At 41.8% G+C, this 288,358-nt stretch overlaps 1 protein-coding gene and 1 pseudogene across 1 annotated transcript; one reads left to right on the top strand and one right to left on the bottom strand.

Annotated features, from left to right (window-relative positions):
* Positions 1 to 30,501: 30,501 nt before the first annotated feature.
* On the top strand, positions 30,502 to 34,701 carry LOC128584400 (tyrosine-protein kinase RYK-like; annotated as a pseudogene).
* A 23,141-nt stretch (positions 34,702 to 57,842) lies between these two features.
* CCDC60 (coiled-coil domain containing 60) lies at positions 57,843 to 256,212 on the bottom strand. Its single transcript, XM_053589374.1, has 16 exons — positions 255,723 to 256,212; positions 232,030 to 232,034; positions 208,720 to 208,725; positions 179,439 to 179,518; positions 130,191 to 130,361; positions 116,146 to 116,253; positions 108,927 to 109,034; positions 91,852 to 91,948; positions 87,396 to 87,627; positions 70,657 to 70,741; positions 67,703 to 67,777; positions 65,936 to 65,998; positions 65,157 to 65,279; positions 62,972 to 63,103; positions 59,709 to 59,898; positions 57,843 to 57,944 (listed from the first exon to the last, which is right to left on the bottom strand). Exons 1-16 carry the CDS (start codon positions 255,799 to 255,801, stop codon positions 57,843 to 57,845), a joined length of 1,656 nt encoding a protein of 551 aa, XP_053445349.1. The 5' UTR covers positions 255,802 to 256,212.
* Between the last annotated feature and the right edge of the window lie 32,146 nt (positions 256,213 to 288,358).

The following is a 288,358-nucleotide window of genomic DNA, read 5'->3' as shown; positions in this document are numbered from 1 at the left end:
GTGGAAACAAGGAATTCTGCTCCTCTCCATGTTTCCACCTCCAGGATCCCTGGAGAGAAATTCAGGTAGATCTGTCAGATGTAGACAACGCAGACCGGAGAGGGAGAACAGAGAGGAATCCTCGTTGGGAACTGGGCGGACAGCAGCAATGGCACCAGAGTCTAAGCCGTTAAGGAGAGGCAGTATGGGCCGGAACTGAGGCGCCAAACCTAGTCAGAGCTGGGAGATCCTCACCTCTGACTTGAGCGACTTCCAGAAAGTCCCGTCACCTGGCTGAGTGCCAATTTCATCATCTGAAAAAAGGGACTGATAATAGACCCTGTCTCATAAATGCGTTGTGAGGACTCTATGAGATTGCACAGTACGCCAGGTGGATTTGTGTGTTCTATAGATGTTAGCTATTATAGGATGTGCTTTTCCCCTATATTCTGAACTATAGTCAATTATACAGTATCTCAAACCTGATATCCACTGTTTCAAATATTCCACCCCAAATCCAGATATTCTGAGCTGTCCAGGACCACAAAGAAATGAAAATAGTTTTATCATGTGGGGAATCTCAAAAACAATTGCTCTCATCATCATACTTGAAAGTATTCATCATTTCCTTGGATTTCTCAGAACATGAACAGATTGTCTGGAATGCTGTCACTTATCTCATGGGACCATAATTATTTGGTTATCTGCCTCTCTTATTGGACTGCAAAGCCAGAGAGAGCTAGACAGATGGAGACAGAGATAGATAGATGTATCTGTCTTGCTCATCTTTGTGTCAGCACCCGGCACAGTGGCTGATACAAGGTGTGTGCTTAGTATAGCTTGCTGCTAAAGCTCCACCATTGTGGTTGATTAATCAAATGGGAATAACCAAAAGATTAGATTCATCTACGGAATTCTCAACCATGTCTTCGCATTGACTGTTCCCTCTGCCTGGAATGCTGTTCTCCAAGAATGTTGGCTCTTCCTTCTTATTCCTCAATCATCAGCTCAAGACACTTCCTTAAAAAGAGGTCTTTTCTTTGGATTTATCTAGGATAGGTCCCTATAATTCTATATTTACATGTACCAGCTTAGGTGTGTGTCTGTGTGGCATGTGTCACAATTGTAATTTTTTAGTTTACTTGTTCATTGACTTTTTTTTTCTGTAGACTGTAAGCTGTCTAATTTGTTCAAGAGCTTTATTTCCAGGACTTAGAATTGTCCAGGCAAATAATAGGAGTGCAAGAAACGTATCTTAAACAAATGAAGCAGAATTATCTTGGAGTATCAAAAAACTGATTTCTAGGTCTTGAATTATAATTTCCCAAGGAGGGACCTCAGAAATTTGTAATTTTTAATGCTTGAGTAATTTGGATTTTTAGAACCACTGCTTGGTGATGCCACTGCAATTGGATGGTTTCTCAAATCCCAATACTGGCTCTAGTTCTTAGGATGGATTCCTGGATCTTTTGTTTGGAGATGCCCCCAGGCTTCTCAAACTCAACATGTGACAGAGGAACTCACTGTCTTTCCCAAGAATCTGCTTCTCAAGCCTTGGTCGTTGGCCAGTGAGCCTGGCTCACTTTTACAATCTCCTCTTCTGCCATTCCTCCCCTTTCCTAACATATTTCAGTTATAGGCTCCCCCTACCACTTTCTCCAACACCCCTGACCTTCCCCCATTCCAAGGTCTCTCTGTACCTGGACAGCTTCCCTTCTTTTCTATATGTTGGACCCTTTTCTTCTTTCAGGACCTACCCATCTCACATAACCTCCTGTGAAAGGTCTTCCATGGCTATCATATCTAAAGTAGGATGCCATCCTATTTTATTCTTTGTCCATTACCCTGTTTATTTTCAGTGTCTCAGTTATCACAGTCAGCAATTGTCTTATTTATTTTTTTGTTTACTTATTTATGTTCTATAGTTCCCACTAGAAAAGAAGGTCCACAAAGGCAGAGATTTTTTTTTTTTTCCTGTGTGGTTCACTCCAGTATTTTCTGCACCCAGGACAGTGTCTGGCCCTTAGTAGGCGCTCAGTAGAAAATTCATTGAATGAATACACTGTGCATTTAGTCACTCAAGTTAGGCTCTTGGGGGGCATTAGTCTCCTCTTTCCTTTAGCCTCTATGTGAATATTCATTAAACCCTATTGATTCCATCTCAAATTTGACTCTTTGTCCCATCTTCTTTTTCTCATCTCCATGGCTGGTGTTCTAATTCTGGCTTTTATCAACAATGAAAAGGTTCAGTGGGTGCTCTCTGAGCCAAATTTGTGATCTGGAGCTAGTTAATTTAATTGGTGTGACTAAGCCCAAGGTTTGGGCAGCAAATGAAATTTTGTTTTTCAAGGTCATGACCTATACTGTCCACTCTAACCCACTTGTGTCATTCATGGAAATCCAAAAGAAGGGTTTGTTGTCTCAGTATAGACTATTTGCCAGGAAAACTACTGCTCTACACTAATCCAACACTCCTAAATCACCAAGCATTTTCTAATACTTCTATTGCACTCAAAGCATCCTCTACATTAGTGTTTTTCAACCTTTTTCTATCTCATGGCAAACTTGAACTCTGTAGTTAAACTTCTGCAGCACACTTAAATTATGTTGATAAAAAAAGAGCAAAAAAAAAAATACTTACTGTGCTTTGAACTTCTTTTGAAAATAATTTATGATCTTTAAAAATTTTCGCAGCACTCCTAAAATCCTCTCATGGTACACTAGTGTGCCATGGCACACTGGTTGAAAAATCACTGCTCTACATGTATCATCTCATTTAATTTCTACATTAACATTTGTGAGGTAGGTGGTGAGGTTTTCTTTTACAAATGAGGAAACCTAAGATCAGATAGGTAGAGGGACTTATGTAAAGTGTTATAGCTAATTGGAGGCGCCAGAATTTGAACTAGGTCTAAGATACCTGTTCAGCTAGCAAGTTCATGCAAGAAAGTTAGAAGGACAGCTCTGAAGTTTGTGGGAGTTATTATGTTCTGCTCAGGGAAGATGGATTAATAGCTTGTTGACTGATCTGAAATGTAGCAGTGAAATTGCAATCACTCGAAACATTTAAAATTAAATTGAAAAGAAAGTGCCCACACCAGAAAGTGTAATGTATATGGCACTGATTCTTGAGGGATGCATTAGACCACTCAGTAGGAGTTTCTAGCTCAATTTCCTGAGCTTCACTAATTTTCTCCCGAGAGGTCAGTTTATGCTCTTGGATGAACCCTACTGGCTGATTGCTTAATAATGTGGCAATACCTTCTCTCTGTAAGAAGGGAGAGGGAAGGGGGAAAGCAACTTTCTAATAGCCAGCCGGAGAAGGGAAAGGCTTACTAGATTCCAATATAGCAACTTGCCTTTTTGATCTTTGAAAAAAATTTTATTTCTAAATGTGTAATTAGTATATATTCATTCTGGAAAAGTGAGAAAAATGAAGAAAAGCACAGACAAGAAGAGGTATCACACAATGGTAACTGCCACTAACACAGGAAATATTTCCTTCTAGTTCTCTTTCTGCATGTATGTATTTTTCTTCACGAAAATGAGATTATATATTGTTTTACTCTCTCCCTGAATGTTATATGACAATTAACAATCTTTACAGATATGTTAAGTCTGTGTTATTTCCAATTGATTAAGTAGATTATTATTTATGTCACTATGCCCTGATCACTAGAAATTTAGATGTTTTTAGTATTTTTCTTATTGTAAAAATTGCTGTGATGAATATCTTTTGTACCTGAATGTCTGCATTTGTGATCATTTCTTTGGCTCTTTATCAGGTACATATCAGTCTTTGAAAGCACAGAGAAAGCTCAGATCGGCTCATTGAGAAGTTGTATTACAAAATATGTACAAAAGGTGAAATTAAAATTTAGGTGAAAGAAACAACCACCGATTCAATGAATTACAGAAATGAGATGCTTCACATGAGATGAAATTAAACGAATTCAAATGACAATTTCCTGGTGGGTGAGGTAATTCACCCACACCTATAATTCTAGAATTCTGGGAGATGAAAGTGGGTGGATGGTCTGAGCTCAGGAGTTCAAGACCAGCCTGAGCAAGAGTGAGACACTGTGTCTACTAAAAACAGGAAAGCTAGTTGTGGGGGGTGCCTGCAGTCCCACATACTTGGGAGGATAAGGAAAGAGGATTGATTGAGCCCAAGAGTTTGAAGTTGCTGTGAGCTATGATGCCATAGCACTCTACCCAGGGCAACAGAGTGAGACTTTGTCTAAAAAAAAAAAGAGAGAGAGAGAGGGAGAGAGAGACAGAGAGAGAGATTGCTTTATTCTGCTGATCTATGAGAATGCAAGAGAAAGAGTCCATAGCTTTAGGAAGTGGTAAGAGGTCGAATACTTTTGCTGCCAAATTTTGCATTAGTCTCAAGTGCCAGCGTCTAGTAGTCATAAAGCAACTGCTGTGGTCTCAGGGGTTTTCTACAAAAGAACAGTGTCTTGTTGGCTAATATTACTAGAAAACCATTTACCTTTCCAGTTTCCAAAAACTCTGATCCTCTCACAAGGTTAAAAAATATCCAAAAAACAAGGATGGGGGAAAAGAGGAAGAATTGGGGGAAAAAAATCGTAAAATTGTCAAGTCTTTCCAAATTTATCTGTACTTATTCAGGACTTATTCTATGTATTTTAATATTGTTTTATAATTTTCTTTACAAAGGTCTTATAGTCTTTTTTTTTTTTTGAGACAGTTTCACTATATCGCCCTCAGTAGAGTACTGTGGCGTCACAGCTCACAGCAACCTCAAATTCTTGGGCTTAAGTAATTCTCTTGCCTCTGCCTCCTGGGACTACAGGCACCTGCCAGAATGCTCAGCTATTTTTGGTTATAGTTGCTATTGTTGTTTGGCAGGCCTGGGCTGGGTTCGAACCCTCTGGCTCTGGTGTATGTGGCTGGCGCCTTAGCCACTGAGCTACAGGGCCGAGCCTTTCTTGCTGTCTTGTAGTCCTTGTCTTCAGCTACAGTTTTCTTACTGTTGTGATAAGAGTAGACACACAATTTTATATCTTGATTTTTGAAAACTTAATGCCCCATACCAAACCCTTCCCACACCGGGACTCCCTGCTCAGTCATTCTTGATGACTTTAAAATGTTATAAAATTTGAACTGTTTTCTTCTTGTTGGATAATTCTGGGCATCTGTCATTTTTGTTAAAAACAAGGAAGCAGGGAATTTTAGAGAGGGTTGTAAGCTGTATTTTCTTTCTTTCTTCCCTCATCACTCTGCCCAGGAGAGTACCTTTGTGCCATTGGATGAAATGGAGGCATTCAAAGCCTGTATTCTCTTGCTAACTACACCAGGAAGATGGAGGAGAGGCATTATGAAGTAAAATTATTTCCAAAGAATCTGGACTCCAAACCACTTAGGGTCTGAATGTCTGAAAGTTGAGTAGGGAATTGCCACCAGAGTAATGGATGGTGGAGATGCTGGGGGTGATGGATGAGCAGGTGTTGTCTGGAGAGGGTACTGGGAATACTGAGATGGAGAAGGCAAGAACTGCATTGAAGTGTGGCCCCGAGAAGGAAAGCTGAGTTCTTATGTCTGGAGCATATCATTTGGTGCACTTAAGTTAAGGAGGACAGATACTCTGGATTTTTGTCAACCTGTATTATACTCTGTTAGTTAAGCCTTATTATTCATTCAAAAATATTTATGTGGGAGACAGAATATTTGGTGCCAGAGATGGGGTGGCAAGTGAGAAATCTATGACTCCTATTCTATGGACAAAAACAACTAAAATACTTATAATTTGTGATGAAGGAAATAAAGAAGAATAATCTGCTAGTGATTAGGGAGAGTGGAGGATGGCGTGGTCAGGAAGATGTAGAATATATCTACATCTAACAGGGTCACTCTTCATCTTTCTTTACCCTGTCTCTGCCCTAGGAGACCTTCATGCTTGTTCTGCACCAGTGGCCAGCAAACTGTGGCCTAGTGCCTGTGTTTATAAATAAAGTTTTATTGGAACACATTCATTCATATATGTATGGTCTATGGCTTTTCTCATGCTACAAAGGCAGGGTTGAGTACTTATAACAAAGTACAACAGAGTAGTGGAAAAGCTGAGAATATTTGCTAGAAAATGTTGGCCAACCCCTATTCTACATCAATAAGCTTCTTGGCCTTCTGGTTTCAGGTGATTTTGGACAATAGGGATCCTAGTTAGAGAAGGGAGTGGGAAGGAGAGTGATGTCAGGGTATTTTCCTCCCTGGCCCTTGAGTTGCCTTGAACTGGTTGGATCACAGGGTGAAGGCCATAGATCCTCCAAGAGTAGGACACTCATTTTGTATTCCAGAGGGCCCTTGGCCTCTTCCTTTCAGGTCTGAGAGTAATAAAAGCTCCATCTCTCACTCCTGGGGTGTGTCACTGTGGTTCCCTGGACTTTTATAAATAGTCCTTCTTCTAAATTTTTTTTTTTTTTTTTGAGACAGAGCCTCAAGCTGTCGCCCTGGGTAGAGTGCTATGGCATCACAGCTCACAGCAATCTCCAACTCCTGGACTTAAGTGATTCTCTTGCCTCAGCCTCCCAAGTAGCTGAGACTACAGGCACGCGCCACAATGTCTGGCTATTTTGGCTATTTTTTTTTGGTTGCAGCTGTCATTGTTGTTTGATGGGCCTGGGCTGGATTCAAACCCATCAGCTCAGGTGTGTGTGGCTGGCGCCTTAGCCACTTGAGCCATTGGCACCAAGCCATCTTATAATGTTCTTAATGGGAGTGTAACAATTGGGCATACTGGGTCCATGACTGATTTAGAATATCTTTAGAATATCTTCTTGGGAACATGATATTTGAGCAGAGATCTGATGTTTGAGGAGAATCCAGACTCTTGAAGAGTTGAGGAAAAAGCATTCCCAGTAATGGGAATGGCAAGTGCAAAGGCCCTGAAGTGGGAAACAACTCAGTGTGCTTAAGAAGTAGAAAGAGGCTGGGTGCAGTGGCTCATGCCTATAATTTGGGAGGCTCAGCACTTTGGGAGGCTGATGTGGGAGTTCCAGATCAGCCTGAGCAAAATAGAGATATCCCATTGTACAAAAATATAGAAAAATTAGCTGGATATGGCAGCAGCACACACCTGTAGACCCAGCTACTTGAGAGGCTGAGGCAAGAAGGTCACTTGAGCCCAGGAGTCTGAGGTTGTAGTGAGCTATGATCATGCCTCTACCTTCATTGGTGAGCAACAAAGCAAGACATTGTCTCTAAGAAAGAAAAAAAAAAAAAAAAAGAAACCAAAAGAAGACCATTGAAGGATTAAGAGTAGAGATAAAAAAGAAGAGGAAAGTCTGCAGTTGGGCCAGGTAGGACCTTTCTAGCACTGGTAAAGAGTCTGGATTTTATTTTTAGAACCACAAGAAACCATTGAAGCATTTTAAACCAGGTTTGGGTATGAACTGATTGATGTTCCTTGGTGCAATCAGTTGCATTAATCAGTTGCCAGATACAGTGTCAGTAAGACCAACCTTGGGAAATTTATTGGAAGGAAGATTTATTTCATGAAAAGTTAGATGACCAGGCTTTGAGACAGGCAGAAATCGGGGAAGATATGAGGACCTCATCATAGGAACTAGTCTTGTCTCACTAGTTCTCAATGCCCAGTCTGTATCTGTGGATCCAATTCAAAACTCTTGGGAGAGAGAGTCTGGCTTAACTCAGAAATATTGTCTCTTGGGACCCAATCAATTGGTGATTGGCATGGTGGCATATGGGAGCCACCATCTATTACCTTATTTGTTCACAAATACTGTGTAAATCCATGTCCTGTACGGTCCTAGGTGATGGGGTGCATATAATGATGAACTAAACAAACCTTGTTCGTGACCTTGTGGAGCTTATATTCTAAAGGTGAGTCCCTCCTCCTCCACCTAAAAAAAAAAAAAGAAAATAAAAAAAGCAGCAATAATTAAATTATTTCAAAATATATAAACAAGTAACTTCAAAATGCTCCTCAAGTACAGGGCATTTATCTGGTCACAGTTGTATGTCCAGAGACCAAACAGTGCCTGGCACACAGTAAGTGTTCAATTAAGATTAATGGACTGACATCCTGAGACAGGTAATAGTAGCAAGGAATTTAGGTAGGATGCTCAGGGAAGGCCTCATTAAGCTGAGACCTGTAGTATGAGAAGGAGAGGGGACATTAAAGTAGGGACAAGAGTCAACTAGCAAGGGGAATAGAATAAGCAGAGAAAGGGAATTGATATGAACTAGACATATTCCCTCCAAAGGGATGTAATTCAACAGGCATTTCAGGAAATGCTATGGCATTCCTAAGGTCTTCTAATTCAAGATCTCAAGTAGACTAACTGTAAAGTGTGTGACTAAATTGCAGTAACCCTAAAAATGGGCCTTTTGTAACTGAGTTTGGTGCTTTGAAGTTGAAGAAGGTGGAACTTTCCCCCTTCCCACTCCCATTCTTATGGTTTCTGAAGTGTTTTAAAGCAAAAACACTCAAATTGGGGGTCATATGAAGCCCAGGAGCCCTTTTGGGCTGGATCCCTACTGCCCAATAACCACAATGAAGAGCACACACTTTACTCCTTTCTGGCTAGTTTTGCTCTTTGATTTTCAGAAGCCTCTCCTCCCTGCCCTCTGTCTCTTTGCCTCTGAGCTGTTGCACCATCTTCCACTGGTTGGAATAATGATGGGTACTTCCTCCAAGCATCAACTTTTCAACCCAGAGCTTGTGCCTTCTGCACCTGTCATCTGCTTTTCAAAACGCATGGCCCAAAGTTCTTTACTTCCTAACTTCTCTCTGCCTTTATTTGATATTGTTAAAGTTTGCAACATCTACGTTTTCTTTTCTATTACATCGAATAATTAATTCTTCTGGCTTTATCTGAAGCTTGTTTCTCAAAATTGAAATCATCAGTGAATAGTTTCAGTAGTGTTACAACAATACGATTTGCCACAGAGTCAAGTGGTGTGATTGGATTTATAGAGGAGGACCTAATCCTACGTCATCATAGTTGAGTCCTTCAAAGGAGAATATAATTAAAAAAATTGGAAAGAGGCAATAATTTAGAGGGGAGAGGATACAGCATATTTGTAACTATATAGCTATTGTTACTTTTATTATATACCACCCAATTTTGTCAAGTTCATCTAGATTCTTTATTCATGTATTAGACAATTTATCTTTTTCCTAGAGCTCTCTGACTTCCTGGTCTAAAGTGGACCATTTGTATTTCATGTCCACTGCACATCTGTCATCCTAGGACTTGCTTTTATTGCACACCTGCCTCAATTTCTATAGCTTTATTGAAAGCCTTGAAATTTCAGAGGACAAATACAACCACCTTGCTCTCCTTTATCAAAATTCTCTTGGCTATTCTTGGCCGTTTGTTCTTCCTTGTGAAATACGATTTTTGATCTCAAGTGAAGAAGGCTGAGTTAATGGTGTTCCTAAGTTCCTTTTATATATTATCATTGGTCCACTCAAGTTTCTGCCATCATTTTGTTTTATTTTTTTTACCCCTCCATACTCATAATTCTCATTCCCATTTCATTTTTTGCCTACCTGCCTCCAACTTTAGATAACCACTTAAATGTCTTTGGTAGATGTGCCTTAGTACATACGCATCAAAAACATATTTTTTTTTGTGTATATGTGCTTAAATGATAAAAACAATATTGTAACAGATACCACTGTTTCTTATTTTGTAAAAACAATAACCATATTTTTAGATATATTTAGGCTAAAGTATGTTGTCTAGCTTTTTCACTTTAATAGTTGCATAGTTTTCCAGAACATGCATCTATTAAAGCTTACTATTACGTTTGATGAATATCTTAGCTTCCTACTACCCAAACAGTGTTGCAATGTAGATCCTTATACGTATAACCTCATGGTTTGCTGTGAGAGTTTCTATGGAGTATATATGTTCTGGGGAAGTGTTGATAGGTCCTAGGCAAGTGTTTTTCAAACTTTTTTTTTTTTTTTTTTTAATCTCATGAACCTGTAGTTAAACTTTTGTGGCATATTTAAATTATGTTGATCAAAAAACAGAGTAAAAAAAAGAATATACTTACTGTGCTTTGAACCTCTTTTGAAAATACCTTAATTAATGATCTTCAAAAATTTTGATGTACTCATAATCACTTGTTTTTCACTTACGGTATGAAGTTTTGGATTTTATCTTATTTTTATTCATTTATTTGCTTTTTTTTTTTTTTTTTTTTGGAGAGACAGAGTCTCACTTTCTGGCCCTCGGTAGAGTGCTGTGGCCTCACACAGCTCACAGCAACCTCCAACTCCTGGGCTTAAGCGATTCTCTTGCCTCAGCCTCCCAAGTAGCTGGGACTACGGGCACCCGCCACAATGCCCGGCTATTTTTTTTTGGTTGCAGTTTGGCCGGGGCCGGGTTTGAATCCGCCACCCTCGGTATATGGGGCCGGCGCCTTACCGACTGAGCCACAGGCGCCGCCTATTTATTTGCTTTTTGAGATAGACTCTCACTCTGTTGCCCTGGGTAAAAGTAGAGTGCAGTAGTCCATCTTAGCTCACTGCAACCTCAAATTCCTGGGTTCAAGTGATTCTCCTGCATCAGCCTTCTGAGTCACTGGGATTATAGGCGCCTGCCACAACACTTGGCTTTTTTTTTTTAAATCTTTGGTAGAGATGGGGTCTTGCTCTTGCTCAAGCTGCTCTTCAACTCTTGAGCTCAAACAATCCACCCACCTTGGCCTTCCAGAGTGCTAGGATTACAGGCATGAGCCACCACTCCTGGCCATATTCCCTTTCAAATAAGTTTCCTAAAGCACACACACATATTTTATGGGTGGAAAAAAAATTCTAAAGTTGTCAAGTCTTCCCAAATTTATCTGTACTTATTCAGGACTTGGTCTATTTATTTTAATATTGTTTTATAATTTTCTTCACAAAGGTCTTACAGTCTTTTTTTTTTTTTTTATTGAGACAGAGTCTTACTATGTCACCCTCCGTAGAGTACCATGGCGTCACAGCTCACAGCAACCTCAAATTCTTGGGCTTAAGCAATTCTCTTGCCTCAGCCTCCCAAGTAGCTAGGACTGCACATGCCCGCCACAATGGCCAGCTATTTTGTTGTTCTTGTTGTTGTTGTTGTCGTCACTGTTGTTTAGCAGGCAGGGGCTGGGTTTGAACCCACCGGCCCTGGTGTAGGTGGCCAGTGCCCTAACCACTGAGCTATGGGCACTAAGCCAAGGTCTTATAGTCTATGGACAATGCATTTTTTCTTGTTATTTAAATAAAATATTTTTTCTTTTATATTTTCTAACTGTAAGTTCTCAGAATGTAGAAATTTTACTTATATTTGTGTGTTGTTATTGCAAATAACTTTGCTGAATACTCTTATTAGCTCTAATAGTTTGTGTATAGATTCTCTTGCACTTTCTGTATAGCTAATCATATTGTTAAAGAATCTTCTTTTCTTATTCTTAATTTTTCTTGTCTTATTGTACTATCTAAAATCTCAATTATAATTTTTATTATAATTGGTGATAGCAAATATCATTTTCTTATTACTGACTTCAGTGGGAATGCTTTTAGAATTTCACCAATAAATCCATTTGTGACAGATTTTTAAAAGAAAATGTTAATTAATTTTTTGTGGATGTTTTATTAGAATTTTAAAGTACAACTTTACATATGTATCATTTAGGTTTGGCCAGACTAGAACACAAGCAAACCTAGATAATTCAGAGTGATGCCTTATAATCAGTTACAGTGTTTTTTGAATAGATATCCTTTATCATATTAAGAAAGCGTCCATTAGTTTATTAATTTCAAAAATCACTTATAGTTGTTGGATTTTACTGGGTTATATTTTCTATGTGCATTGGAATGGTGATTCTATTACTTTGTAATTATTTTATCATTTGCATTTTCTATTCTCTTTTTTTAGGTCTCTTATTAAATGAATATTTTTAACCACTCCCCAGGAAAGTAACTTATTAGATAAATTCTGAATCTCCTGGATTATTCTTTTGTATCTCTCTGCTTTTATATCATATTTGCATCTCTTTTTTTCTTACATTTTCCAGATTATGCACTAAATTAAAATTTTAGGCAGAATAAGGTTTAATTTTTTAGAGCTCCTCCTTGTTTTCTGATAATGCCTTTTCATCAGAGCCTATAACTATAGTTGTTAACCATAATTATATTTTAAAATAAATATCTTCTTGAATATCTCTGAAGATGCTAATTAAATTAAAATTTTTTTCTTTTGTACTTTCTCTTTTTTTGATTGAAGTTCAGTTGCACTATTTGTTCATCTTAGTTCACAAATGTCCGAGGATCCTTGGTTGTCCATTCATTTTCATAATGGATTTTGTTGATTAATATTATTAGCTATTGGATAGTGGATAATAGTGTTTCCAGTAGGACTTCTTCTTTGAATGGGAAGCTGTTATCTGTTATAACCCTCCCAGTAATTATATTTGTTTTCTATTGCTGCATAACGAATTATCCCCACACTTAGCTTAAAACAACAAATATATGTTATCTTACAAGTATGTGCTATCTCCAAGTTTCTGTGTATTGGGAATCTGGGTGCAGCTGATATCTCTTACTCAAGATCTCTCACAAGGCTGGGCTGTCATCATCTCAATGCTTGACTGGGTGAATGGGTGTGTATGGGGGAGCTTCACTTCCAAGCTTACTCACGAAGCTGTTGGTTGGTCTCACGTCCTTGTTGACTATTGGCTGATAACTTTAGTTCCTTGTCATATGGGCCTCTTCTATGGCAGCTTGTTTTTTCAGAACAAGAGCAGGGAGAGATATTAAGAAAGGGAGAGAGGGAGAGATAGAGATAGTTTGCCACCTGGTCTCAGATGTGACATCTCCTCATTATTGCTATATTGTAATATTGTATTGGCTACAAGCTAAGTCCAGCATACACTCAAAAGGTGGGGTTTATACAAGGGCATGAATGCCTGAAGGTGGGACAGCCTGGGGCCCAGAGGCTGCCTACCATACTACTTTAGGTTCTATGACTAACTCCCAGTGAAAAACTGGGACTTAGCAAGGTTAAATGACTTGCTCAACATCCAACAGACAATGAATGGTAGAGTTGAATCTAGGACCCAAATGGCTAATATTTCCCAAGCTTGCCCACTCGTTCCCTTTACCATGATCTTCCAAAGTGTAGCTGCATCCCACTGGCAGAGCGTAAGACCATTTAAGGTGGCTCATAAAGTCTCAAGTTGTTGCTAATATGTCTTTGACCCTCTAACCCTCAATTAGCCTCCCATTCCGTCAATAGATGGCTGGCCTCAGGCCCAAAGTCTTGGGAAGATAATGATATTTAGCTAGAATTTAATAACACTGATTTCTTTTCCTTGTGTTTGCTTTTGGTTTTAGCAAATATGAGTAGCTTTAAACTAATACTAGTAACCTAAAATTTCCTTTAAAAAGGCATTTCAAAATATAAAATACATTGATTAAAGGAAAACCTTAAATAGCAAAGATGGCACTCAGCTATGGTGATAGTGATGAAAATGATCTATGGATTACTCAAGTTTGGGAAAGACAGCCTTAATTATAATGAATTTGTGCTGAATAGAATATTATAGATAGTAATTCCATTCTTCTGGCTCAATGCTATCCCCCCTTCTTTGCTTTATAGATGTGGAAAATGAAATTGAGAAAGGGTAACTTCCCAAAGGGTGCACAGCACCTGTGATCACAGTTCAAGTTTCATATCTCTCATGCCAATATTTTCTTGTATTTTTCTTTTTCTCCATCTTTTGCCTCTTTTATTCATCATGTTGAAACAATTTCATTTTACTTTTTCTTTTCCTGCTCCATTATTCCCAGTTCACTTTCCTCCAAATCAAGGTTTCTCCACCTCAGCTCTGTAGACATGTTGGGGCAGGAGACTTCTTGTTGTTGGAGGGGGGGCTGTCTGGTACATTGTAGGATGTTGATCAACATTTCTGGCCTCCACCCACTGCATGATAGTAGCACTTGTATCTCCAGTTGTGAAAACCAAATGTGTCTCCAGACATTGCCAAATGGTCCCCTGGAGGGAAAAATCACAAGCTTTCAGGTGCTGGTGGTCTAGGGACCACACTGAATAATGCTACCCTAAACCACACAGCTTAATAGGGGAACCATTTCTCCCGTCATGTTTGGAGACTGTATATATCACAGTTGTAATGCAAAATAACACTCCAGTGCAGTATTTGCCTTGAATTCAATTAGGTCTCCTATGTAGAAGATGGGGATTCTAGCATTAAATTTTCAGAAGCAAATTGTTCCCGAGGGTTAGGGCCTGCACATAATATAGTTTTACTTCCTACACTTGGCAAAGTAGAAACCAACTGGATAAATTAGAAAGGAAATACTTATTGAAAACAACCATTGTGTTACTTGTATTATTTTGGGAAAAAATTAATGAGCCTCACCTACTATCTATTGAGTGCAGTTTGAGAAAAGTTTGAAGAATGAGCACATTTGAAGAAAACAAGTCCTAAATTGTTGCAGCAATCCCACCCAGAGGCTGTGATGAGCTTAGAGTCTTACTTGGCAGCAGAATTAACCATTTTTAATTGCTTAAGAGAGCTTTCTCTGAGAGCTGCACATTAGCCAGGGTTTGGAGGCAGTTCTGTGTATAAGCAAGAAGGGTTGTAATGCCATCCTAAATGTCTTCAATTATACATGAAGGAGTGGGCTTTCTATCACAATCTAGCAAGAAAGCTCTTCTTGGGTTCCTGGGGAATTTTTGTGCATTAAGAATTAAAACTTTCCTGCATCTTTTTGGCCAATGATGTTCAACATGCTTTTGCTAAGGGACAGATCTTTCTGTTTTTCTTATGAGTAAGATTAAATGTGGGTTTTTCAAAGTCAGATCCCTAGATTTCTCTTTCTATCCCTATCAACTGCTTCCCTCCTCACCCTCCCTTCCAGGTCTCTCTCTTTTTGCTATCCTTTTGATATTTTTTGCAAAGTGGATATAATAAGAAACAACACAAGCTTTTCTTCTTTTTTATGATTTGCACTCTGGGGTGCTCTTGTTTTTTTTTGTTTGTTTTCCCAAAACAAAGTTCTAGGAAATGCAATGTGAAATAGTTGTGAGCGTTTTCAACCATATGGTATTGGATAACTTACGTGTTTACAGGTAGCCAAATTTTGGTAGGAGCAGAGTTCAGGTAACAAAGAAAGAAATTCCTAATGTTAGGACTAAAGTTGAAACATGATGAACTCTTGGTCTCTGAAAGTTTCTCAGCAGAAGCTGCGCGTGTTAGGGAGGTTGGGCTGGATAAGCCAGTCCTCTTCCCAGCTGCTCACCAGCATCACCTGGGGGAGATTTCCAAAACAGGCAGGTGTATTTTTAGCCTTGGGTTCTAATTCTGGCATCTCTGTTTATTAAAATCTTCCTTGGAGACTCTGCTGGAGCCAATATAGGTCTGGTCCCAAATGGCTTCTGGGAACAGTTAGCAGAACTATAAGGTACCTTGGAAGGGTCCGAGGACTCCCTAAGATCCTCCATGATTTGGGGAATTGATCTGGGTCATAGGTCATGGGGGGAATAATGGTAATACAGCCAAAAAATGGCAGAGCACACACCTGGAGAGTCAAATCTCTGTTCTCTCACTTTTTGCATGGGTGACCTCAGACAAGTCACCTAATCTCTGATAGCCTCAGTTTTCTTGCCTATAATGTGGGGAAAAACGTGCCAACCCTATTGGCATTGTTGCAGTGATAGAAGAAGCTAAGGCATGTAAAGGGCTTATGAGAGTGCCTGACACATGAGACGTGCTCAGTAAGGGTTAGGTACTGGGGGCTTGAAAAGGACAAAGTTAATTTTATCAAGAGGATTTGAGGTGGCATGAAATAAGCTAAAACCACCAGAATGCCTCAAGTTGGAGGATTGAAACTTTAGGGTAGTTGTGATCAAACTCTAAACTCATGAAAAAGAAAATGGAGAAGGCATTATTTGTTTACAAAAATGAATGTCCTTTCCAGGCTGGGCATGGTGGCTTATGTCTGTAATCCCAGAACTCTGGGAGGTCAAGGCAGGAGGATCACTCGAGGCCAGGAATTTGAGATCAGTCAGGGTGACATAATATGACCCAAATGACCCCATCTCTAAAAATAATAGGAATAAAAAAGTTAGCCAATGAGCTAATCAGTGAGCGATGACCATGCCACTACACTTTAGCCTGGGTAACAGAATGAGATTCTGTCTCAAGGAAAGAAAAATGCCCTTAAATGTTTTTTCCTAATTCCCAAACCTATGGAAGAATTCATCTTAAACCATGAGACTAAACATACTATTCTGGACACTTCCTGAACTTTTGATACTGGGAAGCATACTGGTCTTTTTTTTTTTTTCCCTTTCTCTCTTTCTGTTCCTCTGACTGTTCTTGTTCCCCTGTCTGGGCCTTTGCATGTCCTGTTTTCTCCCTCTGATCTTCACATGGTTGGCTTCTTCCATATTTGGGTCTCAGGTCACATGTTGTTTTCTCAGATAAGCCTCCTCTTTGCACAAGAACTAATGTAACCCTGGGTCACTACCTGTTACACCATCTCCGCCTAACCTGCTGCATGCACTTACCACTACTTGAAATACTCTTTTCTCATTATTCTCATCATCACTAGAATTACTTAGTATCTGTCTCTCTTGCTAGTATGTAAACCTCACAAAAGCAGAAACCATCCTTTACCATTGCATCCAGGAATTAGAACTGTGCCTGGCATGTGGTAAATGTTCACTAAATATTGATCAAAAGAATGAATGAATGCAGTGACATATGGATGTCAAAACCACATTTTTTTTCTTTTTATTAAGAAACCATGATGTTTAAAGACAAGAAATCTCAAGACTTGAAGGAACCACTGAGATGATTAACTTCAAAGCATTCATTTACAGGAGGTGACATCTTTAGAGATTTGGGCTGGGTTATGTATTCTGGTATGTGGGCTTTTTACTGCCTTTTTCTTAGCTGCCAAAATTTGGGCCAGGATACATAGGAAGACAAGGAAAATGTCTATCTATTTGAAATTAGGACTCTGGCTGTAATGATCTTACTGACCTGGAAAATTAGAAGAAATGGCCATGAGTCTTAGACTAGATAAACTCTTTTCCTGCTACATAACCTGACAATACAAGCCTTCCTTAGAGTGGTGGTTGTCTATGCTTGAATGCTTTCTTTCACATTTGGGGATCTATACGGGTTACTTTCAAAAGGTGATTGAGTTTCACTAAGGGAGCCTCCTTGGGATTTGGAAAATTGGCCTCATTGTTTAGGGCTAGAAAATTGAAGATATCAGAGCTGTAGCAATAACAAGTAGATTGTATTAGCACTTAGCTCAGCTCCCTGGTGTCCCCCTGGGAATAGCTGTTCTCTACATTTTGTTTCACTACTTGAAGGGAGGAGCTCAGGATAATCATAAAAGCCCACCAACTTTAGCTGAGTTTGAAATCTTCCTTCACAGAAGACACGTTGTAATGGAGGCGTCAACCCTCCTCTTAGAAATTCGTTTATTTATTCAGCATAGAATTATCACATGCCTACTGCTACTGGCTGAATTGTGTTTCCCCCAAAATTTATATGTTGGAGTCCTAACCCCTGTACCCCAGAATGTGGGTAGATTTGGAGATACGGCCTTTAAGGAGGGAGTTAAGTTCAAATGAAGTCTGTAGGGTGGGCCTTAATCTAGTGTAACTGGAGTCCTAATAAAAAAAGATTAGGACACAGGTACGGAGGGAAGATCACGGGAAGACACAGGGTGAAAACGGCTACCTACCAGCCAAAGAGAGAAGCTGCAGAAGAAACCAACCCTGCCAACACCTTAATTCTGGATTTCTACCCTTTAGCACTGTGAAAGAATATTATATTTCTTTTGTTTAAGTCACTCAGTCTGGGGTACTTTGTTGTGACAGTTCTAACAAACTAATATACCTATCCCATGCCAGACATTGAGAATATAGAGGTAGTTAAGACCTAATTCATATCAATGAGGACCTCATAGGTTTGTGTTTCTTTGTGTTCATCTTGATTTATTTCTATTATTTTTAAATGTATCTCTTTGTATAGTGTTTGTAGTAGTTGCTTCAGATATTAATATATGTAACTTGATATATAATATATAAAAATATACTATATATTGAATTGTCATATACTTAAATATATAATGCGTAAAATCAAATATATAATTATATAATACATACTTTATATTCAATATTGATAACATACAAATATGTGTATATCTACACACATATATGCATACATATATTATCAATTACATATACATCTATTATATGTTTCTGATATATAGGATATATAACATTCCATTTACAAATAATTAAAAATTTACAATATTTTTTATTGTAAATTTCAAATGTCCAGTACTGACAGAATTCTTTTATCTATTTTTTTTGCCAAATTTTTGCATCTTTAGTCAACCCATGGTTGCCTTGATGAGCGAGTGTAGTTTTGATATGAATATTAGTTGATATTTTTATGTAGGTTAATGACGAAGGCAGAAATTAAACAATGAAGATGTGTGGAAATTTCACTTATTTCTCAATGATATGAACAACATTTTGCTAATTTAGAAATAGTTTCAAAGGCTGGAAGAAATTTCCTCTTTTTGGTTAGTCATTATGTGATGACTACTTTAAAGTTTAATCTACATTGTCAACATTTTATTCATCAGTTTTAAAAGTCTAGATCAGGGTTGGCAAATTACAGTCCTGGGAACTCTCATATCCATTTGTTTGGTTATTGTTTATGGCTGCTTTTGTATTGCAATGGCAGAGTTGTGTAGTGACAGAGATTGTATGGCTTACAAAACTGAAAATATTTATTATCTGGCCCTTAACAGAGAAAGTTTGCTGGCCTCTCATCTAAATAAATCAACAGATCAATTAATCAAAGTCTGATTTGTAGTGTTGCCAATTTCTGTGGTGTAAATATTCACACCAATCAATGTCACCGAGTGTGAAGTTGGAAAGAGATGATTAGTAGCACATCATAATATATAGTTTTTCTACACCTATATACAATAGATAAAAATAACTTCAAAGGCATTAGTTATAATAAAATGTAAAATAATTAGAAAGTATTGAGTAGTTATGATTCTCGTTTTTGAGGGGACCATGGGCAGAGTTGGGGAGAGGGTCCATAAAAAGGGAGGAGGCAGGCCAGTCCAAGGATTGGAAAGACTTCATCAGAAAAGTGCAGAAAAAGAGCAGAGTGGAGTCTGAGCAGGAGTCAGCTCAGCTTTCACATGGTTTCAAGGGGCTTTTATTATCATTTATCAGTATTGTTGACTTTGAGAGTGGTGGTTTTCAGAGAGAATCAGCCCTTCTGCAGAGGAACTAATTTTTGCACTCAGAACAAATCCAGGAGTTACTCCCTTAATTGGCCACAAACCAAGGCCAGAATAAAAGTTATTTTTCGGTTGTTCCCCAGGAACACCAGCCTTGAAGCATTCCAGGAGTTGGGCAGAGGGTTTCCTGTGATTATGCAGTTTGATTTCTGGCCTGCTCTTTCCCATCAGCTGTTTCCTAAAATGGCGATACTCTTGTCAGGGCCATGAGGATTTCTTTCCCACAGTTTTAAATATAATTTATTTAATTGGAAGTTTACATAATTTATTTTAAATAATGACTGTGTTTAACAAGTGGCTCACAGAATTCTTGTAAATTTGGCAGTTGGCTCCCACAAATTGTTGTGAGCTAGCTAGGCATGCCACTGGCTTCAGTTTTCATGAGGGTTGTTTTATTTCCGGTTCATTCTTACTCTTGGGGTACAGCCTTTTTGGCAATTCAAGTGAAAGTTTAGGTGTGTTTAACTCAGTCCTTTCTCCTTGTTTGATTTTGGGCTCTTGTTTCTGCTTCTCTGCTCCTGTTGAGATACTGAAAGCTTTGCTAAACTTCTCAACCTCTATGTCCACTTTCTTTCCAGTTTCTGGGCTTGGTGCTGTTGACAAATTGGCAAAACATGGCATAAAATGTCAGACTAATCTCAGAGGTTTCCCTTCTCCAAGAAACATCAACTTCTTAAGTCCTGCCTGCCTAGATAGTATTTGAAATTTTGCTTTTTTAGTATTTTATTCATGTTTTCTAATTGTTCTTGCCTGGAGCATTCTGATATAGGCTAATCAGAGTAGGAAGTAAAGTCCCCTATTTCTGATGTTATAAATAAAACTTTTAATATTGCCAAATATATCTGAATGCAAAACTAGGTTTCCTTTATAATAATATGTTTAGAAATTCTCTCTTAAGGTCATGCAGATGTTCTCTCATATTTTCTTCTAAAATTTAAAGATTTATTTTCATATTTGGGATTGATTGTTCTAATAATGTGAGGTAGGGATCTAATTTCAAAAAATTTTTTTTCTTCTGGGATAACCAATTGTCCCAGCACTGTTAAAGTACACTGAATAGGGTGTACTTTCCCTAGTGATCGATGATATTTGTTTTGTCGTATATCTCGTACTATATTTGAACAATTTCATTAAACTATTTTTCATTTTGTGCACCAGTAAAGTACTATCTTGATTGCGATAGCCTTGTAAGATAAGTGTTGATCTTATTCTTTTCCAAAAATGTCCCGGGTCTTTTTGGTCCTTTTCTCTTTTGGAATTAGCAAGTTCTACCAAAAAACTTTATTGGAATTGTGTTTGAAATTATCTGAATATTTATATAATCAATTTTGGGGAGAATCATCTTTATGTAAATAAGTCTTCTTCAATGTCTTTCATGGGAGTTGTATAATTTTCTTCTTGAGGCCCTGCATATTTTTTAATAGCTATATTTCCAGATACATTTTTTGGCCACCATTAAGAATTAAATTAATTAATTACATGATTAATAATTATTTACATGATTAATTAATTAATTAATTAATTTTAGACAGAGTCTCAAGCTGTCGCCCTGGGTAAAGTGCCATGGCATCATAGCTCACAGCAACCTCAAACTCTTGGGCTTAAGCGATTCTCTCGCCTCAGCCTCCCAAGTAGCTGGGACTACAGGTGCCTGCCACAATGCTCGGCTATTTTTTTTTGTTGTTGCAATTGTCATTGTTGTTTTAGCTGGCCTGGGCTGGGTTCAAGCCTGCCAGCCTCCGTGTATGTGGCTGGCGTCCTGCCCACTGAGCTATGGGCACCACCCTATTAAATATTTTAAATATTATATTTCTGTTTGTTGTTGATGTAGAGAAATATAGCTACTTTTTGTATTACTATTATATTCAATTACCTTGCTAAATTGTCTCATTTATTCTAATAATTTATAGACTCTTTTGAGGTTTCTACATGGAAGTCAGATCAATTACAAATAACCCATTTTGTTGTCGTATTTCAATGCTCTACCTTTGTTTACTTCCCCTGGTTATTACTGCACTGGCTGGGATATACAGTATGCTGTTGAATAGAGACAGTGAGAGTGAGCATACTTCTTTTGGTCCCTCCTTTAAAGAGGATACTTCTAAATTTCACCTCTGGTTATGATTTCTGCTACAGGTTTTTAGTAGATATACTTATCAAGTTAAAGTCTTTTTTTTCCTATTTCTAGTTTGCTAAATGTTTTCTCCTTTTAAAAAAACGAGTCATGAATGGGTATTGGATTCTATTAAATTCTTTTTCTGCATTTATTGATATAATTATGTGGCTGTTTTTAGCTTTAATCTGATAATGTGACAATTTATATTAAAGAATTTTTGAAGGTTAAGCTAATCTTGCATTTGTGGTATAAAACCAACTTGGCCACAATGGTTTTTATGATATATTTTGTGATATAATATGTGAAAGATAGATGTCATATACATATAGCCAGGTTTTGCTTTCTAATAGTTAAGATTTTTGAACATATTATTTGCAAGATTACCCTTTCAGTTGTCTGATTTTAGCATCAGAATTATATTAGCTTTAAAAATATTTGGGGTGCATTTCCTACTCTTTGGGAAAGTTTGTATAAGACTGGAATTATCTGTTTCTTGAAAATTTGCCATAAGTTACCTGTAATTCTAACTAGCTCTTTTTTTCCTTTGAGGAAATATTTAAAATTACTTACTAAATTTTGTTTTAGAACTATTCATGTTTTCTATTTCTTTCTGAGCCAAATTTTGTAAAGTACATAATTTTCCATATAGTCTAAAATGCAAACTTTATTGTCATAGAATACTATTCTTCATAGTATTCTGTTATCCTTTAAAATGTCTCCTGTCGATATTAAGAATATCTAAGAGATATATTTTCCACTTTTGCTTTATGTCTTTTATCATTAGATCTATCTCACTGAAGACTGTATGTAAGTTTTTCTCAAAAAACCAGTGTGGGGCTTTTTTAGTAGCTTTTCTTATAATTTTTTTTATGACTTTCTGTTCTTCTTTCTACTATCACCTTCTTTCTTTCTTTGCATTTACTTTGTTATAATTTCTTAAGCTGGATACTTATTTCATTAATTTTAGTTGTTTTCTAATATAAGAATTTAGGTATATGCATTTTATTTTAAGCCATTCATTAGTTACATGCATACATTTTAATTTATAGCATTTTTATTAATTTCAATTATATATATTTAAAATTTTCATTATGAGTTTCATTGACTCATGAATTATATAGAAGCATGTTTTTAAATGTCAAATTCTTTTTAATTTTCTTTTTGTTATTGACTCACTTGTATTGTGATTGGAGATCATAGTCTGATGATATTGATTCTTTGAGAATTGTTGGACTATATTTTACTTCCTAGAATATGGTCAATTTTTGTAAATATTTCATATGTAATTAAGAAAAATGTATACTCTGTAATTGTTGTGTACTAAATTATGTATATACATATCTACTAAATCAAGCTTTTAAATTGTTTTGTTCAATGGGTACTCAGAGATATGTGTTGAAATTTTTCATTTTGATAATGGATTTGTCAATGTCTCCTTGTATACTCTCAATTTCTGCTTCATGTATTTCAACATATTGATAAATTATCTATTAGTTTGGAATTTTTAAAGATTTCTGATGAATTGAGTATTTATCATTATGTATTTTTCGTCTTTATTCCTAGCAAATCCAAATAATGCTTTTGCCCGAAAGTCAATTTTGTTAGATATTAATAGAGCTTCTTTGGCTCTGTTTTGATTAGTGTTTATCTAATATATCTTTTCATTTATTTTTTATTAAAATTTTTTCCCTCAATCATGGAGAATAGCTAATATATATTGTTCTAGTTTTTTGTTTTAATCTTTCTATGTCCTCTTGTTTTCTTGTGTTTTTTAAATAGCCTATAGCTGAATTAAAAAATAACTCTGTCTTTTAATTAATGAGCTTGTCATATTTATATTTTTTGATTACTGATATATTTGGATTAATTTCTAAGTTCTTATTTTGATCTATTTGTTTCATGTTTCTATTCTAGTTCTTTTTTCCCATGCTTTTTTTGGCCTTTTTTTATATTAAAGTATTTTACTTTTTATAATTTTTTCCTTTAGAATTTAGAAGTTATAACTATTTTGATTCTCTTAATCTTGCAATTTTATAGTTCATACATTATAATATCTTAAGCTAATTGATATTATTCATCTGAATAGTGTTAGAATCTTAGGATAGTTTAGCTTTGATCACTCCTCTACTGCTTATAACTTTTACACTTAGCCATTTTTTCCTTATTCCTAAGAGTTTTGAATTTGTTGCCCAGATAAAAAATATAAATAATATTTATCTTAGATGACATGTAAAGGGACACAGTTATAGTTATGTAGAATTTGCTTTATTTTCAGTTTGTCAAAAAGTTAATAAAAAATGTTTAACTTAAAAAATAAATAGTTGGGCGACACCCATGGCTCAAGGAGTAGGGTGCTGGCTGGCCCCAATGGATACCAGGGGTGGTGGGTTGAAGCCCGGACCCAGCCAAAACTGCAATAAATAAATAAATAAACAGTCATTTTTAAGTATGCAATACATTGTTATAAAGTCACTGTATTGTAAAATAGAGTTCTTAAATATATAATTTTTATTCTCTAATACTTTAAGTTTATTTTAACATCTCACAAATAAGCTTTTCATAATAGATAACATTTGTTTATTTATTTATTTATTTTTTTGAGACAGAGTTTCAAGCTGTCGCCCTGGGTAGAGTGCTGTGGCATCATAGCTCACAGCAACCTCAATCTCTTGGGCTTAAGCAATTCTCTTGCCTCAGCCTCCCAAGTAGCTGGGACTACAAGCACCTGCCACAATGCCTGGTTATTTATTTTTTTCTGTTGTTGTTGTTGTGGCAGTTGCCATTGTTGTTTAGTTGGCGGGGGCGGGGTTCAAACCCACGAGCCACTGTGCATGTGGCTGGCGCCCTACCCACTGAGCTATAGGTGCCACCCATAATATTTGTTTATATTTACACATTCACTAATGTCTTTGGTATTGTTCCTTCTTCTATTTCAGATTTCTTTTATAGAATCATTTTTCTTCTTTTTGAAACATATCTTTTAGAAGTTATATTAAAGGGGTCTGTTGAAAATAAAATATTCCAGTTTCTTCCTTTTAAAAAACTACCTGTACATAGCCCACATTCTTGAAATATAGTTTTTCTAAGTACATAATGCTAGTATGACAGTTATTTTTTCTCCATATTTAAAACATACTATTTCAATCTCAGGTGGCTTTCAATGTTATTGGTAGGATGTGTGTTGTCTATTTATATGACATTTCTTTATGAATGACCTGTCTTTTCTTTCTGGCTGCCTTTCAGATCTTTGTTTTTGTTATTTGTAATTATACTGTGATGTATATATTAAGATTTTTATTTAACCTATAAATCTATGTCTTTTATCATAGATTTTACCATAGATTTTTGAAAAATCAGAACCATTGCATCTTCAGATTTTGCCTGTTTTTCATTCTCTTTATTCCCAACATCTATGACTTTGATTACATATTTAAATTCTTTTACCTATTAAATTCTCTTTACCTGTCTTCCATGTAACTTAATAGTTTTTTCACATATTTTATTATTTGTCTATGTGGCTTTCCTGTTAATTTCCTTATAATTTTTTAGTGTATCGATTTCCTGTTTAACCAGATCTAAATTGCTAACTTGCCTTTTAATCCTCTCTGGGTTTTAAAACCAGATTAAAAGGATTTTCTGTAACTCCATTTCACTGCTTTTCTTTTTTTTTTTTGCAGTTTTTGGCCGGGGCTGGGTTTGAACCGGCCACCTCTGGCATATGGGGCTGGCGTCTACTCCTTTGAGCCACAGACACCGCCCCCATTTCACTGCTTTTCAAAATTTCTTGAGTATTTAAGAAGATTATTATTTCTTGTTCACTCTTTTCTTTCTTATATTTTGTTGACATATTTTAAACTATTATTTTTAAATTAACATACAGAAATGTTGACTTTTATGGGGTGTTCAGTTCTAGGAATTTTGACCCATGCGTAGTTGTGTGTAATCACCACCACCACAACAGTCTCACCACTCTGACCAACTCCCTTGTGTTACTCAGGTGCACTCACATGAAGCCTGTGGGTATAAAATGCACATAAATTATGCAAATTATGCAATGAAGCAAAATGCTCCAAAGGAGATGCTACAGGGATGGGAAGGAGGACTTGACTTACTCCAGGGAAGGCCATACATATCTTAAAGAAAGACCTGGCAGTTCACTCCCTTGCATCCTCCTGGTGTGGAGAGTTTTTCATGCTGCTCCCTTAACAGGCTTCTGGGGAGGTAACTTTTCAGCTGCTCAGTTTTCAGAGGCTCACGTATCCTTTCTTAGCATACAGCAGCCTTCAGGAATGGGGCTTGCCAAACATCTTCAGAGGTCCCCAAAGAGCTCTTACTCTGGAAGATGGTTTTCCATCAATAAACAGGGCCGCATTTCCTGCCCAGATGCCTGTTAAATTTGTCTCTCCCTCAACAGTGAGTCACTCTCAGCCAAATGTTGCCTTGTTGGGCAGGATGCTCTGGTGACTTGAGGCCACCTGGTTTTCTGTGATCCCCTTTGCCAATTTGTGACCAGAATTTGGATGGTCTTTGGGAGTGAGAAGTAGTGGTAAACGGATTCATTAGAGTTGGCAGGTTGGCTGCTATGTTTGGGTACATTTTCTGTAACTCCCTCCAAGAAAAAATTTTTTTTTTAAACAAAGTGTCTGACATTTGGTGCCTAGGGCAGCTGTTTCAACACTTTTCTTTCTTTCTTTTTTTTTTTTGTTTCAACATTTTTTCTTTAAGAGACAGACACAATGATGTTTACTAGGGTAACACCACCACAGTTATGCTCAATTTTTGAAAGATTGGCTGCAATGCCTTTCCCTTCTTTCTTACTCAAGAATATCCACTGGCAAACCAAATTATACGTGTAGTATTATTATAGCAAAGCATACTTAGTGTAGCACCTTGCACTTAGCAAGTGCTCAAAACCATATGTATTTTTAATTATTATTATGTATATAAAACATATATACATATATATTTAGAGTTAACCAGAGGTAGCCAAACCACACTTCATAGCCTAGGTTTGGTCTGCCCCTATTTTTGTATAATTTATGAATTAAGGATGGTGTTTGCATTCTTTTTGAGATAAGGTCTCACTCTCTCACCTGGGCTAGAGTGCAGTGATGCGATCATACATCACTATAGCCTCAAACTCCTGGGCTTAAGCGATCCTTCCTGCCTTAGCCTCCCAAGTAGCTAGGACTATCGGTGTGTACCACCATGCCTGGACAATTAAAAGAAAATTTCTTTGGTAGAGTTGAGGGTTTTGCCACGTTGCCTGAGTGTGGTCTCTAACTCCTGACCTCAAGCAATCCTCATGCTTTGGTCTCCCAAAATGCTGGTATTATAGGCGTGAGCCACCCTACTCAGCAGTTTGCATTTTTAAATAGTTGAAAAGAGAGTAATATTCTCTGACATGGAAAATTATATTCAATTCAACTTTCACTATCCATAAGGTGACTGTGACCACTTTCCCAGTGGTTGCAACAGAGACCGTATGACCCACAAAGTTCAACAATTTATTATCTGGCTCGCTGCAGAAAAAAGTTAGCCAACACTTTCAATAGACTGTCACATCGCTCAGAATCCACAAGTGCACACTTGTTGAATGTTTGCTGTATATGTGAGATTTAAGACTGTGTCCATCTTGCTTACCATTGTCTTTCTAGTTCTGAATACAGAACTGATCTTAGTTAATTTTGTTGAGTTCATTGTATGGGATATTCCAGCTTCCATGGGGTATTTTCCACTAATGACTGTGTCATAATTGCTCTGTTCTGAGTTTCCCCCAGGGAACTGTAGTCTTGTAGCAGGCTGATTCTCCAGACATTTCTCACGTCTGTTCTAGGGGCATTCCTTGGGGTTCCTATGGTCTCAGCTGGACATCTCTCATTGCCTTATCCCCAGTGAGGGTCCCTTTTACTGGATGCTAGAGGTGAAAGCAGGAAAATGCATCCTAGGAAGGAAAACCTTTACTTCTTATGGCTCAGAGCTCACACACTGTGCTCATGGGTAGGTGAACCTTTTTCTCCTGCCACTGCATGGTGGGGACACACCCATGTTGGTGGTGTCTTTGACCATCTCTCTCCCAGTCGGGGTTGAGGCTCCCAACTCCCACTTTGTTCCAGCGAGAAGCAGAACCCTTCTTCCCTGTCACACAGAAGTATTGTACAGAGTGATGCATATGCCCTCAAAAGGGTCTTTAATAAAGACCTTTTCAGAAGAGGACTTTGCTTCCTATTTGCTTAATCCTAAGCCCTCCCAGAATGTTCTCCCAAAATAAAATTTTTCCCTCTCTTCCCTTCAAACCTCTAACTCTGAAGAGCAGCTGAAAAACATGCTGGTGGCTTTAAAATACAGATTTATCAGCCTTAAAGAAAGATGGAGACTTTACCTCTTTCATGTTTACATGGATGGAGCTGGAACATATTCTTTATTATGGCTTTAATATGAAAGCTATAACAATTAAAACCTAAGAATATGGGGAAAGGGGAAAGGGAGAGGAAGAGAGCGGGGAGGATGGGTGGAGGGAGGGTAATTGGTAGGACCACACCTATGGTGCATCTTACAAGGGTACATGTGAAATTTACTAGGTGTAGAATATAAATGTCTTAACATAATAACTAAGAAAATGCCAGGAAGGCTATGTTAACCAGTGTGATGAAAATATTTCAAATTGTATATAAAACCAGTGTATGGTGCCCCAGATTGCATTAATGTACACAGCTATGATTTATTTTTATTTATTTATTTTTTTATTAAATCATAGCTGTGTACATTAATGCAATCATGGGGCACAATACACTGGTTTTATACACAGCTATGATTTAATAAAAAAAAAGTACAGATTTATCCCCCCATCTTGAGCCTACAAGGTGGTATAAAATATCAGGATCCAGTTTCATAGCACAAATGAATGAATGAATGATTTAATTTACTCTCTCTCTCTATTAATATATATGTACATGTAAATAGTATATAATAGAATGGTTTGTATAATTTATATAGTAAATATATATAGTGCATAAATGTGTGTAATTTTCTCCATATAGTACATCATATATGATGTATATGGTGAAAAGAGGCATTAGTCTCACATATGTACATGTATGTGTACATATACATATTTCCTATATGTACATATAGTAAAACATTTTATAATACACATAATATATTATATACTAAATTACTATAAATATTGATTATCTAAAAACAGTGGCACCTTATTGTTAGTGGCTCATGTCTGTTACTTGCTTTATAAGGATTCAGACTCAGGGGTGATTAATGTTTGGTTCAGAGATGCTGGACCTAAAAGTCAGGTGCTGATGTCCCAAATTGTAAGATGATTCTCTGAGTGGGCTACATGGCTACGCTCCCACTTTTCCATGCCCACTGCCTGGTATTCTTCTCCAGTGTTAGCTAGCTATGGTGTTTAAAAATGATCTCTGTAGTCCCCAAGATCAGGAACGAGGGAGGTGAGGTGTGAGGATAGGACAACTATGGGCATTGATTGATGACCTCCTCTTCCTGGGAAAGTCTTCCAAGTGTCTGTCCTACTGGTGGCAGGTTATTCTGGGTCCCTAAGTCTGCGGCATGTGATGGTGTTAATAACATCATCTTGTGCTGAGTGGGCACCAGTGGGGGAAGAGGATATCCAGGAAGCTGAGGAAGCCAAGAGGGGCGCTGGGTGAGTTCACAGGCTGAGAAAAGCACTCTGCTGTGCTAGAGGTGGCTGGTGCTAGCGGTGGCTGGTGCTAGCCTCCAGCCACAGCCATGAATCAAAGAACCAGTAACATTGGTGGAGGTGGTGGTGATGACAGTCGTGGTTGTGAGACTAATGCCTCTTTATGTCTCTCTTCTTTGGTATTTTTCTTATGATGAAAGTCATAAATTCACATATACATTTAAGAAATATAAGTAAGAGGAAAAAAGGTATATTTCATCAGTGAGAGATTTCATTAAAAAAAAAATCTATGAAGCTTCACCTAAGTTCGGCTAGGTTCTAGGTTCTGGGAATAGAGGGAGATTAAAACAGGCAGAATTCCTCCTTCTTGGAATTTGTGGATAGATGAACAAATGATTAAGATATTATCACATATGGGGCGGCGCCTGTGGCTCAGCGAGTAGGGCGCCGGCCCCATATGCCGAGGGTGGCGGGTTCAAACCCAGCCCCGGCCAAACTGCAACAAAAAAATAGCCGGGCGTTGTGGCGGGCGCCTGTAGTCCCAGCTACTCGGGAGGCTGAGGCAGGAGAATCGCGTAAGCCCAAGAGTTAGAGGTTGCTGTGAGCCGTGTGACGCCACGGCACTCTACCCGAGGGCGGTACAGTGAGACTCTGTCTCTACAAAAAAAAAAAAAAAAAAAAAAGATATTATCACATAGTGGTAAGGACACTGAAGAAAATAAAATAGCGTGTACAAGTATCTTGGTGGGAGTTTTAGTGTAGCAAAAGATGATCATTATTCACATTTTCATGTGTGTGGTTTTCAAGGTCTTTTTTTCCCCCTTAGTATCTGTCCTTCTTCTCCTTCCATTAGGATCTAATTATATATCATCTGTCTAAAAATGGGATCCTGAAGTACATTCCGTGTTGTAACCTTATTTTCTTCACTTGATATATTGTGAACATATTTCTGTTTCATTATTTATTCATCTGCATCACAATTTTTATGCATGCAGAGCAATTCATCACACAGGCTGTAGCCTTGGTGTACGATCAGTCCTTTAGGCCTGCACATAGGTGGCTGCCAGTGTGCTGAAGAGATGATGGTTCTGGAAACGACCCCTTTCTTTCCTTTGTCACTGCTCTCTGGCTCGAAGCTTGTCCTGTCCCTCGTGACTAGTCAGTCCCCTGACTCCGTCTTACACTTTTCTGCCAAGGTTTGTATTTCTGATCATGTCACTCTTCTTCACTGATCTCTAGACTGTCATTGGCTCCCCGTCCCCTACACAATAAAACCTAAGCGCCTTAGCTTCACCGCTGCTGCGTGGTGCACCGGTAAAACTGGATGGCTTGAATCAGCACCTAACACCCATAGTCAAAACCGCAGTGAGACCCCACTTTACCCTTACTAAGATGGCTGTGAAGGCGGCGGCGCGCTCGGGCGGTCTGAACCCGCGTCTCGCTGCCACCGGCTGGTGGCGCAGTAAGTGTGAAGGGCTCGGGGCGTCGGACGCTCCCGGGGCCCGCGGGCTCAGGGCTCCGTCCCCTCCGCCGCCTGCGCCTGGCGCTGCCGCTGCCCTGCCCCAAGGCCCCCAGAACTGTCGCCTGCGGCCACCGGACCCAGCCTGGACCTGAGGAGGACTAGGTGCGCCGGCTGCAGCGTCTTGATGCAGAACTTTTGGCATGCGAAGTCCAAGTTGAATAATAGCTAGGATTCCAAGTAGACAGTTTTGTGGCTGTGGACATGCCCCAGGTCAGTATTTCCGTTCAGGGGTAACTTCCACACTCTTTACCAGGGTTTCGGTCGAGCTCTCCTGTACTGGCAAAGTAAATTCTAAAGTTATGATATTAATGCAGCTCCATCTGACAGTAAATTCTTCAAACATTTTTACAGTCCTATATATTTTTGTAAGCTTTTTATTTTTATTTTTAAAATTTCTTTTATTAGTATTATTTCTTATTAAATCATAACTTTGTATGTTGATGCATTTATGGGGTTCAGTGTACTGCTTTGATATACAATGTGAAATGCTTACGTTGAACTAACACATCCATCACAGTTATACTCATTTCTTAATAGTTTTGAAATGCACTGTTGCATCATGTGCATTAGGTGAGGTCCCCCCCCAAATGCCCTTCCTCCTCCCATATTCCCCTCTCCTGCCCTCCCCTCTCTCTCTTCTTCCCTTCTACTTTCTGGACTATAGTTATGTTTGCCATTCATATGATTATATATTGATTTCATAGTAGTATGGAGTACATTGGATACATTTTTTTCATAGTAGTATCCAGTACATTGGATACAGTAGTAAAGTGTCTTGAGAATATGTTCCAGCTCCATCCAGGTAAACGTAAAAGACTTGAAGTCTCCATCTTTTTTATGGCTGCATAGTATTCCATAGTGTACATATACCATAATTGTTAATCCATTCATGGGTCGATGGGTACTTGGGCTGTTTCCATGTCTTGGCAATTATGAATTGGGCTGCAGTAAACATTCTGGTGTAAATGTCTTTGTTGTAAAATAATTTTTGATCATCTGGAATTTTTGATCACCTAGTAGAGGAATTGCAGGATAAAATGGTAGGTCTACTTTTAGTTCCTTGAGTGTTCTCCAAACTTCTTTCCAAAAGAAGTTTGCATTCCCACCAGGAATGTAGAAGTGTTCCTTTCTCTCCACATCCACGCCAACATCTGTACTTTTGGGATTTTGTGATGTGGGCTAATTACTGGAGTTAGATGATATCTCAAAGTGGCTTTGATTTGCATTTCTCTGACGATTAAGGATGATAAGCATTTTTCATGTGTTTGTAGGCCATGCGCCTGTCTTTATCAGAGAAGTTTCTCTTTAAGTCTCTTAAGCCCACATAGAAATGGGTTATTTGTTCTTTTCTTATTGATTAGTTTCAGTTCTCTGTGGATTCTAGTTATCGACCTTTGTTGGCAGCATAAGCTGCAAAAATCTTCTCCCATTCTGAAGGTTGTCTGTTTGCTTCACTGACTGTGCTCTTGGCTGTGCAAAAGCTTTTTAGTTTGATCAGATCCCAGTAACGTATTTTTGGTGTTGCTTCGATTGTCCAGGGGTGGGGTGGGGTGGGGGGAGTCCTCCTCATAAAATATTCTCCCAGGCTGATTTTTTCAAGTGTTTTCCCTGCACTCTCTTCTACTAATTTTATAGTTGTATGTCTTAAGTTTAAATCTTTTATCCAGTGGGAATCCATTTTTTTTAATGGTGAAAGGTGGGAATCCAGTTTCAGTCTTCTACAGGTCGCTAGCCAGTTCACCCAGCACCATTTGTTAAATAGGGAGTTTTTCCCCTACTGAATATTTTTGATTGGCTTGTCGAAGATCAAATGACGATAAGCAGCTGGGTTCATCTCTTGGTTCTCTATTCTATTTCATAAATCTACCTCTCTGTTTTTGTGCCAGTACCATGCTGTTTTGATCATTGTAGATTTATATATAGCCTAAAGTCTGGTAACATGACACCTCCTGATTTATTCTTATTTCTGAGTAATGTATTTGCTGTTCAAGGTTTTTTTCTGATTCCATATAAAATGAAGTACTAGTTTTTTAAATTCTTTAATGTATGACAATGGTGCTTTAATAGGGATTGTATTAAATCTGTAGATTGCTTTGGGTAGTATGGACATTTTAACAATGTGGATTCTTCCCAGCCATGAGCATGGTATGTTTTTCCATTTGTTAACATCTTTAGCTATTTCTTTTCTCAGAGTTTCATAGTTCTCTTTATAGAGATCTTTCACTTCCTTTGTTAGGTAAATTCCCAGATATTTCATCTTCTTTGGCATTACTGTAAAAGGAACAGAGTCCTTGACTATATTTTCAGCTTGACTATTGTTGGCATATATAAAAGCTACTGATTTGTAAGTATTGATTTTGTATCCTGAGACCCTGCTGTCTTCCTTGATCACTTCTAAGAGTTTTGAAATTGAGTCCCTGGGATTTTCCAGGTGTAGGATCATATCATCAGTGAAGAGTGAGAGTTTGATCTCCTCTGACCCTATTTGGATACTCTTGATCACCTTCTCTTGCATTATTGAGATGGCTAAGACTTCCATTACTATGTTGAACAGCAGTGGAGACAGTGGGCATCCTTGCCTTCTTCCTGATCTGAGTGGAAATGTTTTCAATTTTACACCATTCAATATGATACTGGCTGTAGATGGCCTCTATCAGTTTAAGAAATGTCTCTTCTATGTCTATTTTCTTAAGTGATCATGAAAGGATGCTGGATATTATCAAAGGCTTTTTCTGTGTCCCATTGAGAGAATCATATGGTTTTTGTTTTTTATTTTATTATGTGATGTATTATATTTATAGATTTGCGTATGTTGAAACATATAGTCCTAAATTTTAAATGAAGGAAAATGTGCCACAAAAAAACTTGAAGAAGTAAAATCATCAGCTTTGGACAGAAACGCTAGCAGAACTATTTATGATCCTGTACATGCTAGCTCCAGCCACGTCTACGCATGTGTTTTGTATCAATGTAGGGGTTTGTTGTGCAGTAATGTTTCTTACAGCAATAATAGTAGCTGTTTTGCACCTTCATAGTAGGAAAAGAATTTAACTGGATGACAGTGTCACTGGCAGCAGTAGTTCCCAAGGGCTGTCTTGGGTCCTCTCCACCCAGACACCTCAGCATCTGAGAGCTGACACACCCAGTTACCCACCTGTGACTGCAGATAGAGAAGAACTACCTAGGAAGTGGCTCTCTTTTGCAGGCCAAAGCCAAGGTGAAGGATTTAGCAATATCGGGGAGTGGATAACTCTAAAAGATGTACTGCAAGAAAGTACTTTTGGGGGTATTTTACATGGGCTTTTAGTAGATGAAAAAGATTCAAATAAAGAAATGCAAGCATTTGTAAAAACAGTTAAAGATCACTTCTGAAATTCAGGTGATGATGATGCTCACTGAAAGTTGTAAGCTGCGAGGTCTTCCTCACACAAATCTTCTTACTCGCGTGTGTGTAGAAGGAGGAGAAAGGCCCGTGGTGATACTGCCTTATATGAATTGGGGAAATCTTAAATTGTTTCTATGGCAGTGCAAATTAGTAGAGGCCAATAGTCCATAGGCCATTTCTCAATGAGATTTGGTACACATGGCTATTTAGATTGCCTGTGGAATGAGCTACCTGGCCAGAAGGGACGTCATCCACAAAGCCCTGGCTGCTAGGAACTGTGTCTCTGATGACTTCAAGTTAAGATCACATATAATGCTCTCTCCAGAGACTTATTCCCCATGGACTATCACTGGGGGACAATGAAAACAGGCCAGTTCAGTGGATGGCTCTTGAAAGTTTGGCTAATAATGAGTTCTCTAGCGCTAGTGATGTGTGGGCTTTTGGAGCTTATGACTCTGGGCCAGACGCCCTATGTGGACATCTACAGCCATCTACTGAGATGGCTGTATACCTGAAAGATGGTTAGTGAATAGCCCAGCCAATCAACTATCCTGATGAACTATTTGCTGTGATGGCCTTCGATCCAGAGGAGAGGCCCAAGTTTTAGCAGTTGTTACAGTGTCTCATGGCATTCCACACAGTCCCAGGAGCCTATGTCTGCCTGATTCTTCTTCATAATCCATAGCATCAGAAGGAAGAGGCCTTTTTGGGCTCACTGGAGCCTGTCATGGATACTTTATACACCTCGTATATTGCAATGCCAGCAGAAGCACATTTGTCTTCCAGAACACCGTGCCTTTAGGAATGCTTTAGAATCTGAACTTCTAAAGACAGACTTAATAATGTGGAATCTTTTCTAGATATCACTTTTATGAGGTTGAACTGAAAGGGTTTTTGTGAATTTTTGGCCAAAATTATTTTAAAACATAGTTTCTTTGGACTAGGGGTGCATTCTTACAAAATAAATAAAATAGTTTTAAAAATTATTTAGAAACAGATAGTGCCAACTGTTTTTTATTTTGTTTTACTTCATCAAGGTAATGTGGTGAAGTAAATCTTTAAAGTTTTTTTTTTTTGAGACACAGTCTCACTATGTTGCCCTTAGTAGAATACTATGGAGTCATAGCTCACAGCAACCTCAAACTCTTGCACTGAAGCGATTCTCTTGCTTCAGCCTCCCAAGTAGCTGGGACTACAGGTGCCTGCCACAAAACCTGGCTATTTTTTGTTGCAATTGTCATTGTTGTTTAGGTGGCCCGGGCCAGGTTTGGACCCGCCACCATTGGTGTATGTGGCTGGTGCTGTAACCACTGTGCTACAGGTGCCGAGCCAAAGATTTTTTAAATATTTTTTTTTTATCACTACTGTTGGAAATGGTTTGTCTTCACAATGTAATGCTTTTCTTTAGAAAGGAAAAGAGCATAAAAGTGTCTGGTTTGCTTTGTACAAGAGAAGGCAATATTGGAGGAAGAAAACTTAAAACCTAGAAGAAAAAGTGAAAGATTTTTTATAAAAAGTACTTGTTAGAAACAACTGCCCTTGCATGGAAAACTGTTTAACTTTCAGTGAAAAGAATTTCTACTTTCTTATTTTTGGAGGAAATAAGAGCTGAGTTCATTATATCCTAAATTTGGCAGAAATTAGCCTTTCTATGAGCCAGAATGGGATTGAGGAAGATCTGTAATAAGCAATGGTGATTTTATGTATTTTTACTCTACGGAAAAGGCGATAACACAGTCCCAGAAAGTGAAATCATGTTTCTAAGGTCAAGATTCCCTTTTATTGCACCTGGAATAGTGCAGCATACAGAGTGGGTGCTCAGGTTGTTGTGGTTTAAAAATAAATGAAAGCTAAACTTTGTGCTTATCTCCAAGGCTAGTTTAAGTATAAAATTATTTTTTAAAATACTTGAACAATTAAAGGATTTGTTTTATGTTAAAAAAAAAAAAAGATGGTGAGGGAGTGGAGCAAGATGGCGGACCAGAAGGATTGTTCAGCTGAGCTCTCCTAAAATGACTGGGGAAAATGACCTAGCCATACCTGGTGTGGGTACCTTACCCCGAATCATAGCTCTGGGAGCACAGTGAGGAGGTGGTGAGCTGGATACAGTGTATGAGCTGGAGTGGTGGAAATCTGATGAATTAGGCAAGTGATTGCCACTGGCTAGGATCAGCTGGCCACCCATGGAGGTCCAGGACAGGAAGAAGCCTTTCTGGAGTTTTCAGTTGTTAGGAGAAGCTGCACATTGAGTAGAAAGCTTTGAAGAGTGGGTGGACTTGAATGGTATATGGCAACCAGATTTGAATGCCAGTTGGAGTGGATTTGCCATAGGTTTGGTGACTGGTGAGGCAGCCATACTGAGAAATTCTTGGCGGCCAGGGGGAATTCCACTATGGGAAGGTCTTCAGAAGGTATTAGCAGGGGCCTAAAGCATGGCTGTCTTAATTATGCCTGTTGGGATCAGAACTTCACTTATGGGACAGGCTGAGGGACTCCCACATCCCGCAAGAACTGGAGTTAGGGGGTACTGTGAGACCTGCTGCTGAAAGATTCTTGTGAGCTTTAAGATCCCAACCCAGCAGGGTCTGAATGCTGAGGAAACAATCAGGTGATCACTAAAGGCAACTATGTTTGGAATAAGAACCATAGAGTTGCTGGCTGTACTCTCTGTCTCCAAAAAAACCACAGCATAACCTGGTGTCCTGGTGAAATATTGCAACATAACTGTCATCAAGAGCAAGGACTTATGTTTGAAACAAAGGAGGCAGTGAGAAGGAAAAAGGAGAAGAAGGAGGTGAACAAGAAGAAAGAACACATGAGGAGGAACCAACAGAAAAATTCAGGCAACATAAAAAACCAAAACAGAGGAACTCCCCCAAGGGACCATGAGGTAGCTACTGCAGAAGACTCCACCTATAAAAAAATTAATGGACTTGATAGAAAGGGAATTCAAAATATAGATGATAAAGACAATGAAAGGAATGGATGAGAAAATGGATGACCAAACCAAAAGTAGGATGAGAGATATGTAGATTATAGAAAGAATATGGCAGAGCTTAAGGAGGCAATCAGGGAATGTAAAGATGTAATAGAAAGTATAAAAAAATAGGTTAGAGCATGGAGAAGAAAGAACCTCAGAGCTAGAGAATAAAGTTTTTGAATTAACTCCAGTAGTTAAAGAGTCAGAAAAGAAGTGAGAGAAAGCAGAACAGGCCCTTACAGAACTACAAGACTCCACAAAGCATTCAAACATACGAATAACAGGGATTCCTGAAGGGGAAGAAGATTGTCCCAAAGGAATGGAAGCCCTACTGGAGACCATCATAAATGAAAACTTCCCAAGGGTTTTTTTTTTTGATACAGAGTATCACTATGTTGCCCTTGGTTGAGTGCTGTGGCATCACAGCTCATATCAACCTCACACTCTTGGGCTTAAGTGATTCTCTTGCCTCAGCCTCCTAAGTAGCTGGGACTACAGGTGCCCGCCAAGATGCCCAGCTATTTTTTGCTGTTGTTGTCATTGTTGTTTAGCTGGCCTGGGCTGGGTTCAAACCCACCATCCTTGGTGTATGTGGCTGGTACCATAATCACTGTGCTACAGGTGCTGAGCCATAAAACTTCTCAAATTTTACTAAAGACCATGACACACTCCTTTCAGTGGATATCAAACCCTGGGTCATCTCAACTGAAATAGAGCCTCTCCAAGACACATTGTAATGAACCTGTCCAAAGTCAAGATGAAAGAAAAAATTCTACAAATAGTGAGGAGTAAGCACCAACTGACCTACTGAGGCAGAGCCATTAGGATGCCAGCAGACTTTTCAACTGAAACTTTCCAAGCCAGAAGAGCAGGGTCATCCACCTTCTGTATCCTGCTACACTAAGCTTCAAAATTGATGGAGAAATCAAATCTTTTGTGGATAGATAAGCACTGAGGAAATTTGCCACAATAAGACCAGCTCTACACGAAATACTTAGACCTATTCTCAACAGTGGCCACCACAGTGGACCACCAGCAAAATAAACACCCAGAAGTTAAAGGTCAAAACTTAACTTTCACAATGGCTCAAAGGATAGAAATGCACAATGGACTTTCACAAAATAAGATGAATAGAACCCCACCATACTTATCAATTCTCTCAATAAATGTCAATGGACCGAATTCACCACCAAAGAGGCACAGACTGGCTAATTGGATAAAAAGGCACAAGCCATCCACATACTGTCTCCAGGAGGCACACCTAGCCTTGAAAAACAATTCAAGACTCAGGTTTAAGGGATGGAAAACAGTATTTCAAGGAAATGGTAATGAGAAGAAAGGAGGGGTTGCAATCTTATTTTCAGATACAAGGGATTTAAAACAACTAAAGTTAAGAAAGACAAAGATGGATACTTTATACTAGTCAAAGGAACAATACGACAAGAAGACATTCCAATTTTAAATAAAGACAAGGTTGTCCTCTATCGCCACTACTATTCAACATAGTGCTGGAAGTTCTAGCCAATACAATCAGGCAAAGAGAAAGTAATGAAGGGCATCCAAATCAGTGCAGAGGAGATCAAACTCCAACAATATGATCTTATACTTAGAGAACACCAAAGACTCAACCACAGGACTCCTGGAAGTGATCAAAAAATACAGCAATGTCTCAGTATATAAAATTAAAGTCCACAAATCAGTAGCCTTTGTATATGCCAATAACAGCCAAGATGAGAAGCTAATCAAGAACATGATTCCCTTCACAGTAGCTTCAAAAAACAAATAAAATACCTAGGAATATACATGACAAAAGAAGTGAAGGACCTTTACAAAGAAAATTATAAAACCCTAAGAAAAGAAATAGTAGAAGATATTAACAAATGGAACAACATACCATGTTCATGGCTGGGAAGAATCAATAATGTTAAAACGTCTATACTCCCCAAAGCAATCTACAGATTCAATGCAATTCCCATTAAAATACCATCATCATACTTTCAAGATTTTGAAAAAATAATCCTTCATTTTGTATGGAACTAGAAGAAACCCCATATAACCAAGGAAATTCTTAGTAATTAAAAAAAAAAAACCCTGGGGATATCACCCTATCAGACTTTTGTCTATGCTACAAGGCCATAGCTATCAAAACAGCATGGTATTGGCATAAAAATAGAGACACTGACATTTGCAACCAAATAGAAAACAATGAGATGAAATTAACGTCTTATAGCCACCTGATCTTTGATAAACCAAACAAGAACATATACTGGGGAAAAGAATCCCTATTCAATAAATGGTGCTGAAGAACTGGATAACCATACATGAAAGACTGAAACTGGGTGGGAATGCACACTAATACGTTCCTTCTGGAAGGATGTTTGGAGAATACTTAGAGACCTAAAAATAGACCTGCCATTCGATCCTATAATTCCTTTACTAGGTTTATACCCAGAAGACCAAAAGTCACAATGTAACAAAGACATCTGTACCAGAACGTTTATTGCAGCCCAATTCATAATTGCTAAGTCATGCAAGAAGCCCAAGTGTCCATCGACCCACAAATGGACTAGCAAATTGTGGTACATGTATGAAAAAATGCTCATTGTAGCTAATCATCAGAGAAATGCAGATCAAAACTACCCTGAGATATCACCTAAACCTGATGAGAATGGCCCACATCACAAAGTCTCAAAGCTGCAGATGCTGGCATGGGTGTGGAGAGAAGGGAACACTTTTACACTGCTGGTGGGACTGCAAACTAATACAACCTTTTTGGAAGGAAGTATGGTGAATCCTCAAAGAACTCAAATTAGACCTCCCATTTGATCCTGCAATCCCATTACTAAGCATCTACCCATAAGAAAAAAAAGCCTTTTATTATAAGAACATTTGCACTAGACTGTTTATTACAGCTCAAATGTACAATTGCCAAAATGTGGACACAGCGTAAATGCCCACCAACTCAGGAATGGATGGACAAAGCTGTGGAGTATGTATAGCATGGAATACTATTCAACCACTAAAAAAGATGGAGACTGTGCATTTTTTTTCATTTATTTTATTTTTATTTATTTACTTATTAAGTTATATACACATAGATAATTTTCTAACTCTTTGTTTCTCCATGTGTGCTTAAACTGATGCGGTCTTTCATTTTTTTGAGCTCTCAGAGTGTGTGATGTGTTCCTTTTTGGCTGTTCCCTTGACTTTATTATCTACTAGGCTGAAAGTTCTTTGGTCAGAGGGACCTTGCCTTATTCATGTTTGCATTTATTCATTCAACAAATATTTACTAAACCCATACTGTGTGCCAGCCTGGAACATATTGTGTGACAGTATACTGTCAAAATTCAGTTAATATTAGACTGAACGGACATGTCATAGGTGGTCTGAACCTCAAATTTCCTGAGGAATTTCAGCATGGTGTAATTTTAGGAGGAGTCACTTTCTTCCCTGCTCTATAGCTTTGTTGGCTCCCATTATTGGAAGTAGTGGTCTGTGATAGGTAGTCTTTCCTTTCTTCTGGGAACATGTGTCATTCTTCTTTTAGGAAATCATCTCCTTTTCCCTTCCCCAACTCCAACCCATGTGGTGTGGGTGAACTGCTCTGTCTTGGTTACTATTGATTAGTCCAAGGTGGACACCTGACCCAAGCTGGGCCAATCAGAGCTTTGCCCTGGGATTTTTGAAACCAGAACAGAGAAGTGAGCTTGGTGAATCCAGAAGCCACCCTGTCATCTTTGTTAGAAGCTGGCATGCAGCAGAGAGAAGAAAGAAACAGAGAGAGGGAGCCCCGGTACCATTTGCATCAAAGGTCCGTATACATCTTTGTCCATTCAATAGCTTGATGTCTCAGCCCACATTGTAGTCCTCAGGGCAACGAATTCTCATCTAGCATAAGTTAGAGTTTGGACTATGTCACTTACAAGCAAAATTGCTGCACCTCTCTGAGCCTCAGTCTCCTCATTATAAGGTGTAAATGTCCTCTTTCTCATAGAGTTCTTATGAATATTAAAAATATGATGCATATAAAGTACTTGTGATGGTGCCTGGCATATAGCTGTCCAATAAATGTTAACAATGATTACGATTTAAATGTGTATTCATAGTGCCTGGAGACAATGTGGGTGAGAACGTTAGTTTATCAAATGAGGAAAGAGATGGCTCTGATTTTTCTTTAAGCTTTGTGCAAGATATAAAGGCCATTTTTTATAAGGCTTTAGTACCTTTTCACTGTGTACCTTTTATATTTCCTTCTTAGGTCCAGACGTGGTTCCTTTGTTGATGACAATCTGAGTTCTGAAGTTTGCTCACCATTCATTTTTTGCCAGTTCTCATTGAACTATCTCTACTTTGAGGGCCCAGGACACAGATGGGCTTATTTCAAGCTCCACATGGGCCTCACCTCTGTTCCCACTGGGCTTCTGCTGATGGCCACTCAGTGCACCACTCCAAGACTTAATTGCATTCTGCTTGTATGTTGCCAAGGACTAAAACCTTGTTGTCAGAGTTCAGTGTTTTGGGAAGTGGTCTGTATTATATCACCAATTGAGGCTTCAAAAAGTTGGAACTGCTGAGTGAGCCTCCACATCCAGACTTGATCTCCAACTGGCCCACTTACACTCCATGAAGAGTATGTGTTGCAAACATTCAGGGTGAGCTCTGTGAATGTTTGGTATTGGAAAATGTCCTGTCTCTGCAATGGCAGTTAGTGGCACTGCCCTTAGAGAAGGGCTCCCAATTGTGCATTTTAAATATATTATGAATTATTCAAGACTTTAAAAGAATAACAGCAGCAAGGACTTAATAATAGTTATACCATGCCACACAGTTTCAAGCATCTATGTACACTGTAGCTCTGGTTCACAAACTTTGTTGCACATTAGAATCACCTGGGTAATTTAAAACAGGCCTGATGCTCAAGCCACACTCTATACCAGTGATTTTCAACTGGGTGCCAGTTGAAAGAAATCTTTTTAAAGATTATTTATTAAGCTATTTTTGAAAGACATTCAAAACACAGTAAGTATATTCTTTTTTTCACTCTTTTTTTGATGAATGTAATTTAAGGGTGCAATGGAAGTTTAACAATAGGTTTAAGTCTGCTGTGAGATAAAAAAGGTTGAAAGACACTGCTGTCCACCAATGAAATCAGAATCTCTTAAATTGGGAGTTTTAAAAATTCCCCAGGTGATTCAAATGTGTAGTCAAGTGTGCAAATTATTGAATGAACCTATTTAATCTTCTCAGCAAGTCTATGAGGCAGATGCTATTACTATCCACCTTGCATAGATGAGGAAACTCAGGCACAACAGACGGGGTAAGTAATTGCCTAAGGTCACACAGCTAGTCAATGTCAACGCCAGGTTTTGAACCAGGCTCTGTGGCAGCGGTTCTCAACCTGTGGGTTGCAACCCACAGGAATTGTATTGAAGGGCCATGGCATTAGGAAGATTGAGAACCACTGCCATATGGCCTCTGAGTCCAGGCTATTAATCACTATACCCCAAAGCCTGCCTAGGTCCCCTTATTCTCTGTCCCCATGCCTCTGTCTAGTTCAGACCTCGCCTAGATATTTCTAAGTCTCCTCCTTGGTCTCCTTTGAGTCTCAGACCCTCTAAATCAGCTTTTGCCAATGGAATTACAATGTAAGCCACATATGTAATTTTAAATTTTCTACTGGCCCTGTTAATAATGTAAGAAGAAATAGGAGAAATTAATTTTAATACCAAATTATATTTAACCCAATATATACCAAATATCTTTTTTGTTTGTTTGTTTTTTAGACAGAGTCTTACTCTGTCACCCAGGCTAAAGTCCATGGCATGAGCTTCACTCACAGCAACCTCCAACTCCTGGGTTCAAGTGATCCTCCTGCCTCAGCCTTCCCAGAAGCTGGGACTACAGGCACCCACCATGTGCCTAGCTAATATTCTAATTTTAGTAGAGACAGGATCTCAGTTTTGCTCATGCTGGTCTTGCACTTCTGAGCTCAAAGGATCCTCCTACCTGAGCCTCCCAGGGTGCTAGGATTACAGGCGTGAGCCACCATGCCCGGCTTCCAAATATCCTTTTGATGTGTAATCAATATTAAACAATCTTAATGAGATAGCCTGTGTTTCTTTTTCATCCTCAGTGTCTCATATGTGTTTTATAGTTCACAGCACACCTCAGTTTGGTATTTCAAGTGCTCAGTAGCCACCTGTGGCTAATGGTTTCCATATTGGATGGAGCTGCTCTAACCTACTCCCTGAAGGTGGGGAATGGTAAATATCATGAGTTCACATCCCTGCACATGGTTTTAGTAGAGACAGGCACTGTTACCCTAAATAACCATTACATTACAGGGCACTGCTGGACAGTCCCTGGAGGGGCCAGATGAGTCAGGTGCCACTATGAAGTTGTTTATTCAGGTCTACGGCCTTCTATTATAGATAAAATTAAGAAACTGGATGCTCCAAGGACCATGGTGCCAGTCAAGGGGTCAGTGTTTGAAGTACACTTAGTAAAGTAGTGACTATAAGTCTAATCTAAAGTAAGAATGCTTTGGGTGTCAACTGTAGCTCAGTGGTTAGGGTGCTGGCCACATACATGGAGGTAGGTGGGTTCGAACCTGGCTCGAGCCAGCAAAACAAAAACGGCAACCACAACAAAAAATTGCCAGGTGTTGTGGCGGGCACCTGTAGTCCCAGCTACTTGGGAGACTGAGGCAAGAGAATCACTTAAGCCCAAGAGTGTGAGGTTGCTGTGAGCTGTGATGCCATTGCACTCTACCGAGGGCGACATAATGAGACTCTGTCTCAAAAAAAAAAAAAAAAATGCTTTGAAGACATAACCACTTTAAGATAGGAGGATATTGTGTAACCTTGTAACCTATGAATAAATACCTATTTAATATATACTATGATGAATAATAACATTGCTAATGTTTACTTTTACATTAAATGTTTACATTTACAATTCTTTGAGGAGATATCTTCACTGTTCTCTGGAATTGTTGGCTTTTCTGTAAATAAAAGCAAAAATGTTGATTTCCTGTCTGCTTCCGTTAACTGGCTTGCATGACAGGAGGATGGACTCCTTGGTCTGGAAACAAGACTATCTTCCCATGATCTCTTCACATATGGAAACTTCAGCCCTAACACATTTTTTGTTTCTCTTTATATAAATCATTGTTTTCTCCAAATACACCAAAGTTAGCTGTGCCTTTGCACAGGCGGTCTCCTCTACCTGGAATTCCATTCCTGTTCTGCTCTTCCCACCTCTCCACCTAGAAAATGCCTTTTTTTCTGACACCCAACTTCAAATGTCTTCTTCTTTTAAAAACTTCCAGGATTCATCCAGCAAGAGTTAGTCCAGCCCTTCTGTGGGCTTATGCTCGGCTTTTATCACATTTGTTGGTAGCTGTCTATGAGCTTGCTTCCTTCACAAGGTCAAGTGCTTTACCTGGGCAAAGACCATGATTTCTCTAGCCCACTGGCCCCAGAAACATTTTTCCTCAATGCCTGTCAAATAAGGAATACGTTGTATGACAACTACTGCCCTTCATTCATTCTTATTACTTGCCAGGTCTTTGTAGAATGTAGGTTTGGGACCCTCGTAATCTGGTGCTTTTGTATTACTAGCTAAACTTTACTAGGAGCATCCGCAGCTTAACAACAACTTCAACATCCTTCAGATGAGGATGCTGAAGTTCCAGAGAAGAGGACTGAATTTTCTGCCATCTGACCCACTTCCTGGCCTGCCCTACTCTGCTATCTTATCTTGCCACTCTTCCTTGGTGAGTTTTCTGGAAATGTAAAACAGCATTAACTTGAAGAAGAGGTGAGAAGGAAAGGAGATCTGTTTTAGGCAATCAGTAGTTCATGAAGTAATAAAGTGTAAATGTTTAATAAAATAAAAGTAATAAAATGTAAATAAGACCACATTTCAAATGCACTAGAGTTGCTGGATGTAAAATGGGAGTCCTCTTAATGAGTTCTGGTATAAAGACAAAAGAGTGCCAATTTTTTTTTTTTTTGTAAATTTTTACCCCACCTTCCCCACTTGGGACTGTTTGCAAGTATGTTTCAACTGCTGTTTAAGCAAAGCTGGATGAGGATGTCTCTGTGTTACCCCAAGTAAGAAGGGTTTGGAGTGGATCATCTGTTTCTTTGATTCCCTAAATACTCAACAGTCTAATCATAGGAGAGAGAGAACAAGCTTGGAAGAGCCGGTTTGTAGAGAGGGGGATCTAAAGAACATCGCAGGGCTTTGCTTCATGCTCTTTTTTTTTTTTTTTTTTGCTTCATGCTCTTTAATTCAAGTACTTGGTCAGTTGACTTCTGGTAGTCTCAGCCATTTGAATGGTCACCATTACACTGGGATTTGGATATGTATATTATATATTTTTAAAAACCTTTTGGTAAAGTTAACCTTTCTAATTGAACAAATTTGGTGCATTATTTTCCTTGGCAACCCCAGTTTGCGAGAAGAGGAGCTGGAGAGCCAGGAGAGACACAGGAAGGGTGAATTAAGAAAGCAGCCGTCTGGGGCCATTTAGTGCAAGGATGTCATGCATCCTCTGGTATCTGAGAGCATCGCTGGGGTACGGAGACAGGAATCCTGATTTCATAGGCACACTTGGTGCTCTAGAATGCACACGTTAGGAGATTTAAAGAAGAGGCATTGTAGTTTATTGGAAGCAACACTGGGAAAGAGAAGACATGATTGACACTATTATCCCCTTCATATTGTAGAACGCTCAGCTTCCCTGGAGTTTCCTGGCTGGACTGTGTGATACTGGACACGTGGTGGCTTTCTCAGTGCAGACTGAGTGAGGGTGCCAGGATTGATCCCCAGCTAAACTACTAGTAATGCTTCAAATAGACTTTGGCTAAGGTAGCTATAAATGTAAATCCTAATATTTCCCTCTGCTCCCTAATGGATTATCTCATACACCCCTTCCACTTTGGAGACCACTGAGCTAGGAAATTCATGTACCAAGCACCTCTTTTCCCAGTGGTGGATACATAAGGGTTGGCTCTGATAACAATCCCTGCCTTGCATTTGTTTCATGTTCTTTTAAATCCAAATTGGCACTTTTCACACCTGCTGCAAAACTGAGTGATTTTTAGTCTTTCCCTTTTCTCTTGATTGATGGTGTGAAGTTAACTCAGGATTTTCTCTCAGAGTTACCTGCATGATTTATCCGATGTCTTTCCTGTGTCTCACTCACCTTGTTATAGGAAGGGTGTTTTTCTGCAGGGGTGTCTAGAGTGTGACTGTGCCTGGAGGCCTCCCTTTTCTTTCTCTTGTTGCATCAATTAGAAATTGCTTTGTTGCTTCTGTACAGCTAAGGAGACAATAACCAAAGCAAAGAGACAACCTACACAATGGGAAAGGATATTTGCATATTTTCAATCAGACAAAAGCTTGATAACCAGGATCTATAGAGAACTCAAATTAATCCACATGAAAAAAGCCAACAATCCCTTATATCAATGGGCAAGAGACATGAATAGAACTTTCTCTAAAGACGACAGACGAATGGCTAACAAACACATGAAAAAATGTTCATCATCTCTATATATTAGAGAAATGCAAATCAAAACAACCCTCAGATATCATCTAACCCCAGTGAGAATGGCCCACATCACAAAATCTCAAAACTGCAGATGCTGGCGTGGATGTGGAGAGAAGGGAACACTTTTACACTGCTGGTGGGACTGCAAACTAGTACAACCTTTCTGGAAGGAAGTATGGAGAAACCTCAAAGCACTCAACCTAGACCTCCCATTCGATCCTGCAATCCCATTACTGGGCATCTACCCAGAAGGAAAAAAATCCTTTTATCATAAGGACACTTGTACTAGACTGTTTATTGCAGCTCAATTTACCATTGCCAAAATGTGGAAACAGCCTAAATGCCCACCAACCCAGGAATGGATTAACAAGCTGTGGTATATGTATACCATGGAATACTATTCAGCCATTAAAAAAAATGGAGACTTTACATCCTTCGTATTAACCTGGATGGAAGTGGAAGACATTATTCTTAGTAAAGCATCACAAAAATGGAGAAGCATGAATCCTATGTACTCAATCTTGACATGAGGACAATTAATGACAATTAAGGTTATGGGGGGGGGAGCAGAAAGAGGGATGGAGGGAGGAGGGTGGGGCCTTAGTGTGTGTCACATTTTATGGGGGCAAGACATGATTGCAAGAGGGACTTTACCTAACAATTGCAATCAGTGTAACTGGCTTATTGTACCCTCAATGAATCCCCAACAATAAAAAAAAAAAAAAAAAAAAAAAAAAAGAAATTGCTTTGTTGCAAGTGAAGGAAATCAGATTGAATCTGGCTTCAGCAGCAAGGAGAATTTGTTAGTCTCCATGGCCAAAAGTTTAAGCAGCTGGCTAGATCCAGGTGCTCAAGCGATGTAATCAAATCATTTGATTTGATCTCTCTTTTGTTGCATTTCTGAGCTTTGTTTCCTGTTTGTTGACAGTGTCTGTCTGTGTGGTGGCTCCCAGAAGCTCTAGGCTTATTTTCATGCTTAGTGTCAACAATTCCAGAAGAAAGAGAGCTCCTTGATTTCTCTTCTAGTTCTAGCAGATGCTCAGGGATTGAACTGTTTGCTAGATCAGGGAAGTGTAATGCTTGGATGGGCCAGGACTTGGTCACATGACTACCTCTGGCACTGGGTGGAAGCACTGCCCAATCCACAATGAATGAGAGCTGGTGGAGGAGGGGAGGACACCCACTGGAAAGAGAGTGTCAGGTACAGACTACATGGGTTCCACCTTTAAATGAGGGTTTTCCTTGACAGAGGCCCAACTACAGTGTCAGAAGAATTGAGTCCTTTGCCTAGATTATAGCTCTCCTTTAGCAATGCGGTTATGATGACTGCCCAGAATTGGGTCGCATTTCACAGGTTAAGGGCATAGTCACCTGCTAGAATGCCCTCAGTTAAGACACCAGCCACAAGTTTAGAGGTTCTCCAGGCCATCTACACTTCAGATCAACTGGCTATAACTTGGGGTTGTCTCCAGCCCTTTAGGTCCAATAATTCACAGAACAACTCACTGACATGACACCTGTGAAGGGGATAAATAAAGATGATCCAGATTAAGAGTTACACAGGGCAAGGTCTGGGAGGCTCCCAAATGAGAAACCTCCATGTCCTCAGGATATGCTACTCTCCCAGCATATCAGTGTATCATTACCAAAGAGGGAAGCTCACTCAAGCTTTTGGTGTTCCGAGTTTTTATTGGGGCTTTATCATGTAGGCATGCTTGGTTAAATCACTGAACTCCCTCTCCAGCTCTCCGCGTCTCCCTGGAGGACAGGAGGATGGATGGATAACACGTGGCTTAGGGCTCCAACCCTCTAATCATACGGTTAGGTCTTTCTGACATGACCAGTCCCCAGTATAAAACCATCTAGGGACTCACCATGTATCACCTCATTAGCATAATCCCAGGGATGGTCCGAGGGGTTCACTATGAACAACAAAGATATTCTCATCACTCATCATATCACTCATCACTCAGAACTTCTCAGGGTTGAAACCCTCCCTCCCTGGAACTGGGGATAAAGGCCAGACAGATTCTTGGTTATATAGCACCCTTCTATGCTGGGTTCCACCGTCTTCCTAGGCCTGGAGATTAACTACTGTCCATTATTCACCTTTTCCTCTGCTGCTACCACTTCTGGACCTAACACTGACTCTGCCTTAGGCTTTCAGCCTCTTCCGCTGCCCACTGGAGGCCTCCTCCTGAGCCCTACTCCTCCCTAGTGTCAGCCCCTCTTTCTCTTTCTTGCAAAGCTTGCAGCCTTGGAAAAGTCCACCTCTCTGCATCTCCGTTTCTTCATTGGTAAAGTGTGGAATGTGGATTGATTTCAACTCTGTAGAGGACAATTTTGGTTTTCTTCATGACTAGCATTGGAGTCCTTTCCTTTTCTTAGGATTATTTCACTCTATGAGATTAATATTCCTTCTATTATAAAAGTTGAAAAAGCCAGATACTTTCTTTCTCTGCCTCATTTTGCGGCTAGCCTTTGCAATCAGATTTTTATGTTCTCAGAGGCAGTAATGTGAAGGCATGGGGTTCAATTAGCCAAAGCCAGATTTATTGCTTGCATATAAAGACATTGATAAACTCTCTTTGACTTGCTGGATTGGGGTGGCGGTTTTCTATGTGCTCCATCTTTCTCTGTCACCACTGCCATTGTTGTTATAGCTAATGTGTTTTGGGTTCTTACTGTAAGCTGGGTGCTAGCTGATAAATTCTTTAGAGGAGATATATGGAAGTGAAGATGCCTTTTGAGGTCATGCAGCCAGTGAGAGTACAACCAGGCTATGAACTTTCTTAGTCTGATACCGGAAGTTTCTCTCTTAATCATTACTCTCTAGCACCAGTATTTAACCTTTCTGCCAACTCCTGGAGGAAAGGGCTACCTTTATACCTCTGGAACCTCCCAATGAATACTCACACTCAGGAGGGTGACAATGTCTCACCTAGCTCAAATACTCTATGAATATCCATGTGTTACTTCCTACCCACCAAACTGCACCCCCTCCTTTAGCTCCCTTCTTCAACTTGTTACCTGCAGGACTTGTCTAATTGATTTTCTGTTCTTCACCTCCTTTACACACCCATTCCCATGAGCACCTTCTTAAAATCAATGTTACAAATCTTCCCCAATTTCCAGTTTGTCCTTTTCACCTCTATTCCTAGATTCTTGCCACTTTGGGGATGAAGATGTCTCTACCACATGAAGGGCCTTGTGCTGTGTCATGCCTTATCCCCAACTCTGTGGTGACCTGTGGGTCTCACATCTTTGGGTTTTGGCAGAGTTAAGTTTGCCAATTGTAAGAGATCCTGCTATCTTTTTGTGGAGTCCTAAATATAACAAATGTGGGTTTGATTCTCTTTGGCATGTTGACATCTTGCTTGAAAGAGCCAAAGGCTTTCTCTGAGATTTGTGGAAGATGGGGTTGTCAATCAAATGGCTAATAAAAGAGTAAATATTGGTTGAGGGAGAAGAGTGAGAATGTTTCTATTCTGGGTTTCTGTAACTAATTGCTTTCAGCTTCAAGTAGCAGAAAACTAGACTCAACTGCTTTGGACAATGAGCAATTGTATCTTCTCACTTATAAGAAGCCAACCAAGGTGGATCTCTTGGATTTTCCTCTCAATGGCAGCAAGATGCCTGCATAATTCAGGGCAGACATGATAACCTCCAGGGGAAGGATGGTTTTCCCCAGTGTCTGTCTTTAAGAAGAAAACCTTTCGGGGCGGCGCCTGTGGCTCAGTGAGTAGGGCGCCGGCCCCATATGCCGAGGGTGGCGGGTTCAAACCCAGACCCGGCCAAACTGCAACAAAAAAATAGCCGGGCGTTGTGGCAGGCGCCTGTAGTCCCAGCTGCTCGGGAGGCTGAGGCAAGAGAATCGCGTAAGCCCAAGAGTTAGAGGTTGCTGTGAGCCGTGTGACGCCACGGCACTCTACCCGAGGGCGGTACAGTGAGACTCCGTCTCTACAAAAAAAAAAAAAAAAAAAGAAGAAAACCTTTCTTAGAGGCCTCCTGGGGTCACATGACTATTCGTAAACCTGGGGTCACATGACTATTCAGAAATCAACCCTTGCATAAGGAATGGAATTACCAATGTAGATTTAGACTAAGCAGGATTATTTACCTTGACTCACATAAGGAGGGGTAGACACCTGACTAAAATGAGAACTTCTAGCAAAAGAAGAAAGGGAAATAGTTGTTGGATAGCACCACTGGTAATGGATACAGTCCTATAGGGCAAGCAGGGGATACTTTTCAAGGGAACATGAAAAGTGGATTAGATAAAGGATAGGAGGCATTTACTGGCTTAAGGCAACATAGAGGAGGGCCTAACTCTGTCATGTTAAAAAAAAAAATTCTCCCCAAGTTCCAAAAGTAGGTTTTTTTAACTTTTGAAAGTCTGAGATAAAAGGAATGTCTCTATTCTCACCAACCTGGTGGGTTACTAAGGGAACTGTTTGTGCTTGCTTTCTTAGGGCGCTAAGCTATGAGCTTATTTCTTGTACTATTAGGCCTCACCTTTGCCAGGATGGGCAGTCTCACATGTGTGCCAGCCTCATGGACATCTCTATTTCCCAAAAGGCCGTGGGGATCTGAGGAACTCTGATGAAGTTAACCCTGATGATGGCTTCTCTTGGTTTATGTGACAGTCATCCATCCATCCATCTATCCATCCACTCAACCATCCATCCATCCATCCACTCATCCATCCATCCATCTACTCAACCATCCATTCATCCATCCATCTATCCATCCACTCATCCATTCATGCATCCAACCATCCATCCATCCACTCAACCATCCAGCCATTCATCCATCCATCCATCTATTCACTCAGTCATCCATACATCCATCCATAAATACATCATCCATCCACTCATCCATCCATCTATCCATCCATCCATCCACTCATCCATCCACTCATCCATCCATCTATCCATCCATCCATCCACTCATCCATCCATCCATCCATCCACTCATCCATCCATCCATCCATCCATCAATCCATCCATCTACTCATCCATCCATTCATCCACTCAACCATCCATCAGTCTATCCATCCATCCATCCACTCATCCCTCCATCCATCCATCCAATCTACTCAACCATCCATCCATCCACTCAACCATCCATCCATCTATCCATCCATCCATTCATTCACTCAATCATCCATACATCCATCCATAAATACATCTATCCAGTCAATTATCCATCCATCAATCCATCCATCCACCCACCCATCCATCCACTCAACCATCCATCCATATATACATCTCAGTCATTTATACTCAATCATTTATCCATCCATACATACATCTATTTACTCATCCATCCATTCAGGCCTCTATTTATCCACCCATATATCCATCTACTCAATCCAACCATCCATTCAGGTGATGCCAGGAGCTTTATCATAAGTTCTGAAGATACATTGACAAATAAAGCAGATGTAGTCCTTGCCCTCATAAAACGTAAATCTAGTGGGGTAGACAGATAATAAACAAGTAAATAAAAGAAGTTTGGGAGCTATTTTGAAACTAGAACAGAAGGAATCCCCCCTTCCACATGCTGTTTGCTTATGTTCCTGTACTCCATATCCCAGCTTACTGTGGTAGAGAAAGATTGAGAGTGGAATAGCCAGGCCCAACTCTCAAGTTACTGGGTGTGTCATGTCCTCAAAACATGGGTGAATCTACTTTGTGCATCTCAGAAGATGACTTTGAAGATCACATGGTACTAATGGATGTGAGCATCCTTCAAAAATGTAAATAGTTTTTAAATTTCATTATCACCATAGTTCCAGCTCTGACCCCACCAAAAGATGATCAATTTGAACCTAAGACACAAAAGCCTTTAAGTACAAAGGCAGGTAATAAAACAATATTGCAAAAGATCAAGACAGCCAAGATCTGAACTCTGAATTCATTGCTGGAAGGCACATCAATTTTTTGTCATCTTTAAAATGGGAATAAGCACAATAATGCTATCTTCCAGGGTAATTACAAGGATTCAACTAGAAAATGCATTTGGGTGCGTAATGTAATGCCTGAACAAGGCACTCAGAAAATTTTCACTTTCATTAAATTCACTCTACATTATCTGCATCTGGCTTCCTAGTTGGGGGCCTAACTATCTCCAGGTGAGGCTCAGATATTCAAATGAGCAGTAGTGGGTAAAAAGTGAAATATGTTGGTGTTAACATTAGCTTGAAATTTTATTCTGATATCATTCTTTATAGTAGGTTGTAGCTTTTGGCCCAGGTTCTCCCTGACCTGGAATCCAGTAAAAGGAATACCAAGACAGGATGGTGATGAAGTCTGGCTGTTGGTTTCAGTACACTGGTAGAAAACATATAAACCAGGAAGCCAGGAAGTGAAATTACCACAAACATCAGAAATTAATGCAGAAGTTTGTATGCTAGGCTTGCTGGGTCTATTAAAAAGAAAAAAAGGGTACCTACTTATAGTATGTAAACTTGGGCAGGTTTCTCAACTCTTCTGCACCCCGGTTTCTCTCCTATAAAGTGGGGATTTAAGTAATACCTACTTCATGGAGCTGTTATGAGGATATGCTAAGATGAAATACAAAGCCCTTAGAGCAATGCGTAGCATACAGTAAGCACACAGTAAATACATCATTTCAATCAATTAATTATTTTTTTCTTTTGCTTGTACATACACAGAATATCCCTGGAAAGATAGACAAGCTTCTAGGTGAAGTGTGACTGCCTTTCTATATGAGAATGACGTCTGAGAGTTGGGGTTTGGGAAGAGGAATACTTGCTATTTAGTTTATGTACTTTTATGCTGCTTGAATTTTTACCCTATGCATATATTTCTTTTCTACAAAAATGACAAAGACTCTTTTTTTTTTTTTTGTGGTTTTTGGCCGGGGCTGAATTTGAACCCGCCACCTACAGCATATGGGACCAGCGCCCTACTAGTTGAGCCACAGGCGCCGCCAACAAAGACTCTTATTAATAGTACCAGAAAACTTCCCTTTGTCTATATATTTAACGAATTATTTTCACCAGCCTTCCTTGTCTCAAGGAAGAGTCCTTTTTCTGTGAGAGGCTAGAAAATTCTTCTCTGTCCTTAAATTTATCCTCTAGCAAGGGTCATCCAACTATGACTCATCATGGCCTAAATCCAGCCTGTGGTCTGAATTTGTATGATTTCCAATCTGAGGGTTTTTTTTTTTTTTTGTGGTTTTTGGCCGGGGCTAGGTTTGAACCCGCCACCTCTGGCATATGGGACCGGCGCCCTACTCCTTGAGCCACAGGCGCCGCCCTCTGAGGGTGTTTTTAAAGGAGTATATACATTAAAAGAACATACAGCAGACATTTACTATCCGGTCCTTTACAGCAAAAGCTTCTCCAAAGCACCTATAGTTTAAAACGCCCTGGTGATAATCACTCAGATGGCTTGATGAGAGCAGCAGGACAGTGGCTGCTGGGGATCCCGCACGTAGTAGGTGCTCATTAGGATTCCGATGAAGAGGCTCACAGCAATAAATATTTCTCCCTGTGGCTCTACTTTGAGCCTGGGTGTTGGGAGGTGATGTGTTGCCTTTCTCTAGTCCCCCGTCTATTTTAGTAGTAAAAGATCTTCCCATATTTGAGTAAATACTTCTTGTCTAAGCAGAGTAGGTCTTGTTACAGCTTTTAATAATTCCCATCTTTTCTGGCACGAAGGCGACATTTTGCTGGAGGGCATGTGGGGAAGTAATACTAATAAATACCACTAGATGGCGCTATAGCCCTGAGAAATGGGCCCCGCAGGTGCCAAGAGGAGGGCGGCTTTCAGGAGCTCCCCTGCCCAGGACTGGCGGATCTCATTCTAGACTTGACTCTGCCACTTCCTTGCTGCTTTACGACTGTTGGACACCCTTAAGTCTCCATGTCCTCGTTTGCAAAATGAGGATTATAATGTCTACGTCGGACACTGTGAGTATTGAATAACACTGGAGAAGGCACTTGGAAAAATTTCAGGTACAGTGTAAATGTGAGCTGGTACAACCCCTGAAAGCTCTCATCATAGAGTCATCCGTTGAGCACGATTCCAGAAGCACAATAGCTCTCGTGGCCTCCTAGACTCACGGCAGGGAGGACGAGGAGGTGGAGGGGGCAGCTGTCATAGGGGCAGAGATCAGCCCAGAGCCGCTGGACATTAGCACAGGACACTTTTCAGAGCACGAAAGCCCTGCTGTGCCGGCTTATGAAGATGAGCTGAAGTAACAAAGGCCAGGCATTCGGTGCAGCGTCGCCCCCACCAAGTGTTAGGAGTGCTTGGTGCTGTGACGGTGTCCTCCGTGGGTCCCTCGCTCCTCTCCTTCCACCTCCTATTTTAACCATCCTGACCTGTGGGATACGCGTGTCCTGTCCGCAGCGCAACCCCCTCTCCGTTCGGCTGTCCTGCAGGCACCTGTACCTCCTCACCTTCTTCTTAGGAGCTACTTTCTTTCTCTTCCCCTGGTGCTTTCAAGGCATCACCCTCCACCCTTGATTCCTGATACTCCCGCTCCCCCACCCCCTTCTTGAAATCCACCACACCAAATTCTGTTGATTCTGTTTAAATATCTTTTCAGTGAGTATCTAATCCCCACCCCCCTGCCACTGCTTTTCCCACAATCACTGCCACAGCCTCACCTCAGCTCTCTGCTCCTTGTGAGTGCCATTTTTTTCCCCTAAAAAAGCAAATCTAATTATTCTCTTGCTCAAAATCCTCCCATGGCTCCCTATTGCTAGTCAGATAAAGCCCAAACTTCATAACTGGGCCTAGAAGGTGTCTAAAAAATCTGGCTGCTTCCTCTCTTCCCAACCTCCCTCCTGTCTTTCTTGGTCCTGAACTTCAATCTGATATATAGTCCAGTTGGACTTATGTTTAGTTCCTCCAATGACAAATCAAGCTTCTTTGCGCCTCTAAGCCTTTGCACATGTTGTTCCTTCTACTTGGAACATTCTTCGCTCCCTCCTTAGCTGCCAGTATACCCTTCTCTTCCTGGCTAATTCCTACTCATCTTTCAGCTATCAGTCACCTGCTCTCAAAAGCCTTTCCTGACATCACAGGTATGAGTTAGTGCTCCCCTCTCCTACACCCCCAGGACCTGCTGTACTCACTTTAATTTGGCACCATTGCACTGATTCTCTAGAGTGATTCCATGCCAGCTGATATTTGAGGTATATATTAATCTGGCTGGGTCCCCCTCCCATGTCTGGTGGGATCCCAAGCGTCCATTCACGATTTCTACACATTCAGGGAGTTCATGCAATAGCAGTCTCACTAGCTTTGACTTCCTGATCTTACTAAAATCTTTATTGTATGCAGGTTCTGAGCCCTTCATGCCCTTTCTTTGATTCCCAAGCAGACCAAGTGTAGAACACAGCCCCCTTTATTTTCCTGAAGCACAGCTCACAGAGGACACTGGGATACGTGGAAATTACAGAGGTCCAGAGTGATGAAGTGGAGGGAATGGTTTGCATCCTAGTCCTTAGTGACCCCCAGCCCACCAGCCAGCCCTGCCCTGGGAACCTTCCTCAGCTGGTTTTCTCCCAAGGCCTCTTCTTGCTCTCGGCTGGTGCAGCCCTCCTCCTCTCCCTCCTGCCTCTTCTTGTTTTCCCTCCTCCTTTCTTCTCTGCTCCTTGTCACTCAAATTCCTATTTAACACAGATGTTCAGGGTCTCTTAATTTTTCAGTCTTCTCATAGACTATATCTCACCTTTACACCCCAAATAGCTTTTTAAGGCGTAATATTAACCATAGGATGTTTAAGGCATAATAAGGTGTTTAAGGAACAGTGTTAAAGATGAGGGACATGTGATGTTACATAGTCCCTCTGCCCTCCCCATCACATTTTGCCCATTTGTCTGACTTCATGTAAACTCCAGGAAAGCTGCGACTTTATCTGCCTTCTTCATGGTTGTATCCTCGGCACCTAGAACTTGATTGGTGCCTAGTGGGCTTTTGGTAACTATTCAGTGAATGAATAAATGTTGAACAGGGGAAGGGATGAGTGAGATGTTGTTTGGACTGAATAATAATTCCAATTTAACCCTCCTTCCCACTTTGGGAGTGTCATAGAGAGATGTTGAGGCCGAGCCTGCATGGCTGCTCTGATAATCCAGGTATGACAACAAAATGAAGTCCAATTGTCAATTGCTGATTCAGCTTGGCCATCACTAAGGGGAATTAAAGTGCCTACATTCCCCATAACTTAGTGAGAATGTAGGTGAGCATAAGACCAAGCTGAGAAAAGACGCTAAAAAGTGATGAGATGATAGGAAGATAAGCTTCCCTCTGCAACTAAGACTGACAGAACCTCCATAGCTGACCACCTCCCTACATGGACCACATCCTTAAGTTGACCTAATTTTCATAGACTGGGCATGCACCACATGTATGTATGTATTAACTTGATCACTTCTGTATGATGACCAGCTTGTTACAGACTCTTGAGTGGTCAACTTACAGAAGTTCCACTGTATATAAGGACTCTGGAGGTGGAGATTGTTTTTTTCTTGTTGAGGAATGTCACATCCATCCATCCATCCATCTACTTACCCACCCTTCCATCTGTCCATCCATCCATCCATCCATCCATCCATCCATCCATCCATCCATCCACTCGCCCACCCTTCCATCTGTCCATCCATCCATCCATCCATCCACTCGCCCACCCTTCCATCTGTCCATCCATCCATCCATCTACCCAACTATCCATTCAACCAACTATCCATTCAATACACAATATTGTTGAGAAGTACACTCTAGCTCCATTACTGTAGAACACGGTTAACACCAGTACCTACTCAACCAAGTTATCATGAGATTTAAATTATGATATTATGTAGGTAAAGCACCCAGCACTGGGTCTGTTGCATAACAAAACCTCAACAAATGGTACCTGCTGTCATTATTAGGACCTAAATACTACACACACCCAAATTCCAGGGCTCCAACTCTTTCCCAGGCCAGACATCAAACATTCAGCTCAATTTTATTATCCAGAATTTGAGGAAAATGAAGAAGGGTGAAAGAATCTGGAGAGTAAGTAGGTTGAGTCAGCCTGGACCAATGAAGAACAGAGACTGGGAAGTTGAGGCTGGGGTGTGGAATTGAGGGGATGGCCACCCGAGGATATCTCCCTTTAAAATGTCACCAGAAGACTCTACTGTATCAAAAAATGCATCTGTGGGCACAGACAGGAAGCAGGTGCGCAGGTAGGATGCAGGCCCCCAGTGTGGTCTGGCCCTCCTCTGTGGGGACAGCTGGGCGACCCTGTCCGTCTATGTCAGTGCACTGTAGGGCCGGATGGGTATGTTGATTCTGTTCTGCAGCCAGCTGAGATAATCTTCTTGGGGCATATGGATGATGTGTTCTCGCACAAACTGTGGGGCAAACACAGTGGCACTCTCAGAATTCCATCTGAAGGCTAGACTCCACCCTTTCTCCCTCCCCCGAGACTGGTGGCCCCAGGGCACTTGTGACCATTCAGGCATTCATAATCTCTGGAGCACCAGGTTGGGTGGTTCTTTTGGGAAGAAGCCTCCTCTCTGGTTTCCTGGTTCAGCCAGCTAATTTTAAGCTCTTTCTTATTGCTGTTGACGCAAGGAAATTTGGGCAGGGCAGGAAAACCCAGCTGTCTGCATTTTTCTTTCTTTTCTACTCCTTAAATGTTTTCAAAAAGTCACTTGTCCGTGAACATTTTGGTTCAGAGATCCCTTTGGGAATTGATGACAGCAGCAAGAAAGGGTCAAAGACACACAAAATGCACAGCTGTACATAGACTCTAGATTAAGAGACCCCGGCATCCAGGTGATCAGAAGTTCTATGATGTTCTCCCTGGGACAGGAGCATACTAAGTTATATCAGCCAGGCTTGTGAACTCCCCTCAAGGGAAAGAGGGGCCTCCAGCCCTCCCTCCTCTTACCCACTCAGGGATGGCCTCTTTTATATCCCCCAGGAACAGGTGGGTGGAAATGGGATCCCATAACTAACTGGAGAGGGAGGTGGACAGTTACCCTAGAGTTACTTTTGGCTTTGCCTTGCCAAAACCTTTCCTGCAGGAGCCTTATAGTGTTTGAGGAATGGAGTCTAGGCATCTGAATTTGTCCACAGGGCCATCCTCAGATCTCACTTGTGACCTTGTCCCCATACACACAGATCCAGATCATTCTGTGGAAGGAAAATGTGAAGAGCCCCATAGCCTGTCAAGGCTTGAGAAAAGGACCACTTGAATCACTTCTCTACTATTAAAATGCACATGTGCCATCTGATAGAGCTGCGAAGCATCTCCATTAGCATCCCTTACACCTCCTAGTGGAGTCCTTACTGTGGATGATTTTGATGCCCCAGGGGAATAGAGCACCAGGATCTTCTGGTGGGGGTGATGAGCTACTATTTAAAACTGTGCAGTGGCTCCTAAATCTTCACCTTGACCTCCCAAGGGCTGCACAGACTGACCTCTCTAATTCCTCGGGAGCCCCGCACCAACCACCTTGCTTGCTTCCTCCACACTCTGTGACTACCAGCGAGTTCCTCTAACAAGCCAAGTCATGTCCTGCCTTGGGGCCTTTGCATTTTCCATCTCATCTTTCTGACTTGGTGTCCCCCTTTTTCTTCATGGTGCTGTCCTCTCAGCAAAGTCACCTTTTCCAGTTGCCCTAGCCAGGTATGTCCCTCCTAATTTACTTTTAAACCAGCCCCCCTCAAACTTTATTGTGCATACAAAACCCCTGGGACCCAATCAAAATGTACGTTCAGTGGGGTTGGTGGCCTGAGATTCTGTATTTCTAACAAGCCTCCAGGTGAGGTCTGTGCTGCTGGTCTTCAGTAGGAAAACTTGAAGTGTCCTTATTATGATGGCCCATTTATTTATGTCCCCCCAAAGCCTCTGAGTTGCCAGGGGGTGCCATGTACATAGACCGTATGGTTCCTTGGAGTTGAACAACCAAGTAATGTGACAATCCCTCTCCTGTTAGATCATGAGCATCTTTCTTTTTAAATTCAGATTAGTATCAGGGTACAGAAGGCAGAGGTCTTTGTGTCTTTTGATCACTGTGTCCCCAGCACTTAAACAGTCCCTGAATGTTGAAAAGTGATTGAATGAAGGCATCTGAGGCATTGTGAGGGGGGAAGGAGGTGGTGTTTACCTCGATAGCCACAGCAATGTCCGGAGAACACAGTTCCCAGATCCTCAGATCCTGTAGCACCTTCAGGAGGACATGGGGTCGGATCCTCAAGTCCAGGTTTTCCCCAAACTTCTGCAGTTTCACCAGGATCTTTTTGGCAGGGCGGAAGTTCTTTAGATCCTCTGGCAGTTTGGACAGCAGATCAAAGTACCTTTAATTTTCCAAGAGGAGAGTGCCAATTAGGTGGCTGTTGGGAGGTGGGCCTGAGCATCTTGGGCCAGGCCATCCATGTTTACTTTCTCTGTCTACCCCCCATCTGATGTCTCCAAAGCAACAGAATTTCTTATCTAGGGTCTTTCCTCTGTGGCCCTCATATCAGACAAGTCTTTACTTTTAAGGGTAGGAAAAGATGGGCATGACTTGCATTTTGTTAAAAAAACCCCAAGGGTATGCTTTCAAGGGATGCATTTATAATTTTTCTATCAAGCAGACAATGCTCAAAGAAAGAAAGGGACTTTGGGGTTCTGAAGCTTCTCTTCTGAGAGCCAATCAGGCTGACAGGTGGTGGCTGGGGGATAGGGTGACTTCTAGGATGCAGGAGCCTCTCACACACATGACGTGTGTGTGTGCATGTGTGTATGTGTATGTATTTTACAGCTCCCCAATTAATGAATAAACTCAGGTCAAAGCTTTGTGTGTTTCAGTGTTATGATAGAAAAAAGGGTAGTTGTGAATCCATCCTTGAGGTGATGGAACAGGTAGATTCTGACCTACCTGGGTGTAACCTACTGTAGGTTACCGTAAGGAGATGGTTCAGATACAATTAGGGCTTAAGTCAGGAGATGGCATCTCTTGAAAAAATAAAAAAGCACGGCTGGGTGGTGGCTCGTGCCTATAAGCCTAGCACTCTGGGAGGCCAAGGCAGGTGGATTGCTTGAGCTCAGGAGTTGGAGACCAGCCTGAGCAAGAGTGAGACTCTGTCTGTACTAAACATAGAAAAAACTAGCCGAACATCATGCCAGATGCCTGTAGTCCCAGCTACTTGGGAGGCTGAGGCTAGAGGATCTCTTGAGCTCAAGAGTTTGAGGTTGCTCTGAGCTATGACATCATGGCACTCTACCCAGGGCAACAGAGTGAGACTCAGTCTCAAAAAAAAAAAAAAAAAGTTTAAAGACCCTCCCCACCCCTGATATCTATGGGGCCATTGTGGAAAAATCTGAAGAAGAAATTGGTCATACATTGCCCATTTGGGCTACTCATACTTTTATGATGTATATATATATATATATATGTATTCATATCTCCTTGTTCAGAATGAGATCTTGAAAATAAGAAGGCTGTCTGAGTTATTCAGTATCCAGCATGTTAGAACCCTGCCCAACTCACAGCAGGTGCTCAGTAACTATGATTTGAAGGGCTGAATGAATAGCTGGAGGAATGGGGAGCTACAGCTCAGAGTTACTCTTACTGGAGTGTGGTTTGTTTGACTCAGTTTTAATGCTGCTTGGGGTGGGGGGCGGCGGCAGTTACATCCCCTGTGATAATGCCAGAAATTCTACCATTGGAGCTATGGACTGAGTACTACTGAGAGAGGACCAGCATTAATTTCCCCATTGTAACATCTTTCTTTTAAAATTAAGATTGATGAGGCTGCAAATGATTTGGTTATATTGTTTGTGCTTCTAAGGTAAAGTCGAAGTTGTAGTTGAGCCTTCATCCAGGGTGTGTGCTGTGTACCCTTACACCGTGCCCATTTGGTGACAGCTTACCAATCCCCCTCCTTCCTCCACTGTTCCCTCTCCTTCCTCCCCCCTCCTCCCACATGAATATACTTGTGTTTTTCTCTCAAGTGGGTATGTAGTTATTTTTCTGTTGGTTTCCTATTAGTATTGAGTACACTGGATACTTGCATTTCCATTCTTGTGATAATTTGCTAAGGAGAATGTATTTCAACTCCATCCAATTGAATACACCTACTTTAACATTTTTATGTCAGTTAGCTTATAACTCCTTCTCTCCTGCCCACTTCCTTCTCAAACAGGGGAGAGGGTTTGCAGAAGATCCTTCTCCCTTTTCATGAGGGCCCCTTGTGAGAGCCTTGAGCATCTTCAAGGCCAGATGTTGCCTGTGAGACAGTGATGCTGTGAGAATGTGAGGTGCCGTGGGTGTTCTCACAACTCAGACAAGACCCTAGGGACCGCTTCTAGGCTCCTGTTCCACATTATTACAATCATGAAAGGGGGCCAGGTCACGGTGGCTCATGCCTGTAATCCTAGCACTCTAGGAGGCCAATGTGGGTGGATTGCTTGAGCTCAGGAGTTCAAGACCAGCCTGACCAAGAGTGAGACCCCATTTCTACTAAAAATAGAAAAAGCTAGCTGGGCATTGTGGTGGGTACCTGCAGTCCTAGCTACTCAGGAGGCTGAGGTAGGGGGATTGCTTGAGCCCCGGAGTTTGAGGTTGCTGTGAGCTGTGACTCCATAGTGCTCTACAGAGGGTGACAAAGTGGGACTCTGTCTCAAAAAAAAGTTATGGAAGAGATCCCAGGTGCATTTCTAGTCTTCTCATTATATTATCCCCTTGGCTCTTGATGTATTTACCCTGCCAGCAGGGGTTCATGACATCAAGTTCATCAGATTCCAATTCTGTACTGCAGGTGAACATTGCCACTGAGGACAGACAGGGGTTTACATCCTAAATTCATCACTTACTGGCAGTGTGACCTTGGACAAGTCAATCTGTTTCTCTGAGTCTCAGTTTCCTTGTTTGCAAAATGGAGGTCAATATATACCTTTCAGGATTTTGGGGGTGGGGAGGAGGAATAAAATAGATAATTATAAAAATTGCTTAGGTAGTGTGTGCCTTGCAGTAGTCACTCAGTTCGTGTTGGTTTTTCTTGTTACTTATCACCACCGCTGTGCTGAGGCACCTTATTCTGAAGGATATGCCTGGCTGGTTTTATATCCTTGAGTGATTAATCATTTGGGAGGAAGGTAGTGATCACCCTATAGACCTCAGAATCTGTAGAAATGTCTGGATTTGCCTCATCTGCCTCTCCCTGGGGCCGGCAAGGTGGTCCTCCTTATTTGCAAGTCTGATCAAACAGCAGGAAAATAAGGAAGACACAGCAGGTCGGCTTATCTGTCGGCTTATCAGAAACTAGGGGGTTTGGGCTTGACTTTGGGGTGGTGTCTCTCTCTCTCCCTTGAAGGACAACGATGTAACCAATGGTGATCTTGTAATAATGGCTCCCCTCCCCCCTTTCCGGTTCTCAGGATCGTTACCAGTGGTCTGCGATTTCGTCGGCATCTCCTTTCACTATAGCTACTTGTTGTCGCATCTTTGCCATATCCTTTTGAAAATTTGAGACGCGGACAAAGGAGTGGAACTTCTGGATGCCTCTCTCTTCTTGGCGCCTGCAAGGTTGTATGAGAACGAGGGTGAAGAATCAGATCCTCTTATCCTGTAGTTGTCATAGCTGCCTTTTGAGATCTGACTTAAACACCTGTTCCTTCATTTACCATCCCAGATACCCTTTCATTTAGGACTCGGCCTCTACCACGAGAGGAGATAGCTCTCCCCAAGGTCCGAAGCACTATTTCCTTGCCAAATCTTGTTATTTTTTTATTAGCCTTCATTCTCTTCCTACTTCTGATTGTATTTACCCAGCTTTCTCATCTGTAAAATAGGGGATAACAATGGCTCCTATTTTTCAGAGGTGAGGATTAAATTATGTAAGATGTGTGAAGTGTCCAGCCTCATCGGGGACACACAGTGGGTGTTTAACTAATGTTGGTTCCTCTCTTCTCCTTACCACTTGTGCATATGTCCTATCTCTCCAAAGAGACTTTAGATTATTAGCGTCACCACATCACTCCCCTGCATACAACTTGCAATGGCTTTCCCCTTTGCTCAGAACAAACTCCTCTGTTCCTGAGGCCCTGATTGTTTAGTTTGTACAACATTTTCCAGCTTCGTTCCATCCTTCCCATCCCTTCTCTCTTAGAATTTTATGATTTGGCTTGTGATCAAAGTCTCTGAGATACAGTCCAACATCCACAGCTCAGATAGTAAAGGCCTTTTATGATCTGGCCTCTGTCTGGCTCTTTTGTTACTTTGTGGGCACTTTAAATCCTAGCCACACCTGAGACTTCTGGCAGTTCACTGGCTCACTGTGCCCCTTGCGTCCTCTGGAACCTTGTTGTGGCTCTTCCCGCATACTTTTTGGGTATGATTCTTTAGGTTTGAATTCTGCCTTTACTACTTAGCTCTTGGGGATTTTTGACAGAGACATCTCTGAGCTCACTTTTATCACCTGTAAAATAGGTCTAATACCCTGTTTTCCCGAAAATAAGACCTACTTACAGGAAAGATAAGACGTCCCCTGAAAATAAGACCTAGCGCATCTTTGGGAGCACACCTTAAAATAAGACACTGTCTCATTTTCGGGGAAACAGGGTAATAACACCTAACCCCATAGGATTGTTATGAAGAGTAAATGACATATAAATACAAAGCTCTTACATTCTCAACTGGTACACAGTAAGAGCCCTAGAAATGCCATCTGCATTTATTAAACTAAGAATGTCTCCTCTCCAGGAAGACCTTTCTGAGGGCTGTCCTGGGCCCAGTGGAACATCCCTTTTGTGTTCCCTTAGCCTCTGCTTTCTCAAGTGCTGGATCTCATCATCCTGTGTGGTAACTGCTTATTTACTTTCTGTGTCCCCCACTAGCCTGGGAGCTCCCAGAAGGAAGGGGCAGGGGTTAGTCTTCTCCAAACCCCCGGCTCGGAACAGCCAGCCCATTATTTCTGTAGGGATGAAGGTACAAAGAATCATTACGCACACTTAGTTGAATGGATGAGCTCACTGTAGTCAAGGAACAGGCCAGAAAGGGGGCAAGTTACCGGGATGCTATATGAGAAAAGGAAAGCTTCTGGTAGCTTTCTGGCACTCTTAAAATCAAGTTCCAAGTTCTGCTTGTGGCATTCGTGGCTGTGCACAGTGCAGCCCTCACCTATCTCTTGTCCTTCCTCTTCAAATTCTCCCTGTTCTTTCCTGCCTTGGGACTTCGCATGCACATTTCCTGCTGCCTGGAATGTCATCCCACCTTTTCACCACAATGCCAGCTCCTTATCCTTCAGGACTTATCCAAAAGTCACCTCCCAGATCATACAACTTCAATTAGGTCTCCATGGTTTCTCTCTCTCTTTCTCTCTCTTTCTCTCTCTTCCCCCCACCCCCGGCCCCACTGTCTCTCACACCACCCTGTTCTCTTCCTGTATGGCAATGATTATAATTTGTGCCTATGTGTTTATAGATACACTTATTTGGTTTCCAGGAGACTGTATGCTCCAAGAGGGCAGGGAACAAGTCCTTCTTGTCCTTGCTATAGTCCCAGCACCTGGCACCTACACAGTAGGTGCCAGACAGATGTATTTGGAGTGGATGGATATATGTGTGTCCTTACTTCATGAGGATTTCTATCTTGTCCTGCAGGCAGAAACCAGCCTCCTGGGCCACGCTGTAAAACTTGGCCCTCATGGCATCACACACCCCACTCTTGCAGAGGATGAGCTCACGATTATTGCGGCTATAGACACAGAGAAGGGCTTGGGGTGGGGTAAAGCCCAAGGGACATCTCGGTAACCTCCCGGGTCCCACTGTGGCCTCTGGAGCCCCTGCAGGTGCTCTGCAGTGAGGATTCCTTGCACCCACCGGGGTTGTCTATTCTTAACTGGATCCTCCCTCAGTATTCCCCTGGATACAGAGGGAAGGTATGTCTCACAGGGAGACAGCTGGTCACCCGAGCACAGCAAATGTTAAGGGCAGGGAGACGGAACTTGGATCTGGGAGATTCAGCCTCACAATCCTGCTCTATCACCTCTTAGCTATGTGGCCTTAGGCAAGACATTTCACTGGGGAAGCTTTCTGCTTGCTTCTCTGTAAAATGGGACTGGTTTTGAGGAACGAGCAATGTAATGCATGCAGAATGCTCCTCACAGTGCCTGGCACGGGGAGGAATTTCTTACTGTTGTCTGCATTGCTGCTGTAAGCACATCACTGTAAGGATCTTGGGCTGTAAGCACATAACTGTAAGGATCCCTTGTCCTTCAGCATGGCCAGGCCTCAAGGAGTCTGATATGCATGGTTGGGTCATTTCCACACCCCAGGGGATCAGAGGGTGAGGGCACCATGGTCCCTCTTGCCCTGCTCCTTTCATTGCCCAACCCTCTTCCCTGCACTTACTTTTTTGTCTTCTTCTGGACTGTCTGGATGTGGCTGTCTCCACTGGTGCTGCTGGATTTATCACTGAAACACAAAGGGATGGTTTCAAGTTGCTCAGAGACACTTTTCTAGAAAAAGGTGCCTCCAGGGCCCCATAACACCTGCTAGCCTCCAGGATTCAGGCCAGGGAGGTGGTTCTAATCAAGGCACCAGTCGTTGAACTCAGCGTGTGTTTTCCCACCTCTTGGTCTTTGTTTCTGCCATCCATCCCCCTCGCCTGGAGGGTCCTCCTTGTTGATTTTCTGCCTGCTCAAATCGGATCCTGTTTTATGGTCTATGGCAAGTTCTGCATGCCCAGACCGTCCAGTTCAACTTTGACCTGCCTCTGCATATTGCTAGGATTACATATTTTCTGAATCTCAGTTTCATTTGTATGAACCTGGTCTCTCCACCTGGAGGATGAGTTCATTTGGACCCTTCCACTCTCTTACCCACACTGAACACAGGGCCATGTGCAGATTTGGTGAAGGGAGGGCTGAGTCTCCTACCATGTCCTTGACCCAAGATGGCTTATTCATCCAAGGAGTTCCTTCTGTAAGCAGGGCCCAGGAGCTGAACACCCACTCTATTTGGAAGCAGACAGAGCTAGGTGCAGAGCCCCCCTCAGTAGCTCTTCCCTCCCTTTGCTCTCCTTGAGTTTCAGCCACACTGGTCTTTGCACAGACCTTGTAAGCTTCCTCCCGTCTTGGGCCCTTTGCACCTGCTGTCCCCTCTTCATGGAATGCTGTTCCTGCCCTGTCCACCTCTTAAGTGAGCCAGTTCTTTTTTGTTCTTCAGGTGTCAGCTTAAATCTCAAACGTGGTGTGGTGAGAACCCTGGTGCTAAAAGTTCACCCACTTTTTCCCTACTTTTCATTTGCAGTACTTGTCAGTCATGGTTTTATGGTCAACTGTGGGCTTATTTGAGAAATGCTTGCCTCTGTCATTAGACTAGTGAGTCTTAAGCGTGAGTAGAATTCAAGGGGTCTGTGCATGCAGGTGGGAAAAAGTTTGCATCTTTAACCAAAATGGAAATCACAGGTATTTGCATATCACATTACTGTTGTGGGAGATATTTTGAAAAATCATTTATATTCAACACTAATCCAAAATTACAGTACTTATTAGACCTGCTGTTAAGTCTTGCTGTATAATGCTTTGCCAAAGGAGCTCATAGATTACTGTATTCCAAAATTTGATTGTAATATAGCAATTTGTATTACTAGAAATTTCTGAGTAATCTTTTGTAATTTATTGTATGCATTTAAAAACATTTTTCTAAAAGGAGTCCATAGACTTACTCAGATTGCCAAAAGGGTTTGCGGCACACAAAGTGTTACAGCTTTGGCCCCCACATGGAGATCCAGGAGGGCAGATTGTGTTTGTTTTGTTTGCTGCTGAATCCCCCAAACACAGCACACTTCCTGCCACAGAGGGCCTATCTAAGAATATTCTCTAAATGAATAAATAAATTGGAGGAAGACACCTCTCCCATTATAAATTACCCAAAAGGATAGTCCTTACCTTACCTCTTCACTACTAGAAGATTATAACTTTATGCACATAACTATTGAGCAGAAATGCCTAGATACTCTCTCCCAGCCCTGAAGTGAAGGGGCCTGTCCCCAGTGAGGCATAGGAAGGAAAACATCCCCCTTCCCCACTCCACATTCCACAGTCTGCTGAGGAGCATCCCTGAGCGGCCCCTGTAACTGTGGGCTGATTCCCGAGTCACCTGCTGCCTTCCTACCTTGATTTGTAGGTGGTCTGCATGTCCTTATAAAAGGCAGAATCACTCTTGGTTTGTTTGAGCACTGACAAGATGCTGCAAAACAAGATGAGTTTTTAAACAAGGCACTGAATACAGGATGCTCCTGTAGTGGTAAATTCTGTGGGAGGATGGAAAATTCTCTTTCTAGAGCAGGGATCTTTAGACTCTACCAGGCATAGAAATCATCTGGTGAGGTTGCTAAGAATATAGATTCCTGGGCCACATTTCCTGAGATTTGAATTCATTGAGTTTGGATGGGGACCCCAGAAACTGTATTTAAAACCACTCTGCCCACTCATCACCCCCCTGAATTTCTCAGGCTACTGTGAAATAAATGCCTACTTGAAGTGCTTGTGAAAAGATACAGCTGCCTCAAGAGATTCTGATTTAGCAGGTCTGGGATAAAAAAAATCTCAAAATTTGTTGTTTTTTACAAGTACCCTAAGCTGCTTCTTATCTTTAGAGTTCCTTTTGAGGATTTTAAGGAAAGTCCATCTTTTTAGATAATGAGGTGGTAGTCTGGCCTTGAGGCTGGAGGGCTGGATGGGCAGGCTTGGAGGGGGTTCCTAAAATCCCCAGAATTTAATGTCAGCCTTGTTGGAAGCAGATTTGGGATCTCAAGTGGGAAAGGAATCCAGATTCTACAGTGAGGGAGCAAAAGAGAATCTGCACCTCTTCCTAACTGTTTGCAGCTGCGCATGGAAGTGTCCATGTCTGTTGCCTTAGCCAGAGATTAGGGGGACCTTTCTCTCAGAGGAATTAATGAGAAAAGGGAAATTTCAACAGGTTTTTGCTCTGTAACTATGGTTATTTTATCATTCAAGTGAATGCAGAGACCATGTGATGGGTCTTATGAGAACCTGGGTCTAGTGTAGTTTTGTTTTTGACCTCGTGGAAGTCACTCTTTGCTGTTCTTTGCTATCTGTGAGAGAGGAGTGATGGTAACAGTGAATGGACCTGTCTCAGCAAGATGCTGTGGAGATTCCATGGGGCCTATGTGTGAAATAACAGGAATGACCCTCCTCCCACTATCCCCAGGCCATTTATTGACTGCTCATCATATGCCAGCACATGCTAAATGTTAAGTAAATGCATTATCTAGCTAAATGCTTGAAGTGACTCACCGAAGTGGGTGCTATTTCTATAACATTAGTTGTACTTTATGAGGATAACATTTAATTCTCACACAACCCTTTGGGACAGGTTGATAATGAGGCTTATTTTCCAGAATTATAATCAGGCTCAGAGAGGTGAAGCAACTTGCCCAACATCATACAGCGATTAATCAGGGGACTAGAGATTGGCCTTAGCCTATTTGATTCCAAATTTCAATGTTTTGGTGCTAGACAATCTCATTTTATAGATAAGAAAATAGGCTTAGAGAAAGGCTAAGTGACTTGTCCAAGGGCACTGGGTTTTGGACTCATGTCAGGCTGACAAAGCGAGTGCTCATGCTGTGAGTTCTTACAAAGGAAGGAGCCTCACTGAGCTCATGTGTTGTCACTCTCTGTCTCTCATGCTTACAGATCAGGCACCACACTGGGGGCCGTATGGGCCAACATTGCCACCAAGTGCGCCTCCGTGTGCCACCTTCTGGAGCCGCCCCTCGGAGAGCTGAGGTAGCAGCAGACAAATTCGTCACCCACAAGCAGGGGTGAGGTGTGCTGCATGTGGAAGTGTGCAGTGAACTGTAATTATGGCAAGAACAATAACTAATAAGTCATAGTCAGCATCCCGGTAGGCTAAAGGCGATGATGAACTTTTTCTAATGCCTCATTTAGTTCCAGGAAGTAATTTGCTTGCTCAGAGGGACCTACACTTGGGAAGGGAACACTGACTCTAGGCTGCCCGCTCTGTGGGGCTTTTGGGGGTCAGAAGTCTGGTGGATAAGGCGTTCCATCAGAAGGAGGATGTCCAGGTTCAACTCTGACACTACCTCCTTAAGAGCTGATACCATTGATGTCCGGCATGAAACTACAAAGGATTCCTGTTGCCCTTAGGATAAAAGCCAGAATCCTTAGGCTTCATTCCATTTTGGCTGCATTTCAGGTCCATGGTCCCTTTGACCATGTTTGCACATGTACCGTCTATAACACTTTCCTCTCCCCCAACCCCTGTTTCCCCCTTTCTTGTCCTTCTCTCCCAAGACTTTGTCAGGATGGCTCATTTTCATACTTTATCTAAATCACAGCTTAAAGTATTTTCTTTTGAGGAAACTTTTCTGATCCTCATCCCCATCCTAGACTAAGTCAAATACAGTTATTATTTCTTCTCATAGTAATGAGTTTCCTTTCATGACACTTCTCACAAAAATAATTAGTACCCAGCCCATCCATATTCATAACTATTCACCAAAATAATGCAAAATAATGAAAGAATGACCATAGGATTCCTGAGAGGCAGTGGGCAGAATGGTTTTTGGAATTAGGAATATCTGGGTTTGAGTCGTGGCCTTACCATTCACTAGCTGAGTGACCTTGAATAGGTGCCCTAGCATCTCTGACGCTCATTTTTTTTGGGGGGTGGGGTGGGGAGACAGAGTCTCAAGCTGTCTCCCTGGGTGCTGTGGCATCATAGCTCACAGCAACCGCCAACTTGGGCTCAAGTGATCCTCTTGCCTCAGTCTTTCTATTTTTTTTTTTTTTTTTCGCTCAGGCTGGTCTTGAACTCGTGAGCTCAGGCAATCCACCTGCCTCAGCTTCCCAGAGTGCTAAGATTATAGGCATGAGCCACCGCACCGCACCCCATTTTGTTATTTGTAGAATAAAGATATCAGTATCTATGTGGTGGGGTTATTGAAAGAACTCAGGCAAGTGATACACATAAACAAAGTACATAGCTCAGTGTTTGTCACAAAGAAAATGCTCAATAATTGGCAACTGCTATTGTTAATAATATTGCTATTATTTGCCCCAGGAGTAAAGAAAACATACCTGGGTGCCTTCTTTTGCATCCCATTTTCCAGCATGATGGTCCTCCGGGCATCTTCTCGAACCATTTCCAGGAGCTTCTGCAGATCTGATGGGAATATGAGAGGTCACCACTGACCAGAGGACACCCTTGAGATAGGATTGTGCAGGGCAGGGCCCAGCCTCCAAACTGGGATCACCTCTGCTTCTGAGTGTGGGGGGATCTCGAGAGGCATTCCACCTGGGTCCAGGAGGGGCATCTCCTGGCATTTAGTGTGATGTGAATCTGACCATACTACTTCTCTCCTTCAAACCCTCTCAGTGACTCTCCATTTTTCTTTTGATGACATCTATGGTCTTCCACATGGCCTAGGACACCTTCCAGGATCTGGCTGCCCATTTTTATCTCCTGTTTCATCTCGATTCCTTTCCCCCACCTTAAGCTCTACTGCAGCACAGAGAACTGTTGCCACTTCCTGGAAGAAATCATCTTGGTCAGGAAACCCTCTCTGATCTCCACAGGCTGGAATTTCTAAACGGGCAATCCACAGGCTGAATCAGCTTACAAATGTGTTTCATCTGATTCAAGGTGGATGGCAACCTCTTAAAACTGGAAGGTTTTTCATAAAAATCTAGACCTCCAGCTTCCCTAGAAAGGAGTCTGAGACGGACTGCAGCGCCCTCATTGCTGCTGCCTGCTGGTGGCGCCTGCAGACAGACAGATGAGTGCTCTCCAGCTCCCGGTGGCTCCCACCACCCCTCTTTGCATTAGCTAACTCTGATTTTCATACTTAATACATATGTAGTACTATTGATTTTTATATAGAATAGAAACATTTCTTCATACCTGTTGTGGATTGAATCATGTCTTTTCCCCCTCCCCCAGAAAAAAAGATATGTTGAACTTATAATTCTCAGAACCTCAGGCTATGACCTGATTTGGAAATAGGGTTGCCGCAGATGTTATCACAGCCATGCATCGCCTAACAATGGGGATATGTTCTGTGAGATGCATCGATAGGTGATTCTGTTGTTGTTTGAACATCAGAGAGGTATTTACACAAACCTAGATGGTATAGCCATCTATATATCTAGGCTATACCGTACAGCCTGATATTCTTAGGCTATAAACCAGCATGTTATTGCACTGAGTACTATAGGCACTAGAAACATCATGGTGAGTATTTGTGTACCTAAACATATTGGAACATAGAAAAGGTACAGTGAACATATGATATAAGAGATAAAAATGGTGTACCTGTCTAAGCACTTACCAAGGGTGGGGCTTGCAGGACTGGAAGTTGCTCTGGGTGAGTCAGTGAGTGAAGGGTGAGGGAAGGCCTAGGCCATTACACTACTGTAGACTTTATTAACGTGGTACATACAGTTAGGCTACACTAAATTTATAAGAAAAAATTTCTTTCCTTAATGAAATTGAACTTAGTTTATCATAACCTTTTTCTCTATAAACTTTTTAATTCTTTTGTAATAATGCTTAGCTTAAAACAAAACTATGTAATACAACTGTCCAAACATATTTCTTTCTTTATATCCTTATTTTATAAGATTTTTATAAACATTTTTTTGTTTTTACTTTTGAAGCATTTTTGTTAAAAACAAAGTCACAAACACACACCGGAGCCTAGGCCTTCACCAAGTTAGGCTCATCAATTTTGCTGTCTTTTACCTCCACATCTTGTCCTGCTGGAAGGTCTTCAGGAGTAATGACACGCACAGAGCTGCCACCTTCTATGCTAACAATGCCTTCTTTTGGAATATTTCCTGAAGGACCTTCCTGAGGCTGTTTTACAGTTAATTACTTTTTTATATAAGTAGAAGAAACATACTTTAAAATAATGATAAAACATATTATACTGTAAATACACAAACCAGTACAATAGCTGTTTATTATTGCTATCAAGCACAGTACTCTGTACTGCATACAATGGTATGTGCTGTACTGTTTATAGTGCAGGTTTGTTTACGCCAACATCACCACAGACAGGGGAGTAATGCATTGTACAATGTTATGATGGCTCTGACATCACTGAGTGATAGGGATTTTTCAGCTTCATTGTGGTATATGTGGTTTCACTGTTGGGGCACGTGACTGAATTCACACTGGAGTGGGTAGGCCGTCAATACAAAATGTCCAGTGACCTTGTAATAAGAGAAGAGAGACAAACGGGAGAACATGGCTTTAAGATGACAGAGGCAGAGATTGGAGCGATGCATCCGCAGGCCAAGAAATGCCAAGGATTTCCAGCAACCCCCAGAAAAGGCAAGGAAAGATTCTCCCCTGTGGATTTCACAAGGAGCATGACCCTACTGACACATAGATTTTGGATGTCTAACATCCAGAAATGTGAGAAAATTAATTTCTGTTGTTTGAACCACTGTAAAAGAGGCCCTGGGAAACTAATATACCGACATTCTCAGAAGTTGGAAAATGAAACATAAAAGGTGTAAGCTATGTGCTTCAACAAAAGTAGAAGAGAGGAAGTGAATGCTCCTGTTTTGTATGGATAAAGATTTACAAAGCCCTGCCCCATATTCCCTTCACTCCTTTGCACTCACACTTGGGAGTGCCCAAGCATTCAATCTCATGACATCCTTTCCCTGGAGCTTGGAGCTGTCCACGGTGCTGAGACATCACAGTGTGAGGTTGTTAGTTGGTGACTGTGACTCTTCTGGAATTTCTTCTCAGAAGAGACTCAGAGTGAGAAGAGGAGGAAATAGAGAGCCATTGGAGGATCAGAGACATCCCAAGAAATAACAAAAGTAAAACTTTTATGATGGCTTTCAAATAGTTCCAGGAGCCAACAAGAAAACTACAATGGGCAATTAATTACTGGAACTTGAGCAGAAGGGAGAGTTTTAAAAATGTATTCCTAGCACCACAGCCTGTTTGCATCCCCAAATGCACAAATGACTTTTTATTTTTATTTTCTATTTTGATGAAAATATTGGTGGTGTTTGCACTGTCTCAGAACAGACAGTAGAGTGGCTGAGGTTGGTTTCATGTACTCTTGATCTGTCATATTTTCCTCCCTCCTCTGAAATTCTGGAAGCACATTCTCTTCCCTACTCCATGTACCACACCTGGCAAGGTGCCTACCTGTGGTCGCCTACAGCACACTGTCCTCCTGACTTCTATCACAGCACTGATTTCATGGTATGGTAACTGCCTGTTCCCTGTGGGCCTTCCCCTCTAGGCTTTGAGTCCCTTGAAGTCAGGAGCCACATTTTATTTGTCTTTCTATTGATAGCAGCTGGATACATGCTTAGCACATGGGGTCTAAGTCCCTTGTGCTCCCTTGAGTCCCTTGAAGTCAGGAGCCACATTTTATTTGTCTTTTTATTGATAGCAGCTGGACACATGCTTAGCAAATGGGGTCTCAGTCATTAGTGGCTGAACGAAAAGGAAAGAATTCTGGAGACTATGAAATAGATATGGGTACAAATGAAGGTCAGCAATGCCAGTGAAGACACTTCACTCCTTGGTAGGTGCCTGTAGTCAGTTTGAGCTCACCTCAAAAGCCACACGTGGAAGGGAAGGCAGAAGCCCAGTGCCTCCCAAGGCCATTTGTGTCCAGTCTTGTTTATGAATGCAATCACCGGGTTGTAGGGAAAGAGGGCCTTTGCTTAATGACTTTAGAGCCAGCTAGGCTGTAATAAATGTCAACATTAAAGCAGTTTCCACTCCACTTCCTTATTCTCAGGTGGTTTATCTTCCTAGTAATTTACAGACATGATTCCATTTGACCTGGACACGACCTTCATTTTTGTCTTGTCATGTCCACCTGCCCACACAGCCACACATCTCTGAATCCTTTGGGTATGAAACTCATTAGTGAGGGAGCTGTGATTGGTTCTTTTCCTTCCTTCCCTTCTCCTGGGAACCAAGAAGCAACCTCTGATTTCTCCCACCCAAAAGCAAACCCACCCAGGGTTGGGTGGACACCAGCAAATGACCCCAGTGACCTGGTATATTGGGAAGCCCTGTTAGAGAATAATGAGAATCATATACAAAGCTCCATTCTCACTTAATGCACCACATATATTTCTTTTCCTGCTTGCCAAATGCCTCGGGGCAGGAATGGTGCCCACGAATATGAAGGTCCATCCATCATGTAACTGAGCTTGGATATGCGTGAAATAGAACAAAGCCTTGGGACTCCTCAAGGTTACCAAAACCAAATGACTTGTTTGGAAAATGGAGTTTCCCTGAGGAAGACAGTCCTGTGACGGATGTCCATATGCAGAGCAACCTGTTCAGTTCTTAGTCCCCAGGCTGTGGGGATGTCATCACCCATGGCTCAGAGACAGTGGTGTCCTATGGTCTTAAATGCCAAATAACATCCTCAGGGGAAAAAATTCTGTCTTCCTTCTTCTGAAGAATCTCACTCTCAAATGATTAAGCCCATTTCTTCCACTTTTTGGGGGAAAATATAGGCAGTATATATATATATATATATATATTTTTTTTTTTTTGGTATGGAGCTGGTTTGAGGGGGAACATTAGATGGCCTAGGACACATATTTTGAATTGATATTTAAGCTTTGAGATCAGCAGAGGGAATAGCCTATGCTTTGGTTTCTTGGGAATACTACTGTCATTGATTTGGGGCGGGGATCATTCCATGGAGAGGTCACAACCTGCTGTCATCAGTGTTGGCATCCACAATGACTTCTTTATGCAGCCAGTCCTGGAAATTAGACCTCTTGATGTGTCTTTAAGAATAGGATTCATGAATTCAGAATCAATTTGGGGAGGTTTTAGAAGGCAATGAGAGGCTGGGAAATTAATCTACTTTTGTCAAGGCTGTGACAAATGGGATAAAGACTAAGGTGTGACTAGAGGAAAAGGATGGAGAGGCTGAAGTAGAGAACTTTCATTCCCAGAGGTAGATTTCCAGTGGAAATGCATTTCTCAGCCATTTTGTGTACTTATTGTGTGCCAGGCTGAAGGTGCATGAGACATTATTATTCCCCACTTGCAGGGAGCTCACATTCCTTTCCCCTTTCTTCCTTAGTAATAAAACTATGATTCTTTCTGTGTATTGAGGGGATGCATTTATTAGCTCATTTTCCTAACATCCTTTGCAGCTAGGCGTGACCTTGTGACTAAATTCTGGGTAATGAGATTTCAGTAGAAGTGTAGGACGTCACTTCTAAGAGGGATTCTTAAACTTAGCTGGAAGTGGGCACTTTTGTACTTTGTCTACTTCCTTTTTCTTCCAGCCTAGAATGTGGGCGTGATGGCTGGAGTTCCATCTGCCATTTTGGGTCATGAAGTGATGTAGAAGACAGCAGAGAAGAAAGAGAAGGAAGTAGAATCCCTGATGATCCTTTGGAGCTACCTCATCAGCCCCAAATTGTCTTCTTTATTCTGCACAAAAAATACACTTTTATCTTTATAACGTCACTATTTCTTAGGTCTCTATACTCAACCAAAAGAAGTTCCTACTGGATACAGTGAGAAGCCATTGTAAATTAAAATTAAGAACTCAATAAAGGAAAATACAAAGTGCTTGAGAAGAGGGGAACCTGGGGAGTCAGGGAAGGCTTCGCAGAGGAGGGAACATTTGAACTGAGTCTTGAAGATTGAGTAAGAGTCTACAAGACTTCAAGGTCAAGGGTATTTCAGGTAACAGATGTCATGCAAGAATGTGTATTGTTTAAGAAGAGGAAAGTATTTGTGAGGTTAGAGTACCCCGCTTAAGGTGTGAAGCAGCAAGAGCTAAGCCTATTATAAGCAGTATGGGACAAGATCAGATGCAATGTCTTAAAGGCAAAGGGGAATCATTTAAAGATGTTAAGCTGGGAGAGAGTCCATGATGCAGACTAGAAACAGCATGCATGTGTTGCTTTCATGGAAAAGATTGAAAGTGAGTATATATTCACCTTCAGATTGATTGTTTTAAAGAGAGGATTAGAAATCAACAGAGAGGTGATGGGAGGCACTCAAAGTGAAGGAGAGGGAAATGTGGTGAGCCATTTGGCAGGATTGGAGGTGCCTGAGGAAGCTGCCTGCATGTGGGGAAGAGATAGAGAAGAGCACCGTGGGGCTCTACACTTCTCCCTTGAATATTGCACTTGGAGCTTCAGGAGAGGCCTCTCCATCACAGCAGGCCCCTAGTCTGATACAGGGAGCTGACTGGAGACTGTGTAGCAGCATTGCTCTGGAGAGAAGGCACAGGAAAGTACCAATGGCTCCTGAAACCTGGGTGTTGCAATGGTGCCATCTTGAGGTTTCAGCCCCCAAACACTGCAACTACTTGGGGCTCAGGTCCGTTGATGCTGCCTTGCACTGCCCTTGCCAGGTTGGGGAGGGAGCAGGGAGGCTGGGTGCTCTCATGCACCCAATGGCAGGTACTGTGTACTCCCATTGATGCCAAGGGACCCAGGCAGAACTGGTTCCCATGGACCTGGCACCTACTGCCACTGCCTGGGTCACTCTGCCCAGCCACAGCTGCTGTGGGACCCGGGGAGGGGTCACATATCTATATCCCCTGGCTCCTGATGTTGATGCCTGAGTAGCATTGCCACTGATGGACCTGGTTGGGGCAAATGCTCACACCACTGCCACTGCTGCTACCATCACAGGGGAACAGAAAGATGCAGGATAGTAGCAGTGTTAAAGGCTCACACTCCTTCCCGGAAAACCTTCTGGAGTAGGACATCATCCAAGGACCTTCTTCACTGAGCAACAGAGTTCCAGCAGAGTAGAACAGGTGTATCACAAAGCTATCCGTTTTGAGCTAAGATAAGACGTTCCACATGAAAAGGAACCGAAATGAGAACTCAGACAACATGAAAAAACAGGCTGTTGTGATACCCCCAAAGGACCACACTGGCTCTCCAGCAATGAATTCCAATCAAAAGGAACTTGCTGAAATGTCAGCTGTAGAATTCAGAATATTAAACACAAGTAAGATCAATGGGATTGATGAGAAAGTTGAAAGCCAACACAAAGAAACCAAAAAATAATTCAGGACATGGATGAAAAATTTACTAAAGAAGTAGATAATAGAAGAAAAAGTAGAACAGAACTTCTGGAAGTAATATAGTCATTTGGGGTATGTCAAAATACAATGGAAAGTTTTTTTTTTTTCCACAATGGAAATTTTTAAAAACAGACTAGACCAGGCAGAAGAAAGAATTTCAGAGTTTGAAGACAAGAGTTTTAAATTAGCCCAGTCAAAAATCAAGAAAAAATAATCAAGAAGAATGAACAATCTCTCCAAGAAATATAGGATTATGTAAAACAAACAAATATGGGTCATAGATCCACCAGAGGGAGGGGAGAAAAAACAAATAGCATGGAAAACGTATCTGAGGGAGTATTGGAGGGAAATTTTCTGGTATTGCTAGAGAATTAGACATCCAGGTACAATAAGGTCAGTGAACACCTCGGAGATTCAAGGCAAATAGCACATTACCAAGGCACACAGTCACTAGTCTTCCAAAGCAAAAGTGGAAGAGAAAATCCTGTAAGTTGTGAGATGAAGGTGTCAAGTAGCATACAAAAAAAACAAAAAAACAAATCCACTAGACGAATGGCAGAAACCTTACAAGCCAGAAGGGGTTTGGTCTCATTTTTAGACTTCTTTAACAGAACAACTTTCAGCCAAGAATTTAGTATCCTGCAAAACTAAGTTTTATAAATGAAGGGAAAATAAACGCTTTCCCAGAGAAGCAAACACTAAGTGAATTTGTCACCACTAGATCTATTCTATAGAAAACGCTTAAAAGTGCCCTATACATGGAGCAGAAAAGTCAATATTTACCAATGTAAAATCACTCAAAAGTTAAAACTCACAGCTCTTACAAAACACAAAGAAAACAAAGCAACTAGGTAACAATCAATGTGATGACCAGAATAGTATCTCACATATCAATACTAACATTGAATGTAAATGGTCTTCATGCCCCACTTAAACGATATATATAGGCTAAATGGATTAAAAAAACACAAACCAAATATAAGTTGTCTCCCAAAAACCCATTTAACTTGAAAAAATTCTCATAGACTTAAGGTAAAGGGGTAGAAAAAATTCCATGTAAATGGAAACCAAAAGTGAGTAGAAGTAGCTATTCTCATATCATATAAAATAACCTTTGAATCAACAATGGTTAAAAAAAAATGACAAAGTTGTCGTCATATAATGATAAAGGAATCAAATCAAGAATACATATAGGCACCTAACAGAGGAGGCCCCAAGTTCATAAAACAAATTCTACTAGCTCTAACGAAAGAAATGAGTGACAAGAAATGAGTGTAGGAAAGATTAATCTGATTTTTTTGTCTGCCTTTTATTTCTTATTCTTTCTAGAAACTTCGGTAAATCACAGTGATTAGGTGTGACTTGAAGGCTAGATTGCCTGGGTTTCAAATTCTGTCTCCATCACTTACTAGCTGTGTGACTTTGGGCAAATAATTTAACTTCTCTGTGCATCAGCAAACAGGAATAAAAAAGTTTTTGTGAGGACTAAATGAATGAATATACATGTAAAGGAGATGCCACATGAAAGTCCTCTTAAGTATTAACTATAGTTTTATCATCATTATCATTATCATTACTTTAGGAAAAAAATAGAGAAAAATACAACTATAACTGGAGTATAACTCAAGTCATTCTTGGCCAACTGGGAGCAATAAGTGGGGGTAGTAGGGAGTGGTGAGGACTGTGGAAAACTGGAAAGTGCATGCCACAGCTAAGGGGGCCAAGCTCTAGTTGATTACTGCCATGCAGGGTTGCATGCCCACTGTTTCAAAGAGTTGAATTTTTAGAAAAGAATCAGAACTTTTTTGCCAAATCTCTTAATCTTGAAAAGTCACCCCTAATTATTTTTTACAATGTCTTGCCTATGCTAAATAAATGTATGTAGTGAAATCTCCTTAGGAGCCTCCAGTTTTCTGTCTGTAAGACAAAAGCGGTAGGCAAGAAGTGGGTAGGCTTGTGGAAGTTTTGGGAGACAGCACGGATTGGAGCAGGCACATGGTCTTCCTCCCAGATGTGGGAGGAAGGTGGCCATTGGGAAAAGGTCTATGGTGTCCTAGATGCCTAGAAAGATGACTCCATTCACTCTTTCCCTCACTGCAGTCTTCTTGCTTCTCTGTTCCCTTCTGCTGTCAGTTCTCAAGCTGCCACTAGGAGAAGCTTATGCAAATTCTGGGGCACAGGCAGTGTCTTGAAGCTGGGGCATTTCTCAGGTCTTCTTATTTAAGAGCAAGGCTTTTTTTTTTTTCCTATGACTTTTTTTTTTTTTTTTATTAAATCATAGCTGTGTACATTAATGCAATCATGGGGTACAATGTGCTGGTTTTATATACAATTTGAAATATTTGCATCAAACTGGTTAACATGGCCTTCATGGCATTTTCTTAGTTATTGTGTTAAGACATTTATATTCTACATTTAGTAAGTTTCACCGTAGGTATGGTTCCATCCATTACCCTCCCTCCACCTGTCCTCCCTCCTCCCCTCCCCTCCCTTTCCCCTTTCCCTATATTCTTGGGCTATAATTAGCTTTCATATGAAAGCTATAAATTAGTTTCAGAGTAGGGCTGAGATACTTGGATACTTTTTCTTCCATTCTTGAGATACTTTGCTAAGAAGAATATGTTCCAGCTCCATCCATGTAAACACAAAAGAGGTAAGGTCTCCATCTTTCTTTAAGGCTGCATAATATTCCATGGTGTACATATACCACAATTTATTAATCCATTTGTGGGTTGATGGGCACTTGGGCTTCTTCCATGACTTAGCGATTATGAATTGGGCCGCAATAAACATTCTGGTACAGGTATCTTTGTTACAATGTGATTTTTGGTCTTCTGGGTATGTATCTAGTAGAGGAATTGTAGGATCGAATGGCAGGTCCATTTTTAGATCTGTAAGTGTTCTCCAAACATCTTTCCAAAAGGGACATACTAGTTTGAATTCCCACCAGCAAGGTAGAAGTGTTCCCTTTTCTCCACATCCATGCCAACATCTCTGGTTTTGGGATTTTGTGACGTGGGCTAATCTTACTGGGGTTAGATGATATCTCAAAGTAGTTTTGATTTGAATTTCTCTGATGATTAAGGATGATGAGCATTTTTTCATATGTCTGTAGGCTGTGCACCTGTCTTCTTCACAGAAGTTTCTCTTCAAGTCCCTTACCCACCCTGAGATGGGATCACTTGTTCTTTTCTTCTAATACGTTTGAGTTCTCTGTGGATTCTGGTTATTAAACCTTTGTTGGAGACATAACCTGCAAATATCTTCTCCCATTCTGAGGGCTGTCTGCTTGCTTTACTTACTGTGTTCTTGGCTGTGCAGAAGCTTTTTAGTTTGATCAGGTCCCAGTAGTGTATTTTTAATGCTGCTTCAATTGCCCGGGGGGTCTTCCTCATAAAATATTTGCCCAGGTCGATTTCTTCAAGAGTTTTCCCTGCACTTTCTTCTAGTATGTTTATAGTTTCATGTTTTTAAAGTTTAAATCTTTAATCCAGTAAGAGTCTATCTTAGTTAATTGTGAAAGGTGTGAGTCCAGTTCACCCAGCACCATTTGTTAAATAGGGAATCTTTTCCCCACTGAGTGTTTTTAATTGGCTTGTCAAAGATCAAATAACGGTAAGTAGCTGGGTTCATCTCTTGGTTCTCTATTCTGTTCCATACATCTACCTCTCTGTTTTTATGCCAGTACCATGCTGTTTTGATCACTATCGATTTATAGTATAGTCTGAGGTCTGGTAGCATGATTCCTCCTGATTTGTTTTTATTTCTGAGTAATGTCTTAGCTATTCGAGGTTTTTTTCTGATTCCATATAAAATGAAGTATTATTTTCTCGAGATCTTTAAAGTATGACAGGGGAGCTTTAATAGGGATTGCATTAAAATTGTATATTGCTTTGGGTAGTATGGACATTTTAACAATGTTGATACTTCCCAGCCATGAGCATGGTATGTTTTTCCATTTATTAACATCTTCAGTTATTTCTTTTCTTAGAGTTTCATAGTTCTCTTTATAGAGATCTTTCATATCCTTTGTTAGGTAAACTCCCAAATATTTCATCTTCTTTGGCACTACTGTGAAAGGAATAGAGACCTTGACTGTTTTTTCAGCTTGGCTATTGTTGGTAGATATAAAGGCTACAGATTTATGGGTGTTGATTTTTTTAGCCTGGGACATTGCTGTATTCCTTGATCACTTCTAAAAGTTGTGTAATAGAATCCCTAGTGTTTTCCAGATATACGATTGTGTCATCTGCGAAGAGTGAAAGTTTGATCTCTTCTGACCCTATATGGATACCCTTGATCGCCTTTTCTTCCCTAATTGTGATGGCTAAAACTCCCATTACAATGTTAAAGAGCAGTGGAGACAATGGGCAGCCTTGCCTGTTTCCTGATCTGAGTGGAAATGATTTCAGTTTAACTCCGTTCAAAATGATATTGGCTGTGGGATTGCCTCTATCAGAAATGTCCCTTCTATACCAATTTTCTTAAGTGTTCTGATCATGAAGGGATGCTGGATATTATCAAAAGCTTTTTCTGCATCAATTGAGAGAATCATATGGTCTTTGTTTTTTAATTTGTTTATGTGCTCAATCTATAAATATATTTATAGATTTATGTATATTGAACCAGCCTTGAGACCCTGAGATAAAACTGACTTGGTCATGATGTATAATTTGTCTGATGTGTTGCTGGATTCTGTTTGTTAGGATCTTGTTGAGTATTTTTGTATTTTTGCATCAATATTCATTAGTGATATTGGTCTATAATTTTCTTTTCTTATTGGGTCTTTTCCTGGTTTGGGGATCAAGGTGATGTTTGCTTCATAGAATGTATTGGGTAGTATTCCTTCTTTTTCTATATTTTGGAAAAGGTTGAGTAATATAGGTACTAGTTGCTCTTTAAAGATTTGATAGAATTCTGATGTGAAGCCATCTGGTCCCAGGTTTTTCTTTTTAGGGAGATTTTGTATAGTTGATGCTATTTCAGAACTTGATAAAGGCCTGTTCAACCTTTCCACTTTGTTCTGGCTAAGTCTTTGTAGGTGGTGTGCTTCTAAGTATTGGTCAACTTCCTTCAGATTTTCATATTCTGAAAAAAAGTTTCTTGTAATATTTATTAAGGATTTTTTGAATTTCTGAGGAGTCTTGTTATTTCATCTTTACCATTTCTGAGTGATGAAATCAGATTTTACTCTTTTTTTCCTGGTTAGGTTAGCCAAGGTTTATCTATTTTATTGACCTTTCAAAAAACCAACTTTTTGATTTATTGATCTGTTGTATAATCCTTTTTTTTTTTTATTGTTGGGGATTCATTGAGGGTACAATAAGCCAGGTTACACTGATTGCAATTGTTAGGTAAAGTCCCTCTTGCAATCATGTCTTGCCCCCATAAAGTGTGACACACACCAAAGCCCCATCCTCCTCCCTCCGTCCCTCTTTCTGCTTTTCCTCCCCCCCATAACCTTAATTGTCATTAACTGTCCTCATATCAAAATTGAGTACATAGGATTCATGCTTCTCCGTTCTTGTGATGCTTTACTAAGAATAATGTCTTCCACTTCCATCCAGGTTAATACAAAGGATGTAAAGTCTCCATTTTTTTTTAATAGCTGAATAGTATTCCATGGTGTACATATACCACAGCTTGTTAATCCATTCCTGGGTTGGTGGGCATTTAGGCTGTTTCCACATTTTGGCGATTGTAAATTGAGCTGCAATAAACAGTCTAGTACAAGTGTCCTTATGATAAAAGGATTTTTTTCCTTCTGGGTAGATGCCCAGTAATGGGATTGCAGGATCAAATGGGAGGTCTAGCTTGAGTGCTTTGAGGTTTCTCCATACTTCCTTCCAGAAAGGTTGTACTAGTTTGCAGTCCCACCAGCAGTGTAAAAGTGTTCCCTTCTCTCCACATCCATGCCAGCATCTGCAGTTTTGAGATTTTGTGATGTGGGCCATTCTCACTGGGATTAGATGATATCTCAGAGTTGTTTTGATTTGCATTTCTCTAATATATAGAGATGATGAACATTTTTTCATGTGTTTGTTAGCCATTCGTCTGTCATCTTTAGAGAAGTTTCTATTCGTGTCTCTTGCCCATTGATATAAGGGATTGTTGGCTTTTTTCATGTGGATTAATTTGAGTTCTCTATAGATCCTAGTTATCAAGCTTTTGTCTGATTGAAAATATGCAAATATCCTTTCCCATTGTGTACATTGTCTCTTTGCTTTGGTTATTGTCTCCTTAGCTGTACAGAAGCTTTTCAGTTTAATGAAGTCCCATTTCTTTATTTTTGTTGTTGTTGCAATTGCCATGGCAGTCTTTTTCATGAAGTCTTTCCCCAGGCCAATATCTTCCAGTGTTTTTCCTATGCTTTCTTGGAGGATTTTTATTCTTTCATGCCTTAAATTTAAGTCCTTTATCCATTTTGAATCAATTTTTGTGAGTGGGAAAAGGTGTGGGTCCAGTTTCAGTTTTTTACATGTAGATATCCAGTTCTCCCAACACTGTTTATTGAATAGGGAGTCTTTCCCCCAAGGTATATTCTTGTTTGGTTTATCGAAGATTAGGTGGTTGTAAGATGTTAGTTTCATTTCTTGATTTTCAATTCGATTCCAAGTGTCTATGTCTCTGTTTTTGTGCCAGTACCATGCTGTCTTGACCACTATGGCTTTGTAGTACAGACTAAAATCTGGTATGTTGATGCCCCCAGCTTTATTTTTATTACTAAGAAGTGCCTTAGCTATAGGGGTTCTTTTCCGGTTCCCTACAAAATGCAGAATCATTTTCTCCAAATCTTGAAAGTATGATGTTGGTATTTTGATAGGAATGGCATTGAATAGGTAGATTGCTTTGGGAAATATAGACATTTTAACAATGTTGATTCTTCCAATTCATGAGCATGGTATGTTCTTCCATTTGTTAATATCCTCTGCTATTTCCTTTCTGAGGATTTCATAATTTTCTTTATAGAGGTCCTTCACCTCCTTCGTTAGGTATATTCCTAGGTATTTCATTTTCTTTGAAACTATGGTGAAGGGAGTTGTGTCCTTAATTAGCTTCTCATCTTGACTGTTATTGGTGTATACAAAGGCTACTGACTTGTGGACATTGATTTTATTGTATAATCCTTTTGGTTTCGATTTCATTTAATTCTGCTCTAATTTTGGTTATTTCTTTTCTTCTGCTGGGATTGGAACGTTCTTCCTTTTCCAGTTGCTTGAGGTGTCCCATTAATTTGTTAACTTCCTCTGTCCGTTCTCTTGAGGAAGGCTTGCAGTGCTATAAATTTTCCTCTTAGAACGGCCTTTGCGGTATCCCACAGGTTCTGATAATTTGTGTCTTCGTTGTCATTTTGTTCCAAAAATTTGGTAATTTACTTCTTCATCTCGTCTATGACCCAGCTATCATTCAGCATAAGGTTATTTAGCTTCCATGTTTTTGTGATTCCTGTTGTTGCTGAGTTCAACTTTTATTCCATGATGGTCCGAGAAATGCAGGGAATAATTTCTATGTTTTAAAATTTACTGAGGTTAGACTTGTGACCTAAGATGTGATCGATGTTGGAGTATGTTCTGTGAGCTGATGAGAAGATAGGGGAGGGGATTCTCGTCTGCTTGGGGATGGATTTTGTACCTTTTGTTTGTATCCTTGGGGTCGCAGCTCGCGTCAGCAGGGTTGATGTGCATTCTTTAACCTTCTCTCTTGGCTCAGCTCCAAGCCATCAGCTTACTTGCTAAATTTCTGTCCTTTAACTCTCCTTTTGGGCGGAACCTCTGTGGAAAGCTAGCTCCAGTCAACCATCTTGCCTCTGCCCCCAAGAGCAAGGCTTTAAAGTCAAAAGACGTACAAGCGTGGACATAACATTAGTAATCACACAAACACTTTAGAAAAGTAAGACACTTTGGTCCCGTACCCAAGACTTTCCAGAGACTTCCTGTTGCACTTGGAATAATTCTGAAGTCTGACTTGCCCCACAAAAGCCCTGCATACTCTGGCCTGTGCTTCCCTCCATGGCTTTATGGCTTTAGAGCTCAGTTCAAACAGAGCTAAGAGAGGCTTTCCTTGACCACTCAGGCTAAATTAGCGCAAACCCACAAGGGTCTCTCTGTAGCCCAATATCCTGTTTTATTTTCTTCCAAGAACATGTCGCTTTGCTATTTATGTTTTCTTTTCTTGTCTATCACTTCCTACTAAAATGTAAGATTGGGAAAGGAAGGATTTGTAACTTAGTTCCAAGCATACAGTAAGTGCTCAACAAGTACGTGTTGATGAAAGAGGGTTCAAGAAATCCATGAGTCACGTATCTGCTGGTGGTTTATCCTGGATCCTCTCCATCTCAGATAATACTTCTATTCAGAAAACAGCCTTTCAAGGCTTAGAATTTTTCTTGGTCCCCTGCTGACAGGCAGGGATGATGGGAATTTTTCTTATTGGTGGTCATTACTCTGAGTCCTGACCACCTTCTGGACTTCTGCACTTCTGCTCACTTCCATCGTGGGCCCACATGGATTCTTGGTGTACCCCCCGGCCTTCTGTTCAGCTGCCTTGAATCTACACTACATGCAGGCCTTATCAGCTCTGCCAAGCCCAGCCTTGGTTGTCACAGGAATTCTAGAAGGGGTGAAATAACACAGGTTGGGGGACCTCAGCTTGGACACTACTGAGGAGACACAGCAGATGGGGAGGAAGTAGGACAATGTCCTGTGCACCAGAGTCAATGATTGTGTGGTGAGCCACATGTCTCCTTCCTGTCCCTGAACTTTCTTACTTCTGCCTTCTCCATCTTCCAAATGAATTCTTATGAATCCTTCTCTTCCTTTTCCTATCTCCTTTGACTGTATAACCTCAAGCCAGAAAGTTGTGAGAAAAATTTTTTATACAACTTAATGGAATCCATTCACAATTCTGTCTGGTTCGGGCCCACGACCTCCCCACCCTCAGAGAGTATACAAACTTATGTATACAAGGGTGCTTGGATTGTTTCCTTGGGCAAAGCCCATAGCTTTTGACAGATTTTCTAAAAGATCTGTGTTCCCTAATTGGGAACCCCTGAAAAGGCTTATTCCAGAGTGTTGACCCCAGAGTGATACAACTTCCATCTGTAGAATGTTCAGGAAAAGACAAATCCCTAGAGACACAAAGTACGTTTGTGGTTGCCTAGGGGCTCTGAGTGGGAAGGGGACAAAGTTTTCTTTTGGGTTGATGGAAATGCTCTAAAATTAGATTGTGGTGATGGTTACACAACCACGTAAATTTAAAAAAATCATTCAATTGTACTTTTTTTTTTTTTTTTGCAGTTTTTGGCCAGGGCTGGGTTTGAACCTGCCACCTCTGGCATTTGAGGCCAGCGCCCTACTCCACTGAGCCACAGGCACCGCCCTCAATTGTACCTTTAAAATGAGTGAATTTTATGGTATGTAAGTTAAACCTCAGTCTAGCTGTTAGAAAAATAGACACTGAATTTCAAAAACAGCATGAAAAAATATAAATGTCCAATTAATATTTTTTTACACTGTTTGATTACATGTTGAAATGATAATGTTTTGAATAAATTGGGCTAATAATATTTTTTAATATTAAAAGAGGGCAATTGGTGACCATGGGCTACCTCCCTAGAAGGATATTGAACAAAGCCAGGGAACTCCATGTCTCCTTTAACTGAGTAAGGGTGGAGGTGGAGCAAAAGGGGTTCTTAACCTCTGTCCTAAAGGCCAAGAGTCAGGGCAGACTGGTCAGATCACAGGTAGGACTTACTGATGTGGAGAGGTTCTTCCTCGGGCTTGGTTGAAGACGACTCGTTGTCCTCAATGTCCTTACTGCCGGTCACTGGGGTCATACTCTGGGGCTCATCTGAGCCAGGGTTCATAGAAATCATGCTGCTCTGGGGGGATGACCCCCCACTGGTCCGCGTCAGACTGAGCGTGGAGCCGCGACGACTTGGCTTGCGGCTGGCGGCTCGCCCTATAGGGACTTTGTATTTCTTGGACTAAAGGAAACAGAGAAGGAAGAGAGATTTTAGAAGGGAGAAAAAAGGATGGAAGAAAGGCAGGAAGAAAGGGGGAGGAGTGAAGGAGAAAAGGAAGGGAAGACAGGAAGGAAGAAACGGAGGAGGAAGGAAGGCTGGGTAGAGAAAAAGCAAAAACCTGGCTTTGACTGTGAATTCCTTTTAGCTCTTTCCAAACACTATGGGACATATCCTGGATGTGGAGTGACCTTTTGCCACACATGAAGACAATTTAAAAAACTGTGATTATTTGAAGCGAGTGTGACAGCTCTTACTCTATCACATGGGTGCATGATTGCCTAATCTGTATTCCAGTGATGTTGCCAAGACCCAGAATAGTTTCCGACTTTTCTTTTGTAATAACTACTGGAGTTGTTTTCTAAACTGTAGAAGAGGATAGACCTAATTTCTTTAGCTACATCTTTGTTCTGCCCCCCAAATTGCATGCATCAACTTGGGCCTCAAAGAAGGAAGATTTGTATCCACTGGAGTTTCCAAAGAATGCAAGGTGGAAAAAATTCTAGGCGGTGGGGTCGGGGAAACAGATTTGTTTGGTGGGGTGTCATTCCTGTGGGGGAAGGAGCGATGGTTGTGCTGGGTGACTCATCCTAGATGAAATTAAGCAGTAGGGAGGGAAAGTCTTGTGAGGGGAGTGTGGATTTTTTGAAAGGAGTTAAGAAGGGTTGGTTACAGGAGTGTGTGTTCTTGTGTGTGCACGTGTCTACCCCCCTGCGAGACTGGTGTCACTTCAGAACACACTGTTTGGGGTTATGTCCTCATTTAACTCATGACCCAAATTTCAGAAAGACTTCCTAACTTGCCCAAGATCACACTGCTAGCAGGTAACAGAACTAGAATTCAAACCCAGGTCAGGCTAATGCCAAAGCTAATTACTATGCTGTAGTTAAGAATACTTCAGAAGCTTTTTTTTTTTTTTGTGGCATTGAAAATGCCCTTGATTCCATCCTCATGACTCTTTATGGCATTTAAAATGCCAGGTTTACAGTGGGGAAGAATAGGTCCTCAGCCGCTTAAGCTACAGTTTATACTCAATTAATAGAAACAATTTTATCTGGGAACATTTAAAATGAAAGCACTTTAGCAGCAGGCTGATGTCTTCCTTAGATGAAACTCATAGTGTCTGATATTCTAGGAAGGAAAATAGGGAGCAGAGACAGCCCTGAAGGACACACATATTGAACAGGGTGGGGAGAGAATTCTATTTGCAGGATTCATTTCAGGAAGTCCATTGTATGTGATCAGAAGTTGTATTTTGATTGGCTTCCTTGTGGAGCGGGGGGTGGGGGGGGTGGGGGGGAGGATCTTTTCTGTTCTAGAAGGGGGAGGAATTTCTTGGTTGCACAGGGGAAGAAGAAGGTGGGGGAAGGGCAGGGTCGTGGGGTTAAAGATGAGCTCTCTCTCTGTGCCCACCCCTATATCCCCCAAATCTTCAGCAAAATTCTGTACAAATGATAGAACACTTCAGGATGTGACAAGTTGGGGAATTCGGAGTTTGAGCCGAGTTTAACCAGATCTCCAAGAGGGCACGCAGTTAAAAAAATTATTGTGATACAGAGAAAGCAAATATCAGAAGTTGGAAAACGTTGATAAATTAGGAGCTTGGTACAGTGCTTTCTCGGTCTTGACACTGCCATTGGTCAAGAGCTTGCCAGCCTAACCCTCTATTCCCAGCCACCTTGGGGAAAGAGGATGTCAGGGTTTGGTTCAGGGATAATACATGTAGAAGTTGCTTCTTTATGTTTTATAAGCACAGTATGAATTCCTGATTCCAGGAACCATACTCTTTAGATCAATGTAATTTTTGAGGGCTGGACAGATTGTGTCACAAGGGAGCCTAGAGTCTTGTAGTGAGCACTGGAGTCAGAGTCAGGGGACCTCAGGGATAAGTCATACTGCCATGTCTTGGTTTCCTCATTTATAAAACAAAAAGAGTGGACTGGGATCATCTCCAGAGAGCCTTCTATACCCAGAGTTCTGGGTGCATCTTCCTTGAGCTAGGATTTTATCTTTTGCTCTGAAAGTGCCATTAAGTAAAACTATTAACCACCCTAGCCAGGAAATCCAAAGTGAAAGGCTGACACTTCTGATTGAGAGTGGCAGAAAAATAAAATGTGTGTGTGTGGGGGGAGATGTGACAGGCACTTTCAGCATCTCGCTTGGCCTTTATTGAACCAACTCTTTCTGAATTGACTGAAATCCCTAAGTGCTGCTTCCTTATTTTTTATATTTCACCCAGGAGTGGTGTTAATCAGCTGCTGGCTTCCACCTCAGTAGAGGCTGACTTTTGGCAACAGAGGAAAAGATTTCCTTGAATAGTTCCTTACACTTCCTATGAAGCAGGGGTTGCAAACTGGTGGCCCGTGGGGAGGTATTTTTAGTTACTAGGATTTTATGACATTGGGGGATTTTTATATAACAAACTAAGATTTTTGGTTTCTCTTGGAAGTAATAAGCCCAGGGTTCCCATTCTTACATGGAAAAATGAGCTAGAGCTGAGCAGAGTTTCTTTCCCTTAGGTGTGCACAAATGCTCTGGTTTGCCACAGACATCACCACTCCCTACTGTACTCCCACTTCTGTCCCATGGACTTGCCCTTATTGGTTAGAAATCTGGCCTGATTTCTCCATGAATACAATTTGCCTGGTCTATAGGAACGCTGCCTTGGCACTGACAAGCTCTATCGTACAGAGGAATATCAGGGGCTGTCAGAGTTGGTGAGATTCTCTCTTCCAAAGTCCTCTTTTTATAGGCAGAGAAAATGAGATCAGGAGAAGAGAAAGGACTTATTGAGAATTGAGTCACTGCATCTGAGCCCTGTTTTCTGAGTCCAAATTTAGTGGCCCTCACCCTTACAGTGGACCATGCTGCAGCCCAGGTTTGACCCTGCAAAGTTGCTAGGGAAGTCAGTTTGTGAGAGTCTAAGTATAGCAATTCACTCTCCCCACCCGCACCAATTTTAGTGGTGAACATGGCTGAAGGACTTTTTTGTTGTTTTCTTTAGGTTTGTGGCTCCTGCTGCTTTTCCTGTGCATTCCTGGAGATGGATGCACATGATATCTCCATAGCAACTTTCTGTAATAAAAACAAAGGCTCCTCCTACTTCTCAAGCCTAGGAGCACCCTGATGAAAGAGCAAGAAAATGGTGAAACTTTTCATATGGGGCAATTATAAGCATGACATCATGGAGAACAGGTGTTTGAAAAGGCCTGAGTTTAATAAACAGACCCAAAATTAACTCCCATCTCTGCCAGTACCCAGCAGGGTAACCTCATGCAAATTACTCAACTTCTCTGACTCTCAAATTCCTCCTCTCCCACCTGGGGATAAGCATAGAGCCCCATGGGGCTAGTAAGAGGGCACAGTATACATGAAGAGGTCCCCTAGTGCAGAACCTGGTCTGTTGCAATTACGTTGAAAAGAGGCCTCTAAAAATTATATAACTGAAATAGTGCTGATCATTTTCACATTTTTAAAGCGAGTTTACCTAATGTTTCCTGGGGTTCTTGGCTGAAGTTGAGAGGTAGGCAGATAGCAGCATGATATGCATTTCATGGGCGAGAAGACAGGTTCAGCAAACAATAGTTACGTGCTTGCCCAACTAACCTTCACCTATCTTAATTGCTGTTGTTATTATTATTGGGCTTGTGTTTTGAGTAGATAAACTTGGGAGGTTCTAGGTCAGAAATAGTTTTGGGTAAAAAGAATCTATGTCTTGACATCTTCTTGATAATAAACATATGTCCCAGTGTATAGGAAATCCTGTCAGTTGAAGCACTCATTTCTTGTTTTCTGATTGAGTTAAAAAAAAAAAAAAGAGAGAGACAGAGGGAGAGAGAGAGAGAGAGATAGAGAGAGAGAGAGAGAGAAATGACTGTTATTGATTTAAAGATAGAGTGAGATGAGTCCATTTCCTTCTGGTGACAATCTTATTAAGCAGCTGCTTAGCACTCCCTCTTTCCCCATCAGGTAGTGTCCAGCCTGATGTCATTTCTTCCGTAATCCCCAGATAAACATTTTAATTAAAATTTACAAAAATCCTCCAACAGCATGTGGTTCTGACTTCCCTTCACTCTGAGAACCAACTAGGAAAAAAAAATTCCCATCAGAAGAAAGACCTGTGAAAATGCTCCTGGGCTCAAGTTGGGGCCTGGGAGCCAGACGGGCAGCCTGCCTGTGGCGGGTTACCTTTGGCGCTGGCGCTGTGATGAACTGCTCCCACTTCTGTCCCATGGACTTGTCCTTATTGATTTTTTTTATTGTACTCTTGCTTCCACCAGGGTCCCTGAGTAAGAAACAGTTTAATGAATTTTCTGTTTCCAGAGCTTCAGGTTATTACGCGTTCTTTTAGGAAATGTAATAAATAGAGGAAGAATGGTGGCTGGTCTCTGTTAGGATTTTTCCCCCTCCTCCTGTACCTGTGACAAAGCAAGAGGCACAGTTGTCAGTAGCTGGGTTTTTAAAGTGGAATTGGGATTAGAAGGGACCATTGCTAACTGGGAGGGGCCGAGGGAGGAGGCTCAGGGAGGTGGCGTGTATCTGTATCCTTTTTGCATCTGTTTTGCAGTTTAGACTCCTGGGTAAGCCTTCAATTACTCCTGGCATGAACAGGAAACCCATGTTCATTTCTGAATCTCTGCTTTGACCATTGCCTAAGGGTCCCACCATCAGGGACACTTCTGAGTTGAACAGAGAACATTACTGGGTTGGACTGAGTTGAGGGGAGCTTGTTGAGTGGACTGCGTAATGAAAATCACTGATTGGAGGTTTATCCAGCAGAAGTTCTCTATGATGTTATGTGCAGGACACCCCTGTGCCTTCTCACTGAATCATCTCCATCACTGTAACTTTGTGATATAGTCACTGTCATCCCATTTCACAGCTGAGAAAACAGACTCAGGAGGCTGAGGTCACTTACCCAGATGGATTTACAAAGAAACTAATGAGGCTAAAGCTTTGAGGCCCCTCACATACATGAGTCCTCCACCTAATTTTGTATTGTAATTTTTGTATCCTTTTTCTTAAAATCTCCCCTCCCCCAATTAAATAAGCTTCAGGTCCCCACAAAACCTGCACCCTCCCTTCAGGGACTGAGAATTTTCTGGGTAGGAGACTTGAAGGCCCAGCAGGTGCTGTGGGTGACGTGTCCATCACCCCTTCTCTGGAACCCATGAGACCAGACGTGTGGCCAAATTCATAGTTTTGGCATTTTGGAAAGGACATGCTGCACACACTGTGTTAGCAGAGTCCCTCTGATGGGGTCTGGAGCAGCGACCTGTAATTGAGTGCATTATCATTCCTGCAGTGAAGCATGTGAAGCATGTGGATATTTACACTTAGTGGGATAGATAAAGACTGTAAATAGTTTCAGGTCAAGTTTTGCAGCCAGTTTGGTTCTTGTCAGATTCTGCTACCGAATGAGTTATGGAAAAACTAAGTTTTCAGAGCTTTTTGGATCTTGGACTTGTGGCTATAGGGCAGTGGGTCTCTATTGGTAAGTAAGCAGGGGTCTCAGCATGCAGTCTCTCCACCACCTTTACATATCTATTGACTAATCACTTGGTCTGTCATTCTCTCTGTCCATTTCCATCTATCCATGCAACTCTTTCTTTATCTCCCTTTTCCTCTGCAGAGAGGATTTTAGATGGCTGGGAATCTTTGTTTAAAATATTTGGCTGGCTCTCACCTAGTCGGGAGCAGGGACTTGAGGAAATAAGATGGGCAGACCTGTTTTGATCAAGGGAGATCAAGGGAGACCTAGGCTGGTTAGTACTGAAAGCAGTACTGGGGGGTGGGGAAGTGCTCAGATATAGAAGGTAAAAGGTGATTGAGATAAACCTAACTGAAGGCTGACTTCTTATGGCCTGGGGGGCCAGAGTAGCAGAATCAAATCTTCTGATGGACCCGGCTGAACATCTACCTGCAAACAGCTACCCCGAAATACACACAGACTCCAAGGTGGAAGTCGGGCTGGGGAGGGTGGGATGAGAATGTGTCTCTGAGCTTTTGTAAGACTTAATGTTTGATTACACAATAAAAAGACCTCTGAATAATTAACAGTGAAACTCAGTTAAGTTGGTTCTGCCTGCCTCTCCCCTGAGTAATCAAATTAGGGGATATTTAAAAATCCATCCAGAGGAAACAGCAGTAGCAATGCTTCAGACCTATAAACAATATTTAAACTAGCGGGACTTTTGAAGTGTGGTTTGAGGATCGCCAACTGGAAGCATTAGCGCTTTTTGCTTTGGAGAGTTTCCTTCAAGGCTTTTTGCAAGGCTTCAAGGCTTTTTGCTTTTCCCTTTGCTCAGGCAGGCCCTGCTGAGCCTCCAGCCTCTTCTTGAAGTTCAAAAGCAACTCCCTTTCCCCTTTTAAAATTAAATCTCGTCCCAACCAAGCTTTCAAAATCTTAAAAAATTCAGGTCCAATGGGGAAGATGGAAGTTTTCCACTAATGCTGACTTCCAAGATGACCCGAAATTTATTGCGACTAAATGAGTTAAAAATGCAGCAAGATTCCCACAGACCTTAAAAAGGCTCTGAGGCCTTGCTCTTGCAAAGCCATCGGTAAAGAAAAGACCTGGTTAGACAGAATCGGTCTTTCTGATGTTTCATTTTCAGTAGCAAATAAACCAAAGAGGAAGATCAATAGAGAGAAGAAAAAAAATAAAACCACCCAGCTTGGGTAGGCCACTACACACTTTGTGGACAGGGGCCAAAGCAAAGTGATGTTCCTTCCTCACGTCTGGTGGGGTAATTGTGAATGTCCTTGGCCAAGTAGTCGCTGTTCTGTCCTTTTCCCTGAAGGCAGGCATAGTACTGTGACTTGCTTTATTCACAAATAATGTGAGTCAAAGTGTTATGTGGCACTTTGGACAGATGCTTTAAGAACCAGTCCTCAAGTCATCAGGTTCCTTTTTTCTGCCTTGTTGATGGCGGAAGCTTGTGTTGAGATGGGGCTTCTATCAGTCCAGGTCCCTGATTGACTGTAAAGAGCAAAAGGCCCACTTGTTGGACATGCAGGGTGAGCAAGAAAGGAACTTCTGTTGTCTTAAGCTGCTAAGATCTGGGGAGTTATTCATTATGGCAGCTTAGCCTGGCTCACCTAACTGCTTTATTGTCTGTGTGACCTCAGGCAAATCCCTCTCAGCATCAGAACCAGAAAAGTGTTATCTCGGTGGTTAAGAATGAGTTTAAGAATTGGGTAGACCAGCTGTTCCAGTCCTCTGCTTCACTGCTTCCTATGTGTGTAACTTTTGTGTATGTAATTTAGCCTCTCTGAGCCTCAGTGTTCCCATCTGTAAGATGAGGGGGATGATATTAGCTATGCCAAAAGATTGCTTAGGAGAGGAAAAGAAATGGGGCTTGGGAAGGGCTCGGCAGGTGGCTTGTAAAGAGAACTGAATACAATCCAGCTGTTAACGGAATATCAAGCTTGTTTCAATGGAGATTGTTGAGTGGCGTAGAGGAAGAGCTGAGGATAGGCAATGAGGTACTAGGGCAGACCCATGGAGGAGAAGTAACTACAATGTACAGACCATAATTCCTCCCTGCTGAAACTTTCTGGGGGATCCTATTTTACAGACATCAGGGGAAGAGGGCAGTGAGCACCACTGAATTTCTTTTAACTGTTATCTACCAAGCACATTTTGTTCTGGGCAGTCACTTGAAGATGTCTATCCATGGTGGCAATCAGAGTAATTTTCTCAACACTTTATTCTCTCTTTGAGAACTCCTATTTGGGGGTAAAGCATCTGTGTCTTTGGGTGGAAAGTGTGCTGGCTGGTTTTAGGAAGTATGTTCATGTGTCCATAGCCAAAGGGGAAGAACTGTTGTTTTTGCTCTGGGGAGGAGGCAGAAGTCAGAGCTCTTGGGATCCAGACCAGGTAGCTCTGTCCTGGCCCCTGAGTGATAATGTGATTATTCTGCCATGTTCTCCCACTCTACAGAGATATCCACTGGAGTACCAGAGTGGAGGAAGGATGTAAGTAAATCAGTGTGAAGAGGAGATTAGAGGAAATCAGAGATTTCGCTGAAACATTACCTTCTCATGAGTCTTTCCTTGACAATCCAATTTAAAAGTAAACCCACCACCCTGTCACTATCATGTCACCCCTCAATTTTTTCATAACATTGACTGTTATCACAATGTATCCTGATTATTATGTCTATTATCTGTTGGTTCCCTCCTACCCCCAGAAGAGAAGCTCCTTAGAACTGTTTTCTTCTCTGCAGTATCCCTAATAATAGTGCCTGGAAAAAGCAGATTAGAGGAAACTGAGATTTTCTTCCTTCCTTTCTTTTTTTGAGGCAAAGTTTCACTCTGTCACCCTGGGTAGAGTGCCATGGCATCATAGCTCACAGCAACCTTAAACTCTTAGAGCTCAAGTGATCCTCTTGCCTTAGCCTCCTGAGTAGCTGGGGCTACAGGTGCCTGCCACAACACCCAGATAGTTTTTCTTTTTTCAGTAGAGACAGGGTCTTGCTGTATTTTTTTATTGTTGGGGATTCATTGAGGGTATAAGAAACCAGATTATACCAATTGCATTTGTTAGGTAAAGTCTTGCTCTTACTCAGGCTTGTCTCAAACTCCTGAGCTCAAGCAATCTGCCTGGCTTGGCCTCTCAGAGTGCTAGGATTACAGGTGTGAGCCACTGTGCCTGGCTAACCTGAGATTTTCTTGATGGGGGGAGGGTACCACATGACAATGGAAAAACAATTTAGATATAAAACATTTAAATAAAAAATTGCTAATGTGTGTCGTTCAGAACATTCCTGCATTGTTTCTTGAAAGCAAAAAACCTGGAAAAGACATGAGGGTCTTGGGATACTAGTTAAATATGTTTCTAAACATTCAGATGGTGATAAACATCATAGCAGAGGTTCAGACATGGAGAGATGCCCCTTATATATTAAGTAAATCAGCAAAGATTTAGTTGTAAAACAGTATGGGCAGAATGGCATTTGTAATTATTTTATAGAAGAAAATTACTTATTATACATCATATCATCTTGATAAATCAGGTCCCCTTTGTATCCTGGGCCATTCTAATAAGTGCCACTTTGTGACATCATTTTTGTGGGGGGAAGGAATAGATAATTCTTCAAAGTAATTGAAGACTTGGACCTTTAGCTACAAACAGGAAACAACCTTTTAGTGGTAAAGCACTCAGGATTTGCAGTAAGGGCAACTGGGTTCAAATATTGACTCTTCTTTTGCTAGCTGTGCAACTTTTAACAAATTATTTACATTTTCCATGCCTTAGTTTCCTCATTGGAAAGTTGGAATGAGGCTTTAAAAGGGGTAATATATCCAGAGCAGTGACTGACCTAGAAAGCACTCAAGCAAGGCATGGTGGCTCATGCCTGTAATCCTTGCACTCTGGGAGGCTGAAGAGGGAGGATCAGGAGTTAGAGACCAGCCTGAGCAAGAGCAAGACCCCTGTCTATACTAAAAATAGAAAAATTAGCTGGGAGTTTTGGCGGGCACTTGTAGTCCCAGCTACTCAGAAGGCTGAGGATACTGAACCCAGAAGTCTGAGGTTGCTGTGAGCTGGGCTGATGCCATGACACTCCAGCCTGGGCAACTGAATGAGACTCTGATTCAAAAATAAAATAATAGAATAAAATAAAGTAAAATAAAGCACTCAAATTCTAGCTGTTCTCATCATAAAACAGTAGAAAGATTTAGGTGTTTGTGTTTTATTCAACACATCAAGGCATGGTTGCCCATCTATGCTTTTCTAAAGGAAAGGTGGGTTCTTTGTGCCTGGGCAGCTCAGCCCTTGAGTGTCTTACAGTTTCTTAATAAAAGCCAGGATTACACCCACCTGACCTCCCTAATTAAGAGTAGGTCCAGTGGCGTCTTTCTGGAATAGTCTGTAGCAATGAGATTTAGATAACTCTTCTGCTTCTGTGGCCCTAAGGAAGAGCACAGGATTTCTGGGACTATAGGAACAAGTCCTTGGAGGCGGGCGTGTGCTGTACCCTGCCTGGAGGGTCAGTTGGTAACTCTTTACTTCTCTCTTTGGCTGGCAGTTTGCCTTTCTCTTTTTCCCTTCAGGACTAAGAAAGATAGCTATGAGGGTGGTGGGGGAGGTGGCATTAGAACTTAGCATATTTCCCCAACATCAGGTGTTGGTTGTCTGTTTCTCTATCAAGGTCCGCTCATTTCTAGCTAGGCCTTCTGTTGGTCTTGCAAAGTTAGTCTCGAATAAGAACCACATCAATACAGCTTTATCTAATTCCCAAATCCAAAAACCAAAACCAAAAAAAATGTTAATAACTTATTTACAGCAAGATGTGACATGAACTGATTAGAGGCTATAAATGGCCTTTGTTATGCACTGATAGTAAATATTCACGTATTTGTTTTCTGCAGAGATACTGTGTTTAATGATGGAGAGTGGTGTTCTAAGTGGCATATGCCCCATATTTCCTTTAAAAACAAAACAAAACAAAACAAAACAGAATGGACAGATGACACATTTTAGGATGTTATTGTGAGTTTCATCTGTGTCCCTGCATAGGGTCAACACAGTTGACCTTAAGTATTTGAATAACAACTTGTGTGCCTTTAGGAGAGAGAGAGAGAAAAAAAAAAAAAAATCAGGTCAACTTTGCCTAAACGGAGGCTGGAATCTCTCAGAGAATGGTAATTAACACTTTCATTATTAGAGTCTCAGTTTCTACTTTTGTTGTAGACCTGATCATCTTGTCAATGAAAATAAACTCTTGTTAGCAGTGGAATTAACAAGGTTGCCCAGAAATAATTATGTGTTTGAATTGCTGCATAATGAAATTGGGAAGTTGAGAGGATTTTTTTTCCTAAGTAAAGCAGGGACGCAGATGAAACTCACAATGACATCCTAAAATGTGTCATCTGTCCATTCACCCAGTCATTCTCCAATCTATCCAAATATGACATCTTCCTACAACAGAAGATCTTCTTACAACAAAAATCATCCTTCTGCTGGCAGTGCCCTAACTGCCAGTTAGTGAAATTTTGCTCCCTGTAGAAAGCCCACATTGAGGGATTGAACTGCTCCCACTTTCTTGTTATAAAATCCCTGAGGGGAGAATCCTATGTACTCAATTCTGTATGAGGACAATTAATAATCTAGAACACGGTGGGGTGTGGGAGAAAGGGACAGCAGAGAGAGGAGGGAAGGAGGGTCACAGTGTGTGACACACATTTTGGGTGCAGGACACAACTATCATAGGAATTTTACCTAACAAATCGAATCAATGTAACTTGATTTTTTGTACCCTCGATGAATCCCCAACAGTAAAATAAATAAATAAAAAATCATCAAAAAAACAAAACAAGGGAAGAGCAAGATGGTGGTCGAATAACAGCTTCCTCACAACTGGGCATGGTGAATCTGGGAAGACAAGACTCCAGGCATCTTTGGCTGGTGGGATCAGCCCATAAACATCCCTTTGAGGACACAGGGAGTCAGCAAGAGACTTCTGGAACCCAGGAGGAGGACAAAAGCAGTGGAAAACGGGACTCATTGAAACTCTGGTCCAGAGGCACAGCAAGTTGAAGACCAAGAGGAAGTGAAAGGAAAATCAGGGCAAGGAAACAGATAAAAGAAATCATTCATGATAAAGAATCAACAGAAAAATCCTGGCAACATGAAAGACCAGTCCAAAGCAACCAACCCAAGGGACTGTGAGGTAGCTACTGCAAATGTTAGAAATGACAAAAAGGGAATTTAGAATACAGATGATGAAAACAATGAAGGAAATGATGGAAACAATGAAGGAAACTGCTGATAAAGTGAAAAATAACCAAAAGAAAATCCAAAAACAGAATCAAATAAGAGATGAGCGATATGAAGAATATGGAAAGGATATAGCAAAGCTGAAGGAACTGAAGCAGTCAATTAGGAAACTTAAAGATGCTATAGAAAGTATCAACAACAGATTAGACCATGTAGAAGAAAGAATCTCAGAGGTAGAGGACAAAGCTCTTGAGATAACTCAGATAGTTAAAGAGGCAGAAAAGAAGAGAGAGAAAGCAGAACGTTCACTGACAGAATTATGGGACTTTATGAAGCATTCAAACATACGAGTTATAGGTATGCCAGAAGGGGAAAAAGAATGCCCCAGAGACAATTTTGGTTTCTCCTTTATAATTTCTGTAAAAAAATTTCAAGAATTGCAAAAAAAAAAAAAAAAAAGAATGCCCCAGAGGAATGGAAGCCATACTAAAGAACATTATGAGTGAAAATTTCCCAAACATCACCAAAGATTCTGACACAGTCCTTTCAGAGGGATATCGGACCCCAGATGGCCTCAACTCTAACTGAGCTTCTCCAAGACACATTGTGATGAACCTGTCCAAAATCAAGACAAAAGAAAAGATTCTTCAAGCTGCCAGGAGTAAGCACCAGTTGATCTACAGGGGAAAATCCATCAGGGTGACTGCAGACTTCTCTAATGAAACTTTCCAAGCAAGAAGACAATGGTCATCTACCTTTAATCTACTTAAACAGAACAATTTCCAGCCCAGAATTCTATATCCTGCTAAGTTAAGCTTTAAAATTGATGGAGAAATCAAATAATTTACTGATATACAAACATTGAAGAAATTTGCCATAACAAGATGAGCTCTACAGGAAATATTTCAACCTGTTCTACACACTGACCATCACAATGGATCAACAGCAAAGTAAGAACTCAGCAATTAAAGGATAGAACCTACCTTCCACACTGATGCAAAAGATAAAACTAAGCAATGGACTCTCACAAAATAAGATGAAAAGAACACTACTGTACTTATCAATTATCTCAATAAATGTTAATGGCTTGAATTCTCCACTGAAGAGGCATAGATTGGCTGACTGGATTAAAAAAACACAAGCCATCCATTTGCTGTCTGCAGGAAACACACCTAGCCTCAAAAGACAAATTAAAACTCCAAGTCAAGGGTTGGAAGACAAATTTTCAGGCAAATGAAATTCAGAAAAAAAGAGGAGTTGCAATCTTATTTTCAGATACAAGTGGATTTAAAGCAACTAAAGTCAAAAAAGACAAAGATGGTCACTTTATATTGGCCAAGGGGAAAATACAATAAGAAGATGTTTCAATTCTAAATATTTATGCACCCAATTTAAATGCTTCCAGAGTTTTGAAACAGACATTACTCAGTTTGAGCAATATGATATCCTGTAATACCATAATAACAGGGGACTTTAACACTCCTCTTACAGAGCTGGACAGATCCTCTAAACAGAAATTAAACAAATATATAAGGGTCTTAAATGAGACCCTAGAACCATGTGCTTGATAGAATAGATATGTATAGAACACTCCATCCCAAAGATAAAGAATATACATTCTTCTCATTGGTTCATGGAACATTCTCCAAATTGATCACATCCTAGGACAAAAACAAACCTCAACAGAATCAAAAGAATTGCAATTTTACCTTGTGTCTTTTAGACCACAAGGCACTAAAGGTGGAACTCAACTCCAGCAAAAAAGTTCAACCCCACACAAAGGCATGGAAATTAAACAACCTTCTGTTGAATGACAGATGGGTGCAGGAAGAAATAAAACAGGAAATCACTAACTTCCTTGAGCATAATGACAATGATGACACAAGCTACCAAAACCTGTGGGATACTGCAAAAGCAGTTTTTAGAGGAAAATTTATCACTTTAGATGCCTACATTCAAAAAAACAGAAAGAGAGCACATCAACAAACTCACAAGCTATCTTAAGGAATTGGAAAAAGAAGAACAGTCTAAGCCTAAACCTAGCAGAAGAAAAGAAACCTCCAAAATCAAATCAGAGATCAGTGAAATTGAAAACAAAAGAATCATTCAGAAAATTAATGAAACAAGGAGTTGGTTTTTTGAAAAAATAAATAAAATAGATAAAACTTTGGCCAGACTAACTAGAAATAGAAACTCTAGTAACCTCAATTAGAAATGATTAAAGGGAAATAACAAAAGATGCCACAGGTATACAAAAGATCATCTCTGAATACTACCAGAAACTCTATGCCCAGAAATTTGACAACATGAAGGAAATGGATCGATATTTGGAATCACACCCTCTCCCTAGACTTAGCCAGGAAGAAATAGAGCTTCTGAACAGATCAGTTTCATGCACTGAGATTAAAAAAAACAATAAAAAAGCTTCCAACAAAAAAATGCCTTGGTCCAGATGGCTTCTCACCATAATTCTATCAAATCTTCAAGGAAGAGCTTATTCCAGTATGGCAGAAATTATTCCAAAAAATTGAGGAGGAAGGAATCTTCCCCAACATGTTCTATGAAGCAAACATCATTCTGACACCAAAACCAGGAAAAGACCCAACTAAAAAGGAGAATTTCAGACCAATTTCACTCATGAATATAGATGCAAAAATTCTCAACAAAATCCTAGCCAATAGATTACAGCTTATCATCAAAAAAGTCATACATCATGATCACGTAGGTTTCATCCCAGGAATGCAAGGCTGGTTTAACACATGCAAGTCCATAAACATTATCCACCATTGTAACAGAAATGAAAATAAAGACCACACGATCCTCTCAATAGATGCAGAAAAAGCATTTGATAAAATCCAGCACCCTTTTCTAATTAGGACACTGAAGAGTATAGGCATAGGTGGCACATTTCTGAAACTGATTGAAGCTATCTATGACAAACCCACAGCTAATATTTTATTCAATGGAGTAAAACTGAAAGCTTTTCCTCTTAGAACTGGAACCAGACAAGGTTGTCCTCTGTCACCTTTACTTTTCAACATAGTGCTGGAAGTTCTAGCTAATACAATCAGGCAAGACAAGGAAATAAAGGGAATCCAAATAGGAGCAGAGGAGGTCAAACTCTCCCTCTTTGCTGATGGCATGATCTCATACTTAGAGAACTCCAATGACTCAACAACAAGACTCCTGGAAGTCATCAAAAAATACAATAATGTCTCAGGATATAAAATCAACATCCAGAAGTCAGTTGCTTGTGTATACACTAATAACAGTCAAGATGAGAGGCTAATTAAGAACACAATTCCCTTCACCATATCTTCAATGACAATGAAATACCTAGGAATATACCTAACAAAGGAGGTGAAGGACCTCTATAAAGAAAATTATGAAATCCTGGGCAGCGCCTGTGGCTCAGTCGGTAAGGCGCTGGCCCCATATACCGAGGGTGATGGGTTCAAACCCGGCCCCGGCCGAACTGCAACAAAAAAATAGCCGGTCATTGTGGCGGGTGCCTGTAGTCCCAGCTGCTCGGGAGGCTGAGGCAAGAGAATCGCCTAAACCCAGGAGTTGGAGGTTGCTGTGAGCTGTGTGAGGCCACAGCACTCTACTGAGGGCCATAAAGTGAGACTCCGTCTCTACAAAAAAAAAAAAAAAAAAAAAGAAAATTATGAAATCCTAAGAATGGAAATAGTAGAGGATATTAACAAATGGAAGAACATACCATGCTCATGGCTGGAAAGAATCAACATTGTTAAAATGTCTATACTTCCCAAAGCAATCTACTTATTCAATGCCATTCCTATTAAAATACCAAGATTGTACTTTCAAGATTTGGAAAAAATGATTCTGCATTTTGTATCAAATTAGAAAAAGCCCCTTATAGCTAGGCAGTTCTTGGTAATAAAAATAAAGCTGGGAGCATCAGCATACCAGATTTTAGGCTGTACTACAAAGCCATAGTGGTCAAGACAGCATGGTACCGGCACAAAAATAGAGACATAGACATTTGGAATTAAATAGAAAACCAGGAAATTAAAGTAACATCTTACAACCACCTTATCTTGGATAAACCTAACAAGATCATACCTATGGGGAAAGACTCCCTATTCAATAAATGGTGCTGGGAGAACTGGATATCCACATGTAAAAGACTGAAAGTGGACCCACACCTTTCCTCACTCACAAAAGTTAATTCAAGGTGGATAAAGGACTTAAATTTAAGGCATGAAACAATACAAATCCTCAAAGAATCTATAGGAAAATCACTGGAAGATATTGGCCTGGGGAAAGACTTCATGAAGAAGACTGCCATGGCAATTGCAACAACAAAAATAAACAAATGGGACTTCATTAAACTGAAAAGCTTCTGCATGACTAAGGACACAACAACCAAAGCAAATAGACAACCTACAGAATGGGAAAGGATATTTGCATATTTTCAATCAGACAAAAGCTTGATAACTAGAATCTATAGAGAACTCAAATTAATCTACATGAAAAAAGCCAACAGTCCCATATATCAATGGGCAAGAGACACAAATAGAACCTTCTCTAAAGAAGACAGATGAATGGCTAACAAATATATGAAAAAATGTTCATCATCTCTATATATTAGAGAAATGCAAATCAAAACAACCCTAAGAAATCATCTAACCCCAGTGAGAATGGCCCACATCACAAAATCTCAAAACTGCAGATGCTGGCGTGGATGTGGAGAGAAGGGAACACTTTTACACTGCTGGTGGGACTGCAAACTAGTACAGCCTTTTTGGAAGGAAGTCTGGAGAAACCTCAAAGCACTCAAGCTAGACCTCCCATTTGATCCTGCAATCCCATTACTGGGCATCTACCCAGAAGGAAAAAAATCCTTTTATCATAAGGACACTTGCACTAGACTGTTTATTGCAGCTCAATTTACAATCGCCAAAATGTGGAAACAGCCTAAATGCCCACCAACCCAGGAATGGATTAACAAGCTGTGGTATATGTACACCATGGAATACTATTCAGCCCTTAAAAAATGGAGACTTTACATCCTTTGTATTAACCTGGATGGAAGTGCAGCACATTATTCTCAGTAAAGCATCACAAGAATGGAGAAACATAAATCCTATGTACTCAATTTTAATATGAGGACAATTAAGGACACCCTGGGAGTGGGGGAAGGGAAGAGCAGAGAGAGAAAGAAGGAGGGAGGGGTGGGGAAAGGAAGAGCAGAGAGAGGGAAGGAGAGAAGGGGGTGGGGCCTTGGTGTGTGCCACATCTTTTGGGCACAAGACACGATTGCAAGAGGGACTTGACCTAACAAATGCCATCAGTGTAACCTGGTTTCTTGTACCCTCAATTAATCCCCAACAATAAAAAAAAAAAAAAAAGATAAATGAAAAAACAACAGCAAAACAAAACAACAAAATCCTTGAGGGGGAGGGATTGGCTCTACACCTGTCATGATGCCTAATAGAAACAAAGCCTCTGGAATTGTCAAGACTCCAGGGATGGATGTTTCCTTTTGGAAAATGCAAGGTGAGTGTCAGAGTCCAGGGTTTAAGTCTCAAAATCTTTTAATAATAAGAGACACTGGCTGCTTAATGGTGGAAACTGAGGAAAGCACAGTGAAGAGAATTGGAGGTTGGGTTTTACCTTTGAGGAGTCATTAGGTAGATGGTTATTTTTGCAATTAGATTTTGGGGATCTTATGTAGCCCTCTTTTCCTGTCTGTTTGCATGTTTGTCTATATACCCAGTGAAGATGGATCTCACTTTGGTGGTAAAATTAGGCTCAGAAGTTTGTAATTTCTTTCCTAGTCTCAAGTTTCAATGGGGTTGACAATCACATACCTAACTGCTCTTTTCTTAAAAAAAGGGATTTATATCTTAATGGTGCTCATTTAGTGAGCACTCACTGTGCTCCAAGACATTAGGCTAAATGTTCTATGTACTTTATCTTGCTTAATCCTTATAATAACTCTTCTGAGGCTTGAACCCATTTGATAGATGAAGAACCAGAGGCCCAAAGATGGTAAGTGACTTGGCCAAGGACACAGAGCTGTTAGACGGCAGAGCCTGGACTCATCCAGGTCCATCTGATCCCTCTGGATTCAAAAAAAATGTATTTGAAGATTTGGGAAAATACACACTATAGCATAAGGGTGAAATACCATAAACAGGGGTAAAGCATTAAAGACAAGATATCCTGCTTTCTTGCTAACTAAAAAGATGTTTTCTGGCTCTTTTTAGGAAACTTACATCTCTTCTCCTGATTCATAATTTAAAAAAACCTCACAAATGGTGGTGCTCTGGAGGTGTCTCATACTCCTCACCAGGACTGATTTTGTGCATCTCTTCCTAAATCCAAGTTCAGTGACATCTTGGTAAGCCTGAATCAGCAATGGTGGGAGTATTTACACCATGGATATTGGCATTGTTACCAATTATGGCTCCTTCCCTCCTTTGGAACTGCTTGTTAAACATTTACCAGTATACCAGTGATCTCAAGCTAATAAAATCCCCATCAGGAGAATATGGTCAACTAGAAACAACAAACCTCAACCAATAACTCTGCTTTCTAGGGGAATCTTACCTGGACTGCATTTTCCTCTCAGATCTGGCTAGGTTTTGCTTTTATAGAACTGTGCTTGCTTACAAGTCATGATAGAACATCAGCTACTCTCAATGTGACCACTATGTCCTTTTACTGCAGATAACAGTACCCAGCAGATTTATAACACCAACCAAAGGAAATAAAGATGGTCCTTCTTTTCTTCTCAATCCAAATTCTACATGATATTCTTTCCTCTCTTTGGGGGAATGGGTGCTTATATATTGGAGGCAAAATGTTGTTGGTGGCTTGCTCAGAGAGATAAAATGCCAGTAGATACCCACTAGCATAGAGGTCTTTTTCTTAGAATCTAAGCAGTCAACTGTGAGGAAAAAATAGACGTTGCTTTTACTTAGCAACGCCCATTTCTCAGAATTCAGCCAACAGAAATATTCATAACTGGGCATAAAAGATAGGTTTAAGGATGTTCCATGTTTAAAATGTCAAAAATTTGGGAATGACTTCTGTGTCTGTCAACAGAGAAATGGTTATCTAAATTATGCTCCATCCATATGATAGATTACTCTGCTCCTGTTAAAAGAATGCAGAAGCTTTGTCCATACCATGTCATCACAGAAAGATGTCTGTGAGTCATTGTAAAAGGAGGAAAATCATGTAGAGAACAATATAGAGTATGGTCCCATTCTGTTAAAAAAGCATCTGTATATATATACATTAGAGAGATTTGGAAGGACATAACTTAGACCAGGGGTCCCCAAACTTTTGGGTACCAGGAACCAGTTTCATAGAAGGCAAATTTTCCATGGACGGTGGGGATAGGGGCATTAGATTATCATAAGGAGTGTGAAATCTAGACCTCTCGCATGCACAGTTTACAGTAGGGGCCACACTTCTTTGAGAATCTAATGCCGCTGCTGATGTGACAGGAGGTGCAGCTCAGGTCATGATTTGAGCGGTGGGGAGCAGCTGTGATACAATGAAGCATTGTCATTGGCTGGTTGCTCACCTACTGCTGTGCAGGCTGGTTCCTAACAGGCCAAGGACCGGTATTAGTCTATAGCCTGGGGCTTGGGGATCACAGCTTTAGACCTTTAAATGGAGGTCTAAAGGTGGAGGGGGTCTCAGGGAGGTAATGAAGACTTCCATAGTTTATATACTTGTAAAATTTTTGGCCAAGTGTGATGGCTCATGTCTGTAATCCTAGCACTCTGGGAGGCCAAGGTGGGTAGATTGCCTGAGTTTAGGAGTTTGAGACCAGCCTGAGCAAGAGCGAGACCCCCATCTCTGCTATAAATAGAAAATCTAGTTGGGTATTGTGGCAGATGCTTGTAATCTTAGCTACTCAGGAGATTGAGGCAAGAGGACTGCTCAAGTCCAAGAGTTTGAAGTTGCTGTGAGCTATGATGCTGTAGCACTCTTCCCAGGATGACACAGACTGTGCAAACGGTCTGTGAAGCTAGTGAATGATGCCCCATGATTATATCAATGTACACAGCTATGATTTAATAATAATAATCAAATATATATATATATACTTGTAAAATTTTGGAAAAATTTCCTTAAGAATAAGTTGTATTCACTTAGTGCTCAGTTTTATTTTAAAGAAAAATAAATCATGCATGGGAAAGTTCCCATGGCTGTCAAATAAATTCTGGGAGCCACAAAAGATATTTTGGAAATAACTGGGGTGCCATGGAGGAGATGGGAGCAAGTTGGAAATACCCCATCCCAGTTGTCTCGAGCCCCCAAACTTCTTGTTTTATGCAGAAATTCCATTTAAAAAAATCTGTTTTACATTACTGGGGCTTCCATTAAAAAATAAATTTCTGCTCTTTAAAAATAAAGTTTGAAAACCACTTGTATCAAGGGAAACTACAGTTTTAAATTCACCTGAACCAAAAATACTGAATCAATTGGAGTTATCTGTCAATCGATGGGAGATTTATATTTCTGGTTGTATCTGAGGTTGTTTATCTGGGCTCTTGGGGGTGAAAGGGATTTGGGGATTTAGGGAATGGGTTGTAAATGTCCTCATGGAGAAGGTGTTGATTACAACTCAGGATTTTGGAAGAGGAAGAAGAATAAATCCACCTGGAAGGCAGGATGGCAAGAGGGTACAAATATCAGTGTTTGAGGGGGTCAGGGTGGGGAAAGTTAGCATTGGAAATAGGGAACTATTTTATTTAATTCATCCATGATTTTTCACAGTGCAAGTCCAGTTCCTCACGTCATGGTTCTTTATCATTTTTAGTCCCATTCTTGCAGACAACCTTACTCTTAGTAAAGAACTAATCTCTTCACATGCCCGTCTGTTCCTTTTTCTGCACCTGTGTGCACTATGTGGTTCCTGCAACAGTGGCCTCAAAGCTTTTTGTGTGAGCCCTTCCCTCTGGTGAGGATACACCTAACACTTCTCTTGGCTTAGACAACATGTTCTGGGGCTTTTGCCTGGGCTAAGCTAGCTGCTCCTGAAACCTGAATATCAAGTATTTCTTTGGGTCCAAGTAGTACCAATATATATTTTAAAAACAATAAAACAAAACAAAACCTCGAGAAAAAGTAGGAAAATAAGGACAAAGAGTAAGGGAAGAATAAAAGGGAAGGAGAAAAGAAGGAAAACAATAGGGCTGGGGAGTCATAGTTCAAGAAGAGAGTTGGAGAGAAATCCACCAGTAGTGTGCTGGTATCGCTTGCCCATTCCTATGGTGTAAACACTCCCATTGTGGCTGGTTGATTTCAAAGTACAAATGTGATGTTACTGAATGTGGAGTTGGGAAGAGATTCTGGAAGGAGACGTACACAATTGGTTCTATTTATTCTATATAAGCTGACTCCAGCCCTTCCCTGTATGGACCCCACAGAGGACCTAAAGCAAGCCACCCACCAAAAAATGGCAAAAGGAGGGAAAGAACATCTAGGAGACCCTTCCCCAGTGCCTGGTCTAATGCTAGTTTAGGGCAATTGAAGGGCCAAGGCATACTTTGGATTCCAGCAGGTGATCACAGGCTTCATGGTGTGGTGAGTGTGGTCGATAGTCAGGGCCTCCAGAAGCCAGTGGAGGGCACAGAGCTGGCGGAAGAGGGGCTCACTGCAAAGACAGAGAGAGGGAGCATAGGGGGACCCTGTTAGAACAACGTTCTTCACTATAACAGACACAATGATAGTAATCATGCTGGCATCCTGGTAGAGAGCTGGCACCATGATTCAAGCATGTGTAAGTATTTTGCATATATCACCTGATTAGGTCTTGGCAATGGCTCCATGAGATGTCCACTGACCCCATTTTAGAGAAGAGGAATGGAGGCTGAGAAGAGTTAAGGACATTGTGCCAGGTCACTAGGCCAGTAGGTGGCAGAGCCATGATTTGAAATGAGATAATACTATGCCAGTTACTGTGAATTTGTTGTGCAGGAGGCAAAGACCAAGGAGGGGTCCCCAGACAGAGGTCTTGACTTAGGCAAATGAGAGGCTTGAAGGAAATTAATATCCCAGGGGTGTCCAATTGTTAATCTGATAGAAGTACAATAAACAAGAGTATGCAAAATGTCTGGACACACAGGGAAACGCATGTATTAATTGTATTCCCCTCTCACATTAAAAATTGCCTGCAAATGTAGCTGGATGTTGAAGAGAAACACATTGAACAGATTATTTTAAAATGTTAACCTACATTTTCTAATTTTTTTGACACCTTGTATTAAATACCTACAATGGAGCTAGGTATAATGTAGATATACATTTTTTAATCCTGCTAATAATGTACTTGGATATGGGTGTGGTTGTATTCCAACAAAGTTTTAGTTACAAACTCAGAGATGTACAATCACTTTGCCCAAGGTCACATAGCTTGTTGGTGACAGAAATAGTGTCCTAATATCTCATTTAGAGCTCACAGCAACTCTATAAGGAGCATACTGTTCCTATCTCCTGACAGTGAGGGACATTTGGCTCAGATAGGTGCAGTGAGTTACCCAAGTTCACACTGCTAGGATTAGTGAGGATTTGGACCAGGGTCTCTTTAACCCCAAAGACTGTGTTCCCATGGACCTGGTGCTGATGAAGCCAGTGTAGTGGTCACCCTGAGAGTGAGGGCAGGAGAGGGTTAACCTGCTGCCTGCCTTTTTCCTGGAAACAAGTTGGAGTCCTGGCCAGCTGCCCTCCTCCCCCATCATTTCTCCTCTTGCACTAATGGGCCAGATGCCTCCATTAGGAACCTGTGTAATTGCTCTTCTCTGAAACTTCATCCTGGCTGATCAACGCTCCCCAGGGGTCCTAGACCTGATGTTTGCAGGGGCAGGAAGGTGTCTATCTTCCCTGTTTCTGGGAAGGCACCACTTCAGAAGGTGGGGCCCAAATGCAGGTGTGGAGCTGGCTCAGGGTTACCCCGGCTTATCCCTTGAGAGGTGTTCATTTTACTTGGCTTGAAGGGGAGCTGCCTGTCACCCCGGTCCCCCCAGTCCCCCAATCTGGATTGGCCATGGCTGCCAGGTCTTAGGAAAACCAGAGGCAGCAGCTCTCCCTCTTTTCTTCTCTGGAAACTTCTTCCCAGATTATTTACTAAGCACCTAATTTCCTCTCACTTCTCATCTCAAGTACCCCTAAGTCCACAGCCCTTTTAGTTCTTGTCTCTTTTTCTCCTTATGTGCCGTCTTGGGCCCTGTAGCTAACAGCATTTTGGTAACTCTGGGCACATGGGCCATGGTCAGTTTTTAGCCAATGGCAGCAGCAGCTGTGCTGTGTGCCTGGCACTGGCCATAAGCACCTCCTTACACCATCCCCATAACCACAGGAATTCGTGGAAGGCCAGAGGAGATGCCTACACCTTCTCTATTTAATAGCTTGGAGTCCCTGCAGACCTGGGCTTTGGATATGTATGTGGGAGTCAGGGAAATACTCAAAGGGAGCTAACTGGTGAGGTGGAGTCTGCTTGGTCACGGGGTGGGGCTGGGAATGGGGCACATGTAAGCATCACGTTCACTTCTGCAGGTGGCAAAATAGGTGCAAATCTGACCTTCTCCCTCCCTTGCTTAAAAATCTTCACACTCCCTAAATCCTCTATAATGGTCTGAATTGAGAACCGCCCCCTTCATATGTTGAAGCCCTCACCCCGGTACCTCAGGGTATGACTGTATTTTGGAGATAGGGCCCTTAAAGAGATGACACAGTTAAAAATGAAGCCCTTAGGTTGGGCCCTAATCCCATCTGACTACTGTCCTTGTAAGGGAGGAAATCTGGACATGCAGAGAGGCACTAGGGCTCTGTGCACAGAGAAAAGGCTGTGCGAGGACACGGAGAGAAGACAGTTGACTTTGAGACCAACAGAGTGGGGCAGCGCCTGTGGCTCAGTTGCTAGGGCGCCGGTCCCATATACCCAGGGTGGCGGGTTCAAACCCGGCCCCGGCCAAACTGCAACCAAAAAAATAGCCGGGCTTTGTGGCGGGCGCCTGTAGTCCCAGCTACTTGGGGGGCTGAGGCAAGAGAATCGCTTAAGCCCAGGAGTTGGAGGTTGCTGTGAGCTGGGTGAGGCCACGGCACTCTACCAAGGGCCATAAAGTGAGACTCTGTCTCTACAAAAAAAAAAAAAAAAAAACCTGAGACCAACAGAGTGGCCTTGGAAGAGGCCAATCCTGACAGCACCTTGATTTTGGACTTAACGGACTTCAGAACACATTTCTGTTTTTCAAGCCTCCCAGTCTGGTATTTTATAGTGGCAAGCCTGGCAAATGAGCACACTGTCACACATGAGCCCTCCTCCACCTCTCCAGCCTTGGATTGTCCCACTTGTTTCTTGGGCTGCTATCTGCAGCCTCGCAAAATTCTGCTCAACTGGTCAAGCTCACTATGTTGTCCCTTTGCATTGCCTGGGTTAAAATCCTAGCTTTGGGGCGGCGCCCGTGGCTCAAAGGAGTAGGGTGTCGGCCCCATATACCAGAGGTGGCAGGTTCAAACCCAGCCCCAGCCAAAAACTGAAAAAAAAAAAAAAAAATCCTTTGTCATTTACTGGCTATGTGGCCTTGGCCAAAGTACTTAACTTCCCTGAGCCTCAGTTTTTTCATCTAATTGTAGTACCTCCCTTGTAAGGGGAGCGTGAGGGTGGGGTGAAGTGCTTAGCACCATTCTCTGCTCCTGATATATATTTCCCTCCTTCTCCTTTTTCATCTCTCAGTGATTGTGCTTCAGCACAGATATCACCTTCACCAGGAAGCCCTCGTTGATTGCTCTAGGTCTGGGTTAGGCTTTCTCTAAGGAGCATGTAAAGTATCTCTACCCCACAGTGGGTCTCCTGTCCCCATGTTCAAGTTCCTGCTCTATTGTAGCTACTTGTTTACTTGCCTCTGTAGCCCATCAACCTACAAGCTAAAGAGCCTTGCTCATCATAGGGTGCCCTGTGCTGGGCACAGAGTAGGCTCAATGGATTTCTGGTTACTGAATGGAAGATGATGGGAATGAATTGGTTTGGAGCTGACATTTTCCTGAATTGTTAACTTGGGCACAATTCTTATATACAGAACCACGGAGATGATGAAGAGTAGTCACAACAACAACAAAGTAATAGTAATAGTAACTACTTCCCTTACAGTTCTTACTCTGTGCCAGATGCTGTTTTAAGTGCTCAGCATCCATTAATTAATTTCAGTTCCTCATAAAACTTTGTGAAGAAACTATCGTTATTACCCCATCTTTCAGACGAGAAAACTGAGGGTACAGCGTCATGTAACTTGCCCGAGGTCACAAAAGCTAGCAGAGGGGAGTGCTGGAATCTGCCCTAGGCAGTCTGGCTCCTGAATTCTTGCTCTTAATCACAATATGCTGATGTCTCTTGTTATAGGTCAGAGACTTTGCTTTTCATCAGAATAGAGTTTCATCCCATGGGTGTGGACCTTTCTCTCTATTTATTATAAAAACTGTCACAAACCTCATAATCATTCATTTAATCTGCAGTGACACAAACTTAAAAACAAAAAAGAGTCTCCAGATACATGCTTAACAGAAATTGGTCCCTTCTCATGGTGAACATGTGTCAGGTCATAGCACAACTCATAAAATTGTGTTTGGATTTTTTGAAATTAAAAGAGAATGTGTTTATTTTCTTAAATGCAGGGCATAAAAGGTGAAAATGCTGAAATGGGGGTGTACAAAGCCTGCTTTGGAGATCCCTGAGCTCCAAACTCTAGGCAAGCACCAGTGGTCAGCACACCTGAATAGCTCACTCTATTAAAACTGCTGTACCAGCCAGAATACCAGTGGGCACAGACATCTCTGAGAAGAAAATGTTTTTTTCCTCTTACTAAGAGAAATCAGAAAAGGCATTCAAAGCCATTCCAAGGACCCCATGCTGATTGCCAAGGGCAAATCTAGATGCAGGTTATAGACACTGTACTTGCTGCACAATGCTCCCCAAAAGGCTGTGGGGAGCCCCATCATCTAAGAGAGAACCACTGGGCTGTTTCTCATTTCTAGATCACCTGCTCTCCTTTTAAAAGATAAATGTCAAGTCTCCCGTGAAATGATTGACTTGATCTCCACACACAGTCAATTCAGAATTATCAGCCAGTTTTGAGATCAATCACACTGGGATTGAAGGACTAACCAGGCTCTGATCTGCATTGGCTGATGTGACAACTGAGAATTCAGGAATTGACTGGACAGGGCCTGCCCTGATGCCTTTTGGTAGTAGACTGCTTACAACTACGCCATCCCTTTCTGCTTTGCACACTTTGCGATGTGACTTTACCATTTCACACCTCCATCCCCACCCCCATCAAGAGGTGGAGTCTTTCCTCTCCTTGTATTTGGGCTAGCCTGATGACTTGATCTGGCCAGTAGAATGTGCCTGGATCACTGTGTCCATCCTGAGCCAAAGCCTCAAGGAGCTTAGGATACTTATGCTCTTTATCCTTAGAACCCATTCTGCCTACCGTCTGAATAACCCTAGGCTAGCCTACCAGATGTTGAGAGACACTCCTGTCACCCTGTCCACAAACCAATCACCCAATAGACTTGTGAATGAGGCCATTCTAGATTGGCCAACCTCCAGCTTCCCCATCAGCTGGGTGCACACACATAAGCAAATCTAACCAAGATCAGTCCAGCTGGCTTGGCCAGCAAAACAGCCCAGAAGAATGGTTATTGTTTTAAGGTACTCCATGTTGAGGTGGTCTGTAATAGCCAAGGATGACTGATACTGTCATCAAATGCAGCTACAGCCCTTTAATAACCAAGGAAAGGAAGGGCAGCGTTCCAGTCCAAGGCAGGGGTACTGCCAGTAGACCTGCCATTTGTTTTTGTAAATAAAACTTTATTGGAACACAGCCACTTCCATTTTTGTGGCTTTCATGCAAGTGAGACCACTTGGTCCAAAAAGTCTAAAATACTTCTTCTTTGGCTCATAAGGAAAAGTTTTCTGACCTCTGGTCTGGGCACAACATCATCATCATCATCATCATCATCATCATCATCATCATCATCATCATCACCACCATTAACATAAGCTCTCTCCAGTCACTTCTTAGCTGATTTACAACTCAATTTGCTCAGACCAAATGAGTCATGGGAGGGGACCAAGAATATACATTTCCCAAGGCATTTTCTCCCTGCTCCCACCCCTATTCCTAGATGATTCAGATTCAAGTGATGTGGTTTCAGAAGGCTTGACTATGGGAGAGATGGGCACATCATGAGAAATTGCAAGGTCTGTTTTTGCAAGGAGATGCTTTGAGAATATCAAGCTTAGGCTACAGTTGGAATATCCCTGAAAAAATGGCTCTGCCAAGAAGCCAATCATGGTATCTCTAAGGGACGTAGGAGGGAAGTAGGGTGAGGTGGGGTTGGGGCTCATCAAAGGCTGAAGTATTAGGGAGAGAACAGGAATGTCCAATACAAGATGATGATGATTATGGTGATGGTAATGCTGTTGCATCTTCCATCCATAAACTAAGTGCTCTTATTAATGATCTTCTTTTGTCTGCCATCTTGCCTTGTGATTTCACTCTTGCATTTCTTTAGTCTTTAAGTACAGGAGACTTGGCTCTCCAAATACATTATGAGCTCCCTGAAATCAAGTCTCTGGGATACACTTTCTGTGTAGTACGTAGTAATGAAAGCTCAGGCTCTGAGGTCAGGCAGACCTGGCTTAAAACCTAGTGCAGCAAAATACTGAACTCTGTTACCTTAAGCAGATGAGCAGACCTCTTTGAGCTTCTGCTTTCTCACCTGGATAATAATACACCTACACCCTAGAGAGGCTGACAGGACTGAATGAGGTAATGCCTACAGAGTGGTCAGCAGTGGTCATTATCACTGTGAACAGTGCAGGAGCCTAATAAATATTCAGTAAATGAGAAGAGAAGTCTAGAATCATTACCTGAAATGAATTCAATTGCCCAAGGCAGTGGTTCTCAATGTAGAGTGTGGTGTACAGTTTTGCCCCCAGGGGAAATTTTTGGTGGTCATAACTGGAGGGAGAAGAGTTACCGGCATCTAGTGGGTAGAGGCCATGGATGCCACTAAACATCCTGCAATGTACATGACAGCCCTTCACAACAAAGAATTAATTTATTCCAACATGTCAATTAGCGTCAAGGTTGAAAACCCCTGCCCTAGACTCAAAAGCTTCTATCTCTGTGCCTGAAATCTTCCAAATGAAAAGTGCTAACTACAGTGAAAAACAAAAAGTTGGGCTTGAGATTCTTTGAAATAGACACAAAGGGAACAGAGTGTCAAGGTTTCAGAAAGCCAGAGTGTTCTTGGGAGAGTTGATTAGCCCCTGTTACACTGTGCAATGACGAGTTCTTGCCTTAGGTTGGAAGACTACAGGGGCTTCTCTGGGAAAAAGCTCCTTGAGTTTTGGGGAAAACGTGTCCCCTGAGCACTGGCTGAGATGTTCTTGCACATGCTCGATGAGGGCTGTAGACAGATTTTATCAGGCTTTGCAAACTATTTGACATTAGAGTGTCTGGCTTGGTAAGAAATGGAATGACTCAGTCCCAGCTGATTTGCCACTTAGCTCTAAACCACTGTGTCTACTTTCTGTTATTTTTATACACTGAATAGCCTTGCCAGCTCTAGGCTTGATGTCCCTTTCAAGAGGACAAAGGAACAGCTCACTGGCTCCCAACATGTTAGCCTATTGAGTCATTTCAGCTTGGCTTCAATTTATAAGCTAGCACAGCAAATGAGCCGGAGGTGAGACTACTTACACGTGAGCCTGGGGCAGCATGGGAGAAATGATGCAGCTGTGGACGGGAGTGAAGGGACGGAGAATGACTCCAGCCCCCAGCTTCTTAAACTTATCCTCATCATATGTGCTGAAGCGGGAAAAGCAGAAAGAAAACATAGTGAACAATGAATACGATGGATGAGCAGCAGGTTTTTTTTTTTTTTTGAGACAGAGTCTCACTTTGTCACCCTGGGTAGTGTCAAAGCATCACAGCTCATAGCAACCTCAAACTCTCGGCTCAAGTGATTCTCTTGCCACAGCCTCCCAAGTAGCAGGGACTATAGGCGCCTGCCACAGTACCTGGCCATTTCTTTTAGAGATGGGGTCTTGCTCTTGCTCAGGGTGGTCTCAAACTCATGAACTCAAGCAATCCACCCACCTCGGTCTCCCAAAATGCTAGGATTACAGGCATGCGCCACCGTACACACCCTTGAGTAGCACCTGTAAATCAATTCATCTCTGGCTAGGGTTTATTTGGCAGATATTAACAGGCACCTGCTCCATGCCAGGCAATCATCCCAGTTTGAGAGATGAGGGTTCTAGATGCAGTTCATGAATAGAGCAGATTAAAATCCCTGCCCTTATATATATTCTCCTGAAGGAGCAAAGACAATAAACAAGATAAATAAATAAATGATGTGGTTAGGATCCCATACTAGAGATTGGAAATATTTTTTTCAAGGGCCAGACAAGAAGTATTTTCAGCTGTGTTCCAGAAACAGGTATTTAATACCACATTTAATATTTTTTTCTTCTACTTTCATGGAGCAATCCATTTCAGTTATATACAACAATTTTTTTCTGGCATGCTTGAGTCATAGGTATATATTTTTTGCTTATGGTCAAATTTAGCTCTTAGATATGTTTTAATTACTTTGTGTGTGTATATGTGTGTATAATCAAATCAATTCTCTGTATTTTAAAATTGAGAGACATCAGATAAAAATGGAAAAGCTTTGGCTCTCAAAAACTTGAAAGCTCTGGCCAATCTGGAAACTTGAAAGCTCTGACCAACTGTGTTTTTGCTGGTGAGAATCAAGGAACCAAGAATTGAGAATTTCTCCTTGGTTTACACGAGATGTGTGCTTCTTGGGTTGCCCCAGACTCAGGCACCCACAGTTTCTTACTCCCCATTTTCTTTACTAATTTAGGCCTCCTCAGTCTAAGTACTTTAATTGATTGGATTGTTGAGACAGACCCAGCCTCTCCCTTTGAAGCTTAGAGTCTAGTGGGGGAGATGGTCATAACCCAACACACAGTTTAGGTAAGAGTTCAGAGGGAGAGTGCTTTAACTGCCTAAAACAGTGAATTTGATGGAAATGGAAGCCAGGGCACACTGTACTTCTTTGGGAGGAGTTAGCAATTTGCAAACAAGTCTCCCAATTTCTTAAGTACTTTTCCGATGGAGAAGTGGGTCTATGTCCACTTTCCTGTTGGATTTTGGCTCTGTGACTAAATGACCTAATAGCATGAGTCAGCAGTGGTTCAGGAACTGGCAGCCTCTTCTTCCTGTGTTCTGAGATGCTCACTCTTAGCACCCAGCTGCCTACCATGTTGTGAGGAAGCTGGCAGCCTATGAAGAGGACACAGGGAGAGGAACAAAGCTTACAAGCTCCAGCTTGCCACCCTGCCACCTGTGTGAGTGAGCCATCTTAGAAATAGATCCTTCAAGCTGCCTCAGCTAGTGTTGTATGGAGCAGAGACAATTCTTTTCCTCTGAGCCCTACTCGAATTGCAGATTTATGAGAGAGAGAAATGTTTTTTATCTTGATTTAATTTTGGAGTGGGTGTTTATGGCAGTAGTAACTATAACAAAAGTATGTACTGAGTTGAGATATGAAGGTTGAATGGGAATGGAAGAGGGAAAAGTCTTGTAGCCAGAGGAAATAGCATGTGCAAAAACCCTGTGGTGGGAAGCATGTTATGAGTGGGAAAGTAGGAGATTGTGGCTGAGACAGAGGAGGCTGGTGAGCTTTTAATTTATATTTTAAAAAGATAAAATAGTGTGGGGAATGGGATGGAGGGGGTTGATGGAGGGGATGATGAGGATTTGAACATAATCCTGGGGTCACAGCATTCACTAAATGATAGGACTGGATTTTAAGTCCTCTGAATGTCATTTCCCTTGACTCTTGATTCAGCCCCAGAGCTAGGGAAACCACAAATACACTGCTGTATCCTTCTTAGAGGTTAACCACGTCTCCCTGTGGTTTAAGATGTGTAGAAATTAACCCAGATTTTATATCCTTAATCTCTTATTTTATATCTTTTCTCAGCCACAATAGTAAAACAAATTCTACCTGTTGTTTTTTTCTCCCACCTTTTCAGCTGAATGTACAGCTGAAAAACAAGGTCAGTGAGTACAGTGGGAAAGACTGTTTGCAGGGAGAAATCTTTTAGGACGTGCTTGATTTTTTTTTCTGTCTGTTTAGTTTGTCATCCTTAAAAGTTTTGTCTAAAATAACTTATTTTATGGTCTTAGATCCAGAGTGGGTGTGTGTGTGTGGTGTGGGGTGGGTGGGGGGAAATAATCTCTTTTGCTTTTGTAATACATAGGATCAAATACTTTCTTAAAAATATTTATAAATGGGGTTGTCTTTTGCTGGAGGCGGAGCAAGATGACAGCCGAGTAACAGCTTCCTTGCATCTGGGCACCGTGAGTCTGGGGACATAGGACTCCAGGCATCTCTGGCTGGTGCGATCTGCCTATCATCGCCCCTGAGAGGATACAGGGAGTCAGTGAGAGACTTCTGGACCCCAAGAGGAGGACTAAAACAGTGGAAAACCAGCAAGTGGTCGCGTGTGTTCAATCCGTCTAAACCCGCCCACAACTGTAAGTTCAGTAGCAGCGAGACTGCAAACTGGAAAGGCCTTACCTGTGAACTGTTTTGGTGTCTTTGGACTTGGCACTCAGCTGAACTGCCTTGGGGAGAGCCTGAGCGGAAGTGCGGAGAACTTTGGCCTTTGTCTAGGGCCCCAGTCTGAGCTGCTGAGCCAGATGGAGCTAATAGTGTTTGGCTCTGGGTCACAGGCAGACATTGTGAGCGATCTGCCCCGGCAAGCTCCGCCCTCAGGGTCGCAGAGCTAGAATTGGGTGGGAGCTGGTAACCCAGCGACCAAGTAGCCTAAGGGCGGGGTCTGAGCCGCCTTGCAGCCCTAACCCTCGGGGGCAGAGGGAGACCAGTTTTGGCACACAGGGTAAGTGGATAGCCACTTCAGCAGTGATTCCAGTGACAAGCACTTCGCTGGGAAAGCTTCTGCTTAGCAAGTGAACAAGTTCAAAGTGCCTTTTAAGTGGGCTGAAGAGAGATTTAGGGTGTCTACCTGCTGGGGTTTGAGAAACTAGCAGCCTCCAGTCGTATCAGAACTGTGATTAACATCTCATACTCCAGAAGACCACGTGTTGCCCAGACAATATTCAATAACATATACATATTGCTTTGTTTTTGGTTGTGTTTGTTTTTTTTTGGTTTGGTTGTTTTTTTTTTTTGTTTATTTTGATGTTGTTGATTGTTGTTTTGTTTTTTAAGTTCAACCTTTTCCATACAGATCCTTTTTCTTTCTCAATTTTTCTAGTTTAATTACAATTTCCCATTGCTGCCTATTTCAATAATTAGAACTTCATTTTTGTTAGTGTTTCTACTGCTATTATTTGTTTTTTCCAGCCAATTTTATCCCATAAAGTTTTCTGTTTGCTTGTTTTGGTTTGATTTATAGCATTTTTGTCTTTCCTCTCTACTTGATGGAGGTGGGGTACTGTGTCTGATCAGGTTAGCAAAGAGCTGCTGACCTCAAGGGAACCACCCAACTGGGCACCCCCAGAAGGTGGTTTTTTTTTTAAGGTTGTATCAAAGTACCCTACTGTATACCTATATTGCTCTGTCTCCCTCTTTCTGTGCCTCTCTTCTTTTTGTCAATATTCCTTTTACCCACCCCCTCTCCTTTCCCTATTTTTCTTTTTTTTTTTCTTATCACTCGATCCTCCTTTCTTTCATCCCTTTTTTGCTCTTCAACCTTCTCACTCTTCTGGTCCTGTAACCCTTAGTCCACAGGCACAAGAACTTAAAGAGCAAGAGGAAGTGAAAGGAAAATTAGGGCAAGGAAACAGATAAAAGAAATCACTCATGAGGAAGAATCAGCAGATAACTCCAGGCAACATGAAGAACCAGTCCAGAACAACCCCTCCAAGGGACCATGAGGTAGCTACTGCAGAGGATTCCACCTATACAGAAATGTTAGGAATGACAGAAAGGGAATTTAGAATACACATGTTGAAAACAATGAAAGAAATGATGGAAACAATGAAGGAAACTGCTAATAAAGTGGAAAATAACCAAAAGGAAATTCAAAAACAGAATCAAATCAGAGATGAACGATGTGAAGAATATAAAAAGGATATAGCAGAGCTGAAGGAAATGAAAGAGTCAATCAGGGAACTTAAAGATGCAATGGAAAGTATCAGCAACAGGTTAGACATGCAGAAGAAAGAATTTCAGAGGTAGAAGACAAAGATTTTGAGATAACTCAGATAGTAAAAGAGGCAGAAAAGAAGAGAGAGAAAGCAGAACATTCACTGTCAGAATTATGGGACTTTATGAAGAGTTCCAACATACGAGTTATAGGAATTCCAGAAGGGGAAGAAGAATGCCCCAGAGGAATGGAAGCCATACTAGAGAATATTATAAAAGAAAATTTCCCAAATATCACCAGAGATTCTGACACACTGCTTTCAGAGGGATATCAGACCCCAGGTCGCCTCAACTCTAACCGAGCTTCTCCAAGACACATTGTGATGAACCTGACCAAGGTCAAGACAAAAGAAAAGATTCTGCAAGCTGCCAGGAGTAAGCGGCAGTTGACCTACATGGGGCAAATCCATCAGGGGGACTGCAGACTTCCCTAATGAAACTTTCCAAGCAAGAAGACAATGGTCATCTACCTTTAATCTACTTAAACAGAACAATTTCCAGCCCAGAATTCTGTACCCTGCTAAGCTAAGCTTCAAAATTGACAGAGAAATCAAATCATTTACGGATATACAAACATTGAGGAAATTCGCCACAACAAGACCAGCTCTACAGGAAATACTTCAACCTGTTCTGCACACTGACCACCACAATGGATCAGCAGCAAAGTAAGAACTCAGAAATTAAAGGACAGAACCTAACCTCCACACTGATGCAAAAGATAAAACTAAGCAATGGACTCTCACCAAATAAGATGAATAGAATACTAGCACACTTATCAATTATCTCAATAAATGTTAATGGCTTGAATTACCCATTGAAGAGACATAGATTGGTTGACTGGATTAAAAAACACAAGCCATCCATTTGCTGTCTGCAAGAAACACACCTGGCTTCAAAAGACAAATTAAAGCTCCGAGTCAAGGGTTGGAAGACAATTTTTCAGGCAAATGGAATTCAGAAGAAAAGAGGAGTTGCAATCTTATTTTCAGATACATGTGGATTTAAAGCAACTAAAGTCAAAAAAGACAAAGATGGTCACTTTATATTGGTCAAGGGAAAAATACAACAAGAAGTCATTTCGATTCTAAATATCTATGCACCCAATTTAAATGCTCCCAGATTCTTGAAACAGACCTTACTCAGTCTGAGCAATATGATATCTGATAATACCATAATAACAGGGGACCTTAACACTCCTCTTACAGAGCTGGACAGATCCTCTAAACAGAAATTAAACAAGGATATAAGAGATTTAAATGAGACCCTAGAACAACTGTGCTTGATAGATGCATATAGAACACTCCACCCCAAAGATAAAGAATATACATTCTTCTCATCACCCCATGGAACATTCTCCAAAATTGATCATATCCTGGGACACAAAACAAATATCAACAGAATCAAAAGAATTGAAATTTTACCTTGTATCTTTTCAGACCATAAGGCACTAAAGGTGGAACTCAACTCTAACAAAAATGCTCGACCCCACCCAAGGGCATGGAAATTAAACAATCTTCTGTTGAATAACAGATGGGTGCAGGAAGAAATAAAACAGGAAATCATTAACTTCCTTGAGCATAACAACAATGAAGACACAAGCTACCAAAACCTGTGGGATACTGTAAAAGCAGTTTTGAGAGGAAAATTCATCGCTTTAGATGCCTACATTCGAAAAACAGAAAGAGAGCACATCAACAATCTCACAAGAGATCTTATGGAATTGGAAAAAGAAGAACAATCTAAGCCTAAACTCAGTAGAAGAAAAGAAATATCCAAAATCAAATCAGAGATCAATGAAATTGAAAACAAAAGAATCATTCAGAAAATTAATGAAAAAAGGAGTTGGTTTTTTGAAAAAATAAATAAAATAGATAAACCATTGGCCAGACTAACGAGGAACAGAAAAGTAAAATCTCTAGTAACCTCAATCAGAAATGATAAAGGGGAAATAACAACTGATCCCACAGAGATACAAGAGATCATCTCTGAATACTACCAGAAACTCTATGCTCAGAAATTTGACAATGTGAAAGAAATGGATCAATATTTGGAATCACACCCTCTCCCTAGACTCAGCCAGGAAGAAATAGAGCTCCTGAACAGACCAATTTCAAGCACTGAGATCAAAGAAACAATAAAAAATCATCCAACCAAAAAATGCCCTGGTCCAGATGGCTTCACTCCAGAATTCTATCAAACCTTCAAGGAAGAGCTTATTCCTGTATTGCAGAAATTATTCCAAAAAATTGAGGAAGAAGGAATCTTCCCCAACACATTCTATGAAGCAAACATCACCCTGATACCAAAACCAGGAAAAGACCCAAACAAAAAGGAGAATTTCAGACCAATCTCACTCATGAATATAGACGCAAAAATTCTCAACAAAATCCTAGCCAATAGATTACAGCTTATCATCAAAAAATCATTCATCATGATCAAGTAGGCTTCATCCCAGGGATGCAAGGCTGGTTTAACATACGCAAGTCTATAAACGTTATCCACCATATTAACAGAGGCAAAAATAAAGATCACATGATCCTCTCAATAGATGCAGAAAAAGCATTTGATAAAATCCAGCATCCTTTTCTAATTAGAACACTGAAGAGTATAGGCATAGGTGGCACATTTCTAGAACTGATTGAAGCTATCTATGACAAACCCACAGCCAATATTTTACTGAATGGAGTAAAACTGAAAGCTTTTCCTCTTAGAACTGGAACCAGACAAGGTTGTCCTCTGTCACCTTTACTATTCAACATAGTGCTGAAAGTTCTAGCCAATACAATTAGGCAAGACAAGGAAATAAAGGGAATCCAAATGGGAGCAGAGGAGGTCAAACTCTCCCTCTTTGCTGACAACATGATCTTATACTTAGAGAACCCCAAAGACTCAACCACAAGACTCCTAGAAGTCATCAAAAAATACAGTAATGTTTCAGGATATAAAATCAATGTCCACAAGTCAGTAGCCTTTGTGTACACCAATAACAGTCAAGATGAGAAGCTAATTAAGGACACAACTCCCTTCACCATAGTTTCAAAGAAAATGAAATACCTAGGAGTATACCTAACGAAGGAGGTGAAGGACCTCTATAAAGAAAACTATGAAATCCTCAGAAAGGAAATAGCAGAGGATATTAACAAATGGAAGAACATACCATGCTCATGGATGGGAAGAATCAACATTGTTAAAATGTCTATACTTCCCAAAGCAATCTAGCTATTCAATGCCATTCCTATCAAAATACCAACATCATACTTTCAAGATTTGGAAAAAATGATTCTGTGTTTTGTTTGGAACCGGAAAAAAACCCGTATAGCTAAGGGAGTTCTCTGTAACAAAAATAAAGCTGGGGGCATCAGCACACCAGATTTTAGTCTGTACTACAAAGCCATAGTGCTCAAGACAGCATGGTACTGGCACAAAAACAGAGACATAGACACTTGGAGTTGAATTGAAAACCAAGAAATGAAACTAACATTTTACAACCACCTAATCTTTGATAAACCAAACAAGAACATACCTTGGGGGAAAGACTCCCTATTCAATAAATGGTGTTGGGAGAACTGGATGTCTACATGTAAAAGACTGAAACTGGACCCACACCTTTCCCCACTCACAAAAATTGATTCAAGATGGATAAAGGACTTAAATTTAAGGCATGAAACAAGAAAAATCCTCCAAGAAAGCATAGGAAAAACACTGGAAGATATTGGCCTGGGGGAAGACTTCATGAAGAAGACTGCCATGGCAATTGCAACAACAACAAAAATAAACAAATGGGACTTCATTAAACTGAAAAGCTTCTGTACAGCTAAGGAGACGATAACCAAAGCAAAGAGACAACCTACACAATGGGAAAGGATATTTGCATATTTTCAATCAGACAAAAACTTGATAACTAGGATCTATAGAGAACTCAAATTAATCCACATGAAAAAAAGCCAACAATCCCTTATATCAATGGGCAAGAGACATGAATAGAACTTTCTCTAAAGACGACAGATGAATGGCTAACAAACACATGAAAAAATGTTCATCATCTCTATATATTAGAGCAATGCAAATCAAAACAACCCTGAGATATCATCTAACCCCAGTGAGAATGGCCCACATCACAAAATCTCAGAACTGCAGATGCTGGCGTGGATGTGGAGAGAAGGGAACACTTTTACACTGCTGGTGGGACTGCAAACTAGTACAACCTTTCCGGAAGGAAGTATGGAGAAACCTCAAAGCACTCAAGCTCGACTTCCCATTTGATCCTGCAATCCCTTTACTGGGCATCTACCCAGAAGGAAAAAAATCCTTTTATCATAAGGACACTTGTACTAGACTGTTTATTGCAGCTGAATTTACAATCGCCAAAATGTGGAAACAGCCTAAATGCCCACCAACCCAGGAATGGATTAACAAGCTGTGGTATATGTATACCATGGAATACTATTCAGCTATTTATAGAAATGGAGAGTTTACATCCTTCATATTAACCTGGATGGACGTCGAAGACATTATTCTTAGTAAAGCATCACAAGAATGGAGAAGCATGAATCCTATGTACTCAATTTTGATATGAGGACAATTAATGACAATTATGGTTATGGAGGGGGAACAGAAAGAGGGAAGGAGGGAGGAGGGTGAGGCCTTGGTGTGTGTCACACTTTATGGGGGCAAGACATGATTGCAAGAGGGACTTTACCTAACAATTGCAATCAGTGTAACCTGGCTTATTGTACCCTCAATGAATCCCCAACAATAAAAAAAAAATATTTATAAATGAACGCTTATATTTTTGATACTTGTGTGACAAGGATTATATCTATAGAAGTATAGCTCTTAAATGTGAGATGCATTTTAGCCTTCATGGAAATTAAGATTTTCAGCCATAAATTTAAGTATTTTAGGTAATTGTGGCCTAGAAAGACCAAACTCACTTTATTGCATAATAATAGCTAAGAACTACCCAGCATGTTTTATGTTCTAGAGTCTGTGTTAAGTATTATTTCATTTACTCCATATAACAAACTTGGGAGCTTGGTACCATCTCATATGGGCAAAGAAAAGGAAGGCTCAGAGGTGCAGGGACTTAACAAAGTCAAGCAGTTGTATGGGGGAGAATCAGAACTTGAATCCAAGTCCTGACCTACTCTAAGGCTTGTGGTAACTGCTACACTGTCTTGATATAGACAGTCCCCTGATGCTATTTCGTAACACTCTCCCACCCCTGAAATTGATGGCTCTGTTGCAGTAATGGCTTCCAGTTTTATTTTAATAACCAGCCTTGTACAGCTCATAGAATCCACCAGATAAGACATAACCAAGCCAATGTCTACAAAAGGAGCAATCTCATGCATATTTAAACTTATTAAACTTTAAACAAACCATGTCTCACACACTGAAACATGGATTGGAGAGGGGACAATTATGTCCATGACCATGGATTGCCTGTGGCTCAAAGGAGTAGGGCACTGGCCCCATATACTGGAGGTGGAGGGTTCAAACCCAGCCCCAGACAAAAACTGAAAAACAAACAACCAACCAACCAACCAACCAACAACAACAACAACAACAAAAACCCACCACCCGAACAACTGGAATGTTACACCTGGACCATTTAAATAGGCACAAGAACATCTTTACCAGTTGCCCTCCTTCCCCAGTGCTTATCAGGTCTGCCTGTTAATGTAAGCAGAGCTCCTGCAAAAAGAAAAAAAAAAAAGCTGTGAGTTTATTCCAGGGAAAGGCTGCCAGCTGGCTGGTGTCAGTAGGAGTAATAGACTCTATGAGTGACATTGGGCTCAGGCTAACAGACAGAACTTGTGCTGAGCCCTTGGTACACTTGTGGCAACAATGAGTGTCCTCTGTATCATGTAACCCTTCAAACCCTGATGAGGACATTTTAATGGTTCTGACTCTGAAAAAGAATCTGACTTTTGGCAAAAGACAACGCAGTCTTACCCCCTTCCTTTCTTGCCTGGACCCTCCTAGCCAGACAAGGTGGTTGCTGCAATTTTTGGTGGGCGGAGATTAATGGTGTCTTTTAAACATGCCTCTCTTTGTCACCCATCTGACTCCCTTTCAGGATTAAAGAACTTGCTCAGAAGTCATACCCCTGGGGATTCTTTCCAGATTCCCATTTCACCCTGAACACGAGGGGATGGGCCCTCCAGGGCATGTTCGTGTGTTCCAACATGGTACTCTGCTGTGCCACTGGATGCGGTAGCGGCTCTCCCTTAATCCTTTTTATATCTCCAGGCCACCTGAAGGCCTGCACGTAGTAGGTCTTCGGCATATTGTGGTTAGTTGTGCAACAAGAATGGGGCTGAATCGAGGCAGTCTTTTTTCTCTACCCACAAACTTGCTTTGGAACTGATTGAGATTTATGTAAAGGTCCAAGACTCAAAGCACTAGAGACCACTGCCATCATAATGAGGATCTCATGGGGAAAGAGAGGAATGGATTTGCTTCTCACTCCATGAGGCAGAACCTCATGAGAACCAATAGCAAACATCTGTTTTTTTTCCAGCAATGGCTGCCTTTCCTCTTTTCTCTCTTCCGAAGGGTCCCCTCTGCTCACCCTCCCAGCCAGCCTTCTTGCATGTTACCTGTCTCCTAAGAGGAGGGTTAGTTGTATTGAATGCATCATACTCTCCTTGCTCAATTAAAAAAAAAAAAAAAAAGAAAGAGAAAAAAGGTTCCTCTTCAGGGTATCCATTCCTTAAAAGGACAAGGAGGAGAGATTGCAAATTATAAGTATTTTCTCTCATCTTAGTATAAATAAAAGTGTTCATGAATGAATATGCAAATATCAGGCTAGGTTTATTAGACAAACCCTTTGGGTAAAAAATACCAAAAATGGTGGACAAAATAGCCAAAAAAGAAAAAAAACCCAAAAACTTAAAAGTGGCAACAAACTGACCCAGGGGGACATGGGAGTCTCTAGGCCAACAATGAAGAGAGAATGGAAGGTAGAGGGGTAACCAGTTCTTTGGTCCTAAGGATATTTGCCAATTCCGAGTTAACTTTTCTTATAATAGCTTCACAGGGAATAAAATGGGGACAGAAATCATAGCCTGGGGTCCATACAAATGAGAATTCAAAGAGGAGACCCCTCCCACAATAACCTGGGATCCCCAGGGCCACAATTCAGGAGAGGGGAGCCTGGGAATAGACCTGCCTCCATGTGGTCTTGCAGTCTGGGTTCTCATCCATCACCTGGACCCTTGAGTTTTAAAGAGGTCCCTAATCAGTAGTGTCCAGTCATCCCCACCACTCCAAACTTCAGGGTGTCATAGACCAGAACCCCTATTCTATTTAAAAAAAATTTTTTTTTTAAATTTAGGTGAAAGTTACAGAACATAAAATTAACTGTTTTACAAGGTAAAATTAAGTAGCATTTAGTACGTTCACATGTTGTGTAGCCATCACCTCTGTTTAGTTCCAAAACATTTTCATAGTCCCTGAAAGGAGACCCTGGGTCCCCCCCATTCCATGTTCCCCCCAGTCCCATGACAACCACCTATCTGCTTTCTGTCTAGGATGAACCCCAAAATGCATTAGTGAAAGAAGCCAGACACAAAAGGTCCCACATTGTATGACACCGTTGACACATATTCATATTTCTTTAATATTCTGAAGAACAGAATTTGGGAAAGGCTGCAGAGCAAGGGGGGTATCTGCTATGGTTTCCATTTCTTCTTTTGCAAGCAACATGGCAATTCAGATTTCTGAAGGCAGCCCTAGCATAATGGCTCTCAACTGTGGCTTCACATTGGAATCACCCAGGGGAACTTTAAAAAAATTCTATGGACAGCTAACACTGCCAGGGAGCCTAATTTCACTGGCCTGGGATGTACCCTGGGTATCAGGGTTTTCAAGAACTCACTAGGTGATTCTGGTTCTGAGGCACGGCTGCGGTTGAGACCAGGTGGCAGCTGCAGGCTGTGCAGCTTCTCCCTGACGGCTGCAGCATCTCCTGTCTCATCCCTGCCCAATCTAAGATCCCACAATTTTGTCCATGACAAATGGCACAACCCATGCATTTTTGCACCACTGGGTTTAGGACTCAGGGATGCTTTCTAACTCATGACCTTGAGAAAAAAATTAGTCAACATCTCTAAGCCTCATTTCTCCATCTCTGAAACAGGGCTAATAATAGTACCTATTGCACAGGCACGTTTTGAAGTTTAGGTGAAGAGACGTGCGTAACGCACATGGTAAACAGTCATCATTGTATTTATTGCTGTCATTGTTGTTACTTATCGCATGCATGGTCATTTTATAACAGACTGATCTGTCATCTCCCAACCAGGAAAAAGTTTTTTTTGTTTTTTTTTTGTAGAGACAGAGTCTCACTGTACCGCCCTCCGGTAGAGTGCCGTGGCGTCACACGGCTCACAGCAACCTGTAACTCTTGGGCTTACGCGATTCTCTTGCCTCAGCCTCCCGAGCAGCTGGGACTACAGGCGCCTGCCACAACGCCCGGCTATTTTTTTGTTGCAGTTTGGCCGGGGCTGGGTTTGAACCCACCACCCTCGGCATATGGGGCCGGGGCCCTACTCACTGAGCCACAGGCGCCGCCCGAAAAAGTTTTTTTTTTTACAAAAAGAGGGGCTACTTTACTCAACAAACCAACAAACACTTTTTGTGCACCTGCTTTGTGTGGACACTGAATGAGGCCCTGGGGAAGCAGCTGATGGTCTAGAACAGAGATGCTGATGTAGGATACAGAGAACTGGCACAGAAATACATGTTATGAGGACCTGGAGTGCAAATGGCGCAAGGAGTTGCCAGGGCTGAAATCCAGGAGGTATCAGGAGAGGGCAGCACTTAAGCTGGGCATTTGGTGGTATGTAGAACTTTAGGTAGAAGAAGATGTAAGGACAGATTTTTAAGGCCCAAGGAACAGCATGGAAAAACGTCTGGGAAGAAGGGAAAGAGGCACATTTGGGGACCAGAAAGATTTCTCACGTACCTCTTCATGTAGATCTTAGCATGGGATATAAGGACAGAAATAGAAGATATTCCACTAAATACCAGAAGGTGAGGCTGGAAGGTAGGTTGAACTAGATGAAAGCGGTGGTCCCCAACCATTTTGGCACCAGGGATCATTTTCATGGAAGACAATTTTTCAGATGGACTGGGGGCTGGGAGGATGTTTTGGGGATGAGTCAAGCGCACTAAATGTCCACCTCAGATCACAGGCATTAGATTCTCATAAGGACCTTGCAACCTAGATCCCTCACATGTGTAGTTTGCGGTAGGGTTCGCAGTCCTGCTGATGAGACAGGAGGCAGAGGTCAGGCCGTGATGCTGGTGATGGGGAGTGGCTGTAAGTACAGATGAACCTTTGTTCACTCGCCAGCCACTCATATCCTGCTCTGTGGCCCAGTCCCCAACAGGCCACAGCTGGCAGGTTGGGGACTGCAGGACTAAAGAAGATGTTAGACTTCATGCTGAGAAGTGGCTCCTGCTATGGGACAGCTGACAATGCTCAGCCCAGCTCACACTCAATGGGCCTTCCCAAGAAGGTGCCGCATCTGCCGGGTCCACTTACGTCAACAAGGTGTCTCTGTAGTGGATTTCCGACGTCTTTTTGGCTGGTTGGAATTTATTTATTTCTTCCTCTTTCAGTTTCTGAAGTTGTTGTTGCCTCTTTTTCAACGCACTCTCCTCCTTCAGCATGGCAAAATAGCCACGGCCTATCTTCACAGACTGGATCAAGATGCTAGAGAGAGGAAGGAAGAGAGGGAGAGAGGGGAAAGATAAATGGAGAGACAGGAGAGATACAGAGAGAGAGAAGAGAGAGACAAAATTAAAAAAAAGAAACAAGATGAGTTGACTTATATTAAGACAGTGTTCTATTGCCTTGGGACTCAAAACCTCTGTGGGCACTTTGTGTCTGTAGGACTCTCAGTTTCCAGGGTCAAACGGACCTGAGCTTGAGTTATGTATCTACCTCGTACTGAACATCTTGGACAAGTCATTTAATCTCTCCAAGCCTCATTTCCTTCATCGTCCATCACCTAACAAATAGTCATGAGACACTACTCTGTGTCAGACACTCTGCCTGGTGCTGTGAAGTGAGTGTAATGATTCACAGCCCTCAGGATCGGGCACCCTCAGGCATGAGAAGGGGTTAGCAGCAAGGTGCCCGTCACCGAAGAGGAGGACTGCTCTTCCCTGCTGGTCATTGGCACAGATTCTGGCTATAGGGCCAAATCGCCATGGGGCTCCTGGCCAAGGCTTCCCTCACTTCTATTTTCCTAAATGCTCACACCTGTAAGTACCATTGCCTGAGTCCAGTAAATAAGGGGTAGGCATTTGCTTAAGTAGGGACATAAGTAGGGACTTTACTGATCTTTTCTTTCCAACTCAGTCGCTGTCTCCCAGTCAGACATCCTAACGCCGGCTTGATGTGAAGACATCCTACACCCTGAGGGGCCACACACCTCCCTGCCTTGTGCCAGTCTTCACCTTGGGGTTGGAGGGAGCAGCCCTATGATGAAGTGAGGCAGAGGGGTGTGCAGGTCTCTCTCTCTGTCCCCCTGTCTGCCTATCTGGGATGTTGTCAGGCACCATAAACCATCACCACATTCCCTAGATAATGTTAGTTCTGAAATCAACTTTATTTGTTCTCCAAATTTCTAAAATGCAACCAATGTGTGCTGGGCACTGTGCCGACTATCAGGGATACAGTGATAAATGAGACGGTGGGTCCCTCAAAGTTCATGATATAATATAGGAAAGAGGGATAGATGGGAAGTCATTGTTGACACAGTATGATGGGGGAGGGAGGCCCCTGGAGTTCATGTGTGGGGCACCTAATTCAGATGGGTGGTGGTGGTGGCCTCTCTCTCTCTGCAGGTCTTTCTCATGCTCAGTTTTGGTAGGGGATATTCCCTGCCAGCTGTCATAGATAGACTCTGATATGATTAATTGGTCCCTGACTTTTCTTGCTATGAAGGGTTAAGGTAACACTAAGGCATTTTCATTTCAGCAGAGGACACCTATAAAGGTCCACTGGGAAAATGGGAGGTGGGAGGTGGGGCTTTTTCAGCATTTTTCAAATCACGTCACACAGGTGGCAGCTATTTAGTTATCATTCGATAACTTTTCATTCATTCATTTCTCAGGCTGGCCTTGGCTGAGAACATGCTATTCCAGGTACTGCTATGGGTGACTGGGGCTGCACAAAGCAACAAGGCGAGGCATTTGCCTCTAGAGAAATCACAGTATAATGGAGAAAGCACAACCACAAACAGGCACTCTCAACCTGATGTGCCAAAGGGCCATAGGGGCCTAGAGAAATCTTGGGATGCTTCCTGGAGGAGGTGGCATTTGGGTTAAGTAGGAATTCACCAGTAGGACAAGGTGGGACATGGCATACCAGTAGATGGAATAGCAGGTGTAAATGCAAAGAGGTAGGTCTAAAGACAACTTGTTTAGGGAGCTACAAAGTATCCTTAAAAAGCTGATGCACAGAAGCTGTGTAGGAGAGTAGCCAGAGCTAAAGCTGGCAATGTTGGCAGGGACCAGATGGTGCAGGGTCTTAGGTTCTGAAGTGAGCCCAGAGTTGGGGGTTGCTAGGAATGTGCCTTCTAAAAATACTCAGAATCTGCAAACGTCTGAGTTTTCATGAACAATTTTTAAAGCTATTAACAATACCTAGAACACGAAACAGTCTGTTATGTACTGGAGCAACTTGTTTTTACATTTCTATTGCATGGACCTTAGTTTATCTTGGTCTTGCAATGCACATTTTTTCACATCTTAACATTTCTGACACGAGGCCTTATCTTCTATTTTTTTACATTTTACTTTTATTTTTTATTGTTTGGGATTCCTTGAGGGTACCAAGAATTAGGTTGCACTGATTGCATTTGTTAGATAAAGTCCCTCTTATAATTGTGTTCCACCCTCAAGAGGTGTGCCATACACCGTGACCCCCCCCCCGTCTGTCTCTCCTCCCTTCTCCCCACTTGCTCATCCCTTCCCCCGTATTAGCTCATCAACTGCCCTCATATTAGAATAGAGTACACTGGATTCTCGCTTCTCCATACTTGTGATGCTTTAGTAAGAAGAATGTGTTCCACCTCCATCCAGGTTAATATAAAAGATGTAAAGTCTCCATCTTTTTTAGTGACTGACTAATACTCCATGGCATACATACACCACAGCTTGTTGATCCATTCCTGGTTTGGTGGGCATTTAGGCTGTGTCCACATTTTGGCAATTGTAAAGTGAGTTGTGATAATGTCCTTATGACAAAGGCTTTTTTTCTCTTCTGGGTAGATGCCTTGTAATAGGATTGCAGAATCAAATGGGAGGTCTAATTGGTGTTCTTCAAGGATTCTTCATAGAGGTTGTATTAATCTGCAGTCCCACCAGCAGTGTAAAAGTGCTCCATTTTCTCCACATCCACACCAGCATCTGCAGCTTTGAGACTTTGCCATGTGGGCCATTCTCACTGGGGTTAGGTGATACAAGGCTTTATCACTGGCCTTTCGCAAGTGCAGTTGCTTTGCACTTGTTACCTCTGCGTGTTCAAACTTGGTTGTTACTCCTGGTGGCCTGACAGCACAACTGTTCTCTTGATGTTTTAGTCAACAAATCCCTGGACCATGAGTTGGAAATCTGTTATATTATTTTTTGACATAGTCTTATAAAATCAAGGAAGTGCCAGAATCAAAACTTTTAGACTAGGTGTCAATAGCTAGGAAGAAAATCCTGGAGACGATAGTGGGATAGCCTTTCAGGAAACGTTGCATCAGACATTGTTGACTCTGAGTAGAAAAGTCACTCAGAAGAGCTGGGCTTTGAAGAAGTTTGAGGGATACCTTAGCCAGTATATTTTACTTATATTTTCCTTTTCATGTGAGCAGAATATAAAAGAATAAACAGAATATAAAATAATTGAGCTGGGTATGGTGGCTCACATCCATAATTCCAGAACTTTGGGAGGCCAAGGGGAAAGGGTTGCTTGAGCCCAGCAATTCAAGACTAGCCTGGGCAACACAGTGAGGGCCCATGTCTACAAATAAAACAATAAAAAAATTGTCCAGGCATGCTGGCACTGTGGTCCCAGCTACTTGGAAGGCTGAGGTGGGAGAATTGCTTGAGTTCATGAGTTCAAGGTTATAGTGAGCTATGCTTGCATCACTGGACTCTGTCACTGGGACAACAGAGCAAGCCTCCAACTCTTTAAAAAAATTTTAGGTCATTAAATGTGCAATGTCCTATTCTGAATCAAAAGTTTATTATATCTTAAGCAGTACAATTTTTTTCTTTCTTTTTTTTTGAAAGAGAGTCTCACTTTGTTGCCCTTGATAGAGTACCATGGTGTCACAGCCCACAGCAACCTCACATTCTTGGGCTCGAGTGATTCTCTTGCCTCAACCTCCCAAGTAACTGGGACTGCAGGTGCTCACCACAGTGCCTGGCTATTTTTAGAGATAGGGTCTTGCTGTGGCTCAGGCTGGTCTTGAATTCGTGAGCTCAGGCAATCCACCCAGCTTGGCCTCCCAGAGTGCTAGGATTACAGGCATGAGCCTCTATGCCAGGCCTTGAGAAGTAGTACAATTAATCAAAGTATGTGCCTAAACTATTGACACAGTTTTGCCATCTTTACAGTAGCTTGTTTATGCCAGCCGTGAAAAAGCCGAGAATGAGCAGTAAGGAAGCTGTGAAAGGTGTTACAGTTTGCTGACAATTGAATATTTTTCCTTGCAAGAAGCAGTCCAAAGCCTGGAAGAAACGGTATTCAGTTGATGTGAGGTCTGGTGAACACGGTGCATGACTCAGCGTTTCCAAGTCCAGCTTCTGTAGCTTGAGTTTTGTTTGTGTGACATGTGGTTGAACATTGCAAGAGGATTGGCTTGTCTCTATTGACCAACTAGCTGTTTAATTGCAAGCACCCTCCTTACTCCATCCAGCTGGTTGGAGTAGACATTCACGGTGATCGACTGATCAGGTTTCATAAAGCTGTAGTGGATAATACCAGTGCTGGACCACCAAACAGGCACCATTAGTTTTCTTTGATGACTATTCAACGTTAGACGGTGTTTCAGCACCTCGTCTTTATCCAACCATTGTGCCCAACACTTGTGATTGTCTAAAAGAATCCATTTTCATCACACATTAAAATATGGTGGAGAAATGGGTTGCTTTTATGTTGTAATGGGAAAGAAAGGCAAGCTTTCAGATGATTTATCTTCTGACATTTCTTTAATTCATGCTGAACTCATCTATCTGGACTCTACCTTCACACATAGGTTGAGATGGACTTGGTTCCATTATGGCTCATCATTATCCACTTTGGTCTCCAGTTGTCCATGAGGCTCATTTTCTTTTGCTTCTAATGATGCAGTTTATTAGGATGTTTATTGTGGTGCTTCTTGAAAATATGGGAAAAACAGGGACAACATCAACGTTCCACTGCACAAGGTAAGTAAACTATATTCATCCTACGAATAATCTGCAACAGCTAAAAGAATAACATGTTTTCATAAGTACTAACATTGACAGTTCCCCAAAACACATTTTTCTGTTTGAAAAAAAATAACATACAGTAAAATATCATTAATATAATATAGTAAGATATTATATTTTACATATTTACATAAATATTCATAGAAATGAAGCATACAAAACAATGCTTTATATTGCATACAGGTGCAAATATATAAATATTCAGAAATAGGTCTGTAAAGACATAAAACAAAGTTATAACAGGTTTTACCCCTGGGAAAGTCTGTTGGCTATATCTGGTAATAGCTTAAATTTTTTACAAAATATATTTATTTATTTTATTAAATCATAGCTGTGTACATTAATGCGATCATGGGGCACTATACGCTGGTTTTATAGACCATTTGACAATTTTCATCACCCTGGTTAACATAGCCTTCCTGGCATTTTCTTAGTTATTGTGTTAAGACATTTATATTCTACATTTACTAAGTTTCACATGTACCCTTGTAAGATGCACTGTAGGTGTAATCTCACCAATCACCCTCTTTATGCTCATCCTCCCCCCTCCCTCTCCTCCTTACCCATCTTCTTAGGTTATAACTGGGTTATAGCTTTCATATGAAAGCCATACATTTGTTGCATAGTGGTGCTGAGTACATTGGATACTTTTTCTTCCATTCTTGAGATACTTTACTAAGAAGAATATGTTCCAGCTCCATCCATGTAAACATGAAAGGTAAAGTCTCCATCTTTCTTTAAGGCTGCATAATATTCCATGCTGTACATATACCATGATTTGTTAATCCATTCGTGGATTGATGGGCATTTGGGCCTTTTCCATGACTTAGCAATTATGAATTGGGCTGCAATAAACATTCTGATATAGGTATCTTTGTTATAATGTGATTTTTGGTCTTCTGGGTATATACCTAGTAGAGGAATTATAGGATTGAATGGCAGATCTATTTTTAGATCTCTAAAGTGTTCTCCAAACATCTTTCCAAAAGGAATGTATTAATTTGCATTCCTGCCAGCAATGAAGAAATGTTCCTGTTTCTCCATATCCATGCCAACATCTCTGGTCTTGGGATTTTGTGATACGGGCTAATCTTACTGGAGTTAGATGATATCTCAAAGTAGTTTTGATTTGCATTTCTCTGATGATTAAAGATGATGAGCATTTTTTCATATGTCTGTAGGCCATGCGCCTGTCTTCTTCAGAGAAGTTTCTCTTCAAGTCCCTTGCCCAGCCTGCGATGGGATCACTTGTTCTTTTCTTGCTTATATGTTTGAGTTCTCTGTGGATTCTGGTTATTAAACCTTTGTCAGAGACATAACCTGCAAATATCTTCTCCCATTCTTAGGGCTGTTTGCTTGCTTTACTTACTGTGTTCTTGGCTTTGCAGAAGCTTTTTAGTTTGATCAGGTCCCAGTAGTGTATTTTTGAAGCTGCTTCAATTGCCGGGGGATCCTCGTTATAAAATACTCGCCCAGACTGATTTCTTCAAGGGTTTTCCCTGCACTCTCTTCTAGTATTTTTATAGTTTCATGTCTTTTTTTTTGTTCAGGTTTTTTTTTTTATTGTTAAATCATAGCTGTGTACATTAGTGCAAACGCCTGTACCCATTCTAAGATGCGCCATAGATGTGGCCCCACCCATTACCCTCCCTCCATCAAAACCTCCCCCCTCCCGTCCCCTTCCTTGGCCATTTCCCCATAGTCTTGTGCTATAGTTGGGTTATGGTCTTCATGTGAAAGCTATCATTTAGCTTCATAGTAGGGCTGAGTACATTGGATAATTTTTCTTCCATTCCTGAGATACTTTGCTAACAAGAATATGTTCCAGCTCCATCCATGTGAATATGAAAGAGGTAAAGTCTCCATCTTTCTTTAAGGCTGCATAGTATTCCATGGTATACATGTACCACAATTTGCTAGTCCATTCGTGGGTCGATGGGCACTTGGGCTTCTTCCATGACTTAGCAATTATGAATTGGGCTGCAATAAACATTCTGGTACAGATGTCTTTGTTATATTGTGACTTTTGGTCTTCTGGGTATAAACCTAGTAAAGGAATTATAGGATCGAATGGCAGGTCTATTTTTAGGTCTCTAAGTATTCTCCAAATATCCTTCCAGAAGGAACGTATTAGTGGGCATTCCCACCAGCAGTGTAGAAGTGTGCCCTTTCCTCCACATCTATGCCAACATCTCTGGGTTTGGGATTTTGTTATGTGGGCTACTCTTATTGGGGTTAGGTGATATCTCAGAGTAGTTTTGATTTGCATTTCTCTGATGATTAAGGATGATGAGCTTTTTTTCATGTGTTTGTAGATCTTGCGTCAGTCTTCTTTAGAGAAGTTTCTCTTCAAGTCCCTTGCCCACCCTGAGATGGGGTCACGTGTTCTTTTCTTGTTAATACGTTTGAGTTCTCTGTGGATTCTGGTTATTAGACCATTATCGGAGGTATAACCTGCAAATATTTTCTCCCATTCTGAGGGCTCTCTGCTTGCTTTACTCACCATGTTCTTGGCTGTGCAGAAGCTTTTTAGTTTGATCAGGTCCCAGTAGTGTATTTTTGATACTGCTTCAATTGCCTGGGGAGTCCTCCTCATAAAATATTCACCCAGGCCGATTCCTTCAAGAGTTTTCCCTGCACTTTCTTCAAGTTTTTTTATAATTTCATGTCTTAAATTTAAACCTTTTATCCAGTGAGAGTCTATCTTGGTTAATGGTGAAAGGTGTGGGTCCAGTTTCAATCTTCTACAGGTTGCCAGCCAGTTTACCCAGCACCATTTGTTAAATAGGGAATCTTTTCCCCACTGAATGTTTTTAATTGGCTTGTCAAAGATCAAATAACGGTAAGTAGCTGGATCCATCTCTTGGTTTTCTATTCTGTTCCAGACATCTACTTCTCTGCTTTTGTGCCAGTACCATGATGTTTTGATCACTATGGATTTATAGTACAGTCTCAGGTGTGGTAGAGTGATTCCTCCTGCTTTGTTTTTATTGCTCAGTAATGTTTTGGCTATTCGAGGTTTTTTCTGATTCCATATAAAACGAAGTATTATTTTTTCAAGATCTTTAAAGTATGACAATGGAGCTTTAATAGGAATTGCTTTAAAATTATATATTGCTTTGGGCAGTATGGACATTTTAACAATGTTGATTCTTCCCAGCCATGAGCATGGTATGTTTTTCCATCTGTTAACATCTTCAGCTATTTCTTTTCTTAGAGTTTCATAGTTCTCTTTGTAGAGATTTTTCACATCCTTTGTTAGGTATACTCCCAATATTTCATCTCCTTTGGCACTACTGTGAAAGGAATAGAGTCCTTGACGTTTGTTCGGCTTGGTTATTGTTGGTATATATAAAGGCTACAGATTTATGGGTGTTGATTTTGTAGCCTGAGACATTGCTATATTCCTTGATCACTTCTAAAAGTTTTGTAGTAGAATCCCTATTGTTTTCCAGATATACGATCATATGATCTGCGAAGAGTGAAAGTTTGATCTCTTCTGACCCTATGTGGATACCCTTGATCGCCTTTTCTTCCCTAATTGCAATGGCTAAAACTTCCATTACAATGTTAAAGAGCAATGGAGACAATGGGCAACCTTGCCTGGTTCCTGATCTAAGTGGAAATGATTTCAATTTAACTCCATTCAATATGATATTGGCTGTGGGTTTGCTGTAGATGGCCTCTATCAGTTTAAGAAATGTCCCTTCTATACCAATTTTCTTAAGTGTTCTGATCATAAAGGGATGCTGGATATTATCAAAAGCTTTTTCTGCATCAATTGAAAGAATCATATGGCCTTCATTTTTAAGTTTGTTAATGTGTTGAATTAACAAACTACATTACATTACATTAATCTACATTTATAGATTTATGTATATTGAACCAGCCTTGAGACCCTGGGATAAATCCGATTTGGTCATGGTGTATAATTCTTTTGATGTGTTGTTGGATTCTGTTTGTTAGGATCTTATTGAGTATTTTAGCATCTATATTCATTAGTGATATTGGTCTATAATTTTTTTTTCTTGTTGGGTCTTTCCCTGGTTTGGGGATCAAGGTGATGTTTGCTTCATAGAATGTGCTGGGTAATATTCCTTCTTTTTCTATATTTTGGAAGAGGTTTAGTAGTATAGGTACTAGTTCTTCTTTAAATGTTTGGTAGAATTCTGATGTAAAGCCATCTGGTCCTGGGCTTTTCTTTTTAGGGAGATTTTGTATAGTTGATGCTATTTCAGAACTTGATATAGGCCTGTTCAACATTTCCACTCCGTTCTGGCTAAGTCTTGGTAGGTGGCATGCTTCCAGGTATTGGTTGATTTCTTTCAGATTTTCATATTTGTGAGAGTAGAGTTTCTTGTAGCATTCGTTAAGGATTTTTTGAATTTCTGAGGGGTCTGTTGTTATTTCATCATTACCATTTCTGATTGATGAAATTAGAGAATTTACTCTTTCTTTCCTGGTTAGGTTGGCCAAAGGTTTATCTATTTTATTGATCTTTTCAAAAAACCAGCTTTTGGATTTATTGATCTGTTGTATAATTCTTTTGTTTTCAATTTCATTTAATTCTGCTCTGATTTTGGTTATTTCTTTTCTTCTGCTGCGTTTGGGGTTGAAATGTTCTTCTTTCTCCAGTTGCTTGAGATGTTCCATTAAGTTATCAACTTCCTCTTTTTCCGTTGTCTTGAGGAAGGCTTGCAGTGCTATAAATTTCCGTCTTAGGACTGCCTTTGCAGTATCCCAGAGGTTCTGATAATTCGTGTCTTCATTGTTGTTTTGTTCCAAAAATTTGGCGATTTCCTTCTTAATCTCATCTCTGACCCAGCTATCATTCAGCGTAAGGGTATTTTACTTCCATGTTTTTGTATGAGTATGAAGATTCCTGTTGTGACTGAGCTGAACTTTTATTCCATGGTGGTCCAAGAATATGCAAGGAATAATTTTTATTCCTTTAAATTTACTGAGGTTAGACTTGTGACCTAAGATGTGATCAATTTTGGAGTATGTTTGTGGGCTGATGAGAAGTATGTATATTCAGTTTTGTTGGGATGAAATGTTCTGTAGATGTCTGCTAAATCCAAATGTTGGATGGTTAGGTTTAAATCTAAAATTTCTTTCCTCAACTTCTTATTGGAGGATCTATCCAACACTGCCAAAGGAGTGTTGAAATCTCTGACTATTATGGAGCTGGAGGAAATCAAGTTGCTCATTTCTGTTAGAGTTTCTCTTATCCATTGAGGTGCATTCTGGTTGGGTGCATAAATATTAATAATTGAAATCTCATCATATTGAGTATTACCCTTAACAAATATGAAGTGACCATTCTTATCCTGCCTTACTTTTGTTGGTTTAAAGCCTATTGTGTCTACAAATAGAATTGCAGCAGCTCCTTTTTTCTGATTACCATTTGACTGAAATATGGACAACCATCCTTTCACCCTGAGTCTATATTTATCTTTTAAGGTAAGATGTGATTCTTGAATGCAACTAATATCTGGCCTGAGTTTTTGTATCCAGTCAGATAACCTGTGCCTCTTTAGAAGACAGTTTAAGCCATTCACATTAATGGAGAATATTGATAAGTCTGGTAAAATTTTGGGTATCGAATTTTTTGAAAGTCCAGTGGACATTTTTCATCCTTTTGCCACTGTGGAAGTTGGAGTTTGATCAAAAGTTTTTGAGTGAGTTTACTTCTGTGGTAGACGATTGGGCTGGTCATTATGGAGGATAGGTCTGAGAATATCCTGAAGAGCTGGTTTGGTTATGGCAAATTTCTTCAACATATGAATGTCATTAAAGTCTTTAATTTCTCCATCATAAATAAAACTCAGTTTGGCTGGATACAGGATCCAGGGTTGAAAGTTATTTTGTTTTAGGAGATTAAAAGTCGATGACCACCGTCTTCTGGCTTGAAAAATTTCAGCAGAGAGTTCTGCAGTCATTCTAATATTCTTCCCTTTGTAGGTAATAGATTTCTTATGTCTGGCTGCTTTCAGAATTTTCTCCTTCATATTAACTTTAGTGAAGTTAATTATGATATGCCTGGAGGATGTCTTATTCGGATTGAGTCATGTTAGGGTTCTGAAACTGTCTGCTATCTGAATTTCAGAATCTCTTGGCATGTCTGAAAAATTCTCTTTCATAATTTCATGGTGAAGGGCCTCTGTGCCTTGGGAATGCCACTTCATCAGTTTCAGGGATTCCAATGAGGCGGATATTAACCTTCGTTGAATTATCCCAGAGCTCTCTGAGAGAATGATCCATTTTTGCTCTCCATTTCTTTTCCTCTTTGAGAGTTTGGGAGCACTCAAAAGCTTTGTCTTCAATGTCAGAGATCCTTTCTTCTGCTTGCTCCACTCTGTTACTGAGGGATTATACTGTATTTTTCAGATCTTTGATGGCTGCAAATTCTTGCTTCAGTGCATCAAAATCTTTAGTGGTTTTGTCTTTAAATTCTGTAAGTTCTTGAGACATCTTTTGAATTTATCCTCAAATTTCTAATTCCAACTTTTGAATTGCTCCTTGAATTTCTAATTCCAAATTTTCCTCCATTCCTTTTTTTTTATTTATTTTTTTTTGTAGTGACAGAGTTTCACTTTATTGCCCTCGGTAGAGTGCTGTGGCGTCTCACAGCCCACAGCAACCTCCAGCTCTTGGGCTTGGGGGATTCTCTTGCCTCAGCCTCCCGAGTAGCTGGGACTACAGGCGCCCGCCACAACGCCCGGCTATTTTTTTGTTGCAGTTTGGCCGGGGCCAGGTTTGAACCCACCACCCTCGGTATATGGGGCCGGCGCCCTGCTCACTGAGCCACAGGCACCACCCACCTCCTTTCTATTAATCTTGTTTGAAATCCAAATTCTGAATTCGCGTTCTGACATCTCAGCCAGCTGTTTATGAATGGGATCTTCAGTTACATGTGCCATATCTTTCCTTGGGAGGAGGGTTGATCTATTCTGGTTATTCATGTTACCAGAGTTTTGCCACTGATTCTGCCCCATGATTATTTTACTCCATTTGACTTTTCCCCTGGAGCTTTGTCAAGGACCTGTACAGTGCTACGGCCTGAGAAACTGGGGACCTGTTTGGTGTGGTGGGGCTAAGTGGTTCTGTCTTGTTTTCAGCTGTTCTCTGTCTGATCCTAATGAAACAGTTACTCTGGGTTGAAGTCTGAGCTGTCGAGAAATACCAGCAATTATATCATGCTGCCCCCCACAGGTAACAATTGGAAAAGGAGAATCAAACCTTCCTACACCACACAACCAGGGCACCACTTGGATAGTCCTTGGCCGGTTGGCTCAGTTCCAAAGGTCCAAATCAATCGTCTCAGTCAGCACCTGTCTCAGGTGGGAGAGTTTAAAAGGTTTCTGGCAACTGGATCCCAGGGGTCTGCTGACAACTCAAATATGACTTGGTCCCAGTGCTCAGTGAAGTCAGGAGGACCCACCCAGCAAATAGATTAGTCTGGGAAGGTTGATGCCTCCTACCCCACCTCACACCTCTGTCACACCCAGTCACTGATAGCCCCGCAGGGCTGTGACCCAGTTACCTTCAATGAGCAGATACTCCAGGGGTTTGCACCTGCCTGAATCACAAGGAAATCTATGTCTGGTCAGCCAGGCCACTGCTCTCTGCCTCTATCCAGCAGGGGGAGGCAAGGCCTGACAACCTCGGGCACTTGATGGAGGCTGGGGGTTGTTCACTCAGTTCCAGCCCCGCCCCTGATTGATGTTACTGGCAGAACAGAACAACTTTGCTGGAATTTGTTTCTGTTCCTGCTAAATTCCCCTGCAGAAGAGAAGCTGTTTTGAGTTCCCAGAACCCTGTGCCTCAGGCCCTGTCTTTGCTCCTGCAGGTTTGTATTCATAGCACGGTTAGCTGTCAGTTCTAGCCTCCTGCCTTCCCTTGTCTATAGGCTGACCATCCCCTGAGGGCCGGGTGAGTTTTAGGCTCAGTAAAGCAGTCCTGTGGGTCAGCCCCGCCCTGTGAATTTCCCGGCTCTGCATGTGTGTTTTCTAGTCCCCGCGCTCCACCCAGGCTGGTACTGCTTCAGGCAAACACTTTACTCATGGGGCCTGTGTTTCAGTCTGAGATCTGTTCCACAGTGGTTGCCACCTGAGAAGATGCCCGGCCTCCTCTGGTTTCCCAGGGAGAAAGGAGGTGTGGCTTCAGAATATCCAGGGGTGAGCCCTATTGTTGCCCAAAATGGCTGCTGCTCTGTGCCTCGGGGCACCGCCACTCGGGTGTCGCTCCCTCTCAGCTGACTGTCCTCTCCTCACTCCCATGCTGCAGAATCAGCACTGACCAGCTGCAGCCCAGGCCCTGTCCACTCCCTTCGACAAATCCCCCAAGAATCTGGACTCCTGGGGGACAGGCCTCCAGACCTCAGAGTGAGAGTGGAGGGGTGTGCTGGCAGCTCAGAATTGCAGGTAGAGAATATATACAGTTTTCTACAGTTTTATGCCTGGAAGGAGAAGGCCGTGGCACCCTATTAGGGGAGGTAGGTCCAGTTTTTAGAGGGTCTCTCCCATCGAGTGTAGTGGGAGGACCTTTGAACTCTGCTCGTTTGTTTGTGGGGCACGCCCAGCCGTTCTCATGGTGGAGAGGACTCCCATCCACTTGGTGATGGATTTTGTACCTTTTGCTTGTATCCTTGGGGTCGTAGCTCGCCTCAGTGGGGTTGATGTGCATTCTTCAACCTTCTCTCTTGGTGCAGCTCTAATCCACCAGGTTACTTGGTGAATTTCTGTCCTTTAACTCTCCTTCGGCCTGGAGCCTCTGTGGAGCCTCAGTCAGCCATCTTGTCTCCCCCCACCCTCCCTCAGGCTCGCACCTCGGCCACCTTCGCAATGCCACTGCTCCCCTATGCCTGCCACCGCTGCTCTCCCTCAGCCACAGGCACCACTGAGCAGCCCCATCTCCAAACTCGGGAATCATAGTTAAGAATTGGAAATGCATCTCTCACTGCCCTGAGCCTTTCTCTCCCTCCACCCCTCTCCCTCGCTCCCCACTTCGCCCCACTCCGGTCGCCCCTGCCACTGCCGCCTCCGCGCTCGGCAGCCCCCCTCCTCCCCAGCTGCTGCCCAAGGCTCATTTTCAAGATTAAAATCACCAGAGTGGAACTTCTCAACCCACTGATGTACTGTGCTTTCATTAGCCACATACTTCTCAAATGCTTCATTGTTATTTCAAGATGTCTGTGCTGCATTAGTTTCATGATGGACTGAACTCATATTCAAAAATAACATGAATTTTTGACTTATCCATAATTCAACAAAAATTACTCTAAAAAAGTCTGAAAGGTAATCCAAACCATGTATTTTAAAGAATGAGGATATACCTTCACGATAAAATTAAAAGAAGTATCAAATTGAAATGTCAGAGATATCAGCCTTGGTAATGAGACATTTCATACTTAATAAGCTTAATAGGAAACAAAATATTTTACAAGCTACCAATTCTTTTTTTTTTTTTTTTGGACAGACTTTCACTCTGTCACCCTGGGTAGAGTGCCATGGCATCATAGCTCACAGCCAACCTCAAACTCTTGGACTCAAGCGATCATCTTGCCTCAATTTTCCTATTTTTAGTAGAAACGGGGGGTCTCACTCTTGCTCAGGCTGGTCTTGAACTCCTGTGCTCAAGCATTCCACCCGCCTCTGCCTCTCAGAGTGCCAGGATTACAGATGTGAGCCACTATGCCTAGCCACAAGCTAAACATTCTAAGTGGTAAGAAAGCACTATTAATTGGCTGTATTATTGTTTTGCTTTGTTTTTAAAATTTAGGAAAATTTTTGTTTTTTCTGTTTTTTTGCTGTTTTAAAAATGTTTTTCTTTTCTGTTTTTTTGTGTGTGTGTGTGTTTCTTTGTTTTGCTTTGTTTTTAATGGCATGTCTTAGAATCCATGGTGGCTGAAATCAGTAAAATGCAATATTTGAGGCTTGGCGCCTGTAGCTTAACTGGCTGAGGTGCCAGCCACATACACCAGAGTTGGCGGGTTTGAATCCAGCCTGGACCCACCAAACAACAATGACAAGTACAACCCAAAAATAGCCAGGCGTTGTGGCTGGCGCCTGTAGTCCCAGCTACTTGGGAGGCTGACAGAAGAGAATTGCTTAAGCCCAAGAGTTGGAGGTTGCTGTGAGCTGTGATGCCACACACTCTACCCAGGGCAAAAGCTTGAGGCTCTGTCTCAAAAAACCAAACCAAAAAATGCAATATTTGAGCTTCCTATGAATGTGTCACCACATATACAATTTTCCGAGTATTTATGCCACATGTCACATGTCCATCCAAGCCAGTCAGTTTCAGGCAAGGCTCAGTCTTACCCACCCAGCTTATGTTCTTGTCATTGCAAAACAATCCCTCAGCTTCCTTGTGTATAAAATTGTGCAAAAAATGAATGGGTAAGCTTTTATAAATTATACCACACATACCTTTTGGCCCTTAATTATCACTTCTAGCTGTTTTGGCCTGCCTTTTATTTTTAAGTTTAAGAATGTGAGCAGTTAATATGATATTCAAAATAACATATGCTTCTATTTTGTTTTCATGCTTCTGAATCCTTGAGCATCCTGAGGTTGCAAGGGAACTTGATAAAAAGAAAATGGTTACCATTTGCAACACCTTAATTTGACAAAGAAGGATTTTTTTCTCTATGTAGCACCAACAAAGCACACGCAGAGAGAACTTGGGAGGTGAGGCTGGTGTGACAGCAACCGTTTCTCATCATTGTGCTGCTTCACAGAGATGGCTTGGACCCTGTCTGAGCCTGTGTGGGCTGCTATTATAAAACAACCATAGATTGGGTGCTTAAACAACAGAAACTTCTCACATTTCTGGGAGCCAGGACTCTAAGATTAGGGTTGCCAACATGGCCAGGTGATGGTGAGGGCCTCCTGGCAGGTTGCAGACTGAAAGTGAGACAGTTTTCTGGGGTCCCTTTTAAAAGGGCACTAATCTCATTCATAAGGGTGGAGAGTAATCACCCCCCTTTCCCCAAAGTCCCCACCCTCCTAATATCATCACCTTGGGGTTAGGATTTCAACATATGAATTTCATGGGGGTGGGGAGGAGACGCACACATTCAGTCCTTAATAGTCCCTTGACCCAAACTTTGGTCAAGAGGTCAAGACTGGCAGTACTCACACGCATGCACCAAGAAAGTGTGAAATGGTTTCTCACTTGCATGCTGAGGCTTTCCATGGAGAGCAGGGAAGGCTTCCAGCTAGGTCTCAAAGTAGCCCGGGAGAACAAGAGGGAACATTGGCTTGTGGCTTTATGGTGTTTAGGTGATGGGGTGGTGGTTCCTTGTTTGGGTGTGGTTTGAACTTTCTACCAGTGTCAAAGGAGGGCTTGCCTGGGCCTTCTTATCTTATCAACTTGCCAAGATACAGGGCAGAAGGGGAGGGGTGAGTGGTGGGGCTCGAAATCTGATGGCAGCCAAACATCAAAAATGGAGTGAGGGCGTGATGGATCATGCCTAACCTAACAACATCGTAATTCTAGCACTCTGGAGGCTGAGCCGGGAGGATTGCTTGAGGCCAGGAGTTTGAGACCAGTCTGGGCAACGTAATAAGACTGTGTCTCTACAAAAAAAATGAAAACAAAAATTGGCAACGATGGTGATGCAGGCCTTGTAGTCCCAGCTACTTGGAAGGTTGAGGTAGGAGGATGGTTTGAACCCAGGAGCTGGAGGCTGCAGTGAGCGTTAATATTATGATGCTGCTGCTCTTCAGCCTGGGTGACAGGGCAAAACTTTGTCTCAAAAAAATAAAAACATGGAGTCAGATTTCTTATTACATTACCATTCAATTTCCAATCTGTGTGTTCGCCTTAATAGTTGCATCATTATCAACTGTTGAACAACACCAGTCGACAAGTATTTATTGAATACCTACTATGTAACAGGCACTATTGTTGGTGTTGAGGATACAGCAGTAAAAAAACCAGCCACAAAGGTCTGGAGCTCATGAAGCTCCTCTTCCAGGGGTGGAGACAGAATGAAAATAAGGAGCTAAACTACGTACAATAAGCTCACTGCTGTGGAGGAACGTGAGACAGGTGAGTGGGGAGAGTGACGGCCAGGGCTGAGGGGTGGGAGGGCAACTTTAAGTACATGAGCCATGAGACTTCCCTGAGGCTGAGACTTTTGAGGAAAGATGTGGGGGAAGTTAAGGGAGCAATCCAAGCAATCCAAGCAGTGTGCCAACGTAGAGGGAACAGCAGGAGCAAGGCTCTGAGCAAGTTCAATTTTAAAGTAAGAGAAGTTTGGATTTCAGTGAATAAAATGTTACGTGATACTGCACAATACACATGTGCTACCCAAATACTGGTTTTGTCTGCTTTAGATATTGTTCACCTTAACTTTTGTTTGACAGACATATTCCTCTTTGAAAAAGGAAGGGAGGGAAGGGAGGAAAGAGGGAAGGAGAGATGGAAGGAAGGGAGGGGAAGAGGGACTGGGAGAGAGAAAGAGAGAGAGGGAGGGAGGAAAAGAAAGGAAAGGAACGAGAGAGAAGGGAGAGAGGAAGGTAGGGAGGGAGGGAGGAAAGGAGAGGGGGGAAGGGAGGGTAGTGTCCTCGATTTAGAAAGATAACAAAGCACCAGGAAATACCGCTGGTCTGGGCCCTTGCTTTCCAACACCTTTACTCTAGGGTCCCACTCCAAGAGAGGCAATTGATCTTGCCATTTTAATGAAGAAGCTCATCTCTAATAACTCAGTATAACATCTTCATGTGCAGGCCCCAGAAACAGAGCTGTAGAGGTCCCTCTCTGCCATTGGACATGAATGAGGCTTCTGAAGTGTTTCCAGTGTGCCCTTGAAAGGCAGCAAATGATTCACATAAGAAGCCTTTACCATGAACTAGGAGATGTTGGGATTTCACATCTGTAGTAGATCTCAGTGCTGCTTACCAGTATTTCTGTGCCTTACCCTTCAAGTCCATCTGGGTGCATGCATGTGTTAGCTATCCTCACAATGGCTCTACATTAAGGATGCTGTTGTTATCATTCCCATCTGCAGATGAGGAAACTGAGGCCAGGAAAGGACTTGCAGTCACCAAGTTGGGGTCTGAAGCCGGGTGGTGGTGGGTTCACTGCAGAGCCTTGCTGTGGCCTGGGCTGGCTGGTAGAATGTCAGGATGTTTCTCAGGGGGCTGGTCTAAATGTGGCCTTTCCATCGCAAAGTCCCACCAGTGTGCCTGAGAATCCCCTTTCATTGCCTTTGAAGTTTTCACGGGACACCGGATCACTGGCCGACTGACTGACAGGTGTCAGGGGCTTGCTTTTAGCCAGGCAATCTTTCTTGTGGCTGTGCAGATTCTCTCAGAGAATGGAAGGCTGTCAGAGAGACCTGTTAGGTCCCGAGACAGATCTCAGTCTGCGGGGGCAGAGAGCAGGATGGCCACCGAGAAGACACCTGGCATATGATGACTGCACGTAGCAAAGGGAGGGGGCGGCTCCAGGGACCCAGAACAGGCCCAGCCAGCTTGGTGGGCTGTGTACTCAGATTTCAACGTGTAACTGGATAAGAGCCTCCATCTTCCTCTGCAATGTGTGTGTTATGGATTAAATGTGGCCTCCCCTCCCCAGTTTGGATGAGAGGGTCCCAAATGCCAGTATTTCAGAATGTGATCTTGTTTGGAAATAGGGTGGTTGCAGATGTGATTAGTCAAGATGAGATCATAATGGAGTAGTGTTGACCCCCAGTCAAGTATGACTGGAATCCCTGTGAAAAGGGGAAATGCAGACACAGACATGCCAAATCTCACGGGAGAATGCCATGAGAAGATGAAGGCAGAGATCGGGGTGATGCTTCTATAAGCCTGGGGCACCAACGTGCTAGGGGAGGGGAAGGGGGAGGATTGTCCCTCACAGACCTTGGAAGAAACCAACCCTCCTAACACCTCGATCTTGGACTTCTGACCTCTATAACTATGAGACAATAAATTCTGTTGTTTAAGCCACTGGTTTATGGTACTTTGTTACATCAGCCCTAGCAGATTAATACAGCAGCCTAACTGCTTTTTTATTTTCTTTGACTGTGTTGGTGAATGTCAGAGTCTGTGCTGGGCACTTACTGTGGGTCAACTCCTGTTCAAGGCATTGGCACCACAAAGGTGAAGACGTCCTCAAGGAACTCTCAGTCTTCAGCTTGGCAGCATGGCTATTGACATTTTTGTAGTCATTAAGAAGTTGGTAAGTGATAGTTTTTTTGACTTGTAGCCTTATTCCCGAAAGGGTTAGAGACAAAAAATTTAAAAAGTGAGAAAGGCAGGAGACAGGAAAAATAGTAGTAACAGCAAAACAAAATCAGGTAAGACAAATATCGAAACCTGTGCCACACGATCTTGTGCACAGATCTGGCCTGAGCATCCTAGGGAGCCGATGTGAAGAGGAAAACACAATCCTGTGTACTTCCAAATAAAAAGATATTTGAGAGATGCTGAGCTATCTCTTTTTCTTTTTCTTTTCTTTCCTTTCCTTTCCGAGACAGAGTCTCACTCTGTGCCCTGGGTAGAGTGCTGCAGCATCACAGCTCACAGCAACCTCAAACTCTTGGGCTTGATCAAGCCTCTTGCCTCAGTTTCTCAAGTAGCCAAAACTACAGCACCTACCACAATGCCTGGCTAGGAACTATTTCTGGTGCTGAAAGTAGGTAGAGATTTCTGTAAGTAGGTAGAGATTAATGTAAAACTCCCTCTGGCTAACATCACAGGAGGAAGGATGGGGAGAAAGTCTGTCCGGGGAGAATACTGTGAAAAATCCAAGTCTGCCAACAAACACATATGTAAAAATAGAGTAATAAATGCTTCTCTTATCAGTTAACTCCACAGGAAGGGATAGAGTAGTCAGCGTTGGAAAATTTGAGGAATCTGGCCAGCAAATTCTGTGGTGGAATTTCGGCTTCTCTTGAGGCAAGACAACCAGGCTTCCAGCTGTTAGATTTCCTGAAAAGGCCTGAGTGACAGATGAGGGGGTTTTGGGGAGGGTATTAGCCCTGTGTCAGACACTCCAGTCTATTCTGGGAACTTCAGGCTGCAGGATGTTCATCCAATGAGCTTGGAAGTGCTCCCCTGATACTGCCTAGGCCCATTTAAAAATGCTTAATATTTTAGCAAATCCCCAATTTAATTCCCTGTATGTTCCCTACATTTTCTCCATCATTATTGCTGATTACCAGGCTATTTGTGCGAAGGGAGCTATTTGAAGGGAAGAGCAGTTTTCGCCTTTAAATCCACTCACACAGGGCCTCCCGCTCACTGCTTTGTGCAGCGTAAAACTCCCCTGGCTAACATCCCAGGAGGAAGGATGGGGAGTGAAATAATTAACTGCGTCAGGCAAGCGGAGGAAGAAGCAGATTATAAAATGGTAAGTTTTCTCTACCCAATCCAACTTCTTTTTAATTAATCGGTGCACGGGAGAGGGTGTGTCTTTATCATTAAGGGACATACGTTCTCTGCACAGGAGTCTGTGTGAGAGCTGACGGAGTGGCGTGTTCACTGCAGCAAGTGTGGCACTCTTAGCAGGGCTCAGCTGAGACAGACTGGACAGACAGGCTGGGCGGAGCCGCAGTAGAGAGGCCCAAGTTCCACTCCCAGACACCTGGGGCTGGAGGGGCAGGATGGTTCATGCGAAGGTGTTGGAGGAGATGGCCTCCAAAAGGGACCTTTACTTTGTCATTCTCTTAGGCGGGTTTTAAACCTCTGAATCACAACCTCTTCATCTTCAAATGGGGAAAATATTAATTCCTTCCTCCACGAGCTACTGGGAGGATTCAGTGAAACTGTGAACATGATGAGCTTATTGTGGTGCCTAGTACGCAGGGCTCACTCATGGGGAGCTATTGCTATTATTATCAACTGACTTAACAGTCCTGAGAGGATGGAGTGATTTACAGATAGAAAACAGAGAGAAGGTCGAACAAATGATGAGGGCCATAAACAGCTGGAAAGTGGCCAACCAGGGGTTGGAAGCCAATAGCACTGATTGATCTCAGAATCTCTCTCTCTACCTGCATACTCCAAGTACAAATACACTCGGTTGGAAGTTTTAAAGCTCTGGGTTTACGTCTCTCTGGGCTGTTTGTTGTGTAGACTTCATCTTTAAGCCTGAAGAGTAGAAACTTGTGGCCTATATTTTTCCTTTTTAGACCATGTTTGACCCAATCCAAGGCATAATCTGTGGCAGTGACCTAATGGTCACAATCCAGAAAATACTCCCTTCCTTCCTATATTCAGGGGTGGAATATATTTCCCAGAACTTTGAATTTGAACTTGGCCATGTGAATTCTTTGGTTGATGGAATATTGGCAGATACCACTCGAACAGACATGTGAAATAAGCTTTCTCAGTTGTGTCCATGAGAACAAAGCCCGCTATCCCACTGGACCCAGAAGAGTGAGATAGGGTTAGCACAGACATTTCTGAACCCAGAAATCTCAGCCTAGCTAAGCCAACCTGTGAACACATGAACAAGGGAGAAAACGTGTATTGAAAGTCACTGAGTTTTAGGGCAGCTGTACACATAGCATCATGATGAAAATAGCCGACTAATACATCATTCATTGTAAAATGCACCATTATTTTATGAAACACAAACAAGGAAGAATACATGTCAATGAAATCAAGACATGATTGACTGTACATTGCATTCCACGTTCAGAGATGTTAAAATGTGCAAAACAAAGGCACTTTTTAGACATCATAAAATATGGTATTAAGAAAGAAATTCACACATACGTACAAACACACACAGTGGTGATCTGGTATCATTTGTAACAAGCTGGGTGGAAGTGGAGATAATTCTTTTACACGAAGTATCACAAGAATAGAAAAGCAAACACCACACGTACTCAATACTAAATTGGAACTAATCTATCAACACATACAGGTTAAGTGCACATATGCAAATAAAACCCCACAGAAATCAAGCCAGGGTGGGGGAGGATGGGATGGATAAATTCACACCTAACAGGTACAATGCACACTATCTAGATGATGGGCACACTTATAACTTTGACTCAAACTGTAAAAAGGCAAATTATGTAACCAAAATGTATGTACTCCTGAAATATTCTGAAATAAAAAACAAACAAACAAGAAAGAAATTGCCTCAGACCTGAGAAAAGGTGGCCTGGCATAGGACTTGGCACATGATGTACTCATGACACGCGTCTAGCAAATCTGATAAAATATCTGAGCAACTTTCTGATATTCTCTGTAAGATTAAGAGTCATTTGGGGGGGGTGTTAGATTTACCCACACAGCTGGCTCCGCAGACTTGGCTATTAACTTTGAACTAGCCATTCCTACCTTCAGTGAAGCTACTCAACTATGTGGTCCAGCATCACCTGGGATCTTGTTATAACTGCAGGACCTTGGTCCCCACCCCAGACCTCCAGAATCTGAAGCTGCATTTTAACTGGATCCTCAGTTTATTCTTATACACATTGAAATTTGAGAGGCACTTATCTAGCTACATTTCACCCCCACCTCCCCCACCCTGCATTGGGGGGAAAAAAAAAACTCCAGAAAGAAATCTTCCAGTTGGCTTTATTATCCTTCAATTGGCTTGAAAGATGATAAGTTTCATTTCAAAGTTGCTGCAAGTTTGACATAAAACCTTGACACATGCTAGCAATCAATTCATTTCAGAAGTTCTTCAAGAATATCCTCACATTCTTATCCTGTGAGGCCACCTTGTCTGAAGAAGTCTCCCATGACCCCAGTCAGCCTCCAAGCCAAGGACCCTACAGGAATCTAGGACTAAACAGCATCCACAGTAGACCTTTCCGGCTCTCTTCTCAGGGGCCTGGCCGGCAGCAGCGGAGTATGGGAGAGCCGAAGGCAACAAAGGGCACATCCAACCTTTCTATTATGGGGGGCGTGGGATTAACTACTGCAAACCATTTTGTTAAAAACGAACACCCCAGATGTACTTAAAAAAAAAATTCAACTTTTAATGGTATTATGGCTCTACATCCAGCTGGTTTTTACTCACATTTCCCGTCTCTGCCTGTACAAAATATGGGGCTATAAAGTGAGGAGTGCTTTGATGGGAAAGGCAGAATGACATTAAGATGAGCAAACACTCCTGGCAATCCAATTTTGGGGATGTCCTGCTCTCGCAGAAGGGAATTGCCTACACGAGAAATTTTCACTTAACAAATTTTACTGTTTTCAAATAATAGCAAATAAATCCGTTTGTTCCCACTTTGTTGAGGTGGGAGGCTTGGAGAGCCCACTTCATCTGGCTGGCTCAGACCTTGCTCTGTCAGCCCACCCAGGCATATGATTTCAGAGGAGGGGAGGGCAACACGATGGAATGAAAGGATCTGAAACGCCACCCTTGAATTCTTGAATTTTCAGCCAACCTGTACAAGCAAATTAATAATGCAGCCCCATATCAAACGCACCAAGCAAATATTTTTGCATTTAAATTCCCGCATTAGAATGCCCTGTTTATACAATAACTTAATAAATCTAGCCTGGCCGCCAAATTGACAAGAAGGTGAGAATCATTCATTAAAATGTAAATGCAATTGAGATGAAATTTGGAATACATTTATTACAGTAATTGAACTTCAGTCAACTGTAGTCACAACACAGATTTTGAACTGCCTTTCAGACAAAAGGATGCCTTGTATTAGTCTCCCTCCTCCTCCCCAAGTTAATATCTTTGTCAGCATGCAAATTAAAGCCATTTCCTGAGTGCTAATGATTTCACTCTTCTTTATAGGACAAGATTGAGAGAGATAAAGGTCAACTACGTACACAAAGATTGCCCTGGTAACATATTGTGTACAGGGCAAAGTGATTGCAAACATATTCTGAGTGCTCATTGCAACCATATTCTTATTAAATCACGTCAGAACATCTCTTTACCATCCCTGGGTCATTTGCTAATTGTAATGCCCACCAATGGGAAATTTGCTGAGTCAGGATTTCACCCCTCAGATCAAAAAGTTTCAGATGGATGTCTCCCCTTTTTGAATGACTCAGCGCAGAGTAAAGGACGAATTAGTGGGTTCCTTTTGATCACAAATCAATCGGATGGAAGAAAGGTGCTACTCTTCCATCCGACAGCTTGACTCTCAATGGAGAAGCCCTTTTAGTTGCTTCAGTTTTTTTTTCTCTTGCTCTTTTGCAAAATTTATGTGGCATTTCTTAGGTCTGGGCAAACAGCACACATGCACCTGGCAGACTGCTGTCTGAGTTGGAAGAAGGTACAATTTAGAGCATTTCTTTGGCCGAGAATAAGTGCGCTTTTCAGAAATCACTCCAGGGTGGCAAAAACCAATTCATTTCAACTATAGAATGGAGAGATTTCTTGTGTCACTTGACATCTCTGAAAAAGCCCTTACAAATTAATAATGGAGAGCAAGGCCTGGCTAAAGATAAAGCACAGGCCCAGCCCCAAAATAAGGATATTAATTAGCCACTGTTCCCATCTGCTCCTCTTGAGTTATCTACTTACTTTGGTGATCATAAAGATTCTGAACCTTTACCTTAGATAACATCATCTTTTTGAATCCTATGTGTAGTTTCTGAGATATCTTCCTGGTCCCTCATTCCAGTGGATTGGCTGACACACCCAGGTTAGTAGCTGCCCAAGGGATGGATGGTTCTGCCTCAAACCCAGCCAATTAGCAGACTCTGATTGCCTAATCCTCTGCCCACCAAACTGTCTTTATAAACCCTGTCTTCCAAATTCTAGGGGAAGTGGATTTGAGAAATTCCTCCTATCTCCCCTCTTAGTGCTATGTGGAATTGTTGCAGGAAGACAAGGCCCATTGGAGAGAAAGAACATTCAAACACCGTGTTTCAAAGAGGAAGAGCTTTATTTCAGCCGGCAGAGTAAGGGCACAGAAGAGTTCAAAATGGCCAAGCTCCCCGGCTGACTCAGTCTTCTCCTTTTTATCCCCCAAAGTTCTGACCCACAGGTACCTTTCTCATTGGTCAGTTTGAATCAAGCTGGAGAAGCAGGCTCCGGCTTTTACAGACCATGGGCTTTTACAGAAGTGGAAGCAAGCAAGTTTCCAGGTCCTAGAAGTTAAGTTTCTACAAATTCCTAAGAGTTGAGTTACCCCGGGGAAGACCTCACACGTGTGTCTTTGGGATCTCCTTGAGAAGACCTCTGTTCTCTTAGACCTTACCTTCTCTGATATCCTCTCTGATATTCTCTGCTGTGAACACTGCTGTCTCTGAATATTGGCTTTCTCTTGAGCAACGGGCAATGAATCTGGCTGGGCGGCAACACCTTCACATCCAATTAATTGACCATGAAGTGATGTCAACTCTACTTCATGAATCTGTTAACTCTCTTCCTGTTGGCACCACCCTACTCAGAAACCACCATTTGTTGTCTCTTTTACTCTAAGGCGTTTCCTACTTAGTTTTTCTCCTTTCCTTTTGACTCTTTCCAAAAAGTCAGTCTTATCATTTGAGGGTAGTTCTTCAGATCCTCTAGTGGCTTCCTCTAGTAAAAGTACAGACTTTTACTCCTTCTCATAGCCGTAATGTCCTCTAAGATCTGGGCTTTGGCTCTTAGCACTCACTCAGCCGTTTCTTGGTACCCCTTGAAATTGCACGTGGTTTCTTTCTTCCCTGCTTCTCTCCCTTGCTCCCAGTCTGAAAGTGCCAGTTGCTTACCAAATATCTACTTCCCCTGCTTCCTTAGTAACAATCCACACTATCAGCAGTATGCCTACCTGAAAATCAACAAAACAAAACAACAAACAGCAACAATCAAAAACTACATTTCCCAACTGTCTTTGTGGAAAGGACAGGCCAATGAGGTACAGGTGGAAGTCATTGGGAGAGGCTTCTGGGAAAATTCTTTAAAGGAAGTTGACACAGCTGGGTGGTATATGCACTTTGGCCCCTGCAGCTCTAGCAGCTATTTTGTGAGCATGAGCAATCTTGCAGAAGGAAGCAAACACTAAGAATGGTGGATTAAAACAAAGAAGGAACCTGGGTATTGAATGACCACGAAGCTACCATGCCAGCACTTGACCTCCCTCCTGACCCATTCTTTACGTGAGGGAGGTAATTCTTCATGTAGTTTAAGCCATGGTGTTTTCAGGGCTCTGTTACCATGCAGCAGAATTCAGTCCCAACAGACAATCTCTCTTTCTCTCTTTTTTTTTTTTTTCACCAAATTGTCATAATTCATACACTTAAAATGCCACTGACAGAGTTCAAGAAATTTCACCCTAAAATATGACTTCTTGGTATAAAGAGTATTTGAATTAAAGGCCCTTAGAGAGCAACAGGCACTTGGAAGGGGCTTTTCCTCTATCTGCATAACTAGACAGGCCCATTGAAAGAACGAGTGACTTCCCTTGCCCTCCTTGTTATCTCAACATATTGCAGGAAAGAAGGTCAAGAATGCAACCAGACTTGCCCCAAATTATTTTAAACAGAGTACTTGTCGCTCAGGTCACTGTAATTTACAAGTCAATCTTTTTTTGTCATCCATTCACCCTTCTTAGTAACCATTTATTGCCCCTAAACAGAATTACCTACATTCCTCATCTCCCTCTTGCCCATGCCGGACCTCATTGCGATATTAGGTGATCACTCTGTGATTCTCTGCAGTGAGTATGGTAAACACACCTCTGTCTTACTAATCTGCCTTAATGGTGAGTTGATCTTTCAGCAAACTTTTGGGGTGGGGGGAAATTTCTCCTTACCCCCACACTATCATCCTTGGCTTAGGCACTGGCCTTGGACTGGTGAAAGATATAGGGAGAAGTTGACTTGAATAGTTGGAAAGAGGCATGAAACTGCCAAAAGAATTAGGCCTTGGAGAGTCTGATAGGATCATCTGAGCCTATAAAACTGAGGGCTGAGGAAGCAGGGGAGTGTCTGAAGTGAGAGGAGGTGCACAGTGAGAGAAGGCTGGACTGTGAGGTCCAGAGCTAAGCACTTTATATGTGGGTCACTATGAAAGTTTTGAGACAGACTGTGTTATGATCCATCATTTCAGTCCCAAGAAACATAGTTCACAGCATTCTTTCTGATTCACCTGTGCAGTTTTGACTTGTTTGGCTTTTATGTGTTTCTGAGAGGGCTTCATTTGTTTCTTCCCTGGGCAGATTTTGCATTTCTTTCATAATGACTCAGGTATGCACTACTTCCTTGAAACCATGCGCCAGCATGTGAAGTAAGTGCTACTGTCCCCGTTTTGCTGATGAGGAAACTAAGGCTCAAAAGAAGTCAAGTAGTGTGACCGGTAGGGTCAGTAATGGGTGCAGCTGGAATTTAAACTAAGGCATGAGGAAAATGCATTGGTTTTGGAAATGGTCTGTCCTAATTTTAACTGGCCATCATTTCCTTGTCACTCAATGTCTGTGACCTTGGGTAAATCATTTCACCTCTTTGAGATAGCCTTTCTTCCCTGTAAAACTAGGATAAACTGGGATTAATATCCACCCTACAATGTTGTTACAAATTATATATGAGAGGCAATTAGCATGGTTCCTAGAACAGCAGAGGTATTCAATAAATAGTACAATCATTATTTTCTTCATCACCATTATTATTGCCATGAGCGACGGCTGGTACAACTTTCTTACTTTGCACACAACCAGGAGGGTGGTTTGGCTGTAAGGCCCACAGGCTTCTGGGAAGAGGCCCTTAGTTCAAGTGGTGAGCCTGGGACGTTCTCATCTCTGAGTGTGATGGCAAGGACAGTCTAATTAGACAACAATTTTTTTGGGATTTAGAAAATTGCATTACAGAGTAATTCATAAAGGTCTGTGAATCTGCTGCACATAGTGGTAGTGGGATAAATGCTTGGTTATCGTGTAAGTAATGAAATTTATTAAAGCTAAAGGGCTAGAGAATTAACCTCTGCTCTATGGAATAAGAAATTACATGCAGAAGCCTTCTAATTATTTTAAATGGTTTTCTTTTCTGGGTTCTTCTTTGATTTCCTATTTCAGAGCTTCTCTAAAGCAAATGAAGCTGGAGGAAAAGGAGAAGGGAAAAGGGAGGGAGAAAAAGATAAAAAGAAGAATCTAAAGAATCCATATCTCAGCCTGTGAACGAGCAGAATGTTTCAGAGGGAGACACTGCTGATTTACAGTCAAGTCCGTCGGTTTAAGCGAAAAGTGGCATAGACAGTGCATTAGTGTCAGTTAAAAAACCAGGCATTAATTCTAATTCTACCAAAAATGTGCTATGTGACTTAGGCAGAATAATTAACCACTTTGTTTTTTAAAATAGCAACTAGCAATAAAAAACCATTACTGCTACAGCTGCCTCTAACATCACCATCACTACTACCACTATTACCAGCAACAGCTTCACCAGCACAACTAAAACAGGAATAATTACCATGTGCCAGTAAAAGGCCTGAAAAAAGCTTTACAGCTACTGCTCTCTTTAACTTCTTAAAGCAATTCTGCAAAGCAACTATGAGTGGTGTTATTAGCCTATTTCACTGCGAGGAAACCAAAGTACAAAGAGGTTCAGTGACTTAAGGCAAGGGTAGTCTGCTGATGTCCGGCCCAAGTCTGTCTCCCTTAGCTGTTCTTTAAGATAATATTGTCTTATCTGACTTTCTATGAAAGATAAAAATACGAAGAAATAGATGTGAAAGCAGTTTGGAAAGCTTTTAAAAAAATGCTACAGGAACACGACATACAATTCAAAATTGGATATTCATAACTGCTGTACAAAGAGGAAGGCCTGGTCCTTACTACCTACTCACATTATCGCTAACTGTCAGGGCTACAGTTAGAAAAGCAAACCTACTCATCAGGGTAGGAGAGACACAAAGGTGAGAAGATGATGAGTGAAATTAAGATGAGGAAAAAAAGCTGTATCTCCAGGCCAAGCAGATTCAGAGTTTTGGCTAAATTAATCTCTAGAAATTAAACTCCTTGAAGGTAGACACCATATTACCCTCATCACTTCCAGCTTGTTCTCCCCATTTCTTTGGCATATAATGAGGACCTAATACTACTTTTGATCATCAATTTAGGAAAATGGCTAGTTGATTCAGTGAAGGAAAAAAAAGCAGGATTTATATTGATAATTTGGTCTCCTGTTGAAGGCCAGTTCTATTCTTATCTGTCTCTAAAATTAGAGACCATCCTCAGATGAGACATTTCTCATGATTCACACAAATTTACCGTCAGTAAGTATTTATCTAATCCAAACCTCTTCACTGCTTGCCAGTCCCCTTTCCATGTGCTCTGCCTAATTTTGAATGAAGTTTATTTAATTCCTTCCTTCCTGATGTCTTTATTGGGCACTAACTGTGGACAAGGTGCTGTGCTATGCTGAGGAAAGACACAAAAATTGAGATTTGGCCCTTGCCTTCAAAGAATTTATACTGTTGTTGGAATTTGGGGTCATTCCAGAGGTTCACGGCTTAGCATTGTTCTGACCTGAGTCAGAAGCTAGACTGAACATTTTGGAGGTGAGCCCAAGTCCTTGTTTTTGCAGATGGGGAAACTGAGGCCCAGAGAGGAGAGGTGCCACATGGTGAGTTAAAGGCAGAACCAAGGCAGTAATGGTGTTGGTGGTAGGTTTCTGGATTCTCTCTTCTAACCCCCTGTCACCTTACTCGCCACTCAAGGAACTGGCCAGCATGACATGTTTAGCTGGGGGTTTGGAGCTCAAAAGTTTGGACAATGGAATGACCAAAATGTTTTTTGCCTCTCAGTTTTGATCCCCTGATATTTTGCTCTTCCATCTTGCACCATTGTTATTTTCCTAAATTATATAAGATGCTCATCTTGTGAGAAATGCAGTCCTTGGCTGTTTTTTTTTTTTAAGCAGAGTCTCACTCTGTCACCCCGGGTAGAGTGTGGTGGCATCACGGCTCACAGCAATCTCAATCTCTTGTGCTAAAGAGTGCCTCTTGTCTCAGCCTCCCAAGTAGCTGGGACTATAGTCACCGTCCATGATATTACGCTAGTTTTTCTATTTTTAGTAGAAACAGGGTCTCACTCTTGCTCAGGCTGGTCTTACACTCCTGAGCTCAGGCAATTCATCCACCTAGGCCTCTCAGAGTGTTTATAGGCATGAGCCACTGCACGGGGGCCTCCTGGGCTGTTTGAAGTCCTTCAATAACTCCCCTCCATCTGTGCTGGCTGGACCTTGCTTTGTCACAGGGCTTTGCTCCCTGCAGGGGTAAGTACCCAAAGTATCCCATCCAGGTTGCAGTCTCTAAAATCAAGATGTCATCACCTCTCACCAGGATAATGGCCACTCTCTCTTAACTGATCTCACTGCCCTAGACCTTTTACTGCCACCCTATATAGGTTTCCTATATTGCCTGTCGTCTCCAAAGCCTCAGTGCAGCCTGTAGGGCTCTCTGGCCTCCTTCTTGCCTCTGATGCTCTTGCCTCTGATGGACCAAATACTCAGCGGCACAACCATGCTCTTCCTCACGTCTATGCCTTTGCTTGTGTTGCGCACAATACTCTGGTCTTCTTCTTCACCTGGCTAATGTTGGGGAGGGCCTAACACAGCCCTACATGAGTCCCCCCATTCTCCTCCTCCTAAGACAAAGGAGACAAAGGATCTAGTTAGCCCCACTCCTGAAGTTCCGGCCAAAGGACCCTAACCCACCAAAGTTTTAGGGGCAAGCTGTGAAATTTGCCCACTCCCTACGGGCCCCATATAAAAGGAGCGTCTAACTGCCCCTGGCCACAGACGCCATCTTAGCACTGCCCAGGTGGGGTGCTGTTCCCTTCAATAAATCTGACCTAAACTTTTCTGCTCCTAGTTGCTCCCTCTTGGTGTGGTCTCTGGACACAGCAGCTTACACCATTTAGCTAACTTCTACTCATCCTTTAGAGCAGTGTTTTTTAACCTCTTTTATCTCATTGGCCCACCTGAACTTACAGTTAAACTTCCTCAGCACACTTAAATTATATTGATAAAAAAAAAAAGAAGAAAGAAAAAATAAAAAAAGTAAAAAAAGAGAATATAGTTACTGTGCTTTGAACTTCTTCTGAGAATAATGTAATTCATGATCTTTAAAAATTTTTGCGGCACACCTTAGAGCCTCTCAAAGCATACCAGTTGGCTGTGCACACCGGTTGAAAATCACCATTGTCTCGCTTGCTCAGGTATTAGGCATCCCGGCCTGTGCTCTGTGAAGTGCCGATTGGCTTGTCTGGCCACACGCTCCTACCTCCCACCTCTAGACTGAGCTCCTCCACGGCCAAGGCAATTTCTAAATCTTTTCTGTGTCCCCGGAAACTGGCACGGTAACTAGAACATAGGAGTACTCAAAAGATGTTTATTGAATGAATAAGCAAAGCAGTCGAAACTCTTGAATTTCAGATCCTAATTAAATGCATGCCTGCTTTTTTGGCATGTAGGAACGGCACCCCTCACATTGATGTGGTGCATTTGCATTCTCTTGGATGGAGCAGGTTATAGAACCATATGTGCAGAAGTCGAATGAGCCAAACAGGATAGAGATTAATGAATGCCTTTGAAATATCTATCTATATGTTTTTCCAACTGGGAAATAGGATGTAGCTGTGTTCTGGAAGAATGATCAAATGAAACATGCTCCCCAGATGCCTTTCAGGAAAGTGATTTCGTTAGCTTGTAGTGCAATCTCTGACTTACCTTACGTGGTGTTTAAACCCCCAAAGGGAACGCAGATCCAGCACTTAATATCAGGTTACACGGTGTACACATGTTACACTTTGATTGAGTGTAGAACCTCATAGTCTTTGCAAGCTTTTGTGGCTTCACTGTTCATATTAATGAACATAGAACACACATGCACATAGATCCTCATGAACACAACATTCTGCCCAAAAATGTCACCCCAGGCCTTGGAAACATTCCGAAATGCAAACACAGTGACCACCTAAAATGGCCATTGTGTTAGAGGATGCTGACTAAGGCTGCGATCCACCCACACCTCCCGCTGACTGCCACTTTTTTGGTTAAAAGGTGCCTTGGCTCAGGACTTCTCTTTAATTAATGGGAGTCAGCATTTGTGTAAGAGGACTGCACAAGAAGAAGAAGAATAAAAACCTGCCAAGTGTCAGCAAACAGTCCTATATGCATCCCAATTAGGGTGATTTCTGGAAGGCAGCAGAAGCCCACCACAGCTCTGGTTTCTAGGCAACTGCTATTAAGGAGATCTGAACCTCATCAGAAAGGGAATATTGCCAAGTCTGCCTGTTCAGGAGGCTGATGGGCCTCTTCCTGTTCCCCTCCTGTTCCCACCCCCCATTTGGTGTATCTAAAAAAGCAAATTGTGGCTTGGGGCGGGGTGTAGAAGAAGCTAAATATCCTTGGGGGCAAGGAGAACTTGGAGAACTGCAGCTTGGAAAACCATCCTAATGACAGCCACTACTTACAGGTCCCTCTGTGTCAGGCAGGATCCTGGTGCCTCACATACCTTCTCTCGGTTAATCCCTACAATAGCCTTACGGGCAAACTGTCTATCACTTCAAAGATGGGGAAACAGGCTTACTGAATGGAAGCCACTTGCCTAAAGTCACACAATGAGAAGCTGGCAATGCTGGGATATGGACTCTGGTCTGTCTGAGTCCTGGAGCCATTGTCTTTTTGTTTTTATTTTATTTTATTTTGTTTTATTTATTTATTTATATATTTTTTGAGACAGGTCTCACCTGTCACCTAGGTTGCGATACGGTGGTGTGATCATGAGTAATGGAGCTCCAGGTACATGCCATGATGCCTGGCTAATTTTTTAATGGTTTGTTGAGATGGGGTCTCACTATGTTACCCAGGCTGGTCCCAAACTCCTGGGCTCTAGCCATCCTTCTACCTCAGTCTCACAAAGTGTTAGGATTATAGGCATGAGCCACTGCACCCACCCTCCCTACCCCCCTCTTTTAAAATTGAATATATTTAAGGTGAACCACTTGATGATTTTCATCTATGTAATCATTGTGAACTATTCAGTTCTGAGATAGAGTAGTTCAACCAAGCTCATTAACATATCTATCACCTTTCATTGTTAGCTTTTGTGTGTGTGTGTTTGGTAGCTGAGAGTACATAGGATCTAACTGCTGAGCAAATTTCTCATACACAGTCCAGTACTGTGACCTATAGTCAACTATAGGCAATGTCTGAATATGGGCACTCCAGACTTATTCATCTTATTTAACTGAAACTTTGTACCCTTAATTGGTACCTCCCTATTCCAATCCATCTCCCCCAGGACCTAGCAATCATTCTTCTACTCTCCCCAGCTATGAGTTTGATTATATTAAAACTAGAAGCCACTTTCTTTTTGTTTTCTTTTTTTTCTTTTTCAGAGATGGGGTCTTGCTCTGTTGCCCAGGCTGGTATGAAGACAGTTCCTTGCAACCTCGAACTCCTAGGCTTAGGCAATCCTCCTGCCCTGGCCTCATGAGTAGCGGTGCCAGCCACTGTGCCTGGCTCTAGGACACATTTTCTTAACCACTGTACTCTCCCGTCACCTGTCAGCACCCACACAGTTAACACACATTAGAAAACAGAAGCCTAGCATCACCAGAGGCAGCATCCGCAATCAGTTTTCAGCTCTGAGAAAAAGTAGTTTGGTTTGTTTTTTCAAAGACTGTAAACCCCACCCTGAAATCCCCATTATTACCTATTGTGCTTAATGACTAAATGGAATGAGAGGGATTGCTCTTGATGAACTTGCTGGTGTGGATATAAAGGAAATGCATTAGCAGGGAGAGAGGCTTTCTCCAGGGCACACTGACAATTTTCAAAGCACTTCTGGTTTATAACTTCAGAACAGACAACAGACAATGGAATAAGGTGCAAAACCATCAGTCTGCAGTGGTTAAACCTTTCTTTGGTTTAATTGATGGCTGGGGGGACTACTCAGGGAGACCTGGAACTCCTTATGAATTTGCAATGCTTTCAGTACAACAGGGAAATGGGAGGGGACTGAGGTGCCAAGCAGTTATGGGGAGGTGTGGTCAAAGGCTTCCTTTCTGAATTCACAACTTGGGTCTTGCTTGTCACCTTGAGCAGAGGGCTTCTCATGGCTGCCTGGTCATGGGGAGGTTACCTGCCAGTAAGGAATCCTTGTCGAGGTACATCCAGAAGGATCTCTAAAGATGCAAAACTTCTTCCCGGGACTATGGGCCAGTTCTCTCCCCTGCAGGGTCTGCTGAGCTGTGTCATTCTGGAAGTTGTTTCCTTAACTGTCTGATCCCCAAGGATTGAGCTGTCATCTCTTACCTTCCTCTCACAATTGAGATGACTTTATGTCTATTTCTAAGGGCCCAGTTCCTGAACCAGAGCAGGAACTTAGTAAAAGGCACCCAGCCTTCCAGATCCTTCTCTGACTGTGATCATATGTGGGTTGATTTCTCCACCTGGCATATCTTCCCCAACTCCCCACCACCTACTCTCTTTTCCTATTTTCTTTCCCCCACTTATTCTCCTGTTTCCAATTTCCTAGTATCTTTTCTAAGCCAAAAACTTCCAAAGAATATGAACTCAAAAATCTTACAGGGCCATGCAATAAAAGGTAACGAGCCCAAACACAAACACATACTTTTTGACACTGTATGTAGTGAACCACCACAGACACTTTTTTTTTTCTTTTGAGACAGAGTCTCACTTTGTCACCCTTGATAGAGTGCTATGGTGTCATAGCTCACAGCAACCTCAAACTCTTGGGCTTAAGTGATTCTCTGTCTTCAGCCTCCCAAGTGGCTTGGACTACAGGTGCCCACCACAACATCCGGCTATTTTTAGAGATGGGTTCTTGTTCTGGCTCATGCTGGTCTCAAACTCCTGAGCTCAAGCAATCTACCCACTTTAGCCTCCCAGAGTGCTAGGATTACAGGTGTGAGATACTGTGCTGCCACCACAGACACTCTTAGTCATAATCTGGTGAGTAATTTTCTCACTCTCTCTACCCACCCCCCCCACCCTACTTTCTGTGACAGTCCCTTACTCAGGTCTCTAAGCTTTTATTTTTGTGTAAGTACCAATAAAGTGCTGTTCAAATGCATAATCCCAGGGGTACCATTCTACAAACTGTGGTGACATTCATACTGAAGGATATATTGGGAATGTTGTCTCCTGGAATTATGTAAGGAAATAGCCCTGCCCTGAGCATATACTGTTGTCTGCTGCCCTTCTCCCCCCACCCCATGCCCCCGCAGCTTCAAGACCTTGTGCTTGGAGATTAGAAAACCTTCAGGAAATGTTCAGGGGATCCAGAGGTTGCTTTTCAGCTATTGTTTACATTTTGGTTGTGTCAGGGCAAGGTTGGAGATTCAGATTCCTGCTTTAACTAGTTGTTTGTGTCTGTGTATCTTTACTTAATTGACTCCTACATAAGCTTTTCTGATTTAAAGACTGTCTTGCAAAACAACAGTCTAATTGGTTTCTTTAACTTTGCATCTACAATTCTTGTATGGAGCTGACCTGACCCTGAATGATTCCTATAGCTAAACAGTCAGTTGCACTGAAGGGTCGGGACATGAACTTTCTTTAAATGGGACCTATGGGACTGAGAGAGAACGCACTAAGACAGGCAGAATGTCATGATCCCAAAACTCTGTCTGCCTCAGAAGCAACCTAAAGGAATTTGCTGAAGCATTATTCTTGATGCTTCTCATGGACTGTTTGATTTGGATGTTTGGCATTTTTTTTTAGCTCAAGGTAGGAAAAAATATGTCCTGCTGACTTTGTTCCCATTTTCATGGAAAATTTAAAGAAGATAAAGTTCTGGCAGATTTCTAAGGGGTCCTCCTAATCCAGTGGTAGTGGAGGGGGCAGCTATGGTAAGGCTGAGGATATTTTCACTTGGAGAAACATTTCCTTCCAAATCACTGTTCATCCATTGGAATGCTTTATGTAATGCATTTGGGCACCTCAATAGAAAAAAGCAATGACAACAACAAAAACAAAGCCATTGTGCTCGTCCTGCTAGTTTTTGGGCAAGAAAAGGTCCAGAAAACCTCTTTGGTTAGCAGTTTCTCTCAGACTGAGCAGGAATAGGGCATCTAGAAGCCCCTAAGGTCACCTCCCTTGTGGCAGTTTGCCCAATTATCTGTGCAAAGGTACATGAGCAAACAGCTCTGGGTTGGGACACAGAGCAGATCAGCGAGACATCAGTGAAGAGTGGCCAGCGAGGCCTGTAAGACCTGGGAGGCCCTGTTCTCTACAGCGCCACCTCGTGTCCACTAGAAGCAATGGCTGCGAGAGGATGCAGTCGGCACCAACTTTCTCCCTGCCTGGGTGCGGCAGGTGACCCATAAACAGGCATATTAGACAATTCAAGGGGAAAATGAAGCTCCTAGAGGGAAATACTAGCTATCATGTGAATTATTCATGTAATGGCTCATATGGATAACTGGGAAAATAAAAGAGACGAGGCTTGGATTTGTAGCACAGTTCATGTTACAAATAAACGGTCTTCGTGATGTACCCACTTACTTGCTCATTTTTTTTCCTGAGTGATGGGAGAAAGGAAATAGGTTGGCTCAACTCTGATCCAGGCTTTTCTCTTCCCACTTAGCTGCGGAGTCTATCTATTTCCAATGAAAATAATCACAATAAAGAATACTCTGATAACGACAAGAGCCAATACCTACTGTGGTGACTCTGTTCTAAATGCTTTCCCAGTACTAGCTAAAGTTACCTTAGAAATGATATCTGGAAAGTATGTAGCTCTTTGTCTCTAAAGGCAAATGGCAAAGTATGGCACCTTAAGCTTCTCAGCTGTGTGCTCTCTGATATCTGATTTTCCAACCAGACCGGAACGAGACAACTCTGGGTCCCTGTATAGATGATAAGAAAATCTCACCTAGAGTGGACAGAATCTATACAGCATGACCAAGCATGACGAGCCATCAGAGGTACTGGTTCACGCGCGCGCGCGTGTGTGTGTGTGTGTGTGTGTGTGAGAGAGAGAGAGAGAGAGAGAGAGAGGTGTTAGCACTTACACCATCCATGTTACATGCATCTTAGCTCATTTAAATCATGACAACCTTCTCAGGTACGTTTTATCATTACCCCCATATTATGGATGAGGGCAGTGAGTCTCAGAGAGATTAGGAAACTTTACCATATTCAAACAGCTAGTAGCTGGTAAAGCCAGGATGCAGGCTGTTTCCAAAAGCTGCGATTTATTAGACCAAATGAGGGGTAGGTGATTGGAAAGCTGGTTTTTAAAGATGATTCTTATGCTCATGTACTTTTGGAATAGAGTTGTGAGGAAATTAATACCTTTTGAAATATATTTACAAGCATTAATTTTGGAACCACAGGGTTTAAGCTGCTTGCTATTTTATTATTATTATTACTTGGTACTCTAGTGGGTTGTGGGTTGGGTAAATGATAAATGTGTCCCTTCCCTCAAAATGGGCTGTAAGATGATTTTTCCTCTAGCAAATCCTGAGTGCAGTATAGGTATTCTGAGATTAGATTGGTGAGCCTGTGGGTTTTTTTTTTTAATTTTAATATAATTTTATGGTATTTTACTTTTAAGTGAAATCATGATTACCAAATGGAAGTTAATATTATAGGGTATTATAGGGAAGACCCAGACAAGGAAGTAGTCAAAGGTTACAGTCTTTTTTTCAGGGAATGTAGAAGTCTTCACCTGAATTGAAAAAGGCAAATGAATTATAGAGATTGGCAATGGGCTTGTGTGCATGAAAACTGTTAGAACAATAATTAACGATGGTGCTGGCATTAAAGAAAATGCTGAGCTCAGGATGTTACCAACTAGGGCAAAGACTTTATTTTTTTTTTTTTTTTGTAGAGACAGAGTCTCATCCTATGGCCCAGGGTAGAGTGCCGTGGCCTCACACAGCTCACAGCAACCTCCAACTCCTGGGCTTAGGCGATTCTCTTGCCTCAGCCTCCCGAGTAGCTGGGACTACAGGCGCCCGCCACAACGCCCGGCTATTTTTTGGTTGCAGTCTGGCCGGGGCTGGGCTTGAACCCGCCACCCTCGGTATAAGACTTTATTTTTATTTATTTATTTATTTATTTTTGAGACAGAGTTTCACTCTGTTTCCCTGGGTAGAGTGGCCCAACCTCAAACTCCTGAGCTCAAGTGATCTGCCTTCTTCAGCCTCGCAGAGTGCTAGGATTTACAGGTGTGAGCCACCGAAGATTTTTTAAATGAAGACTCCTGGCACGGAAAGTGATATTCCTGATGTAGTCTGGCTCTATCTATGGCCCATTTGGACATCGCCAATAAATTTAGGGAGATTTTCTTTCATGGACACTTTCTGTTTTCCTTAAACTTTCTTTTGCTTTCCATAAACTGCTTAATGATGACTTTGCTAAAGAGGAAAGGGCAAGAAGTCATGTCTCAAGTATTTTCAGTCTTTTAGACCATACATATGTCTGGCTTTTCTTTCATTTCTTATAAGGAAAGTTCATTTTGTTTTGGCAATTGCAGTACTGTGTGAATTTAGAGGACTTCAGGTACAGGCTGAGAACCTCAAAGCTGAATACCTTAGGAACTTATCCCAGGGAACTAAGACACATAACAATGTAATGCTGAGAACTGTTTATGTGACAGGGACAGATTTAAAATGATAGAAAAATTGGTCAGATACATTATGCTATATTCTTTCAAAGGAATATTAGGCAACCATTAAGATGGATATTATGTTTGCATGAATATTTGACATTAAAGAATTATTTTTTGACATAACAATAATATTTTGGTCATGGTTTTGAAGGGCTCCTACCTTCTCTAAATAGTTGTTTAAATATTACAGATAAAATTATATAATACTTCAAAAAAATGAGAGAGGATATTGTGTAAATGAAACAAGATTGGCTATGAATTGAAAGTCCTTAATTTGAGTAATGGCTACATAGGAGTTGGTTATAGCATTCTATCTGCCTTTGTAGATATTGGAACATTTTCCCCACTTAAAAATTTGAAAAAGTTGCGGTCGTACATTTACTGAGATTGTAAAATTTGTTTATAAATTTTTGCTAAATAAAAAGCAAGTAGTAGATGCAGAATGATTTTTTCTGCATCTACTGTGATTTTTCATGTAAAAAATACACATGTATATGTGAAAAAATAGGAAATTATTGAAAGTTGACATGCCAAAATACAGGTTATTCCTGGGTGGGGTAATTGTGGGTGGTCATATTACTTATTTATATCAGTTTGCCTTTTTTTTTTTTTAAGTTTTTCTAGATTGTATTATTTGTATATTTAAATTTTTTGGAAAAAACCCTGGGCTAGGGAAACTGGGACTATCTACTAAAGTGGAGCATATGCAAATCTACAAGCCAATAATTCCACTTCTAGGTATATTCGAATTGAGATGTGCACATGTGTTCAGCAAAAAGGAAAAAGTATAAGAATGTTCATAACATCTCTATTCATAATAGTCTCAAAGTGGAAACAACCCCAATGTCCATTGGTGAGTACTACACAGAGACCGAGAGAGAACAAACTCCAGGTAAACGAGACAATTTGGATAAATCTTAGACACGTAATACCAAGAGAAAGAAACCAGAGTGTCAAATGCACAAATCCATTTATTTAAAGTTCAAAAGAGAAATGAATCTAAGTGCTAGAAATCAGGACAGTGATTTTCTCCGGGGTGTTAGTGACCGGCAGGAAACATGAGTTTCCCTGGGAGGCTTTAGTAATGATGTCCCTTTCTTTGATATGGATGTGGGGTAGAGGGTGTTTACTTTATGAAAATTAACCAGGCTGTATGCTTAATGATTTGTGTGCATTCCTATATTATACAGGGTGGCCATAAAGTTTGTGTGCAACTTTAAATTGCACACTATTTTAAATTGCACATGAACTTTATGGCCACCCTGTATTTCAAGAAAAAGTTAAAAAATGACAGGGCTTGTGTGTAGTGTTCATACGAAGTGGTGGACGAGTGCATCATTGTGTAGCCTGTGGTTCCGTCCATGAGAGCAGTGGCTTGTTCAACAACCTCAGTTAGAAGAGATTTAAAATTAATGTGGAAATCTGGTACCAACAGCTGCATTTGTACAGCCTCCACTTACAAACATCCTGACTTTTTTTCCCTCCCACCATGTTTATATTGGATGTTCTAAAACATGAACCTGCAAAGGTTCAGCATGTGGGATGGGTATGCTAGATCTGATGCTGAGCTCTGCCTGATTCATGAGCTCATGATCATATGTGATAATGTAGTTATGGTCATTCGGGACCACGAATGATGTAATGTACACAGCTACCACTTATCAAGCACTTCCTGTGTGTCAGGCATTGGTCTAAGTGTTCTGCCACTATTAAGTCATTTAATCCTCCCTACAGCTCTGGAAGAGGGAGAAAGTAATTTCACAATCCCCACTTTGCAGATCAGAGATGTTAGGCAGCCTGCTCATTGCCATGAATCTTATAAGAGCTGGGTTTTGAACCCAGGCAGTCTGTTGCAAAGCCTGCACAGGCTCAGGCTCGTGAGACAGAAAGTAGGCCTACACTTGACATACTGAGCCAGGATCCCTTCCAACTCAGCCCAGACACCTGGTCTTTTTGGGTGTACAGTTAGCCATTTTCCACCCCTCCTCTCTCCTCAGCCTGATTCCAAAAAATCTTGAATGAAATTCTAAAGCATCCATTCATTGATTCATTCATTAAAAAAATACCTGTCAAGCACCAAGTATGTCCAGACATCGTGATAAACACTAGTGATATATCTATGGAGCCTCAAGTCTAGCATAGGAGATGAACATTATTCAAATAACTAAATAAAACTACAAAATTATACACGTTAAGGAAGGAGTGGAAGTATGTGCAAATTCCAGAGCAGCTACTAACACGCTCTGTAATCTTGGACAAGGCAATTCCTCTCTCAGGTCTAGGTGTTCTTGTCTGGGACACTATCATGTCTGTGGGATGTAAATTTATGACTGTTATGCACGAGGGTAAAAGACTCCATTGTCAAATAACTTGTTCTTTCATAATCTCTTCACCCTTTTATTTCTTGACACACTTTCCAGTGGATGCTGGAATGTGCCACCCAGAATTCCCCTTCCAGACAGAAGCCCTCATCTCCCCTGGTGCTATTGCCTGTTGAGGCTAATGGCTGATTTTTCCCTGTCTCCCTGTCCCACCCCCAGCTCTGGGGAAGTTACATATGTGTATAGTATAGTATAGTATGGATAGCAGTCCCCTCCCCTCCCCTTGCCTCCCCTCTCTCTCATATGCACACATACACACCTAATACATGTTTAATCAACAGGCTAAATTTACCTAAGGACCCATTTTACCAACAAGTTTTATAGGGCAGTGCAGGGACTGAGCTAACTCAGTTCTTCTTTTTTTCTGACCAGATGAGATATATATATATATATATTGTTTGTACTCTACAGAGTGAGGATCCATCCTCTGTCTCCAATGGTGGGGAGTGATATAGTTTGGATATTTGTTCCCTCCAAATCTCATGTTGAAATTTGATCCCCATTGTTGCGGGTGGGGCCTCGTGGGAGGTGTTTGGGTCATGGGACTGGATCCTTCATAAAAGGATCAGGACTGAGAGTTCCTGTGAGATCCGATTGTTAGAAGAGCCTGGCATCTCCTCTCCTCTCTCTCTTGGTTCCTCACTCAACGTGCGATTCACCTGCTCCCCCCTCACCTTCTATGATGATTGGCGGCTTCCTGGGCCCCAACCAGAAGCAGAAGCTTGCACCATGTTTCCTGTACAGCCTGCAGAACCGTGAGGCAAATAAATCTCTTTTCTCTGTGAATTATCCAGCCTCTGGTGTTCCTTTATAACAACACAAAACATATTATGACCAGGAACATGTGCTTGTGTGGCCCAGGGAAGTCTAGAGAGCTGAAGACACCAGAGTGAGCTCCTCCAGCCGACTGCATCTCTGTTCTTAGGGTATTACGGATCCAAGGCAGGTACTAAAACAAAACAGTGCATTGTCTCATTCTGTACACACACACACACACACACACACACACACACACACACACACACGTCTCTGAAAGATGGAATTGGTCCTATCCCAAGAGAGAAACTGAGACTCAGGAAGGTGAAATGACCAGCCGAGGGTCACTCAGCCGACAAAAGACAGGGCTGAGTCTCTTGGTCTCCGTAGCTCATGTTCCTTGCTGCCATCTGTGAATATTTCAGATACTTTCACAACAACTAGCTTAAAAACAACAGCAACTCTACTCCTCTGTTCCTTACCCATATCTCTTCTCAAAATTTCCGACAGTGTGAAATAAATCTTGTGATCCCTATATTCCATATCATAAATAAAGAAACTGAGGTCTAGAGAAGTGAACTGATTTGTTTATGACCACCCAGTTAATAACTGTAGAGTAGGGATTTGAACCCACAGCTGACTCCAAAATGCACTGACTTTCAACTATATTATGTGAGCCCTCAGGTCTGGCTATAAAACTGAGCTTTCTTATCTGGGAGAGAATTTTGGAAAACAAAATTTCTGGCAAACCTCCATGTAACAAAGGTCCAAGATATTTTGATTCCTCTAGCTTAGTCCTTCTGTTTTTGCTTTTTTAATGTGGGATCTTCTGAGGCAGCCCTAGCCACAGGGAAAGAAATAAAAAATACATTTACCCTCAAGGAAGCGGTATAAAAAAAAGCCGAGAAGAAAACCTGCCTTGGAACTGTGGTTAACTGAGGTGTCAGAGGCACTCAAAGACAACAGAGCAGAGAAAGATGGGTAGGGCCTCTGGGTCACATCCAAGATGATAAAAATGCAATTAAATTGAGCCAGGATCCTCCAGCCCATAGCAGTGACCCACCCTTTGAGTGTGTAGCTGTGTTTATCAGTTCTGGGCTAAGGACATGGGGCCAAGTGTCTGTCCTTATGGAACATAACGGGGACTCATTAATGGCCACTCACTGGCTGCAGAGTGTGAGGAAATGTGACCTGGGAGGGAATAAGTTCTTCTCTGAATGATTCACAAGGTGCAATTCAGAAGGCTTAACTATACCTCCATCCAAGGCATTGGCCAGCATATAAATCTATGATCTTAAGCAATTCTGGGGCTTTAAGGAAAGATGTTAAGTCTTGGGGAAGGGGCAGTGGGAAGAACCAGGCTTGAACTTCTAAAGGAAGTTCTAGGCTACAAGCTATGGTTGTGGATGTCCTGGATGTTGATTTCCAGCCATTTAAATTCACTGACTAAAGTCAGCCTTGTTAATAAAGGGATTTGGGTGAGGTCTGTTCTTTCTGCTGGTCTCTTACAAGTACAACCTTAATTTGAGTTAATAAGATGCCATTGCAGATACCAAAGTTTCCTTTTGAGTCTTCTAGTTAAATTAAATGTCAAGTAACAATTCTAATTGGTGGTGGTAGCTGCCTATAGCGCTGAACTGAGAAGATTTTTGAGACTAAATCTGATTTTGCATGAAAAGAATGCTGTGATCCATTAGTGATGTCTGCCATGGGCATAGGAGAAAAGACTAGGGGTGCACGTGCCACATATCTGTTCTCCCTGCAGCTAATTGTTTCACTTCAATTGTTAGTTTCATCCCTTCTTGTTTCCCCAAAAAGTTGGGAGTAAAGCGCACTCCACCACCAGCTCAGACTCAAACCATATGCCAGAGTGAACACTGTTAACATCATTAACACTATTAAACACAACTAACTCGCAGAGTCCCAAGAAATAGGGTGGGAGGGTAGAAGAACCACATTGCCTCTTGTTTTCTCTGAACTTTATGAGCTAGGAAATCATTTTAGTCAGGCTCTGTGGTTGGCAAGTAGCTTTCTCAAGAGGGAGTACTAAGGGATATGAGAGATCTCATGCAAACCCAAGATCAGACACTTCACAGAGAGAGGAATTGGAGATTTTTTCCAAAAGAAAAGCTTCAGGGACCCCAGGAATAACAGTGTGAAAATCTTAAGGTTGAATATTGGCATCACTTGGAGACTTTCTCCTCTTTAGACTTGCTCTGTTCTTTAACTTCCCATGTGGCTTTTTCTCCATCTTTTCCATATTTATAGCATCCGCTTACTTATAATCATTGTTTCTTTTATTTCTTGGAGATGGGATCTCACTCTGTTGCCTGGGCTGGAGTGCAGTGGTGTGATCATAGCTCACTGCAGCCTTGAACAAGTGGGCCCAGTGATGCTCCCACCTCAGCCTGTAGGTAGCTTCAGGTATATGTTACCATACATGGATAGATAATTTTTGTTTTTAAGAGATGGGATCTTGCTATGTTCCCCAGGCTGGTCTTGAATTCCTATACTCAATCAATTTCCCCACCTCAGCCTCTCAAAATGCTGGGAATATAGGTGTGAGCTGCAGTGCCCAAACATTGTTGTTCCTTCACACCTTCGGCTTCCACCCAGCTCCCACAGCCCCTCTGACTTCCCTTTCTCAGAGTCTTGTAGCCTCTATTCCTACAGTGCCTGTTTGGTTCTTGACATGCTTTCCATTTTTCACTCCCAAGAGTTAGACTCTGATTTATACATATTATCTTTTGAAACTGGATCGTGTCTTAAAGGCCAGCTCAGAATTAGCTGTGTAAACTGGGTAGATTGAAAAAATGCCCCAAATCTCCACCTCTTTGTAATGTGACTTTGTAGCTCTTCGCATCAAGAAGTGGAATCTATTCTCCTACCTTTATTTTTTATATTAAATCATAGCTATGCACATTAATGCATTTATGGGGTATAATGTGCTGATTTTATATACATTTTGGAATTCTTAAATCAAACTGGTTAACATAGACTTTACCTCACTTACTTAATTGTTGTGTTAAGACATTTATACTCTACTCTTAATACGGATACTGCAATTCCTCTACTAGGTATATATCCAGATGACCAAATATTTTCCTACCTTTAATCTGTGCTGGATTTTTGACTGGTTTTGGCCACAAGAATATGGCAGAAGTAATGTTTTGCCAGTTTCTAGCTTAAGCCTTAAGAGGCGTCACATACTTGTGTTCTTTCTCAGGATCCCACTACCATGAGCTCAGGTTCTAGCTAACCCGCTTGAGAGTGAGAGACTACGTAGTTCTGCATAGGCCATTCTAGACCTGTCTATAGCCAGCTGACCTCCTAACAGGGGAGAGACCCCAGACAAGATCAGCAAAGCCACTAACCCAACCCTCCGCTGATTAGAGATGCACAGGGGAGCTCAGCTGAGACCAGAGAATCTCCCAGTAGAATCATAGCCTTATAATCACTCACACATGCTCCTTGTTTTAAGTTACTGAGGTTTTGGAGGAGTGGTTTGTTATGCAGCAGTTGCTGATTGATACTATGTAAATCTCTGAACTTCTTTGAGTACCAGAGAAGTTGATTTGAGAAATGAATCAACAAGACTTTCCCTGCCTGCCTTGGGGAAGACTTCAGGATGTTATGCAAATGTAAATTTCAGAATAATTATTGAGTGACCATTCTATACCAAGCACTGAGATAGACTCTGGATATTTACAGGACAGGTTGATTCTATTGTAGGGCAACATTAATACCTCTTCTTCCCAGCCACAGCCCAGTCACCCGTAAGTCAGAGTGGACACTGCTGTTTGAATGGCAGTGGAAGAGGGAGAGGCCAGTAAGCTCACCTGGAATGCCTAAAGCAGTGGACCAGCTATCTTACCTTCCAATTTATCCACAGATTTATGTATAAACCATCTCCATTACTCATTTCTCCTATTATGCTAATATAGAGCGTTCTCTCTCCTTTTAAGCTGTTAAGTTCTAGGGATGGAGAAGAGAATTGGTTCATCCCATCAGTGAACACTTGCTCAGGACATGGCACAGTCCACTCAGTGAGAGCTCTCACATCCTAGCAAGGGAGGCAGAAATGGAAATAGGTCCTTGTAGCATGTAGAAGTACAGTGTGGCCTTTTCCCTTGGGTCCCACGTGTAATTCATTAGCCAATCCCATGGCTTTACCTCCAAAGAAATCCTGAATCTATCTATTTCTCTCCAGCTCACTGCTATTTTCCCAATCCAAACCGGTGTCACTCTCACCACAGCCTTCCAACTGGTCTGTATACAGTGGATGGAATATTCTTTTAAAAATCAGGTCAAATCCTTCTATGGAATGCTAAAACCTAAACTTTTCATCACAGCCTGTAAGGCAGTGTATGAACCAGCCCTTTCCTGGCTCATTGATTTTTATCTATTACCTCTCTCATCCTCTCTCACTCTGCTGAAGCCACATAAAGCATCTCTGTTCCTCCAGCATTTCCCGTTTGTTCTGACTTTGGCATCTATTCACCTGTTGTTTTCTGAAATACTCCACCTTCCTCCTCTACATCTTTATGTGAATGGTTCTCTCTCACCATTCAGCATTGAGCCCACAGTTGCTTTCACAAGCTGCTCTTCCCTCACCACTCCAGCTAAAGTAGCTAAAGTCTTCTCCGTCCTCTATCTATACATCACCTCATTTCATATCCCCATCCCCACATTCTGTTCATGTGCTTGCTAACTGTTATTTTTATCCCATTTTAATGCACATTATCATCATCTCTTACTCTCTGAAGACTTGTCTGTTTTGTTCATCTCAAATGTATACAATAATATTTCTGTGATACCTTATACTCAATAAAAATTTGTTGGAAAAACAAAAAAAGAATGAACACAGAGGCTAAGGAAGAACCAAGAAGAAGTGACTAACTCAAGAAAAAAAAGATAGCTTTTTTCTTTCCCCCTATTCTACCTTTGCTACTTCTCCTTACCTTGCTTCTGGAAAGCACAGTCTCAGGCCTCATTAGACACTGGAGTCTGCTGTGGGGTGTGGGTGGGTGGTTACTTAATGCTGTTTACCTGTGGATTGCCTATACCTGACATGGGAAAATCATGGCTTTATGTTCGACATTTCAGTTGTTTTAGTTGTAGAGATGTTTGCTTTTCTTAAAACATTTGCAATAGAAAGAAAGTGCTGGCACCTTTGGAGGAAAATATGTCATTGGCTTCAAGAGTCAACCAACAATTGGGCACATGCAGAGAGAGGTCCTCCTGATTGTCAAGTTCTGCTAGGAGAAATTCGGCAAGTTAGTGTGTAGTGTGCTGCTTGGTGACACTGAACATCTGGTGGACCAGGTGAGGAAGAATGCAGTTACAGTTTTATTCTTTTTAGCATCATGTTAAATTGGCCATGAAGCCAGGGATGGTGCAATTGAATTATAAGAGGTCTGAAGGATTAAATAAAAATCCAGAAGACAATTAAAGTGTTTTGCTCAAGGTGGGCTAGAGTCTAATAGGAGGGGAAACATGTTTATAGAACAGTGAGTGGGAAAGGATAATATCTTCTTTACTAATAATTCACCTCATTTAATACTGGGAGATGGGGTCATGGAAAGGGGACTTCCTTTAGAAAACGGTATTTCCTCCTGAAGGGGAGTCGCTGATTCCCTTAAATGGTGGCATCCAGGTGTGTGGCTGGATGGAACATTTTATTGCCTTTTCTTGTTTTCTTGCTTGTGGCTTTTCTGTCTGTCCTTTCTCACATTATCCTTTATGTCCAACAGTTGTACAGGATAAATTAAATTATAGCTTGTTTCAGAGCCATGGCCAGTGTGTCTGTCAGGAGCGACAGGCTCAGCTGGCCAACTGAAAGGTGGCAGAAAAGCCATCGCCTTCATCACCTTTTCATCAAGCCCCTCTTTTCTACTGACTCAGGGAGAAGCCAGTAGATTGCCACAGACTGGGAGCTTAAACAACCGATTTTACTTTTCTCACAGTTCTAGAGGCTGGATGCCTAAGATCAAGGTGCCAGCAGGGTTGGTTCTGGGCCACTGCCTTTGCTGTGTGGCCTTTCCATGTGCCTGTCATGTCTTTTCACAGGGACACCTGTCAGGTGGAATTTGAGCCCAGCTTCATGACCTCATTTAACTTTAATTACCTTTAATTTACCTTGTAAATGCCCTACTTTCAAGCAAAGCCAGGTTAGGGGGTTAGGGATTCAACATATGAATTTTTGTGGTGGGTAGGTACAATTTAGTTCCTAACAACTATCAGACACTTGAAATGTGGTTGGTCCACATTGATACGTACATGCTTTAAGTATGAAATGTACCCCAGATCTTTCGTCATTCATTTTTCTCATCATTTCATCACTTTTCACCATGTATGAGGAACTGAATGCAAAGCATCTCATTAATACTTTTTAAAATATTGATTACATGTCCAGTGATGATCTTTTGATATATTGAGTTAAATAAAATATATCAGTAAAAACACTTCCACCTGTTTCTTGTCACTGTTTTCAGTGTGGATACACCAAAAACTAAAACTAAAATTACATTTGCGGCTTGCATTATGTTTTCACTAAACAGTGTTTGTCCAGAAACCCTCTGATGACTGACGCAGCCACCCCTTGCACTTAGGGGGAAGGTCGCCCTCTGAGACCTTCTGTTGACTGCATTCTTGGGCCATTTGACCCCTTTCCTTCCCTTGGCTTTGTGAGCCTTCTCTTGGGATCAGTCATCTGTTTTGTCAAGTGGTGCTGCCAGATGGGGTGTGGGGGTGGAGGTCTGATGGCAGTGGAGCAGAGCAGTTTTCAGGTATGGAACTGAAGGGAGGGAGGGTCTCGCTCTGCCTCTTGCTGTGGTCTGGCTCAGAGTGGGACATGTCTAAGATTAGCCAGTCTTCCCCACTGTCTAGAGTACTCATTTCAGTACATCTCTTGCGTGTGTGTGCTGAAGGAGTCTATCTCTTATTCTGCTTTCGGTTGTTTTGCCAAAAGCCCACTTTTGGAATGGTTCAGGTCCCAGGGAGGAGTTAAGGAGTGAGGGAAAAAAAACCCAGACACAAATAACACAGGGCCCTGGACCTCAATGTGGTCCCACCAGCTGAGGGTGAAGGACCGGGGATGGGGTCGGGCGAGAGGAACAGCATCTGAGTAGTGTTCAAGGCCAGGGAAGGTGCACCTTAGATGTGTTATTTCATTTGGTTCTTTTAACCATCTCATATTATTCTCATTTTACAGATGAGGAAACAGAGACCTGGGGGATTTCAATAACTCTTTCAGGGTCACGTGCTGGAGGGTTACAGGGCCAGTGTGTGAGAATGTGTCTATCACACTCTCACTATCAATTGTGTGGTCCTGGAGTAAAAAGGGAACATTTTCTGGAGCATGTGGGACTCTCCTGAGGTGTATTTGGGTCCTGGGAGGAAAATAGAGGAAATTCTAGGCTGGAGGTTGGCATGGAAAGCGTGTAGAGACAGGACCAGTACAGGTACTCCCTGATAGTCCAGCCAAGAAAGGGATCCTGCCTTCTGCTTCTTATAAAGTTACCCTCCTCTAAGTCTTCTGCTTGATATTCTGTGTTGGGGGACATTGGGACTCAGCAAGGTCCTATAGGCACCATCCCATAGTCTGCTTATCCCGTCGGGTTGTCTATGGGCCATTCCCTGCTGGGCTTACTCACCGGCTTCGTCTAAGGTCTTTTCTGAGGTTTATTATTTCCTTGTCCATATACTTGAGGCTCTTCATTGGCTTGTCTGGAACCTAAGGAGAAGACGAGAAGTGACAGTAAGGGAGTTCTGATACACCTGTTACAAATGGAGACAGGCTGCTATAGGAGGCTCATGTGTTCATCTGAGATGCCTAGCCAGGTTTGGGGGGGGTCCTGGGCAGCACAAAGTCCATCTCAACACCAAAGAGAGGGCCATGTGACATGGTGGACATGGCAAGGGCTTTGGAGACAGGTAGACCCGAGCTCTGATCCTGGTTCTGCCTGGTGACCAGCTAGCTGTGTGACCATGAACAAATTAATCTTTCTGGGCCTCAACTTTTTCACTAGCATGGGAGAATAAATCATAGTCTGTTTTAAGATTAAATTAACTTCCAAATTCCACATTCATAGCAAGCAGTTCATAAATGGAAGCTACTATTATTAGCATTGCATTTAAAGTAAAAAAAAAAAAAAGCATTAAAAATAATTATTGTTAGTTGAGCATGATGATTCATGCCTATAATCCTAGCACTCCAGGAGGCTGAGGCAGGGGAATTGCTTGAGCTCAGGAGTTTGCAACCATCCTCAGCAAGAGTGAGAACCTGTCTCTACTAAAAATAGAAAAGCTAGCCAGGGATGTCGGGTGCCTATAGTTCCAGCTACTCAGGAGGCTGAGGCAAGAGGATCTCTTGAGCCCAGGAATTTGAGGTTGCTGTAAGTGATGATGATGCCAGTGCACTTTAGCTTGGAGTAATAGCAACAGAGTCAGACTCTGTTTCAAAAGAAAAAAAAAAAACAGAAGAAGAAAGAAAGGAAAAAAGAAAGAAAGAAGGAAGGAAGGAAATGATGGCATTAGCAGCTGATTTGGAAAGCTGAATATGAACAATACAAATATGCAAATGTATTATGCTTTCCCTGTTCCTTTCCCAGTAGCAGGATTTTACAAGTGAATTATGCAGATAACCATTTGTGGGTTTCTCTTTCCCTTTCCTCTATTCATTTGCTTCACTAGAAGTTGATACCAGTTCAACATAAGATAGTTAATTTAACAATATTTTAACATAAAAGTCATTTTACTCAGCCCCTAGTTTGGAGAAACAATAATCAGAATATTGTCTGGATTGTCTTGTCTTGTCTTGTCTCTTGCATTTCAGGATTTTTTTTTTTTCTTTTTTTGAGACAGAGTCTCACTTTGTCACCCTCGGTAGAGTACTGTGGCGTCACAGCTCACAGCAACCTCCAACTCTTGGGCTTAAGTGATTCTCTTGCTTCAGCTTCCAAAGTAGCTGGGACTACAGGCGCCAGCCACAACGCGTGGCTATTTTTTGGTTGTAGTTGTCTTTGTTGTTTGGCAGGCGCAGTCTGGATTCGAACCTGCCAGCTCTAGTGTATGTGGCTGGCACCCTAGCTGCTGAGTAACAGGGCGCTGAACCCATTTCAGAATGTTTTTAAAATATAAAAAAATTATGGGAAAATGGGTACCTGCAGATAAAGCTAGTAGGAGAATACACTGTGGTAACATTTCAGAAAGGTAATTCATCAATGCACATCAAATGCCTCATTTAAAAGTGATCCAACAATTCTGTTGTCAAGCATCCTAAGTCAATATGCCTGCATGAGCACAGAGGTTCATCAACAAAATTGTTCATCAGAATGCTGCTTGTAATAGCAAACTATTGGAAACCAACTGAGAAGGCAGGTTACATAATTATAGTGCATCTAAACAGTGGAATACTATACATTAGTTAAAGGTAATGGCAACATAATGATTTAAGTATATTTTTTGATATACAGAGAAGTCTGAGTTCTAACATTTATAGCATGGTTCTGTTTTTATTTTCTGACAAATAATCTACATGGGTATACATGTATCAGAGACAGGGAAGGACATTGTCCCCCACCTGCAGTGCTGCTCTCTGGGCGTGGGATGGCAAGTTTTATTTCTTTTTCTCAGGCTGATGTGCCTGCCCTAAGACTTTGAGAATATTGATTAGTTACATGATAAACAGAGAGAAAAGATTAAAAGTGGAAGGTGAAGGAGGGGTATAGTTGTGTCAGAGTTGAATGGTGTTTGTGGCATCGTGAGTGATGTGTGGGAGGTGGGGGTGGGGTGGAGGGAAGGGGGTTGCTTCTGCCTTGCCTGATTCTCAACCATTTATCTCCTGGGCTGGTCAATACATGTCCCCAGGTACAGCAGCTCAGATTCAGGGTGAAGAGTCCATGGCAGTTCCCCAGAGCATTTGTAACTGTAGCTATTGCTCGCCACTCAAGAGAGTACATGGTATGCAAACAAAGTACCTGGGTAGCCTTGAAAAAGATCAACTGGCTGTGAAACAGTGAAATCATTTACACACTTTGTCTCTTTAGCTATTAGTAATGAATCACAGGTAATATATCCTGCTCAGCTCAATATACCAGAGTGTTTCAACCCTTTGTCTGAATTATTATTTTTTTTTAAATTTTAGAGACAGGGTCTTTCTCTGTCACTTGGGCTGGAATGCAATGGTGTGACATAGCTCACTACAAGACTCAAATTCCTGGGCTCAAGCAATCCTCCTGCCTTGGCCTCCTGAGTGGCTAAAAGGTATGTACCACCATGCCTGCCTAATTTTTAATTATTTTCTTTGGAGAGTTGGAGTCTTTCTTTGTTGCCCAGATTGGACTTGAACTCCTAGTCTCAAGTTATCCTCCTGCCTTGGCTTCCCTAAGTTCTGGGATTGTAGGTGTGAATCATCATGCCCAGGTCCTTGGCTGAAAATTGATGGCAGACCCATCAGCTTTCCTCTTGAGGGATGGATGGAGAGACAGACCTCTGAGGAGACATGTAAGGAACCCCAGGAGTACTTTCTCAGCCTCTATTCGCCCTCCTCCTTGATTATCAACTCCCTGGTTGGGGCTTTTGCCTCTCCCTCTTCAGCACTTGTACCTTGTGGGGATACTTAATGGTGCCAGCAACAGGGGTGGCCCTGAATGACTGACGCTGAACAGCACAGCCCACTCCCTGTCCCTGTGACTGGTTCAGGGATGGTCATGTGACCCATGTGGTCAAATGAGATATAGACATTTTCCAGGGGTTTCAGGAAAGCAGGATTCCTAGATCTTCTAGGACACACAGGTAGAAATGTTCTCCTTCCTGACTATGAACAGGGAAGAAGATATCCTGTAAGAGTTGTTGGCAGTCATTTTGTGCCCATGAGGTGAGTTGGCTGAGGGCTAAGAAGATGCTCCGGAAAGGCAAAGAGGAGAGTCAGAGAAAAACTTGTCTCATGGTTCCTTGTTTAACTGATCAAGCTTCCCTAGAATCTGAACTTTTCATGAACCTTTCCTTTATTATTTAAAACGGCTTAAGTTAGGTTTTCTATTACCTACGGCCACAATATTCTATGTGAAATGTGTCCCTCTTTTGAGAGTGCCAAAGCAGGTGGGAGATTGAGGCTTACTTCAGCTAGTCCTTCATCCTCTCACCACCCCTTTTGACAGATCAAGATCAGATGATCCCCATTCTGGTTCATTTTGCAGTGAAAGCAATGACATTGGATTTGTTGAGATCAAATATTTGAAATTAAGGTTGCCTCTCTTTCTAATCCTCCTTTTTTTCTAGCTCCTCATTATATCTCTCCTGCAGGACCAAAATAATCTTCTGAAAGATGTTACGAACATTTATAAACAAAGAAAAACATTTAAAAACAAAGGAAAAAATAAGCATTTGAAAAGTTTCCTGCCAGACAATTTAACAATGCATGTTTGAGATCCTGCTTGAAGCCACAGTCATGTACTTATCACTCTCCTAAATATCATAAGTTTCACCTTCCTCACGAAACAACTATGATAATGCCCACCATCCAAGCCTTTCTCTTCTAGTGTCAGGCAAGGCACTGGGATTCACACACCATCAAGCATGCGTCTGTACTGCTGGGATCGGTGCTGAGCAACGTGTGCATGCGGCAGCAAAGCCAAAGTTGTGCTCTCAATGTGACGCAAAACGTCACCAGGAAAAGGGGCATCAGGACCACGCCAGCATTTCAGTGGATTCTCGGGAAACCACCTTTTGTTAAGTTATCATGATAATTTCATAATTATAAAAGTTAGAGGTTCCCAACCCTTTTGGCACTGGGGCTGGTTTCAGGGAAGCCAGTTTATCCACAACGTGGGTGGGGGAATGGTTTTGAGATTTTTCAAGTGCATTACATTCATTGTGCACTTTATTTTTATTATTCTTACATTATAATATATAAGGAAATTATCATACGAAACTCACCATAATGCAACCTCTCTGTTAATGACAGTCTGTATTTGCAGCTGCTCCCCAGCATCACTGCCTCAGCTCTACCTCAGATCACTAGATGTTAGAGTTTCATAAGGACCACACAACCTAGATCCCTCACATGCTGTTCACGGTAGGGTTTATGCTCCTGTGAGAATCTAATGCTGCTGCTCATCTGACAGGAGGTGGAGCTCAGGCAATGTTTCAAGCGATGGGGAGGGAACAGCTGAAAATACAGATGAAGCTTCCCTCCCTAGCCAGCCACTCGCTTTCTGCTGTATAGCCGGCTCTTAATGGGCCACGGACTGGTACTGGTCCATGGCCAGGGGGCTGGAGACTACAGATATAAATGTCATAAATGCATAAATACATACATGTAATTTTATATTATGATTTTATAATTATAATTTTGTTTAATTACAAATCAATACGCCAGCAGTAATAACTGGTTGTTAGGACATTTACAAACATCATCTGATATTAATACAATAAAAAGTTTATAAAGAATTCAGAAATCATTCTGTTTAAAACCTTTCTAGAGGGCAATTTAGACATATGTATGACAAACCTTAAAAATACATATCTTCTTGCCCTTGCAATTTCACTTCTAGCCAAAGAAATAATGTGGCAAGTATGAAAAGATTTATCCATGAGGAGGTCTATCACAGCAGTGTGAATAATAGTGAAAAACACCTATGTGTCCAGCAATCAGCATAATAAATTATGGCCACTTGAGACTGTGGCAAATGATGCATTTGAGTCCTGGTGCTGCCACTTAATGTTGCTACAGATGCTTATTTACTAATGTGGAAAGGTGATAATGAAATCACGTTGAGTGAAAGTGCATTTTAAACATGTAAAGAGATTAGATCATAGGGAAGTTTTAAGATCTATATTTATAAAATCGATATAGATTTCTAGAAATTTATGTTTAAAAACATAAATTACACTTTCAAATGTTGATATATGGCAAGGCTAGGAGTATACAACAAATTGTTAATAGAGATGTTAACTCAGAGTGTTTGATTAACGGCAATGAAACAATGATTTTTTGTTTCATTTTTTTCCTTAATTCTTTTGCAATTCACACATATTAATTTTAATGAACTAATCATGTTTTTCATCTTTACAAAGCAATTTTGAGTAATTCTCTCAAGGTAGGCAAAATATAAATGTCTAATGCTGATTTAAATTGCGCCATCTGAGAGCCTGGAATGATGTAAGTTAATAGTTTATTTTTACACCCTGTATCAGGCAGGGTCTAGGCAGGAAATCAAAGCTCATGTAGTTTGGTAGGAGGAATTTAATATAGGTGAGCAGTGACAAAGATGTTGGGAGATCCGAAAAGCCACATAAAAAAGGCAAGGCAAGCTAGAGATTAGCACAAGAAGGAAGCCTCTATAACCTCCAGAGCTGAAGGGACTGAGGAAAGAGGTGGCCTTCGGAAGCCCGCAGGGTCAGGTCCAAGCTGGACTCATGGAAGAGATGTAGTTTCAGCTGCAGGTGCCACCACAAGCTGAGGGGAAGAAATATCCTGGTTTCTTTCTTTCTTTTATTATATCATAGCTGTGTACATTGATACGATCATGGGGCATCACACACTAGCTTCATAAACTGTTTGAAATACCCTGGTTTCTTCCTAACTCCCACCACTCCAATTTCCTGCTGGTGCCTCTTGTTGGCTGAACCTTCTTGGAAGCCAGGGGGCAGGCAAGGGCACCTGGAGATGGGTGTTTGCACAGATCAGCCTCGTAAGGAGCAGGAGATAGAAGCAAATGGTTATAGTTACAACTTATGCAATCACCTTGGCCCCAGCTGCTTTTGGACGATAAAGCTTGTTATCCTTTTAATTTAATCGAAGACCTCTTCACAGATGGTAACTTTGGGTATTCCTTTTCTTTTGATCCTCAGCCCAAGATTCCCAGAGTCTTCCATGGATTAGATACATGCGTAGCTTTGGGACTCCCCTCCCCTTCCTTCCCCCTTCTCTTCTCTTTCTTCTCCCTCTCCCTTTTTCTTCTCCTCTCTCTTCCTGTCTCTGTATCTCTCTCCGAATCACCCAGTTTCTTTTTCCAGAGAGTACTGTGTATCACAGCTCCCTGTGATCACCTCCTCTCCTGTGAAAACTTACCTTTACAGCATCTCACACCTTTGGGTCCTTACGCTTTTTACTGACACTGACCCAGGTGTCTTGTAATACAATTCCACATTTGAGACTTTATTCTGTTATAAGACTAACTAATGACCATTGCACACATTCAGAAAAAGACTAAAAAATTAGGAAAAAATGAAAGCCAGGTACAACCCCATCACCATTTCTGTGGATGTCCCTTGTTTTGGAGTCTGTGATAAACTCCCACCCTGGTTGTGTAAAAGATTTGGAACAGTTGCTTTTTTCTGTCCCTGCTTCCCTTCAATGTGTCACTGGCCTCCAGAACTTTCAGTTTTTCCACCGCTCTGCAGAGCATGGATGATGACTCCATTCCTTGTTTCCTGGAAAACAAAGCCAAGCCTCTGCCCTGCCCTCTTCTATAGCATGTATGAACTGTGTCCTTCCTTTGACTGAATGAGTTTTTGAGAACAGGATGGTGAGAAACTCCACATAACATCCTATACTGTGTCGGGTTAAAAGCCGAGGAGTGGGAAACGGGGATCAGGGTGGTGAGTGCACAGTCTCACAGTGGAGGCTTAGGTGGGGATAGTTTCTTGGCAGGACTGCTCACATTTAAAATTGGTGTGCAGGGACTGTTTAAACAGTAATATTCAGAAGTGATATGGTTTAACCTGATAGCTGAGAAGTGGGAGGTGACAGGAAGGAAGGTAAAGAGCTTTGTTGTAGGAGAGACCCAAGTTTGACTCCTGGCTTTGTCGCTTAGGAGTTAAGCAAATTTGAGCAAGTTGCATTCACTCTTCGAGTCTCAGTTTCCCCAAATGTGAAATGGAGCTAATGCTGATCCTACCGATCACATGACCAGTCTCTTTGATGCCGTGCACTGTTCAAGGTGTGTTCTTTTGTGAAATATGGGATTCCACTGACTCTTCATCATATTATTATTGTCATTTTATAGTGGAGGGTTAGGTGGATGAATATGACATGCTATTAACCATCAAAGCCTGGATTTGAACTCAAGTTCAAGTGACATCTCTTAATTGTTACCATATTCTGCCTCTCTCGCTCTGCCTCATACCATTTTGCACAGTAGAAACTAAGGAAGGGGTAACATTTGCTAGTTGTTGATTTACAGATGCTACCTCTGAAGCTCTTCCACTGAATTTTGTTAGATTTCATCATAAAGAATTTTATATGGCAGAAAATCAGAATGATTTGTGGAAGGTCATGGCCGGAAAGCCAATCTTCTGAATATCTGTTGTTCTCTGTGTTTTATGAAAGAATGTTCCAAACTCATCTTTGTTATTCCTTAAAATATGATCTACTTCCTAGAATCAGATTAAGATGGAAATGAATCCACGTGAAATGTGCCTGGGCTGATACAGACGTCAGGGGAACAGCTGGGACACTCTGCCGAGTGGTGAAGGGGGAGGGAGGCTGTTTGGAAAGAGAGCACTGAGGAAGCAAGCAAGCAAGATGATTAACAAATTTCAGACTCATCACAGAGCTGTAAAGAAGGGAGGAGGGAGGGAGTAGGTGGGATCACGGTGAGAGTGCACGTGTGAGCCCAGAGACCTCATGTTTAAGCTTTGGGTGGTTTTATGGTGGCAATGGGCATTTATCTTTGGGGAGAGTGAGTTTTTTTTTTTTTCATAAGGATATAAGATGGATAGCTACCTACATAAGGATACCCTAAATTAGTGATCTCATCCACATGCAGACCTTTCAAACTAAAATAGAAAGTGAGCTTTTCAATTCTTTAAAGGCTCTTTTTGCTGAAGGCAGGTTGTGTTCTTCAGAGAGTTATTTTGACTCAACCTCCCTTTCCCCCTCGCATCTTCTTATGGAACCAGGAGAAAGGAAGTTGGAAGCCAGGGGATCAGAAAGGAGGGCTGGCAGAAAAGGGGACTGTCTTCAGACAGATGAGCAAGTTCTATGCTGAGAACTTAGGGAGACTCAGTAGCTGGGTCCTCCGGGAGGAGAAGGTGGGATGAGGAGGACAGACATGATCTTTGGAAAGAAAGCTGCTGATATCCAGCTCCTGGTATGGTGTCTTCTGTCATCGTGGAAGGTCATCTTCAGATGTCAGTAGAGCGGGACGGCCATATGGAAATGGTGCTTTGGGAACAAAGGAAGGGCCTGGGCTTCCTGCTGATGCTCAGAGTTGGAGCTTGGGTGAAGTTGGGAAATAAAGGAAGGGCTCTTGCTGCCAAGGCTAGAGAAATGGGGGCCCCTCAGAGCATATGAGCCACTGCCTGTCATATAGGTTTTTGTTGCTTGTTTAAAATGATGCTTTGGCCAAGTTTTGAGATCCCAACTCCTGTTCCTAAGGAACTAATTAAGACCACAGCCTCTTCCTTAATTGGGTTCTCACACTCCAGGGCCACCGTGCACCTGCCCTCATCACTGCAGGACTGGGTGCCAGTCAACTGAGGACAGCCCTGATGGTATCTAACAGGGGAGAAGGAACTCCTTAAAAGGGAGTGGATGCCTTTAGAAAGGGGGATTGTGTGCCTGGCAGACAAAAGGCAACAATGGAGGAAGAAGGAGAAAAAAGAAGAAGAAGAGTAAGAAGAGGAAGAGGGAAAAAAAAAAATCTATTTCAAGAAGAAAGATGAACCGTTTGCCCCTCTAGCCAGCACACGAGGCTGGTTGATTAAGGTCTTTCATCTGTTGACGTCTGGGACAAAACCACTCTTTTCTGTGTGCGGAGGGCTGTCCTGTGCCTGGTTCAGGGTTGAGCCTCCGCCCACTTCAATGTCAGGAGCATCTCTCCCCCAAGTTGCAACAATCAAAATGTCCCCAGACATCACCCAGTGTCCCCTAGGGGGCAAAATCACCCTCAAGTGAGAACCCCCACTGAATTAATCCTGCTGGGGGGAATGTTTTTATGAGAACTCCAGTTTAAATATTGGCCACAGCCCTTGATTTGAGGGGAAATTTTGAGAAACCCCAAGTGTTCTGAAAAAATAAACAGCCAAATAAACATTCCATTTAAGGACATGCAATTTATCTGTTCATCAGTCCTGCTTCCTTCCTCCCGCCTATAGACATGTTTTGAAGTGAAAGTCTATTGAGTTCTGTGAGGGTGTTAGCAATCAGCAGGGTGCCCCCACCAGGATCCTGTTTCTGTGTTCGTTCTATCTGTTGTCTGCGTTGGGGCAGGAGGAGTAAAGAACCCCATTTTTTGCCCCCATGACCATTTTGAATCTCACTAGATAGGCAAACGTGGGCAATTATTTCTCCCTGGTGTGTGTTTTTGGGAGAGACTTCCCTGCTTGTCCCATAGCAGACATTTTGTGCATGTGGCCTTATGTAACCCTTAGGCCAAGCCCAGGAGGAATTCTTATTCTTATTTTGCTGAGAAGGAAACTCAGCATCTGAGAGATTCACAGGTGGGAAGTGGGGGAGTTTGGCCTCTTATATTCCTCACTGCCTTCCCTCACCTGTGTATGATCCCGGGATCCACAAGTATGTATGGCCCCCCATGGGCACTTTTGTAAATTAAAGTTTTATTGGGACACAGTAACCCTCATGCATTTATTATTGTACATGAATATTTTCCTGTTACAACAGCAGAGTTGAGTTGTGTCAGAGACTGCAGGGCCCACAAAGCCTAAAATGTTTACCATCTGCTTGCTTACAGAAAAAGTTTACTAACCCTGAGAGAATTCAAGTCCTGTTGACTTTATGTCTGAAAGAGCTCTCAAATCTGTCTTCCTTTCAAACCCACTATTGTCCTTCCCATGCTGCTGAAAGGCACTGTGGACCCTCCGCTGGGCAACAGACAGCCTCCCAGTCATCTCTCTCCCCCATTCATCTTTCCCTTATCTGTCGTCCAACCTGCAGACCCTTCCAAAATGCATACCTGGTCTCATTACTTTCTTGCCTAACATACTTTTAAAATGTTCCTTATTGTTTTCAAAGTAAAGTCTGAAATCCTTCCAGGGAACCACACAGCTCTGTGTGATCTGGCTCCTGCCTTTTGCAGTATCTTGCATTTCTCCCCTGTCCTGATGTCTGTGGTCTAGTCACAAGAGCCTCCTTGAAATGTCTCGTGTGTGCCACACTCCTTCCAACCACAGTGTGTTTGCACCTGCTGCTCTCTCTTTCTGGAATTCTCTCATGCAGTCCTTTTGCCTTAAACTCGTTAGCTCTGGCTTACCCTTTAATTCTTTGCTGGGATGTATTCCTCAACCTCTCTAAGTCTGGCAGACTGTCACATAAGGATGCACAGGTTGGACACTGCACAAATCTGGACAGATAACACTACTCACATTTTAGTTTATGTGGATGGGATCTCTCTTTAGGGATGGGGTGGTCAGGGAAAGAATCACCTAAATTGGCAAATTACTAAGGAATTGCTACATGTCAGCATTGTGCTTAACATCTTGCATCATCATGTCTTATGTACTTCTTCCAACAACACAGGAGATGGTTATTAATAAGCCCCTTTTACAGAAGGGGTAAGGGAGTATAGATAAAGTGTTTTGTGGTCATACGGCTGGTCAGCTGTCAGTGCCAAGACTAGAACCTAAGGCTCCCTGCATTGAAAACTTGGGTCCTTAGTCATTAATACTCCCTGAAAATTTAGTCTTGCAATCCTTTGGACTGGAGGGAAAGGCAACATTATTCCATTCTGTGCTTCTTAAAATCTTACCTGTTTTCTAAGAAGGATTTGTTGAGAAGGAAGATGAATGTGAGGAGGGATTCTGGAAAAGTTCAGAGAGATGAACAGTTCCAGATAACAAAGGCAGAGTGAGGTATAATGGAGGGTGATGAAGGGGCCTTGAGACAGGGAAGGGTGAAGTAGGGGGCACTTATATCTGGGAAACTCCTATGAGCTTTTAAAGGGATGTTTTATTGGTTTTCCCTGTGCAGGGTGCAATGTAACTTTCTTATCCACCTCCCCTGTGAAGCCATCAGTAAGCCCCACATTATGTGGGGCACTTTGGGTGTGGGAATTATGCTTTGAGGGGCTTGATGAAGTGTGAGCTGGGCCCCAAGTTGGGCCAGGAGGAGCAGAGGTGGCAAGTGACGAATGTCGTGTAAGGAGAGGATGTGGAGTTAGGATCCAGCTCTGTGGCCTGCTACCTGTATGTCCCAGAAAAGTCATCTTGTCTGTACATGCTTTGAGGCATGCTTTGTATACAGGGGTTTGTGACCCAAATAAGCCAAGGAAATGTCATTATCACTATCGTTATAACTACAACGATAGTATCTGTATTTTTTACACATTGAGTCATAAACTGTAAGTGAAAAATATAACCTGACTGAGTTTATAAAGATGATCCTAAATAAACACATTAAAGGCAGATTAAGGCTGTCGGTGACCTGCAAGTGGTCTGCAATGGTTGCGATGCAGTGATATGATATAACAGTAGGTGGCGCTAGATGCTACAGCTTTCCCCCAAGTCCGGGTTTCTCTCCATCTCTTCCTCTGCCTCCCTCTTCCATCTCTCATTTGATTGAAATGGAAATTAACTGCCAGCATCAATGAACCCCCGTCAGCCTTGGGACTGAGCTGGCACACAAGCAGCCAATGTGTTATCCGCTTAGTTAAAAAAATTTAATCAAATGCATTAATCTCATAAGCCCCTTCAAAGACTATTTATGAGGGGCCAGCATTCCAGCTGTTAGGCACCAGTGGCCATTGGGAATCCATGTGATGGGCTGGGGGCTGCCCTTCAAAGTCCTGGATAAACTTCAGGAAACAGGAGCCCCAGGATGTGACAACCATTCTATCCTGTGTTGTGCACCTTGCTAAACGGTTGCTTCTCTTTAATAATTACAGCACTGCCTAAGTTCTCAATGTCTTCCATGTCCGGAGATATGCTAGGTTCAAGATGGAAAAATGGGCTCCAACTTGAGTGCCAACCTCAGTCTACCCATGAGTAGTCATGGCTATCTAGGATCCCACGGTCCAATCTCATCAGTAGGGATTTCCATCTCTCATGGACCCAGGAGGGGACAGCAGAATCAATAACACACAATTGCTCTTCCGTAGGGGTAGAGGGCTCCTTTCCTGCCTTTTTTCATTAAATCCTCATGACCACCCCAAAAGTTGAGTGTATGATTATAACTAGCTCTGATTTATGATTGAGAGACTTGAGACCCAGAGAAATTAAATAACTTCCTTGAGGTCACCCAGCTGGTGAGAGCTAGAAACAGAAGTTCACCAGCCCCATCCTCTGTAGGGGCCCCTCTATTGTTTATCCACACCACCATTCACTTCCTTTCTTGGAAATGAAAAAAAATATTTGACAATTCATCCTGGAGAAATGAAATGAGCAGTGACCCAATAAAGTCTCCTTTCACAACACCAAGGTGGTGTTAAGAAGAGAGTGTGTTTTGGGGGGGTTGAGTCCTCAGTGGCTTTAATCCATTTTCTCTTTCTCTGGGAGAAGATGAAGTTGACATCTCTGCAACAATCAAGTGAACTCCCTGAAGGTCCAAAGACACCCAGCCTCCTTTTAGCTACTGACTTTGAACCTAGTTTTTCACATAAGAAGTAGAAGTCGAGTTGAACTTGTGCCACCAGTGAGGGAGAAAATAGCCAGACACAGAAGAGAGAGCTGGTTGGGGGTATACGGTGCTCAACCCTTGGGGTGACTAGTGTGACTATGGGGCTGCTTGGTTGTGAGTACTATGATGCTGTCCCCAGGATGCCATTCAGTGCCAGTGTACAGGATCACATTATGAGGCTCAGTAAAGGGCAGGGACAGCAAAAGTATTTCTTAAATACCTGTGATGAGCTATGTATATGATCTCTACAAGGCACCATCGTTTTCCTCAGGGAGCTTGTGGTCTGGCAGGGAAGACAGTCATTTAAATAGGTGATTCAACTACAATGTGGTGAAGTGCAGGTTCCACATACAGCGTGGGGGCTGGAAGGGTTGCTGGCAGAGATCCAGACTGCACTCAGCACCAAAAGTGGAGGACAAGGTCCACTGGAGCTCAGAACACAACACCCCAAAGTGTGGGGCCTCGGTGTGCTGAGTACCTTGAACTGAAGGAGGTAGGTAGGGCCTTAGGAGCAAGGTCTCTCTGACTTCCTCCATTCTGACCCTCCTCTCCCCCATCTTCCTGTGGTCCTGTCCCATACCTGGGTGGGAGTGGGGAAGGAGTGTCTTACAGAGAGATTCTAAAAAGTCTGAACAAACAGCCCTTGCTACGTCCTACCTCCTTTAGTTTGTTACTGTTAGATCATATCCCTTTTTGTCCAGTTATGTTTCTCTGCCCACTGGCCACTTATCTCGTCGGTGTTAGCATAAAAATACAGTTTTCCCTGGGTCTTGGTGGGGGTTGTCTTCATTTCTGAAGACTCTTATGTCATGTAAGTCTTGGTTAAAAAAATAAATTTGTTATGCATTTCCCTTATTAGTCTGCCTTTTGTCATAGGCATGTCAGCTACAGCCTGGGTGAAGGGCGAGGAAGGCCTTGCTTTTTCCCTGTAGGTGTTTCAGACAGAGGAAGCACAAGGAGTTTAAATGGCTGGGATGAATAATGCTGGGGGGAGGGTGATGAAGGACCTGCAGTTCCCAGGCAGGAGAGAACATGCTGGTAATTCTGCTGAGATTTCACAAGAATCTATTTCAGCAAAATCTGCTTAGGGGTGAGGGTCTGGTGAATGTCTGAAGATGGAGTTTTCTTTCTTTCTTTTTTTTTTTTATTCATTTAGGTTTTTGTTTAATTGGCAGTATTTTCAAAAGGTTCAAAAAGCATACCAAAGGGTAGGTAACTGAAATATATTATTTCTACCTTGTCCTCAAACCATTTGTTTCTCTCCTCGAAGATGACTAGTGTTACTACATTCTTGTGTATCCTTCCAGGGAGAGTTTTACATAAGCAAATACACACACATAAACACATGCACAAAAACATATGCACATTCTCTTCAACCACAAGCATCTCCTTTTCATCCAAATACGCAAATGGCAGTATGGTCTGAACCCTGATTCCCCTCCTATAACAAGTAGGTCTTGGAGAGTGTCCGAGGACAGGGAGGCTGGAACAAGATGATTTCAGGCTCCTGAGTCTTTGGAGCTTAATCTAAAAACAACTGGTGGCTGAGAGGCCATTGTCAACACGTGGACTAAAGCTCAGAGAAGAAAGGATGGAACTGGAGATTAAGGTAAAAGGTGATGAATTAATGGTCAGAGAGGGAGATGGAGAAAGAGAGGAGGGGGGGAGAGAGAGAGAGAGAAATAAAGATGGGGTAAGGAGACAGCAGGGGAGGGGATGAAGCTAAGATTACTAAGAAGGCCAAGGACTGATGCAAAGGAACAACTGTTAACTGTTTCCATAATTAAAGTTTTATTTAGGCACAACCACTGCACATTCATTTCTATATCCTCTATGGCTGATTTTGTGTTATAAGGACAGAGCTGAATAGTAAGAACAGAGGCTATGAGATCTGCAAAGACTAAACAGTTACTGACTCTGAAAAAGTTTTCTGAGCCTTGATTTAGAAGAATGAAGCATGCTTCTTCTTGGACAAAATTTCAGCCACAGATTCTTTTCAAGGACAGACAAAAATACCCCTGCAAAATAAGCAAGGGCGGTGATTGCAAACCTCATTCCATTAATGTGCCAATGGTGCAGTGGTGGCTGGGGTCTTTCCTGTAATTCTTGCCATTTTCCCTCCAATCATGTTGAAGAATATTGGACAGCTAAGAATGACAAAAGGTGGGAATGAAGAATTGCAGTCTATTACCCGGCTCCTGTGTCTATAAAAGCTAAGATGTAGGGAAACACTGAGCTTTTCTTTTGATTTAAAGAAAATGAATATGGAGAGAAATCCTAGACTTCTCTGTCTACAAAATTGCAAATAATCTATCTTTTCTTGCTTCTCAGTTATTTGTTGTTGTGAGAGGTAGAGCACATCCCGGTGACAATGGCCGTCATTCACTAAGGGCTTGCGGCTGTGTGGCAGGTGCAGCGCCTCCTCCCCCTCACAGGAAGGTGGACTTCCAGTGACACCCTAGGTGTCATTGAAGTTCTTTGTGGTTGTCATAACTTGGGGGCAGGGTGGTCCTGGACAGTCCTTCTTCCTCCTACAAAGCTGTATCTGGTCCAGATGGTGACAGGAGTGCTGAGACAGAGCAATGCTGTTGGAGAAGCTTTTTTCCTTTTCCCCTCATGGAGATTTCAGGACATCCAACATGATGATCAGGATCCAGGTTTTTCTTTTCTTCTGTACCAGCCTGTGGTAGGCAGCCTCCAACATGGCACTCAGTGATCTTGACCTCCTGAAATTCTCACCCTGGAGGGTGGGCTGGACCCAGTAATTAACTTCTAATGACTAGAATATGGCCAAAGTGATTGGCTTACAGCATGAATATGGCTTCTGCTTTGGGCACCAGCTCTCACTCTGGGGAAAGCCAGCTCTCAGGTTGGGGAGAGGCCTATGTAACAAGAAATTGACATCTCTAGCCTATAGCCAGTTAGTGAGCACCTGATACCAGCTGATAGCCACATGGGTGAGTTTGGAAGTGGACTCTCTCCCAGCCGAGTTTTGAGATCACTGCAGCCCCAGCTGCCATCTTGACTGCAGCCTCAGGAAACGCCTTGAGCTAGAGACTCCAGGCTAAGTCATGCTTGGATTCTCGGCCCACAGATATTATGAGATAACCAATCTTTGTTGTCTTAAGCTGCTAAGTTTTACAGTAATTTGTTACACAGCAATGTACAACTAAAATACAGCCAGAGAGAAATACACTCCCCACAGGAAACAGTAGGTGATTCAGGTTACATAAACTCATTTAATTCCTCTTCAGGGTCTAGTCACAGGATTAATAGAACTATCTGTTTCACCTACTGGAGAGGAAAATGTGTTGGTCCATTTCAGGGTGTGAATTAGTCTGGGCATGACTTGATTACAAACAATATCGTCCTGTAACACAACTGAGCTACTCGGGGAGAGACCACATGGTATCTGGAACAGCACAGACTTTAGACTCGGAAAGACTTAGTTCAAATCCCAGCTCTGCCATCTGTAACTGTTACTTTGGGCAAGAGCCATTAGAAATACATGTTCTGAAATGCCCATTTTACAGGTAAAAAAGGAAAGTCACCATCAAGGCACGGAGGGGCAGAGTGACTGCACAAGGCCTCACAGAGATCTGGACCAGTGGACTCCATGGTGAGCATTCAGTAATCAAATGACTGGGTTGTTTGCAAGGTAGGAAAGCAGGGTAGTAACCTGGGACTTTAGATGCTACATCTTACAATTTTAACTTGTCTGGTGCACTTGGCCTTCTAGCTTCTAGTGTTTTCTTGTTCCACTTACATACACACACCCCCTCTGAATGGGAAATTCCTGCCAAGGGCAGTCAGGGCATGCCCCTCTGTGGCCCCAGAAGTCCCCTGGGTGCTCTGTGCTAGCTTCACTGGCATGGTGATCGGTCTGGCACCTTTTATGCTAAGAAGATGTTTGTTCCTAGTTGTCCTCAAAGTGATCTTTCCAGTCAGGTGTTCTGGACACCTAAAGCTGCAAAGAGTCGCCGTTGATGAAGGAGCTTTACAAACATGAAGTGCAACTATGATGCCTCCTTTTGCCATCTCTTGGTCCCTTGAGGGAGGACATCATTCCTAGCATGCTGCGTCTTCTAGAGCTCTGGATTTAGCCTCAGGGTCAGTGAGGTCGGCAAGAGGAGTGAGGTTTGGGGCCCACTTTCAGCTTATATTCAAGAGGCAAAAAGGAAGACAAGCATCTCCGAGTTAAAATGCTTTTTGTTATAATCAGTGTACCCCTTTATTGTGTTCTGTCTTCCTATTTTAAACACACTTTAACAACTACTCTTTATTTTATTTATTTTTTTTGCAGTTTTTGGCCAGGGCCGGGTTTGAACCCGCCACCTCCAGTATATGGGGCTGGCGTCCTACTCCTTGAGCCACAGGCACCGCCCACTAAATAACTACTCTTCTTACATTGTAAATTGTGTGTGGTTCTCTCTCTCCTCTTCTGGATCCTGGCCTCGTGACCTGTGTAGGGAGTGTGACCTTATCACATTCCGTCTTTGCTCTTGGGCCCAGGGCCAAATGAAGAATGCTTTCTTGGCAGTTACTTGTTGGGTGAGTGGATGAAGGGATGAGAATAAAATGGCAGTGTTGGTTGCTTTTCAATTTTTAGAATCAACTCAGAGACAGAGCCTGGAAAACTGAATTGTGGGCGCAGAGTATGAATGCCATCGATCCTGACAACGTAGAAGCAACAGTAAAAGACACAAGAAGAGCTGGCAAGGAACGCGTTGCTCCTTCTACAAAATGAGACGTCAAAGAAACTCTCTCTGGTGAATGGGGCAAGAAATGCAAGTATAACATATGAGGTCGGGTAAATTAAGTTCACGAACTCATCCTAGAATATTGCTATGGTCACCACATGGCCGAGGGGAGTACTCTGAAGGTGACCGTAGTGATATTTAGACATGAGGTATGTAGCACTTTTATTTCTAGGATAAATTCTCAAGCTTAATTGTCAGACCTCATACGATGACGGTTCTGATGGACATTCCAGAAAAAGTGCTCCGCAAATGCTTTGAAAGGTGAACTGGATGTTGCATCACAGTGCAGCTTCCCAAGGGGAGTGCCTTGAAGGTGACTGCAGTGATTCACACAGCACTTTTTCTAGGATGAGTTTGCAAACTTAATTGTCCGACCTCATGTATTTTTTAAGAAAATTACAAATTTGACCAATAGGAGATCTAAAGGTAAGTTTATTTTTTAATAAATACGAGTTAGGAGTGGGGAATGGTGTAGACAGGCAAGAGAGGGAGCCCCAACTTTCATAGCAGAAAGTCATTCAAGTCTGACATGTATACACTGAGAAATACGGAGAAAACTTAAATAATTTAGAGTCATAGATCACTGGAAAAAAGAGCAAAATGTGTTAGAAGTGGCCGCCTTGGAGGGTGACATCTAGGAAGAGAAAGAGGCAGGGGACAAGGGACTCTTGCTCTACAGTGGAAGAGTTTGCATGTTATTTGATTTTTTTTGGTCAACCTGTGTACGTTTTATGTTACTTTTCTAAAAACTGAAAGAGTTCGAGAGCCCTGGTTGCAATCAAAACACAGAGTCCTACTTTGCTACTTTGTCCCCATGCAAATCAACAAGCACAACAAGCCTCAGAATATCCATGCTCATTTCAGCATCAAGACAAAATTAATTTGGAAAAGAAAATACAGCTGAGGAGCAGAGTTAGCAACCTTAGGAAATTCAGGGAAATGTAATTGAGTAAGAATTATCTCCTTAATTACTTCTGACCAAATCAATAACCATGCTAGCTGAGAATCCACAGTCACCACCAATGAGCATCTAGTTGCTGAGAAATGAATTGGGGTTCACGCTTGTTTGAAAAAGCAAAACACTTTCCTCCATAGTCAGCAAACATAGTTCCTGGGGGTGAGCAGAGACTGGAGTAGACCGAGGCTTGCAGCCTGGGGTTGGAGAACTGAGCCCAACAGGCTTAGTAGTTGCAAATGTGAAGACTGAATGGTCGGGGGCCCTTCTCCAAAGAGGTGCAAGCCTGGATGCCCTTGATGGTGTCAGATGCTCATTCTCATGCTTTCCTGGAGCTTATCAAGAGAGAGAAGCAGGTTCATCATGCCAATTAGGGAGAGGTGAACCAGACACCATGAAGGTAGGTGAGGGAGCATTTTCTTGTTGCAAAGCATAAGCTTTTTTTTCATGGGAACTGCAAAGATTTCTTTAAAACCATCTCTATATACTTTGGGAAGGAGGTAGTGAGGATATTTGTCGCAAAGTGACCCTGCAGGGCACAACCTTCTAGATCCATCATGGTTTGGGGACTGGATTAAGATCTTATCTAGAGTTGAGGTTTAAGAGTGACCCCTTTGCCTGACCTCGGGCAGACCTACCCGTTCCCATCACTGTTGGGGTCTCTTCACAATTGACTTCTTGAGTCCCTCTCATACTCAGAGCCTTGCCCTTTGCTCTCCTGACCCAAGAACTTGTCAATTAATCATCCTCACTGTCCAAGACATATTGGATGTTATTCTACTCAAAAACCTCTTCCTGAGCCTCTCTTAGGGTCCTGGCCCAGAGCTAGGAAATGCACAATTAAACAGACAGTTGTAACTACACCAGATGATGTAGGCTGTGCGGGGTGTGTGTGGGCACATCTGACTCCAGCAAGGGTGGAGGGGCAGGAAGGGATAAAAAGAGTGACTTCTACGTCTGAGCAGAGTCCTGAAGGCCTAGGAATGATTAGTATGTGAGGTGATGGGTATGTTAATCAGCTTGGTTTAATCATTTCACTTCGTATACATATATTGAAATATCACGTTGTACATCATAAATATATACAATTAAATACAATAAATAAATAAGAGGAGGGGGATGGTAGGCTGAGCAGAGGGAACAGCATGTGCAAAGACCTGGAGGTGAGTTGAGAACTTGATACTGAAGGTGGTTTGGTCCAAGTGGAGCATACAAAGAGCTTTGGTTGATTGGAGAGGAGTGAGGAGAGGTGAGGAATGAGGAAGGAGTGCAGGAAGGGCCTAAGCATGAACACTACAACAGAGTTGGGGTTTTATGCTGAGGGCACAGGGGGAAGATGGTGCTGAGGGGTTTGCTAGGAGTCTTGCCCAGGCCTCTGGGATTGGGAGTAGGACACCAATTTGCAGGTAGGTGATCAAAGCCAAGTTATGCTCTTGGCTAAGCCTAAGACAACTGTTGACTGGCAGCTGGACTGCAGTAGCCTCCTCCTGGGTATAGACCTGGCAGTCAAGTTCAGAGGTGAATACAGGCCCAGGCAGTTTGAATATTCCACTTCCCTGGCTGCAGGGAGGGCTTGGTTCTTTTATGAGACACAAATAAGGACAATGGCATTTGTCCCAGGACATGTACTGCAGCTATCATCTCTTCCCACTGGCCTTGCTCCTCGGGATGGATGTCAGCTTAGAGCACTTGGGGACCATCTTGGCCATTAACCCGACAGAGCCTGTCTGAGAATGAAGGCAACACAGAAGGAGGAAGAGTACGCATTTAGAGGTAAGGTTTGAATGCTCAGACCTAACTATTCCTTAGGGTAGTTTACTTATGGAGTTTCCCTTAACCTTATGTGATTCATTTTCTCTTTTGCTTAGGCCACATTGAATTGGGCTTTTCTATTATTTGCAACTAAAAGGAGCTTGAGTTGATCACGGCATTGTTAGCACATTGTTAACATTTTGTTGAGATGACTCCAAACTATAACCCAGGGGAGTAATACCTGTAGTTAAGCCAAAATCCATGGAAGATCTTTCATTTTAGAATCGAGAGATCATTAGAGCTGAGAGATTGATCCCCCAACAGAAGACCTCCACCACACAATGGATAAACTAAAAGGCTGCCACTTATTTACTAAGTTTCTTACTGAATGGCTCCTATGTGCTACCTGTTTAGTTTAACACATGGTAACTTAATTCATCCTTGCAATACATTTTGTGGGATAGGGCTATTATTACCTCCATTTTACAGATTAGAAAACAGAGGTACAGAGAGGTTTAATTTCTAGAGTTACATGACAGAGAGGTTGGTGTTCAAACCCAAACCCCTGTTTGGCTCCAAAGTCTGTACTCTCCTTGTTCCATCCAACAATCAGAGAAGCTGGAGGATTTTCCACAGCAAAGGGGTGGAAGATTCAGAACAAGAATACACAGATCCTCACTTCCCATGTGCCATTCAGCAGGTACAATAAGTCAGATGATGAGGTATGAGATTTGGAGTTACATAGACCAGGGTTCACTGGCCAGGGATTTGGCTAGTATGATATCTCTTTGAATTTGGCTTCGGGGGTGACTGAAGAGCCTGTATCATAGCGTTGTGAGGGAGAGTCAATGGACTAATCAGTGTGTGAAGTTCTCAGGAAAGGGCCACATTTATGGGGACTCTCAATAAATGTTAGTTGTTAATGTAATTGTTATAATTAATAAGCTGTGCTATTAATGAAAGTGTGAAATGCAGGTGAGCTGCCATAGGACCACAGGCTAGTTGTTGAATTACAGTGGCCGTTGGTCCCATCAGTGAAATAGGGTTATTATCTGCCTTTTGCTCATGACACCAGGGTTTTATGAAGATTAATTAGAAGTTTTATAATGTGCTGTGCACTTTGATGCTCTATAAACAGAGAAATGTGATGGTTAGATATTTATATAATCCCTATTACTGAGGATCTTGAATTGCTTTACTGATGTTAAAAAAAATTCAGCCTTCCAAAGGTATATAAATCCATCTGAGTCCAATTTTAAAAAAAGACTGGGCTTTTATTATCTGCCAGCACCTTAGAAACCCACCAGAACTGGATAACTGGGCATCAGTGACTGATCTCAATGCCCAAGTCTTGGGGAAGTAGAAGGAGATGCTGAGAACATGGGGCTACCTCTTCCTCTATATTTGAGCTCCTTCAGGGATAAGGTAGCATCTTGTTTTCCAGTGGATTCTCAGGTGGAGCACAGGATTTGACATGCAGCGAGTGCTGGATAAATGCTTGAGGAAGGAAAAGATAGATGGATGGATGCATGGAATCCTTAACCTCTTGGTAATTGGAAATTAGATGAGTCTGGCCCTAAATACCTGGATCAAAGAATATGGGGGGGGGGTCATATCAGGTAGTGGGAAATAAAGTTGCTTAGATAGTGTGACAAATTGGAAATGCATTTGGCATCACACAGACCTAGACTACCAGCTATATGACCTTGGACCATGGACCAAGCCTTGCTTTATTTATCTGAGAGTGTCAATAATGTCTTTCAGCTCAAAGCAACAGGAAACTCCACACACCTTGGAGTTAAACATAAGGATATTTATCATTTTATGTAAGAGGGAGTCCAGAGTAGGATTTTGGGTTTCAGAGTTGGCTTAGCAGGTCTGCCATGTCACTGAGCTGTGCACAGAGTCAGCTGCCCACGGAACCAACTTCATACGTAGACACCTATCCCTTAGGGTTGAGAAAATGGCTTCCTACCAGAAGCCTTCTTACCAGCAGGGCAAGGCTTCCTTCTCAGACATCTGGGGCATGTCTCTCATGTCTCATTGGCCCTAGTGGGCTCACAGATGGCTGTCATTTGGACCAGTTGTTGGCTGAGTGAATAACATTGCCATGCATGGCTGAGATTGGTGCTGCTCAAACTCTGCTCCCTCTGGTCCATGGACCAGCACCATCACCATTACTTGGGAGCTTATTATACCTGAAAATTCATGGGCCACATACAAAGACACGTGAATCAGAACCTCTGGGGTAGGGCCTAGAGATCCCCTCTTTCAGGATTTTCTGGGGATTCTTGGGCCAGCTGGGAGGGGTGAGCCAACTATGAAATGGGGATAACACCAATACGTAGGAGGTTGTTATGAACATAGAGAAAGCATCTCATATGTAAAAGTCTTTCAAACAGTAGGCGCTTAGTAACTTTTGGTTTCCTTCATTTCTTTCTGTCTCTAGTGATGTCTAAATAATTAGAGTTCTCCATTAATTATTCCTACATCTCCCACCCTACCCAGGTAGCAAATATCTTCATGCTGATCTCACCTATGGAAACCAATCTGTAGACTAATTTATACTAAGGTGGGAGTAACCACAAGGTGTCAGTCAGCTTAGTAGGCTTTTCACCTTGAAAATGAAGTGTGTGGTATAAGCAATGCTTAATCCAGCAGCAATGGGTATAATTTCATGTGAGTACAGATTTTAGTGTGTTAGGGTGGAACCATACTGGTCCATCCTTAGATTACACCTCACAAGTAACTTCCTGCTTTGGCTGCACAGAAGGGACCAGTTGGCTGGGTAAGATATTCAGTGGCAGCCCTCCGTGAGCAAAGGGTTGATAGGGGAGGGCTGAGGTTAGTCTGGCTTATAGTGTCACCTCCAGCCTCCCCTCCCCACTCATGTCCTCAGAGTCCTGCTGGGAACTGTTAAGGAGAACGTAGCCCCCATTGAGGCTTTGATCATTGGCTCTGCAGGTTCCAGAATCCCTTTGAAGTATAATTATAATTAAAAGGAAAAAACCCTACAAGTATTAAAAAAGAAGAAGAAAAAAATGAAAAACCCAAGCAGACACCAGATGAGGTCTGGGCATGGCAGGCTCTGTTGGCAGAACCTACTGATTCAACAGCAGGCTCTACATGTCAGTCTCAAAGGAGAAAAAGAAGTTGGCCACCCATTCGAAGGAACTTTATTCTGAATGAGCTGGAACTGAAAAGGTCCTATAATCCCTGGAGAGGAAAAGACTTCCCTTGGACAGATGGGATGGCAGGGGAAATGTTGGCAGTGAGGAGGGGATTAATTAAGTTGGATACCAAGTTCCGTGTTTGACAGGAGGGTACCTGTCTGGGTCCTGGCCATGTCTCCTTCTAAGCATCTCAAGGAAATGGGTAGGGGATGACCCAGGTGTCATTTGGCCTACTAGAACTGGTTCTTTATCCCAAGCTAAAGTCATGAAGACTCCTTCTTAGGGAGCAAGGTAAATTGGGATCTCTGGAAGGATGAACTGTTCACATCCTACTGCCCTTCATCTCATATTTTTTCTTTGTTTGTGACACTTCCTTTGGCAGCGTGTGACCCTAGATTCCAGTTCAGCTTCACCACTGCAGGACCCTGAGCGAGCTACAACCTCCCTGAGCATCTGTTTCCCTCATCTGTGAAATGGAAACACTCATAGCATTGCCTTTCTTTTTAAGAGATGTCAGTATTAGAGCTAATGAATTCAAGGCACATCGCATAGTATCTGGCATTTAGTGAGCGCTTAATAAATGTTGGCCATTAAGACAATTATGAGCTCTGCCAATAAGCACCTAAGCTCTTGAAGGCCTAAACTAAACCTTGCTATAATAGGAAGAGCCAGTATGCATTAAAACAGTCTTAAGACTATAAAGGGATCCTTGAGACAGACCATCTAAATGATAAAATACTGGTTCTACCACTTAATAGTATCTGTGACCACTTTTGTCAGTAAACAGGAAAAGTGGGCAATTTGATCTTTAAGGTCCCTTCCAGTGGGACTCCCTGTCATTGTCCCCCATTCTCCTCGGGAAAAGGCCCACATGAGGTCCCTGGTGTGGCGCTGGGTCCCCCTTCCACAGCTGAATTCACAGCCCATCCCCTGTCTATGGGGCTTGGCTGGTGTCCTTGGTTCCCCCTGACACTCTCACTTCTACATAATTTGTAGTGCATTGAATAACATCCCCCACCCCCCCCCACCAAGTCACATCCACCCTGAATGGGACGTTCTATATTCCCTTTGCAGATATAATCATATGGATTAGGGTGGGCCTTAAATCCACTGAGTTGTGTCCTTATAAGAGGAGAAGACACACAGAGGAGGACGCCATGTGCAGGTGGACATTGGAATGATGTGTCTATAAGCCAAGGAAAACCAGGAATCCCAGGAGCCACCAGAAGCTAGCAGAGGGACTCAGAACAGATTCTTCCCGAGAACATCCAGAAGGAGCCAACCCTGCTGCCCCTCTGGTTTGGGACTTCTGACCTACTTAAATTGTGAGAGAGTAAGTTCTTGTCTTCAGCCTCCCAGTTTGTGGTAATTAATTCTGAAGACCCAGAAACCTGATGCACAATCTTTCTAGAAAGTGAACCTTACTACATGCTCTGTCCTAAACCTATTTAATGCTTCCCTGACTCTTCAGGGCATTCCATGGAGCCTTCTGTGACTCTGCATCTGTTGGTTGTACCTCTGCCGCACCCCACATCATTTCTCTTCTTGTTATTTCGAATGCTTTAAAACAAACTGAGCTCCTAGAAGCACATTATCTTTCCATGATGCTTTTTCTCTCCTCTCCCACTTGGAAAACTCCTGCTCATCCTTTATTGCCCAACTTAAGTATTGTCACTGTTATGGAGACTTCTCAGGCATCCCCTTCTTCAGTTCTCCTCCCCTGCCCAAGTTAGTTGTGCCTCTCTGTGTTCCCCTGGCATTGGCCCAACCTCTTTTCTCGGGACACTGAGCTCACTCACTGAAGTTACTTGTTTTATGCATCTTCCTTCATTTAAGTGTAAGCTCCAGAATTGGCCTTGTCTTGGTGAGGGATCAATACATGTTTGTTGGTTGACTAAATGACTTTGTGGAATGCATAATGAAAAATGAGGCAAAAAAGTATTATTTAACAGGAGATGCGTCAGTGGGGGGGGTGACAAGGACAAAAACAAGACATAAGGGATCAAGATATTCATTTTCCTGATCAATCCAGATGCTCATGTGGGTGGGCATGCATGCCTTGGTCACCCATGAGAATTACTGTTTTCTGTGCATTTAGAAGCCTACCCATTTTGGGAGCCATAATAATGTACAAGTGTGCTTTTGGGCAATGCCTGGCAGTAATTCGAGGTCTTTTCAGGCTTTGGGGGAAGCGTGTAGTATGTCCCTGAATGGGCTGCTACATTGTGGTGGATGCTAAGTATGTGGGTCCCTCAAATCATGAAATTACCCTCCGCTTCCTTCATGGAAGGTAGAAAAAGCTAGGAGGGAAATGGTCCTAAGAAGATAAAAGGGAGAGATGGGGGAGACAAAAGGCAAGAATATGTATTTTAGTGTCAAATAGACATAGGTTTCAAGTCCTCAATCTTCTACTTCCTGGTAGAGTGACTTTGGACAAGTCCTTCACCCTCTCTGAGCCTGTATGCTCTCATTTCTAAAATGGTGAGTATGCTCATAATGATACCTGCCTTGTGGTGCAGTTGTAATGATGAGACTTAGTGAACATAGAGGGCCTGGCTTGCAGCAAGCTATAGGTAAATGAGATCTGTCATTTTTTATCTAGCAGGAATGTTATTAGTTCAACAAATATTTTCCAGGGGCCTATTAAGGGCCTGTCATTGTTCCGGGATCTCAGGATTCAAAAATGCTTAAGCTCAAGATGCTTAGGACTGTTAAAAGACTGTTTTACAACACCAAAGGAGTGCGTGTGTGAGTGCTGGCTTCTGGAAGGGGCTGGCTAATGCCTGCTGGGTTCATTATAGTCTTGTTGGACCAGAAGTGGTCATCTGACCTTCCATTATTTATTAAATGAATCCTTATTTCCTTTCTGTATATGTCACACAAAAGTAGGAGGCTACAGACTGATATTTCTCGCTTCTTGAAACCTACCCAGGTGTGAGCGCATGGTGCCCCCTGGAAGGCTCTTTTCTAAACCACTGGGAGAAAATTCCATTTGCAAAACTTTCCCAGTGACTTGCCCTCCAAGGGCGAGTAGATTAAGCGTGTTTATCTGAGTTTATTCAATGTACATTTCAGAGTTGTTTACTGTAGCTACATTTTAAAAATATAAACATGCTTCCTGTTTAATGTGGGTACAAATCTCCAGAATGTATATTTTTGAGCCTGTGATGTAGGTGGGTATGCAGACAAAATAAATACTATTCAGAAGCAGTGAAAGCAGAACAAGGAATCATTTGGAAGAGGGAGAATGATTGCAGGAAGTATAACATGAGAAATGTGCGGTAGAACCTCTTTGATGCTACTGTGAAATGCATTTTCCCTCTCATCCCTTTCAAAGGAAGACTTAAACTGTATTTCCTGAACTATGAGCCTCATCTTCAAAATGGCCCAAATCTCATTTTAACAAACACACATGATTGAGTTTGTCTAACTTGAGATTTCATGACTTGTAAAATACATCATGAATACCTGGCAACCCTCAAAACTGTTATGTGCTGTTATATGCTTCTTCGCTTTACAAACATGAGATCCAGAGATGGGATGTTCAACTTGGTTTGTTTAGGAGGCAAAGTTCAATGTTCTTCAGAGACAAATTTTGCACAAATGTGGTTCATGTAGTGCTATAACAGAGCATCAAATACCATGAGTGGTTGTAGCCTATGTGACTGGTTGTGACTGGTTGACTAATTCACTCACCCATCCCCTAAGTAATTTATTTGGCACCACAATGTCTAGGCCTTATGCTTGGGTGCGTGGTATTAGGGATAACAATGATAGTAACAGTCATATTTTATTTAGTACTTATTGTGTAACCTGTGTTGGGTAAGAACTTGCCGTGGAATCTCTTTTATGATCCCCACCACAATTCTACAAGGTACACGTTACTATTATTATCATCACCATTTCACAGAGGGGAAAACTAGCTGGGATTACTTGGCCTTCATTCCAAACCCTCAGGGAAAAATCTGATTGGCCTGGCTTGGGTCAGGTGACCACTCCTGCTCACAGCTGAGGTAAAGAGAATGGAGTCCAAAGCTGGCTGCAGTTCAGCAGAAGGTGGCTCTCAGAAAAGCAGGGTTCTGTGAGCTGCCACTTCCTTCCAGGTCTGCTGGTCTGCAGAGAGTGGATGTGGGGACAGATGAAGGTCTGGGATGAGACCAAGAATGTCCGAGGTCATCAGACTACTCCTTTGGGAGTTCTCACTGCATCTTCCACTGCTGAACTCCACAGAACACCCACATTCCTTGTCTCTAGGTTAAATTCACCTCTTCTGATTTCTGAAAGTTACTTATGACAGAAAGGGCCTGAGTTAGCTGGTCTTGTAATCACAGATCACTGAATACTTCTAGGGTCCTGTCCTGAGTTTTGGCCTCTACCCCTTTCAGTATTGAGCTCAAAATTGTACCATAGAGTGAAGCAATAGACTGCACAGGTGTGCTGAGAACTCAGATGTGCCGAGCAGCCCTTGGCTCACTGCAGGCCCCAATGTGGAAGGCTTCCAGGGGAGCCTCTCTAGTCCAGGCATTTCTCCAGGGCTTACAAAGAAGAAAAAGACACCAGACCATCACTTATCCTAATACTGAAAAGCCCTTAGAGGTATCAACAACAACAAGAATAATGATAACTAAAGCCATGCTTACTACGTGTGAGACCCTGTAGAATGCAGGTTACATATACTGTTTTGTATGACATTTGCAATAGATAGGGATCGTTATTGCTGTCATTGTACAGAGGCAGAACATGAGGCCCAGGATGGTTAAGTAACTTGCCCAAAGGCACACAGGTATGAAGGGTGTGTGGGGGTATTTCAATCTAGATCAGTCTGAGGCTTGAGCACAAGTTCTAACTAAGTTTACATCCTTGCCTAAGACACTGAGACACTGACTGGTATTCCAAAAATTTGATGGTTAGTATTGAAGTCCTCAGGAATCATGGCTCAGAATATTTTCTATAAATCCTAAAAACATGGAGAAGTAGATGGCATTTAAGAGAAGACAGCCAGCCAGCCAGCCAGCCAGACAGACAGACACACACACACACACACACACTTAGAAAAAGAAGTCACAACTGGTATGAACAGTGACCACAGGGGCTACTGGTCACACTGTGGCTGAGAGTAGCCACAGAGACATCTGTGTGACAATTCATTTTCTGATGCTTCTTGAATTTGACTTGGCTCAGAATCCTAACATCCTTCCTTCCCACTTTTTAAAAAAGTAAAATCATATGGAATCGGTGAAGTATGTGTTCAAAACCTAATCCAAATTAAGAAATGGGTGGCTCACACCTGTAATCCTAACACTGTGGGAGGCCAAGGTGGTTGGATAGCTTGAGCTCACAAGTTCAAGACCAGCCTGAGCAAAAACGAGACCCTGTCTCTACTAAAAATAGAAAAACTGAGGCAAGAGCATTGCTTGAATCCAAGAGTTGGAGGTTGCTGTGAGCTATGATGCCACAGCACTCTACCCAGGGTGACAGCCTGAGACTTTGTCACAAAACAAACCAAACAAACAACAACAACAAAAAGAAATGGCATCACACAGAATTGTGAGTATCCATTAGGGTCTGACTACTTGGCCAGAGGTAAAACACCAGGAAATTAAGCCAGGTGGCCAGCTGCCCCGCCTGGAAGAATTGCTGCTTTCAGAACTTTTGTTTAAAAAAAAAGAAAGGCAATGAAAGCATAAAGAACGTGCACTTTAAAAATAAATTGACCTGCCTCTTTTCCCGATCATCTAAGTCCTTGCTGCCCTATCTGTGTGTGCCTCGGGAGCCAGAAGCAGAGTCCCAGCCCTACCCCAAGCTGCCGATCATCTTCTCTTCTTTTCCTTCCCTTCCACTCCCCTCCTCTTCCTCCCTCCCTCCCTTCCTTCTTTCCTTCCTTCCTTCCTTTTTTTTTGAGACAGAGTCACCCTGGGTAGAGTGCTTTGGCATCATAGCTCACAGCAACCTCAAACTCTAGGACTTAATTGATTCTCTTGCCTCAGCCTTCCAAGTAGCTGGGACTACAGGTGCCCACCATAATGCCTGGCTAGTTTTTTCTATATTTTTTAAAGTAGAGATGAGGTCTCACTCTTGCTCATGCTGGTCTTGAACTTTTCAGCTCAAGCAATCCACCTGCCTTGGCCTCCCAGAGTGCTAGGTTTATAGGGGATGTGAGCCACCATTGGCCTGAATCTACATTTCAATAAGATCTCCCAGTGATTTTTTCCTGTGCAGGAATTCAGGAAGAAGAGAGCTCCTTGAGGCCCTCACAAGGTTCATCTTGGGATTCTTACACTGAAAGAATAGCCACTGAATTCTCTAAGGGATTCATCCATCCATCCATCCATCCATCCATCCATCCATCCATCCATCCATCCATTAATTCATCTATTTAAAAAATATATTGAGTATCCACTGAGTGTCAGGTGCTGAGGCTGACTGTAAACTGGAGAGATGTGATTTCTGACCTTGCAAAACTTACAGTCTGGTGGGAGAGGAAGACATTAAACAAACGTTTATTTAGTTTTATTATGGTAAGCACCACAATGGATAAATTTAGTAAGCACAGCAAATACAGTGTTACAGGGACCTGAGCATTTTGGTGACTGGCAGCATTTGGAAAGAGGATTGGGGGAGTCTTCTTTGGCAGCTATATCAGCAGAGATCTCAATAATGACACAAGTGTATTTAAGTAAGGGAGTGTTCTAGGTGGCAGTGTGCAAATGCTTGGGGGTGGGGGAGAAGCAAGGTGTATTTAAGACACTGTAGCCTTGTTCTCTAAATTGTGGGAGTGGAATTATCGTATCAGTGTGTGTAATAGTGAGATGTGAGGATCCCGTTCTTTTTAATAGAGGTGTTTGAAGACTTATTTATTTTGTATATGAAAATATGCATAGAAACTGACCAAACAGACTGTTTCCCTATGGAGAAAGTCTACCTCTTTCATGTGACCACACACAAGCCAGGAGTCAGGGTGTTTTCCTAAATGCAGAGGAGGGAAAATCATCTTCCTCTTCCATTTGCATTTTCCATTAGTCCCTGGCCGCTAATAATAATGTGAGAAAAACCACCACCCCAAATGAATGGCAGCCTCGCTCTGTGTGTGTGTCTGTGTGTTGGTGGCGATTTGTGGAAGTGATGAGGAGCATGGCTAACCTTGAAGATATCTTGGGTCTGTGCTTCAGACTCACCGTGGTCTGCGGTCCCCTGCCTTGTCTCACTCTAGCTACTTTTCTGTGCCTGTCTAGGATGTTACAACCTTATGGGGGGGTGAGACAAAAAGAGGAAGGTATGTTGATTATCAAGCAGGTTACTATTGTGGGCAACTTGGGCTCCACCCTGCTGTGACCACTGGGGAGTAATATAGAGTAGTGATTAGCAAACTTCTCTAGAAAGGGCCACACAATAGGGTATACAGTCTCTGTTGCACAACTCTGCCCTTGCACTATGAAAACAAGCTAGAGACAATATTAAGAAATGGGTATCGGTGTGTTCCAATAAAACTTTATTTATAAAACCAAATGGTGGGCCAGATTTGGCTGATTGGTTGCAGTTTGTGGACTTCTAGTATAAAATGTGTCTTAAAGTTGTTGCACCTGAAGGCAAGGCAAGCCAGGTACTTATCCATTAGCATTCATCTGCCATTGGTTAGCATTCACCTGCTCCCGAGGTCATTACCTTCGTGCCCTGTGTGGACTACCCCAGAACCACAGGTTGAGAACTACAGGTGCTCCTGTGGGAAGCCATGGATGTGCATAAGCATGGGAAAAAGCAAGGGGAATGACTATTTTACAATCAGTAAATTAAGGCTCATAGAGGTGACGTGATGGCTCTGAGGCCACATAGCGAGGAAGCCGTCATGATCAAAACAGACCTAGTCCCTATCTCATTGTGACACTGTAAAAGTAGGATGTTTTATGTGGCGTTTTCCAAGTGAATTTTAACATCTGTCTAGAAAATTCTGTTCTGAAGTACACAGTTTAGAAAGCATGTCACCATAACCTTTGTATGAGATGAATTTTTTATCTGTTTCCTGAACTGTTATAGAAGCACTTGAAAAATCTAAGAACAAAGATAGATAATTCAATTGTCTTTTACTCTCAAGAACCTTTTAAAATTTCTTGATTGTATGTGTTTCTAGGATGTACACATATAAATTTTACAAATCAATAAAACACAGCAAATTAGTGGAAATCTAGTAGAAAATAAGGCAAATAATACAAACAAAAATTCTCAGAAGAGAAAATTTAAATAAACAACTAACATATGGGTGATCCTCAGTCTCATGGGCAACAGGTAAATGCAAGAAAATGATGAGATTCCCCCTTAGACCAACACAGTGGCAGAAATGGAAACATCTTGCTAAGGGTGGAGGAAGGTGTGGAGTAACTGGTACCTAGATGCTCAGGTAGGCAACAGTTTGGCACAGTTTTCTGGAGGATACTTTGATTAATACCATCCTTTTCCTCTCCCTTTCTTCTTCCAAGAGCAAGATGAGGAATGACGCCTGGGCTATGACAATCATGATCATCCCATTCACCTTGCCAGTGACAGGTGTATGTGAGAGCTTGCAGCACAATCCTGGCCAAAGGGACCCAAACAAAGCTGAAGAGCTGTGTCTGTACATGCCACCTAGAACATCTCCAGCCATCTTTTACTTCAGAGGGAAGCATTCCCAACTCACTGAAAACAGCAGTCCAAAAAGGAAAACAAAACACCTGGCCCCAGGCTGATGGTGTTGAGCCATTCAATTAACCATTTTTGGAACTGCTCTCCCATCAGACTTCTTGTTAACATGAGAAAATAAAGCCCTTATTGTTTAGCCACTTGGATGTTGTTTTATTTGCAGCCCAAAGTATCTTAATTGACACAATTATCTCTCCCATATTGAAGCAGGGGCTCAGGTATCCAAACAGGCAATGCGCAGATATTATAGCAGTGCATGTAATAGAGAGACATTAAGAGTAACCTGAGTGTGCATCAGAGGGGATCTAGGGAAATAAACTGTGATTCAGTAACATTACTGGATTTGGGGCAGCTGTTAAAAATGATAAGGTAAATTTTATGCATTGGTTCCAACATGGAAAGATCTCTGAGACACTTAAATTTTAAAAAGTCGTGAAATAAATGCATGTGGTATAACCCCATTTTTGAGAAAGAAAATAATCCTCAAAATAAAATACGTGTAAGGATTCCTGTATATATGAATATATATGGTATCTCCATACCTATAGAAAAATGGTGAGGGAGGAACCACATCACGTACCTAGAAGGATTTATCTCTGAAGATGGGAGATGGACAGGGAGTGATAGTTAAGAGAAACTTTTGCTTTTTTTATGTATATCACTTGTCCTTTTGGCAACACAAATGAAAGAATTTATGACTTTGTCATAAAAAACAATGTTCAGAAAATAGCCCACATGCTCATTATAGAAAAATCCAGCAAGTACTAGAATGCACAGATGTAAGTTTTGTTCAAACCAGGCAAGACAGAGGTATTTTTTTTTTTTTAAAACCAGTATTTCAGGTTCCCTGGAAACAAAGAGGAACTCCTCCTCAGGCTCTCAGATGTTTTTCTTGTGTGTAGCACAATTGCTTGGGCAGAGTTCAGTGTTTATAATCAAAAGCAACTTGTCAGATAGGCCGTGTCAGTTTGCTTAGCCTGGTAAACAAGGCTTTTTTGGGAAGTGGGCTCAGGAAGTGAAAGAGTTGCCCCATTTAAATTGGAGAGGAGAGAGAGAGAGAGAGAAGGAGAGAGAGAGAGAAGGAGGGAGGGGGAGAGAGAGAGAAGGAGGGAGGGGGAGAGAGAGAGAAAGGAGGGAGAGAAAGGGAGGAGAGGAAGAGGGGAGGGAGGTGGAGTGCTGTGTATATGATTTGGGGAAATTCTCTATAGAAATAACCATCCTGTGTCTCCCAGCACTGGCTTTGCTCCCAACCTCTTGGCGCCATACAAATTTGACCTTCCAAAGGAGAGAGGCGATGCTTGGATGGTAATGACAGAGTTGTAGGCACGGACTGTGTGGTAATTGCCTTCTGGCTGTCTTCTACATTTTTGAGTTGGGTACCATTAGTCTCGTGGCTCCTGTCATGTGGCCATTAAATCATTGTTTTCTCTGACAGCATCATTTCTGCAAAACCCTGGAGAGAAAATACTGCATAGTCCCTAGGACTGGAATGCTGCCACCTGGTCATTATGCCCAATAGCCCTCGGACGGCTGCCCCTGAAGACGTGCACCTGTGACTGCACGGTGGCTCCCCAATAGACAGCTGTGGTGTGCTCACTGCCTTAATCCTTCAAGCTTTTTCAGAGTGGAATTATCCTGGTCAGTGAGCACCCTCCCTCCAGCACTAATTTAAGAGTCTGGGTCTGGCAAATGGGTGTACAATAAAGAAGAATGACGGGGAAAACATATTTTTCAGAAATCAAGAAGGATGTCCCCTTCTCCCCACCACCGCCACCACCACCAGGGCAAGAGCAGAAGAAAAATCTTTTGAACAGAGTCTGTTGTCTGAAGTAAATGTTTGAGAACAGGGAGCTCTGGGGACTGCCCAGTATGGAAAGATGAGCTGGGAGGAATAGTCTTTGCAACTGATTTTCAACAGCCGAGCTGCAAGGCTGAATGAAGAGGATGCTGGAGAGTCTTGGACAAAGCCTGGGAAAACCAAGCCCTGCCACCTTTGGGGATCAGAATTCATTAATTTGACCGATACTGGTGGTTGTGTTGTACCAGGCACTCTAGGTGAACCAAGTGACATCTCTATATCTTAATTGGGCTCCAGGTAGAAAAGAAATGACATTCAAATTGGGGACCTGAGGAAAAGCTGAATAAAGGGACTATTTGCAAAGGTGTAGGCAGTGTACAAGGAAACCTATCAGGGAATGTGAAGTACCGTGGGGCTGCCAACGACAGGGAACCTCTACCACCCTCAGGCCTGAAAGGGCAAAGCAGCTGTAAAGCAGTGGCCGGAAGTGAAGAGCAAGGTTGTAGTGAGGGGACACAGGCCAGGAGCCTCCGCCTCTGCTAGACAGTCATGGCCAACCAAGTCAACCTAGCAGAAAGGAAACCCAGAATGGATACTCCACCTTCTCTCTCCTCCTGCCCTTTGATCTCCTAATGGTGCTTCCTATTGGCTGAATCTAACCGGAATTTGGAGAGCAAGGGAGGTCATTAATTTTTCATCCTCTGAGAGCATAGACAGGGAGGAGAAAGGTGGCAAGTGGCCCTGGAGAGGCACAGTCTTTGCCTTCATGGAGCTCACATTCTACTTAGGGGAAATAGACCATAAACAAATTATCCAAGAGCTCTAAAATAACCCCTGTAAGTTGAGTATCCAAGGGACTGTAACAAAGTGATCCATATATAGAGGTGGTCAACACAAGGAACTAGGCCTATTGTACTGATACGTACATGTGGTGCATGTCCATTCTATGAAATGAGGTCAACTTAAGGATGTGGTTAATGTAGGGAGGTGGTCAAACTATGGAGGCTCTACTGTATAATGTTGCCAGGACCTTCACTAAATCAAGCAGCACCTTTGTGCAAATTTGAAAAAGTTACCCTCTCTCTAAAGAGATGCATCCCTGTGCCACTAACACGGGTTAGTGAGTGTAGTGTAGGCAGGCTGGATATCAATCCCTGATTGACACTGGGTTGGGAGCCTGTGTGGGACTCAAGCCACAGAACTCAATATCCCTCATTGTCAAGTGGTCAAGGTGTCATAAATAAAATTAGGAATTCATGACTCAGGATGAGATGATGACAGGTGGTACACAGAAACAGCTTTTCCACAGTGGTAGGCTTGGTCATGCCAGTGTCAATACAAAAATGGCTGTGAAAGTGGCTGCAAAAATGGTCAGAGGGGCCCTGAGGAGTCTGATGGGCTGCAGCCCCTGGTAAATGTCACATGCAGAGAAGAAGACAGGAGGGTCCTATTTAGAGTTACTCACTGGTGGGAGCAGCCTGCAGCTTGCTGGCGATGGCAGGGATGTCTTCTTCTGGCTCTGGCTCTCTGAACTGTGATGAGCAATTTGTCTTTCAGCCTTGATCTGCTGTCAGTGGTGCTGACACGGATTGTGAGTATTAATTTCTTCTGGAGCTGTCTTACATTGCAGTCGACAGGGAGACGAAAAATGAAGTAGATTTTGCTGGATAGAGAAACTCATCGCCCAGCTGCCTTTATTAGTGGTGAAGCTGTGGGCAGAGATGAGGCCTGGGCTGTGCTCCTCTTCTTTCCCTAAGAAGCAGATGCCAAACTTCTAATGACGCGTCTTCTCTTTTGCAGCCCTGTGCTTGACACCTTTCTCCCATCACTCTCTCCCTCGCCTACACAGTATCCTTTCTCTGTCTCTTTAAGGAGATCAGACAAGAGATACTTCAGAGAAATGCACAGACACCCCAAATCTTTTTATCTGCCTATAAAACACTCACCCATCTCATGAGCAAGCCCTCTCCAATGTCTCTAACATTTTCTAGATTGTGTTTTATTTAGGGATCTGAGGTGGGCAGGAACACATTCATCCAACTCAAGTTTTTAAAAATGTAGGACATGTCATAGAAGCCAATGACAGGAAAGGTGAGTTATTTGCTGTTTCCTGGACTCTCAAAAGGGCACGGATGCTGAGCTCTGCTATTTTCTGCACTCCTACTGCTTTTATTCTTTCTCTCTGTATTCTGGCTCCTTCTGCTCCCTTATGTGGCCTGTCATAGCTGTGCTCAAATGGTGGGCTAGCCCCAGAGTTGACTGGACCCTCATCACAATACTCTGCGGCTATCTGGATCAGTCTCTTGGAGTCCAAAGTCCAAATTCCTAGATAAGAAAATCTGATTGGTGCAGCTCATATCAGGTGTTTTCCTCTGGTCCAATCAGCTGTGGCCTGGAGGGTGGGCCTGTGTGCAATCTATAGCTTTCCATCTCTGAAACAGGGGCCGTGAGTGGAGCCAGGAGACCTCTCTAGAGCTCCCAGAAAGGGATGCTATAATATAGTGGTAAATACAGATCTGGATTTACATCTCTTCATATGGCCACTTCCAGATCTGTGGTCTTTGATACGTTTTTCAAATTTCTTTAATTAATTTAATTTTTAGTGCAGCTGTCGCCCAGAGTAATGCTTGCAAGTCCAGCTTCAAGAACATTCTTAACAGGCAGACACAGAGTAGTGCCCCCATGGATGCAATTCAGGAAAGGCTGATAGGAAAGGAGTGACGATTCCCATGAGCATGCTGCATTTGCATACTCATCTCTCTGGGAACAGAGGAGAGAAGTAAAGCTTCACAGTCACACTGAGGGGGTCAGGTGGGTGGTGAGATGGTCACAGCTCAGAGTACTGGTATACCTGGAGAACCATTAAGTAGGATCCCATCACTGTCATTTGGAATGCTTCCAGGGGCTCCTCTTGTAGTTAAGATAAAGGTCAAAGTGCCTTGTGATAGACTTCAAAGAGGTAGCGTATGCGAGGAAGTGCATATCTTCATCCTTATCTTTCACTGCTCCCCATCACACCCTGCTTGCTCATTCATTCATTCCCACTGTATTGAACACCTACTATGGGCCAACCCACTAGTATGGACCTCCTTGAGCTCCTCCTGTGTCTCATGCCTCAGAGCCTTTGTATAATAGATAGTATTCCCCCTGCCAGGAACACTTTTCCCTGCACCATCTCCTCCTCTGTCACACTCTCCGCAATGGCAAAGACTTGTTGGGATGTATACAGAGGGCAGAAGTTGTGCCCATTTTGCTTCCCTGTTACTTTCAGCGGCCAGTGTGCTGCCTGGCACATGGTAGGGCGTTGGACCAGGTCTGCTGAATGGGTAAATCCTGAAAAAAGAGCTAGAGGACGTATCTCTGCCTCATGGTGAAACACCACAGACTGCTATCAAGCTCCTTTGCAGATTTAAACAAATTTTTAGTTACTACTGTCAGGGGGACAAGAAGAGTGGCTAAAGGCATGAGGCACAGGAGGAGCTCAAGGAGGTCTGTACTAGTGGGTTGGCCCATAGTAGGTGTTCAATACAGTGGGACGTGACAATTGGCTCCATGTTTGCTTCCCCCCATGAGGGGGAAGGGAGGTATGAACTTGCCTGGATGAGGGTCCAGAGAGTATCTCCTCCGTCTTTCTGTCTATCACTCACTATGAAGATGGGAGAGTGTCCAATTTCCACAAAGCCAACCCACTTTGTGTTCACTTAATGCACAATCTGACTTCAGAAAACAGGGTCTTCCCTCCAAGGTCTCTGATTACAGAGACACTGTAATGTTGGGCACCTCCCCTTGTTAACCATTGTAGGTCTGAGAGTTTGAGTTGAGAAATCTTGTCATGGGCTTGGAGTACTGAGTTTAGAGGGTCGCAGACCTGATTAGGAGGTCTGTGTGGGGAACACAGATAGACCCTAGGTCAGGCAGATGGTGTACCGGCCAGTGACCTTGAACAGTGACTTGGACTCTGAGATCCTCGTCTCTAGAAGGTAGTGGTAATAGCAGGTGCCTTGGGGGTTGCTGTAAAGTGCAAGTGAGAGAGTGCACGGGAGCTTTCAGCTTGGTGCCTGGCATGCAGGAAGGCCACAGCGATAGCTGTTATCACTGGCACTGAGTCGGAACATCAGGACATCACACTGAGGATCTGACTTTCTAAAGGACACAGGGAACTGGGCAATGTAATTCCAGAGGTTGGATGCATAGAAACAAATTATCCTGCCACTTTTCCTTGGTAACCATAGACTGCAATTCCTCCTATTCAGGGAGAATAACCTCAACAGGAGAAATGTTGACACACGAAGTGCAGAATTTGACTTTCAAGGACATTACAGCTCAGTTCACCACAAAGACTCTAAAGCCCATGACAATTAATGGGGATCATGGGCCAAAGAAAAACCAAGAATAGAAACAGGAAACCTTATGGCCTGAGTGGTTTTGGCTTAACAGGAGAATATTGTAGGAAATACACATAATTTTGACGTGGTGGTCATGGGGAAAAACTAAATAAGCCTTTTTTATTTGAGTGGCTGTTTCCCTGATGTACTGTAACAGAAGGTGACCTCCCTGTCACTGGGTGCATTCAAACAGAGTCTGCCTGACCACAGGGTATATCTGTGTTCCCACACTCTGGTCGTTGGCAAATCGCATTCATGATAGCTGCCATCTCTCTGTACCAGCTCTATTACTAATTACTTAATATTTGTTTTTAAATGAGCTCACTTAAAAAATGTAGTAAAAAGGAAACTTGAGACCAAGACTGTAAGAAGGAAGCCATTTTTACCCATCACAAATAGAAGGAAAGTATAAAAGCAAACACAATAAAAACAAAAACAACGGTATTTAATTATAGCTAGGCATCATTGCTTGCTCTGAGCCTGAGACCTGCCCTCTCTTTGTTAAAAGGGAGAACAAAAAGTATTAGAAAGGTGTTAAAGACTGAACTAGCGTTAAACTTGGACTTTCTTGTTTGCATAATAGAAAAGGACAGAAGAGAATTTAAAAACAACTACCGTTTCTGCTATGTGATTTCACATTATGGTCTATGTAACAGGAAAATAATTTTGCCATCTGCTGGGGGTACCTGCTGCCTCCTCAGGGAAACCCCTAAGAGAAGAATTGAAGCACCAAATCTGTGACTGGGTAAGAGATGACCTAAAATCCCTTTCAACTAGAGGGTGTTATGACTTCAGTGATCTCTGGAATTTCGTAATACAAATTTTGTATCAAATGCTGGTAATGTCTAACAACCTGCTCTGTAGGAGGGAAGAAAAATTTCTGATTTATGGTGTTTGCCGATTCCCATGGTGCAAATATTTCCACCGTGGTTTACTTTAACATACCCACACGATGTCACTGAATGCAGAATTGGAATGAGATGAATACACATACAGTGGGTTCAGTGTGAGCTGCCTTTAGTTGCTAGAGTCTAGCACAAGATTGTTCCCTACCAACCCTGAGTGTGCTCTTAAGAATATAACATAAAGCTGCATCCAGAGGATTTAGAGCTAACCCTTGAAATCTCCAAAAGAACTTCCGAGACACATCGCCATCTCCTTGTGGGTAAGAGATGGACACTCATTGCAGTCCCACTGTACAATCCAATTCCATTTGTATCCATTTTGGAGGTAGAGGCACTGAGGTGCCCTCTTGCCTGCATCCCTGTACAGATATTTGAGTGACCACCAGAGTTGACCTTGACTTCAGTTGTCCACTTTATATACATCTGTATTTTATTCACACCTGCAGTTCACCTGCCATATATCCTCAACTGTAGCTTTACTTTGTACCCAGGCAGGAGGTTCAGAGTCTTGCTCAATGTTTTAAGTCATCACCCAACGGCTATCCCACCTCCAGTAGTAGCTTTCCTGGGCCATTTCAAACAAGTCATCACCTTTCAATGTTAAACATCTCCCATACATCAGTTACCATCTGCAGGTGAATTACTGTGCATTACTATGGCAATTAAATCTTTATCTGATCTGTTTGCACATTTTACCTTACATACTTTCGATTAAGCACTGAGTCTAAATAACATTTCCTTAAGACCCATTATGTACCAGGAATCATATTATTAGAGAGTACTGATTTCACAGAGTTGCTGGGGAGATTAAATGAGAGGCTAGCCCACTTCTGCTACGCTACGACATGCTTTCTCTTCATTTCTGTAAACCCAGCAAAGCCCAGAGCAGTGCTGTGGGTCCCCAGTCAACACTTGTGGATCGTGGTAAGGCTGCCAATGAATGGCTCCAGATGTAAGCCCTGGCTGCCCTTCAGTCCCGTCCAGCCCTCCCAGTACCTCCTGGATGCCCAGGCCACAAAGCATTTGAGTGCCCTCCACCTGGAAAATGATGTACTATATATCATCACTTAAGCTTAATTGTGAGTGGCTTGGAGGACACCCACATGCGGTGATTTTACACAGGGCTATTATGCTGGCATATGTGTTTCATGGTCTGAAGCCATCCACACAACAGCTATTTTTAGCTTCCTAGCAAAGGTTTGGCATGAGCTCCTGTCTCAGTCCTCCCCCAACCCCGCTTCAGTGGTGGAATTGGCCTCTGGTACAACCATGCCAAGCTGAGCTGGAGATTCCAGACTGAATGCAGAACTTCTGGGTATAGCTGGTCATCTGATGACCTTGTCCCCAGTCCTGGATCCACCAGAATGTGTTGGCTTTGGGCTAAGTGTCAATTGTTACTGACATCTTGGATTAGTGGGTTGCCCATCATCTACAGAGGGAGGATTCCATCCACGGGTCCAGCTCTCCGCACATGTCCAGCAGGCCCACAGCCTCCTATCTTGACAAGCCTGTGCCAACCTTGGTCTGTGCATATGGGTTCCAATCCCATCCCTGATGCATATTAGCTCTAGGACAAGCTACTTAACCTCCCTGAGCTTCAATTTGTGTGTCTATAAAATGGGGCCAAAAACACCATACCTCCTGGTGCTGTAAAGGTTGATTAAGGTACCTTGCACAGTGCCTGGCATGCAGCAACTACTTTTTAAATGCTCCTTGCTAAAGTGTTTAAGAGCTTGTGTGCAAAAGGTAGTTACATTTGGTGTAGGAGAAAATGTGTAGAGGTAAAATGGAAAGATTTTGGAACCAAATTGTCCTATGTTTGACTCTACATTTCTCCCCACCCCCATTTATTGGTTGTGCATAAAAAGTAAAAGTGGGAATATGGGAGGAGTCACACTAAATAGTTAAAGATAGCTACTTCTTGATAAGCACTGTTTTGGGATGGAGATCAATGATACTTTCATCCTTATGTGTAATATTGTAACTGTTTACAAAGTTAATGTATTTATGTTCTTATTTGTGTATACAAACAGTGAGAATAAAAATAAAATAGAACCGATGTACCAGATTTTTGAGGCCATAAAGGCAAGGCTTTATGACAGTTGGAACATATTTCTTGGTCTGCGCCATCTTTTGAGACATAGGATAGAATTTTGAGACTATAGTCTCCTTCCACAGTGTCTGGGAGGAGCCAAAAAATACTATCCAGCCTAGAGGATGACAAAGCCTTTCTCTAGTCCCAAATCCTTGCAGCTACAGAACATCTCCCAAATATTCCAAAATGGGTAAGTGACCCCACTCTCAAGTACTGAAATCATTGCCTATAAGACAGCCCCACTATTGGAAATAGATAAGGAAAACTGCTGGAAACAGGGGTGTCCAACCTCTGCCCCTGGTCAGCTCTCATAAGTGTTTGTGTATTTAATGTGTAGCTCAATACGACTCTTAAGTTTTACAATGTGCAACAGAAAAGAAAAAAGGTTGGACATCCCTTAGGCTAGGAACCTACGGGAGAAGTGAGAACCAGGCATATGAAGTCAGCAGCCTGAGATTGCTACTATGGGCCTAGGACAACCTGTAGAGGTGTTTTTTTTTTTTTTTTTTTCGTTTGTTTGTTTCCCCTCTTTTGAGACAGGGTCTTGCTCTGTCACTCTGGCAAGAGTGCAGTGGCATCATCACAGCTCCCAGCAACCTCAAGCTCCTGGGTCAAGCAATTCTCCTGCCTCAGCCACCCAAGTAGCTGGGAATACAGGCGCCTGTCACCACACATGGCTAATTTTTCTATTTTTAGTAGAGACAGGGTCTTGCTCTTGGTCAGGTTAGTCTCAAACTCCTGAGTTCAAGCAATCCTCCCACCTCAGCTTCCCAAATTCTATGATTATAGGTGTGAGGCACCGTGTCTGGCCTGCCCCTGAGTTTTTTAAGAGCAAAAAGAGCTACTTTGTCATTCCAGGGTCATGCAGGGAGCACAGGCTCTGGAGTCAGACAGACGTAGATGCAAGCTTCTACTGTTTGCAAGGATGCACTTGGGTGATAAGCTGCAGCACTTGGGCTGAGGACACTCACTGCACAGCCCCAGCCAGTGCCTACACGCTGGGAGTGTACCAGGCCTGGCCATTTCTGCCCTATGTGACACTCCTCTGGGGCTCCTGTCATGGGCAGTCTTTGCTGTGGAGCTCTCCAGAGCACAGGGCCAGCACAGGCTTTCTCAGACTGTCGTTGGAGGCTCCTCCCACCCAACCCCTTCTCCGTGTCTCTTCTTTCTCGGGTGTCAGACCTGCACCACAGTCTGAAGTCTCCCTCTGCTCAGTCCTGCTCCCTCTCTTCCTCAACTATCACAAATATCACTCACAATGAATCCCTGGCCCTTCTAACTCCGTCTTGGTGCCTGCTTCCCAAAGGACCTGAGCTAACATGACCGCCTGAGTTTTTCTGGCTGCAGGGAGCCAGTTTCTTCCTTCTGGCTAACTGGATCCCGCAGGTCTTCCTGAAGGGAGGGCAGGAGGGATCAAGGTAGTCAAGGAAGAGCCCTTGCGGTGTTTGGCCGTTTGGCAAATCCCAATCTTTGGCTCTGAGGGAGGCGCCTTGGCTGCTCCAGCAGGGTGGGCTGAGCCTCACTGGGGTGCTCCCCAGGGGGCTTCTCTCGAGGTGGCCGTGCTTTCTTTGTTATTCATGGAATACAGAGAGTAAACGTGCTCAACGCACGAATCTGGATGGGGCGTGGGTGTGCAGGCCTTCTTCCAGCAGTCACAATTCTTGGTACAATGTGACCTTTCTGTCTGATTACCACTCTGCTCTTTTTGCCAGAGGAAAGCCAGGACAGAAGGTATTTTAAAGAGACAACAGGCAGGTTAATTAGGTGGCTCTACATTTGACAGACTTTATCCTAAGTGCTCCTAGGGAGGGGGTGGTCATCTTAGGAAGAACCTGGGGACTTGATTCATTTTGGAAACTGGCCTCAGGGCCTTCTGACTGGCACCCCGCCTCCTCCTCACCACACTGCATCCTGTGTGCATCAGAAACACATGAAATTTTAATGACAGACAAGCCACTTCCCTCCACGGCTCCATTTCTATCTATTCGGGTGAAAGCTGTCTTTGTCATATGCAGGGAGCTGTTAAGGTCAAGGAAGGCCACTGTTCCTCAACTCCCTGAACCCATGCCCCATTATTTTGATTGGTCAAATCAAACACAGCCCTCAGGGACCCATCCATAGAGAGCTAATTGGGAGAAGGGGGCTCATCAGCACTTTTTATTTATACCAGCACATTCTGTGATGGGTCAGTAGCTGAGGTGGAGGGATGGGGATCTTTCCAGGGAAGTGTATCTCAAGTCCCGTGGGGACAAAGCAAGCTTGCGAGAGTGATTGTGTGGGAGCTGAGTGTACCCATCTTCTTCCCAACTCTTTATTCTGTAATCAGCACTTTAAAATTAGCTCCAGTGGGACTATTTACACCATGGAAATTGGTGAACATTACAAATTAGGGTTTTTTTCTTTGCTTATTTGTTTTTCCCAGAAAACTGGTTGTTAAACATTTACCAGGAGACATCACCCCTAAAATTTCCTGCCTGGACTCTAGATACCTTTGTATTTGCATTTATTATTTCTATAATGTTTTCCTTTCTAGCTCTATCACTTACTACCTTGGACAAGTTAGTTAACTTCTCTGTGCCTCAGTTTCCTCATTTATACGTTGGGTATGATAATAACATCAAACTATTAGGATATTTTCTTCATGGCTGCCATGCAAGAGTGGTATAATACATTATATTCAATTGTTTGTTTGTTTGTTTTTAGAGACAAGGTTTCACTCTTTCACCTACACAAGAGTATATAGCAAGTGGCCAGATCATAGCTCACTGCAGCCTTAAACTCTTGGGCTCAAGTGACTGTCCCACCTTGGTCTCCCAAAGTGTTGGGATTAAAAGTATGAACCACTGCACCCAGCCTATGTTCAATATTTTAATATATTCAATTCTCACAATAACCCAGAGACACAGGTATTATTAGCCACATGCAGAAGAAGAGGCCCTGAGATTTTTAAGCTACTGCATCAAAGTAGTCAAAGAGCCAGTAAGTGGCAGAGCTGGGATTCGAATAGGTTTTGTGACTCCAAAGTCTGTGTGTCTAACCACTGCATTAAACTGCCTAGCATGCTGTCTTCCCCCTGTGGTAAGCTGGCTTTCCATCCCTCAGCCCTGGGAAAGTGCTGGTGTTCTGTCAGGAGCAGAAAAAAGAAGTTCTCTTTATTTCCTTCAAAGAAACCTTTCTTGCCTCAAAGAGGGAATGAGAAAGGAATTGGCTTACGTTCATTTGGAATTCTGAGTTCATTATCCATGTACTTAGATCCTGTCTAGATGACAAATGAAACGTGAAAAATGTAGTCAATCATCCACATGTTTGGTCTCTGCGATGTCAGATCTGGTATATTTCAGAAACATTTGGATGGCTAGAAACAGGCTAAGCTGAGCTTTTGTTAATGAGAACTTGTGGAAATTAAGGGAGACTCCTCCCTCATTTTACAGATGAGCGAACTGAGACCCCCCAGAGGGAAAGTACCTTGCCTAAGTTTGTATAGATTTCTGGAGGCACAGCTGGAGTAGGAATGTCCATTGATGTGATTTCAAGTCCACCACTTCATTCCTCTTTGTTGAAATTGCTTGACACCGTGCCAGGCACAGAGTCCCACACGGACAGTATATAGTAAGTGGTTTGAGAGTGGGGCAGGCTCCTCATGGCAGGGCCCTAACTGTGATCAATGGGGCTGGACTGTAGATGAGGGAACTGACACTCGGAGAGGTTAAGTAACTTGCTCAGGGCCACACAGCTGCTGGCGGAGTTGAGGGCGATGGGAACCTATCCTTCTTTCTGTCAGTCAGTCTCCTTTTAAGCACCGCCATAAGAATCACAATTTTCCTTGGCACTAATATTATGTTCCAGGCATTTTATGACCAGAATATAATTGAAAGAATATTCTGAAGTTCGCATTTAGTGTCAGGGAGTTAAATTGGCTCCAGGGTTAGGCAGAGGTCAGCCACTTTGCCTCATTTCAGTACTTTCTAAAGATGACTCCCCCACCTGCACCCACCCCAGAAAGCAGCTTAAACCTGACATTCCCCTGGGCCTGATTCCAGTTTTCCAAAATTCAGTCCTTCATCGACAATCACTATTATCTATTGTGGTCCCCATGCACTGCCTCTTTCACTGTTAATTTTTTTTTATACAGGAAAACTAAACAAAGAACCTGAAGTCCCTACTGTAGTTTCTTCCTAAGTGGTAATTTTCCATGACTTTATGCCTTTGAGAGTGCTTGTTGAGATTTTCTTTAATGCACCATTGAAATGAACAATGAAGGATAAAAGTGACTATTTAAATATCATCCTGCGCGTCACTCTTGGCTTGTGTGTCAACTTCTAAGGCCCCGGTGTTGTGTGAAATCTATGTCATGCCTGCTGATAAAGTGTGGGGGGTCCATGCAACATGTCTGTCTGAGTGGGGAATTTTTATTTATTTATTTCTTTTTAAAGACAGAAACAAGGTCAAAAAACAGGTCATCAGCTTGAGGCAGTATTTGTATTTTTTTTTTTATTAAATCACAGCTGTGTACATTGATATGATCATGGGGCATCATTCACTAGCTTTACAGACTGTTTGACACACTTTCATCACACTGGTTAGCATAGCCTTCCTGGCATTCTCTCAGTTACTGTGCCAAGACACCTACATTCCACATTTACCAAGTTTCACATATACCCTTGTAAGATGCACTGCTGGTGTAATCCCACCCATCCCCTTCCCTCTACCCACCTCCCCCCTCCCTCCCCTCCCTTTCCCCCTTCCCCCTATTGTTAGGTTGTAACTGGGTTATAGCTTTCATGTGAGAGCCCAAATTAGTTTCATAGTAGGGCTGAGTACATTGGATACTTTTTCTTCCATTCTTGAGATACTTTGCTAAGAAGAATATGTTCCAGCTCCATCCATGTAAACATGAAAGAGGTAAAGTCTCCATCTTTCTTTAAGGCTGCATAATATTCCATGGTGTACATATACCACAATTTATTAATCCATTCATGGATCAATGGGCGCTTGGGCTTTTTCCATGACTTAGCAATTACGAATAGGGCTGCAATAAACATTCTGGTACAAATATCTTTGTTATGATCTGATTTTTGGTCTTCTGGGTATATGCTGAGTGGGGAATTTTTAAAAAATTATTGTGGGTACATAAGGGTTGCATATCTTTTCTTTTTTTTTTTTTTTGAGACAGAGTCTCACTTTTTGTCATCGTTGGTAGAGTACCATGGCATCATAGCTCACAGCAAGGGCTTAAGCAGATTCCTGGGCTTAAGCAGTCCTCCTGTCTCAGCCTCCCTAGTAGCTGGGACTACAGGTGCCCACCACCTAGCCAAGTTAATTTTTCTATCTTTAGGAATAGAGACATGGTTTCTCTTTGCTCAGGCTGGTCTCAAACTCCTGAGCTCAAGTAATCTGTAGCCTCAGACTCCCAGAGTGCTGGGATTACAGGCGTGAGCCACCAAGCCCAGCAGGTATCTATCTTTGTAGGGTGCGGGTGATGTTTTGATACAGGCATACAATGTGAATTAATCAAATTAGGGTAACTGGGGTATCCATCACCTGAGGCATTTAACATTTCTTTGTTAGGAATATTCCAATTGCACTCTTTTAATTATTTTAAAGTGTACCTCAACTTAGTGTTGATTACAGTCATTTTGTTGTGCCATCAAATATTGCTCATTCTATCCAACTAGCCAGCTGTATTTTTGTACCTATTAACCATCGTGAGTGGGGAATTCTTTGGTGCATGCTGAAGACTGAAGCACTTTCAAGAAGGTTGGACCAAGACTCCCCTGACTTCTGTGGTGTGGGGTACTCTTCACGTGTCAGTCAGATCTCTGAGGTTCCCCCCAGCGACTGTTGCTGGCTTGACTTATGTTGCCTGTGGACTGGAGAGGCGGTGGCCACGGAAGGGTGTTACTATTGTCAGATGCATTAGCTCTAAACCTCACAGCTTCTTGAAAGACTGACAATACGCCCTTCTTTTATAGGCAAGAACTCAGACTGGCAAAATGACCCAGCCAGCAAATGGGGAGCACAGCTTCACGCCCAGGTTGGCCTAACTCTTAAAGAATATGCTTGCCTGCCATCCTGACCCCTGTCCTGATGCCACATCCCCCCCATGGGACCAGCAGATTGAGTGGGTTCCTGGGTGGGGTCCTCACAGGACCTCAGCAGAAGTTCCTTTTAATAATGGGTGTTGGTTGCAGCTGGTGGGATCTTTCCCGAACCAGGAAAGGGAATTCAGAACCAGATCTTCCAGAAGGGGAAACTCGGAGGCAATCTCTTCCTTGAGGTCTGGAGAAAAGCCTACTCCTAAAGAGATGTATGACCCCAGGGATAGAATCACCATTTACTAGAGAACTGGATGAATGCTGGGGTTTATTTAGGGAATCTAAATGGTGGCTCAGGAGTGCTTCTGAAATCCCAATGGTATGAAAACCTTAGGCTCAGATCAGCGAAGTGTCTTGAGCAGGAGTTGATAGACTACAAGTGGCAGTCACGGGATTTGAACCCAGCTCCAGCTGTAAAGGCCATCATCTTCCCTCACATACGGCTTGACAGAGCTACTCATCACTAAGCCACTGTCCAGGCTGGGAACAGGTTGGAAACTATGTTTGAAGTTTGGGCTCTGGAGACAGATCTCTGAAATTTTCTAGATTTAAGTCCTTCCTCCTCTCCTCTCACTGGGAGGAGGGTTCCTGCATTGTTTGTGAATTGTCTCAAATGTTTCCTTTGCTGATGTAGACAGAACCTTACGATCTTGTTCTCCTATAGAAGACATTGATTCTCCAAGGATATTTGTTTAATTAAAAAACATGAAGATGTCTCAAGAAATGGAATCAGGTCGGGAGAGCCGAGGTATAGAGGGTCCAGGGCCCAAGGTGATTATAAAGGTGCTCTTGTATTTTAAATCATGCCATCGGCGAGCAAATGTTTTGGGTGAATGCCCCCACCACTTACAGCTTTACCTTGTTATTACTGAGCAACTGCATTTCAGCCTGCAAGTTCTAGGCTGATGGTGGGTTGTCAGAGATGTTGCTGAGATGGGCAGAGAGGGGTGGATTACTCCACCCAGGTGACCCCTTCATGTAGATTTCAAGCTGTTAAGTACAGTTCTAAAGAGCTGTGTTGAAAAGAGCCTTCTTTCACACATCTACCTGAGGTGTGTGTTGGGATTATTGTCTTGCAAATGAGGTACAAGGTGTCACCTTTGCGAGGTACTTCTCTTCTCACCCCAACATGATATTCTGGATCCATTCCCAAGCCTAAGTGAGCACGGCAATTCATTATCATGACAACTTAAGCCGCGGTCCCAGACATGGAATCCATCACAGGCACGGTGTCTGCCCGACGTTTGGCAGCTTTGCCAAGAGCTTAACAATGGTGCGTGATTATATTTGATATGCTTTCCTTAATTCATTATGGATTCTGTGGGCTGTAGAGAAATCAAGCTTTAAGGTGGGGCCACACCTACGGTGCATCTTAGAATGGGTACAGGTGAAACTTACTAAAGGCAGAATACAAATGTCTACATACAATAACTAAGAAAATGCCATGAAGGCTATGTTGAACAGTTTGATGAGAATATTTCAGATTGTATATGAAACCAGCACACTGTACCCCTTGATTGCACTAATGTACACAGCTATGATTTAACAATAAAAAAAAATAATAAAATTGATTGAGTTGTTTGGAATTATCCAAGTGCAGGGGTGGAGTGTGGGGTTCGGGCAGGTTGAGTGGCCACCTTTTCTGAAGGGACTTTGAAGGTGGGTCTGGCTTGGTCTTTCTCAGAGTTTGACAGGGGCGACAGTGTGTGTCCTCATTCTCAAGTTGCCTTTACTTATTGGTATTTCCTGCCTAGGCTTTAAAGACATTTACATTTGAAATTCCTGCTTTCAGAAAGTGGATTGAGAGGCAAAAAGTTGGGCAATTGAGGCACTTCCTAATGCCCTTGGCAAGCACCTCTGGACCCCTTCACTACATTCATTCAACAACTGTTTCCTGGCGCCTACTCCATGCTGGGCCCTGTGCTGGGCACCTGGAGGCAGAGGACAACAGTGATGAACACATAGTGACAATAGTAATTAAACACTACGCACAGATGTTCCTTCAACCCATAGTAACTCCATTATTATCCTTTTAGTTTATGGATGGGGGAGGCTCAGAGAGGTGAGGTAGCTTGCCTGTGGTCACACAGCTAGTGAGCAAGCAATTTGTGTTCTCAACCACTACTCATTACTGTTTCTCTGGCAAGACTGACTCCCGGGGAGCTTATATTAGCTTTCGAAGATTCCTTTGGCTTTAAACTCCTGTGGCCCTTTGAATCTCTCTTCCTGTGCAGATTTAAGAAATGTAATGCAATACAAGTATTTTTTTCTAACCCAATATAACTGGGAAGCTTCCCCCCCGGCCTGCCCCCTGTCCTGCTTGCAATTTCTATCCCTTTCTGGGCTTAAAGAGAGACTCCCTTGGAGAAGAGCTCTGGGTGCTTTGTGCATTGTAAATCTTTTTAAAATCTACACCGTAAACATCTTTCTCTCCAAATATAGCAACTTTTGAGGCCTGAGTTTAGCATTTATTCCTCCAGCAGAGGCGAGAAGGCTCCATATAAAGTCAGGCTTAAGTAGTTACCATCTCCTGTACAAACCGGCCTGCCTGGTTTTTATCTCCTGTATCCCTAGTTCTGCAGCCTTGAATTCTATCCGTCAGGCCTCACTGTGTGGTCAGATGTTGACACTCTCTTCCCTCTGTTCAAAGAGAACAGGTGTTGTCTCTTTCCTCCCCTCTTTTCTTTATCCTGTCCGGCTTTTAATTCAGAAAAGCAAGAAGGAAGGAAAAGAAAGGAGGGAAAGAACCGTAATGTGATCAGGTTAACACCAGCACAGGAGGAGAGAGAATCAGCATGGATTAAATTTGGGTATTAAAAATAAAATGGTAAGTGCAGGTTGGCCTGAATCCGAATCACAGCCGAGCAACCTGGGCCACGTTAATTATATGCAGGGATCGCCATGGAAACCCAACTTGGGTACATTTGTGAACTCCTGTGTTAATTACATGGAAATCTCTGCATTGCAAAATGGTGCTGAGAAAGAGCAGGAGGAAATGTATGCCAAAGTCAAGGCCACTGGTATGACCTTCAGAAGCCACAAGTGACAAACCTAGAATTTCAGTTGGCTTCTCTCCTGGTTGCAAACTCTAACCTTGGAAACCTAAAGGTGCAATTTTTTTATTGATTGGCAAAGGGTTACAACCTGTTCCCATCAGAGAATCCTAGTCTCTCTGACAACCCCTGGATCTTCACACGATCCGGCAACAAAAGGGTCAATGGCTGGTCCAGTGTCCTAGCCATACTGATTGCTAAACATTTTAATATCATTTTCTGCCATTCTCAGCTATTATGTATTAGACAAGGAAAGTGCTGCCAGGGCCACTAGCTCAAGGTTGTGCAGCTATCAAGTGGTAGATCTGCAGCTTGAACCCACAAATTCTTGCTCCAGAGATCATGTCATATTCTCATTTTATTTTTTAAACATTTTTATTGAACAGTTTTATTTTAAACAGTTTTGTAAGTCACATGCATGTTACACCTCATCAGTTTAAAGTGTACAGTTCAATGGTCTTCAGTATATTCACAGACAGGTGCAACCATCACCACAGTCAATTTTAGAACATGTTCATCAACTCAAAAAGAAACTCATCGCATATCACCCCATTGTTTCCCAAGTCTTCCCAGGCCCTGGCAATCACAAATAATACTTGCATTTTCTATAGATTTCTATAGATTTCCCTGTTCTGGACTTTCACATAAATGGATTATGTGTGTCCTTTTGTGACTGGCTTCTTTTGCGCTGCATAAAATGTTCAAAGTTCATCCATATTGAAGCTTGTATTAGTATTTCATTTTTAGGGTTGAATAATATTCCATTGTATGGATATGCCACAATGTGTACGCCATGTAGAGCATCTATTGTAATTGCAGAAGTCAAACATGATGTGAGTATTACATATTTAATATTTTTTTCTTTCTTAAAATATGTATACTTTTTTGGGGCACATTTGCATCTTTACTATTACTACTATTATTACTATTACTATTACTATTACTATTACGTCAGGGCTCCAGGTGGGAGGCCTGAGTCTCTCTTAAACAAAGTAATCTCTGCCCCAATGCCCTGCACTTGTTAAGAAGACCATGATTCCGGCAATTGTCTCTGCTCTCCTTTTGCTTTTAGGCGTCTGGCTGCATGTCTTCTATTAGAGACGCTAGTATCACATCTCCCAGTTAATACCACATATTTTCATGTAAAAGGGAACACATTACACCTGGACAAACACCAAATATGAAAGTTCACAGAGACATTTTCGTTGTTTAGGCAGTGTTCTCCGCTCACTGCTTCTGAGAATGTAACATTAATTGGCAGTTCTAGTGCTCTTGTTCTGGTTACCAGATAGATGCCTCTGCCCTTCAGTTTGTAAACAACTCTTGTTATTTCTCTGATCCTGTCTTCTTTCAGCTTTTGCCTCTGACCAGAAAACAAGACACAATGAAACCCCAAACCAAACAAAGCAAAGCAAAAAATCCCGCAAATAACCCAAATCTGCATTTGTACAATGATATTGTGAGGATCAAATGGATCTGATTTGATAAATTTGGCAGTGAGGAGCATCTTCATTTTTTATTTCTAAGCAATGAACTAAATCCAAATGAGGAAATCCCTTTTCTTAGACATTTATTCATTCAATACATAGGTTTTTTTTTTTTTTTAAGTGTTCATTACTGCCAGGAACATGTTGATCTTTCTTGAATGGGTCCCTTTATTTCCATCTCCCCTGAAATCAGTCTAACCACACTTGGCTTCAGGCCAGTAGGGAACATAAGTTTTGAAGCTGGACTGGGTTTGAATCTTGCTATTATCACTAATGGTGTCCCTGGTACATGTTGTTTCATCTCCCTGGATCTTGGACCCCACACTCCTAAGGTGGGACGCTTCCCACAGGTGCTGTCAAGATTAAGTGAAATAATATTAAAAACGTCTGCTTCACCACATTCATGTTCAGTGATGCACTAGTTTCTCTCTGCCTTCCGCTGTCTCCACCCCATAGTCTGCCTCAAGCTTTGGATCCCCCTTGATTTTCCTCTCAGATGCTTCTTCGGGGAGCTTTTCCTGAATTGCTGGACTAAACTAGGTCTTCCTGCTGTTTGCTCCTGTGACAACCTGTGCTTGCCTTTCTGCAACACTCATCATGCTTGAAATTACTTGTCCAACAGGAGTCCCCTACCAGGCTGCAGCTTATGCAAAGAGGGAGACTGCACTCTCTCACCAGTGTGAGCACCAATTCTAAGATGCACCAGCAAATTGCTCATAGTGTTTTGGCCTTTTTGAAAAGAAGAAAAATTGGAACTGACCCAGATGTCCATCACTAGGCAAATGAGCAACACTCTGTTACCCTTATGTAATGGAACACAACTCAGTGATAAAATTACTGTTATGCCCCCAAACATGAATGAGTCTCAAAAACAAGCTGGATGAAAGATGCCAGACACGAAAAAGTGCATACTATGTGATTTGATTTATAGGAAGTTTGAAAATGGACAAAACTAACCGGTACTGATAGAATATAGATGAGTTGAGGGTAGGAGGACTGACCTCAAAGCGGTAGGAGGGATGATGGAAATCCTCTATGTCTTGACTGGGATGGTGGTTACATCAGTGCACACATCTGTCAAATCTCACTAAACCATAGACTTAAAATATGCGTATTTTGTTATATGTGAATCAGACCTCAAAAAGTTGATTAAAAAATTTTAAAACAAAAAGTAAAAAATAAAGAAGGAATGAAGGAGAGAAGGGAGAAGGGAAGCAAGTCCCCTCATTTGAAATCCCCCCAAATTAAAGCTCGATTTCAATTTCTGAGCAGATTGTAGCACTTAGTAGAAACCTATTATTTTCATTGCACAACAAGAAAAAAGGATAAATTACAAAGAGATTCGCAAAGATACTGGAAAGCTGTGGAAGTAAAAAGGTTAGACGAGCTAAAATTTCAGACTGTGAAGAGTTTTTAGAAATTATGGAAGCCACAAAACAATGGAATGACATCTTTAAAGTGCTAAAACAAAATACCAGCCCCCACCCCAAACAAACACCAAGAAACAAAAACATGCCCACTGAATAGTTCTATATCCAATCCAAGTGTTCTTCAAAAAATGACAGCAAAATAAGGATATTGGCAGGCAGACAAAAGCTGAGGGAATTTCTCTCCACCAGCAGACTCGCACTACAAGAAATATTAATGCTAACGTGAGCCTTTAGGCTTCGGGAGGTTTATCCCAAAGGAAAGAATAAAAAGACCAAAGAGCAAATGTATGTGCACACTGATAGGAAATCGATGGTTTAAAGCAAGATGAACAGCTACGTCCTGTGGCTTTCTAGTAAATATAGAAAGAAAGCACCAACAATAATAAAAATAATTGGCACATTGACCTTGTTAAATTTAGGAGTTTCTGTTCACAGAAGGCACCATTAAAGGAATCAAAAGGAACTGAGTGAATATGTATGCATGTATGTGACAAAGGCCTCGTATGTAGGATATATAAAGAACTCCTACAGATCAATAATAAAAGTCAATTTAAAAAAGACAGAAGACTGGAACAGAAATTTACAAAAGAAGAAACCAAAGGATCCATAGTGATATGAAAAGACAGTCAACATCGTTTCTCATCAGGGAAATTCAAATTAAAACCACTATGAAGTATCAGTACATGTTCATCAAAGTGGTTAAAATTAAAAGGACTAAATTTTGATGAGGATGCAAAGCAACAGGAACAAGTATCCATGGCCGACACCTTGGAACACTGGCAGTTTCTGATAAAACTCAACATATTCCTCGTCTACAACCTAGCCGAGAAAATCTAGTGTGTATGTTCACCCAAAAAGTATGTCTGAGGAGCTTGACTCACGAGAGTCCCAAACTGCAGACACTCCATATTTTCATGAATGGACTAGAAACTAGAAATACATGGAAGTAAATCCCTACAATGGGATATTACTTTCCAATGAAAAATGAACTACTGATATGTGCAACATCATTGATTAAATCACACAGACATGATGGTGAACAAAAGAAGCCAGAGACAGAAGAGAATGTGCCTGATGGCTTCCTTATTTGAAGTTCAAGAATGGGCACAATTTATCTATGGTGAAAGAAGCATTGATTGGAAAGAGACAGGAGAGAATTTTCTGGGGTGATCGGAATGTTCTATAATTGATTCAATAAAGGTGGTGGTTAGCAGGTGGTAGATATGTAAATTTTAATTGAGCTATAACTTAAATTTTAAACATTTTACTGCATGTAATTTGCATCTCATATAAAAAAATTGAAAAAAAAAAAACCCAAAGAATCTCCTCTCAGCCTCTTCTCACACTTCCTAGGTCAACTTCTGAGTCTTAAATAAAAACAAACATGAATCCATACAAATAGATGGTAGGTAGATAGATACAGACATAGCTATAGATATATAGATAGGTATTTAAATAAAAATGGGATTATATTTCTGGCCACCATACATACATGCTTGCCCAGGACAATCATGATTTATACCTATTGTTCCAGTATAACAGATTATAGCATCCAATTTCACTCTGAAAATTGTCCAGTTTGGATGATAGATTATAATAGAACCTCTATAAATTGACCACCCAAGGGACTGTAACAAACTGGTCAACACACAGAAGTGGGCCAGGAACCAAACCTTCTGTATAGATAGATACATACAGGTGGTGCATGTCCAGTCTATAAAAATTAGATCAACTTAAGGAGGTGGCCACCGTAGGAAGGTGATAAATACAGAGGTTCTACCGCATATGGTCATACTCAGAATACTGTACATACATCCATCACTTTTTCCCCCACCGAATTATACACACTGGCTATCTTTGTATGTTTGTATGGATTGAACTTATTCATTTTTAGAGCTGCACAATATTCCATAGTATGTGTGAACATGACTTATTCTTTGATTTACCATTGATAGAAATTTGGGGTTGTCATAGTGTTTCAATAATGTGATTAATGCTGATGGAGTACACACTAATCATTTTTGCCTTGCAACAACATTTGGGCTGCTCTTTTTTAGTCAAAGCACCCAGCTTTTCCTCTCAGGAGCTCCCCACCTACATCCTCAGTGGTGTGGTTTGGGTATGAGGGTATGAGTGAGCCTGGTCGCTTGGTTCTTAGTGCATAATTAAGGGGTGGTTCTTTTGGGAACAAGAAGCTTCTTTTCCCCCTGCTATTCCTAAACCAAAAGAATTTAATCCTGGAGCCGCTAGTGTCCATTTTGACACTCAGTGGAGAATTCTTGCCTGAGAATAAAATCTTCTTTATACCTTCTGTGGAAGGAAATAAAGTCAACAAACATAGATAGGCAAAATCTTGATGGCTTTGTCTAAACTCCTGGATCCAGCTATGCCTGAAACCATTTCCCTTACAGTTTTCTCTAATGTGAACCTCTGATCCCTTTTTATATATTTTTTTGGTTGTGTAAGTTTGTGAGGGTTTTTTGGTTACTTACACTGAAAGATTTTTGACGAAATGCAGCTATGGTTAAGCATCTATCTATCTATTCAAGCATATTGTATATGTACTAAATATATTACCATACAGAAATATATTTACAGGAATATTTTTGTGTGATCAACATTTAAAAGTGAAATGACTAGGTAAAGAGTCTTTATGCTCCTCAAATTCAGATTTTTCATTCTCATCTACACTGTTTAAAACTGCCAGTTTCCCCACACCTAGAAGTAGATCTTAGATGTATGTAACAATGGAAAAATGAGCAAGAGACTAGAACTGGAGCTTCACAAAAGAATATATCCAAATGCCAATCAGCCTATGAAAACCTGCTCCACCTCGTGAGCATTAGAGAAATGCAAATTAAAACATGCCCACAATATGGTACTATGGAGCACCCACCAGAATAGCTGAAAGTAAAAACACCTATAACACCAAGATTGTTGAGAATGTGGGGCAATTGGAACTTTCCTTCACTGCTGGGCATAGTGTAAGTTGGTACCACCTTATGGACAACCGTTTGGCAGCATCTACTAAAGGCGAATATATGCATATCCTGGCCAGCATTTCCACCCATGGGAAATCTACATCTACTCATGAAAAGGCGTATATTAAAAAGCAGTTATAGCATTTTAATAATAGCTCCACCCCTTCTTCCAGAAAAACACAACCCAAAAGTCCTTCAACAAGTAAATCGATGAATTGTTATACATTCACATAGTAGATTCCTATATAGCAATGAGAATGAGTAAATAGCAATTACATGCAAAAACATAAAGACTTGATAAACATAAGGTTGTGCAAATGACGCCAGATTCCAAGGAATATATACTGTATGATTCATTTATATGAAGTTCAGGAAAAGGGCAAAATAATTAATGGTGAGAGAGTCTGGATGATGTTTAGCACGGGGGAGAAGGGAGTTCATGTTAGGGGGGATGTTTGAAGGGGCTTTTGGCATTCTGGTTGTCTCAGTCTGTGCTGTGTTGCTGTATCAGCATACCTGAGACTGGGTTAATTTATAATAAACAGAAATTCATAGGCTTGTAGTCCTGGAGTCGGGGAAGTTCCAGACTGAGGGCCTGGCATCCGGCAAGGGCCTTCTTGCTGTGTAATTCCATAACAGAAGGTGGGATGGTGAGATAGAGAGTAGGGGAGGACCAAACTCACCTTTTGTAATGGCTCCAATCTCACCCACAAGGGCACCCCCATTACCTCTTAAAGGCAATTAAAGGCTAAGTAAAATAAGGCAGACACCAAAGACAAAAATCTCATTACTCAGTTATACGTGGGAGCTGAAAACATTGATCTCATGGAGATAGAGAGTGGATTGATAGTTGCCAGAGGCTGGGAAGAGTGTGTGTGTGGCATGGGGTGGGGCGAGAGTTGCCCAAAGGTTGGTTAACAGATACAAACATACAATTAGAAGAAATATTTCTAATGTCTGATAGCAGAGTAGGGTGACAATACTTAAAAACAATGTATTGTACATTTTAAAATAGCCCAGACTGTAACTGTTCTCAACACATTAAGATGATAAAGGCTTGTGGTGATGGATACCCTGGCTACTCTGGCTTGCTTCACATTCTGAGCGTGGAACAAAATATGTACCCTGTAAATATGTACAAATGCCATGTATCAGTAAAAAAAAAAAAAGTCCCACCTTTTTTTTAAGAAATACTGTTACAATGTCAATTAAATTTCAACATGACTTTTGGAAAGGACAAACAGTCAAATAACAGCTCTGGTGATGTGTTGTATTTTGATTTTGGTGAAGAGTTGCATGGCTAAGGGTTTTCACTGTGTAAAAATTCATAAAACTGTGCACTTCTGTTTGTGTACTTTTCTCTGTGTAAGTTATTCTTCAATAAAATTGTTATTTTTTAAAAAGCATTTGGGTGAGAACAAAGTAATTTGGAAAAAATCTACTAGGGGAAAAGAACTTCAGAACACACAGGCAAATGCCAGACATTGCAAAATTGATCCTGACACAAGATATTGCAGCTGTGCAAGGCCAATTCTTCAGGCCTCTGTTACAAACCCAAAGTGAAGCATCTGATATATTTCTCATTTGCATTGCCAGGAGTTTAATCTCTGAACAAACAGAGAAATAAAGGAAAGAATGGACCAGGACCCAATAAAGAATGAAAACTTTGGGGGCAAGTTGACCACACTATCTGTGTGTTGGAGTTGGTGTCGTAATGGAAAGGAAGAGAATTCTGGTCACACTTTGCTCTAGACTTTAGAGGGAAATGGTCTAAAATTTTGGTAGAAGATTGACATAAGTTCATGACCAAATCTCTAGAAAGAACTTTGACATTAGATGGGTGAGGGACCATGGAAAAATGAAATCAATATGAATGTGTGAATATGAATATGAATGAAACAAGACAAAATAAATAGCCATGTGTAGTTCTAATAACAAAGCAAGAGGCATCTGTGAGAAACCTTAATTTCTATGGAATACCTGACCTCAAGTATTCAAAGAGATTTCAGCTAAGATGGCTGGGAGGGCATGTCCTAGAAGTAAATGGATCTCTAGAATATTTTGCAATTATCTAGAAAACCTAAAGTCAAAAATGAGTGAAAATTTTTTTCAAATACCAAGAAAAATACGTTTGAAGTAGGATTTATATTGTCAGAGTAAGTTGATGTTCAAGAAGGTCCACTATTGGAGGAAGGGTCGACTATTTGGGGAAGATGCTGTATTAATTTATTCAACAAACGTTGTGTTTCTTCTATGAGTTTTTGCTGGCACATGATAGGTGTTGAATAGTTGTTGAATGAGCAAATGAAAGATTGTTGATGGTGGTTCTTGCCCCAGTGGATGTACTGTTGGTGGTGATACCAGCAGGTGTGTGATGAAGGCCGTGCCGTGAAACTCCATAGAGTTGGGGAGGAAGGAGAGAGATTCCGAGAAAGCTACTTGAAGGGAAGAACTTCCTTTTCCATCTTGTTTTAACGAGCCCAGAATATGTGTTAGGCCCCAGGTAAACATTTTTTTTTTGTTAAATTTCAGGTTAATATAAGGGTATATACAATTAGGTTATTGTTTGCATTTGTTAGGTAAAGTCCAAGTTGCAATTGAGTTCTTCATCCAGGAGGTGTGCCATATACCCCTACATTGTGCCCATTAGGTGAGAGCTTACAAAGACCCCTTGAATTTAAATGTGTTTTTCTCTCATGTGGGAGTGTAGCTGTTCATCTACTAGTTTTATGTTGCCATTGAGTGCATTGGATACTTGCTTTTCCATTCTTATAATTCTTTGCTTAGGAGGATGTTCTCCAAATCTTTCCAAGTAAATATGAAAGATGTGATGGGTCTTTCTTTCTTTATGACTAAATAGTATTCCGTGGCATACATATACCACAGTGTATTTATCCATTTATTACATTTGTACCTGCATGTTTACAGCAGCTCAATTCACAATCACAAAGATGTAGGAACAACCAGAGTAAACATTTTTTTAATCAACAAACAGGAAGATAATATAGAAGATCAGATCACATCTAAGTTCTGTACCCTCTCTGGCCACCCTCTTTCAGAGAGGTCATGATACTCTAGGTACTCAAGTTACAAGAGTTCTGAAAAGTAGGGACTATACTTACCCCCATTTTGCAGATAAGCATACTGAGAATTGGAGTGAGAAGTGATTTACCCAAGAGTCATGCAGCTGAGAAACGGCACAGCCAGAGTTTATACTAGGCCAGATAGGCTCCAGAGCCAGCATGTTAATTACCATACATAACATTCTCCCATTTTGGATAGGCAGCTGGTTAGATGCTCTTCTGGGTTTTTCTATGACTCTGTGGTTCTGAGAAACTCTTAGGTTTTAACTGGTGGAATCCATTTGTTTGGATTGCTCTGATTCCTTAACGTGACAGAGAAATTCTTTGGCTTAGTGTCTTTGCCCTGAATTTTAATACCTATACTTGAACACAAAGACAATGTCTGCTGATGCCAGCCAAATCAACAGCAGAGGCAGTCAGGGAAATTCAGGCTTTCCACACTGCGCTATCTTTTCTGAGTTGAACCTGCTGGGCCTTTGTGGAATTTACTCTTTTTAAATTTTTTTTGAGCCAATAATATGCTTTGTTGAGAACCGGGCTTTGTAAAATGAAGAAATTATCTATAAGAACATTTTGTGGTCTACATTAATGAGTTGTAATTTGATACCAAGTTATCAAAACAAACCCATGACCATTTGCTTCAAGGCCTGCGCACTGTGTTGTGGCTGGAGAAAAAGCCTTCCTTTTCTTTGTTAAAGCAGAGGCAAACCTTCAGCAAATGGTGATGTATGCTGAAAAAACAAAGAAAAACAAAAAACCCTGACTCTTAACAGCTGGAGAAGCCCTCACGCTTTTCTGCTTTTGGTTTAAAACATTATGTGGGCCACTCTGTTATCAGTCTGATCTAACGATCTATTTACCCAAAAGACACAATTAAGACAGCCTCCCATGAAATCTGGGGTAGACAAAAGAACACTAATGAAACAAGCAGGCTGTTAGCAATTGGTCTGAAAGGCTGCCTTTCCTTGGTGTCCACATAGACAGGTGTCTTTTCACATTTTAAACCAACGAAATTGTTACAATAATTTAAAAAGCTAAAGGGACGCATAAAGCACTAACAATCATCATTAGGTGCCATGATGTGGGGTGGGGAGGGAGAGAAAGAGAGAGAGAGATTTTTTGAGCTGGTTTAATGCACAGGTTCTAAACTTTTGATGAAATATAAACAGCTTCCTGGAAAGCGACATTATTATTTGAAGCCAAGCTGGCTGCTTGGGGGAAATGTGACCTCTGATCTACATCCAGCCCCTGCCTTTAAGACTCCTACTATGGATTAAATCAAGGTCCTTTAAGTGCTAGAAGAGGCTATCTTCCCTTGTGGCAGACAAAAAACAATGGGGTTTGGCTTCCTTTCAAGTCAGTTTGCAGGAGGACCACCTTCTAATATTTAAAAAGGAAGAAAAGGGACACTTTGTTTTGTGCATAACCATGAGATGGCTGTATTTGATGTGGACATTGTGAGCAGCGTGGCCTTCTCCTCTAAGAATCCTCCTGTGACTTCTGATGAGCTCATAAAGGTTTTGGCAACAAGGGAGGCTCTTATGGGCTGCATGAGGGTGGTCTGGAACTGAATTTGGAAAACCTAAAGAATGAGACCACATCTCTATTCCAGCAAATATTTGGGCCTCTGGGCCTTCCGCAGAGGGAGAAGTTGGGACTTTGGTGCCAAACTGGCCTGATTTTGAGGATCGGCTTCTCTATCCATAGCAGTGTGACATCACAAAGCCACTTTTAAACTCAGCCTCAGTTTTCTTGTCTATAAAATGGTAGTGATAACACCTTACTCACAGAGTTGTCATAAAGCCTCAAGACATTGTCAGTTGCCTGGCACAAAGTAAACCTTGGTCAATGGTGGGATAACAGGATAGACCGAGAGGTATCATAGTGTAGACTGAAGCGCCCAGATACCACAGATCTGACTCCACATGAAACCGAGAAAGACCACTTTGAAGGGCTCTCCAAGGAGCTGGAGAAAGTGGATGTCTCAATTCTTACCCATTTTTGAATATAAAAACAGAGTGGAAAGGGAGAGAGAGATAAGTGAAACAATTTCTTCAACAACAGCTTCTGTGATGCTTTGAATCCTGACCCCAAAGGGAAGAAGATGCTTTATCCTCCCCCTCAAAATGAATGAGGGAGAGAACACTGTCGATGGTTTAAGAGCTTAAGATGAGATCCCTTCAGCTAGTGGACTGGTGCGCTGGTCTCTGACACCCTCCTGGAAAATCCAGATGACAGAGGCAGGCTAAGGACATAGAGAGTAGCTGCTGTTGAGTCAGGACGTGGTGTGTGTCTTCAGCAGTGAGTCCAGGGTGTGTGAAACCTGGGGCCAGATGTGACACCCGAGGCAGCAACAGCAACCTGGAATCCTGTCCACATCTTCCCCGAGAGGGTTAGGAGATAGCAATATTGTGAGTCTGGAAGGGGTGGACCTCTGGTAAATGAGGATCTGAGGGGAGAGCACAGCTTGTAGAAAATGTATGGAGAGTGGAAAGCACAGCACTGTAGGATAGAACTTTAGGAGAACCAACATAGGTGCCTGTAGGAGGAAGAGCCAGCGTTAGGCACCTGCTGGACCCAGGGAGACCAGAGCCATCTTACAACATTGCCAAGAGGTTTCCCATATTCCCCTTTTTCCTTTCCAGCCAATACAGTTAGACAGCAAAGGAGACCAGGGGAATCTCCATGGTTAAAAGAAGGGGCACCTCACACACCTCCTTCCTGCGTGGCTGCCGGAGCCATCCTTAACAGGAAGGAGAAAGAGTCTACTCTTCTGCTTAATATCTTGAATCGGTACCTTTGTTTTCTGAATTACGACTGCATTTTGCGGCTTAACAAGACTGTGAGACTGGCTGCCACCCATGGGTGAGCAGGAAATGACACTGGCTTCACCATTTTTATGTAGGAGCCATCCGGAAAAGAGCTTCCACCTCTGAAGATATTCAAAAAGACAAATGATAGGCAAAAATGAAGTTGTGTTTTGATAAGAGCCCAGGCTTCGTTTAATGAACAGGTTACATTTTTGATTACTGATGTTACAAAAGACAGAAGGGAGACTTTGTGGGGCTCTTGGAAAGGCTGGAGTAGAAGTTGTCATCGGGGATGAGGAGGATAGCCAGGAAACATGCCCTGTGCTTTGACCTTGGTGAGTAAGGATGAACCAGGAGTGAATAGCCTATCGGATGCAGTCAGTATTTTTTCTACCTCTCATAGCTCCTCAGAGTGGGTGGTTTTACTCCCTTCTGTTCTTCTGAGAGTGAGAACATATTTGTCTCTCAACCTACCCACCCCCCGAAAAGGTCAGGCTTGCCTTGTTGAGTAACACAGCAAGATAGTTAAGAATGTGGACTTTATAGTCTTATCCAACTTGGGTTCAAATGCTGGATAGTCCACTAACTAGCCATATGACTCATGTCAACTCATTTAACCTCAGTTTCCTCACCTGTAAAATGGGATTAATAATGCCCATTTCTTTGCACTGTAGAGTGCATAGAACTGAATAACTCACATAAGGGGTTAGCACGGAACATGGCCCACGGCACATAGTAAATAACCAATAACATCAGTAGTTTCTATTATCATGATCATAACTATACAATTTACCACTTATTTATTTAAAAAATATTGACATTATCTTCAGCCTCATGGAGGGTACAGAAACATGCCTTATTTTGTTATCCCCAGGACAACCTTGAGAGAATGACAATTTGTTAGGAGATATTTTTTCTCCCAATGCCATGCTGCCTTTTGTTGAGCATAAAAGCCAACATTAGCGTTACACACATCAGAAAGTGGGGGTGGTCGAGATGTACATCTAGTACCCCAAAGTAGAATAATATTAATCATAAATCATATAACAAATCAGTTACTATTCTTGACTCGGTCTTGAGGCATATTATCTTGAATATTCACAAGATTCAATTACAGGTGAGAGGACTCAGCATCAGAGAGGTGAAGCAGATAGCCCAAGGTCACAGAGCAGGTAAGCAGCCTCAGAAATTGGACTCAGCACTTGGAAAGATCCCGTGACTTGGGTGGTAGGTCAATCAGCCCTGACTGCAGTTTGGTTAATGGAGGAAACATTAAGAATTGTGCTTTTACTGGGGTAATTTAAATGCCAGACATGGAGGACATGGGAAGATTATTTGTTGGTTTGGGGCAGGGAGAGGAGAGGTGAGGAGACTGGTTAGGGTTAAAGAGGCATCCAGGCTGCCTGTTCTGGTTCTCACAGACCAGAATGTTCCTGACTTCTAGCATTTTTCCATCTCTTGTGAGTGCCATGGTCATGTTCTCTCAAATCCTTAAGTACCTGCTAACAAGCATTGCTTCCTGAGTTTTGAGAAGCTTCTTTTTAAAAAGGTCTAAAAATATCAATTTTTCAACAAAGATATTTGCCCCAGAATATTTGTTGCACCCCAATTCATAATTTCCCAGTCACGGAAGCAGCCCAAGTGCCCATCAACCCATGAATGGATTAACAAATTGTGGTATATGTATACCGTGGAATATTATGCAGCCATAAAAAGATGGAGACTTTACATCTTTTATGTTTACATGGATGCAGCTGGAATATATTATTCTTAGTAAGGTATCTCAAGAATGGAAGAAAAAGTATCCAATGTACTCAGTACTATTATGAAACCAATATATAATCACCCACACTTTCATACAAATGATAAAACACAACTATAGTTCAGAATGACAGCGGGAAGAGGAGAAAGAGGGGAGGGGAGAAGCTGGGAGGAGGGAGGGTAATTGGTGGGACCTTACCTATGGTGCACAATGCAAGGGTACATGACAAAGCTATTAGGAGTAGAGTATAAATGTCTTGACACAACAAATAAGTGAGGTAAAGGCTACGTTAACCATTTGGATGTAAACATTCAAAATTATATATAAAATCAGCACAGTGTACCCCATAAATGCATTAATGTACACAGTTATGATTTAATAAAAAAAGAAAATAACTGAACAAAAACCAAAAAAATAAAAATATCAAAGAAGCCATTTGATCAGCTAATAAGTAACAGCAAAGCAGGCAACAGTCATGTGCCAGTTGCCTTTTTGGGCATTTTCTTCAAGGGCTCTTGGAAATGCAACATTTTCTTTACATTATCCTTTTGGCCGCCTTTTTCTGAATGCATAAAAATAATCAGTATAAGAACCGTCTTCTCTGGAAATCAATATTTAAACGGTTTAATTCTTGTTATTTGGGAGCCATTGGCTTCAATCCCTAAGAGGAAATATTAAAAGATAACATTTAACAAGGACTTACTATTTGCCTGGAGCTACCATTGATTCTTCTCCCAACAATCCAATAAAGAAACTGAGACACAAAGAGTAACTTGGGTCACACAGCAAGAGTTAGGATGGTACCCATATTTATGGAACCACCAGTGTGTACTGGGAACACAACTGTAAATCATGTGTGGCCCTCATCCAAATAGAATTTCTGGTTGCCTGAGGGATGTGCCACCTCACTCAGTGGAGTTATCCTTGGTCCTGAGAACAGAGACTAGAGAATATTGGAAATCTTGGTGCCAGCCGCTGTACTGTGTTCTGGGTGTGTGAGCAAGGCATGGTTGCCTTCCTCAGAGAGCTCCAAGTCTGCCAGCAAGATCAGACAAACAGGCAATTATAAGGCAGGATTTTTTTGTGTGGAAAATAAAAATTCTAGCAGGTCAGGGCTTGGATTCAGAGAGAATCCTTTTACCAGGTATTTACCCAAATTATTCAACCCAATTAAGCTGTTTATGATTATCAGCATCTCAGCCACACACCTCAGAACCTCGTTCCTCATTAGCCAGGCCTGTCTTCCTTTTCATTTTATCTAGTGTGTCTTGGCAGTGTATTGACCCGGGATCAAAATATGCCTTTCTTAGACATGTGACTCTAATTAGAAATGGCTTATAAATCTTCATTGAAATGAGCATTATTTAGAAAGACGTGTCTAAGCCACATTCAGGTTTTTTTCATTCCTTTCCCTGTCTTTAGCTGTGTTTTCCTGCCAGAAACTTGCTAGCATATTTTAGCCAAAGCTCAAGAAAATGCAAATGCCCTTGTCTGTGGTCACATTCTTGCTTGCATTGCCTTCAGATAAAATTGGCACTTTCCTTTTTCCACCAGAGACTTTCTGAATACTGGATGTTCTTTAAAAATTGCACCTACAGATGGCCCTTTTAGAGAGGGACTTGCTCCTTCTTACTTCAACCTGCCAGCCTCATCCTAAGAGCTCTTAGGATGGCTCTTGAGTAGTGACAAAGAGATGAGAGTTGAGGCTGGAGAACCTGCATGGTCCAAATACTTTCCAGAAGTATTTGGTCCTGGATTCAAATCCCAACTCCAACACCTGCTTATCTGCTCTCTCTGGGCAGGTTGCAAAATGTCTCCAAGCTCCAGTTCTTCATCTCTACCCCACAAGATTGAAGAGCTAATTTTAATAATATATGCAAAGCACTTGGTGTACAATAGGTGCTCAATAAGTGATAGCCATTATTTTGCTATTTAAGGTAAGGTGGCAGTAAGAAAGCCCAGAAATGTCCAAGTTATACTCCCCACTTCTGCACTTAAAGATGAAGAAATCAGGGAGGTTAAGCAGTTTGTTCAAAGTCTCTTTGGTAATGAGAGAGCTGGGAGCCATGCCTCCTAATTCCAGGCAAGGGATATGACTGCTCCACCACCAGTAGAACTTCTGAAAATACCTTGGGCTGGAAAACCAATAATCATCAGGCTAATGGAGGGGGGTCTTGAAAGGTAGCTCCAAACGTTTCCCTCTATTCCCTTCCTATGTCCCACTTTCTGTTCCAAGCAAAGCAGGGTTGGTTTGGGATGGCTGCCTATGAAACAAGAGAGCCCTGGAAAGATCTCTGTGCTCATCCAAGTCTTACCTGCACATCCACCGTGTGGCGGGTCCTGCAGGACACTGAGCTTATAGCAACAAAAAAACTGACACATATCTAGCCCTTGAGGAGCTGGATTGGGATGTGACAGTTACAGAAATTTTTGAAAGAAATGACATTCATTCTGATGCTGAAGAGAGGTCTGTGTGTGCGTGTGTGTGTGTGTGTGTGTGTGTGTGTGTGAGAGAGAGAGAGAGACAAACTGTGAAAAAAAAGTTGGCTCTTGACTAGTGACAAAGTGATGAGAGTTGAGGCTGGAGAACCTGGCATGGTCCAGACCATGCAGAGAATTTTAAACCTCATTAGAGATATTCATATTCATTTTAAGGACAATGGAAAGTCATTGAAATGTTTTAACCAAGGGAATGACAATATATTATACTTGCATTGAAAAGGAATGGGTCCAGGCAAGATAAGACAGTGTTGGGCCAGGTAGTGACTTGGGGAAGCAGGTAATGTCTAGAGACCACCTAACCTATGGCAGTTGACTGGACGTGGGAGTGATGGAGATGGAGAGGTCAGAGATGAAAGCTCGGTTTCTACCTGAACAATTGGGTATGTGATGGCATCGTCTGTTTTGATGGGGGAAGTGTTCACCATCAGACCAACATTCAACTGTGGAAAGGTATTCAGAACTTCAGTAGTTTTCTGCTAGTGGTTCTCAACGGGGGAAACTTTTTGCCCTTGGAGGACATTTGGCAATATTGAGACATTTTTGTTTGCTGGGGGGTTGCTACTGGCAACTAATGGGTAGAGGCCAGGGCCGCTGCTCCATATCCTGCAATGCACAGGACAGGGCAGCCTGTCCGGCTCCAAATGCCAAGTTTGAGAAGCTCAACTCTGCTGACATTTAAAATCTGGAAAGAAGCTACATATTAAACCTTTCTAATTATTTAAAGCTTTAGTGGGAGTTCATGGGACAAAGTCCTCCTAAATTTGACAACCTTTTAAGGTAGAAATGGGTAACTGTGATGGAGAAGGAGAGTATGAAAAGATCTGCTGGAGCTCTGCAGAGGATGATTTTGTCAGACAAGATACCAAGAAAGAACTTATTAGAAGACTAATTCGGCTCCTTAGAAAATGAGTGCTATGCAACAACAACAAAAATAAACAAATGGGACTTCATTAAACGGAAAAGCTTCTGTACAGCCAAGGAGACAACAACCAAAGCAAAAGAGACAACCTACACAATGGGAAAGGATATTTGCATATTTTGAATCAGATAAAAGCTTGATAACTAGGATCTATACAGAACTCAAATTAATCCACATGAAAAAAGCCAACAATCCCATATATCAATGGGCAAGAGACATGACTAGAACCTTCGCTAATGAAGACAGATGAATGGCTAACAAACATATGAAAAAATGTTCATCATCCCTATCTATTAGAGAAATGTAAATCAAAACCACCCTGAGATACCATCTAACCCCAGTGAGAATGGCCCACGTCACAAAATCTCAAAACTGCAGATGCTGGCGTGGATGTGGAGAGAAGGGAACACTTTTACACTGCTGGTGGGACTACAAACTAGTACAACCTTTCTGGAAGGAAGTATGGAGAAACCTCAAAGCACTCAAGCTAGACCTCCCATTTGATCCTGCAATCCCATTACTGGGCATCTACCCAGAAGGAAAAAAATCCTTTTATCATAAGGACACTTGTACTAGACTGTTTATTGCAGCTCAATTTACAATCGCCAAAATGTGGAAACAGCCTAAATGCCCACCAACCCAGGAATGGATTAACAAGCTGTGGTATATGTATACCATGGAATACTATTCAGCTATTAAAAAAAATGGAGACTTTACATCCTTCGTATTAACCTGGATGGAAGTGGAAGACATTATTCTCAGTAAAGCATCACAAGAATGGAGAAGCATGAATCCTATGTACTCAATTTTGATATGAGGACAATTAATGACAATTAAGGTCATCGTGGGGGGAAGGAAAAGCAGAGAGAGGGAAGGAGGGAGAGGGGTGGGGCCTTGGTGTGTGCCACACCTTCTGGGGGGAAGACGATTGCAAGAGGGACTTTACCTAATAAATGCAATCAGTGTAACCTGGCTTATTGTACCCTCAATGAATCCCCAACAATAAAAATAAAAAATAAAAATATTAAATTAAAAAAAAAAGAAAATGAGTGCTAGTCTAGCTTCACACCTGTAATCCCAGCACTTTGGGAGATTGGGGTGGCAGGATTGCTTGACGCTAGGAGTTTGAGACCAGGCTGGACAACATAGTGAGACTCCATCTGTACAAAAATTAGAAAAATTGGCCAGGTGTGGTGTTGTAGGCTGGTAGTCCGAGCTACTCTGGAAGCTGAGGCAGGGTTGCATAAGCTCAGGAGTTTGAGGCTGCAGCGAGGTCTGACGACACCACTGCACTCCAACCTGGGCAATAGAGCAAGACCCTGTCTCAAAAAATATATGAGTTCTAGCTTGGCTTAGGGTCTTGGACCACCCCAAGCCTCTATATAGCCAACATTCAAGATTCAGATCAGATGGCTTCACTGTACATCTCTTCCCAGGATAGAACCTGTTTCTACCTCCAACCTTGTATATTTATTGTTTGCTTTTCTTTTTGGTATTTGTTATTCATCATCTTGATTCATAGTTATTTACATTAGTAAATTTTCTCTACAATAGAACTATGGGTTCTTTGGGAGAAGACCACAGGTCCTATTCATTTTAATAACCCCAATACATCTGTCACATGGCAGGTGTTCAACACACACCTCAGAAGATCACCCTAACCATGTACCAGGCTGCAGTGGGGGCGTATTATCTATCTTTTCTGCCACTGAGTTGCAGCCCACCATGACCCCCCTGATAATGCTGAACCCATCCCAGAAACGGTCCCAGCTGTTATCATCTTCCCACTTTGTGAAATCCAGAAACCTCAAGGCACTTCAAAACTTGCAAGAAGATCACCAGATGCGACTAATTTTCAAGTTATTAAATAAAACTACTGATTGCATAAATTCCAATTTAGGCAGAAATACATTATATCGAAATTGAACCCTGTAAGAAATTTTCTCAGCAGAGTTTGAAAACAGGAATTTAGAAGGAAAAATGCCACCATCTCATCACAGAAAGTATCCCATTACCGACGAGTATGATTTTGAATTTAGCTGTCAGAAAGATCTCGGCAAGAAAATATGCTGTTTTTATTCAGTCCGAGAAAGATTTAACTGGCTTCTGTCAGATTTCATGTAAGTGCTACTTGCCACTGAACCCTGTATGAGTTTTTGCAGCTTTTGAATTTAACAGCTGATGGCTGAGTCTTTGGAGGCTGTGGGGGATGTTGAAAGGAGTCAAGAATAGGTTTCTTCCCACAGTTGTGCAAAGGCTTATCTAACCAGAATTTCCTCGAGCCCCACCACACAATGGAAGCAGGTGGGGGTGCAGAAGTAAAGATGGCGCAGGTGCCGCAGGTCTGCAACCCTCCTCCTGTTACTCCTGTTATTTATTTATTACTCTGTCACCATGGGTAGAGTTCTGTGGTGTCATCATAGCTCACAGCAACCTCAAACTCAAGAGGATCAAGAGGTCCTCTTGTCTCAGTCTCCTGAGTAGCTGGGACCACAGGCCCTGCCACCTTGTCTGGCTGGTTTCTCTATTTTTAGTAGAGATGGGTTCTCGTTGTTGTTCAGGCTGATCTTAAATTCCTAAACTCAAGCAATCCACATTCCTTGGCCTCCCAGAGTGCTAGGATTATAGGCGTGCAGCCAGCCGTGTTAGTCCCTCTGTAAGTAAGTCTTTTGGAGTTTCTAGAGTGGTGTCCCTGTGATTATTTTTATTCACTTGTGTATCCTACCACTTAGAACTACACTGGGCACATATTTATACTCAGTAAATATCAGATGAGTGAATGAATGTTCCCATTTTGGGAGTCTATTCTTCTCCTGGCCCCCACAGCCCTCTGATGGATTTTGTAAGGTACCACTCTGGGTAAGTGCCCTTGAGGTTTGCCAACAGTTGTTGTGTAGGGTAGGGAATAGAAATGTCTTTTTTTTGGGGGGGGGGTTTGTTCTCATCAGTATGTGGCTTTGGACCCCCAGGTCTGAGATTTTGTGAAATCATTTGTTTGAATCACTGCTGACTAGTTTATGCACTACTCATCTCTGGTATCACTACCTCTCTTGCCTCCACACTTACATAAACCTTTTCCCAGCCATTCTTTCAACTAGAAAAGGCAGGTGACATCATGCCGACAAATGAGACACATGAGGAAATATGTATGCTAGAGAGCATAGACAGTGTTTGTTTGCCTCACAAAAGGCCACACACAGCTCTTACTTTCTACTTTCTCCTCTTTGTGTCAGAATATGGATGTCATGCCTGGAGCTGGGGCAGCCATTCCGTGACTATGAGGGAAAAGGCCCCGACAGCCTGGCATCAGTGAGCTCTTGAACCAGTGCAAGAGGCCATTTATTTCCAGACTACTTCCATGAGAAAAATAAATTCATATTTTTTATGTCACTGCTTTTCAGTTTTTCTTTTACTTGTGGCCAAAATTATTCTAATGGATTCACAGTGTTTTCCTTTTATTTTTTTCTCTTTACCTTTTGGTTCTCCATGGAGATTCAAATGTGAACAACAAGACTGAGCCGAGAGTTAAATCCAAGGGACCCAAGCCATGTTCAGGGCACTCACTTTTTACAAGTCAAATTTTTGACTGAGTTAAGCATATCTGCTATCAGGATGAACTTTCTCCTGAAAGATATCTCATTCCTCAGGCAAATATACTGCTATACCAATCCTAAAAAATACCTTTAGACCCACTTCCATTCTACCATTAAGTCGGAACGTGGCCTCACTCTGTGACTTTCTGGTTCATTCTTTGTTTTCTCTAGATCTCATATCTGGGCTGACCACATCTTCAAAATGATCACTGAGGCACTCACGTCCAGATAGGGAGGGGAGAGGAGAGTAAGTAATGACAATAACCTCTGTCACCACTTACTGGGGATTAACTGTGTACTGGGTATTGTGTTCAGTATTTCACACGCATTATTTTATTTAATCCTTCTAAAACATCATTGTGGTAGACCTTATTATTATTCAACCCATTGCCCAGAATCTTACACAAGAGAGTATCAAAAAGGGGATTTGAACCCATTTTTGCCTAACTAACTTCAAAGGTACATCTTCTTGTCACATCAACAAGACTCTTTGGTCTATTTCTTCGGCCCCTCCTATAACGTTCCCTCCCCACGCCGAGCAGCTGCTTCTTTGCAGGTGGGACAAAGAGCTTGCTTCATTTTGTCCAGCATAAAGACTGCCTATTTCTCTTCCCAGGTCAGGAGGTAATGAACGTACTCCTTCCTCCTAATTTATCACGGAGGGGAGCCGCCTGTCACATGGGCCTGCAGTTAGACACAGCAAGACTCACTAAAGCAAGTGTCACCAGTACAAAGCACTAGACCATAAAGAAAAAAAAAAGGCAAAACAAAAAAAACATGAATTACACAATTATCTCATGCTGTAACAATGGAGCCGGAAGAATCCCTTGGAGAGAGAAAATAACTCATTACCTTTTTTTCTGGGCTACAATACAAGTGATATAAAAACGGAGGTACAGCCGCCTGGCACGTTTCAGAATTGAATTTAAAATAGTCTTTAGATATTTTATTTTATTTTATTTTCAGAGTAATCAGTGATTCAGTGCAGGGGGTGTGGTTTCGGTGATTAGAGGCCAGCGAGATCACTGGGCGCTGAGCTCACATCTAGCCAAACTTGCCCCAGCCTGCCATTTATCTCTTTAGGCCACACTTTGTTCTATCTGAACAGGGAAGATAATTGTTTCATGTTTGCAATAGAAATGCACTGTGCTGGGAAACAAGGTTTCTGTTATTGGGGAAAACCTTTCCAAGATATGTCCCTTCTCCTTTACTGATAGCTGGGCACGCTCAGGGCTGGGCTTCTGGGCTCTCTCTGCCCACCCATGGGGGTAGTGGGGATAGAGGTACTTAGGTCCAGGTCCTTCCCTTACCTAGATTTCTCCCTGATATGCCTCCTTTTACCTACACCTGCCGATTCACCTTTCAGTGTAGAACTAGACCCTGGGGCTCATCAAACCTCAGTTTACCGAGGTACAAAAAGGCGTTAATAATAACAGTATCACAAAACTGTTGAAAGGATTAAATGCTCCTGAAATGAAAGCTAACATTTAATAGTATCTACACTGTGTCAGGCTGTGTTCTAAGAGCTTTACTCTTATTAACTCATCAACCCCATACAGGGCAGCATTTTTAGGTATATTTCACCTATTCTAAGATACATCTTTTCTTTCTGCATTTTAAACACCTCTGAAACTGGGATACATCTTATGACTGAGAGCAAGTGAAGGTTTAATTCATAAGGTTTTCTTTCTTTTTTTCTTTGTAGAGACAGAGTCTCACTTTATGGCCCTCGATAGAGTGCCGTGGCCTCACACAGCTCACAGCAACCTCCGACTCCTGGGCTCAAGCGATTCTCTTGCCTCAGCCCCCTGAGCAGCTGGGACCACAGGTGCCCACCACAACGCCCGGCTATTTTTTGGTTGCAGTTTGGCCGGGGCCGGGTTCGAACCCGCCACCCTCGGTATATGGGGCCAGCGCCCTACCAACTGAGCCACAGGCACCGTCCAAGGTTTTCTTTCTTAATGGTGCAAGAGAATGGATATGAATGGTTTAATGGTGCAAGAGAATGGATATGAATGGTTTCTAGAAGTTTTGGGATGTGCCCAAATTAGGGATACATCTTTTCTCTCTGAGTTTTTAATGACAGGTGTAAGTTTCAGGAATAAAGAGACAGAGCTTGTAGAAAGGTATTTTAAACCTTCTTTTTGCCAAATGCTATTTCTGCATTTCTATTCTAGGGCATGGAGGCAGGGTTCTAAGCACCCCTCCTTTTTAGCCTTTTCCAAGGCAGAAATCATAGTTGCGTGGTAATCCCACACACAACCTGCTTCTCCCCTCCCCCATATCTAATCCCATTAGTCTTCTTGTGCTTCCTTGGGAAACAAAGGAAAAAGGGACTCCCTGAACAGATTAAGGAGCCCAACATAAGGGCAAGCTAGCGGGTGTCTTCAACAAAAGACCTTCAGACAGAGGATTTGCATATGTTATTTATATTCCCTCAGTTGGAAAAAAAAAAAACAAAACACCCATGAAGATGCCATACAAGGCAAGTGCCAGTTTAACATTAGTTAGGATACAGCAACCTCTGTGCCTGTAAGAAGGGGAGATGGTAGTTTAGGAGGGCTCTGGGACTTTTTTGGGTTTTTTTCTAGGAGTTGTCCATTATACTAGCATACAGCCTAGGCCGGCCACACCGCTTCCTCTGAGATGCCAGTAACTCCCGGATTCCTCCTCACTGGACACTTACCTGCCTGTCTGGCATTTCATTTTTCTCTTTTTCAGGTGTCACTCCCTTTCCTCCTCCAACAAACCTGGAAATTATTTGAAGCCAGTGACTCTGCCTTACGTCTTTGTTTCCCTTTAGCCCTGCAGCACTGACCAGGACAGTCACTGATCATGGCTTGATTAGTGTGGCAGGACAGAGAAAATCTGAACTCTGGAACCAGACAGATCCAAGTTCAAATTCCTGCTCTGCGCCTTGCCAGCTGGGTGTCCCCGGGTACCTTTCTGAGCCTCACTGCTGCCACCTATCTCATGAGGAGGTAATTGTTCATACCTTGAGGGATTGTAGAAGGTTCTGAAACATCACACTATTTTTCTGGCTCAGAATGTGGCACATCACCGTGAACACACAGGAGGTGCCAACTACCCTCACCACCATCACTTGCGGTAGCTACATTTACCACAGACATCAATCCTGATCTCTACGTATATTCTTGTGCCTTGTCACTCTCCAGTTAGCCTACATTGTGCTAATTAATGCTTTGCTACAGCTCTACAAACTTGAAATTCCTAGCTTCATGGCCTTTTGCATGTGAGCCAAGGGCACCCTGGGGTCTTCATTATTTCCCAAAAAGTGGGGCAGGGGGCAGAAGAATTTGATAAGGCTTTTGTGCCTGAGATCTTAGACTATCCAATAGATTCCTGGAAGCTTTTCTCCCATCCCTTAACGTCCCTGAGTCCCACTACCCTGCTCCCAAGAAAGAAGTGATTGTTTCAACCTCTGTATCTTCCTCTACTCTCTCCATCTCTCTAGACATTGTCAGGAGGAAAACCCCATTGCATTTACTTCGGTACGTGGCTTCACTCCTCCCCAGATTCAACACACACACATGCATACACGCAAGTCTCAGTTAGCTGACCCTTTTCTTTGCTCCCACAACAGCCCACGCTACTTCCCTAGTGCTTCATTAATCAGCTTGCATTATAATTCTGTTTCTTATCTCTTTCGCTTGCCATCTCAAACATACACGTTATAGCTTGTGAGATTTTTGAAGGTAAGTCTCATTTTTTACAAGAACAAGTATTTAAGCACACAACAGAGGTTCCATAAATCCTTACTAAAGAAATGAAATGGCAATATAACCCAACTCCAGTGTGTTTTTAGTACATGTCAGGAACTGTGCCAGGAACTTTTGGCACACCTTGACTCATTTAATGCTCATGATGATCCCATGAGGAGGTACTATGATATCCCCACTTTACAGATGGCAACACTGAGAAGTTCTGCAAGTTGCCCAAGGCCACAGGGCTGCTAAGAAGCAGATCCAAACCCAAGCTGTTTGTGTCCACTGCCCCTGCTCTGATACTCACCCTTGCTGCTGAAATGTCTGTCTTCCTTCACATTCTTTCTCTCATTTTCTTTCCCCCAGTTCGATGTTGGGAAGTTCAGTCCCAGAGGGAGCTTCTCTAGATCAGACACACTTCAGAGTTGTATCTGAGATGAAAGGTGATGCAGGGGGGCTGTACCTTACAGAGTGACCTCATTAAGAGTGCTGAGCAATGAGGGTGCAAACAAGTGTGTTAAGCCTTGGGAACAGCAGCTTGGGAACATTTTGGACCACATGCAAAACACTGTGAGTTTTAAGCTCCACTCTGCGTCCTGAAGCCCCTACTGCCCAGGTCCTCCTTCCTGGGGTATGTCTCTGAACCACAAGGCATGCCACTGTAGGTGGACCAGCATCGCCCCTCTCCCACTGCCTACCTAGGGAAATCCATGCAACATGGGAGTTTGAAGATACAATAACAAAGGCACACTTACACTGTGCCCACCAGGTTCTGCTCATTTACAAACAGAAACCCTTGACTCCAGTCACTCAGTATATATCAATTTTTCTTTATTTTTTCAAATCAGCACTGTTTCCTGTCCTGTAAATACATTATCAAGCACTAGCATCACACAGAGCTATTTCCATATCTTACTCCATTTAGTCCTCACACTGCCTCACTGATAGTCCTTTTCTAATTTCATGGACACAGGAATTAAAGTCTCAGGACGCTAAGCAACTTGTCTAATGTCACATGCCTGGTGAGTAGCAAGCTCAGACTTCAAACCTAACAGTTCAACACTTGGGCAGCCTCTCTGCAAAGACAGTGGGTGTGAATGTTCCCCGAGCCCCGTGGATCTCTGAAAATAAGTTCTACAAATCTACAGCTCATTTTTCTCCTGATGTTCTACAGTGTCACTGCTTATTTATTCCATCATCCTGGAATTACTGGCTAATAGGATGGCCCAGTTCATTGTTCTGGTTCGTGTTTTCAGTCTTTAAGGGAAACCAACCATTAATAGCAACAGGGATGTGTCTGACAATTACGCCACGACTCTTCTCTCTTTACCTCTCCCTTGTTGGTCTGGAAGCTAATACCGTTTACTTTTTTTCTTAAAAACATGTCTGGTTTCGGCAGAGAGAGGAGACTTACCTGTGCTACACTGTCTGAGGCATTAATGGACCAGACAGCCCCTGCATTGGGGGAACTCAGCAGCTTCTTCATGGCTGGTACCTTGGTCATCTTAAAAATCCTTAGGGTTTAGCCTGTGTCTCCAAGAAAAGTTTTTTTTTTTTTTTTCCCCAGAATCTTCTACTTCAGCAGCCACTGGGGTGAGAAGTTCCAGCAATTTCTTCCTTATTCTCAAGTCCTAATAACACGGACTCCAAAGGGTTTTCTATTTGAGGAGTAAAATGGGGAAAGCAAGTCATTTGAGTCTCCCACAGACAAGATAAGGAAGTCCAGATAGGGCAGAATCAGGAAAGCTTGGAATTATTTACTTTTTGGAAGTTACACACTTTTATAAGCTTTCTCCTTCTTCAGAAGGGATATCTTTCTCTTCTACAAGCAAAATAAAATATGAACTAGAAAAAAATAAAATTCCTGTGATAAAGTGTAAGGGGGCCCCATGAAGGGGCCCAAGATCCCATTCTCTTAAGAGCCCCTGTAACCGCCCACTGCCAGAGCGGCTAAGCGGCCTCTAACTGTAAGGAAGAGACCCATGCGGTTCCCTAGCAACGGGATGCCGAGGAGGCCATCCTCATTGGCTGGGATTGGTGGGGGCGGAGTCGCGAACTCTGCTATAGGCTCTGAGCAGGTGGCTAGAGGCAGGGGCGACATTCTCCAAATTGGTTTCTCCCCTCACACCTGACTACCTTTTCTTTCAAACTCTGCTCTGTGTTGCCGCTCACTCGCTAGTGATTTCTTGCATTTGGATTGGTTGGCCTTTAGCTTTTCAATTCTTAAACTGAGATGCCTACTTTTCCTTTTCCACCTGACAAACTCCTATTTATCCTTCAAAGCTCATATATAAATATATGTATACACACATACACATACACAAAGGTATGTGTATATATGTAAGTGTATGAATGACGTGCATTGAATGCCTAGAATGTGCTAGGCCCTGTTCTGCTTTACCTGTACTAACTTCGTCCTCAGCCCTTTAAGGAAGGTGCTTTAATTTATTACTCCATTTTACAGACTAGGCAACTGAGGTAGAGACATTCAATGATATGCTCCAGGTCATGCAGCAAATGCTTGAGCGGGAGTTCAAAGTCAGAACTGTATGATTCTAAAGCCCAACATCTTAATCACTTCGGTGCCTAGCTTTGCCAAGCTTTGGCTTCCATATCTTTAAAATGAGGATGATAGCTTTACTATAGGTTACTAAAGATTAAAGTAGATAATGTATATAGAGGCTGAGCACATGGGGAATTGTTGTTAAGTGGTACTATTTTTATTCCTTGACATTACTTCCCTAGGAAGAATTAGGCGTTTTCATCATGCTGGCTTCATTTCACAGAAAATATTAACTAATTTTTATTAATCACTTGCTCTGTGTTAGCTACTGCATCAAGCACTTTACATATATTAATTCATTTAATCCTTCCAATAACCCTATGTGGTAGGTTCCCGGCCAGCAGCAGATTTATTGCAGATGGCAATAAATGTTTTGTTTTGAATGCCTTATCCTTGGCATTATTTTACACTGGATCGATCTGATTCGTGTGTCATCCCTAAACCTTTAACTGCTGAGGATTATGATATCATCGAAGCCTCATTTTCTCCCCAGAAGGCGTCCACCAGAAGGTGACCCTCCACAGAATGCAAAATGCCTCACCATACATCTCCTGATGCTGAGGCCTGAAAGTCATTATTTTCTCCACCATTGTCTGAAGACTAAATCTGACCTTCTCTTTCACAGGAAGTTTTGGTCTTCCTGCTTCCTTTGTGGGCAGCAGTAAGCAATCAGCAAGTGCTTTCAGAACAATGCAGACAGATGGAATCATGTTCAGAAGAGAGGGTTGGAGATGAGCGGATGAGAAAACAAGATAGAATGGGAAATGTTCAGCACTGAGTGGAACAAACAAAGGCTTGTCTTCACAGGGTTTTCTGGGATAGGCTTGGCTAGTTTTATATGAGCCCAGAGAATAGGAGGAGGGTTTTGGCTCAATATGAGGAAATAAGTATGCAGCAGAACATCATTTTAAAAGATGAATTCTGGAGTCAGGCTGACTTGGCCGCTGACTATGATGAAAACCAAACAGGATAATCCATGCACAGCACAATGCTTAGCACAAAAGAAGTGCTTGATCAATGTTAGCTCTTATTCCTTTTCTTACTAGTACTCACCTGTCAGAGCCATGTGAGAGCTGGAAATGGGAAGGGCACTTGAGTTGAAAAGACCTGTGTTGAAATCATGACTCTTCTGTTTATTGGCTATAAGATCTTGGTCAAATCATTTTACTTCTCAAAGCCTCTATCTTATCATATATATCAAATTCATGGATAGTGATTGTTAAGCCTGTTACAGTAAAATGATCAATGTTTTGATCTAGTGCCTAATAGAAGCTCAATACACTTTATTTTCTTTTTAGGCCTATTCTATAGGGAAGGAATGAGCTTCCCAGCAGTAGAGGTGTTCAACCCAATGCCATGTGGCTTCTTGATAGGTGAAAGAGACTCAAATGATCACTTGGGGATATTAGATTAGGTAACATTTAAGGCTTTCTAAACAGAGCTTGAGAGGCAATGTGGAATACCAACTGAGCCAGTATTTAAATCACAACTTGGCCACTGACTAGCTGTGTGACTTTAACAAAGTAACTTAACTTCTCAAAGGTTTTTCTCATTATAGAATGGGGATAACAATACATACAGTAAAATGATGTAATGTACATAAAACAGCAGAGTACATGCTCTTGTTACTTTATGATAATATGGATCAAAATATTTTCTAGAATAGTCTAGTGCTCTTTGGGTTCAAGTAGAGTTAATAAGAAAAACTCCAGGTGGCACTTGTGGCTAAGTGAGTAGGGCGCCAGCCCTGTATACCGAGGGTGGCGGGTTCAAACCTGGGCCCCAGCCAAACTGCAACAAAAAATAGCTGGGTGTTGTGGCGGGTGCCTGTAGTCCCAGCTACTCAGGAGGCTGAGGCAAGAGAATTGCCTAAGTCCAAGGAGGAGGTTGCTCTGAGCTGTGACACCATGGCACTCTACTGAGGGTAACAAAGTGAGACTCTGTCTCTTAAAAAAAAAAAAAAGAAGAATTAAAGAAAAACTCCTTGGACTCATGGCATCTCCCAATCTAGTTGGGTGAAAAAAGACTACTTACACACACACAGTCAATGACAGAGTGTACAAGAGGGCGTGCTGATTAGTATCTTCCAAAAAGATGCCAGAATGAGATTAGATGTGCAAGAGATTTATTGGAGGAAATGGTTGTGAAAGATAAAGGGGGAAGGCAGGGGTAAGGAGGGAGAGACTTTTGAAGGGGAGAAGGAAGGAAGGATTGCATAGGAAGAGTTATACACATAACTCTGTGAAACACAGTTATGAGAAAGGTTTGACCAGGCTGAGTGGGAGCCCCAGAGCCAAAGTTGCCTTATAGATGAATCTCCCACTGGGCCATTGTTCTAGGACTCCTATCCTGCTCAGTGACTGACTAGGAACAGTTGGTGGGTGGAATGTGCACAGTGGATTCAAAGGATGCAGCGAATGCAAAGACGCAGCACTTGTTAATTGGCTATGCTTCCTGCAGCATTCTTCTGGTGAGACATCTGAGCTGGAGGCCTCCTTAGTCATCCTAAGACATCCTTTGTGCTGTACAGATTCACTTTAGGGTACATGTTGAAGGTGCAGAAATGGGGAGGGCACATTCCTTTAGTTGGTCATTGAATGTGAAGGGCAGAGGGACCACTTGTGTTTCTACTTCTTGGATCCTGATCTATGTGTTGGTCCTATTGGGGACACAGGGTCACGTACAGGTCTCAGGTTTGATGTGTGCACTTCTAATTGCATGAGACCCCCCCCATCCTTGCAGAGTATTGCTTCTAAGCTGGTGCTTCAGCTGTGCCTTCAATAGGCTGTCCCTAACTCTATGAAGCCAGCTGCTTCTGGGTGGTGTGGTGACATAGCTGGATCCTGTGGCCACTGTGAAGTAGGTTTCTAGTGCTTAGAGTTTCTGTGGGCACAGAGGGCAGCGATGGCAGCACACATCCTTGGAACCCAATCCATTCTCCCTCAACACTCACAGTTCCCGAGAGAGCTGCTTGCTGCCATTTCACCTGAGACCTTCCTTTCGGGCCACAGCAGAAGTTTCCAAACTTTCTTAGTTCGTTACACTCTTTGCCTCTCAGTAATTTTTTCATGGCACCTCTAAGCCAAAAGAAATATCCTAAGAATCCCATTTTTTAAAAGTAGTTAGGTCTATACAACTTAGTAAGCATTTATATCCTAACCATTTGGGAAAAATGCAAATACATTGAATAATATTTGTATTTGATTCTTCCAATTTTAGTGTATGTGCTGCCTAAGTGAGCACAGTATTTGATTCTCAAAGCCAGCTGCTTCCCACAGGGACGTATGCACTTGATGGGGCACTGCACAACTTCCCAAAGCTTGGAATCAGATTAGAAACCATTACCTTTATTTTCTGTGGCATATTACATTTTTCACAGTTCTCACTTTTTATCCACAGCAACTGTGATAAAAACCCAATCTTTCAAAGATATATCATAAAAGGGGTGTCATGTAATCTAATGTTGAAACTGAGTGTATGAGTCAGCTACAGCTGCTATAACAAAGTGCCACAGCCTGGGTGGCTTAAACAATGAAAATTTATTTTCTTACAATTTGGGGGCTAGAAGTCTGAGATCAAAGTGTTGCAATGTTTATTATTTCTAAGGCACCTCTCCTTGGCTTGCAGGTGGCTGCCTTCTCCCTGTGTCTTCACATGGTCTTTCCTTAGCACTCACCCAGATTTCCTCTTCTTGAAAGAACTCTAGTCAGATTAAATGAAGTCCTACCCTAATGACCCCACTTTAACTTAATTATCTCTTTAAAGACCCAATCTCCAAATAAGGACACATGCCAAGATACTGGGTGTTAGGACTTCAACATAGATGATTTTTAGGAGAACATGGTTAAGCCCATAAGACTATGTTAAGTAGGAATTGCTGTGGTTCCCTCCAGAATTAAAAATACCCCTAGCCTTCTCTGTAAGTTTGCCTTGGCACCCTGAGGCACCTTGGCGTGGAGTTTTGGAACCACCGGGCTATAGGAACGCATTCTGCTTTTGAGTAGAGCAGGCTAGAAGTGCAAAAAATTAACACCCACAGGAATAGCTGTAAAGCAATAACTAAGGGAAATTTGTGTGAATAAATAGTCCTGATGCCTTGCCCGTCAGGTAAAACAATTCTTCTATTTTTTAATTCTCAGATTAATATGAGTGTATAAATATTTAGGTTACATTGTTTCCATTTCTAAGGTAAATTTCAAGTTGTAGTTGAGCCCTTCACCAGGGAGCATGCTGAACACCCTCATGTTGTGCACATTAAGTGAGATCCCCCCAGTGGCCCTCCTGCCTTCTCTTTCTCCTCTCCCTCCTCTCTCCTCTCTTTTGCTAGACTATACTTGTGTTTTTTCTTTTGTGTGGGTGTGTAGTTGTTTATGTACTGGTTTCATATTAGTATTGAGTACATTGCACACTTTTTCCCAGGTGAATCAATTCTGGAGCAATGCCCAAAAGGTCTCCTAAAGGACTGAATTGTGGACAACCCCACTGCCCATACATGTTGGCTACTCACCAATACACCCCACCTTGGCTTCTCTCCTTTGCCTGCTTCACTTCCCTGCTCCTTCTGTTATTTCCAGGGTGGCCTCCAAATATATCTCAGTGTTGACTGGAATAACCAGGAAGGTCAGATTTGAGTCAGGCCCTGATGTAAGCTTGTTGTCAGGGCGCCTGAATTTTTCTCTCTCCTTCATCTCCTTACATGGTCTTCCTGCCCTTCCTTGATTGCCTAGTCTCATAATCTCCTTACAACTGTTGTCATGGATATATCGTAAAGAATTTCTTGATATTTTCCACATCCCTGAAATGCTGAGAAGCCAACATATGCAAATACATCCCACAACAACGAAATATTTGACAGCCGAGATATGAAGTGATTGTTTAATGCTTAATTCTTGGTTGATTCATGCAAAATATGAACTGAAGGACGTGAAGCAACAGGCATTCTCTCCTCCTAATTTGCCTAAAAGAAAAGTATCTGGAGGGATTAAAAATAGACACATCAAGTAAAAGAAAGATTTTGGAATGTGTCAGACACCAGCTGGGGTAACTGAAGAGAAATCGCAAAATCTGGTAAACACTTGAATTTCAGTCAGTAATACATATGTTTGGCATTAAAAACCTATTGGAAAAGTCATCAGTTTTGGAATATCCTTAATATGCTTTTCTGTGCTGCATCTAGCACCCAGAAAACTCCTTCTGGGTATTTTTACTAAAATGTCAGCACTGTATTTGGGGCCTACGGCCAGAGTATAACTTGGGACTCCCTCGATACCCGGTAGCTGGCAATTTATTGATGAGTTGCTTCCACGTTGAAATACTACTGGGTAATGTGCATTTTGTACCATCTCCATGGATTCCTGTACTTTGTTAGATTAAAGAAGGGCTACTGCATGTACAATGCCTCTTCTGGGGTTTCTCGTCCCATTCCTACCCTCCAAACCACAGCCCAAAGAGAGACATGAATTTGGATCTTTGTAAACAAAAGGAAAAAAATGTAATGTTAATCTGCCTCTCCCCTTTCTTTCTTGCTTTAGTGTGCTTGGTCCAGTAGCAGGCCCCCAGTCTTTGGATGGGGTTCTGGCTACTCCATGAGCAGTGCTTTCCTTGACATGTGTCATGCCATGGGGTCCTGGAAATAGAACAGATTAGAATCATGGAGTTGTTAATCCTATTTGACCAGTGTAAACATTGTAGCAAATTCTGAGATTTAGAAATCTGTGGGTGGTGGAGGTTGTTTGAGAACCCAGGTTTTATAAATTCCAAATTCAGTGATTTATTTCAGCCCTCTGTCACATTGTGTTAATGTTCTCACATTTAGGTGACAGCAAGATGGCGGCTGAGTAACAGTTTCCTTGCAACTGGGCACTATGAGTCTGGGGAGACAAGACTCCAGGCATCTCTGGCCGGTGGGATCTGCCTATAATCATCCCTTTGAGGACACAGGGAGTCAGCGAGAGACTTCTGGACCCCAAGAGAAGGACAAAAGCGGTGGAAAACTGGCAAGTAGTTGCGTGTGTTCGATTGGTTTAATCCTTTTGGCAGCTATATGTATAGCAGCAGTGAGACTGCAAACTGGAAAGGCCTTACTTGTGAGCTGTTTTGGTGTTTTTGGACTTGGCACTCAGTTGAAATGCCTTGGGGAGAGCTTGAGGAGGAGTGTGGAGAACTTTGGGCATTGTCTAGGGCCCCAGATTGAGCTGCTGAGGCAGACGGAGCTCATAGTGTTCAGCTGTGGGCCCCAGGGAGCCATTGTGAGAGAACTGCCCTGGCAAGCTCTGCCTTGAGGGTCACAGAGCAAGGATTGGGCGGGAGCTACTAATTTAGTGACTGAGCAGCCTAAAGGCGGGGACTGAGCCACTTTACATCCTTAACCCTCAGGGGCAGAGTGAGACCGGTTTTGGCATACTGGGTAAGTGGATAGCCACTTCAGCAGTGATCCCAGTAACAAGCACTTTCCTGGGAAAGCTTCTGCTTAGCCAAGTTTAGAAGCTTAAAGTGCCTTTTAAGAGGGCTGAGGAGAGATTTAGTGTCTCCACCCTGTGGGGTGTGAGAAATCAGCAGAGGCCCCCAGTTGTATTAGCATCGTGATTAACATCTCATACCCCAGAAGATCATCTGTTGCCCAGGCAATATTCAACAAGATATATGTATTATTATATATATATTGCTTTGTTTTTGTTTTTGCTTTTTTATTTGTTTTTGTTTATTTTGTTGTTGTTTTTTTTTAATTTCAACCATTTTCCCTATAGATTTTTCTTTTCTTTTTTTAATCTCCATTTTTCTAGTTTAAATATAATTTCCCATTGTTGCCTTTTTCAATAATTAGAACTTCATTTTTGCTAGTGTTTCTACCCCTATTAATTGGTTTTCCCCCCCAATTTTATCCCGTAAAATTTTCTTTTTGCTTGTTTTGGTTTGATTTATAGCATTTTTGTCTTTCCTCTCTACTTGGTGGAAGTGAGGTACTGTGTCCAATCATGCTAGCAAAGAGTTGCTGACCTCAAGGGAACCATCCAACCCAGCACCCCTAGAGGGGATGTCAAAGTACTCTACTGTACACCTATATTGCTCTGTCTTCCTCTTTCTGTGCCTCTCTTCTTTTTGTCAATATTCCCATTTACCCACCCCCTCTCCTTTCTATTTTTTCTTTTATTTCTTTCTTTTTATTTCTTTTATCCTTCTTGCTCTTCAACCTTCTCATTCTTCTCGTCCTGAACCAAAAGGACTCATAGAAACCCTAGTCCACAGGCACAGCAACCTAAAGAGCAAGAGGAAGTGAAAAGAAAATTAGGGCAAGGAAACAGATGAAAGAAATCACCCATGAGGAAGAATCAGCAGAAACCTCCTGGCAACATGAAGAACCAGTCCAGAACAACCCCTCCAAGGGACCATGAGGTAGCTACTCAGAGGATTCCACCTATAAAGAAATATTAGGAATGACATAAAGGGAATTTAGAATACACATGATGAAAACTATGAAGGAAATGATGGAAACAATGAAGGAAACTGCTGATAAAGTGGAAAATAACCAAAAGAAAATCCAAAAACAGAATCAAATAAGAGATGAATGATATGAAGAATATAGAAAGGGTATAGCAGAGCTGAAGGAACTGAAGCAGTCAATTAGGGAACATAAGATGCAATGGAAAGTATCAGCAACAGGTTAGACCATGCAGAAGAAAGAATTTCAGAGGTAAAGGACAAAGTTCTTGAGATAACTCAGATAGTTAAAGAGGCAGAAAAGAAGAGAGAGAAAGCAGAACGTCCACTGACAGAATTATGGGACTTTATGAAGCGTTCCAACACACGAGTTATAGGAATCCCAGAAGGGGAAGAAGAATGCCCCAGAGGAATGGAAACCATACTAGAGAAAATTATAAACAAAAATTCCCCAAATACCCTGTTTCCCCCCAAATAAGACATCCTCTGAAAATAAGACCTACTTACAGAAAAGAAAAGATGTCCCCTGAAAATAAGACCTAACGCATATTTGGGAGCACACCTTAAAATAAGACACTGTCTTATTTTCGGGGAAACAGGGTATCACCGAAGACTCTGACACATTCCTTTCAGAGGGATATCGGACCCCAGGTCGCCTCAACTCTAACTGAGCTTCCCCATGACATTGTGATGAAACTGTCCAAAGTCAAGACAAAAGAAAAGATTCTGCAAGCTGCCAGGAGTAAGCACCAGTTGACCTACAGGGGCAAATCCATCAGAGTGACTGCAGACTACTCTAATGAAACTTTCCAAGCAAGAAGACAATGGTCATCTACCTTTCATCTCCTTAAAACAGAACAATTTCCAGCCCAGAATTCTATATCCTGCTAAGCTAAGCTTTAAAATTGATGGAAAAATCAAATCATTTACTGATATACAAACATTGAAAAAATTTTCCACAACAAGACCAACAAAAGGAAATACTTCAACCTGTTCTACATACTGACCATCACAATGGATCAGCAGCAAAGCAAGAACTCAGCAATTAAAGGACAGAACCTAACTTCCACACTGATACAAAAGATAAAACTAAGCAATGGACTCTCACAAAATAAGATGAATAGAATACTACGACACTTATCAAATATCTCAATAAATGTTAATGGCTGAATTCCCCACTGAAGAGACATAGATTGGCTGACTGGATTAAAAAACACAAGCTGGAGGAGGAGAGCAAGATGGAGGCCGAGTAACAGCTTCCTTGCATCTGGGCACCGTGAGTCCGGGGAGATAGGACTCCAGGCATCTCTGGCTGGTGGGATCTGCCTATCATCACCCCTGTGAGGATACGGAGAGTCAGTGAGAGACTTCTGGACCCCAAGAGAAGGACTAAAACAGTGGAAAAACAGCAAGTGGTCGCGTGTGTTTAAACCTGCCCGCAACTGTAAGTTCAGTAGCAGCGAGACTGCAAACTGGAAAGGCCTTACCTGTGAGCTGTTTTGGTGTCTTTGGACTTGGCACTCAGTTGAACTGCCTTGGGGAGAGCCTGAGCGGGAATGCAGAGAACTTTGGCCGTTGTCTAGGGCCCCAGTCTGAGCCACTGAGCCAGACGGAGCTAATAGTGTTTGGCTGTGGGCCAAAGGGAGCCATTGTGAGCGATCTGCCGCGGCAAGCTCCGCCCTCAGGGTTGCAGAGCTAGAATCGGGTGGGAGCTGGTAACCCAGCGACCGAGTAGCCTAAGGGTGGGGTCTGAGCTGCCTTGCAGCCCTAACCCTCAGGGGCAGAGCGAGATCAGTTTTGGCACACTGGGTAAGTGGATAGCCACTTCAGCAGTGATTCCAGTGACAAGCACTTTCCTGGGAAAGATTCTGCTCAGCAAGTTTACAAGTTCAAAGTGCCTTTTAAGTGGGCTGAAGAGAGATTTAGGGTGTCTACCTGCTGGGGTTTGAGAAATCAGCAGCCTCCAGTCGTATCAGAACTGTGATTAACATCTCATACCCCAAAAGACCACGTGTTGCCCAGACAATATTCAACAACATATGCATACTGCTTTGTTTTTGGTTGTGTTTTTTTTTGTTTGTTTTTGAGTTTTTCTTTCTTTGTTGCTTTGGTTGTTTTTTTGTTTATTTTGATGTTGTTGATGTTGTTTTGTTTTAATTTCAACCTTTTCCGTACAGATCTTTTTCTTTCTCAATTTTTCTAGTTTAATTATAATTTCCCATAGCTGCCTTTTTTAATAACTAGAACTTCATTTTTGCTACTGTTTCTACTGCTATTATTTGGTTTTTCACCAATTTTATCCTGTAAACTTTTCTGTTTGCTTGTTTTGGTTTGATTTATAGCATTTTTGTCTTTCCTCTCTACTTGGTGGAGGTGGGGTACTGTGTCTGATCAGGTTAGCAAAGAGCTGCTGACCTCAAGGGAACCACCCAACGAGGCACCCCCAGAAGGTGGGTTTTTTTTTTAAGGTTGTGTCAAAGTACCGTACTGTACACCTATATTGCTCTGTCTCCCTCTTTCTGTGCCTCCCTTCCTTTTGTCAATATTCTTTTTACCCATCCCCTCTCCTTTCTCTATTTTTTTTTTCTTTGCACTCATTCCTCCTTTCTTTCATCCCTATCTTGCTCTACAACCTTCTCACCCTTCTGGTCGTATATCAAAAGGACTCATCTAATCCTTAGTCCACAGGCACAAGAATTTAAAGAGAAAGAGCAAGTGAAAGGAAAATTAGGGCAAGGAAACAGATAAAAGAAATCACTCATGAGGAAGAATCAGCAGAAAACTCCAGGCAACATGAAGAACCAGTCCAGAACAACCCCGCCAAGGGACCATGAGGTAGCTACTGCAGAGGATTCCACCTATACAGAAATGTTAGGAATGACAGAAAGGGAATTTAGAATACACATGATGAAAACAATGAAAGAAATGATTGAAACAATGAAGGAAACTGCTAATAAAGTGGGAAATAACCAAAAGGAAATCCAAAAACAGAACCAAATAAGAGATGAACGATATGAAGAATATAAGAAGGATATAGCAGAGCTGAAGGAACTGAAATAGTCAATTAGAGAACTTAAAGATACAACAGAAAGTATCAGCAACAGGTTAGACCATGCAGAAGAAAGAATTTCAGAGGTAGAAGACAAAGTTCTTGAGATAACTCAGATAGTATAAGAGGTAGAAAAGAAAAGAGAGAAAGCAGAATGTTTACTGTCAGAATTATGGGACTTTATGAAGTGTTCCAACATATGAGTTATAGGAATCCCAGAAGGGGAAGAAGAATGCCACAGAGGAATGGAAGCCATACTAGAGAATATTATAAAAGAAAATTTCCCAAATATCAGCAAAGATTCTGACACACTGCTTTCAGAGGGCTATCGGACCCCAGGTCGCCTCAACTCTAACCGAGCTTCTCCAAGACACATTGTGATGAACCTGTCCAAAGTCAAGACAAAAGAAAAGATTCTGCAAGCTGCCAGGAGTAAGCGGCAGTTGACCTACAGGGGCAAATCCATCAGAGTGACCGCAGACTTCTCTAATGAAACTTTCCAAGCAATAAGACAATTGTCATCTACCTTTAATCTACTTAAACAGAACAATTTTCAGTCCAGAATTCTGTACCCTGCTAAGCTAAGCTTAAAAATTGATGGAGAAATCAAATTATTTACGGATATACAAACATTGAGAAAATTCACCACAACGAAGCCAGCTCTACAGGAAATACTTCAACCTGTTCTGCACACTGACCACCACAATGGATCAGCAGCAAAGTAAGAACTCAGAAATTAAAGGACAGTAACCTCCACACTGATGCAAAAGATAAAACTAAGCAATGGACTCTCACAAAATAAGATGAATAGAACACTACCACACTTATCAATTATCTCAATAAATATTAATGGCTTGAATTCCCCACTGAAGAGACATAGATTGGCTGACTGGATTTAAAAACACAAGCCATCCATTTGCTGTCTGCAAGAAACACACCTGGCTTCAAAGGACAAAGTAAAGCTCCAAGTCAAGAGGTGGAAGACAATTTTTCAGGCAAATGGCATTCAGAAAAAAAGAGGAGTTGCGATCTTATTTTCAGATTCATGTGCATTTAAAGCAACTGAAGTAAAAAAAGACAAAGATGGTCACTTTATATTGGTCAAGGGAAAAATACAAGAAGAAGATGTTTCAATTCTAAATATTTATGCACAAAATTTAAATGCTCCCAGATTCTTGAAACATACCTTACTCAGTCTGAGCAATATGATATCTGATAATACCATAATAACAGGGGACTTTAACACTCTTCTTACAAAGCTGGACAGATCCTCTAAACAGAAATTAAACAAAGATATAAGAGATTTAAATGAGACCCTAGAACAACTGTGCTTGATAGACACAAATAGAACACTCCCTCCCAAAGATAAAGAATATACATTCTTCTCATCACCCCATGGAACATTCTCCAAAATTGATCATATCCTGGGACACAAAACAAATATCAACAGAATCAAAAGAATTGAAATTTTACCTTGTATCTTCTCAGACCATAAGGCACTAAAGGTAGAACTCAACTCTAACAAAAATGCTCGAAACCACACAAAGACATGGAAATTAAACAATCTTCTGTTGAATAACAGATGGGTGCAGTAAGAAATAAAACAGGAAATCATTAACTTCCTTGAGCATAACAACAATGAAGACACAAGCTACCAAAACCTGCGGGATACTGCAAAAGCAGTTTTGAGAGGAAAATTCATCGCTTTACATGCCTACATTAGAAAAACAGAAAGAGAGCGCATCAACAATCTCACAAGCCATCTTATGGAATTGGAAAAAGGAGAACAATCGAAGCCTAAAGTCAGTAGAAGAAAAGAAATATCCAAAATCAAATCAGAGATCAATGAAATTGAAAACAAAAGAATCATTCAGAAAATTAATGAAACAAGGAGTTGGTTTTTTGAAAAAATAAACAAAATAGATAAACCATTGGCCAGACTAATGAGGAATAGAAAAGTAAAATCTCTAGTAACCTCAATCAGAAATGATAAAGGGGAAATAACAACTGATCCCACAGAGATACAAGAGATCATCTCTGAATACTACCAGAAACTCTATGCCCAGAAATTTGACAATGTGAAAGAAATGGATCAATATTTGGAATCACATCCTCTCCCTAGACTTAGCCAGGAAGAAGTAGAGCTCCTGAGCAGACCAATTTTAAGCACTGAGATCAAAGAAACAATAAAAAATCTTCCAACCAAAAAATGCCCTGGTCCAGATGGCTTCACACCAGAATTCTATCAAACCTTCAAGGAAGAGCTTATTCCTGTACTGCAGAAATTATTCCAAAACATTGAGGAAGAAGGAATCCTCCCCAACACAATCTTTGAAGCAAACATCACCCTGATACCAAAACCAGGAAAAGACCCAAACAAAAAGGAGAATTTCAGACCAATCTCACTGATGAATATAGATGCAAAAATTCTCAACAAAATCCTAGCCAATAGATTACAGCTTATCACCAAAAAAGTCATTCATCATGATCAAGTAGGCTTCATCCCAGGGACGCAAGGCTGGTTTAACATACGCAAGTCCATAAACGTTATCCACCATATTAACAGAGGCAAAAATAATGATCACATGATCCTCTCAATAGATGCAGAAAAAGCATTTGATAAAATCCAGCATCCTTTTCTAATTAGAACACTGAAGAGTATAGGCATAGGTGGCACATTTCTAAAACTGATTGAAGCTATCTATGACAAACCCACAGTTACCATTTTACTGAATGGAGTAAAACTGAAAGCTTTTCCTCTTAGAACTGGAACCAGACAAGGTTGTCATCTGTCACCTTTACTATTCAACATAGTGCTGGAAGTTCTAGCCAATACAATTAGGCAAGACAAGGAACTAAAGGGAATCCAAATGGGAGCAGAGGAGGTCAAACTCTCCCTCTTTGCTGACGACATGAGCTTATACTTAGAGAACCCCAAAGACTCAACCACAAGACTCCTAGAAGTCGTCAAAAAATACAGTAATGTTTCAGGATATAAAATCAATGTTCACAAGTCAGTAGCCTTTGTATATGCCAGTAATAGTCAAGATGAGAAGCTAACTAAGGACACAACTCCCTTCACCATAGTTTCAAAGAAAATGAAATACCTAGGAATATACCTAACGAAGGAGGTGAAGGACCTCTATAAAGAAAACTATGAAATCCTCAGAAAGGAAATAGCAGAGGATATTAACAAATGGAAGAACATACCATGCTCATGGATGGGAAGAATCAACATTGTTAAAATGTCTATACTTCCCAAAGCAATCTACCTATTCAATGCCATTCCTATCAAAATACCAACATCGTACTTTCAAGATTTGGAGAAAATGATTCTGCGTTTTGTATGGAACCAGAAAAAACCCCGTATAGCTAAGGCAGTTCTTAGTAATAAAAATAAATCTGGGGGCATCAGCATACCAGATTTTAGTCTGTACTACAAAGCCATAGTGGTCAAGACAGCATGGTACTGGCACAAAAACAGAGACATAGACACTTGGAATGGAATTGAAAACCAAGAAATGAAACTAACATCTTACAACCACCTAATCCTCGATAAACCAAACAAGAACATACCTTGGGGGAAAGACTCCCTACTCCATAAATGGTGTTGGGAGAACTGGATGTCTACATGTAAAAGACTGAAACTGGACCCACACCTTTCCCCACTCACAAAAATTGTTTGAAAATGGATAAAGGACTTAAATTTAAGGCATGAAACAATAAAAATCCTCAAAGAAAGCATAGGAAAAACACTGGAAGATAGGGGCCTGGGGAAAGACTTCATGAAAAAGACAGCCATGGCAATTGCAACAACAACAAAAATAAACAAATGGGACTTCATTAAACTGAAAAGCTTCTGTACGGCTAAGGAGACGATAACCAAAGCAAAGAGACAACCTACACAATGGGAAAGGATATTTGCATATTTTCAATCAGACAAAAACTTGATAACTAGTATCTATAGAGAACTCAAATTAATCCACATGAAAAAAGCCAATAATCCTATATATCAATGGGCAAGAGACATGAATAGAACCTTCTCTAAAGATGACAGACGAATGGCTAACAAACACATGAAAATATGTTCATCATCTCTATACATTAGAGAAATGCAAATTGCAGCTCAATTTACAATCGCCAAAATGTGGAAACAGCCTAAATGCCCACCAACCCAGGAATGGATTAACAAGCTGTGGTATATGTATACCATGGAATACTATTCAGCTATTAAAAAAAATGGAGACTTTACATCCTTCGTATTAACCTGGATGGAAGTGGAAGACATTATTCTTAGTAAAGCATCACAAGAATGGAGAAGCATGAATCCTATGTACTCAATTTTGATATGAGGACAATTAAAGACAATTAAGGTTATGGGGGGGAGGAAAAGCAGAAAGAGGGACGGAGAGAGGGGGGTGGGGCCTTGGTTGTGTGTCACACTTTATGGGGGCAAGACATGATTGCAAGAGGGACTTTACCTAACAATTGCAATCAGTGTAACCTGGCTTATTGTACCCTCAATGAATCCCCAACAATAAAAAAAAAAGGAAAAAACAAACAAACAAACAAACAAAAAAATACAAGCCATCCATTAGGTGTCTGCAGGAAACACACCTAGCCTCAAAAGACAAATTAAAACTCCGAGTCAAGTGTTGGAAGACAATTTTTCAGGCAAATGGAATTCAGAAGAAAAGAGGCGTTGTGATCTTATTTTCAGATACATGTGGATTTAAAGCAACTAACGTTAAAAAAGACAAAGATGGTCACTTTATATTTGTCAAGGGAAAAATACAACAAGAAGATGTTTCAATTCTAAATATTTATGCACCCAATTTAAATGCTCCCAGATTCTTGAAACAGACCTTACTCAGTCTGAGCAATATGATATCTGATAATACCATAATAACAGGGGGCTTTAACACTCCTCTTAGAGCTGGACATATCCTCTAAACAGAAATTAAACAAAGATATAAGGGTCTTAAATGAGACCCTTAGAGAATACTCCATCCCAAAAATAAAGAATATACATTCTTCTCATCACCCCATGGAACATTCTCCAAAATTAATCATATCCTAGGACACAAAACAAACCTCAACAGAATCAAGAGAATTGAAAATTTACTGGGCGGTGCCTGTGGCTCAGTGAGTAGGGCGCCGGCCCCATATGCCAAGGGTGGTGGGATCAAACTCAGCCCGGGCCAAACTGCAACTAAAAAAATAGCCGGGCCTTGTAGCAGGCTCCTGTAGTCCCAGCTACTTGGGAGGCTGAGGCAAGAGAATCGTTTAAGCCCAAGAGCTGGAGGTTGCCTTGAGCCGAGTGACGCCATGGCACTCTACAGAGGGCAGTAAAGTGAGACTCTGTCTCTACAAAAAAAAAAAAAAAAAAAAAGAAAAAAGAAAATTTACCTTGTATCTTCTCAGACCATAAGGCACTAAAGGTGGAACTCAACTACAACAAACATGTTCAACCCCACACAAAGGCACGGAAATTAAGCAACCTTCTGTTGAATGACACATGGGTGCAGGAAGAAATAATACAGGAAATCATTAACTTCCTTGAGCATAACAACAATGAAGACACAAGATACCAAAACCTGTGGGATACTGCAAAAGCATTTTTGAGAGGAAAATTTATCACTTTAGATGCCTACATTCGAAAAACAGAAAGAGAGCACATCAACAAACCCACAAGCCATCTTCGGGATTTGGAAAAAGAAGAACAATCTAAGCCTAAACCCAGTAGAAGAAAAGAAATATCCAAAATCAAATCAGAGATCAATGAAATTGAAAACAAAAGAATCATTCAGTAAATTAATGAAATAAGGAGTTGGTTTTTTGAAAAAATAAAGAAAATAGGTAAATCTTTGGCCAGAATAACTAGAAATAGAAACGTAAAATTTTTAGTAACCTCAATCAGAAATGATAAAGGGGAAATAACAACTGATCCCACAGAGATACAAGAGATCATCTCTGAATACTACCAGGAACTCTATGCCCAGAAATTTGACAACGTGAAGGAAATGGATCAATATATGGAATCATACCCTCTCCCTAGACTTAGCCAGGAAGAAATAGAGCTCCCGAATAGACCAATTTCAAGCACTGAGATTAAAGAAACAATAAAAAAACTTCCAACAGAAAAATGTGCTGGTCCAGATGGCTTCACACCAGAATTCTATCAAACTTTCAAGGAAGAGCTTATTCCTGTACTGCAGAAATTAGTCCAAAAAATTGAGGAGGAAGGAATCTTCCCCAACATGTTCTACGAAGCGAATATCACCCTGATACCAAAACCAGGAAAAGATCCAACTAAAAAGGAGAATTTCAGACCAATTTCACTCATGAATAGATGCAAAAAATTCTCAACAAAAATCCTAGCCAATAGATTACAGCTTATCATCAAAAGTCATACATCATGATCAAGTAGGTTTCATCCCAGGGATGCAAGGCTGGTTTAACATACGCAGGTCCATAAACGTTATCCACCATATTAACAGAGGCAAAAATAAAGATCATATGATGCTCTCAATAGATGCAGAAAAAGCATTCGATAAAATCCAGCATCCTTTTCTAATTAGAACACTGAAGAGTATAGGCATAAGTGGCACATTTCTGAAATTGATTGAAGCTATCTATGACAAACCCACAGTTACCATTTTACTGAATGGAGTAAAACTGAAAGCTTTTCCTCTTAGAACTGGAACCAGACAAGGTTGTCCTCTGTCACCTTTACTACTCAATATAGTGCTGGAAGTTCTAGCCAATACAATTAGGCAGACAAGGAACTAAAGGGAATCCAAATGGGAGCAGAGGAGGTCAAACTCTCCCTCTTTGCTGATGACATGATCTTGTACTTAGAGAATCCCAAAGACTCAACCACAAGACTCCTGGAAGTCATCAAAAAATACAGTAATGTCTCAGGATATAAAATCAATGTCCTCAAGTCAGTAGCCTTTGTATACGCCAATAACAGTCAAGATGAGAACATAATTAAGGACACAACTCCCTTCACCATAGTGTCAAAGAAAATGAAATACCTAAGAATATACTTAACAAAAGAGGTGAAGGACCTCTATAAAGATAATTACGAAATCCTCAAAAAGGAAATAGCAGAGCATATTAACAAATGGAAGAACATAACATGCTGATGGCTGGGAAGAATCAACATTGTTAAAATGTCTATACTTCCCAAAGTAATCTACCTATTCAATGCCATTCCTATCAAAATACCAACATTGTACTTTCAAGATTTGGAAAAAATGATTCTGTGTTTTGTATGGAACCAGAAAAAAACCCGTATAGCTAAGGCAGTTCTTAGTAATAAAAATAAAGCTGGGGGCATCACCATACCAGATTTTAGGCTGTACTACAAAGCCATAGTGTCCAAGACAGCATGGTACTGGCACAAAAATAGAGACATAGACACTTGGAATAGAATAGAAAATCAAGAAATGAAACTAACATCTTACAACCATCTAATCTTCGACAAACCAAACAAGAACATACCTTGGGGGAAAGACTCCCTATTCCATAAATGGTGTTGGGAGAACTGGATATCTACATGTAAAAGACTGAAACTGGACCCACACCTTTCTCCACTCACAAAAATTGATTGAAGACAGATAAAGGACTTAAATTTAAGGCATGAAACAAAAATTCTCAAAGAAAGCATAGGAAAAACACTGGAAGATATTGGCCTGGGGAAAGACTTCATGAAGAAGACTGCCATGGCAATTTCAACAACAACAAAAAGAAACAAATGGGACTTCATTAAACTGAAAAGCTTCTGTACAGCTAAGCAGACAACCAAAGCAAATAGACAACCTACACAATGGAAAAGGATATTTGTATATTTTGAATCAGACAAAGGCTTGATAACTAGGATCTATGGAGAACTCAAATTAATCCACATGAAAAAAGCCAACAATCCCATATATCAATGGGCAAGAGACATCAATAGAACCTTCTCTAAAGAAGACAGACAAATGGCTAACAAACATACAAAAAAATGCCATCATCCCTATCCATTAGAGAAATGCAAATCAAAACCACCCTGAGATACCATCTAACCGCAGTGAGAATGGCCCACATCACAAAATCTCAAAACTGCAAATGCTGGCGTGGATGTGGAGAGAAGGGAACCACTTTTACACTGCTGGTGGGACTGCAAACTAGTGCAACCTTTCTGGAAGGAAGTATGGAGAAACCTCAAAGCACTCAAGCTAGACCTCCCATTTGATCCTGCAATCCCATTACTGGGCATTTACCCAGATGGAAAAAATCCTTTTATCATAAGGACACTTGCACTACACTGTTTATTGCAGCTCAATTTACAATCACTAAAATGTGGAACTAGCCTAAATGCCCACCAACCCAGGAATGGATTAACAAGCTGTGGTATATGTATACCGTGGAATACTATTCAGCCATTTATAGAAATGGAGACTTTACATCCTTCATATTAACCTGGATGGAAGTGGAAGCCATTATTTTTAGTAAAGCATCACAAGAATGGAGAAGCATGAATCCTATGTACTCAATTTTGATATGAGGACAATTAATGACAATTAAGGTCACGGTAGGGATTGGGGAAGGGGAGAGCAGAGAGAGAAAGAAGGAGGGAGGGATGTGAAAAAGAAGCAGAGAGAGGGAAGTTGGGGGACCTTGGAGTGTGCCACACCTTTTGGGGGCAAGACAGGATTGCAAGAGGGACTTACCGAACAAATGCAATCAGGGTAACCTGGTTTATTGTACCCTCAATAAATCCCCAACAATTAAAAAAATAAATAAAAAAGAAATTAAAAAATCAAGTTCTCTCATTTAAAGGCGTGTGTGTGTGTGTGTGTGTGTGTGTGTGTGTTAGGTCCTCTGCAAGACCTACAAAAAACTAAGAGAATTGGGATTTCCAAGCCACGTGGAAGACTCAACTTCTATTTTTCTGGAGGAAGTTTTTGCTTTAACATCCACATAAGACACCTTAAGCCCCCATCAAAGGTAGAAAGGTACCTCCCGATAAGGGATCCTATGAATTTCCAAGTAGCTCACAATTTCCTGTTTGGTACATCCTTTGTCCAGCTTCTTACCTCTTTCAGTAGAATTATATCACCCCAAAAAAAGATATGTTTAAGTCTTCAACCCCAGTATCTATGCATCTTTGCCAGCATTATCCAAAAGTTGCATTTATGTGAGTGCATGAAAGGTATTTTGTGATTGCTATTTCTTGAATTTATCTGGGAAAAGGGTCTTTTCTGATGATCAATTTTAAGATAAGGCTGTACTAGATTACAATGGCCCTAATGCAATAACTTGTGTCTTTATATGAAGAGGGAAATTTAAATGTAGAGGAAGAAGACACACCATAAGAATGCCATGTGACAATGGAGGCAGAGATTGGAATGATACATTTATAAGTCAGAAAGCTCACCAAGCATTGTCAGCAAATACCAGAAGCTAGAAAGAGTCAAGACAGGATTCCTTTCCAAAGCCTTCGGAGAGAGCATGGTCCTGCTGATGACTTGATTTTGGATTCTAGCTCCAGAATGGAGATGAGAAATGCCTGTTGTTTAACCCACACAGTCTACGGTAATTTGTTACAGCAGCCCTGGGAAACTAAGACACCACCCGTCTTGGCCACAGTTTCATTTTCCTCTCTACCTCAATCCATTTAAACCCTTAAAATGTTATTTTACAAAAGCCATGTGTAGTAGGATTTTACCAGATAATTTGGAATAATGGAAGAAAACTGCAGCACAGCTCTGCAGAGTCAGTAACTTAAAATTAAGTATTAGGCATCACTGCATTTTCCATTAAATAACAATAAAGTTCCCAGGTGATTCTCACACACAGATAGGGGTAGGAACCCCTGCTACACATACTGTCTGTAACCTGCTCTTTTCACATAAGATATAAACATCTTTTGTTTCTATAACTGCATTTTAAACATGGTTTTACAAATGAGTGCTTGCTAAAATGGAGTTCCAGTTTATGGATGTCTAATAGCTTTTTCAATCACTCTCTTATTATTGTACAGGAAACAGTCTATTCTTATCCTGACTCTACAAGTGGGAAGAATTATGAGGTTATGATGATATCTTATTGGTTGTAGAGCCTCGAGATCAATGTCCACAGCTCATAGTGGGAGGTCTAGTGCCAGGACCTAAGGGCAAGACCTCAAGTAGTTGACACGTACTTTCTTCTCATCCATAGCCTACACTTCCACTGGGGAGATATTGTCCCACCCTACTCCAATCCTGGGATTCTTGTGAGTTTAGAGGAAAGAGCTTATCATCCAAGCCCGGACAAAAGAAAACCCCATTTCTCCTGACTATATAGAATGCATAAGGATGTCACCCAGACTGGATCAATCAGATAGAATTGTTTCTTGATGTCCAGAGTATTTATTTATTTATTTTTTGTAAGGCACTCAAGGAAGGAGGACTTCCTTTCACGGCACAGAACCAGAAAGATATGAACTAGGCTCTGTCAAAGAGCATGTGCGTGTGCGTGTGTGTGTGTACCACAAGGAAAAGCCTTCCTATAAGAGGGAAAAGCCAAGTTAACTCAGAAGCAGATTGAAGAGTGGCACTGAATCCTGATGTAATTGGTTTGTGTGCCTGGATCTAGGCCGGCTTGCGGCTAGCACTATCCCAAAATTCTTTTTACGTGAGACCGTGAGCACTGTTTTTTAATTGTTGGCAGCTGTGGTTGCTTTTATTTCCTACCTTAAATTGAATTGAGATTTTTGTCATCTGCATTGCAAACAGTTGGCTAGTTTAACTCTTACTTACAAAGTGTCATTGTTTCCTGTCCCAATTTCTCGAAATCCTATTCAGGATTTTAAAATGTACTCTCACACAAGAAGTTAGCTACTTTGACTGCAGAATTATGAGAGGTATCCTACTGAGAGGCTGCATAATATAGGGGGAGACAATCTGGGATTTAAGCCAAAAAGAATTGAGTTCAAATCCTGCTTTTTAATCACATAAGTTAGCCATATTACCTTGAGTAAGTTTCTTAAATTATACTGTTGTCTATAAAGTTCATGCGCAATTTGAAATCATATACTTTAAAATTGCATGTGAACTTTTACGGCCACCCTGTATAAGCTTCAATCTCTTCATTGTGAAGAATAAAAATCAACTTTCCTACCAAACGTATAGGGCCATTGTGGGGTGTTAAATATCATAATTATCTATTTATATATCTGTCTGTATATCTACCTGTATCATCTATATATATATATATATTAGATATACAACATATGTTATTATGTATGTTAGACATACATACATATAAATACATACATACATATAAAATAAATTTTAGCTATCATTATTAGTTCTCAAGTCCTTTGTCCCCTGGAAATTTAGGCCTCCCCTTCCTCCCTCCCTTACTTCTGCCCTCTTTTCTTCTTTCTTTGCTTTCTTTCTTCTAGATGGAATCCACTGATGAGCTATAGTCTAAGAGTGATTGTAAATGGGAAATAGACTAGCCTTCGCAAAGACTAAAACCCAGATTTAATTCAACTCAATCCTGACTAGGTGATCTTCTCTCCTATAAATGACCATCAGAAATGTAAAATATTCCTCTTTGAAAGGTGATAATACTATTCAGAACTTCAAAATAACTAATTTTTGTCATGCATAGTATCTGGTAGTCAATGAAAAATTACCAGTATGCTAGGAGACAGGCACAGATAACAGAAAACCAAGAGAAACAAGAGAAAATAGAAGTAGACCTAAAAGGATCTACATTTTAGAGTTTTCAGACACAGACTTTAAAATAAGTGGAACTAATATGTTCAAGAAAATAGGTATTTCTCTGTCATCAAATTCAATAATCTTTCCCTCTTTAACATCTACTTACCCCATTTAATGAATTTTTCATCTCAGACACTGTAGTTTTCTCTCTAGAGATTCAATTTGATTGTTCTTTTAATCTTTTATGTCTCTACTTAACATGTTCAATATTTCTTTGAGGTACTTAATATCTGTTTTGATATTCTTATCTGTTAATAACTATCATTTCAGAATCAGTTTCAACTAATTGGTTTTTTTTTTTTATACTTTTATGGGTCCCATTTTCCTAATTTTTGGTGTTCCTGATAATTTTTTATTGGATGTAGACATTTTGACTTCTACCTTGTGGGGTTCTGGATATTTTTGTACTCCTATAAATGTTCATGAGCTTCATTCTTGGACATAGTTAAGTTTGAGCCTTTCAAGTATTACTTTTAAGCCCTGTTAGGCAGATTTAATTTAGGGATAATCTTACCCCATTACTGAGACAAACATTCCTGAGTTTTTCATGATGTTCCATAAATGATGAGCCTTTCTAGCAAGATAGTTGGAACAGACACTATTCCTGACACTAGTTAAAGTCTGAATATTTCTCCCTCTAATACCTTGAGATGGCTCATTTGTACCCTCAGCTGATTTCCTCACATTCAGGCACTGGTAGGTATGCAAGGGGAACCTTGTGAGAACTTCCTCAATTCTTCTACTGTGCAGTTCTTTCCTCTTTAGTATTCTTTCCCATGAATTCTAGATGCCTCAGCTTCTCTGAGCTCCCAGCTTCATGTCCCTGCCTTTTCTTATCCTGCAGTCTGAAAACTTTCTCTAGCCAGTAAACCAGGATAATTGTAAGGCTCACTTTGCTCTTCAGTTTCTTGTCTCTTAGTGATTACTGTCCTTCATTGGCTGATGTCCAATGTCTTAAAAACTCTTATTTAATATATATTATTTCATTTTTAGTGTTTTAGGGCAGAAGGGTGCATTCAATCTCTATTACTTGTCTTGGTCAGAAAGTCTATAACTATATAATGCAATAACTGAAGTTAAGTATTCAATAGTTACATATAACACAGTAGATCAAGAAAAGAGAACAGATTTTCTTTGGGAAGAGTAGGGAATGGTTAATGTGAGGAGGATCCAGGGAGGGTCTATGCTGGTTGGTCTAGGCACATAGCAGGTTGTAAATAAGTATTAGTTTTAACTTACATATCTATTAGTAGGGAATTGGTTAAATAAATATATTCTTTTCAAATGATATTATATTCTGATAACAGAATACCACTATGTTTTTAAAATAAGAATGAAGTTATGCCATGAGATGATATAGAGGTCAGTCAGGGTGTCAGAAAGAAAGAGACAACATAGCCATACGGAGATAAGTGAGAAGAGCTTAAGTGTAATGAGTTACTTACAAAGGTGTAAGCAGAGTTAACAAAAACCAACAGGGGATTGGGCAGTAGCCCTAGGCTGGCAACAGTGGGGAGCTGTTACCACCCCTACATCTGAAAAGACAAAGGGAGGGAAGAGCTAGCAGAATGAGAACCTATAGAACAAAGCTGCCCCACAGGAGGGGTAGCCTGCTGAAAAGGGAAGCAAACAACTACAACTACCTGGCAGGGAGGGGGCAGAAGCAATAAATACTCCAACCTCCCTTTCCTCCTTCCTTCTATTACAAGTGCCTTCCATTGGAAACTGGCCTCCAGTCATCACAGCCCCATCAGATGCATGGGGCAAGGGACCCCATTGTTGCATTCCATACAGGTCAGCCTCTAACAGCACAGGGCTGGGTGGGGGAGGATGGAGAGTGGATTGGGCAGAAGTTGTGCAAAAAACATCCAGCACAATCTTCAGGATAGATTAAGTATTTTTTTTGAAAAGAAGGATATAAACAAAGTATATCATATATTAATAATTTTATGAAAGAGAGAGAGAAAAAAGAGATTGAGATCTTGAAGGATACATAAGATATTACACCAGTGGGCCACTTGAAGTGGGGAGCAGTGGCATTGAGGAAGGGTTGAAAATGGGAGGGTACTTAAAGGCTCAGGGTCCCAACAGGGTACGGATGGCAGACTCAAATTAAGATAATACGAGGAGAGTTTATTTACAAAGGGGCTATTTACATAGGGGTATGTGTAGTGAAGCATAGGAGAAAGTGAAGTAAGCCTGAGATAGAATTAACAAAGCTGCGGCCGTCCCCAGTCCTCATGGAACAAGAAGAGAGAGTGGCTGTCAGCGCACTGCCAAGGAGAAAGATCATGTTGAGAAGGTCTCCACCTAGAAGGCAGAGGGCATGCGAGTGTGGTTGGTGACGTGGAGGTGGAAAGTAGATCTGGGGGCAAATGGAAGGTGGTTATGACAGAATGTAAGTTACTTTACACTGGTTGCCTTTGTTTGATGTTTTTCCTAATGTATATGCATTATTTTTGAAATACACTCATAAAAATAAATGTCTGTTCCACTCCTCATTTTGCACACAGGAGAAAAGTGTTATTCTCTAAAAAGAAGAAGCGAGAGCAAATGGCTTCTTATTCCAGGCCAAAGCTTGGGCATGACAGTTTTTTCCCTAGAGAGCTGAACATTCTGGTTGAGGCTGCTGGACTGATGAGCACCAAGACAAGATTTGACGCTGACATTTGTGTGTTTCTGCCCCCAATGCATCTCTTCCCTATGCTACTTTCCTCCCTGCTCTTCTGAAGAAGTGACAGGTAAGAATTAAGTTTACCACTATTGTTTACCTTTATCTTTCTCCCTCTTTTCTCTCTTCTGTCCCATTTTCTCACCTATAATTTCCTTTTACAACTTACAATTTTGAACTCGCAATTCAACTAACCATTGGAGTAGTAACATTTCTGCTTTTACCTTCTTCCAGATATCATTGTTTAGATAGTCTGGAGAGGGTGGCCCCATTTTTCAATTTCCTGACAATATCTTCCGTGCAGAGACTCTCTCCTTGCCTCCTGTCTTTGGGTTTTGTCTTCTGCCACTGTCTGCACCCTGTTCAAGAGCAGTCCCAGAGGTACGCTACTGTTTCCTGTCTAGCTGTCACCCAACTGGTGGCACTTGGGTAGAAACTGTCTTTCTCTTAGCTTCAGTGACACTTCTTCAATAAATTATGCTCTTTCAAACAGATGTTGAGGAATATGACACTTGGAATACATAATAGTTGCATTCTAACACACACCTTCAGCTGACGGTGGGTAAAGAAGGAACTCACTTATGTGGAAAATCAATGCAAAGGATTTGTATATCTTCCCGCTCCCACCTCCCTACCTGGCTCCGTCCAGCTGTTCTTTCCCATGACCATGGTTTTTTTTTGAATTTTCGAGTTTTATTTGCAAACTTCTTTCTTCTATTGAAGAATTACGGAATTAAAACAAAACTAAACTAACCCCCAAACCTATTATCCCTCTGCCTTTTACAATAACACTTATTTGTTGTAGGATATTTATAAAATACAAAGAGTTAACCTAAAAAATTATGTATAGGTAACACCTAGAAATTGGCACTGTTAATATCTGGGTATATTTCTTCCAGATGTTTTTCTTGGAAGGTTTTTTGAAATATAGTCACACATAACATAAGACATTTCGATCATTGACTAACTGCATATACTCTTGTCTCTAAGGTTGTAATGGAGCTAAACAATTTGTATCACCTGTGATGTTTGTACTCATCAAAAGTCAAAAGTTACAGCTCATTCCATGATTCATTTTTCTGTGGTGATGCTGGTGTAAGAAAACCTACCACATTGTCTGTGTATAAAAGTGTACCACATATTGTTACACTACATAATACTACTTGATAATGAGAATATTAATAAATGACTATGTTACTGGTTTATGTGTTTGCTATACTTTTTTTCACTTTACATGTACTATTTTATTTAATTACCAAAAATATAGACATGTGTATATGTGTGTGTGTGTGTGTGTATATATATATATATATATAATTTCCAAACCATGTACTAAAGTTGTTGCTTTTGAAATATATACAGTTATTATATCCCTTTTCTCAATAAATAACTGGGCAATAGAAAACTATTTGGCCTGAGAAATTGAATTCTTCCAAATGTTGATGCTGAGTGTAAGTCAACTCTTAATTTTATTGAAATATCTAAAAGTAAGCATCTGGATATAAGTATATTACAAGAATCATACATATTTAAAATAGCTCAAATGTTAATTTAGAACTTTACTGTATTTTTTATTGTTATTTTAGAGCATACTCATTCCATGTAAGAAAAAACAGTTAACTGTAAAACAGCCTTGGACAGGTCCTTCTGGAGATACTTCAGAAGAAGAAACTGTTATCATAGGAGAGGACAGTTCCACATATATTATTGCCCCTGCAGACTTTCCAGTGGGACAAGACGTGGAGGTGGAAGGCAGTGATATTGATGATTCTGCCCTTGGGTAGGCCTAGGCTAATGTAAGTGTTTGCATCTCAGTTTTTAACAAAAATAATTTAAAAAGCTAAGAAAAAACCTAAAAAACTTTAAAATAGAAAAATGCCTACAGAGTAAGGACATTAAGAAAGAAAATATATTTGTTTTAAGCTAAGTATTATTGCAAAAGGGTCCAAAGGTTTTTTTTAAAAAAATTAAAAAGTTCATCAGGTAAAATAGTTACAGTAAGCTAAGGTGAATTTATTGTTGAAGAAAAAAGTCTCTTTATGAATTTAGCAGAGCCTGAGTGAACAATATTTAGAAAGTCAGCAGCAGTGTATAGTAATGTCATGGGCCTTTGCATCACTCACAACTCACTCACTGACTCACCCAGCGCAACTTTCAGTCCTGTGAGCTCCATTCACGGTAAATGCTCTATATAGGTGTACCATTTTTTATCTTCTGTGCCATAGTTTTACTATAACTTTTCTATGTTTACGTATGTTTAGATATACAAACATTTACCACTGTGCTATAATGGCCAACAATATTCAGTACAGTAATATGCTGTACAGGTTTGTAGTCTAGGGATAATGGGCTATTCCACATAGCCAAGGTGTGTAGTGGTCTATACCATCCAGGCAGTGTAAGTGAACTCTATGATATTCACACAATGACAGACTCAGACTCACTTAAGGACACATTTCCTAGAATGTAGCCCTGTTACTAGGTGACACATAACTGAATGCTTATCTTTCAAAATAAAAATAAGCTTTCAAAAAAAAGTTGTTTTTTTTTTTTTTTGCGACAAAGTCCTACCCTATGCCTGAGCAGAGTGCAATGGCATCATAGCTCAGTGCAACCTCAGACTCAGGCTGTGGGCTTCCCGCTTCCTCAGCTCTGGAAGCCGCTGGGATTACAGGTGCTCACTGTGGTCCCTAGCTGGGTTTTTCATTTTTTTATGAGTTGGGGTCTCACTTTCATTCAGGCAAGTCTGGAACTCCTGAGCTCAAGCAATTTTCCCTCCTTAGTCTCCCATAGTTCTGGGATTACAGGCATGAGCCACCATGCCTGGCAGCTTTCAAATTTTTGACTGGAAAAGTGATATATGTCTTTTAAAAAATTAGATAACCCCACCAAATCTCCACTTGGGAAAAACAATATAGCTTTTGGGAATATATAATTCTAAAGTTTTTCAGCTATATCTGGATCCATACCTTCAGCTACATCTTATCCTTTCTGTTTTTTAAATAAAACTTGAATCACATTATATATTATATTAATTTTTGACTGATATCTTTCTCTTTAGTGAGTACTGATTTACAACACTGGCTTTCAAAATTTTTGTACCATGATACACAGTGAGAAATACATTTGAAACTATGATCCAGAGGGTGGAGACAAGATGGCTGACTGAAGCCAGCTTTCCACAGAGGCTCCCGTCCAGAAGGAAAGTGAAAGGACAGAAATTTAGCAAGTAACCTGGTGGATTAGAGCTGCACCAAGAGAGAAGGTTAAAGAACGCACATCAACCCCGCTGAGGGGAGCTGCGACCCCAAGGGTACAAACAAAAGGTACAAAATCCATCACCAAGTGGATGGGAGTCCCCTCCCCCATGAGAACGGCTCAGAGTGCCCCACAAATAAACGAGCAGAGTTCAAAGGTCCTCCCACCACACTCCACGGCAGAGACCCTCTAAAAACTGGACCTATCTCCCCTACTAGGGTGCCATGGCATTCTCCTGCCAGGCATAAAACTGTATAAAACTGTATATATTCTTTACCTGCAACTCTGAGCTCCCAGAACTCCCCTCCACTCTCACTCTGAGGTCTGGAGGCATGTCCCCCAGGAGTCCAGATACTTGGGTGATTTCTAGAGGGGTGTGGACAGGGCCTAAACTGAAGCTGGTCAGTGCTGACTCTGTGGCACAGGAGTGAAGAGAGGATGGTTGGCTGAGAGGGAACCACACCAGATCGGCGGTGCCCCGAGGCGCAGAGCAGCAGCTCTCTTTTGGCAACAATAGGGCTCACTCCTGGATATTCTGAAGCCACACCCCCTGTCTCCCTGGGCAACCAGAGGTGGCCGGGCATCTACTCAGGTGGCAACCACCATGGAACAGATCTGGGACGGAAATGCAGGCCCTGTGAGTAAAGGGTTTGCCTGAGGCGGTACCAGTCTGGGTGGAGTGTGGGGACTAGAAATGCACACACAGAGTCAGGAAGTTCCCAGGGCAGGGCTGACCCAGAGGACCACTTTACTGAGCCTAAGATGCACCCGGCCCTCAGGGGATCGTCGGCCTATAGACAAAGGAAGACAGGAGGCTAGAACTGACAGGTAACTGAATACAAACGTGCAGGAGCAAAGACAGGGCCTGAGGCGCAGGTTCTGGGAACTCAAAACAGCTTCTCTTCTGCAGGGGAATTTAGCAGGGACAGAAACAAATTCCCACAAAGTTGTTCTGTTCAGTTCTGTCAGTAACATCAATCAGGGGCAGGGCCGGAACTGAGTGAACATCCCCCAGCCTGCATCAAGCGCCCGAGGTTGTCAGGCCTCACCTCCCCCTGCTAGATAGAGGCAGAGCACAGTGGCCTGGATGAGCAGAAATAGATTTCCTTGTGATTCAGGCAGGTGCAAACCCCTGGAGAATCTGTTCACTACAGGGAACTGGGTCACAGACCTGGGGGGCTATCAATGACTGGGTGTGACAGAGGTGCAAGGTAGGGAAAAAGGCATCAACTTTCCCAGACTGATCTATTTGCTGGGTGGGTCCTCCTGACTCCACGGAGCACCAGAGCCAGTCATATCTGAGTAGTCACCAGACCCTGGTGATCCAGTTGCCAGAGACTTTTTAAACTCTGCCACCTGAGACAGGTGCTGACTGAGACAATTGATTTGGACCTTTTGAACTGATCCAATTGCCCAAGGACTATTCAGGTGGTGCCCTGGGTGGGCGGTTGTAGGAAGGTTTGATTTTCCTTTTCCAATTGTTGCCTGTGGGGGGTGGGGTGACTTAATTGCTGGTATTTCTCCACAGCTGAGACTTCAACCCAGAGTAACTGTTTCACTAGGGTTGAACAGAGACCAGCTGAAAATAAGACAGAACCACTTAGCCCCACCACACCAAACAGGTAACCAGTTTCTAAGGCCATAGCACTGTACGGGTCCTCGACAAAGCTCCAGGGGAAAAATCAAACGGTGTAAAACAACCAGAATAGATCAACCCCCCCAAGGAAAGATATGGCAGATGTAACTGAAGATCCCATTCATAAACAGCTGGCCGAGATGCTAGAAATCGAATTCAGAATTTGGATCGCAAACAAGATTAATAGAATGGAGGAAAATTTGGAATTAGAAATTCGAGCAGCAATTCAAAAGTTGGAATTAGAAATTGGAGGAGAAATTCAAGAGTTGTCTCAAGAATTCAATGAATTTAAAGACAAAACCACCAAAGATTTTGATGCACTGAAGCAAGAATTTGCTGCCCTCAAAGATACGAAAAATACAGTAGAATCCCTCAGTACCAGAGTGGAGCAAGCAGAAGAAAGGATTTCTGACACTGAAGACAAAGCCTTTGAATGCACCCAAACTCTCAAAGCAGAAGAGAAATTGAGAGCAAAAATGGATCATTCTCTCAGAGAGCTCTGGGATAATTCGAAGAAGGCTAATATCGGCCTCATTGGAATCCCTAAAAGTGATGAAGTGGCCTTGCAAGGCACAGAGGTCATGAAATTATGAAAGAGAATTTTCCAGACATGCCAAGAGATTCTGAAATTCAGATAGCAGACAGTTTAAGAACCCCAGCATGACTCAATCCAAGTAAGACATCCCCCAGGCATATCATAATTAGCTTCACTAAAGTTAATATGAAGGAGAAAATTCTGAAAGCAGCCAGAAGTAAGAAATCCATTACCTACAAAGAGAAGAATATTAGAATGACTGCAGATCTCTCTGCTGAAACTTTTCAAGCCAGAAGACGGTGGTCATCGACTTTTAATCTCCTAAAGCAAAATAACTTTCAACCCCAGATCCTGTATCCAGCTAACCTGAGTTTCATTTATGATGGAGAAATTAAATACTTTAATGACATTCATATGTTGAAGAAATTTGCCATAACCAAACCAGCTCTTCAGGATATTCTCAGACCTATCCTCCATAAGGACCAGCCCAATCCTCTACCACAAAAGTAAACTCACTCAGAAACTTTCGATCAAACTCCAACTTCCACAGTGGTGAAAGGATGAAAAATGTCCACTGGACTTTAGAAAAACTTGATACCCAAAATTTTACCAGACTTATCAATATTCTCCATTAGTGTGAACGGCTTAAACTATCCTCTAAAGAGATTTCAATTATTAATATCTATGCACTCAACCAGAATGCACCTCAATTGATAAGAGAAACTCTAACAGACATGAGCAACTTGATTTCCTCCAGCTCCATAATAGTTGGAGATTTCAACACTCCTTTCACAGTGTTGGATCGATCCTCCAATAAGAAGCTGAGCAAAAAAATTTTAGATTTAAACCTAACCATTTAACATTTGGATTTAGCAGACATCTACAGAACATTTCATCCCAACAAAACCGAATACACATACTTCTCATCAGCCCACGGAACATACTCCAAAATCGATCACATCTTAGGTCACAAGTCAAACCTCAGAAAATCTAAAGGAATAGAAATTATTCCCTGCATCTTCTCCGACCACCATGGAATAAAAGTTGAACTCAGTAACAAGAAGAATCTGCATACTCATACAAAAACATGGAAGTTAAATAACCTTATGCTGAATGATAGCTGGGTCAGAGATGAGATTAAGAAGGAAAT

Source organism: Nycticebus coucang, chromosome 4 (genome assembly GCF_027406575.1).
Source record: "Nycticebus coucang isolate mNycCou1 chromosome 4, mNycCou1.pri, whole genome shotgun sequence".
Lineage (NCBI taxonomy): Eukaryota > Metazoa > Chordata > Mammalia > Primates > Lorisidae > Nycticebus > Nycticebus coucang.
The sequence above is the reverse complement of the archived record's forward strand: the minus strand, read 5'-3'. Positions and strand labels throughout refer to the sequence as shown.

Excerpts from the sequence above, each read along its gene's own strand:
- CCDC60 (XM_053589374.1), bottom strand. The coding sequence starts at position 255,801 with ATGACCAAGGTACCAGCCATGAAGAAGCTGCTGAGTTCCCCCAATGCA. Across the intron at positions 91,949-108,926 it reads ATCACCTGCTGGAATCCAAA|GGACCCTGGTGGAAGCAAGA; the intron begins GTATGCCTTGGC and ends TTTCTTACTCAG. Across the intron at positions 67,778-70,656 it reads ATGCAAAAGAAGGCACCCAG|CATCTTGTCAGTGCTCAAAC; the intron begins GTATGTTTTCTT and ends CTTGTTTTGCAG.